This window comes from Meles meles, chromosome 2 (genome assembly GCF_922984935.1).
Source record: "Meles meles chromosome 2, mMelMel3.1 paternal haplotype, whole genome shotgun sequence".
NCBI lineage: Eukaryota > Metazoa > Chordata > Mammalia > Carnivora > Mustelidae > Meles > Meles meles.
Genome location: NC_060067.1, coordinates 162,486,701 through 162,775,058, shown reverse-complemented (window position 1 = coordinate 162,775,058; position 288,358 = coordinate 162,486,701). Strand labels below are relative to the sequence as shown.

At 43.3% G+C, this 288,358-nt stretch overlaps 1 protein-coding gene across 6 annotated transcripts; it reads right to left on the bottom strand.

The window, feature by feature from the left end:
- Window positions 1–59,981: 59,981 nt before the first annotated feature.
- Window positions 59,982–245,450, bottom strand: EBF2 (EBF transcription factor 2). Of its 6 annotated transcripts, none has more exons than XM_045997172.1 (16): window positions 244,930–245,450; window positions 242,291–242,447; window positions 241,204–241,267; window positions 240,852–240,907; window positions 240,288–240,361; window positions 233,948–234,016; window positions 112,792–112,873; window positions 98,522–98,651; window positions 96,890–97,020; window positions 95,874–96,000; window positions 76,603–76,691; window positions 75,197–75,262; window positions 74,938–75,115; window positions 73,184–73,369; window positions 64,919–65,086; window positions 59,982–60,040 (listed from the first exon to the last, which is right to left on the bottom strand). In XM_045997172.1, exons 1-16 carry the CDS (start codon window positions 245,058–245,060, stop codon window positions 60,009–60,011), a joined length of 1,740 nt encoding a protein of 579 aa, XP_045853128.1. In that variant the 5' UTR covers window positions 245,061–245,450; the 3' UTR covers window positions 59,982–60,008. The 6 variants fall into 6 exon arrangements, with proteins under 6 accessions (XP_045853128.1, XP_045853131.1, XP_045853126.1 ...); XM_045997175.1 differs by having other exon boundaries at window positions 64,919–65,020; XM_045997170.1 differs by having other exon boundaries at window positions 98,534–98,651.
- Between the last annotated feature and the right edge of the window lie 42,908 nt (window positions 245,451–288,358).

The following is a 288,358-nucleotide window of genomic DNA, read 5'->3' as shown; positions in this document are numbered from 1 at the left end:
ATCAATATTTTATACTTCTCAGTATATAATTCTTTCTCCACCTTGGTTAAGTGTATTCCTAAGTATTTTATTCCTTCTGATTGAAAGTGGAATTGTTTCATTAATTTCCTTTTTAGATTATTCATTGTGAGTATTTAGAACCACAATTAATATTTGTGTGTTGATTTTGCATGCTGCAATTTGATGAATTTGTTATTACCAACAGTGGTATGTGTGTGTGCGTATGTGTGTGTGTGTGTGTGTGTGTGTGTGTGTGTGTGTGTGTGTGTAATCTTTAGAAGTTTCTATATATAAGGTTATGTCATCTGTCAACAGAGAAAATTTTACTTCTTCCTCTTCAATTTGGATGATTTTTATTTCTTTTTCTTGTCTAATTGCTCTGGCTAGGACTTCTAGCACTGTAAGAATAAAAGTGGCCCAAATGGGCATCCATGTCTTGTTCCTATCTTAAGAGGAAAAACTTTCAGACTTTTACCAGTAAGTATTATGTTAGCTCTAGGCTTCTCATATATTCTATTATGTTGATGTAGTTTTTCCATACTATCAGTTTGTTGAGTGTTTTTATCATAAAGGGTAATGAATATTGTCAATTTTTTTTGTCAACTGAGATGACTGTCATTTTTTCCTTCATTCTGCTAGTTTTATTGGTACATTATATTGGTCAATTTTCATTTTTTGAACCATCCTTGCACTCCAGGAAATAAATCTCCTTCTCTCTATGATCCTCTTAATGTGCTATTGAATTCTCTTTTCTAGTATTTTATTTAGGATTTATGTATCACTATTGATCAGGGCTATCGGTCTATAATTTTCTCATAGTTTAGTTTCAGTATCAGGGTTATGCTGGCCTCATGGATTGAATTTTGATATTATTACTTCCTCTACAACGTTTTGGAGGAATTTGAAGAGGATTACTTTAATTCTTCTTCTAACTTGATAGAACTCACTAATGAAGACACCTGATTCTGGGCTTTTCTTTGTTAGGAGGTTTTTGATTACGGATTCAATTTTCTTACTGATTTTTGGTCTGTTTAGATTTTCTATTTCTTCATGATTCAATCTTGATAGCCTGTATGTTTCTAGGAATTTGTCCATTTCATCAAAGTGATCCCATTTGTTGTCATACAACAGTTTCATGGTACTCTCTGATAACCCTTTTTATTTCTATATAATTGGCTTCATGTCCATCACTCATTCTATTTTTATATTTAGCCTATACAGTACTTGCCAAAGTTGAGATACTTGGAAACCATTTACTGAACTAAATGTAAAATGGAAAAGCACTAGATCCTTCCAACTACATGGACAACTTATTGTGGGTAACTTCACTGAAAAGGAATGGATCTGGAAAAGCAAGGTCTTCAGGTCAGAACTTGGGTCATCAGGACAGGGCTCCCAAGGCTGGCCCTGAATGCTGGGTGATGATACCGTGTGAGACATGATGGAATCTTCAGACATAGAATGGATCAGAGCGATAGTGGTCTTGCCCATTATGTAGCTTAGAACCTGTAGAGTGAGCTTAACCTGGCCATGGAAGCCAGCAGGTCTAGCACGCTTCCTGAGCCCAGCTCAGGCAGCTCTTTTCACACTGCTGAAGAGACTACTAGAAGTGTTGTGTAGTAATCCACATGGGAGGTTATCTGGCAGGGACAAAGCCTATCTATCTCTGTGCTCTTGGAGAAGCAGAGTCCAGGCTAGGAGTCACTTAGTAGGTTTCTTGAGAACAGAGAGAGGCACTATCAGGTTTTGTTCTTTCAGAGTTATGACCAGGAAGAGCTATAGAGAACCACAGGTAGTGTGTATATGGGGAGAAGGCATGGCCAGCTTTTGTCTCACAGTTGGTCTTACTCCTTAAGATTTGAGCCTGCTCTCACAGAAGCAATTCCATAATCTGAAAGGGCATGTCGTATCCCCTGCTACAGACAGCCAAAGTTGGCAGGCTGTTGTTTTTATGTAAAGAGCTATTCTACTTGCCCAGCATGATTTCAGACTCTCATTTACAGCTCTGCCATTCCCACCTACCTGACCCTACCAAGAATCTCTCCTTACCATCTGCATTAGCTCACTTTTGCGCGTTGCCCACACATAGAGCAGTGCTTGGTTCTTAGCATGTGTTCAATAGATAGGTGCTGGATCTCTTCTATTACTGTAGTCTTTCCACAGTGTCCTAGTTGAGAGAAGACAGAGAAGGAATGTGTTCTGTGCCACAATCATAAGGACCAAAGGGAAATGTGTGTGTCAGTGAGTCTTGCCTCTGTTTCATTCTTCTCATTTTTATTCAACTACCCAGAGACCAGCATTCTGATTTGAGGTCTTTTGAGAACCAGGCAAACACTGCAGATGACAGGCAATGCTAGCTAGCAATTTTTTCCCCCTTCAAAGCAGGTTAGCAAGTTCAAATAAAATACATTGAAGAGGAATTACATGAAACCAAAACGGAAACTGTGAAGTGCAAGTTGATATTTTTAGAAGTTTGTGTAATGACAGGTCAGATTCCTGAGGATTAGCCAAAGTGGCAAATCTAACACCACTTATTCAAAAGGGGGTAAAAGATACAACAGGCAATTATAGTTTAGCAGCAGTTGTGTGTGTGTGGAGGGGGGGAGAATCAACTCTTCTTGAACTTACTGAGGGGACAGCTTGAAAAGCGTAATTTGAATATAGATAGCCAACCAGAAGGTTTCTGTGAGGAGGGGCTTGGGAAGCTGGAGGAAAGGGAAAAGGAAAGGAAGGGGGGTGCTAGGAGTTCATTATTTTCATATTTTAAAGCTCTGAGTGGTTTGAAAGGATGATTGCCAGAGGGGACCAGGAAAATTAGTGCTTGTTTGATTCAGGATCAATTTTCAAATCTGCCCAGTTTATAATTGTGCGCCTCTCGCTGTCATCACTCATGTGATTCAGGCTCCAGATGTTCAGGGTTGAAATGTCCCCAGGGCTCGCCACCTCCTTGGTATGCCTCCCAGCCTTTCTGTCCTCCCCCACCAAACAGTTTTCCCCTGGACTTGTTTATGGATCTCTGAAATGCCTGTATTGGGGCTTAATAATAAGAGGTGAAAAGGAAACATTTAAAACACAGGGCACAAGCTTAATGTGTATCATCTTTGCAAGAAGTGGTATTAATTAAATCCACACTCAGACATGAAGGGCCAGGATCCTGTTCTTTTCCAAGAGCAGATTTTTGTGAGGACAGAGTTCTGAGATTCTGGGAATGAGGAAGATATGGGCATGAAGAGGGACTGCTGGGTTGGGGGCACAGAAGACAAGTTTGGATAACCTAATGGTTTTGGTTGGGACTCAACTTAGTTGCCTGTTTGGAGTTTATAATTTCTGACTTTAAGGATAATGGATGAATTTCAGAACTGGAAAGGATCTTTAAGATCATTTGGCACAGCCTACCTCAAACTGCGTTCAGCAGGCTCCTGGGATCCACAAACATATTCTTAGCCTACGAGTTTTTTTTTACAAGATTTAGAATTTTGTCCTCTCAGTTTAATGGTGATATAAATATATTTTCAGAATATTCAGGGCATCTGAATACAGATCTGGAGCTATGTGATCTTAGGTCAGTGTTTATGGTGGGGTTTTTTTTGTTGTTGTTGTTGTTTTTTTTTGGTGGGGGGAACAACCCAAAGGGAACTTGTACTTGGCCTTGTCTGTGTGAGAGCAAGTTGGCAGGTCCTAATATTACAATGACAGCTAGCAACTTGTGTTCTCTGTTTACTCACACTGAATTCTTTACCAGTAATAAATACAAGACTTATTTGCCAAGGATAATTTACAATTAAAAGACAGTTTCATAGACTATGATTTTTCCCTATAGTTTTTTAAAATAAATTAATACTTTAATTTGACATCTTGGAAATGATATATTCTAACAGATGGCTAATGAAAAAGAACAGAGTCAGTTTTAATAGATGAATTATGCATTTCATAAAGTTAGGATGAAATACTATCATGGCACACTGTATGAATGAAAGTTTCCAGGAATTTTAAAAGAGGAAAGTGATATGAGAATTTTGTCATCACATAACACACAGAAATATAAACATATCAAACCCCGAAGTAACTAGTTTGTAGCCTTCAGCTCCCATTCAGGTTGGGGATAACAATTTAGTTTCTGCCACACAACATTACTTATTATCTTAAATTAATGACTTTCATTGTCTTTTGAGTTGTGTTTTTATTTACTTTGTGAATATGACTTTGTAGTTACTTAATACTTATAAGAAATCATACCTAATTTTATATTTGTGTAAAACATAATAAAAATGTTAAGTCAACATTGTGTGTTTGCAAATTTTTTCCCTGTGAGAAGGAGTCTGTATATAACTTATCCTTGAATAACACTAATCTGGTCCTTCACTCTCATTTAAAGAAATGATCCCTCAGTGTTACGGGTTATGTCTTAGTGTTAGAGCCCCCATACTCTCTCCAAAGAAAACTCAACCTCTTGTCCATATATATATATGTGGACATATATATATGGACATATGTATAACATATATATAAGTTATTTTATATTCTGCTGAGTGTAGATACTCTTTCGCTGTTCCTACATTTGCTTCTTCTACTCTCCAGATTCCCTCAGTGTTCCTACATCAATCATAGTGAATTTCTGTTCACGTTTCAAGACCAGCTCATAGAAGGTTGTCTCTTCTGTGAAGCTGTTTCTTCTAATACCATCAAGCAGTTCTCCAATATTCAGTGGACTCTGACTGGGTGCCCCGCAGATTTCACCTAATTCTTACACTACCTACTGCAAGATAGTGTCAGATCCCACAGGTTAGGGGCTTAGTCTCAAAAAGCTGCCTTCACTCTAGATGCCAATTACAACTCCAGGTTATCACCTGATTGACTAGCTATAAATCAGAGGTTTCCATGATACCTTTCTCAGGCTCAATTAATTTGCTACAGTGGCTCAGAGAACTCAGGAAATCAGTTTATTTACTAGGTTACTGGTTTATTACAAAGAATACTTAAGGGTATGACTCAATAGTCAGATGAAGAGATACATAAGGTAAGGCCTGGAAGAGTCCCCAACGTAGATGTTTCTATCCTTGTGAAGTTTGGGATATGCCATCCTCCCAGTGCTTTACCAACCTGGAAACTCTCTAAACCCATCCTTTTGTGTTTTGCTTTTTTTTAAAATGTAGATTTCATTATACGAGCATGATTGATTAAGCCGTCAGCCATTGGTGACTGAACTCAACCTCCTCCCCTCTCCCCTGCTTGGAGGTTAGGGATGGGGCTGAAAGTTCCAACTCTTTAATCATAATTCCACTGGCAACCAACCCCATCCTTAGTGGGTTTCCAAAAGCCACCTCATTAACATAAACTCAAGTATGGTTCAAAGGGGTTTTTTACAAATAACAAGACACTCCTTTCACCTTTATGGCTCTGGAACTATTTCAAAAACCAAGGACAAAAGGAATCACTACAACAGAAGATGCTCCCATTGCTCTTATCACTTATGAAATTCCGAGGGTTTTAGGAGCTCTGACTCAGAAACTGGACAAAGACCAAGTATATATTTCTTCCTATAAATCACAAAATCACAGAAGCTTTTTTTCCTAGTGTAGTGAGTGGCTCTCTCTGTTTCCTACAGCTTACAGTTCCTATGTCTCATGCAACCCTTTCCATGGGACATTGAATATATCTACTTACTCTCCAAACTTCTGATCTGAGCTTCTCAAAGCCATGGACCTAGCTTTACTCATCCACTATTCTAGTCTGTGGTCATAGTCCGGTCATTGTATATTCTTAATAGAAGTCTATTAAATAAGTTAGATCTCTCTATATTAAAATAATACATCTTAATGAAACAGAGCATCACATCATGAGGCACAGCCTCTGATATTACCCTTGCAAGATTTTTAGGAGACATGAAGCTGCTAGGTTTATTTTTACTAAATTAGAGCATAAGAGGAATAAAACAGAAACAGAGGAAAAAATTGCAAGTAAGACTTTATTAAAAAGCCCTGGAATTTATATGCAGAAGTGGGAGGAGGGTGTCTCTAGGGTCAGCTTTTGACCTTCTCATTTATGTTTGAGAAAAAAGGGTTGGAAGTTAATTCTTGTTTGAATCTGGCCTTGTGATTGGTTGCAAATGGAGAGACTTCTCCTCTCTGCAGGAAATGATGCCATCACATTGAGAAGCTGTTTTCTGGACTGGCAAATGGAAAATGTTCTTAATGAAAACACAGAATAATCACTTTGAGTGTGGGGAAGAAGCACTGGGAGGAAAAGGAGAAAGAATACATATTAAATAGATGTGCTACCAGCATATTGATGAGGAAAGGGATTTAGAGGTTATTGTAGGGGGAAAAAAACCTCTTCAAATTATTATCCTAATGCTTTTCTGTAGCTTAAAAAGTGAATATACAGAATGTCCCAAGAAGAAAGAAAACGCCAATCAATGCTCTCTAAAATAGAGGTATGATGGTCATTTTAGAGCTATGATGGAGTCCAGTGTTATGGCCTGACATACAGTCCAACACTTATATTCACTGTTACATGTCAGACTATTTGTCCAAAGTTTTGTTTAGAAAATATGGTTACCAAATTTTCAGACATCTATTACAATCACCGTAGTGGCTCACATTGACTAAGTCCTGAAATATGCTTAAACACTTTATGTGTATTAGCTCATTCTCCCCCATTTTACTCAGGAAATGGAGTCACCAAGCAGGTAAGAAATTTGGCCAAGGTCACATAGCTAGAGGGTCACTCAGCCTAACTTCACAGCCCTAGCTGCCTAGCATTATGACATTCCGCCTTCATAGTGGAGAAACTTTGGCTTTGAAATCAGCTAGTCTTTATGCAAATCCTGACCATTGGCCCTTGGCACAAGACGAGTTATTTAATGTTTCTCAGCCTCCATCTTATCCTATGCAAAATGGGAATAATAATATTTAACTCACAGTGTTTTGTGTGGATTAAGTAAGCTAATATACATGAAATACTTGGTAGAGAACGGAGTAGATAATTTCCCCATACCTACTCTATCCCTGATTTAGGAGTCTTTAGAAGACAGAGCCTTCAGGTTTGGGGAATGAGACATGATGCATAAGGCTGGATTTGTGGGCTGATGTCACCAAGAACGTATATCCCCGTCAAGCTGAGGCCCCACTGAGGTCATGGACGGGTACCTGAGGATGCTCAGAATCAGAGACTGATGAGATTGTTCCTCTGTCCTTGTACGTTCTCTTCAAGGGGGATATAGCTTAGGAAAAGGAGGAAAATAAGACTTAAAATTAAATGGCTTTCACTAATCCTGCATGGTCTTTGCAAACAGAGTAAAATACCTCCATATATACACAAATGTAGCTGTCATGGGATTGGTGATTAGCTCATGTCCTTTGCCCAGCTCATGTCTCAAATGGAGCTGAAGTTCTAATCTTCTTGGGGGAGGGTATAGATGGATGATATGGAAGCAGGGGATGAGGCAGCCCTAGAAAAACATAAACAACCTCACGTTAGGGTTGGAGGATGGGTGATCATATCCTCAGTTTTCTCCCAGCCCAAACCACTCACATTGTTCAATGAAACAGATCCTAACTAACTGGAAATTCTTTGAATCCTTTCTACTGTCCTAAAAATGCCAATTTACAGACCCAGAGTCGTCTCCATCAATATTTAAGCCAGAGTGAAGAATTACCATCAGGTGGCACCAAACCACAACAGGGTACAGAAAGGATTCGGGTTGCATAGCCTGACTCCTAGAATACCTCCAGAATTTCAAGCTGGTCACCTGTGCAAAATCTACCCGGTCATTTCATTAATCTTGAACAAATAAGAGATGGCATTTTGCACAACTGAAGTTTTGGGGCATCACATACCATGTTATTGTGAGTTTTTTAATATATGCTGAATATCTACTATTTGAGGACATATGTTAAGTGCTTGGGATAAGAAGAAAAAAAAAATACAGCCCTAGCTTCTAAGAGCTCATGGTTCAGCATGTAGATAGTCAGATAAACAAGGAATTACACCATGGGGTGACAAGTGCTACCACAGTGGAAAGCAAGGAATGCTTTGGAACTTCAGGGGAGACACAGGAGGAGCATCTAATGTATGGTGACTAACACACCATAATTTAGAAAGAAAGAAAAAAAGAAAGACAAAAGAGAGGGAGGTAGAGGGACATCTGAACCATTTTCCTGAGGGGCACAGGAAGCAGCTTGTACACCAAACTAAAAGACTCATGGTTTGTTCCTGGAAGGGAAGAGGAAGAATGTGAGAATGAGAGATGAGTCATGAAGGACCCCAAACGCCATGATAAGGAGTTTGAATTTGTGCTGTATATTAATAATTCTTCGTCTTTTCTGGGATGCAGACTATAATGGAATTTATGGTCCTTTTTCTTTGGAAAAAAAGGTGCAGTGACACACACAACCACAGACTTTTACATTTACATTCAATTTCAGGGACAGTTGTGGGCCTTCTGCCACCCATTATTTATGGACTCTTGGTTAAAACAACCCACCTAGAACTAGTAGAGATCATTAGGAATCAGATTTGAGGTTGAACAAGCATGTATCCATCAAATGACTGGCTACGTAACCACTGAAATGGAAACACAGATGATGGATTGGGAAAAGAAGAATAGCCTGAAAATGAGGAAGACAGGACCGAAGCTGGGAGCCTGTTGTCAAGGTTTAGACAAAAAGTGGTTTTGTTCAATCTCCTCCATCTCTAAAACTTCTGTTGGGTGATGGGTAAGAGGAAAAACCCAATCACTGGACTCAGAGCATTTCTGCCCTACCCCCGTTCTTTCTGAGAAAGCATTCAGCTGTGAGGGAAGGCAAGGGGAGAGTAGTAGGAGAAGCTGTAATCTACAAGTGATATCACCAGACCCTGCGTTATAGATTGCCTAGGATGGCACCCCGGAATTTCGTCTCAGAGAACATGCTCCTGGAGCATGTTGTCTGTTTCTAACAACCCCAGTGCTATCTCAGTAGGCGATGAGGAAGTCTCTAGGTAACAGGATGTTATTTGTTCTTCTGTGTATTGGGGAGAGGGGCCAGCCCACAGAGAGAGAAAAGTGCATTCCTTTAGCAGCAAAATAGGGATGTAGGGATCGGAACTTAATCCTGACTCTTCCTGCGAGAGCCTGGGAAAGTGTCTCTGTACTCCTCTTCCTTCATCTAAGGGAGTAACAATAAAAGCACTAATATACTCTGGGAAGAGTAATAAGGAGGAGAGATTACAAAGCACCTTGTAAATTCTGTAGGAAGGTGACATGACATTGGCGGATGGCACGTTCACTGGAAGAAACAGCGGTATTTCAGTCATTCTTGTTTTCTGACAGACGTTTGATTTCTCCCATCCGTAAAGGCCCTCCCAGAAGTAAGGGAGTTCTGCATCCCTCTCTTGTTGCCTGCTTCAACTTTGTTGCCATGTGACAGCAATATGGCGGAAATCCCAGAAAGGAAAGTGCCATGAAGCTGTGGGAAGTTTGGAGAGTTGAGCCAGACTCACTATCTCTCTGAAATAGCTGCTTAGGGAAGCCAGGGCTGGCTCCACTGTACATGGTTTGGGTTTTTGTTTGTTTGTTTTTTTAAGTTTGGGTTTAATTGAATTTCACTGAAGCCAAGACGGCCTATAGCACTTGCTGTCTCCCATAACGTGGGCCCTAGCTGCTCAGAATGGTTTGGTTTCCTTGAAGTCCTATTGTGGCAGACTGATACACCCTCCATCCAGTTCCAATACTGCTGCTTTTTCCGTAGGACCATCCTCGCACCTGAAGAATGTGGGAATGATGAGCCCTGCTGGAATCTAAACCAATCTGCCATTCCCTTCAGACTCCCAAATGCTTGCTCCACAGCATGATGCCTTGTTGGGCTTGGGGTTATTTATTTATTTATTTTTTTTCCTCTTCTTTTTTTTCAAGAGTCGGGTTTTGGCACCATTTCTGTCGGTTGCACTGGAACATAAGAGGAGAGTAGCTACAGGTAACAGATTATTTTTAATTCTGTCTTGTTATTTGGAACTGATTTCCCATATGTTGTTGTTGTTCAATTCCTTGCATGAATTTTCTCAAATATTTGTAACATATGTCATATCTATATGCAGATTTTAAATTATGGATGCCTTCATCCAATCATTTTCGAAGGAGGAAAAACCCAAGTCTAATACTCTCAAGCAGGACCACAGTCTCCTGGGCATCAGTTATCGTTCAGGTAGACACATCTGGTGAAATGCATCACATCAAATTAGTATCAAGGGTATTGAGACTCTGAAACTACAGGCAGACAACCCCCTTCTAATGTACTGCTTTTTAGATTGTTGGGGAAACTTGAATCCCAATTCTCTTGTGAAATGAGTGATACTAACATGCCTGTTCAAATGCTCAAAGTGAAGATCAAAGCAGCAGTGTCCAAATTGCCTTGCAAACAAAGCAGCCCCTTGCATCCCCCCTGGGGATACCGTGCTAATTTCATCTACTCTCCCTGGCTCTTCTGCTATTAAATAGCAATAAATAAATGTTTTTTTGGTTTGCCAGTGGCTTATTTGTCTGACAAACAAGCTCATTTCCTTTTAAGTGTGAGGTTTTAGTCCAACTAATAGAATTAATCTATTTTTAATGAAAATGCGAATGGCTTTTACTTACAAATCTACCTACCCATCTCCCTCACTGCAAGAGGCCCCTCCCCCAGTGCCTTCTCTGAACACATACAACCAGCCATGAATATTTCAATACATCTCAGGCTTTCAGATCAATATAGGCAACTCTCAAGCCCTATTGATTTTCAGAGGTTTGACTCACAAGGGTGATAAATATTTCTTGACTTATGAAACCTGAGTTAAAGAGGCTTTGCTGGCCCTTCAACATTTCCAGACATCTTTGTCTCCTTTTCTGTCCTCTTCCCATATTCCTACTGCTGGTTTCTCCTCCCTCTGTCACCCTGCACCGCCCTCCTTCAGTGCCATCCCCCCTGCACCCCACAACAGTCCTGAGATGGAGGATTATGACTAAGCAGTAAGTTCTGGAGAAACAGGCACTATTTCCCCACCGGGTCCACTTCCGGTCAGAGGGAGAAAAGGCCAAGGGAGGAGAGCAGCCATAGCACAATTCGGCCCCCCATCCATCTCGCCTGCAGGGACTCTGCCAGCTTTCCTCCTGTCTCTCTGATTCCTTTATCAGCACAGCCGACTCCTCCTCCTGCACACCTCTGAAGATGTAATCCCAGAAGACGACCCTAGCAACATACGAGGAATTCCCCACTGAGGCACAGGAGCTGAGCTGCTCCATATGGGTAGGAAATAAGCTAATTATACAGTCAGCCATGTCCAATGCCAGGATGTATGTTTTTATAAGTTTATCCAGCCTAGTTATGAAGCAGTGAGCCTGAGATTCTTGGAAAATTTTCTTGAACCTTCAGTAGTTGATCTACTGTGATGAGCATTGGATTAGAAGGAGTCTGGAGACCTGGGTGTGGATTTCTCTGGCTAGCCCTGGGGGGGTTGGTCAAATCAAATGACATCCTTTTGTGGGCATCTATTTCCTCATTTATAAAATATATTCATTCATTCATTCATTCATTTAACAAATCTTTATTGAGTTTTTCCTATGTTCTAGGGACAGAGGCTAGAATGGCTCACAAGATAGATATAGGTCCCTGTTCTCTTGAAGCCTATCATCTAGTTAGGAGTAGTCAGGAACATATACTAATGTTGCATCCTCTTCTGAACTCCCATACTGCATTCCTCTATATATTATAAAGACATTGTAGTCTATAAGTATGTCATTATCACCTTTACAGTCGGAGCCCTTGCTAAACTGTGTGCTATTTGTCGGTCTGGATTGTGCCTAGATCTTTGGAGATGCTTGTTCACTGGATATTAGTTGAATAAATTGACTCTTTATGCTGTGTGTCCTGCTCAACATCAAATGGAATTGAGGTACCAATCCTGTGTGTGGAGCCTCAGCAGCAAAAACATTCAGTAGTTATGATCCTGCCCCAATGGTTTTTCATTCCAAGTCTTTGTGTAAGAGAAAACATATGAAAGGACTCAGAGAAAGCAAGTGATAAGCTGTCAATAAATTGTAGCTGTCCTTTTGATGGAAAGTTAGAGATGACCAAAATGATCCCAGGACCAAAACAGACAGACAGATTAAAGTCTCTTTCTTGAAGTACAATCATGTTTTGAGTAAAAGTAGGAGCAAAAAATTCACTTTTTAGAGTAGCCTGATATATTTTTGGGTTTGAACCTTTTAAAAAGTTTAAAGTTTATTTTTATTTTTAATTTAAAAATTTTCAAGCTTTATTGAGATATAATCAACATATGACATTGTGTAAGTTTAAGATGTACAATGTACTGATTTGATATATGGATATACTGCAGGATGATTACAATAAGTATCTATTAACAGATGAATGGATAAAGGAAATGTGTAATATATTCACAGTGGAATATTATTCAGCCATTAACAAGAAGGAAATCCTGCATTTGTGACAACGTTGAAGGGCATTGTGATAAGTGAAGTAAGTCAGACAGAGAAAGACAAATACTGTATGATCTCATTTATATTGGAATCTAAACAAGGAGAATTAATAGAAAACAGTGAGTAGATTGGTGGTCTCCAGGGGCAGGAGTTAGGAGAGAGAAGGAGTGAGGAAATGATTGAAGTTGATCAAAGAGTACAAACTTCTATCTGAAACTTCTAATTGAACTCAAATTTGCTGCTCTGTGACCTTGAACAACACTTAGATTGGATAGGATGCACCAGGCTCCTTCCAGCATTGGTATTTCTTGATTCTACATCGCATTGTTGATCATTTATGTGAGCACAGAAATAAGTTCCCTCCCTTTTCTTTCCTATTCCCTCATAAGTCACACAGAGGGAGAAGCCCTTTCTCCAGGAAGAACTCTCTGGGAGCTTCCTTCACCCAGTGCTCAGTAAAGGGTTTCTCCAACACTTTCCTCTATTGTAGTGATAAGTTTTCCTGATTGTCTCCTCCACTAAACTCGGAGTTCTCTGAGGACAGAAGTTATGTTTCTTCATAACTTTCTTTTGTTTCTTCTTCATGACATTTCTAACATCTTCCTAGCACATTGCTGGCACAAAATAGGTACTAGTAAATGTTTACTTTGAATAAAATTGAGAAGTTCTCTGCCTAGTGTGTTGAATAAATAAACAAATTGAAGGTCTAAGGTGTGGAACAAGGAGGTGCTGATGCCATCCCTTCTTGCTCTTAAACACTCAACAAGCATGTAAGGAAGGATTAGGAGTCACTTACCTTCTCTGTCCATTTCACTGGAAGAAAATGAGGACCATTTTGATATCATTGAAAGACATTTGGTTTTTGTTCCCAGTTCCTTGCACAGACCTCCTAAAAGTTTTGGAATTTCCTGGGTGATAATTGTGATAGGAGCCTTTTTTGTTCTAATGAGGCAACTCTTTGCAGGCCCCAGATAGCTCCTGGATGGCAACGGGTCATAGCTTCGTAGGGTTTGGTCACCAGAAAGACCATCTGGGATTAGAAGCTTGAAACTTTCAGCCCCTATCCCATCTCCAGGGAGGGGAAAATGGCTGGAGATTGAGTTAATAAGCAATTTCCAGCAATTTCATCAATCCTGCCTACATAGTGAAAGCTCCATAAACCCCCCTAAACTATGGGGTCCAGAGAGCTTCTGGGTTATTATGACACTGAGGTGCCGAGAGGGTGGTGTGCCTTGTCCCTAGTACATTCCCCTTGTGTGTCTCTTCCATTTGGCTCTCCCTAGTTGTATTCTTTATAACAAACTGCTCATAGTAAGTGAAGTGTTTTCCCGAATTCTATGAGGCATTCTAACAAATTGTCAAACCTGAGGGGGATGATGGGAACCCCATATTTGTTTCTAAGTCAGACAGAATTGTAAATGATCTGGGCAACCCCACTTGAGACTGGTATCCGAATTCAGGACAGTCTTATGGGACAGAGTCCGTAGGCCTTTGGAGTATGGTGCTAATTTGAGGTAGTTAGTATAAGGATTGAACTGAATTGTAGGATACACAGTTGATATCAGAATTGATTGATGTCAGGGATAAAAGTCACGCACTTGATGTCAGAAGTATGAGTAAAACCATCTCAACCATGAAGACAGACTTTACTGTTTGCTTTGGCAATACAACCATCTCCTGCTATGGGAGAAGGCCCAGTCTCCCACCAGGGGGCAGGAGCTTGTGACTGGGTGAGTATTCCTGGAGTGGGGTTTGCAGGGAGTGCTGTACAGAGGAGGTGATATGGTGAAGATTTCTTTTGGGCAGGAGCTGGTTTGATGGATAAGATGGAAGTTCTGAAGGATCTCAAAGACCTTCCTAGGGAACAATCAATTCAGTTACTCTCCACCAGAGACAGAAATGCAAACCACACTGCAGAGCACAAGGCTGCTCTCCAACTTGGCAAACTAACACCCCAATGGTGTCAGAGCTAACAGTGGATGTGGCGGTGGGCACGTCATACGGTGTGGATGACAGCTGCTTTGCCCTCAGTGTGCCAGATGCTTCGCTGGTTGTTCTACCAGCTGTCTCATTTTCTTCCTCTCAAAAGGAATAAAGTTCTATGTAGATAAAGTACTATGATCCTTAAGGTACAGATCAAGACATTAATTCTGAAATTCTGGGGAAAATCTGATTTGTCATATCAGAAGTCACAAAGGTTGCAAATGTTCCAAACTGTGTGTGTGGCTAGAAGATATGATAAGCAGAACACTTAAATTGCCTCAGTATTATTCAAAGTATTTTGAGGAGAGGGGAGGCAGGGGCAGTATTTTATATACTAAAAATGTTAATGTAGGTTTCACTTAAACATGAAAAGATTAAAAGCACATCTGTAAAGGGGGCCCTGGCTGGCTCAGTTGGTGGAGCATGAGACTCAGTCTCAGGGTTGTGAGTTCCAGCCCCATGTTGGGCATGGAGACTACTTAAAAAAATAGAGAGAGAGAGAGAAAAGAAAGAACAAAAAAAAAAAAAAAAAAAAAAAAAAGAAAGAAAGAAAAAAGAAAAAGAAAAAAAGGGAATCTGCAAAGAAAGTGTAAGGGTAGCAGGTTTTCAGACCACATCCCAGCACTTCCAGTGGCATCGGAATTCTTTGGCAGAAAATTTTGAAATGCAGGGATGTGGGAGTCCTGAGGTCTAAGGGTCTCTCAAGAAGTTATGAATGTCGAAGTGCTTTCAGACATTAACTCTGGAGTGTAATTTCTTTTTCTGTTTCTGAAAAGGAGAGAGGGGCCAGGTCGCTTTATTAATCAAATGTGCAAGCAACATTTGTTCTCCAGCTAAGAGTCTGATGTTTCCCACCCAGTGGCATGCCCTCCATTGCCCCCACCTACCCCTTACTCCAAACAAGACCCTCTCTGGAAATACAGTCAATCTGGAATTAAAAAAAAAAAATTGATTGCTCTCTGTTAGTGTCTAAAGGCATCACATGTAATCATTTGGATGGATTTCTCACTAAATTTTGAGGACATATAAGGGGTGGTCTGTTCAAAACTCTAGGGTATGTAAAGTTTGTGAAATTTACTTTCAGAGGTTTCAGGGTCACCTTAAAGGGAGAGACAGCTGTCTTTCAGAGCATCTGAAACTGAGTTTACTCGGGATGTTCCAACGACTTCTGATCTACATGTTATAATATGTAACAAACGTTTCAAATATGAGTCCCAAATCAGAAGCCTCAAAAGCAGGTGCTCTGAATTGATCCACAATTGAGTTAATGTTTGTATGGGCAAGTCTACCATGTGAGACGCAGGCTTCATTCATACAACCCAAGCAGTGCTGGGGGCCTGGGCTGGGAACAGTTAGTAACACACGTTTCCCCAACTGAGCAGCTTTCCTCTTACATGTGCCTCCTTTGCATTGAGCCTTTTTCTAATAAGCAAGTATTAGCTGACTATCATTCTGTACTCCAGGCAGTGCTAAACATCTACTCTTAAAGGTTATCCGCTGCAGGCTAAAAGGCACTGCGAACACCACCTTGTCAAAAGTTCTTATTGTAACAGTGAGGAAACAGGCCCACAGTGGTGAAGGGACTTGCCTAAGGTCATAAAATGAGCTAATAGTAACACTGAAATGGGACGAGTGTCTCCTGACTCTCGTCTGAGTGCTCTATTGTTCCAAATAGTATGACATCTTTTCCAGACGAACATGGAATTTTAAAAAGTATTTGGCTCCTTTGATCACTTTTCTCGGAAACCAGGGAGCTCATGACTAATGATACAAACTGTGAAACTGAAAATAATTTTTGTGGGACATATATTCCCTCTCTTTCCTCTCCCCCACGAAAGGAGTAGAGTTTCCACACCACTGGAGGGCTTAGCCATGTGATAGCCAAATAGGTTTGGCCAGTGAAATGTGAGCAGAGGTTTGCTGTTATGGTGAAGGTTCTGTGTTCTCTCCCTTTCCCATAGGAAGGACATGGTCTAGCCTCCTACTGCTCCTTCATCCTGGGTCCTAAAATAGAAAGACATGACACAGCCCTGAACCCAGCTTGGTGTGATGCTGCTGAAAGGTTGACCTGCAAACCCGCAGGCGAGGATACAGGTTTGTTGTTGGAATCCATGGAAATTTGGGAGGATTGTTTATTACACAGCATATCACAGCACAAGCTAATACACTCAAGCAAACCTTTCCTTAGATATCCATACCTTTCCCTCACCTTTCCCATTGTAGTGTACAAGCTCAGACTGTTGCTTCATTTTTTTAAATTAATTAATTTATTTTTTTCAGCGTAACAGTATTCATTGTTTTTGCACAACACCCAGTGCTCCAGGCAATACGTGCCCTCCCTATTACCCACCACCTGGTTCCCCCAACCTCCCACCCCCGCCCCTTCAAAACCCTCAGGTTGTCTTTCAGAGTCCATAGTCTCTTATGGTTTACCTCCCCTTCCAATTTCCCTCAACTTCCTTCTCCTCTCCATCTCCCAATGTCCTCCATGTCATTTGTTATGCTCCATGTTGCTTCATTTTTTAAGATGAGAAAATTGCATTCCAGATTAGATGCTTTTTATAAGGGCATATTGGAAAAGCACAGAGGCATAGTTGAGGTTAAAATTCGTATAACCTTCCTGATTTTCCGATTTCAGTTTCATATGGTATTTAGACGTGTGATTCTTAGTATCTTTCAGGTTGGAAAAAAACCAAAGCTATTTGGTTTTGTCCCTGTCTGTCTGTCTATCTATCTATCATCTATCATCTCTCCTCCACACCCCCTTTCTCTATTATCCACCCAACTATAGATTTCTTTGAACTGGAAAAAGTCTTAAAGTTCCATTGTGTTTACTGTTATGGGGTTGACATTTTCGTGTCTAAAAACATCAGCTGAGTTGATAATGTTTAGTCGATCTGTCTGCATCTGATTATGCTTGTTTCCAGATCCAAGCAGTTGTTAATGAAACAGTTGCTGTTTTGTTGACAGAACATTAATTACTTGATCTTAGGACTCAGTAATTGCACAAGCCCCCTCTGTATACATTACTAATTACATTAGCAATTATATGGCATTTTAAAGACAAAGAAATGACTGAAGCAATTGCAGTGTCACAGGTAACCTGCTGTTAGATTTCAATCACATTCCTCACGTGCCCATGATGTGTGGAAGCAGTTCTGATGCATCCGTGACACCAACTTGAAGAAGTGGCCTAAGACTTCCTGTCTGTGAACCCGCTGCCTAGTGGGAAGCCCATCGGGTGGGCGGAGAGAGTGTCAGGAAAGTCTCTTTGGCTCTCATTTCCCTCCTCTATTCAAAGAAAAAAATTGGAGAGAGAAAGGTTGGACAAGAAAAATTCATCTGTTTATTTAACAAATATTTATTGAATTTCACTATGTTCTGCGCTAAGTGGTAGACCTTGTCCATGACTCTGTAAAGTTTATAATCTTGTGGAGAAGATAGATGGTAAGCAATAAACGCTAAATAAATTGGTAATGGTCAGAGTAATGCTTGGTAGTTGCTGTAACAAACTACCCTTCAAATCTCAGCGACTTCATATAATGAAATTTTATTTCTTGCTCAGATCTTGGTCAGCTCTGTCCAAGTGGTGGCTCAAGGACCCAGCTCTCCCACGTTGTGGCCCCATCATTGTGGACCTTTTAGTTCCCAGGTGTGTGGACAGGGGAGTGTGGAGAATCTTGGGAGATTTTCGAGACCAGGCTTAGAGGGCCATATACCATTTTCCCTATATTTTACTGGCTGAAACTGGCCACAGGGCTATTTCTGACTGCAAAAAAAGGCAAGAAAATGTAAAAGGAAAGGAAGAAGTGAACGCTCATCCAGTATTTGGTGCACTGTGTAACTACAGATGGCGACTAGTGCCGTGGAATGCAAGCACACGGCACAATGAAAGCATGCAATGGGAACCTTCCCCCACATGGCATCCAGCATCCATTCCTCCTTCTGAAAAGAATGGATTCATTGCCTGAGAAGGGAATTACCCTCCGTCGTGTGCAGTTTTCACAGAGCTATCATTCATGTTCTCTCTCCATTCAAGCAGGAGAACCTGACCGGCTCCACCCCATTCCTATGAGGCTCGTGCACACAGTACGGGCTGTGCCCATCGGATTCTCTTCCTGGAACTTAACCTCAACTGGAAAGATACGAAAGACAAGGGAAGGCAGGATCTCATTCTCTGCCATGAAAGCACCATAAATAGCGTAAACATCAGTTCTTGTCACTTGGATCTGTGTATCCCTGCTCCCTGTCCTTCCCGAGCCTATTCATCTGTTTTCCTCTCAATCTCTGCAGGTTCTCACATTGTTCCAGTTCATTCGCTTTCTTCCTGCATTAACTAGTTGGTTTCTGTGCTTGCACCAAAGAACTAATTGACACAGGGGTATGATTTAGGTTGTGAGGTTCAGTGTCTCTCTAAGGAACAGCATTTTTGCTGACACATGGAGTGTATGTTAAGGTTAAGTAGGTAAAAAGCGGGGAAAATTTTTTAAAATTTAAATTCAATTAATTAACATATAGTGTAGTATTAGTTTCACAGTTGAGTTCAGTGATTCATCGGTCTTATGTAACACCCAGTGCTCATTGCACCATGTCCCCTCCTTAAAGCCTGTCACCCAGTTACCCCATCGCTCCACCCCCCTCCCCTCAGCAACCCTCAGATTGTTTCCCATAATTAAGAGTTTCTTATGGTTTGTATCTCTCTCTGATGTTAACTTGTTTTATTTTTCTCTCCTTTCCCCTATGTTCCTCTGTTTTGGTTCTTAAATTCCACATATGAGTGAAATCATATAATTGCCTTTCTCTGATTGATGTATTTCACTTAATATAATACCTTCTAGTTCCATCCACATCATTGCAAATAACAAAATTTCATTTTTTTGATGGCTGAGTAATATTTCATCTTATATACCTATATCTATATCTTTCTATCTATATATTACATCTGCTTTTATCCATTCATCTGTCAATGGACATCTATGCTCGGAAAATGGTTTTTAAGGCAGAGGAAATCATATGTGCAGAGGTCCTGAAGTAGAAAAAATTACAGAGTTTGAGAATCATAAAATATGCCTGTTTAGCTGGAGGTTGTGAAGTGAAGAAGAGGACAGAAGATGGAACTGGAGAGGTGGGAAAAGAATAGATTTCCAGTGCTTTGTAAGCAATATGAAGGATTTTATCCGAAGTGCAATAGGACGTCACTAAAGGTTTTAAAAAGGAAAGAGGTATGACCCAATCAACACTAAAAAAACAAACAAACAACAACACACTCAAGCTGATCTGTGAGACACGAACAGAGAGAAGTCAGCATAGAAGCAGGAAGGTCACTCAAGAGTTCAGGAGTCAACAGACGGGAGGCACGGCAGTGGTTTGTCTTGGTGGCTTGCAGAGCAAAGGGAGGAAGACTCTGGATATGTATTGGGATAAAACTGACACAGCTTGGTGACGAATCATATTCTGGAGACAGGGAAGGGGAGGCAACAAGAATGACATCAATTTTATGGTTATGCAGATTTAGAGAAAAGATCACAGGAATGGGTGAGAGTGACAGAGTTAAGAAGTCCTTTTTGGCGTGTTAAGCTTGAACTGCCTTGAAGACTCCAAGCAGTCATGTCAAATGTTGATATATAGTTCTGGCGTTCTGAGGAGAAGTCTTGGTTAGAAATAAACTCATGGATATGGACAGAGACACTGTATTTGAAGCCCTGGAGAGGAGGAGACAAGATATCTGGTAACTCCTGAGTCTAGTAACCTGGAGAATAGACAACAAAATCGTACCACCCACCCACCCACCCATCTAACCAGGTTTGGACTATGTTGTGTCCCTCTAAGCCCTGGCTGTTTAAGCAAGCCAACCCTTCCTACCCTACTTGGCCAGGACACAGTTGGAATGGCTCCCTCTATTCCCCAAACTTCCCTTGCTCCCCTGTTGTTTCTCCTTACCTTTCAACCCTCTTGCCTAGTTTCTGGTGAAGCAGATTTGCTCCTTCTCTCCAAATCTGAAGCCAGTTGTGTTGCTCTAGTGCAGCCCCTGGCTCTCTCCCTCAACGGCTCACACCAATTCTAATCTGTTATTATTAGAAGGGTTATTTCTGCTTCCCTACCTGATCTAGCCTGGCCTCTGAGATGCACCCCTGGTGAGCTCCAGCCTGTGAGAAGTAGCATTGGGCCCTTACATCACTTCATGGCACCTGGTCACTGGCCTGACTACTGCTTTCTAGAGTTGAGGGAATGAGTAAAGCAGGGAGAGAACAGCAGATGCTGGCTTCTGGGAAACCAGCCTGGTGACCTGAAACTGGAGAAGTTCCCCAGACGGTGTGAGGGGTATTGTCCTTCTGACCCTTCACCTCCCCACAGCCCTGGGTCGCCTTCCTCTGTTTACTGAGAACACGCCTGTGAGAAAAACAGGGCCTGCCTGGGCTGGTGAGCAGAGTATGAGAGAATTTGAACTTTATCGATCTTGACATTTCTGCCTTGGTATGTGTGACTGTTCTTACACATATGGATTGGATCAAATGAAATAATTTATGCGAAAGCACTTTGAAATTTTTAGAGGGCTATCTAAGGTATTTCTTGTTGTTATTATTAACATCCCACAGGAAAGATTTTCCTCTTTAACATACCTACATATTTGATTAAAATTAGGTGGCAAGTTGGCAAACCCATAAAGTGATTTCTTGTTGTAGCCTGTCACCTATAGGTTTCCAGGATGGCGCAGATTCCACGTCATTTTATTCTTTGCAACAAAAGTGATTTGTTAAATTCTCAACTAAATGTCACTCAGTTATTAAGCCTCTATGAGATTTTTCTCAAAAATAAATTCATAACTCGGGGCACCTTGGTGGCTCAGTGGGTTAAGCCTCTGCCTTTGGCTCGGGTCATGATCCCGGGGTTCTGGGATTGAGCCCCGCATCGGGCTCTCTGCTCGGTGGGGAGCCTGCTTCCCTCTCTCTCTCTCTCTCTGCCTGCCTCTCTGCCTGCTTGTGATCTCTGTCAAATGTATAAATAAAAAAAAATTTAAAAAAATAAATTCATAACTCAAAAATAAAAAACTTTGTCAGACCATGCATTTTAATTTTGGGGGCGAGACACACTCCATATTTATTAAGGTCATCCATGTAGAGTGGGATGTATTCTGAGAAGTCAAATCACCTCTTTTATCTTGGGTGTCCCATTTGGGGAAAATGAGAGGACAATCAATTCTCCTTTTTGCAAACGAGTAGATTCAAGCCAGAATGGCCTGTATGTTGCCATGACATTGTGAGGACAGCCACCCTGCAAGTAGTCACAGTTCAGTGGCAGGGAAGAGAAGAATGAAGACTGGCCACAGTGCCTTTGTCCCTCCTTAGTGATCCTTCTTCTGTTTTCTTTCTGGTCATCCAACACTTGCCGACAGAGACCCTGCAGCAGTGGCAGTGATTTGGGTTTTCATTGTCCACACATGCTCCATGTCCACAGCTATGGGAGTAAGTCATGAATGGAGACTAAGAGGGGAAGATGGACTGTGGCCTCATGCATATTGCCCACAGGTTTATTCTTTAGGGAAGAGAAGGAGGTTTGTGCGTTCCTTCTCTGAGACATCACTTCCTGATCTATTCTGAAGTATCTGGCCCACCAGGCACCTGAGAGATGTTTCACAAATGGCCGCATCCTCTTCACTACTTCCTCTTCTTCCTCCCCTTTCGAAACACATGCTTCTTTGAACAGCCTTCTCCGAAAACCTAGCACAGGAGTTGGTACGTATTGTTCCATAAGGGAGTCAGTGGAGAGGTCACTTTTGGTCTTTGAGTCAAGAGAATTTCTATGAGCGAGAAGAGTCCAGTTTCGAGAACATTGTATGACAGTTCGCATGTGAGCTTGAGTTAAATCTGGCTCTGACGTCACCCCCAACGAGCACTGTGAGCCAGAGCAGCCCCTGAGCACAGTAGGCCTTACTTTTCTTAACTGTGTTGTGAAAGAATGGCTCTTCCAGTTCCACGGAACCGTTCAAAGAACTGAATGCTTTGTGTCCCGGATCCTCTTCACTGGGTTTCACAGTTTAAGCTTCTGTACTCAGCTCTACCACCAGGTCACACAGCTGCAATTTTTCTGCTTATATAAATCAGGTTTGATGAATGTTGGGACAGACCCCTGCTAGATGCTTAGCACTTTTACGCACCTTTTCCCCCTTGAAACTCATCTTCTAAATAACAGTATAGGGATGAGATACAATAACATGTACGAAAGCATACAGAGGACTCTGAGTTTCATGGAGCTCATACTCCTTGCTGAAGGTCACTCAGATGAGAAGCGGCCAAAACAGGATTTCAGCCTGGGCCAGCATTCTTCCCTGTGAATCACTGCAATTGCATTCAGAAGTTGATGCTCTTTAAAAGAGCCAAAAAAGAATAAAAAAAAAAAAAGAAGAAGAAGAAAGGAAGGAAGAAAAGAAAAGAAAATTCTGTAATCCAGTAAGCCCCAAGTCTTCTAAAATTAAAGTTTAGGGAAAAGTGTAAGTCATTTTGAAAAGTGAATCACCACAGCATTGCCAGGCCAGAAAAACCTTTGAAAGGAAACAACTCACAAAGATATAAATGTTACCATTCTGACTTTGGGTAGTAGTAAGATCATTTCACGTCCAATAAATGTGCAATTTATTCTTCAGTATTCAGGCTGGCCGTGGGGACTCTTCTTGTATAGACTTACAGAAATAAAGTCCATATTCTACAAGGGCCTAAAGAAGGACATTTGGAACAACTCATTCCAGGCCAAAAGTCATATTTATGGAATACAAGGGGGGGTCTTGGGGACACGTAGAGCAGGATTTGGAAGGATGGAAGGAGAGGGAAGGATTATTTCTGAGCCTCTAGTATATGCCAGAAAATGCGAGGTGTGCTTGCACATACGCTGTCTCATATCATCACCCCCACAGCACCATGGGGCAGGAAGTGTGATCCTAGTTTTGCTAACGAGGAAGCTGAGGCTAGGCAGGATAGCGGCTTGCTCGTAGCCACTCAGCCAGCGGAGAAAATGGAAGAATCTTGCATGAATCCCCGTATTTTTGCTTGAACAAAAGGATGAATGGTGTTGCCATTGCTGATACAAAAACCTGGATTGGGGCATCAGTTTTGGGGTGACTCAAAAGTTTATTATGGGCACGCTGGGTTGAACTTTCTGTGAGATATCCAACTAGGCAGCTGTCTGAACCTCAAAAGAGGAAATATGTAAGTGAGACATGTCAGCATAGAAACAGGTACTAAAAGTCAGGCTCAGGCTGAGCGTGTAAACTGGCGCAGGCTCTACAGATAGAGGCGACCGTGTAGTTTGTCATCCAAACCAGACACTTAAGAACAAGAGGTATTATTGTTAATAACTACACCGGGACAAGGTCCTTGGCAAACTAGAGAATTGTGTCTTCTCTCTCTAGAAGGTAATCTGGCAGTATTTGAAAATGACAAATGCACATGTTCATTCACCCACTCCTGGGAATTTATCCTGCAAATTAACTATACATATTCTCACATATGTGTAAAAATGGCACATTTATTATTAATTATATTATTATTGATAATGGCAAAAAATAGAAAGCAACATAAATGTCTATAAAGAGGGAAATGGCCAAATAAAATATAGACCCACAAAAATGGAAGGTATGAAAGGGGAAGAGCACTGCCCCCTGGGCTTGGGGACACAGCCAGAGAATGGTGTGACCCCACAGCCTCTGCCATCTCTGCCACAGCTGGACCCTGGGCGTCTCTCTTGGTCCTCACCCCTCCTGCTCCTGGGGTGGGGAGCACCTCTCTCTTGAGAGAACCCTTTAGAGCTTGGGCTCTGTTCTGTGTTAAAAAAAAAAAAAAAAAGGAATACAATATGGCCATTAAAAGCCAAGCTTTGGAAAACAGCATGGAGGTTCCTCAAAATGTTGAAAATAGAACTACCCTATGACCCAGCAATTGCACTACTGGGTATTTACCCTAAAGATACAAACGTAGTGATCCGAAGGGGCACGTGCACCTGAATGTTTATAGCAGCAATGTCTACAATAGCCAAACTATGGAAAGAACCTAGATGTCCATCAACAGATGAATGGATAAAGAAGATGTGGTATATATACACAATGGAATACTATGCAGCCATCAAAAGAAATGAAATCTTGCCATTTGCGACAACGTGGATGGAACTAGAGGGTATCATGCTTAGTGAAATAAGTCAATAGGAGAAAAACAACTATCATATGATCTCCCTGATATGAGGATGTGGAGATGCAACATGGGGGGTTAGGGGGTTAGGAGAAGAATAAATGAAACAAGATGGGATTGGGAGGGAGACAAACTATAAGTGACTCTTAATCTCACAAAACAAATTGGGGGTTGCTGGGGGGAGGGGGGTTATGGACATTGGGGAGGGTATGTGCTATGGTGAGTGCTGTGAAGTGTGTAAACCTGGCGATTCACAGACCTGTACCCCTGGGGATAAAAATACATTATATGTTTATAGAAAAAATAAGAAATAAAAAAAAAGCCAAGCTTCTATTTACATGCAATGGAAATCTTCAAGATGTATAATTATGTTTTTTTTTTTAATAAGGGTGTAGCATTTGTTACTGCTTGTGTAAAAGGGGCCAGAAGATAATATGTGCATTTATATATAAAAACTACCTCTGGGAAAATACGCAAGAAATTGGTAAAATTGATTACCTACAAAGAAGGAAATTGGGTGGCTATAGAACAATTTCCAGAAGGAAACGTTACAGCATACTTTTGCCTATCTTAAATTTTGAATCATGTTAAAATATTACTTCTTAAAGAAAAAAAATTAACTTAAAATTAAAGATCAACCAGTAAAATAAAGTCAGCCTGAACTTTAACCTATAGAAGAGATGGATTGTGAAGTTGGTCATTATTTTTCTTACAAGGTGAAAACCACAAACACTTAGATCATGCAGGAAAAACAGTCCTTCTCATGCATGGTGACCAAGATATCCTCTGGTGGCCACCTTGCCTGGGTGGCCCAGTCGGTTAAGCAACTGCCTTCAGCTCAGGTCATGATTCCAGGGTCCTGGGATCGAAACCCGAGTTGGGCTCCCTGCAGGGAGTCTGCCTCTCCTTCTCCATCTGTGTGCTGCTCCCCCTGCTTGTGCTTTCTCTCTCTTTCTTTCTTTCCGTCAAATAAATAAATAAGATCTTAAAAAAATATCCTCTGTCAAACCAACACACTGACACAAAATAAAAGATGGCAAAATACCATCAACCAGCATTCCAGATGAATACCTGGACAAGGGCAATAATAGCATCCAGATGGACAGTGAATGTTAGGAAAGAGACTCCATGCACACTTGTACCCAGGGCACCAGGATGGCACAGCTGCCTGTCTGCTCATGGGTGAGTGAATAGAAAATCACACACAAACCAATACAAATGTTCTGCAAATGTAAAGTTAAAGAGTATAGAGCCCAGGATGCAGAGAAAGAGCATATAGTTTAAAATAATTTAGAAGTAAAAGAAACTGACTAAAATGTTAGGCTGAAATTTAAAAGAAGAGTAACATGAAATAAGAAAAAGGTATGTCTATCTCTCTCTATATACACATACACATATATACACATATACATACACACACACACACATACACACAAACATCTATATATACACAGTTGCTGACTGAAATTAAAAATTGTAGGGGCACCTGGGTGGCTCAGTGGGTTAAGCCTCTGCCTTTGGTTCAGGTCATGATCTCAGGGTCTTGGGATTGAGCCCCGCATCTGGCTCTCTGCTCAGCAGGCAGCCTGCTTCCCCTTCTCTCTCTGCCTGCCTCCCTGCCAGCTTATGATCTCTGTCTGTGTGTCAAATTAAAAAAAAAAAAAGTTGTAAAAAGTTTCAGCTTTCATGGAGAACTGGTACCAGGCTAGTCCTTCTTTCTTAAACAATGAGGAAACTAGACAAAATACATGAAATGACTCCTTTCAGACACTGGAAAGGAGCAGAGAAGGACTGTGACAGTGAAGGAAAAGAAATAGTGGGAGAAATAGGGGCCCTACAATTACTGTGGCCTTCTGCCTGAAGGCACTTTCTGGACCTCAGCACAGTGAGGAGGAGCTCAAGCAGAACAGGGTTGTGTTGCCGGGTTGAGGAGACAGAGATTGGAGTTTACATGGTCTAAACTGGCTGGAAGTTGTGAGTCAGACTATTGGAGAAAAAGAAGCAATGCAAAGAGAGAGAGAGAGAGAGAGAGAGATGCAGAAATCAGCAGAGGAGTGTCTTAGCGTCTGATGCTAAATATTAAGCTATCCATATATAGGATGCAATTCCATGAGGCCATATAAAATCTACTGGTAAAGCTGAAAAACTGGCAAAGCTCACAAGATGAGAGAGAGGTTCAACTTTAAACCAGTCAAAGAGAAGAGACATTGTTGAACAACTAGGCATTCAGTAGATACTCCAGAAGGATCATGTTTTAATGGGAGGGCTAACTCAACCCAAGAAAAAAAGGCTACTCCAGATTTTACCTTACAAATTTTAACCAAATCCACAAAGGATCAAACTGATCCTTTTCAAAATAAAAAGCAACTCTCTTTAAAGACAACAAAATCCAGACACTCAATAATGTTATATTCAGAATATCTAGGATCAAATTAAAAAATTACTAGACATATAAAGGAGCTTGAGTATATGATCCATAACCAAGAAAACAATCAGTTGGTAGAAACAGACCAGAAATTATAGAGATAATGGGATTAGCAGGAAAAGGCTTTAATAGAGCTATTATAAATATGTTCAAGGATTTAGGGGGAATTATGAACATAATACAGAAAGAAAAGTGTATAAAAGAGAATCAATTGGAAATTTTAGAACTTAAAAATGCATTATCTAAAATTTAAGAATTAAATGTGCTCAGCAAATATTACATGCAGAGCAAGAAGAGATCAGTGAATTTGAAGACATGGCAATAGAAACTGTTCAAACAAGCATAGAAAGCAAAACACTGAGAAAAATGAATAGAGTTAAGTGGCTTACAGGACAATATCAAATGATCATATAAATGCAGTCTCTGAAAACATTGCTCAGAAAGTTTTTTAAAAATACCTAAACACATTGAGGAATACACTATATTTATTTATCTGAAGACTCAGTATTGAGACATTCATCTTCCCGAAATTAATCCATAGATTCAACACAATCAAAATCTCAAAAGGCTTTTGGTAGGAATTACAAGCTGATTCTAAAATTTATACGGAAATGCAAAGATCTAAAATAGCCAAAAATTTTTTTGAAAAAGAATAAAGTTAAAAGACTGATTTCAAGACCTACTATAAAAGCTCAGCTTAAGATCAGTGTGGTATTGGCATAAAGGTATATATATAGATCAATGAAACAGAATACAAGAAATAGGCCCACATCAAATATAAGCTCAAGCGATTTTGACAAAATGCCAAAATAAAACTCAATGTGGAAAGAACAATCTTTTCAATAAATGGTTCTGGAACAATGGATATCCTTATGAGATTGGGGGGTAAAAAGAACTTTTCACCCTTATTTCAAACCAAACACACAAATATCCTAAAATAGATCATAACTTAAATATAAATCTAAAATTCCAAGTTCTAGGAGAAAACAAAAAGAAAATCTTTGCAACAGTCAATGATTCAACATTGGAGAAGGCAAAGATTTCTTAAACCAGGTGCGTAAAGCACTATCTGTAAAATTGAAAAAGACTGGCAAATTAAATTTGACAAAAATTAAAAATTTCACCTATCCAAAAGACATTTGAATTTTATGTCCATATGTAAAAAAACCCAACCCAACCCAACCCAAACCAAAACCAATCCCAAACAACTCCCTCACCTTAGACCTAAGCCTCAGACTTTTACAAAATTTAACTCCAAATGGATCATTATACAACTTTTAGGAGAAAACTTAGGAGAAAATCTTCTGGATCTAGGATTAAGTAAAGAGCTCTTAGACTTGAAACCAACAGTACAATCCATAGAAGGAAAAACTGATAAATCGGACCCCATTAAAATGAAAATTTTCATTCTGCAGAAGACCCTCTTAAGAGGAGGAGAAGACGAGCTACAAACTGGGAGAAAACATTTGCAAACTTCTTATCCAATCAAGAACTATTATTTAGGGTATATAAAGAATTCTCAAAAGTAGAAAGTAAAAACGAAACAAAACAAAAAAGGGGCGCCTGCGTGGTTCAGTGGGTTAAGCCTCTGTCTTCGGCTCAGGTCATGATCTCAGGGTCCTGGGATCGAGCCCCACATCGGGCTCTCTGCTCAGCAGGGAGCCTGCGTCTCCCCCCCCTCTCTCTGCCTGCCTCTCTGCCTACTTGTGATCTCTGTCTGTCAAATAAATAAATTATTAAAAAAAAACACCAAAAATTCAATTAGAAAATGAGCAAATCACAAAGAACATTTCACTGAAGGTGACATTTAGAAGGCAAAAAGGCACAAGGTTGACAAGATATTCAACCTCATTAACAATTAGGGACATACGAATGAGAACTACAATAAAAATCACTACATACCTATCAGAATGGCTAAAATAAAAAACAGTGACAAGACCAAATGCTGGCAAGGAGGCAGGGAAACTGGATCGCTCAGACTTTGCTAATGAGATTATAAAATGGTACAGCCACTTTGGAAAATGGTTTGGCAGTTTCTTATGGTACCAGGCATGCAATTATCATATGACCCAGCAATTGCACTCCTGGGCATTTATCCCAGAGAAATGAAAATTTATATTCACACAAAACCTGTACATGAATGTTCATAGCAGCTTTATTCATAATAGCCCCAAAGTGGAAACAACCCAGCTGTCTTTCGATGACTGAATAGTTAAACAAACTGGTATGTGGAATACTACTCAAAATTAGAAAGCAACAAACTACAGATACATGCAACGACTTGAGTGAATCTGAAGGGAATTACGGTGTGTGGGGGGAAAAAATCCCAAGAGATTGCATCCTATATGATTCCATTTTCGTGACATTCTTGAAATGAACAACACTGAGATGGAGAACAGATGAGTAATTGTCAGGGTATGGAGACAGTGAATGGGTAAGGGAAGGAAGATCTGTGGGTATAGTTATAAAGGACAACACAAGGGAGCCTTGTGTTCTGCATCTTGATTACAGATCCATGAACCTACACAAGCGATAAAATGGTCTAGAACCAAATATACACACACACAAAGAAGTATACATAAAACTGGGACAATCTGAATATGATGGGTAGACTGCACCTATGTCAATTTTCTGGTTGTAATGCAATACTATAGTTTTACAAGATGTTAGCACTGGGGGAGACTGAGTAAAGGGTACAGGAGATCTCTCTCTATTTTTCACAATTGTATACAAGTCTACAATGGCCTCAAAATAAAAGTTTAATTTTATTAATTTAATAAAATTAATAAATAATTATAAATAAATTAATTAATTATAATTTATAATTTTTATAATTATAAATTTATAACTTCATAATTATAAATTATTAATTTATAATTTTATAATTATAAATTATAAATTTATTTATAAATTTAAAAATAATTATAAAAATAATTTATAAATTATAAAATTATAATTCATAATTTTAACTATAATTTTATAATTATAAATTATAATAATTTATTAATAAATAATTAATAAAAATAATAAAATTAATTTAATGAAGTTACTTCATTAAGAAACTGAGAAGGCAAGCCATAGACTGGGAGAAAATATTTTTAATAGATATACATGACAGTGGAATTGTATCTGGAGTAAATAAAGCATTTTAAAACTTAATAATAGTAAGACAAACCACCCAGTGAAACAATGGGCAAATAATTTGAACACACATTTTGCAAAAGATGATAAACAAGTGACAAATACAATGTGTTTTGAAAAGATGCCTCACATCATTAGTCATCAGGAAAATATAAATTAAAACCACAACGAGATAGGCTATATACCCATTACAATGGATAGAACCAGAAAATCTGAAAATACCAACTGTTGCTGAGGATCTGGAGCAACTGGAAATCACATACATCGCTGGTGTGAGTGAAAATGGTACAGCAAATTTGGAAAACAATTTCATCTTTTTAAAAAATAAAATCAAATATATCCTTATTATATGATCCAGCAATTCCATTCCTAATTCCAATTCCATTCTATATTCAAAATAAATGCAAATGTAAGTCTACAGGAAGTTATGTATGTGAATGGTCATACTGTTTTATTCATAATATCTCAAAAAATAGAAGTACAAATGTTTATCAACAGGTGGATCAGTAAATCGATTATAGTATATTCACACAATGGGATATTACTTCTCAATAAAAAAGAATGAACTGACACATGCAACACCACGGATGAATCTCAAAAGCATTATGCTTGATGAAGAAAGACAGATACAAAAGATTGCATACTATATAATTCCACTTATATGAAATTCTAGAAGAGACTAACTAATTTATGGAGGCAGAAAGCAGAGCAGCAGATGCTTGCAGTCGGGTGGAAGCACTGACTGCAATGGCCATGAGAATGGGGGTGATGGAGACATACATCTCAACTGGGGTGGTGTGAATTCACCAACACACCATAAAACTCCTAAAAGAAAACATAAATGTAAATATTTTTTGACATGGGTCTTGGCAATGATTTTTGGTTATGACACCTAAAATACAGGCAACAAGATAACAGATAAACAAGTGGGACTACATCAACTACAAAGTCATGATTGATACAGTGAAAAGATATCTTATGGAATGGGAAAAATATTTGTGGCTCATATATTTGATAAGGGATTAATATTTCAAATCTTATAGAGTACTCATATAACATACATATCATGAATAGGCATTTTTCTGAAACTATATGAATGGCCAATAGGTACATGAAAAGATGTTCAACACCACTCATCATTAGTTGAAATACAAATCAAAACCACAATGAGATATCATCTCAAGCCTGGTAGATGGCCATGATTAAAAAGACAAGAGATGACAAACCATAAATCTTCTAGAAGAGAACATAGGCAGTAATCTTGTCATCAGCCACAATAACACTTTTCTAGATATGTCTCCTCAGACAAGGGAATAAACTACAGGGACTACATCAAAATAAAAAGCTTTTGCTCAGCAAAGGAAACAATCAACAAAATGAAAAGACAAACTACTGAGTGGGAGAAGATAAATACTGTATGACCTCACTGATATCCAAAATTTAAAAAATGAAAAACTCATATAGAAAGAAATCATACGTGAGGTTACTAGTAGTGGGGAGTGGGATGGGAGGGGTGAGGTCAAAAGGCACATATGGGAGTGGTCAAAAGACACAAACTTCCAGTTATAATAATGGGTATGGGATGTACAACAAGTTAACTATAATGAACAGTGCCATGTGATATATAGGGCAGTTGTGAAGAGAGTCAATCCTAAGAGTTCTCATCACAATGAAAAAATGTTTTTCTTTCTTTGTATCTATATGAGACAATGACTGTTAACTAAACTTATTGTGATAATTATTTTACAATATATGTAAATCAAGCCCCCCATGCAATACACCTTAAACTTACACAGTACTGTGTGTCAATTATATTTCAACAGCACTGGGGAAAAATATACTTCTTTAACCTATATAATAAAAAGGAAGCTGGGTACAATTTGGGAACACAACCCTTTCAGTTTTTCATAAATGATTAACAAGGCATGCATAAGGCTGGAGAATCTTAGTAATGCAAAAATATCGATTAATAAATATCTTTATACCCTAAATCTTCACCTTTTCCTCCAATATCCTGAACTATTTATTTAAATGGTCATATGTTAGGCTACAGAGAAAATGGATTTAAAAAAAGCTTAAATCAGAAATTGTACAGTCCACATTCTGAAATAATGCAAGAAAAAATAGAAATTAATGGCAAAATTATAAAATAAAAGTCCCCATTGCTTAAGAATTAGAAAACACACTACATAATACTTGGATCAAGATGCAAAACTAAAATTAAGAATATTCTGTCGGTTGCATGGTTAAGCAACAAAAACTGATCAGATTATATGAAACAGAGGGATGTATTGAGAATATCCTGATGTAACACAAGGAACTGAAAGACAAGAAGATGCCAGGTGTTGCAGGAAAGGAGGAACAAGGAGGGCTGTTCCAGGACTCTCATACTGGGAGCTCATGGGTTTTCACTGAAGCTTTAGCTAAACCTGGAAGTAGTGGGTTCAGTAGACAAAAACAATAGCTATTATGACTCCATAGATAAGAAATTAAAAAACATTAAATCATTTTTAATAAGTGAAAAGGTAAATAAATTATACTTAAGTTAAAATAGGAAACATCTCCACTACACCATCCCCCAAAAGGAAAGAAATAAGAAAAAAAATAATAAAAGTAAACTGAAAAATTTTTTTAATTTTTCATTTATTTCTTATTTTTTATAAACATATAATGATGTATTTTTATCCCCAGGGGTACAGGTCTGTGAATCGCCAGGTTTACACACTTCACAGCACTCACCATAGCACATACCCTCCCCAATGTCCATAACCCCCCTCCCCCTCTCCCAACCCCCCCTCCCCCCAGCAACCCTCAGTTTGTTTTGTGAAATTAAGAGTCACTTATGGTTTGTCTCCCTCCCAATCCCATCTTGTTTCATTTATTCTTCTCCTAACCCCCTAACCCCCCATGTTGCATCTCCACATCCTCATATCAGGGAGATCACATGATAGTTGTCTTTCTCCGATTGACTTATTTCACTAAGCATGATACCCTCTAGTTCCATCCACGTTGTTGCAAATGGCAAGATTTCATTTCTTTTGATGGTTGCATAGTATTCCATTGTGTATATATACCACATCTTCTTTATCCATTCATCTGTTGATGGACATCTAGGTTTTTTCCATAGTTTGGCTATTGTAGACATTGCTGCTATAAACATTCGGGTGCACGTGTCCCTTCGGATCACTACGTTTGTATCTTTAGGGTAAATACTCAGTAGTGCAATTGCTGGGTCATAGGGTAGTTCTATTTTCAACATTTTGAGGAACCTCCATGCTGTTCTCCAGAGTGGTTGCACCAGCTTGCATTCCCACCAACAGTGTAGGAGGGTTCCCCTTTCTCCGCATCCTCGCCAGCATCAGTCATTTCCTGACTTTTTAATTTTAGCCATTCTGACTGGTGTGAGGTGATATCTCATTGTGGTTTTGATTTGTATTTCCCTGATGCCGAGTGATGTGGAGCACTTTTTCATGTGTCTGTTGGCCATCTGGATGTCTTCTTTGCATAAATGTTTGTTCATGTCCTCTGCCCATTACTTGATTGGATTGTTTGTTCTTTAGGTGTTGAGTTAGCTAAGTTCCTCATAGATTTTGGACACTAGCCCTTTATCTGATATGTCGTTTGCAAATATCTTCTCCCATTCTGTCAGTTGTCTTTTGGTTTTGTTAACTGTTTCCTTTGCTGTGCAAAAGCTTTTGATCTTGATGAAATCCCAATAGTTCATTTTTGCCCTTGCTTCTCTTGCCTTTGGCATTGTTCCTAGGAAGATGTTGCTGCGGCTGAGGTCGAAGAGGTTGCTGCCTGTGTTCTCCTCAAGGATTTTGATGAATTCCTTTCTCACATTGAGGTCCTTCATCCATTTTGAGTCTATTTTCGTGTGTGGTGTAAGGAAGTGGTCCAATTTCATTTTTCTGCATGTGGCTGTCCAATTTTCCCAACACCATTTATTGAAGAGGCTGTCTTTTTTCCATTGGACATTCTTTCCTGCTTTGTTGAAGATTAGTTGACCATAGAGTTGAGGGTTTATTTCTGGGCTCTCTATTCTGTTCCATTGATCTATGTGTCTGTTTTTGTGCCAGTACCATGCCGTCTTGATGATGACAGCTTTGTAATAGAGCTTGAAGTCCAGAATTGTGATGCCACCCACTTTGGCTTTCTTTTTCAATATTCCTTTGGCTATTCGAGGTCTTTTCTGGTTCCATATAAATTTTAGGATTATTTGTTCCATTTCTTTGAAAAAAATGGATGGTATTTTGATAGGGATTGCATTAAATGTGTAGATTGCTTTAGGTAGCATAGACATTTTCACAATATTTATTCTTCCAATCCAGGAGCATGGAACATTTTTCCATTTCTTTGTGTCTTCCTCAATTTCTTTCATGAGTACTTTATAGTTTTCTGCATATAGATTCTTAGCCTCTTTGGTTAGGTTTATTCCTAGGTATCTTATAGTTTTGGGTGCAATTGTAAATGGGATTGACTCCTTAATTTCTCTTTCTTCTGTCTTGTTGTTGGCATAGAGAAATGCAACTGACTTCTGTGCATTGATTTTATATCCTGACACTTTACTGAATTCCTGTACAAGTTCTAGCAGTTTTGGAGTGGAGTCTTTTGGGTTTTCCACATATAGTATCGTATCATCTGCGAAGAGTCATAGTTTGACTTCTTCTTTGCTCATTTGGATGCTTTTCTTTTTGTTGTCTGATTGCTGAGGCTAGGACTTCTAGTACTATGTTGAATAGCAGTGGTGATAATGGACATCCCTGCTGTGTTCCTGACCTTAACGGAAAAGCTTTCAGTTTTTCTCCATTGAGAATTATATTTGCGGTGGGTTTTTCATAGATGGCTTTGATAATATTGAGGTATGTGCCCTCTATCCCTACACTTTGAAGAGTTTTGATCAGGAAAGGATGCTGTACTTTGTCAAATGCGTTTTTGGCATCTATTGAGAGTATCATATGGTTCTTGCTCTTTCTTTTATTAATGTGTTGTATCACATTGATTGATTTGTGGATGTTGAACCAACCTTGCAGCCCTGGAATAAATCCCACTTGGTCATGGTGAATAATCCTTTTAATGTACTGTTGAATCCTATTGGCTAGTATTTTGGTGAGAATTTTCGCATCTGTATTCATCAAGGATATTGGTCTGTAGTTCTCTTTTTTGGTGGGATCCTTGTCTGGTTTTGGGATCAAGGTGATGCTGGCCTCATAAAATGAGTTTGGAAGTTTTCCTTCCATTTCTATTTTTTGGAACAGTTTCAGGAGAATAGGAATTAGTTCTTCTTTAAATGTTTGGTAGAATTCCCCTGGGAAGCCGTCTGGCCCTGGGCTTTTGTTTGTCTGGGGATTTTTGAAGACTGTTTAAATCTCCTTACTGGTTATGGGCCTGTTCAGGTTTTCTATTTCTTCCTGGTTCAGTTGTGGTAGTTTATATGTCTCTAGGAAAGCATCCATTTCTTCCAGATTGTCAAATTTGTTGGCGTAGAGTTGCTTATAATTGTCTGTATTTCCTTGGTGTTAGTTGTGATCTCTCCTTTTTCATTCATGATTTTATTTATTTGGGTCCTTTCTCTTTTCTTTTTGATAAGTCTGGCCAGGGTTTTATCAATCTTATTGATTCCTTCAAAGAACCAGCTCCTAGTTTCATTGTTTTTTTATATATTTTTTTTGGTTTCTATTTCATTGATTTCTGCTCTGATCTTTTGAATTCTCTTCTCCTGGTGAGTTTAGGCTTTCTTTCTTGTTCTTTCTCCAGCTCCTTTAGGTGTAGGGTTAGGTTGTGTATTTGAGACCTTTCTTGTTTCTTGAGAAAGGCTTGTACCACAATATATTTTCCTCTCAGGACTGCCTTTGCTGTGTCCCACAGATTTTGAACTGTTGTGTTTTCATTATCATTTGTTTCCATGAATTTTTTCAATTCTTCTTTAATTTCCTGGTTGACTCATTCATTCTTTAGAAGGATGCTGTTTAGTCTCCATGTATTTGGGTTCTTTCCAGCTTTCCTCTTGTGATTGAGTTCTAGCTTCAGAGCATTGTGGTCTGAAAATATGCAGGGAATGATCCTAATCTTTTGATACCGGTTGAGACCTGATTTGTGACCCAGGATGTGATCTATTCTGGAGAATGTTCCATGTGCACTAGAGAAGAATGTGTATTCTGTTGCTTTGGGATGAAATGTTCTGAATATATCTGTGATGTCCATCTGGTCCAGAGTGTCATTTAAGGCCTTTATTTCCTTGTTGATCTTTTGCTTGGATGATCTGTCCATTTCAGTGAGGGGAGTGTTCAAGTCCCCTACTATTATTGTATTATTATTTATGTGTTTCTTTGATTTTGTTATTAATTGGTTTATATAGTTGGTTGCTCCCATGTTAGGGGCATAGATATTTAAAATTGTTAGATCTTCTTGTTGGACAGACCCTTTGAGTATGATATAGTGTCCTTCCTCATCTCTTATTATAGTCTTTGGCTTAAAATCTAATTGATCTGATATAAGGATTGCCACCCCAGCTTTCTTCTGATGCCCATTAGCATGGTAAATTGTTTTCCACCCCCTCACTTTAAATCTGGAGGTGTCTTCGCATCTAAAATGAGTTTCTTGTAGGCAACATATAGATGGGTTTTGTATTTTACCCATTCTGATACCCTATGTCTTTTGATTGGGGCATTTAGTCCATTAACATTCAGAGTAACTATTGAGAGTATGAATTTAGCGCCATTATATTGCCTGTAAGGTGACTGTTACTGTATATTGTCTCTGTACCTTTCTGATCTACTACTTTTAGGCTCTCTCTTTGCTTAGAGGACCCCTTTCAATATTTCCTGTAGAGCTGGTTTGCTGTTTGCAAATTCTTTCAGTTTTTCTTTGTCCTGGAAGCTTTTTATCTCTCCTTCTATTTTCAATGATAGCCTAGATGGATATAGTATTCTTGGCTGCATGTTTTTCTCGTTTAGTGCTCTGAATATATCATGCCAGCTCTTTCTGGCCTGCCAGATCTCTGGATAAGTCTTCTGCCAATCTAATATTTTTACCATTGTATGTTACAGACTTCTTTTCCTGGGCTGCTTTCAGGATTTTCTCTTTGTCACTAAGACTTGTAAATTTTACTATTAGGTGACAGGGTGTGGACCTATTCTTGTTGATTTTGAGGGGGTTCTCTGCACCTCCTGGATTTTGATGCTTGTTCTCTTTGCCATATTAGGGAAATTCTCTCCAATAATTCTCTCCAATATACCTTCTGCTCCCCTCTTTCTTTCTTCTTCTGGAATCCCAATTATTCTAATGTTGTTTCGTCTTATGGTGTCACTTATCTCTGGAATTCTCCCCTTGTGGTCCAGTAGCTGTTTGTCCCTCTTTTGCTCAGCTTCTTTATTCTCTGTCATTTTGTCTTCTATATCACTAATTCTTTCTTCTGCCTCATTTATCCTAACAGTGAGAGCCTCCATTTTTTATTGCACCTCATTAATAGCTTTTTTGATTTCAACTTGGTTAGATTTTAGTTCTTTAATTTCTCCAGAAAGGGCGTTTATATCTCCAGAGAGGGTATCTCTAATATCTTCCATGCCTTTTTCGAGCCCGGCTAGAACCTTCAGAATCGTCATTCGGAACTCTAGATCTGACATATTACCAATGTCTGTGTTGATTAGGTCCCTAGCCTCCAGTACTGCCTCTTGTTCTTTTTTTCGTGGTGAATTTTTCCACCTTGTCATTTTGTCCAGATAAGAGGATATGAAGGAGCAAATAAAATACTAAAAGGGTGGCAAAGACCCCAGAAAAATGCACTTTAACCAAATCAGAAGAGACCCCAAATCGTGGGGGGGGAGAATGGGGATAAAAAGAGGTTCAGAAAAAAAAAAGAAAAAATTTAAAAAAGAAAACAAATAAAGAAAAAATATAAAAAAGAAAGAAAAAATATATATATTAGATCAACTAGTCAAAAACGTTAAAAAATAAAAGGGTAAAAGTTTTAGAAAATTTAGCAGAAGAAGAAAAAAGTAAGAAAAAAAGAATTGAATTAACTGCAAGACTAAAGAATCATGGGGAGAAAGCCATGAGTTCTGTGCTTTGCTTTCTCCTCCTCCGGAATTCCGCTGCTGTCCTAGGTATTGAACCTGCTTTCCTTGGTAGATGAACTTCATCCTGTCTGGATTTTTTGTTGATCTTCTGGGGAAGGGGACTGTTGTAGTGACTGTCAAGTGTCTTTTCCCGAGGTGGAATTGCACTGCCCTTACCGGGGGCCCAGACTAAGTAATCCGCTTGGGTTCGCTTTTGGGAGCTTTTGTTCCCTGAACACTTTCCATAGAGTTCCGGAGAACGGGAATGAAAATGGCAGCTTCCCAGTCTCCGGCCCGAAGGAGCCGAGAGCCTGGGGCCCCACTCCTCAGTGCGCCCCCAGAGAATAGCGCCCAATCACTCCCGTATCCCCGGCCTCCAGCCATGCTCCGAGCTCACCTAGCCTGCGACTGGTTCAAGGTAACCCCGAGCTGAGAGCTCACTCCTTGGCTCTGTCTCTGTAGCCAGCCTCTCCGTTCTAATACCTGTGAGCTCTGTGACACTCCGACACCCCCAATCCTTCTGTGACCCTGCGGGACCTGGGGCCATGCTGACCCCATGTGGGCTTCACCCCGGTTTAGCCTCTGGAGCAATGTCCCTCAATGGAACAGACTTTTAAAAGTCCTGATTTTGTGCTCCGTTGCTCTGCTGCTTGCCGGGAGCCGGCCCCTCCCCCCGCAGTCTATCTTCCCGTCATTTTGGATTCACTTCTCTGCCAGTCCTACCTTTCAGAAAGTGGTTGATTTTCTGTTTCTAGAATTGCTGTTCTTCTTCTCTTCCATCTCCTGTTGGATTTGTAGGTGTTTGCAATGTTTAGATAAGCTATCTAGCTGATATCCTGCTACCTGATGTAGTCTCAGCCTGCTACTTCTCCGCCATCTTGACTCCTACACCAAACTGAAATTTTACTTTTTTTTTTTTAAAGATTTTATTTATTTATTTGACAGAGAGAGATCACAAGTAGACAGAGAGAGAGAGAGAGAGAGAGAGGGAAGCAGGCTCCCTGCTGAGCAGAGAGCCCAATGCGGGACTCGATCCCAGGACCCCGAGATCATGACCTGAGCCGAAGGCAGCGACTTAACCCACTGAGCCACCCAGGCGCCCCAAACTGAAATTTTAATAGAGAATTAGTATTAAATCTAAGAATTGCTTCTTTTTTTTTTTTTTTTTAAGAGAGAGAGAGAATGCATGAGTGGGATAGTGTAGGGGAATGGGGAGGAAGGACAGAGGGCAGAAGGAGAGACAGAATCCCAAGCAGGCTCCACACCCAATGCAGAGCAGACATGGAGCTCGATTTCACAACTTTGAGATCACTATCCAAGCCAAAATTCAGAGTCAGATGCTCAACTGATGAGCCACCTGGGCACCCCTAAGAATTTATTCTTTGCAAAAAACAATCAAGTACCAAATCACTAAAAGTTTAACCAAAAAATATACTAAACTAGACCACCAGAGAAATCCAGTAGGAACTGTTTGTAATTCTATGCTAATCAATGTGAAATTCTCAATGCAATGGTCATTTATGCAGAAAAATTTTAAGTAATAAAATTGACAAAAGAGGAAATAAAAATCATTAATTAATCAATAATTATGAGTAAAACAGAAGAAGGTGTCAGAATATTATCTCTAACAGAAGCTCCAAACCCAAAAGTTTGATGAACAAGTTTTAAATGTTTTTCAAGAAAAATAATTCCTGTTACATAGCTAGAAAATAAGGAAACTTTTTTAATTTATTTCATGATTCTACATATCCCTCAAGAATATAAACTTGGTGCTTGTAAAACTGAAAAATATAAGCCAATCTTACTTTTGACTTGACTATAAGTCAAATACAGCAGCTTATTTAAACAAAGAACACAGCAAAATCAGGAATTCTAAATTGGTTGGATGAGAGAACATCTATTGATATAATTCATTATCTTCATAAACAGAAGAATGAGTTGCATGATTTTCTTCCTAGAGGCCAAAATCCACTCGATAATTTTCAATGTTGTTCTTGATTTTTACCAAAAAATGTTAAAACAAAACTTCTTAGCAAAAAGAATAAGAGACTTCCTTAATGAGAGAAAGAATATTTATGTCAAATTGGCAGATATCACATTTAATTGGGCAACCTGGATATTAAAGTCAGACCTAGGCATGGGAGCTCGCTCTCATCACAACTTTTTAATATTTTCCTGGAACTCTTAGTCAACAGTACATCAACAGAAAGAAATATGAAGTATAAATATTGGAAAGGAGAGAAACACTGCAATTTGCTTCAGAGGTTATGAGAATAATATTCTTGATGGGCTCAGGCTTTTGGAAACCAAATTCTCCTTATTTTCTGTTTTTTTGCCTAGTTCATTTCTCCCCTGGGTCAATGAGCAACAAGCCTTCTATCTGCTTCAAGTAGAGAGGGAAGGGAAAGGGATATATACAGAAAAGAAAGACAAGAGGAACTGGGAACAACTCAAAAATATTACTGCACACATTCACACACACATAGAGCACAAATCTAGAGAAAAGGGTAACGGGTTGTATACCAGGACACATTCCTTGACAGTAAAATAACAATTGATTTTTTCTTTATGCTGTTTTATAATATCCAAATTTTCTACAGTGACCATTTATTACTCATGTAGTGGGGAAAATATATATTATTGCGAAAGAAGAGGCAAACGAAGGGATTCTGAGAAACCATACCAGAGCTGTGGGGTGTTGGGGAGCAGAATCCAAGGGCAATGGGTCATCAGGATGTATTGAAAGAACTGTGGCTCTACCGCCAGAAGGTCTGGATGCATTTCTGGTTGTGTCATTGATAAGCCTGTTAACTCCAGGGAAATCACGTAAATCTCTGAGCCACGATTTCCTTTGGGGAAAACTCCTATGCCCTGCTTTTCATGTTCCCACCTGGAGGTGCTTCCCTGGAGATTTAAGGTCTTCCTTTGCTTGATACTGGGGCTTATGGTTCAAGTCACCATACATCACAATTTGCCCAGTCCCATTAATGCTCTTTTCTCACGATATTTATTCATTTCTTCCCTTTTCTCTTTCAAAACTCTCTTGGCCTAAAAACTAAATTACGTGGTCACTCTACCCATGGCAGTTTTGTCCGTGGGAAAATGGCTATTAGTTTTAAATAAACATGGACTATAGCAAACTGTGCCTGCCAGAATGAGAAGTCTGCTGGGGTCTTGATGAAGCCCATGTGCCTCTGTGTCTGCTGCACATCACCTGTTACTACCCAGGCATGGGGAATTGCTGTCACCTCTCAGGCATCAGTAGGCATAACTGTGCTTGCAGCTTTGACTGTGGATCACAGACAAGTGTGCAGGCCAAGAATGTAAATTGTGTAGTCAGCACTAATCTATAGAGCCCCAAGGTGTCTTGTGCCAGGCGCAGGTAGATCAGATGTCTCAGATGTCATCTCACTGTGTTGCTTTGGATCCCATTTGGAGTTGAGGGAGAGAACCATGGAGGGATTAAAACCATAGTTGGATTCACGGGACTCATTCACACTTTCCAGAAGTCACCCCAGTTTGGCTCTGATTTGTTAAATACATAAGCACCAACGAAGATTTTAGATTTCAGAACCTACATTGCGGGTTAATCCACAGATTTTTCTCCTTCCCTCAAAGAGTGCTGGCCTCTGGCAACACTGAATACTGCACTCTGAAAAAAAGAATTGTGATAAGTTAACTTTTTTGGTGGCTGGAGATTTCTTGTGGTTCTAAATTTTGTGAAATATGGGCCTGATGTGATAATAATCTTCTGTGTTCCATTAACTCTTTGAACTCTTTAAAAATGGGGCTCCTGAGAGACCATGAAGGAGCCACACCCATTCCCATGGAAGACAGCCCAGTCTGCAGCTGCTAACGGCCAAGACCCTCTGTTTGAGACTGAGCAGGACTGGAAATGAAGAAATGAAATTTTGGATATGAATTCCTTTGCATGTCAAGTCTCAGGAAAAACTAAAAATTCGAATTCATCTTTAATTTCTTTGGACTTTTAACCTCACAAGTTAAAGAAATTTAACTTTGGACTTTACTTCTGTTGGACTGAAACTTCTTTGGACTTTCTTTAGAAGAGTATTATTTAATTTTTGGACTTCAAGATCTCCTTTGGAATTTCCTAACGGGCAGGAGTTCATATTCAAATTTGGTCCCCTCTATGTTGCTGGCATGATGTAATTGAGTATATTGTTATTTTACCACATTGCAAAACTTCTGAAAAGCATTATATCAAAGGACATGGCTGAACAGTCTTGTGGGGAGGAAAGCAGAATCAGAAGTGCATTTGCACTTAAATTAAGGTAGTCTTTGGATTCATTCAGAGTCTCCTGAGGGCAAATCCCAAACTGTCCACCTGTGATCCCAGAAGGATTTTCTAAAGGTGATGTGGCTAGTACTGGAGGGCTGATCTTATCAAGTGGGAGCAGCACTGCTATGAGAAAAAGCCTCCTTAGGACAAATAACCACATCTGTGATGACCATGAGCTTGGGGTTTAAACTCAGTACTTTGAACAAAAGAGCCGGGATGTACCAGGAGAAATCACCTCCCATCCTCTCCTTGTGTTTCTATGAGTAATATTGTTGGCTCTCCTGCCCCCTCACACTCATCCCCGCAGGAGGACGGAATGACCCACTCATGAAATGACAGCCTTTAGCGGATGATTCTCGGTTGCATGGAGCTCACCTATCAAAAGCCTTTAAGCATGAGTGTTGTGATCCTCCTGGATTCTCGATAATTGAAATCTGCTGTGAAGACCCAAACTAGTACTTGAATGGGCTGCCCCGGGTCTGTGCTGATGTGTGTTGTGTGTGTGCCTGTGGGGAGTGGGGCGGGAATGCTAACAGACTTCTTGCCTACGTCAGCCACTCTGCCCGGTAACTTTTATCAGTAACAAAGCTGACGGTTTCCTCTTGACTTGCCTGGCACCTGCAGGTTCTAAACTTGGGCAAGAACAGAGGTATTTGTTTAGTCCATAGAACCCCCAAGAAACCTCACCTTTAAAGACTGAAAGAATCACCACTACCACACAGAGCTGTATCGAAAAGGTAAGCAGATGGGTGTGAACATATTTTATGGATTCCTGATGATGACGTAGTTTGGCCAATGACCGTGGTTAACCTTTATTAGTTCTAAGATAAGCATCGCCCACTTTGAAAGCCAGAATTTAAAAGGGCACTGCAGGCTGTCACGTACTAGTAGAGTGAGTGGGCACCACTTACTCTCTCCCTACTCCGTGCTGGGCACTCAGGACACTCAGGACAGTTTCCCACTCTGGGCATCTCCATGATGTCGACATGACAGCTTTCCTCAGACCGTGAGCGGAGAGGAAGTCCGTGAGAGAATGCTGCAGTGTGTGCCAAAGGGAAGCCCCGGGTGCCGTTTTTGCTAAATACAGAATAAATACATTTGCTATTGACACTGCCTCATGCAAAAAGAGCTGGGGAGGGGAGTCCCCGCTCCACACTCTTCTTCAAGGTTGGAAGGGGGCACCGCTCACCCACCTCTTCCCTCCCAACCGGATATCTCTGTGTGTCAACTTCCCATTAGCTATTCTGTCGACACAGCGGCCGGCCCCAGCTGCCCCGTGCACCCTATCCCCCAAGCAAAGATAATGAGACAGTGCTACTTATATAACCTGGTCTGATTAGAGTCTCAGATCTTTGCACCTCAACAGCTGTGTGTTGTCACCAATGGAAATTTTTAACTCGTCTGCCAATTCCCAGGTCGCCCAAATAAGTGGCTGAAAGAGTGGTTACTGTTTCATCGTTTATTAGAACGGAATTTAGGTTCTGATAAACCCTAATGCTGAAAATTAGCTCCGAGGAAACTGGCTGCAGTTCCTGGTCTCTGGCTGATAGGAACAAGTAGAATTTATTCAGGTGGGTTTTTTTATCCTGTAGCCAGTTCAGCACACAAATTACTTCAGAGCTATTTTTAAAAACGTAATAAGACCAATACTTAGGAGAGCCAGATGCAGTGTGAGGAGGATCAGAAAGCATCTATTATGGGCTCGAGGTTCGCTCTCCCACAAAGCCTCGAATGATATTGAAAAATCTCTTCCTGGTCTTCTTGGTGTCTTAGCCACGTCGCTGGAATCCTCTGGGTGTTGGTGGGACTTGCCATGGGTGGGGAAGTCATTGTAGCCTGCAAAGTCATGTTGGAATTAGCCTTTTGATACAGGCAGAGTGAGAGGTGTTGAGAGTGAGGTTTTCAGACTGTGTATTACATCGAGGGTGACGGGTCTACAATCCGCTCATTCAAAACTCTGGCCCTTGAACATTCTTTTCAAGGTCTGCAATGAAAGAGGCTTTGCCTCCTTTGGTCGTGTGTTCGAGTGTCTCACATCCACTTCAGGGGGAAAAGGCAAAATTTTCAGACACCTTCTAGAACTTTCCATCTTGTTCTGACACTATGAAGCATAAACCCTCCTCCATCACCACTCCCCTCTGATTCCTTTATGCACAATTCTTGGAGGTTGTAATGAAGTCCCTCCCCTCAGCCTTTCCTTTTGCAGACCAGAATGATCAGGAGATCAACCAGGATACTCGTGTTCCCAGTGGGGACTCTCAGTGGGAGAGGCGGAGGCCAGCCACCGAGCAAAGTTACACGACACCGTTCCTGGCCTCGTTGGAACTGACCATTTAGGGAACAAATTCTTTAATTTTTCCCTGTCAGGCAGAGTTTTCTTGCCTCTCCCCCGAGCTCTTGTTCGTTTTGGCCTTGTCCATCCCGAGCCTTTCCAAGTTCTCCCGATTCCTTCTTCTTGTCAGATGTCCAGCTTGAAACTCGTACAGGAAAACAATAATCTTATTTTAAAACATTTCTAAATTCAAAAAACTATAACATCTTGCTTATATTATTTTAAAATTCAAATGGGAAACCAGGGGGATTTGAAGCCGGGTTGAGTTCTGGCTCTGCCACTGCCTGGCTGCTCAAGGTCAGGTGAGGCCCCTGACCTTTCTCAGCCTCAGTTAGGCCACCTCTGAACCGTGGCTAACCAGTCATTGCAGGCTTGCCTGGAGTATTAGAGATGAAGTAGTGAAAGCTCCCTGCACTGACTTTTTTCCTTTTAGTGAAAAATTAAAAATGCTAAAAATTACTGCCTTCTCATGGATTAAAACAAAACAGGCTCAGGGCGCCTGGGTGGCTCAGGTCATGATCCCAGGGTCCTGGGATGGAGCCCAGCATGGGGCTCCCTGCTCAGCGGGGGTCTGCTTCTCCCTCTCCCTCTGCCTGCTGCTCTGGCTCCTTGTGATCTCTCTCTGTGTGTCAAATAAATAAATAAAATCTTAAAAAAAATAAATAAAACAGGCGCATGGTTCTCAAAGGCAACATTAGTGTCCCCAGTACCTCCTCTGGGATAACTTTCCTAGGGCTGGATTTGCACAGCCAGCCCCCACAGCCGTGGTTCAGGGGTGTCCTGTTCATGGGGTGTCCTGGAACTGTGTGTCCATAAACCAGCCCCTCCCTCAGGTAATGAAGCCTACAAGCAACGCGGTGCATCCCCCCCCAACCCCGGGGGTCCCCAGCACTTCCACACTCATCTCCCAGCTTATAAAGCACTTCCTTGTGTACAGACATACGATCTCATTTAATCTTTCCAACACTCATGTGAGCCTGTTCCTCGGGTCCCATGTTATGCAGAATAAAACATGCTCAGAAAAAGCAAGTAATTTTTCCGTATCAGAAAGCTCATGAACAAGGTGACTTGAACATGCACCTGGGCCGTCTGATTGTAAAGGTTGTGCCATAGACCTCTCTGTCCCACGGGCCCGGGGCTCTCTGGTCCTGCTTCGCGGGCTATCCCTTTCACACAGTCAACACCCTCCTCTGTGGCCTGGAGCTGAAACCCACACCTGCCCCAATCCCTGCACCCAGGTACACTGAAGGCTCAAGCAGTCCCCAGTGTGTGAAATCCAGGAACATGGTTCAAGTCCCTGGGTCCCCACAATGCACGGAAGCCCACACACTTGCTTGGCAGCCCTGTTTCCTCTGAGCACCAAGAATTCTGCCTGAAAGGGCTCTGTAGGTCCACAAAAGCACCATGAGTAGTTTTAAACTCCAGACAAGAAAGGGGTCCCTGGCGCTATCAGGAGACACACTATTGCATTAGACTCAGAGTCATGGGCTGTAAACAACTTCCGGTGACTTCTGACATGAAGTCTGATTAAGCTTTTCTGCCTCATCACCAAAATGCTTAGCAAGTGCAGAGAAGGGGATCTCTGTGCGGAGTATGACCGGATTTCTTTTCCCGAGTTAGAGCATGCCACAGTTCCTCCCCATTATGGATCCTGGCACCCCCCCCCCCCCGGGTGATTTTCCTCAGCCTCTGCCAAGTTCCTTGCTCAAGGCTCTGTCTGAGCGGAAGTGTGGCCAATCCCTATGTGCTCCACAAAATGCTTGTCGCTTCCTCCTCTTGGTGAGAGGGAAAAAGCTCTTACTGTTTCCTTAACCCCTAGTCTTACATTCCTACTGATTCTGGAAGCTCTGTCTGGCTGTGCGTGTGTGGCAGGGAGGGAACAGGGGCTGTCTTCCTCTCCTTTCGGACAGAACCTGGGTTCCGAGACAAAAATGGATTCCTTGGTGGAGAGAAGCTTTCATCTTCATCGCCAGTCTATCTGATTATAGCAGCCTGCTCTGGAAACACTTTTTCTACTCATTTCCACCTGTGGGTAGGCTGGCGCTGTGTGCAGGGACCAGACTTTGCTGACATCTTCACCTGAATGAGAAGGGAACTGGCATGCCTCCAGCGGCCTTGAGTGCAGGAGAGAAGTGCTCCTTTTCATCCCCTGTGTTCTGCATACAGCCCCAGGACAGCAAAGTGGGGAGCGAAATAGGCAGCATCGCCCTGGCTGCTGTAAGGCTTAGCTACTTTTTCCCTTGGATTTATCTTTCTGTGTCTCTTTTTGTCTCTTTTTCTTTTCTCACCTTTAAACCATCGTATGAAGGTATGATTGACATACAATAAACTGTACATATATGAAGTGTACTCTTTGATAAGTTTTGACATATGCAAACCCTCATGTACGGGTCACCACAGGCAAGCTTGTGAATATCTCTATCACCCTGTCAGCTTCCCTGTGCCCATTTATAACCTTCTCCTCTACCCCAGCCACCACTGAGCTGCTTCCTCTCACCACAGATTAGTTTACCATTTCTAGAATTTTATAAAAAATGGAATCCCAGGGGATGCCTGGGTGGCTCAGTCGTTATGCTCAGGTCATGATCCCGGGATCCTGTGATAGAGCCCCGCATGGGGATTTCTACTCATCAGGAAGCCTGCTTCTCCCTCTCCCACTCCCCCTGCTTGTGTTTCCTTTCTCGCTGTGTCTCTCTCTGTCAAATAAATGGAATCTGAAAAAAAAAAAAGGAATCCCATAGTGCATAATTAAAAATAAGCAGTTTATTGAGATGTAATTCATATACAATGCAAGGTACTTGTTTTAAATGTAACATCCGTCAGGATTCTCCGGAGAAACATAGCTAATATATATGGGGAGAGAGAGAGAGAGAGCGAGAGAGTGATTTTAAGGAATTGACTCATACAATCGTGGGGGCTGGCAAGTCTGAATTTCTAGAGTAGGTCAGGAGGCTAGGAAGAGACAGAAGTTGATGTTACAATCGTGAGGCAGAATTTCTTTTCCTGGAAACTTCAGGTTTTGCTCTTAAGGCCTTTTCACTGATTTCACAAGGCCCATCCACACTATCAAAAGGAAATCCCTTTTACTTAAAGTCAGCTGATGGTAGATATTAACTGTGCCCATAAAACACCTCCATCGCCATACCTAGAGAAGTGCTTAACGAAATGAATAGGTACTGTAGCCCAGTCAAAGTGACATAAAACCAGCCAGCAGTTGTACAACTCTATAATTTTCACCTCTTCGTTTACGAGAGTGTGTCACTCTCACCTACAACCTAATTTTATTTTATTTTAGATTTTATTTATTTATTTGACAGACAGAGATCACCAGTAGGCAGAGCAGCAGGCAGAGAGAGAGGAGGAAGCAGGCTCCCTGCTGAGCAGAGAGCCCAATACGGGGCTCGATCCCAGGACCCTGAGATCATGACCTGAGCCGAAGGCAGAGGCTTTAACCCACTGAGTCACCCAGGCGCCCCACCTACAACCTAATTTTAGAACAGTTTCATCACCCCAAGGTCTTGAACACATTTTCGTTAGAATTTATCTATGTCTTTTTTTTTTTTTTTTGCCATCTAGGTTATGAGATGGAGAAGGACCAAAGTTACTTCTAGTCTAATTCTTTAGATCTTCTAATCTAACTATTTTTAGCAAGGCTTTTCTGCAATTGCTTACTGAATGATCTATTACTTATCAATATACCAGAACTGAAAAAGTTAGTGTCTGACATGGGCTGGTTTCTTTTTTGTTGTTAATTTTTTTTTGGGGGGGGATTATTTTGAGAGAGAGAGAGAGAGAGAGAGCGTGTGCACAAGCGGTTGAGGGCAGAGGGAGAGAGAGAATCTTCAGCAGGCTCCATGCTCAGATTAGAGCTCTGCCCAGGACTTGATCTCACCACCCTGAGATCATGACCTGAGCCAAAATCAACAGTTGCATGCTTAATTGACTCAGACACCCAGGCGCCACAAGGGCCGATTTCTTGATTCACATTTAAAAGCACTGAAGTCTCCTGGTAGGTGTTGAGTTCTGCTCTCTGCCAGGTATGTTCACAGGAGTCATCCTATTTGATTCTTACCACAACCTCACAAAGAAAGGAGGAGTCAGCCCATTTTGCAGAACACAAGAGAGTCCCAGAGAGGCCAAGAACTGACACATTCAATCAATAGATAAACTGAGATTTGAAAAGAGCCCTTCTGATCACAAGTCTTTCTGTTGCCGCCCAGATGCCAACTTCGGAAGTCACATGTATGTACTTTCAAGAGCTTGGCAGCGCATCCTGCGCCCGTAATTAAACCTTGCCGGGTTGAAGACAAGCCTTATGAAGGTCCTGAATGCAGGAAGCTTGGTGGGGATGTGAGAATTCCCAGGCTTGAGAAAGGATGTCGCCAAAGGGCACTGGCATAATTATGTAGATTTCTTTGTTACAATTGTTGAAGTCCTTGGCTTTTAGAAAGCTAAGTTAGAGCTTATTGGGAAAAGCACCCTTCCCAGATTTATTCCCTCTTGTCTCTCTCTTACCAACACAGTGCTCTGTTAGGCAGAAAGAGCCCAGCGCCTTGTGAGGGACCTGGAGCATTTTGCCTAAGGCTTTGTGTCTCCTTTGCTCCTTCCCCACTTCCTGCACCTGCTGCCTTTGCCACGGGCTCCTTCTCCTCTGCCGTTCTGATGAATGTCAAGGTGAGGCTCCACGTTCTGCTGTCATTTCTGAGGAATGGATGCCATCAATCACGTCTCCTGTGCTCCCACAAAGGAATAGACCCCTCTTTACTCCCTGCATCAAAATGTGTCCTGTAGGACAGAACCTCAGTATCACTTCTATGTGTGCCTAAGGCCTCCGAGAATTTACTTAACTGAACTTCTCTTCAGCACGAAACTCTGTTCCATGCCAGCATAACCTGCCATGCTAGAAAATTTCTTCTGTTCTTGTTTTTTTTTTTTTAAAGATTTTATTTATTTGATATATAGAGAGAGATCACAAGTAGACAGACAGGCAAGTAGAGAGAGAGGGGGAAGCAGGCTCCCTGCTGAGCAGAGAGACCGATGCGGGGCTCGATCCCAGGACCCTGAGATCATGACCTGAGCCGAAGGCAGAGGCTTAACCCACTGAGCCACCCAGGCGCCCCTGTTCTTGTTTTAAGATCAAATATATATTGTATCACATATCTGAACGTTGCTAAGAGAGTAGATCTTAAAAGTTTTCATCACAAGAAAAATTTTTTTAAAGATTTATTTATTTATTTAGGGAGAGAGAAAGAGAGATCACAAGTAGGCAGAGAGGCAGGCAGAGAAGAGAGAGAGGGAAGCAGGCTCCCCACTGAGCAGAGAGCTCGATGCAGGGCTCGATCCCAGGACCCTGAGACCACGACCCGAGACGAAGGCAGAGGCTTTAACCCACTGAGCCACCCAGGCGCCCCCCCCAAAAATTTTTGTATATATGTGTGGTGACAGATATTAACTAGACTTAACGATGGTGATCATTTTGTAATACATACAAATATCAAATCATAATGTTGTACACCTGCCACTAATAAAACATTGAATGTCAACTATAACTCAGTTTAAAGACATCAAGTACATAACGGGCTTTCTCTTCATCTTTCTTATCTTCATTTTCATATCTTCTTCCACTCTGACTTTCCTACTTACCAAAAGTACAGTCAAGCAATTAAGGGAAGAGAGTAGTGGCTGGGATGAAAACTACATGCTATGTAAATTAGCATATGCTTACGAACTTGAAAGGCTACAACATGATTCAACATGGAAGAAAGGTTTAGCCCAATGAAAAAGCATTTCCCTGAGCTTCTGAACATACTACCTTCTCTACCATCAATATGCCAACCCTGCTAAGCCTGAAGAAAGAGCCGATTTTTAGAAGGCTTATTATACAGGAAGAGATTTCTTCTTGGTTTCCTCGCAAAGTCAGGGTACGTTTCCCAGAAGAGCTGGTTCGAGTTCTGTTCTTACCTCTTGCCCATTCAGTGAACTTAGGGAAGTGATAGGTTCTTGGGCCTCAGCCCACACATACATAAGGATGGTGAATACAAGAACTGGTCGTTTTAATAAGTTCTCAAAAATGAAAAAATGAAGGCACCAGTGCATCACTTAGTGGGTGATTTTGTGGCTTATACCATGGAAATTCTGAATTTTCCAGGACAAACCCAGTGTCAGATACAGCCCTACTTGTCAAGTTCCAAGTTCTGATTCTTGGCTTACAAAATATGATCACCTTGGTTATAGGTGAGCCTGTGTTAGTTGAGGTCATTTTGGTAACTCATTTTTCTTGGATGGTGTCAAAGATGACTCTGAGCTCTACCAAACTGTACAAATGAGTCATATTATTGAGATGATACAGTGCAGTTACCAGGTGGTTCTGCTAATAATTAGAAACACATTTCCATATTTCATAGAACCAAGGCAAGGAAAACATGACCAGGAAAATGTTACATGTGGGGACAATTATTCAATAGGTCCTTGGCTGAGATTTGTGGATATGAACATAATTCAGAGGCAAAAATGAAATACTGGAATAATACATGGAGATTTCTTTTATTGATGCTGCATTACAGAACACAGGAATTAACATTCAGCCAAGTCTTGATTATTCAAGGACTGATGACCCAATCTGTAGATTACCAAACCTTTTCCTCCCTTTTCTCATTGCCATAGTCCAGGGCTTCTCAAATTTGAGTAATGTGTTCAGGGGAAAAAAAAAATCCCTAAAAGGCCAGAGTATTTCTTAAATTATGTATACCAAAACTGTAAAATTTGCATAGAATTACACTTTAAAATGGAATGCTTATGCTTTCATAAATAAAAATAATTCATAAAGTAATCAAAATCACAAAATCAATCGAACATTCACAACATTAATTTATACTGGCAGCTGACATTGTTTTGCTGAAACAACATGGGACAGACATTGCAATCTCTCCATGTGACCAGAGCAGAGGAGAAGGAAATATTAGAGACCAGAGTGAGAGACCCACAAGACCCAAATCCTCCCAGAGGACAGCGTGCTCCTTCCCCAGGGATTTAGGAACCTTGGCTTGAGAAATACTGCTTTTATCCATTTAGAACTGATGATCTGTCTCTCTAGCTCAAGATATGCAAGGGCAAGGAGAAAATGTGAAACCCAAATGGGTCTCTGTCCTTCTTGTTGGTAAAGTTGTCACTAAAAGGAACTTAGGGTGATTTGCAGATTTCAATCAGATCAACTTTTAACCTCCTTTTATTGGTTTTATTGGTTTCTCATTGGCCTGGCTATTAGAGGATTATCTAAAATATCGCATCTCCAGAATTGCGGGCCTCCTGCTCAGAGTGGTCTGTAGCACAGCATGCAGATGCATGGCTTTTCCAGATACTCTCACATTGATTTTTGAAAGACTGGAGCACATCTGTTAGGACTCCCTTACATTGTAAGCAGATCCCCTTGAAGGAGCAGCCAACTCATGTATTGTAATGTAAATGATGTTGTTCCACACCCAGCACTTTCATCTTCCAAGAGTTTCACAAACACTGACTAATTAATAAGCCTCTTTTCAGGGTTGGAGGGGAGCAGTTGTAAGGAAAGAGTGATGGGTGGTTTTCCAGAAAAAACACTTGTTCATTTTTATCTAAGGCTAAGGAGAAAGAAACCAAAACGTATAGAGCCGAACGCTTACTGTGTTTGCCACTTTCACATTCTTTATTTTATTGAAACCTTTCAACAGTCTTGGCAGGGAAAGAGCTTGTCATAAAAGTCTTCCTGTTACCAGTTTTACAGCTGGGGAAATTATAGCTCCTAAAGATACTTTTCCGATAGTTATACAGTTATGAGTGGAGGCTGGAGGTGGGATTTGAACTCAGGTCTGCTCATTTCCAGGGCTCACACTCTGTTACTCCATCATACACAGGCTAGAAGCTTAGCATTTTCGCTGTATTGGTCATTATCATTGTTATTGTTAGCAGCAAGTGTTATTAATATTTGATGACCATAATCTTTCAAAATTATTTAGTCATGATCTTTGAGGCACTTAGAGTTCTACACAGTTATTTTGCTCTTGCTCACTTCAGAAATGGCAAATATTTGGATTTGATATTAGAAGTCACTTTGGTCTCATTTCTGTCTTACGAGCAATTTTTCATGGTTCAAACTCTTGGAACTTGCAAAAATCTTGAATTGAAAACAATGCTTGCTCTGTCCTCAAAAATTATGTTTAAGACACACCAGATGTTTTGGTGTGTGATTAAAAACAAAACAAAACAAAAAAAACCCAACTCTTCTTCACTTCGAATGGAAGAAAACATAGACTGGTGTTAAGGACACATCTTTCATTCCTATTATCATTTACAAAGAACTGGGACTGTGGCTTCTCCTGAGCGTGTCACTCCTGGGTATGCAGAGTGCTAGAGAACTTCCTGGCATGGGACTGGTTCCTCCACCTTGAAATTTACCATTGGTTCAAAGCGCATCATGACCGAGTAATGGTCCCAGTGCCATTCACTCTTTCATTCACAAAAGAGACAGTGCTCTCACTCCTTCCCTTCTGAGCACCTGGCTGAGAGGCAGCTGAGACCCTGAGGGAGATGTGAACTGATACCAAGGCAGGAATAGATGCTGTCCTTCTGCTCTTTCAAAGATGATAAACTAGAGTCTACTGGGTTTCAGTGCTCACTCAGACCTCACACTCACCAGTGGGAGACCTGGGTTGCAAACCCGAATCTGAGGGACTCAGTAGAGCCTGCTGGAGTTGCTGTTGTTGAATTTAAGGGATTTTACACATTGTAAAGTAATGCTGGGATTTTACATACTCATTCAATTGTTATTTTTTGTTAAGTGCCTCCCCTGTGCCAAGTACTATTCTAGGTGTTGGGAAGAGAGCAGTAAAGACCAAAAACAAAAATTCAGCACTCAGGAGCTTTCGTTCTTTAATGTACATTGGTGTTTTTATTGAATCATAATAATAATGATACATATATACATATATGTGTATATGTCTGTATACATATATGTGTATATATAATCCTCAGCTACATGCATTTTTAGGCATAAGCTGATACAGCTTATGAAAGGGTGAAGGAAAAAAATAGAAGCATCTGGAAAATTAAGGCCACATTTGAGGGAGTACAGAGGAGGACAAGCTTGTGAATAGTAATCTACAGGCACATTAAGAGTCCATGGTGGCTAAAGAGACCGTGATAGGTATGAATGAGGGACACTGGAGATCCAGCGTATGGGCAACTGGAGTCTCCAGCAAGAAGGACCAGAATGAAGGAACAGAGAATGTATTTTAAGTTACAATTAAAGTAAAGTTTCCAAAAATGAAAGAAGCCTTGAAGCTAAACATTGAGAGGGAATGCTGCATCCCAAGAGGAAAAAAAAAATACACAGAACATCAACACTAAGACAAATCGCTGGACTTCATTTACAAAGAAAGGTAGTTTACGCAGGCAGATAAAAATATCAAGGGTGATCAACTGCCAGTTTGCATGTTTTCCAGGCATCATTATTTACTGGGCCCCCTTGCATGGTCAGAAGTGTCATGACTTACATGACAAATTACAGATTTTCTTGCTTGTATATGGGGAATAAAAGAGAGGAATGAGAAGAGACATAACTTAGGACATCACCACAGCAACATTCAATCTTGGGAGCTTGCTTTACAAAATACCTCTCATGCGAAGTTCTCAGAGAAAGAAAGTGTAACCCCAGAAATTTTATACCAACCAAACAGACTTTCAAAGAGAAAGAGAGCCATCATTAAAAAAAAAAAATATATATATATATATATATATGTATATATATATCCATCCATCCACTTAAGAGTATAACTCTCCAGAATCCTTAAATAAACTATGGAAAACAATCTTCAGTTAACCAAGAAAGAAAAAAAGGAACCAGAGCAGTTATGCCCCAATTTATAATCATTATATCTCTCCATTCCCCACACTACGTTCCTCTTTATTCCCTACTTCGGTTAACGTTAGCACAGAATCCAATTGTCTAGCTAGCAGACTGGGACTTATATTAGTCCTGTCTTCTCCCTCATTCCCACATCTAATCAGTCAGTAAAGGCCTGTCAAACTACAAGTCTTTCTTTCAAATCTTTCCACTACTTTCCATCTCTACTGGCAATCCTCAGGTCAGGTATGAGTCACTTTTATCAGGATTATTACAATGAACTGCAGGGTCATTTAAAAGCACTTGCTGGCTGGCATGGCACAGGTACTGACCAGTCAAAATAGGCGTCTGTTGTAGGCACTGGTACAGCACACTGCTGCGTATCAGCTGCCTTTTGTCCCTCATCTGCTTGGTCTTCTTGCCTCCAATACCCACTTGCTTCAATCCAGAATCCATATTATAGCTACTGTGATTTTTCTACAGTATACAGTGTATCGTCTCACTCCTTGACAGGTTCCTGGAAGTTTCCCGTTACCTGCTGCATGGTCCTGGCGATGCACTCTAAACTCCCTGGCATAAAGATCCTTTAGGACCTTGCTTCCATCTCATCCGTAAAGTCTCACATTCACTCTCTCTTACTCACTGCCCTAGAGCTGCTGTGAGCTTGCAGTTTGGTGAAGGCACTATAAGCTCTTTGCGAGTGTGTGTGGTCAACAAGTCAAGTGTCATATCTGGAATGGGAATGGAATGCACATTTTCCTAAAAGGCCCTGGTTCTGGTTCTGGAATTATATCTGAGCATCATGAAAGTCCACATGGGATAAGTTCCAGGGCCAAGGGGCAAAGCAACTGACCCAAAGGCTACTGGCCAGAGGCTTCTGCTTCCTCACTTCCTCCCATTTTGAGATTTCTCTGTTTATTAAGCAACCAGCCACTTCACATTATAGACACACTTCATCACTTTTTTTGATTAGTTGACTGACAAGATACTCCCTAAGGAGTGGACTCTCCAAGTGATGCTATTTCCTCTCATTTGTGACAGATTGGCTACCTCTCCCACACAACAAGGCAGAGCTGCCTCTTGGGTTCAGAATCCAATGTGCTCATTCACTAATTTAACAGGTATCTGTTCGGCACCTCCGACACTGAACTTGGTGCTCCACAGGAAGTACTGAGAGTTATAAGGCCCTTGTTCTTGCGAGCCTTCAGTCTAAAGTACACAATGAGTGAATACAAATTGTGATGAGCACAGAAGCAGAGCTCAGTTAAAGAGAGTCACTGGGAAGCTTGCATGGTCAGAGGTCAGCCAAGACCTCCTAGAGCAGAAGATACTTGAACCAGGCCCGAAGGATGAGAGGAAGCCAGGCTGCAAAGAGCAAGCTCTTCCCCATGAGAAGATCGAGGGTGAGCTCTGTCCAGGCAGACAGCTTGTCTTCACAGAGAAAAGCAAAACTGCAGTGCTTTCTCAGAGTAGTGCTCAGAAAAGGCATCTCATCCACTCATGCAAGGGACACAATTTATGTTTTCAAGATAATTTGTGTTTTCAAGAACACTATACCCTTGTAGAGAGAAATGAGATAATTTAATCATGTGCATGCTTGTGAACAGTCTGCTAGAAAATGACATTTAGAATCACATTCACCTAAATGTGCTTTGTGAACTTCCCTTTACAGGTCTTGGTTTGCGATGGCCTTCCCATCTGCAGTGCTCCCTACCATCCTCTGCAAACAAAATTCCTACCCTTCTTGGAAGGCTCATCCAGCCCTACCTCCCCCATGGAACCTTCTCTGACCATTCCAACCCTCTGTGACTGCTGTCTTCTCTGAGCTCCTGCAGCCTTTCTATCTTCCTGTATGAACCATTGCCTATGGATCATTCCCTTCCAGGGGTATACATCTTGCTCTCTTCTAAGAAGAGATCTAAGATTGGCCTCAAGCCCTTGTGTCCAGCCTCTAGTTCTTCACTGTCTGATGAATCAGTTTTTAACATTTATTCAACATGCAGTTTCAAACCTAAGTAGACTACCTACTTACCTACCTCAAGTATTCCATACAACCAAAGACCAACTTAGGCAGTAGGATCCTTTTGAGTATTTATGAAGGAATTAGACCAGATGGATATATAGGTGAATACATAGAGAAAAATGACCTAAAGTCATACATATTCTCTCTTCCAAGTGAACAGCTCAGAAAACTTTCCATGTAAGCAAAAGCTGTAGTAAGATTTCCTCAACCAGAGCTCAGGGACTAGCAGTTATGAGAAAATCACCAAACTGAAGAACAAATCCCAAACTAATTTTTTTTCACTTCAGGAAAAAAAAAGGCAAAGTTCCAATCATTTTTACAGTACAAAAATTTTATTTTTCGTTAGGATAATTTAAAGTTTAAAACTGAAGTAGACATATTCATTTTACAAACAAGATATTCTTTAATAAGTAAGACCATTAAAAACAGTAAACAAAAAAGCTGTCTTTACAAAAAGCTCTGTGCATAGCAACTTTATACTGTATATAACTGACAAAGCAAAACGATAAAATGAAACTATACAGTTTGAAAATGAGACCTTACTATACAAAAGGTAGAGAAGATAATGGTTTTTAAACCATGCATACTGAAATGTGCAAAGAAAAACTGGAAAAAATATGATGCTATAACAAAAAATGAGATAAATAATGAAGTAAATTGTCCCCTTAAATGGAAAATCTTATACAGCTCCTCTTACAAAGATAGGATAGAATTTGTAGTTACCTATAGAAATACTCGTATTCCAAGTGGCACAAAAATAACCTGGGACTGGAATGATTCAACAGCAAGACTGAAGAGGACAGAGTAGCTTTTTAATTTGTTTTTAATTTATTAGTACACTAAAAATAATCCTTACACACATTTGTACAATTAAATAGATCTGTTGCTGCCAAGGTTCTAGCTGAATGGTCAAGGATGCCTGGTATTTAGTTACACACATTTTTTCGGTGTAAAGCTACCAACAAATTCTACAATCAATTTGAAGACAGTACTGCATCATCTTCATGCAAGAGCAAAATTCACAGATTCTAAAAGCAATGCTACTTAAAAAAACATTTCCTTATGTTGGATTGGCTCGAATCCAGGTTGAAACATGCTTGGTTTTGTTCCGCCTTCACTTTGGGACGGTCATGTTTGTATTCTGCACACCCTTCCCCTTTGAACAGATTTCTCACGGGAGAACTTCCTCTCGTGTGTTCCCTGTGTCTCGGTGCCATAAGCCCTGACCACGAAGGACCGTCAGCAGTAATTTCTAAGCATACCAGGTTTCCAAAACTTTGGATTCTCATGTGCATAGAAATAATATTTGGGTCATATTGAGTAATTCCAGAATAGTTGAAGACAAAAGAGACTGTTGAGGGCTGAACAGCTGTGAACAGGTATCAATGGGACAAACAGAGGGGAGGTGGCATTTTTGAGGTCCTCTAAAACTGGCTCAGATGCACTAAAGATGTTCTTCCATGAGAGCTGCCACAACTTTCACTGTTAGAACCCCAAACCAAAATCTGTATGTGGATTGTATTATGGTATCAATGAGTCAGCAAGGAGAACCCTTACAGGACATCCAACTAGGGAAAAAATGGCATCCTTATTAGAAATCCAAATAAGTCCAGAGACATCTTCAGGATCACACAGACTTTCAAAACTCAGCCACAGTTAGCAGTTCCTGCAACATTTCTTGGCCCAAGAGCTCGTTCCAGAAGTATGGAAGGCCCACTGCAGCCCTGGGTCTTTGTGCTGCTTGGAACACAGAAACCCCTAATCTCTAATCCTGCTAAGAATCTGGGTTTCCATCTTTTTGAACATTAGGAGAGGGTTTAGGGCATTTAACGTTCCTCTTCCACACACCATCCCTTTCTTGCCTGGAAACTGTGTCAAGTAAGATACATATTTTTTTCAAGTGAGTTGAATGCCATGAGAGGGGAAATCTGCAGAGAGAAGAAAGGATGTGGACATTCTAAGTTTCATGCTTAAGAGTCCAAGAAACAGGATCATCTTCCTTAAATCCTGTCTCTGAAGTTCTGTGGGGCTCATGCTTCTGTGCTCAACCAGGTAACCAAAGAGGAGAGGATGTGTGGCTCTGTCAAGGGAGAATTCCAAAGGGGCCACTTGGTTGGGAAAGTCACATGGCTTTGGCTCTTCTCTTAGGTGAGACACGTGTCTCTGCTCAGGAGGCAAAGCCTGGGATGCACTACCACATGGGAATTCTCTGCACTGCTCAGAGGAGAAGGTTGAAAGCTAATATAAATTTTTAAAAATTCACAAAGAGTGAATACCAAAAGGGACATGTAGACTATTTAGAAAGTGGATGGAGCTGGGAATGAACTGATGAGTTTGAGTATTTGTGTACACACATGGACTGAATCACTGTTTCTGCATCAGGCTGTTCTGTAGGAATCTATATAATGTACATGTTCTTGCCCATGGGTCAATCAAATGATGGAAAAAGAGGGGGATGCAGGATGGGGCATAAAAGTCTAGTAAGTAACTGCAGTAATAATCACACACCTTTTAAACTTGTTACTACTGGTTTGCATCATTTTCATTTTACAACAGGAAGAGAAATTCCTCTCTCTTCCAAAAAGGTCTTAATTTCTACCTCTACTTACAATAAGTTACACGTTTATTTATTTAAATAATTGTAAAACATTTTAAAATTTTTCCCTTTTTTTTGTTTTTTTTTTGTTTGTTTTTTAAAGAGATTAAACTATAAGCAAACACACATACAACAACATTTCATCATTCAATTCAGGTTTTGTTTAAGAAAGTCTTCCATGCTGGTACCCTGTTTTGTTCAATTTTTTTTTCTGCATAAACTAAATTGGTATCTGAAAGGCTTCATAGAAAATAGAAACTTTCAACTTTTTTTTTCCTACAAAGAAAAACAAATAGTATCCAAAATATTAAGCATGAATTGTTTGCCAATTTTTTTTCTTAAATATTTTACAAACATAGGAAGGTGGTTCTCATAATGTTCATAACAAAGAGTTGCATTTCTGCTCTTAGCACTGACTACGTCAATGACATCTTTTGTCCTTGTCCCCAAGAGGGTCAGTTTGTGTAGCCACCATGAGAGCTAGATGAGAAACGTGAGACCAGGTAAGATGCAGGTCCTTGCATACCCAAATCTATCCGTCATGTTCATTCTGGGTCACAACTCTTCCCGAAGAGCTCCTAGTGCTTTCTTCATTATTGGTCCATCAGAGTAAGTAGTTTTGTGCTATCAGAAAGCAGTTCTTCCTCTTCTTTACATTGGGGGCACGACAAGCCCGGTCATGGCTGCAAGGAAAGAGAGAGATGGGAATGAGACTCAGAGATGCTTACGCTTGGGTTTCTAACCCAGAGAGAAGGGCAGGGGTGGGGACTGACAGAGTCTGGTACAACGCAGGGAGATGGTACACTCCGCTGATGTGGGAACCCATTTTCTCCAGGTTTGGTCTAACACACAGCCTATCAGCGGCACAGAAGCCTTATTACCAAATCACTGCAATATAAACAGGCTGGTTGAAATTTTGCGGGGAGGCCAAGAGCTAGGTTTTGCCTTGTGTTATATTAATGGTTTGTATACTTGACATGATAGACACAAACATACAAAAAACTATGTTTTAATGTATTTGCAATATATTTATTTTCATCATTACAGTATCATAATTTCTAGATTATATCTAGATTATATTCTAGAACTATCTAGAAAACTCCAGGTGCCAAGCCTATCGAGTAACTTTCCAGGCATCATTTATAACATCATATATAATATTTATAACAAACAGGGCTTTTTATGATCCTAGGTCTCTATCCACTCTGGCTGAAATGTGGTGAGCTTCACCCCCCAACCCCGCAAGCTCATCTGCCTTTAGCGCTTACTGCTGGTATGTGATGCTTGTTCACTGATGAATACTGATCCACTGGAATAGAAGACTTAATGTAGTTCCTAATTTGGGAGTCACCCAATCTCCACTCTTCACCCCTTCCATCCCCTAGTACTGCCCAATGTTTCCTCCAGCTAGTGAAGACACAGATAATACTTGTGCGGGGTACTGGGTCCAAGGTTTCCCCTTGATGTGGGAAACAAAGCTGCATCAGCACAATGGGGAAAAATCACACAGCAAAATGCACCCCTCTGACCTTGGCTTTCAGGTGATGAACCCATAGAATTTTCACATTCTTGGAAATCACCAGAGTAGTTCCTTGCATCAAAACTTTAAGCCATATCTAGTATTTGATCCTTTGAGTTTTATTGTCTCTGGCTCATCTAGAGCTTATCAATGATCATAGAAGCATTTTGCTGAGTGGTGCTTACTAAACTGATAAGCAAATAGCCAAAATTCTTCCAGTGTGCCCCCAACACCACCCCTCTTCCCACCCACGTCCTCCCCTCTCCCCTCCCTCCGCCCCTTCTCTCCATGCCAGCTAGTCTTCCCAGGCAAAGCTGTCAGCTGTCTATTTCCCTGCCCATACAGCCTTTATTGAATGTTTGTGAGATCTGGATTAAGGTCTTACACAGCTAGCAAAGCCTTAATTATTTTTGCCTGTATTACTATATATTGAATCGATGTAACTTTTCAATAAAGGCAGTTCAATTCTGGACACTCCCTGATGATTTGGAGACATAGCAACCCTGGTTAATTATCCCAGAGTGTAGGAGGGTTTGTTTTTTTTTTTCTTTTCCTGGAGGGAGCTGGAAAATGAATCAGGCACATAGTGCATAATATTATCTTGACAATCTATACTCATCACTGCAAATGCCTGGTAAATGAGGTGGAAGGTGGGACAGTGAACACTGCCCGTAAGCTCTCTGGCAGTAGGATTCTGGCTCACGTTTCCAACTTGAACTTGTCTATTACACTTAAAACTCATCAGCCACTTCTTTTTTCTGGGTCCTCAGAGAGTTATGGAAGGAGCTCATTACAAGGGCAGAATGCTCCAAGAAGAAGATCCATGCTATCTCTGCTATGGGGTGACCCTGACTTTCTGCTTGTAGAAACCAGAGCCAACAGACAGAAAGCAGAAGTTAATTGGAAAAAAAGTAAGCCTGTGTACGGCGGTGGGGGGTGGGGAGTGTGCTGACCTGCACTTTGTCCAATTGCTTTCTGCCTTTGGCATTTCATGAGAAGGCAATAACCCCGCTTTGGTCCAGGTGGAAAGCAGGTATGGGTGGAGGGTGAGGAGAGGAACTGCACTATTCTTGTCCACGTCATAGCACGGGCCCTGGAGTCCAAATGTCTAAAGTCATTTTACTGTGTGGCCTTGGGAAAACTACTTCACTAAAGATGATGATGATGGTATGACCTTCCCCTTCCAGTCACATGTGAGGCTTGAGCAAGATAATTGGTGTAAAGCGCCTGGTTCGGGGTCTTGCTAAAAACCAGCCAGTCTCAGAGAGGGCTGGCTGTACGTGGCCTCTGCAGATGACTGAGACCATCTCACCTAACAAGTAGAGAGCAGAACCTCTCCATCAGCCTGTGATCACTCAAGCACCTCCGAACACACTTTGACTCTCCTACTGTCTGTCTCTAAAAAGGTGAAGTTTCGTGTATATCACCCCTAGAATCCCAGAATTCCTTCACTCAGTGACCATGGCTAGAGCATTTGCTGTCAACTCATTTTCTCCCTCTAAGCATCCGTGGGACACTCTGTAGCATCGGACCTGGAGCTTCTAGCCACCTGATGCAAAATGAGGAAACATGGGAGTCTGTATGCTGTTCTCCCCTTCCTCCTCACCCTCCTTCCCCAGTCTTCCTTCTTCTTAAGGTTCAGATCACCAGAGAAATTGAGAGGGAATTGTAGGATCTAAAACTGGCTTCCAGGGGGCACCTGGGTGGCTCAGTGGGTTAAGCCTCTGCCTTCAGCTCAGGTCATGATCTCAGGGTCCTGGGATTGAGTCCTGCATCAGGCTCTCTACTCCGCAGGGAGCCTGCTTCCTCCTCTTTCTCTCTCTCTGCCTGCATCTCTGCCTACTTGTGATCTCTCTCAAGTAAATAAATAAAATCTTTTAAAAAATTAAAAAATTAAAAATAAATAAAACAGGTTTGGGACTTCTCAGTGTTCTATAGAAATGAGACTAGATCCCAGAGCCTACGTGTAACTGATGACATCGTCACTCCCACAGACAAAGGACGGGTGGCTCAGCCACGTCCTTGGTCTAACTATTCTGACCTGTGCTGACCAGGAGCTCACATGGCTAAGGACCCTAGAGAGATCCTTATTTTGGCTACTTTGGTTACTGCTACCCCCACGGAGAAACCTCACTATGACCACACAGATACTTCCAGCTCTTTGAGCCAACTCAACCCTGAGCAGGTAATACCACAACCAGACTTGGGCATACAGCAACAGGCAGGGTAGGGATTCCAGGCCATGGGAGCCAGTGAAAAATTGATTCTGGCCTACTGGGGGGACCAAAGCCGAGCAAGCCCTATATGTGAGTCTCTCTGGACAGTACAGATCCAGAAGATCTGAGACAACCAGCTTAACTTCCCCAACGTGCAAGAGAGGAGGTAAGGGAGGGGCGGTAAGCGGAAGTCAAGTTACACTTTTTGTCCCCAAAGTGAAGTTGAAAATGTTGGCCAGGGCTGTCTGGAACAAGGAAAGGGCTGCATCCCTCCTGACTTCCACCTACACCTACACTCCCTCTTAGCCTTTCGTGGGGCTCCCACTCTTCATTTCCCCAATGATACCTGGGGGGCCCCCACTTGGTAAAGGAATGGACTAAAACCACAGAACTTAGAAAGGGGAGACATTGTCACTGAAGTAGGCATGCAGAAGGGAAAGATAAAGCAAAAACTTAACAGTTGCAGTTATCAGTCTGGAGATGAAGCCATTCATAGAAAAAGTTCCGAGCATATCCCCAAAGGGTGAGATGGAAACCACTGGCCCTTGAAGAGAGACAGGGCAGGTGGGCAACACAGCTATAGGCAGAACCTGTTTCCCTAGGGATCCGACATCTAGATGAAAATGAAATATATGTATATATATATTTTTTCTCTCTCAAATAGACAGATGCTTCCGGCTACTCACACACTGGGTGGCATGTTACCCAGCTGCTTTGTGTAGATGGAAGTAAAAGACTTTTCAGGGACTCTTCTGAGTGCTGGGTTTCAGTTCCTATTTCATAGTTTCTCTGTCAAGTCACTTGATTTTGTGGAGACACCCCTGTCTCTTATGGTAGAATGAGACAGGAACGTACCACACCTCCCAGAGCTCTGCTCAGCCACAACTGGTGGATGAGCCCTCCCATGTGACCCAGAGGATCAGGAATCTATGCACAATCGTAAATCTACTAGACAGATGCCGTCCCAGGGATCACACAGCTCATGCAAGGCTCTGCTGTCCTCAGAGGCTTTGAGTGGCAAGGGGTTAACCAACTTCTGCCCTGCTTGGTTTTATCCAACACTTGCTTGTCATGAATGTTTTCAGGTCAAGACATGAAGAAGAGCCTAAAAATAATGTGGGTCGTCAGGATCCATAGTCTTCAACAGGTTCCAATTTGCTCTTTCGTCTTCAGCTGCCTCCCATTCACAGTGAGATGATTAGATTCTCATGTATTCATCACACTTCTGTTATGTTACGTCATACCATATTTTCAGACATTGCTCAAAAATTGGTTTGATGGGTGATATTAATTTTTGTTCTTAGACAGTGTAGTCCTTTTTTTCTTTCTTTCCTGCTCCACCCCGATCTGATACCTGCTATCAATCTGACTGGCATGTAACCAGAATTCTCACAATGTGCTGGTTGCTCCTGTCCATGTATACCATGGGAATAGGTATGCGCTGCAGATGGGGCAAGCCTATAGGTAAGTAGCAGTCACCGTGTGGTCTGCTGTGATCTGATGTGACCAGGCACCCTCTAGGAAATCGTGACATGGGCCTATGGAAAGCAAAGGTCTGGGAATTCCAGACAGTGTCCTGGAAGATATGTATGGCTCTATCATACTTAATTCTGTGACCGTGAAGAGCTGTCCGACTTCTCAGTTTTCCCCCTTCTTGTTCTCGGGTATTGTAGCGGCTCAGTTGTACAAGCCTTCTGTGTCCCACGATGGAAACACCAAAGCATCTCTTTGTAGGTAAATGGCTAGAGATAGGGACTGATGCTGTGCTGTCTGCTCTTACTGCGGCCCCTTTATTATGGTGGTACCAGCATGATATCTTTGCTTACCTCTGAATCCATTTCCATTGCCACTGGAGCAGGCAGGTGAAGGGGAGCCTTGTGGCCTGATGACAGGGGCAAAGGCACTCTTCTGTTTGACAGCAGGAAAAACTGAAGAGGAAAATGGGAGGATGGAGGACGTGCTAGAAGATCCAACAGTGGGACTTGATGACATGACTGGAAAGCAAAGGCACAATCCTCTTAGGAAAGGACAAACCTAGGAGTTAAATTCTGTCTTCAGGACACATAACTTGTATACATTCATTGAGAAATTACTCATTCACTCCAGGCACTATCCCAGATTCTAGGGATTAGAACAAATTGAACGTGACCGCATCCCTGCCCTGCCCTGCCCTGTGGCGGGAACATACCAACAAAACAATGACTAGGGTAGCAACCCTGCTGGAGGAATGTACACAATGCTGGGGAGACTCAGCAGGCAGACTGTGCTTCTGCCAGGGAATCAGGAAGGCAGCAGCAGGAGGTAATACTCTGGTAGGTCTTTGTTCCTGAGTAGAAGCTTGACAGGAGAACATGGAGATCAACATCTGAAAAATCATCAAATCTACTCAAGAATGGAAACTTTTTTCACCCTAAAAAGAAGTCCTGTCTGGGAGCTCTGTGCTTCCCCGGCAACTCTCAGGGCTCCAGAGGTTTGATCTATGGGGTTAACAGCTCTGAGAGTGCCATCTCTATGGGCCACTGCCTCATTAAATGTACACGTTTATTAACATCTAGATTACCTCCCTCTCTCTCGACTTTCAGAGCTCCTGGGAAATGAAGCTGCAAGTCAGACCCCTCTGATGTAATGCGCAGAAAAAACACCAATATTAACAATAAAATTACTTAAAGGAAGCCAAAAGCTAAGTGTTGTAATTTCCAAGAAAAATAAAGGCAATTTCCACAATGCAATGCCCTACCTCTTAATGTCAGATACTCTACCAAGTTACGTCATACAAGAAGATAATTTTATCTTCTATGTTCAACTAGCTCAAGCAAGGGGTAAACTAGAGTTCACAAGGGTAAAATTGTCAGATACAGCATCTTGTGGAATAAGGTCAAGTTCCAGGGACTTATTTTAGCACAATCTCCAGATTTCTGAGCTGTCATATGAGCTGGTACAAGAATTACTGGAACCTAATGGTCAAAGCCAGGAATGGAAACTTCTGGTTCTTATCTCCAGTGACCCAGCTACTCCACAAAGTAAATTTTGTGAAAGTGAGGACATGAGAGCGACCTACGGTTCAAAGGCCAAATACAAGGTGAATTGAAGGTCAGCTGTTCTGATGACGTGTGTAAGATCCGATCCCCATTTCTCCCCTCTCACTATAAAGATAAATTTTGTGCTGGGTCACAGAATTGCATATATAAAGCAATCATACAGCATACCTCCAATATGATGTCTTACATAGACAAACCAAAGACTTCAAGAAAAGAGCTTTATCTAAAAACTGCTCATCCTTACATAGTCCTGATTTAAAGAGCACATCTCTTTCTTTCCTCAAGTAACATGAATCAAAAGAATTAGAAAGGAGGATAAAGTCTTGGAAGAATCTCACATAATACTTGAAGATGAAAAGGAAGAAAAAAATTGGGCTAATTCACTATTATAGAATAGGATACAGGGTTAAACATTGAGGATGGATTATAGTCACACTCTCAAGCAAAATCTCCTCTTTTTACATTGGCTTCAGCATCAATGAAATGGGGTTGGGGACCTTTCCTCTTTGTGTAAGGCACAGAATTAGAGGCCAAAGAAAAGCTGAGACTCAGGAGGCCCTGATTCTGACCGCAGTCCAATCCCTGCTGCCATGCTATGAATCATGAAGGCATCAAGACAGCGCCTTAGTTTCTGTGTCTGCAATAGCACCACCTTCCCCCCTATGCTTTACAGAGGAGGGTTTTTATAAGGTGAATTAAGCCTACATATATACACTGATTCTGTTTATATTCAGCGTAGGACTCACTTTTACAAATATTTCTTTTCTAAATAACAGTGCTCAACCTAACGTAGATTCATTAGGTCAAAAGTGGCTGCCTCAGTGGAAGAGTCACCTCAAACTTTACCAAGTGACATAAGACAACTGTTGCAGGGGTGAATCAGCACAGAGCTATAAAGTGCCCATTTAAAATAGGGATGTATGTTTTTAAGATTTTATTCATTTATTTATTGTTTTATTATTTTATTTTTTTAGTGTTCCAAGATTCATTGTTTATGCATCACACCCAGTGCTCCATGCAATACATACCCTCCTTAATACCCACCACCAGCCTCACCAACCCCCCAACCTCTCCCCTCCAAAACCCTCAGTTTGTTTCTCAGAGTCCACAGTCTCTCATGGTTCATCCCCCCTCAGATTTCCCCCAATTCACGTATCCTTTCCTTGTTATTCCTTATGTCCCCCATGTTATTCCTTATGCTCCACAAGTAAGTAAAACCATATGATAATTGAAAGAGCCAAGATGACCTTCAACAGATGAATGGATAAAGAAGATACGGTCTGTATATACAATAGAATATTATGCCTCCTTCAGAAAGGATGAATACCATTTAAGATAGTTTTTATGAAATTTTTGTAAAATGCTAAATTAACATCCAAATTAATTTAAAATTTAATGCCACTATATTCAAAATCCCAAAAGGAATTTTAATTTGTGTATTTCAACAGATGCAATTTCTATGTTTGTCTGTTTAAAAAGTGACAACACCGTAAGACCCAGAAAGTTTTGTGAATACTTCATAAGTACTAAGGAGGCATTTATCTTAACAGATATTAAAACTTAACGAAAAATTTACATCAATGAAGTCAGTGTTATACTAACACAGAAACAGGCAGACAAATCCTTGGAGAAAAAAGAGGCCAGAAACAGACCTGGATATATATGAGAACTGAAACTTAATAAAGGCGACATTTCAAATTAATGGGGACATAAATGCATGGGAACAATACGCAAGTCCCCCGGAGACAGAAATTTAAAGCGATTCCTCATGTTAAACACTATGGTAAATGTAAGTGGACTAATCAGTTATTTGCTAAAAAAAAATTATAAAGGCACTAGTAGAAAAATTAGGAAGGTTATTTAATTTACATAATTCTTTCAACCTCGAAGTCTAACGAGAACATCACAAGACTGGTCATGTGACAAAAAAACCCAAAAAACCTTCCATAACAGAGAAAAGGCAAATGACAAATTAGAAAAAATCTTCCTGATAATTATTTAGGTATGTTCATATCCTTGATAACTGATAGCTTTCTTACAAATTAATTAGAAAAAAGAAAACATCCCAATTAGAAAAGTGGGCAAAGGAAAGGAAAAGCAAAGTCACCAAAGGAGACAGGAAGGAAGATGACCAAAAAGTCTTTACAGACCTGAAAACCTTCAAACTGCTAAGTAATCAAATGCAAATTAAAACAGTAACAAGAGGATACTTACCACTTTACGAAATTGACAAAGATTAAGAAGAAATGAACAGGCCAGGGAAACAGATACTCTTCCTTTTCTAAGGGGAGCATTCATCTCTCTGGGGGGGACTTTGGCAATGTGTATTTAAAATCAAAGTGTTTTAAAATGTGCATATTTTTTAACCTAGTAATTTAATTTTGAGAAATTAATCCCAAGGAGATAATCATAAATTTGCAAAAAAAAAAAAAAAAAAATAGATTCAAGGACATTTTTATAATTGTGAGAAATTGGAAAAAAAAACAGAAGTGACTAAGCAAGGTAAAGTATATTCACTCTATAAAATAGAACGCTATGCAAATTTTAAAGCTAATGTTGGAGAAGAATATTTGATGACTCAGAAAGATATGCCTCCTCAGATGAATAACGCAAATTATGTCATAACATGTACATCAAACTCAGGCTTATTTTTTAAGAAAACATACAAAGTAAAAGTTTAGAAGGATGCCATATAATCCAAACTTTTAACAATGTCCTCTCTGGTCAATGGATTATGAATGCTCTTGAATTTACTCCTTTCACTTGTCCCTATTTTCAAAGTTTTCTGCAATGAACATGCATTACTTTTGATGTAGCAGAAACCAAAGCTGTTAAAATAAACAAGTGGAAAATCTCCACTGGGGGGGGGGGGTGTGTAAAAAAAAAATATAATCCTTAACAATAGGCATAACAGATTTCCTGTGTGTTAATGTTCCTCTTCGATTTAAGGCTTTACTACCTGCAAACCAGGTTGCCTTTTAACCTTTCTGCTACCAAAAAAAAAAAAAAAAAAAGCAAAGAGACTAATAAATTCTCAAATTCCTGGGAAAAGCTTCTTGATTGCCGTGAACTTCGCAAAGCAAACATCACTTCTCATCTCTGTTCCCCAGTCTTAGGATACAAGTCTGCATCATTGACAGATTTTATGGAGCCTAGCTTCATATCTGTGACTTTGATAATTCTGCCACTTTTCTTCCACTCCCTCTTTCATTTATCTTGTGGCAGAATCCCATTAGCTGTGCATCAGAGTAGACATTACAATTTCCAAAATGTATCCTTCTATGGCTGGAATGCCATACTTTAAAAGTTAACAATGGCCATGCCTCCAGAGAAATAAAGTGTGTCATTTTTCTTTCCTTTTTTAAGTATACATGCTTCTTAAATTGTGCATAATGAGAATGTTACTATTGTAACAGGATTTTTTCCTTTCCTGGAGATAAAGATAATAGCAATATGTCAAGATGTTAACAAGGTTGTTTTTTATGGTGGGAGTAGGCTTTCTTTTTGAAACTATTTCCATATGTTCTAAATTTTCTATAATCATCATTTAATCCTCTATAATAGAAAATGTCTTGATATTTATTTTTGAAAATATAAAAATATTGAGCCCCAGGGCATAGTCTAAGACGATATCATTGAAGTAGGACTCCCTGAACATAGGTTGGATTTCTGTATAGATTCTGTCCCAAACTTTGGAACTGCTTGGTGGCAATTCTGCTTTGGAAGAAGCGGGCCCATGAGTGTTGCAAGCTTGTCGAGTAGACCATCTGTGGGGACACCAGAGCGCACCATTTTAGGAAAGCTGATCACAACTGAGAATTACTCTGGACATCCCTCTCTCTCTCTCTATGGACAGAGGCCAAAGAAAAGGCGAGGACGTCTGGCCCCCAAATCTCTGTGAACATGGGGAGTTAAGGAAAAACCACTTTTCTTCTTATAAGGATTGACTGGCTTGCCGAGTCCCAGCTGGAACTCACCGGCCACCATATCCTCCTTTGCACTGAGCCATTGCATTTGTTGGCGCTAAGGGGTCTGTCAGCATTTCATTATAACCCCCTATTGTCAGGGGTTTAGAATTCAGCCATAAAAACTTGCACTGAGCTGGAACTTGGCACACACTGCTACCGCCAGGAAGTGAAGTTTGTATGTGAAATTGAAAAAACATCTGTTTGGCCATTTTTGAAGTCGTGTGAGAGCAAGAGCAGTAAAGATGCAGGTTTCTGATACTCTGCATTGGCCACAATGCGAATCAGCTTGACCGAGAGGCTTGGCTTTATTTCTTCTGAACGACTCTGGCAAATGATTGCTCCATGCCCTGGTCTGGCCGCATCGTTTAAAAAAGACAACGAAAAATCGTAGACTGGTGTTTTTTAGGCACATGCAACTGAATTGACAAAATGGTTTCCCCTGGGCTGTTTTTTGGTATTTCCCAGAGAAGTTAAGACTTAGCTGGCTAGAAATACAGGTCAGATGCTATTGTAATGAACTCCGTGGGGTATTCGGTATTTTTGCAGTAGGGATTTTATCGTAATGCAGGCACTGTTTGGAATCCATTCCCAGTTTGCAACTTCTTCAGACCCTCCTTCAGAAAATAAAAGGTGCAGGAGATCAGAGGGACCCGGTAGGCACAAGGAGCAGGTTTGCTGTTGCGTTTCTCCCTCCCCTTGGGCAAGGGGGCATCTTTCTATTCTGCATACACTGTCTTGTTTTAATGGATGATTTAATGGGTGCTATCACTTTTCTTGTGGCAGTGGGGCTGGATGATCAAGAAAGGCTAGTGGAAGGAAGTTGTCACTTGCTGGAGTGGGAAGGTCCCTTTCCTACCAAAGGAATTACCTCGTAAGAAACATCAAGCAATTACCCAGTGGATGTATTCATTTATCTCTTCGTCCTCCCTCTGTGTCTGTCTGTCTCTCTATCCCTCAACCCTACTCACCTAACCCTTCCCTGTCTTTTGTTTGCTCTCTCTCCCTCATCACCACAGTATCCACTATATTATTATATTGGCCATTTTTGAGCTACAAAAAATGATGATTTATGTGGTTCAGCCTCATACACAGATGCTTGTTCATAAATGTACGTTGAACATGTAAAATTACCATTTGGAGAAACAAAACAAGCAATTCTATAGGGATCAGCTTAATTGTATATTATAAACACATGAAATATTCCTTATATTATTGAATGATTTTAGAACATGGTCTTCTGAATCTGACCACCTATTTCTATTCCTATTTTTACTATTTATGAATCGTTAAGTCATGCTTATTCTTCATATCTTATAAGGGAAAATGATAGCAATAATTATGATTACAGCATGGCATAAGGTTCTTCTGAGGAGGCAATTGGATTCTATATTTGAACATGCTTTCTAGGCTGCAAAGTGGAATGCAGTTGTGGGTTACTCTTATGGTTGTCACCATCATTCTATCATATCTTTTCATAGCGGCTCCCCTGCCCTTGTGTCACTTGTTGAAGATGTGCTCCTTTCTGCACATGGGGTACCCTCTCTATGGTGATTCATGGGACAAGTCTCTCCAAGGTCTCAGCAACAGAAAAATCAGGTTTCTCCTGTGCTACCCTACCGGCCCCACCGGCAAAACTGTGTGGACATAAAATCTGATAACAAAGACTGTTTCTCTCTTTGCTTTCCCATCTTATAAGCCTCCAAACCAAGTTAATGTCTCCCTTGAATCGACTGAATGATGTCCAGACTAGACCTTGGATTCATCTAATTTTCCTATCGATATTTTTTTTTCTTTTATCTCAGTTTCTTATAGCTGTTATTTTATATTTTCATAGCACTCATCTCACTATTAGTATCTCCCAAAATGTTTTGGAACAAGAGAAGGTAAAACTAAGTAAAGAAATAAATCGAGCCAGCACGAGTTTATTCATCGAGACCACTCAGATCTCATTGATCTGGGCCATCCAGGATGACACAACATAGAACTCATGTCTTGGCAGCAACAAGATTTTAGTTTTAGTGGAAGAACCAGGCTCTATTACCTCTGCTGTCTGGTCACTATGTCCTTAACACACTGAGTAGACTCTCAAGCCTAATGAAGTGAATAGACAACCCAGAAGTAACCCATGGGTGTGTGTCCCCAGGGAACCAATGAGGCTGCGGAAGGTAGCCTCCAGACCCTTGGCATGTCACTCCCTGAGCTGCGGTGGAAATGGCTGCGTGGTGTCCTTGACTTGTGCTTGTTCCTGGCATAGGGGAACCACTACTCTGGGTGAAGACAGGGTCTTCTCTAGAGCCTTGCAACAGGAGCCAGCATTTCAAGAACTTTCCACTCACTCACACAGACCCTCCATGGTGGTTTCTCTCCTGGCCTGAAGTATTCCCTAGGTAGGTTTGAGGACACATATTCTCTCAGGCTTCTTAGCCCTCAAAGCACCCCAAATGAGTTTTCACAAACCTTAGGACATCTAGCTAGCCCAGATTAGGATTGAGAAGTCCATCTCAGATCACTCTCTCATGAGCAGCTAAATTTCATCTCTCAGAAGGTACACAAGGAAGGGAGGGCCATGTAACAAAGTGACCCAAGAGTGTGGTATGACACTCAAAATGACCAAGCCACAAATTGTGTTCAAATGATGACCCCGCTCTATCCTACTGATGTGATCTTGGATGAGTAAACTGCTGTGCACCTCATCCCCCTCACCCATAACAAGGAGAAAGTTCTCACGAGGGTTAAAGAAAAACCTCTGAAAGTGCCTAATGAAGAGCATGCATAATAGTAACTGAAATGGGAACTTCATTCCTTGTTCCCATCCACACAAGCCACATACATCTACCCTCTCTTTGTACAAAACAAATAGCTTCACTCCTTTTCTTCCCTTCAGAAGGTTTGGAGAAACTAAGTGCACCAAAGTCTAGCTAAGGGAAAAGAACAAAAGGCACGGAAGACATTTCCTTGGAAAATAGGGCTACTCCTCCACAAGTCAGTAAGACATCGGTAGTTGTAACTCTCCCTCAAAAGGCAGAAGAGTAAAACCCAGGGACAGAGACACAGGGAGAGCTAGAAAGATGGAAAAGCCACTTACTTCCATAAGGGGAGCCTGTGGGGGATCCGTTTAGAAATCCTGGTGACCCTGGGACGCCCAGGTTGGCCATGGGGACGTTGCTGTAGCCATTCATACTGTTACTGGAGGTGCTGTAGTTAGACTGCTGGGGGGTGGAGCTGGAAGAGTAGCCCCGCGGAGAGATGCTGCTTGTGTTGCGGATGTACCCTGGACAGCAAGGAGAAAGCCCAGATAAATGAAATGGCAAAGACCAAATATGGCGGGATGGGCCCACATGGTCCCCCTGACTATAGAACACTCCAAGCCCCCCTGGGCAGGGGCAGAAGGTCTGCAGTTTGTCTTCAGCATTTATATCCTCCTCTCCCTTCCCCATCCTACACAAGGCCTTGTCTCTGATGGTCCCTCCTTCCTCTTTGTTCTCCTTTGCAGTCAACATCTCCAGCTCACACGAAGGAGTGATGACTAATCTTCCTAACACATGAGAGCCCTATGAGATCTTGATGGCTATCACGGAGGCAAGCATTTTGTGATCAAGTAAAACCTCGCAGATATTGTGTGCTATAGCCATTCCTTGAAGATTCACATACGTGGGTCCCAGAAAATAAATAAACCAGTTTAACTTTGCTAACCTAGTGTTCCCCAAATTTAGCACACCACAGTATCTGTTCTGGGAATGGTGAGCAAAAGGCATCCTAATAACATCTCAAGGGCCACTCGTACTCTGCAGATCATACCTTTAGAAAAGTTAGTTCAAGGCTATTACCATGCCCCGCGTAGAGGTAGGGAATATTTTTATTTAAAAATTATTGCCAAGTTCATCTAATTTGCTATTCTTTGACCAAAGACATGGAAGCATCAGCAATTGCATATAGGGAGATCTGGTCTGTGGGAGGAATGGGGAAGGAACAAGTCCTCCCCATACTTCCAAAACCCTGGCATGGAGACACCACCTAACCCATCCTGAAATAACCCGCTTCAGATAATGGTCTCTAAAGCTATTTTTAAAATGAGCTCAATTTGAAGGAAAAAAAAAAAAGGCAATCATATGTCTGCACCCACCCTGCTGTAAGAAAAACTCACCCTGGTCATGAGAATGAGGAATTCCCTTCCAGTGGATGAATGAAACTGGAAATACAACTATCCCAAGGTTAGGGACATCCTTAGGATATTTATGATTTAATTTTAAAAAATGATAAAAAATGATTTGTGATCAACTTAGCCCCTTAATAAAATCAACCTCAGTGACAAAAATCTTTATGCAATATACCTCACGTGTAAAAAGCACAGATAGCTGTAAAGTGTGCTGCTCTGCATTTGCATATGAGACGATACAAAACAGAAGTCACTAAAGGAAACGGAACCACTCTGCCTCTGCTGCTGGGAAGAGAGGATCATGCGTAACAAACGAAATGGCAATGACTCAGCTTCCTTCCACCGTTAAAGATGATAATCTCAATAGCAGAACTGCACGTTTTAGTCAAACTACACCTGTAAGTCTAGTTTCAGGAAGTCAAAACCCTTCGAAGTTAATCACAGTTCATCTTAATCTTAAATATTTGCAATTAAAGGGTCCCAACTGGGCCCTAAAAGGCCCCCCAGTCTCACAAAACACCACCTATCAGGGTGAGATAATCCAATGTAGGATGGTACTGCTTATCTGGGGACTTGCTTCTTTGATGGTATATGAATCAAGCTTTACCTCCCTCTGCTTAAGCAAAACCAACCTTGTAAATGGGTAGGATGTTTGGAATTTTGACTCGGAGAAAGGGTAGTACCTTGATTATTTCCCTGTGTTGACTCTGAGATGCTGACCCCAAGCTGGCTGCCGTATGAATTGATGCCCATCATGCCGCTGTGAGCCGGGGAGCTGGAGAGAGCTGGGATCTGGCTGGGATTCCTGGGGACGCTGTACAGGGCTTCTGCAATGTCTGCGGCTCGCTTCAGAATGATGTCCTGCAAAACGGCAGGTGGAGGTGAACATTTTTATGCAGCATGAAGAGTCATACTCAACAGTGTAAGATGGGAGCATCTAACCTGGTTATTGTGTGGGGTGCCATAGAGGGCCTCCACTAGATCTGCAGCCCTTTTCAATAGCATCTCCTAGGAAAAAAAGCAGAAGGGGTGAGGAAGAAGCAAAGGTGAAACCAGCAAATGGCCAACTCAAAGGAAAATTATGTATAAAAATAAAAAGTCCAGACATCCTTCCGAAAATATAAATAACTGGCTACGAGGTCCTATATTTGGTTTGACAGGCAGAATTTAACTGTACATATAAATCCCTCCCTAAATACGTATGTACACAGAATCCATCTAGACAAAACGGTTCCATCGATGATTGCGCCACCAAAATAAAAAATGACCCGATGAAAGATGGAGTTGGTTGAAATTACTAAGTCATGGAAGTGTCATTAAAAACTTTCAGACCATTCCATGAAAGAACCTGGTACTCTAATTAACCAAAAATTCTTAGAATGATTGACTGACCTGAGTTTAGCTGCTTGCCAAGGAGTTGTTCGTAATACTGAAATTATCTTGGCAGTGCCTTCTGCAAAATTTTATTCTAATAAAGATGAATTCTTTCAATAATATTTCCCTCTGTTCACTTTAACCAGAGAGAATTAGTAATCAGTAATCCCTTTCGTCTCATTTTGTCTTTTCCACCTCCTGTTTTTAACAGCCTTTTAAATTGCTATTAACCTACTTTCCAGATATCATCTAATTTAATGGTGGGGCTGGGGATTTTTCCAAGAGGAAAATGAAGGTGTGATGCAGAAGCAAATGTGGTACTTGAATTTTACTCACAGTACAGAAAAGAGAACATGGCATATGATAATGTGTGTGCTCAAAATGCAAATGTAGATGTTAAAATTTAATAACATCTCATTAATTGAATAGCTAATAAATTAATGTATTTTTCAATGACAAAAGCTAGAATAATGGGCCATATTTATGATATAATTGTCATAAGCAAGTTCACTTAAAAGCAAAACATTTCATAGACATTTTCTATGGAGGCATTTTTCGCTTAATTTAATATCTATATACAGGGTAGTCCCTTGATGAATACATGACTGTAGATTAACGTGTCCCTGCAATTATGGGTGAATAAAATTATATTCAAATACAAAGGAGTGGGAACTTACATTTTTAAGCCATTACGTAATTATTTATTTTCATAAAGTTGCCAATGTTTCATAAGCTGGATACTTGTAGTGTATCTATTTCATAGGACCCAATTTTCAGATTTCCTATTCCCTTGGATATTAATCACACTATATCTCAGAGTTAGAAGATATTTTATGTGTACCTAAAGCTTAGCCAAATTTCAGGGCCTAATGTAATTTTAAAGGGACTTAATTTGCTGGATTTATCTAAGTTTGCTGATATCCCATAATAAGGTTTTCACCTGTCAATTTCCAAAAGGTTTTTGTTTTTTTTACCTTAGCTAATCTCTCCGGATCTCCAGGATGCCTTGGGATGACCTTCTGGAGTCTCTGAAAGCCATAGTCTATGGTGGGTTCATTTAATGCTGAAAAAGAAAAGTCCTCTTTTTGAGTATGTTTCATGGCCATAAACAAAGCCTCTAATTAAGTCTTCCACTGGCAATAGAAAGGTGCTGGTATTATCTGAGAATTGATACATAATGGATACAATTAGTTAAGGATAAAGATGACATTGGTTAATTCACATTTATAAGTCTGGAATGCATTGTAGTTTAATGTCTTTGCAGTAGAATGATATTTCAAAACGTCAGGATGATTACACTTATTTTATTATTTCTGCCCAAAGTGCACACAACTTAAAATTTTCTGCTCACTCTCAAATAATCAGAAATATTACACAATCAACCATATCCCAGTTTTTTATGAAGGTAATAAACTACCCTGACATGTGTTTTCCCCCTTCCCCCTTCTCTTTCCCGAGTTTACCTTTATCATCTATTCATTCTCCTAATTATCACTTTTTCCTATTCTCTCAAATATTTACATACATACATATACAAACCTTCTGTGAGTTTATTCTCATAAAGCCCTGTTCTTATGCATAGTACACTTTCAGAATTTGCAATTACCGTTTGCTGCGTGTACATTCATTTGATGCCAGGCTCTACCATAGGCCGAAAGTGTCATAGAATCAGGACGCATACTTGCTTTGTGTTGCGAAGACAGCGCCCGCCACATAGGAGGTGCTTAGTGCTTAACCTCAGCGATTGTAAAATGAGGGAGGGAGGGCATGAATGAACGACTTAACAGCATTTCTACCGTGCTGAAGAGTTTTTGGAGTTGAGCCCCTTCTCCTTTCACCTTCCTCTCTTCCTCGACTTCTTTTTTTTTTTTTTTAAGATTTTATTTATTTTTATTTGAGACAGAGATAGTGAGAGATAGCGCACAAGCAGGGGGGAGAGGGAGAAGCAGGTTCCCCACTGAGCAGGGAGCCTGACTCGGGGCTCCATCCCAGGACTCTGGGCTGAAGGCAGTCCCCCAACTGATTGAGCCACCCAGGTGCCCTTCTTCCTCGACTTCTTAAAAGTCTGTTGTTTAAATTTTATAGTTTCAAAGTTAATGCATAATCAAAGTAAAGAAAAAAGATGCAAAAGATGAAATAATAACCACCTGCACTCCCATTAGGCAGCAGTAAACACAGGAGGGTGTACTTCCTTTTTAATCTTCCTTTTTGCACATATGTTTTGTGAATATTTGTTGCTGTTATTCTAAGTATCAAAGCAACACCTTTTGTTTTAAAAGAATTATAAAAAAATTTAAATGTGGAAGTAAAAATACAATCATCCATAACCTCACCATTTTAGAGATGATCTGGGTTAACATTTTTGCTTATATCTTTTCCGATTTAAACACATGCACATACTTAAAATTATTCAGAGACATCCTATTCACACCATTACATAACCTACTTATTATCAATTTAACTATATATCAAATTTTCCCCAGGTTATTAATTATTCTTTTATAATGTTATTTAGAATTCCTGAATATTTTTCCATGACATGGTCTTTAATTTATTTAAATGGCTTCTTAATGTTTGGCATTTAATGTGATCCTTAATTTCTCACTATTATAAAAATCAGAGCAATAATTATCCACCATGTATAGCCTTAATGATTTCAATTGGAAAACTCCAAGAATCAGAATTACTGGACCAAAAACTGTATTTAAGGACTAACACACATCGCGTCGAACACTTCTCAGAAGAATGTACAAATTCATACTCCCTCCAGTAATGCATGTGGTCACTTCTATTTGGTTATTAATCAGTGAGATTGAAGAGCTTCTTATACTAGCTGATCATTTTAATTTTTTCTTTTATGAACTGCTCGTTGATACTTTCTGCATTCTTCTGTTGGGGATTAGTCATTTTCTTTTTTTTGTAAAAACACTTTACATATTCATATTTTTAATGCCCTGGCACCATGTTACAGTATCATATCCTAACATGTCCTTAGGAATTATGTGTAGAAAGACCATCCCAATTCCATGGTAAGTATGCATGCGTGTGCGTGCACACACACACACGCACACACACACACACAATATGTGTGTGTATTTGCATATACATGTACCAACATATATGAATTCCTCTCCTTTAGCTCTACCAGTAAAATGTATACTGCTTACCATCTAGGTAATAAGTTTTTTATTTTTCATTTTTGTTTTTTGCTATGTTTTTGTCATCTTCATGTTTTATCATCTTTCTTGTAAATGTGATTACTCCCTCATCACATTTTCTAAAAGTTTTACTAGTGCCTAGAAACCCTTTTGGTTTTTATATGTCTGTTCAGGCAGCTTGTGAGGGGAGTGGGTGGCTGAATATGGCAGAGTCGTTAAGAGAATCAGTTTTAGAGTCAAATAGATCTTGGGTTTGAATTCCAGCTCCACTATTAATTTCTCTAAGCTTATGTTTAAGATCCATTTCATGGGTCTGCTGTAAAAATTAAAAGGAACCACTTTAGAATGCCCCCAACATAGTTCTTGGCACAGAAAAGTTCTTAACCAATGGTAGCTATCTGTTATTTTGTAACCAACCCCCTGACAGATGTCATTAATTATTTCTGTTCATTCTTAGGATCATACGTTCACAGCATCTATGTATTTTATCTGTATATTAATTCTAATTAGTTCTTTAATCCTACTCTTGTGTTGGCTAAAATGTTCCCCACTGTCTAAAAATGAGGATGATGGTGGATATCCTTGCTTGTTTTTCTCTGAATGGGAATGACGCTAACATTTCATCATCATTATCTCTTGGCTAAAAGTTTGAAAGAACCCTGTGAAATTTCTCTTGTCAAAGTCACCAAAAACATTTTAGTCAAACCAAGAGGAAATTTTCCATTCTTCTTCTTTTTTTTTTTTTAGATTTATTTATTTGAGGCAGGGGGAATAGCAAAGAGCAGAGGGAGAGGGAGAGAGAGACATCCCAAGCAGACTCTCCACTGAGTGTGGAGCCTGACTTGGGGCTCCATCCCATGACCCTGAGCTGAAACCACGAGTCAGTCGCTTATCCAATGGAATCACCCAGGCGCCCCAGAATTTTTCCTTTCTTATCATAAGCGCGAGATATGACACTGGAAATACTCTCCTGCTAGAAATTTATCCACCCATCACCTTTCCTAAATGTGCACTGCCCTGTTTCATGCCTACCTCCCCAGCCACGCATCTCAGTCCACACTGAGGGCCGCTGTTCCTCCATCTTTCAAACACTGCTGCTCCTCACACCTATTTGCCAAGCCGCTCTTCTGTCTGGTTATATGTTCTCCCTCATCAACCTCATCAGTGCCCCTATGATTTCCATGTCAAGCTACATGCTAACTGTCACAAATCTTTATCTCTAGTCCAGACAGCTTGCCTGAGATTCTGCCTTATCTTTCCAAGTATTGGCTGGAAATTTCCCCAGGGATGGCCCATAGACTCCTCCCACCCAAGATACCCCGAGCTCACCTGAATTTGAGTGAATAGCCATCATCCATCAGATTGCCAATCAGAAACCTTAGGTTCATTCCTTATTTCTTAACATCATTTGTATTTTTCTAGAAAACTCACTCACTTCATCAATATTTTAAATGTTCTAGCACAGATTCTACACAGATATCTAAAATTTCTAATCTATTTGTGGTTTTCCCCCTCCGAACCCTGTTTTGTTACAACTTTCTAAGTAATCATATTTCTAATTTCATCTTCCTTTTGTTCCGAAGAGAATATCCTAAAAGTTTGAGATGCCTGGGTATTCGTTAGTTAGTTACTCTAGTTCGTTGTGTTGGATTCAAAAAGGTTTCCTTCAGAATATCTGTCTTTTGGAATTTATGTTTTTTATGTATTAGTACAAATGAATTTTTTCTGTGTTCCATGGGTAATGCTTTAAATGCATTATATAATGTATCTCTTTGACCCTATTATTTAACCCATTGTTACTGCTACTCTAAATTTACCCTTCTACATTCTCTTTGTATCTTTGTATCTCTGTATCTTTGTATTTTTCTGATAGTTTTTTAGTGAATATATTTTTCTCTAGTAATGAGAAAGATACACATCCTATTTTAATTGAAAGTAGTACTTTCAGATTTTTCTAAAAATATTTCTAATTGTTTGAGTCTGATAAGCCCTCCCCATATAAGGAATTTTGCCCACCTTTCATTTCTGTACCTCACACTTTCTACTTTTACATTTTGGTCAGTCACCTTCTTCAGCTAATATTACTATCTTTAGATCTTCTATGATCTGTATCTTTTAGACTAATTTACATTAAGATTAATTTACATTAAGCTTTGCCATTACATTCACAATAATTGAGATACTCTAATTTAACTACTTTTTCTCCTGGCCAGGAGTCCTGTGATACCATAACTTTCCCATTCTTGGGTTCTTCCCTGGTTCAGTCTTCCAGCAATCAGGTTCCATTGGTAAGAATAAGAGTTGAATCCTGCCCATGCCCTTGAAATAAGAGAGTATCTTTGTCTTCCTCACATGTAAATGACAGTCTCACTGCATGCAGCATTGTTAGGAATACTCTCTCTATTCAAAATCAAATTTCTGCCTGTGTTCTCATTCTTACCTGGGAGGTGGGGACAGAGGAGGCTTAGAGGGGGATGAGGAGTCCAGCTTTCACACATGCTCCGACACAACTCTGTCCGCTCCCACCAGCACAACAGCACAGAATTTCTGGAATATTGATGACACCAGCCTAGCTTCAACCATGAATACTAGATTTCCCTTTTTGGTTGTTGTTTTGTTTTCTTGAAAATATCCTCTGATATATTCTGGGACTGGGGGCAGATTAAACACTTGGACTCAAATTACCATTTTACCCGGGAACACATGTAAAAATAGCTGCGTGTATAATTGGAATCATTCTGTAAACTTTTTTTCCCCCACTTAGCATTATAACGTCAGCAGGTTCTGAAGTTTTTTTTTTTAATAACAGTATTTTCCAAGGCTATAATACTCAATAATGAAAATCGTTATTGCCGCTGTTAGAATTTACCAAAGGCTTGCTATAGTACAGGCACTATGCTAAGCCTTTTACATATGTTCATTTAACCCTCATTACAATCCCACAATTTGGGTTTTATCTCCATTTTCAATGCAGTTCCAGGCAGTAAAGGTGGAATTCGTACCCAGGTTTCTCTAACTCCAAGGCCTGTGCTTTAACTTTTTCTGCTGAATTAGAGATGTTGTTCCAAGCCCTATCCCCATATGCCAACAGCTGCCTAGGCCAAAGGCTACCCCTCTGCTCTGAGCTGGTGAGGAGCAGAGAAGAGTGTTGAAAAGTGGCCATGCCATCTTCTCCTTCCACCCCCGCCTCCCAGCTGCCCTTCCACCCCTCCCCCAAAGAGCGGCAGATCTGGAAAGTTCAGCCCTGCCAGGTTGCCTGACTTCTCAATCACTGAGTGTGGGAGAAGAGCCCCATTTGGTATCAATCAGCAAGCACAAACAGCTGCCCAGTGCTGCGTGGCGAACAGACCTAGTGATAAAACGCTCTAAATCAGGGCGCCTGGGTGGCTCAGTGGGTTAAAGCCTCTGCCTTCGGCTCAGGTCATGATCTCAGGGTCCTGGGATCGAACCCCACATCGGGTTCTCTGCTCCGCAGGGAGCCTGCTTCCTTTCTTCTCTCTCTGCCTGCCTCTCTGCCTAGTTGTGATTTCTCTCTGTCAAATAAATAAAATATTAAAAAAAAAAAAACGCTCTAAATCAATCATTGCCTCGTCTTTTTTCAAATAGGCACTATTTCGTTACCTAGGGTACCAATTTTCTTACATGGAGAAAATGGAAATGATAGATATGGGTGTGCTCACAATGTGTTGGCCATAAGGTAAGGGACCATCCCCTGAGGCAGACTATCTAACCCCTCCAAGGCCCCTGTGGTCTCCACTACTGTCCTTGTCCTTTCTTCCCATTTGCACAACTACTCCCCCAAGCAAGCTCTCACTACCTTCTGGCTAGAGCTCCAGGGGTCTCCCTATGACCACCACTAATCTCATTATCCCTTGTCCTTCCTGCCACTTGCAGATGAATTCTCTAAAGCCAGGCTTTAATCAGCACACGGAAGTGGGATGCAGATGGTGCTTTCTCTTTCACAGAATTGATCCCACGTTTGTACCCACTGCTGTTCCCATTAAATAGGAGACTGCCGGGACACATGGGTAATGTCTGGTTTATCTTACCTGCCCTCCCGTTCTCAGTCCCAACCCAAATCCGAAATAGCAGACTACCTTGACCACACTGGGTTAGCAACTCATGTTTTAAAATGAGTAAGTAGACTAGGCATACTCATCTATTTCTGATGTTGAGTGTTTTTTGGCAGGCCCCCGCCAGACTTCATCATAGCACAAATGGTGGATGGGTGGTGTACCCCAGATGAGAGGACAATGGTAAAAACACACTGTCATCTATACAGACAGGAAAAAAAAATCTCATGCGTGTGCACACTGGACAGGAAAAAAAAATCTCATGCGTGTGCACACACAATTTCATTTAATCACATGCATCTTGAAGTACAAACCGTGAAGTTGAAACCATTTAGTCAATACAAACCGTAAGAAGGAAAGTCGGTCAATTCTTGTAGTTTCCAGCCTTCAAAACATGGAGATGAGGTCGGACAACTTTGACTTTGGTTCCAAACTGACTTCCCAACTGGCCAGTTGCTTTTTCCATCCTACATATTCAGCCTCATGTTGAATCCCAGTTTCATTCCATCCACCACCTGCCCCCCCACACCTCCCTGGGTGTTCTCTGATATTTCAGGCCTGGTGTGAGCCAAGCAAACCTCAATTAGCTAATGAGGTGCCCAAGACCAGGACCAAGACTGCCTCTCAGGGCCAACCAGATCATTAACCACCATCATCAGTGTGAATTTACAACCTCTCCTACCACATGGGTGGGGGGGTGCTGTGAAGTGCTGCCAAGCCCTTGGCTGACAGGGACACAGAGAAGTGCTAGCAAGGCAAAAACAGAGTAAATTAAAAATATGCTTCGATCTATAGGCTCTATTTATCTATGTCTTTCTTTAGTAACATAACATTAAGGTAAAAGGTCATATCCCCACTGAAATATAATTTATATTTACCTTTTATTAAATAATTATGGCATGGCATGAAGTTAAATATTACAGAAGCTAATCAAGGGGGAATTCAATAGAGAAAACTCAGACATGAGAATTTCGTCTTTGCTATACATAGAATGTCTTAATCCTCCACTGGGAGTCATTCGGGTTTGCTTAAGGAGTTTAATAATACACATTTCAACTGCCACAGAATCTAAATCCCATTTGGATCAGCCTTGGAAAAACTTTCATCAATACCTTGAGATTTCATAATATTTCTCCTGAGAGCCTGGATCTTATGTGTCATTTCTCATTTTGATTGCGGGTATAATATATGAGGTTACTTACGTATCTTGGACCCAGCAAATAGATATAAAGTTTAAGCAATATGTAAAGGTTTTATTTTATAAGTAAATAGTATTTAACTAAAAATATCTACTGGGAACTACACATTTAAAAAAGAACTGGCTGGTGTTCAATATTAATTTTCCCAAGAGGCTGGTGAGATGTATAAATTCTATATGATTTTTTTTTCCTTAAGAGGATGCACAGAGACCAGATAACACTTACTCTAGCTAACACCTCTACTTCTGTTTCCCAAAAATATAGGGGACACGGGCTAATATGGAAAGGGGACTCTTTGTTAGAGTTCTGGTCAACCCTGAACAAAGACAGCATGGACATTGCAGGCAGGAGGTCATTTATGTCCTGACCAATAGGAGTACTCATCACAAAAATGGCAGCATCAAAGGCTGATCAAATTCCTTTGCAAAAATTTGAGATGAGACAAATAAGATGATGGAGAGAGGGAACATCTGAGTGATCAGTTGGGTGGTTGCTCTGGGATTTTGGCCTGGATTTCAGCTTTCCTCACTAATAAGTCTCTAGTTGGAGCCTAGGATCATCATGGAGTGTATGGATGGCCATCAAGAGGCCAAGAAAATTCCAGAAGTCGGAGCCTAGCTGTATGTTTGCACATATGTGCATTCATCTGCAGCAAAGGATCTTCACTTTCATCAGGTATGCATAAAGCCCATGGTCCCCTGAGGACCATGTTGGTCTAGCCCACAGAACCAGAGGATCTCTCCAGTCCTAACTTGAAATCTTATCCTTCTCCAATAACAAAGAAAACAAAGGAAAAGGATCCTGCCTAAGAAACCTAAAATCTATATAATGTGACTGCCAGACAAACACCAGATCAGAAGATGGACTTTGATAAATAAGCAAAGGAGAAACCATGCATCAGAAATGCCCCTCTGTGTGGCTCTGGTCAAAGATAGTTACTCTGCTGGCAGGCCAGGAAGGTGTAGATCAATCTAGCATTGGGAAGAATTCAGTATACAGACTCCAGCTCTTGCCTTCATGTTACTTTTGGGACTTCTCCATTCTGCTCTCCCCCCAGAATCCATGTCTTCAAAGAGCCTTGAGTCTCCACATTGATTCCTGTGAGGTCTGCCTTCTTTGTGCTTTGATTGAATTCCTCTGTTTCTCCCACCGCTTCCTCCCAATTTCATTGTCCAGTTGTCTACCTTCTTCCCTACTGCTCATGGGTCCAACATGCAGAGCCTACGTTCAATTAGCATTTTAATGCTCTCAAGTTATATTTTTTTGCAGCATCTGATAGTCAAAGGAGATAAAACGGGTCTGGCCTGGGATCTACTTTACATCCCACCCCTGACTGACCATTCATCACCTTCAAGGCCGGGTGGACTTTGGTTTATCTCTCTGCAGAGACAAATAGTTGGGCTAAATGGCCTCTAAGATCCCTTGTGAGCTCTTGCATTATATGATTTTAAGACAATTACCTACTTGGCCCAGTGAACTTCTTCGAGAAGTGGAAATGGGTGGGGTTGAAACCATAGGCTGTTGAATTATGTTGTTGTTAACCTTTGCTACATTGAAATCTTTCTCTACATCCATTTATTTCAATGCAGCAAAAGCTCAGTGTCACCAATTAAAAAAAAAGGACAAAGATAATATAGGAACACATTATTAAGAGGCGGCACCTGCCTTTGTGGATACAGGAACAAGAACACGAGGTGAGAACGAGCAGTGCACAAGTGAAAGATTAGACTGAAGCTTTTGATATTTAATTTAAAATGAAATATTAATTTAATATTTAATTACGCTTTGGTTTCAAGAAAAACTGCAGCAGGAAGACGGATTGTTTGAAGAAGGGAGTAATATACATGGTTAAGGAGACAACTGTAAAAATTAAAGATAAATTTCAAGGGTAAATCTAAATGCCACAATGGAGCAGTTATGAATATGCTCATGCTCTCTGTAATGTGTATTTAGAATATTATAGCCGAGAGCACCAGGCCATTAAGAGGCTGGGATGTCTCCGGTGAAACACCAGCCCCCTATACTGGGGCTTCCAATGGAGACATCATTCTTCAGACTCAGCCGGAGGATGGATCTGGATTTCACAAGAGGTGAGGGTAGAAGCGACCTCAGTAAAACTATGGGCTACCAGGAGGGCTGTTGAGTCAACCTGTTTCCAGTGTGAATGGGGAACAATTGTACTCAGGCCAGTTTTTGATGTTTGAATGGGGTATTTTTAACTCAAAATCAGATTCATTTCTTAAATGGGATTTTTTTCAATCAGGGTAATGCTATAAGAAAAAAAGAAAGGAATGTGAAGTGGCTGAGCGATTAACATTTGCAGTCCCGCGTGCACATTTGTGCACAGCAGCTTTATGCAAAGAAGACCTCACACCCCGCACTGAGCCTCGGGAACAAGACTGTTCAGAGTATGATCTGGTGGTTTGTGGAAAAATCTAGGCCTCCCATTTCTCCTCCAAACTGCTGCCTGTTCCTGGTCATTTTCTTATGAACCCTTTCTCCCAAATAATAAACAGGGGTGTGTAATCAAATGCATTCACTTGTGTAGAGTAAAAGATAAGAAGTCCTCTGGGGGAGGAGGTTAGTTGACTTGGATTCTTTGGTTTCTCAGTGTCTCCACTAGTTCTCATTTGCCAGCTTCTAAGGTCCACCACACACCTCGACAAGCAGCTCCTCCGTGTGCACCTGGGCTCACCTGGCCACGTCAGCATCTCTTGCTCCTTTCATCCTCCATTGAAGGCCTGTTCTCCCTTCACTTCACCTACAGAGCCACGTTCTCAGGCTGCCTTGGCCTTCATCACCGACAAAATCCTCATTTCTAACTAGATCCAGATATTAAGGGCACAGTGTGGTAGGTCTTTCAAGAAGCCTCTTACAGAAGGGGAGACATGCAAAAACATCCACACTCCATCCAACAGTTGATGAGGGCAAAGCCACCTAGAACTCATCCCAGGAACTGTATGTCTCTGCCAAATGCTGACAGTCGTGAACTAGACTTGTATTTTTTTAATTTCTGTACATAACGCCCTTGCATGTCTATCATTTCATTTTCCCTGTAAGACAAATACCTTCCCGTTTGTTCACTTAGAAAACTGAGGTGCAGAATGGTTAAGTGACTTGCAGGAATGTTGGGGCTCAAACCAAGGCCTCTAGTCTTGGTCATGGTCTTCCACCCTGGGGCTGAGTTCTCTGTTAATAACAGAGTGGAGCTGGTACTCATTTGCCTTCCGCAGGTTCAGTTACTCATGGACAGGAGAGTTTCTATGACTTCCGGGGAACTTGAGGTACTTCAGAAGTTCCCAGCCTATGTCATAATAGAAACATCCCGCTTTGCAGTGTGGAGCACCAGGCAAGGCATCCTCTGAGCCCCTTCCAGGCTCACTTGCCAGGCCTGTTTCCTGTGCATTTTCTCAGAAGAACAAACAGAGAGCCAAGGCCATTGGCATTTGCAGGTAAAACTACTGGGTGAAGTCAAACAGATAGGCTTTGTTTAATTTCTCCTATGAAGCTACATGGGATTGGTAAGTAGCACAGATCAGTGGTGGAGAGAGCAGCTTTGGAAGCAGACCACTAGGATTGCACCTAACTTGCTGACCTCAGGCCACAGGATTCTTATCTCTAAAGTTGAGATACTAAAAGAACCATCGCAGTGAGAAAAGGCAGTGATGACATGAGCTCATGAGACAGAGCCTGGCCCTAGCTCCTCAAACAATGACAGGTGGGACTACTGAATTACTATCATCATTTTTTTTTTCTTACTAGTTCCACCTGATGACAGAACTTACAGGAGCGTTCTTAACCAACAATCAAATGTGTAGACCAGATTCTGCAAAGAGCCACAGGAATAATACTGAAAAGCTGTGCTCATCTACCCCCGCACGCTCAGTGACCTGCCATGGCCACATACATCCTGGCTTTACACTGGTCTGGGGGGGGGGGCGGGTACGACGCGCAGATTTTATGATTATACACAATGGCCATTCCACCCCAAATGCATGCTCCAGACATTCTCTTGCTGCGTCCTCAAAACAGCCAAGAAAGCCTGCACAGCCAATAACCATGAACCCACTGGGTACCCCACCAGGATTATTTTATTTTTCTGCCCTGCCGGTTCTCTGTGGAGAAGTGTTCGAGGAAAGCAGAGGACCCTCTCTCAGGCTGGCATGCCTACCACCTCTAGGTCTCCAAACAGACCTTTCCCGCGGTGCTATATTCTCACGTATCTCTCAATGCTGAAGCAGCAAGCTGCACGTCAGCAAACCATGGTTGGAGGAAAACAGACCTGCAAAGTCACACGTGCGAAGAAAATGTGTTGTTTTTCAGAGCCCTGATGTTGTTTATGCTGTACTTGGCAGCAACAGCCATGGGGACTGATTACTGAGTTTTGGCTAATTATACAGGTAAGTTACATTTAATAGGCTTGGGTTTATTGTGGTGGTGTATCCTTGGATACAGGAACAATCAATGGTTGGACCTTGGAGCCTCCTTTCCCACCTCCTGCTTTTTGAGTCTCCTTCTAGAAAGTTCCACTTAAGAAGAAATACTGCGCTCACCATGTGATGACTCAGTCTCTTAGGAACTGCCCCACGTGCAGATTGCTTTACCAGCCAGAACATCTCCACAAAGGCCCGATGAGCAGGACTCAGGTTTCTCAAACTCCTTTCTTTGTTTAAAATACAGATTCTTAGACCCTCCCAAAAGAATATGATTTGGTATGTCTGGAACGGAGCCAAGCATGATTCTCATACTTGGCCAAATTGGGGAAACACCTATGGGTAATAGTATAATTAGTACCAGAGCTTTACAGATGAAGAAAATGAGGCTCAGCGATGTTAGGTGACTTGTTAAAAGGACAAACAAGTCACTGATGCCCCTGCCGTCATCTGAAAGCAGGTTTTCTGGCTGAGTCTGGTGAATCCTCCTCTCGGATGCCACCCTCCTGCTGGTGCTCACTCTGTCCTCACTAAAGCTCTCAAGACTTTTCAAGGTTTTCTTTTCCTCTGGAATCAAGATGATATTTTCCACCTGACCAATGGAGCAGATATTTTGTCTAGGCCTATGGTGGTTTCTGATACACAATCCTGCAGTGGAGCATGTTCCGAGGCTCAGAATGTGTGGCTCAGGCAGGCTGGACCCCCACAAGCTCTCTGCCCACCACCCTCGCCCCACCCCCCACAAAAGAGAAGGCCAGGATTCTCCAGGCTCAGGAAAGGTAGGCCTCAGTTCTAAGAAAAGCCCCACCTCCAGTCACCTAGGGAAGCCACTGCCTTTCCAGCTACTGGACTAAGATTTCCAATGGGTTGTAAAGTGACTTTCCATGCTGGTTGCTTCTCTTTGAGTGGGCCAGACTAGAGATCACCAATCCATTTCCTCTAGTGTTTGGGCCCCTCCCTGAGTAACATTAGCCAGGCGTTTCTACCAACCTGAGTTGCATTTGGCTCAGTAGCCTCAGGTGGATGTTTCTAGAGGGAGTGACCAGCCTCCCAAGCCATCGTGGACAGTGTTTGTATTTTTATTTTCTTCTCTGCTTGTGAAAGAATGTATAACTTATCCCCACCCTCCTCACCCTTAACTGCCTCCCATGGTCCTTCCTTCTCCAAAGCAGTCTTCAGGAAGAAGCTTCACTGCTTCCTTGGCTGGAAATACTCTTTCTGTACCTAAAGAATCAAGTTTACCAATGTATGCTGTTTCAGTATTTCAATATGTGGGACACTAATTTTTTACACCACATTTTCTTTCATTATTAATTAATTTTTTCAGAAAATAATACAAGTAAGCAAAATTTAAACAAATAATAATAATACCAACATCTAGAAGCCACCATTGGTAATGCCTTCATATGCAGGTTTCTATATCTTACTTGGGTTTTTTACACAACTATTCTTTTTTCATATATATATAAATTGGACCATACTGTGCATATAGTTTTTTAAAAACCTCTATCACAGACATCTTTCATCTAAATATTTCATCTAAATATCCATTCACAGCACTACTTTCAATGTCCAAAAAGTGTTTCAGTATAAGGATTGTTCACTGTTTATTTAACGAGTCCCCTCATGGACACTAAAGATATTTTCAATCCTTCACTACCACAAACAGTGCTCCAATGAACAGCCTTCAGGCAAACTCAGTTATTTCCTAAGTATATGTTCCAAAAAAGTAGAATTGTTAGGTCAAATGGTATATACATTTTTCTGAATGGTAATTTTAATTTTATTACATTGATATAAACAAGAATCATTTTTAAAGCTAGTACCATTGAGATACTCTCCTAGAGCCTTCTACCCTCCTACAGGAATATGTTAGAAAGTCCCCACTTTCTACTATTTTGCCAATTTGGAGATTTTCATTTGTTAAAAAAAGAAAATCTTTGCCAACTTAATGGGGGGAAAATGTCATCCTGTAGTTGTCTTAATTTGCATGTATTTGTTTATTAATGTGATTGGGATTTTTTAAAATGCTTATTGTTAAATTCCTTACTGAATTAATTCCTGATATTCCTTGTTAGCTTTTAATTTACATATTTCTTTTTCTTTTTAATTTGTGAGATATCTAACATTCCCCTCTTTATCCACAATGCATAACTTAGTTGTTGACAAATATAGGCATAAAATAAGCTTTTGCTGAACAAATGAGTGAATCTCTTTACGTGTAAGACAATATGTCACATGGAATGAATATGTTCTCAGTTTGTCCTTTTCCTTTTGATTTAATGACCATCTCCTCAACATGCGAAAATTTTCTTTTTACGTAATCATAGATTTATGCTTGATGGTTTCCTTGGGGTCAAGGTTAGCAAGGCTCCAGATTATAATAACAATATTTTGCAAATGTGTACATTTTTAATTAAAAAGACTTAATTCAAATGTTTTAGTTTATAATATAAAATTAGCTATTTTTTTTTTTTTTTTGGATACTTAACTAGTTGATCTAACACCATTTGTTAAACATTCCATCTTTTCCACATTGACTGGGATGGCTTCTTACCTATACACATGTTTAGGTATTTATACCATTAATGTGTATGAGACCTGCTTATTTTTAAATGTTCTCTTCCTTTGCATAACATTTCTACATGTACCTCCAAAGCCCCATATTCTTCTAATTACTCAAAATAGTTTTAAGTCTGGTAGGGCATGGCCCTCTCATTTTTCAGAATGAGGGGTCCTATTTTAACACCTTTATTTTTCCAGGTGAATTCTTGTAAATTTTCCCCAAACATTTTGTTGGTACTTTGATTGGCATTGTGTTAAATTTATGCATTAATTGACATCTTTACAATATTAAATCTTCCCACCTCTCCACCAGCTGGAAGTATTTTGTCCTTCCTCTGAACTCCCTTAGCAATTTATACCTTTTTCAAAATCACTTTCTACACTATACCCACCCAATTTTTCAAACCTGAAACCCGAGAGGCATCTCCTCCCCTTCCTCCCCCAACCTTCACCCCATCCAATCAATCATCAAGTGCTGCCAATGTGACCTCCTAGATTCCATCCTCTTCTGCCTGTCCCCACTACCAGTATTCTAGTCCGAAATGCCATTATTTCTGGCTGAGGACACCATACTGGCCTCTGACTGACCTCCTTGAATCCACCCTGGCTTCCAAGGCCATTCTCTATAATTCAATCAGAATGATCTTTTAAAAGGCAAATCTGATCATTGCACTCCCCAGCTTTAAAATATTCCAATAGCCCCCCATGTCTCTTAGGGTAGAGCCAAACAAGCAGGTCCCAACCCTCCCTTCCAGCTTGAGACCAACCGCTTTTAACTCATTTTTTCTGCCCTGTTCATAGTAGCCATCATGTATATCCCATGCCCTTTCTTACCCCAGGGCCTTTGCACATTCTGTCTCTTGTGTTTGCACTATTCTTAGCCGTCCCCATTATCTTAGTTTAAAAAGGTTCAATTTCCCAGGTGTATATTCCCAGCATCTTGTACAACTGCATTTTAGTACTTGTCACATTTGTAATTACGTGTTCAAGTTTCCATGGTAATAACCCTAATAGTAGAAGTTTCCATGCTGTTTACCCTGATAGTAATCATAAAAATACTATTAATAATAAATACTCTTGAATAGTAAGATATAGTCATTGTCTATCCCAAGTACTTACATGAAGAGGTGCTCTAGACCTGGCTTCTGCCAGCTTGTGACAGCAGGTTGTTAATAGTTCAGAAATTTTGTGAGCCAGCTCATGTCATACTGGTAGCTTGAAATCAGCCATAGTCAGAGTATTTGCACCATGGAAATCAGCAAATACTACCAATCCTCCCTCCCCACTGCTTTTCCCTGGAGAGCCAAACACCACTGTTGGTATGCACAATATTATTTAGTCTCACCACAGTTCTGTGAGATAGATGGCCCATTTTATAGATGGGGAAACTAAGAATTTAAGTCACTTACACAAGATTTAAGAACTAGAGGCATCCAAGAAGCCCAAACCTAGAGCCTAAGTAGTTCATCTTCACATCACTATACCATAATGAAGAAAGGATCCTGCTGGTCTGACTCATCTACAGGGTTCCCAGCACACAGCACAGAGCTGAGCATGGTGAGTGGGCTCAGCTGACATTGGCTTCATGAATAAGTCAATAAAATTTCAGCACATCAGGAAAACAGAGCTATTTGCTGACAATAATTGCTAAATAAAAGATACCAGGCAGGATGGCCAAAGACCTGAGTCCTTGTTCTAATTCCATCTTGACTTCAATGGACAATTGTGAACAAGTTGCTTCTGCCTGGGTCTTAGTTCTCCCATCTGCAAAAGAGGGAGTTTGATCAGGTGATCTCCAATGTCTCACCATCTCTATAATTCTTTGAATTTACAAGTAGCATAATATCTATTATTTTCATGTGTATGTGGGCTCCCCTTTCAGCAGACACTTTGTTTCTACCAACTGTGGATCATGGCCTCCTCTGTTCTGTCTGGCAAATTCCCACTTTGCTTTAGAAATGTCACTCTTTTGTCACCTCCTCCAGAAAGCCTTCACTGAGTCCCTAAAGTCAGCCACTCCTTGTTCAGTGCTTCTTGCACTTATGGGACTTAATCCAATTATCATAATCTCCAGGTGTCTATCTCCCCTTCTAGAACTGTAAGCTGCTAGAGGCATACTGAAATTACTGATTTTGTGCCTTGAACATAATTTAGAACTGATGTTTGTTGAATGAATAGATCAAGTACACTGATAACGTGGGTCCTGCCCTCAGAGATTCAGAGCTGCTTGGTCTAGGGCCCAGGTGTTGGTGATTTAAAGTGCAGCCAAGGGTGAGGACCTCTGCTTCAGAGAGAGTTTTCACATGTATACACACATGTGCGTGCACATGCACACCACACCAGGCTCCACACTTCTGCAGCCTCACTGGGTATCTTTCATTACTTTAGAAGAGAGTTGAGGATTGGTTGCAACCTGGTCTGTCTTACCTGTCTCCTCACAGGCCAGATGGTCATCCATATACAGTGGGTAGATAAAACAGAGATGCCAGAGCCCTAGATATGGAAGTTATCCCAAAGTGAGACCCATTCCTCACCTAACCTCAAGGACAGCCCACACTCCTGCTTTCCTCCTACCCTACCAGCCACTTCTTCTCAGTCACCTTCATTGGCTCCTCTTGTCACCCTGAGCCCTATATCCTGGTGCCCCTGAGATGCCATCTCAAGACTTCTTCCATCCTGTAGTGCCACTCTCTTCTGAGGCCAGCCTTCTCCTGCAGCCCGGTGGCTTCAAGTCTTGTCTGGATGCCGATTGCTCCCTTATTCAACATCCTCAGTGTCTTCCCATCCAAACCCCTTGCCCTACCTGCCTCCCACCTCTCAGGCTATAGTCCGTTCTCTGCCTGGGACACTCACCCCCAATTCACTGACAGTCTGTTCTATAGAACACTGGTGAACCAAAGAGAAACCCAACCCTGGAGAGTTCCAGGCACAGAAGGAAGACAATGTGAATGCAGAGGAGAAAAGGTCAGAAAGATATGGAGGCAGGGGGACAGATTTCCACGCCTGTAATATGGGTCTCCATTCAGTGTCCCTTCCTCAGAGACCCTCCCTGACCACTGCACCCAAAGCCCTCCCTCATTCTCTATCCCTTACTTATTACTGTTGAAATTATATCATCTATTTTCTGTGTTGTCTGTCTTCCTCCTTAGAAAATAAGTTTTATCAAGACAAGGGATTTTATCTTGCCCATTTCTATATCTCAGAGCCTAGAGTTGTGCCAGCCCATGGTACTAGGCATGTCATAAAAACTCATTTAAATGAATGAATAAACTATGTCCCTTTGGGGGCTAGAGCAGTAAATATTTTACTATGACTGCAATGGCATCTTCCATAAAAACACACACACTATAACCCAACCAAGATGCATCTATTTCAAGACAGAAAGTTCAAAGATGAAATTTTAAATAAATATATCTAAAAATTACCCTCCTCCATCTACCCTCAGTGATATCTAGCCAGGCATTTACACATCAACAAGAAGGGGAGGCTGGATCCAAATGAGAGAAGACACTATAAAATATTATTAGAATTTCATAGTGTCCCTGATATATTGTCTAAGTTTATATATTTCTTTGTCCATACCCCTTATTTTCTCCTTCAAAGTACAATGTCCTAGTTGATCCTCCTGTCTTCAGTCATTCTCCTGACTAACTCAATCTTTATATCAATAGCATTTGTGTTTGTTACGAGAACCCCTTTGAGTTACTCTCCATTGTGTGGAAACACTTGATGTTGTCTGACGGATCAAGTCTCATTCCCATACTAGGCTTTGTGGTGTGTGTTTTTTTTCCATTTTTTAAAACTGTGGTAAAACACACATGACAATATTTACCATCCAAAGCCATTTCTAAGTGTATAGTTTAGTTAGTACCTTCACATTGCACAATCTCCAGAACTTCTCATCTCACAAAACTGAAACTGTTCCCATTAAACATCACTCCCATTCTCTCTCCCCCAACACCTGAGCACCACCATTTGACGTACCATCTCTGAATCTGACCATTCTAGGTACCCTACAGGGCTTTTAAGCTCTTTTAGGTTTTCCTTCCCTCCCTTTCCTCACTCATGTGAGCTGAGTTGTGGTCTAAATTCTACCCAAGTACATTGCCACAGCTGTAAGCCAGCCCTCTCTCCTTCAGACACATGCTCACCTTACCCACTGGGCTCTAGCACATGAGATTCCCATAGTTGGGACATTCTTCCTTCTTCTCCAACTATTCAAATCCTCCCCACCCTTAAAAATAATCTTTGATTTCCATCTCCTCCTTGAAAACCCTTCTGTCTACCCTAGTCCACACTAAACTCTGTCTTTCTGTAATTCATATTCCATTCATTGGAAACACCAAACATTTTGAAGAGTCTAATTCCCCAGATGTTCTGTACAATATACCATCATCTCTTCTAAAAATTTCTACATTTCCAAATAGGGACCGTGTCTCATAAGTCATTATAACCTCCACCTAGAAAAAGTAGATATTCAACAAATTTTAAACAAATAATCAACAAATTTCAACAAATATTGAAATCATAGATAATTCCTACTTTCATAACATTTTAAAACAATTTGAATCACTCTGCAGCACCACTGGGCAATGAGCTCCCATGATCATCTCCCAGACTATTCAGAAATCGATTGCATAAAATAAAATTTAAAACCGAGTCTACACTTCTCCATTCAATGCCTATCATTCAGTCCATTCTTCCCACACTAGTAAAAAGACCTAGGAAAGGTAAAAATCATTATAAAGCGGAGACACTGGGAAGTAGAGCAAAGGTGAACCAGGAGCCTGTCTCCCTTGGATCATTTTCTCACCCACCTGTGTAAATGAACCTCCCTGGAGCTCCCTTGCAGAACTGTTTGGATTTATAAGATAATGTCACTTCCACTACTCCAGGGATGTGCCGAGGAGGGGTCTGCACTCTGATGGCATGAGGAGTTATTAGCTGAGGAAAGAACAGGCAGAGAAATAAAATACCTCTTATGTAAGTTATCACCGAGGCTACAGAGGAGAATCTCTAACGACAACCCCCACCCCCCGGACAAACTGGCTGTACTCATGGCACCAAAGGCCCTGTCCCTCTCTCACAATTCTCCCTCCCACCCTGGAATTTCCTCGCAACTTAACCTGTCTAGATCCTTGCCTTCCCAACACCCCAGCTCAAGGCTCCCCCCACCTCCAGGGCCCATCCCTGTATTCACTCCCTCCCTGTTTCCTACACTGCTACTCTCTCGTGTGGTGACCTGGCAATTTCCACATTCAACCTAGCACTGTTACTTTTCTTTTTGTAATGTCTTGTTGGTTTTCTCATTATGAAACTAGAATATATGCAACTTATAAAATTAGGAAATTAAAAATATGAAGAAAAATATTAGCCTTGTGTAACCCAGAGATGGCTATTGTTAATTCTGGTGTGTTTCCAAGACTTTTCTGTGGATGGCTGTTATATAATTAGATTTTATATCTGTAGACACCATTGTCCAGATATTTTTTTTCACTTAGCACAATAGCATAAATATATTCTCCTGTGCCATTAGAACTTTTTCAAAACCAAATTTTTAATGGTGGAATTGAACCATTTTCCTATTATTCAATATTTAGACTGTTTCTAATTTTTCACAATTATAAACAATGGTGCAATAAATATTTATCTTTTTAAGGGATCCATGCCTATAATAAAGTGTAGTTTACATGTCTTAAATCTTGGTGCCTTGCTCATAGTAGGTACTCAGTAATGTGCATTCATGTCACTGATGCTCCAGGAATTACATTTCCCTAAATCAAAATCATCTTTGGGCCAAAGAAAATCAGGGAAGCAAGTAGCCTTTGCCTACCTCACTCCATACAAGCATGGTCCCAAATACCACTTGGAGGCCATCAAAGAAGTTGTCTCCAATGATGATGACCATGGCTCCTCCTGTGGTCCAGCCTTCACTTGGGCTAATGGCTTTGATGCAGGGGGTAGCTAAGAAGATAGAAAAGAAAAAGTCAAGGCTGTCCTTTGATGGTTGAAATCTGAAGTTTTGGGGATTGGCTGCTCTTGGAAGCTGTTGGTTATTCCAGGTTCAAGTAGAGCTTTGCTGATTTGCCATCATTCCCTAATTGGTTGTTGGTTTTCACCAGGTCATTAAAGCCTAATGAGTTGACCACTATGTATGAAAACGTGGAACACTTAACTAATTGTGCAAGGAGTGTTTTTAAAACCGTGTTGTTTTTCCCCATATTTTTATAAGTTGATTACACTGGAAATGTGTAAATCCCTTTTCTCTCCCCACCTCCTCTGCCCCCAAGATGTTAAGATTTACAAGGCCTGCTAATGTGCTAGAGAGAAGGAGAAAGTAAAATCTATCATAGTTGGGTTTTTTTTCAACTCTATCAAGAGACAATTTCTAATCACTTTCCTAACTTTGTAGGACGGATTTCGCCCCCCCCCCCACCTTCTTCCATATGTTCAAGGCCTCTGGACTTTGCATCCCAACAGGAACCCAATATGGTTTTCAGGCCATAACTAAAGTCAATCCATCACTCCATTTCCAAAGTTGACAGGGTCAAAGGTGGAGGAGAACTTTGGCAGGACTCCAAAAACATGAGCCCCCTTTGAACAGCCAGTCAATCACATCCAATCAGTCAAAAGAAACTGGATGGGTTCCTAGTTCTGAACCCTGGGATTTTCTTCTCCCCTTTCAGTGCCCACTGTGGGAGAATTAACACCACTCCAAATTCTTTACTGATTCAATCATTTTCTTTCAGTTCATTAATTCCTATTTAAATTGATACAAGACACATTTTAAGGGCCAAACCGAGCTGGGAGCTGGTGGGCAGTATAGAGCAAAACATCACACTAAAATAGTAGCCTAGGTTAGCCATTCACCCTATATTATAAAGCCTTACTACCCCAGTGAGTTGGGGAGTGTAAAAGATGGAATTTACTCAGGTATTTGTCAGTTATCTTCCTTGATATGCTTTAATTTTTTGGACAACTTGAAGTTGAACAGTTACCAGTATTTCTGACGACTTTAATGCACATGGAAAAGTACCCAGAGCAGATCATGATTTCTTCTTGTCCAAGCAAACAAAAATCAATTAGTGTCAATTTCATTCTGCACATTGTTTTGTTCTGGCCACAATCTGTTTAAGGGCACATCTGACACTTATTCATACACGTCTGCACTGTAATGTTCCTGTTTAACTAAGATGTCATGGGCCTAGGTTTGCCTCAATGCCCGTCTAGCAAAAAGAAAAACATAGGACTGGATGGCAGAGGCAGGAACGGACGGGGGCCGGACTGCTGGCTGGGAGGCATGCAGGGTTGCAACAGAACAGGCAGGAGTCGGTGTTTACAACTTCACTTAAAACCCACATGATCTTGTGTACTTTCTCCATGCCTGCCCAGATAGAAATTTAAAATTCAAACCAAGACCTTGGCGGAGACCTTGATTTGTTGGCCCATTCTCAGCCCGGATGACAGGTAGCCTTACCTTCTGATGGGTCCAGCCTTCTTGCTCGCCGGCCATGCTTGGAGTTGTTATGAACAAACATGTTGTCGGAAACAGCCAGCACGTGTCCATCGACGTTCACCGTTGTTGACAACACAACCTGCATATTTAAAGTAAAAAATTGGCCGGGTCGGGGGGTGGTTAGCTATACATAAACTAGGAAAAGTCACAGTCTACTGTCTTGCCAGACTTCCCTATGGCTAATAAGAGACGGAACAGAATCGTGGGCCAGGGCCATGCCCTCAGCATCTCAACAGGTCATCCTCCCCCTGTGATTATGGCTGAACTTCCTGGAAAAAGAGGCCACCCTTCACTCGGACGCTGTTACTTATTTGCGTTCAAGGCATGCCCTGGTGATGGAGTGGGGCAACTGGCCGTCTGCCTGCTGGTTCTAAAAACCTCGTTCTCTCTTATAGGACCTGGACAATCGATTCCCAGCTGACCCTGGAGCTGTGGTCACGCCAAGGAGCCAGCTGTGTGCACTCGGGAAGGGAAGACCACAATACCAGCTGGGGGGACATGTCTCCCAGCTTGGGAATGGGTTCTTGCACTTCTAATGCCTGCTGAAGTCGTGCTGGGCACAGAGATGGGTCTGAGGAGCCATTGGTGGGTTGTCCCCACCTGCTAGAGAGCAGTGGCAGAGAAGCTCCGATTTCTGGTGAGGAGATGAATTTGCTGGAATTCGGTGTTTGAAATGTAGGACATTTAGTAATCTAGGCAGAGGTCAGGGAAGGCCAGAGCAGTTGGGAAAGTGTAGAAGAGGTAAGTGGACTTGAGTGCACCCACCACCTACTTGACCCAGGAGGATGGGCCGTCTTAGACATGAGTCTGTGTGTCTGTTATGCATGTAATTTTTTGGAGAAAATAACTTGTTACATACATTTTCATACACACACATACACACCCCTCTGGAGGAAAGGCATTGAATAAGTATGTAATGAGGAGCTTTATTTAAAAATGACTCTTCCTGTCTACTCCCAAATTAAATTTGCTGATATTCTACTTAAAATTTTTCTGCCACCCCTTCCTTCCTCATTAAATGAAGGTGAGGGGAACCTCGGCTCTACCTTATCTCTAACGTGAAGTAAGATTCATTAGACGGCATTTAAAATTTTCAACTGTAAGTAATTTCAAGCAAACAAGGTGGATGGGGTAGTATAGTAAATCCATCCTTTTTTTTTTTTTTTTTAGGTAAAGTTTACATACATTGAAATGCACAAATCTTAGCCGCAGATACATCCAGATAAGACCGACATCAGGGTACAGAACATTTCCATCTCCCCAGAAAGTTATCCTGTGTCCCTTTTCAGTCAGTCCTCCCCACTACCTAACCCCCACCCCAAGGAAACCCGTCTGAATTTTTTACTTTTTACCTTCAATGGAGTTTTAGATGGTAGCTTTTAATTTTTTAAAAATATATATTTTAATATATTAGAGGTTCAGGGGAACGCTTAAAAGCATGAGTCCCCAAAATATTTCACCTAACCTTGGTCCCATGGGCATGACAGTAGCAGACAGGAATTTTCCACAGACATAAGCAGGTTTCAATCATTCATCTCAAAAGCATTCACTGAACTCCCGCTACATGTTGGGTATTACATCAGGCCCTGGAGATTCAAAGATGACAGAACGTGTTCCCGGTCAGCTATGTGTCTCTCCCAAACTTCAGTTCCTCTCCTGTGAATACACTACAGGTATGGTGTCCCCGCCTCTCTGTGACATCAAAAGGAACTTAACGGAATCTCCGTTGTCGTTCAGAAAATGATTGTCAATAGTCCATAATTCAGGGATGCACCCTGTCTAGCTCTGGATCTGTTTTCAATTGTCCCATGTCAACATGTTCAGAGTCTGGGGAAAATGCTTTCAGAAATTTCCTATCGTAGGGTGGCCACCGTAAGATGTAGACGTCCGTCGCTGTCCACGAGTGCTTGGAGGCACATGTCCTTGTCAGGGCAAGCACAAGATGGCATCATAGCCAAAGGAAGAGAGAAGCCAAGGCTCCTGGCATGGGATTAAGGGGAGGATGAGGGTTGAAGGCATTCACCTCTGCATTCGCTTACCCTCTGAAAATAACAGGAGAAGGTGGAGAAACAAGAGGAATCAGATAACTTTTATAAATTGTGTGTGTGAACAGATTGAAGTAGCTGCCATCTCTGGAAAGCCTAGAAACAAGAGGGCACTTCAGGCTTTAATTGCTAATGAGCTTTGCTAGGCACAGGGTGGGGAATCCCAGGCTGCCTGAGGATTATGGGGGGAGAGAGAGAGCATTCTCTCTGAGACCATTTTAATTCATTCCACAAGCTTCTTGTCATACTGTACTTTCATGCTCCTCATGCATTCCTGCCACAAAATATGGGGCTTTCTCGAGCCAGCTGATTTCATCATTGTCCATTTGGGTGGAGTGAGATTCGGTTCCAAAGTGAACATTTCCCGAATGACATACCCTGATGGTTCAGATGCACTTCATTATTTTCTATTAACAATGGAAATAAATTTTAATCTCTTGTTGGCTAGCACTGGCCTCTCATGACAGCAAGGGAATTAACCTGAATTATTTCAGTGTCTGCAAAATTTATTACAAGATTTTAAATTATGTCCAAATGTATGTGCGTGTGTGTATATATATAGATACGAGGCAAGTTCCCATTTTTAATATTTCAAATATCTTGGGCTTCAAATATCTAGAAGAGTCTGTCAATTAAAGGGAATTGGGAAAACGTACAGAATTTAATCCTCCAACTTCAGCATGCAAAACAGGACGTGTTTGCTCATTGTTTTTATACACACACACACACACACACACACACACACACACACACACACAAATACTGATTTTTACAATACATCCACTCTCCTTCTGGAAGAAAATGAACTACATTATGGAGGTGAAGATACATTTGGTCCATTCGAAGCTTTGAATTTAACTTCCTTCCCTGTTTTCTGATGAATGATGACAACACTGATATTATTCTATTCAGACAAGTTAAAGTTTCTGAATGTTTGGGGACTAAAGGAAGTGGAATGTGCATTCCAGCGTCGTCTCACTCCCAGGCCTTCCCTTTCCACAAGCCAACTTCTTTCCCCTAGTGAGTATTTCCTGGGTCATGAAGGCTGACCTTTTCCATCTGGAATCAATCAGTCAACCCCTGACAACTTCCTGAAACACCTCACTCCATTTCCTGTTCTCCCCCCTTCTCTCTTTTCTCCTGGTTTGCTTCACTCTTCAAAACTGCAGGCCACAGCAGCTTAATGTTAGAGGGTCAGACACAGTTAGACTCCAAAACACTACACAAGGACACCTTTGACCTTCAAAAATCTTTACATCTTAGCTAAACAAATCAAGGTCAACATTTCTTACCATTACCTTGTTAACTATTTGTATGCATCTTTGCCAACGATCTTCTGATCATATAACCATCAGTACCACTTGCTCTCCTGAGCTCACGAGCTGATCTGTTTTCAAGGTAGCAAATTTAGTCTTGACAAAGGGTGCCGTTTTGGAGGTAGCCGAAACTAGAAGTCACGAGCCTTATAACAAACATATGGAGAATATTGCCGACCAACGAACTTCTATGTCTCATCAGTGTCTCCTATCACCTAAACCTGGTACCTGGTCTTTTCTAAAGCTGTCAGCCTCTCTTGGCACTGCCATTCTGCTGGCATGGCCCAAAAGAATGCCAATTAGGAATACAGATGTCTGTAATTTGTGTGGGACGGACCCCCAGTTTTTGCTGCTGACACTGTGACAACTTTCATTTGTTTCTCATAGTTGGTGTATCTGTATTTTAGCTCAAAGCTCCGAAGGGAAAGCCTACAGGTCAGAAACCCAAGCTACCATAGATTACAGCTCTCCTCGACTGAGACATTTCAACACAAAAGAAATAACCCATGATACTCATGCAAATATTTTTTATGACATGGCACTTTAAAAAGACAAAATTCCGAGAGAGAGAAGTAGGGATCCATTGAAATTGCTTGCATTTTTTAAGTGGAAGTAGTTTTTCCAATTTTTGCGATTCCTTATTTTGCTTCGTGTGATCTCGAATTTTTAGTGAGTTTTCACACAGAGCAACTGGAGAGTGGCAGTGTAGGTTCCGTTCTGAATCATCCATTTCAATGGCAGCTTTAGCCATATGAAGAAAAAGTCAGTAGCTCCCCTTGAAAAATACAAGATAGTTTTGAGACCAAAATCTACAACTGTGTTAGCAATCTGCTGAAAGTACTCAAGAAAACGGATTGGCTTTCTCAAATTATTTTTTTTTCTTCTCATTATCTAAAAGTACTCCCATGTCCCTCACTCTAATAATTTACACGAAGCAGGAGCTGAGTTGTAAAGTGCTCTTTCCTGCCCATACAAGGCCACGGTGGGAGTTACTCTTTAGGTAGGCACATCCGTTAATCTGTACAATCAGGTTTCCAATGGAGGAACGGCTCCTTTGGTAGTGGAATGATAGCAGGCGACATGGGAACCCTTACCAACCTGACTTACTTACATAAAAATGCCCACCCATGGGGCATTTTTATGTCTCACTCTAAAATGTCTTCGGCTTTGTTGGAACGTCACACTTTTAATTTTTTTTTTTTTAACATCTCTCTTTCTCCAAGCTGTAACTGTATGATTCAGTTGAGTTACTCAAGCCAGAGGAATGACCAGCTTGGAGTCTACCCCAGCTGGCCTTTCTCAGCACATGCCCAGGTGTTCCTACAAAGGCCTTACGCCTCACATAGAAGGGCAAAGGAAAAAGAGAAGTCGGAATGAAAAATGTGTGGAATGACTACATGATCTGCTCTTTGAAACAGTTGAGAATCCTAGCGTCTGTACCCACGGGAGAATAATTACACTGGGTTAGAAACCTTCCCATACGGATCAGAGTCCTTGCTTTGAAAACACACCCAATTCAACCATTTGGCTGACACATTTCCCCACTGTTTCAATGAGGGTCATGTACCTTCTAGCTGAACATGGGATCTTTGGTAGTTTAATCTCAGTAAAGCCCGGATGTGTAGCATTTAGAGCACACCCGAGGTGCAAGGCTTTCTGATACCTACCCACAAACACGCATCCACCAAGCTAAATAAAATAGTCTCGAAAATTCCTGTTATTTTGCCAAGTATGGAAAAAAAATTCTTTATGACATTTTACATCTGGAAATGGAATTAAATTCATGATGTGCTTTTCCCTTATAACTGTTCAGTTGCTATATATGTTATTTCAGCTTTCCCAAAGCGTAACTATTATGTGGGATTTTATTTTCCACCTGTGGTAGGAGGAAAGAGACATAGAGACCATTAAAGGGACAGAGAAAAGCAAGACAGACTTCTGGTTGTGGTGGGCAACCAAGTCTGGAGTCTACACCATGAGGAAAAAATACTCCGTTGGTGTTTTTATACACTGGCTAATTTTCGCATTCGACAAGGGGACTCTGATGAAACAATTTTGTCTAAGCCTCCATTAATCCAATCCAGGCTAATAACAAACAATTGGCTACTGCAAATTGTTTCTCCCCACCACTTTACTCTTGGCACACATCGTATTTTCAAACCAGATTTAAAGCCTAGATTCTTCTTTGTTACTGGACTCCAGGGTCTCCAAAATTACCTTTAAACACCTACCCCACAAGTATGGATTTTGTCATCTTTTTTTTTTTTTTTAAGGAATTCCCAGAATTCTTAGCAATCACTGTTGTTTCATATTCCCTAAGGCTAAATTTTCTGTTCGGTTAAGGATCAAGTGCCAAAAGAGAGAACACAAAGTTGATTGCTGTCGAGACAGATGCGGGGCGTGGGGTGGGGGGCTGCTCACACCAAGGGAGGGGGGACCGTGGCATTAATGATATAGCTCCTGAGAAGACACTTTCTTTAGTAAGAAGACAGTCCTATGTTTCGATCAGTCGGAAGTGGTTTTTGACCCTCCCGGTGACATTCCCAGTGACACGGTACTGCTGCGTGCAATGGAGACTCACAGAAAACATTGTCACGACTTCAGGGAGCTTACTGGGGAGCTGATGAAGCATAACAAACACTACACATAATCAGAAGAGATGACTAGATAGCAATGCGTAACTGAGGACTAAACTGTGTGGTGAGAAAAATAAACCTATAAGGAAGGCGGTGACCACCATTTTCATCAAGGAAATGAGATTTGAGAGAGGCCTTGAAGAGTTGAAAAAGTTTTGTTACACAACTCGAGGTCACTGAAATCATTCTTCTTGCACTTAAAAAAGAAAATCTAATCCGCATAAGCGCAGTAGTATACTGAAGACCATTTCCACTGGCACGATTTGCAAATTTGGCTTAGGATAGCCATCTTTTAAGAGTTTGTTTTTTAAAAACCAGTTAGAATGTGTACAAAAATCAAGTGGCAACTTTTTTCAACCAGCCTCTCATGTCGTCAGGAAGACTGCTTTACTACTAAATTTCCCCCATCTCAAAGGTCACATGTAGACACTGGCTACATCTACCCTACCTCATTTTATTCCATTGAACCTATTGCTTTCCCCATCTAAAACATATGCCAAGTGGGATGGTTATGGTCAAGGGCAGTATTTTACTAGCAAACATTTTGAGAGCCACAGGGGAGCCTTAACATATTTGATGTAGTTCTTGACTCGCTGGGCCATTCTCTTCCACCAAACCCTGCCCCCCAGGGACCTCATGAATCACCTCTCGTTCATCAAAAACCAGGAGCATGTAGTCCCCATAAGCAGCTACAAACCGATGCAAAACTAAAAAGCTTTGCTTTCCGGGAAGTTCTGCATCTGATTGTTCTGGAATGTGTTTGGTGTTAGGTTTTAGCACCCAAATTTGAGTCTCCTAAAATGTTTCAGCCTTTAAGCTTTGTTTCCACCTGCCTGAAATCTGACAAGCCCTTTCCCTAGAGTTACACGCAGGCATCTACTTTCTATTGCTTCTCTTCCTTTTCTCCCATGAATAACTCAAAACACATTCCCTATGTGGGTTGGTTAAAATTTTTATCACCCTGATTCTTGTCCCCATTTGAGATGCCAAAAGGCATGGGGTAGGGGTGGCAAAAGGGTATCCTATGAGAAGATAAAAGCTTGAAGTAACCCATAGAAAGCCTTCCCCAAGCTCAAAGCACTGGACTAAGGGAAATATCCTCAGACCCACAGAGGGTTTTTTTTTTCCTAACTCCAAGTAGATAATTATTATTTCTTAGACTATCTGGTTTGTTTTACCACCAGATAATGGACTCACCTGTTGATTAGAGAGGCCATAAGTCAAGTGATTTTCATTATGAGCTTTAAAACTGCTGCTCGGTAGCACAGCAACCTTCAAATGGTGCATGAGATCACAGAGCAGCTGGAGTAGCTCTTGAATTCAAAGATCTGAACTGAAGAGACCTGCAGGCAGCTGGAGCTGTATTAAATTTTTACCATTTGGAGTTAATTTAAGCTCTCGTTTCCCTCTTCAATGGGTGTGAGAGAAACATTCAACATTTTTTATTTAAGGAAAATAGATGGTGGTGCCATTAAAAAGTTTTATATAAGAACTGGGGGTTTAAGAAATCATAAGGGTTTGTTGGATGGCTCTTGGCCCCGTTCCAAGACATGAGTAGCCGTGCCCTTTGCTCCTGCGTCGTTCAGTCAAACAGACTGGTGGCTAACGCCCCGCTGTGTGGACTGGGTGTCTTTGTCATCCACGTTAATTTCCCCATTGTTCCCGTGCAGTGGCTGCATCCAGGCCCAAGGCCTCTCACAGTATCTAGCTACCCCACTGATGCTAGTTGGTGCTCACATGACCTCACTTCCTTTCTTCATCCTGATAGAGATCTTTGAATCTTCCATTCCCCTCTCCCCGCCACCATGCACTGCTCTCTCTTCCTCAGACGTCTGACAGACCTGTTAGCCATGTCCCCCCATGGCACAACTCTTTCCCTCACCCCCTCCAAGGACCTCAAAAAATCCCCTGGAGGCATGTGAAAAGCCCCCATAAGCAAGAATCAGCTCAGCCCTGATGTCCTTCCCTAGTCTGGCTCCCAAGATAACTTTTCTTTCATTGCAAATGTATGCATGTGCTCCCCATCTATCTTGACCTTTTATGTCTTGAGGCAACAGATGGCTAGAACTGCCAGGATATATTTCTCAGTCTTCTCCCTAGAATAAGTGTATAAAAAACGATGATTTTGGTGGACCTAAACTAAAAATGGAATAATTTAGGGGTGAAGCTGAGACACACAAGAGTCACTCAGAAAAGTTCAGCAAATGGTGGTAAGAATCTTATCCTAACTACATGAAAGCTGTAAGTTCGTAAATAAAGGAGTTTATTTAAAATTATCCTAAGGTTAGAGATATATCCAGGTGCATGCTCCTAATTCCAGAATGACTAACGGGCAAGTTGGCGCTTACTCTTGTGATGGAAAATACCCCAGGCCTCTACAGTGATCATGCCTGTTTAAAACAAAGTCTTGTTGGGGTGCCTGGGTGGCTCAGTGGGTTAAAGCCTCTGCCTTTGGCTCAGGTCATGATCCCAGGGTCCTGGGATCGGGCCCGCATCAGGCTCTCTGCTCAGCAGGGAGCCTGCTTCCTCCTCTCTCTCTCTGCCTGCCTCTCTGCCTACTTGTGATCTCTGTCTGTCAAATAAACAAATAAAATCCTTAAAAAAAAATAAAACAAAGTCTTGTTGAGGCAAAGGAAAATAAGCAGCACCCGGGTCTTGAATGTTCTCAGTAGCAACCAAGTTAGTGATCTGCTGACGTTAGTGTCCTGTTATAGCTGATACCATGGAAAACTTAGAAAACCATTGGGAAGAGCATCCACACTTAGTATTATTATAACGGCAGGCATCCCTTAGATTCTACCTCAGCTGCCCATGACCACACCACCGAGTTTCAGCACTCAGCACCAAGCCAACTGGCATCATGCCAGGCCCCGTGCTTCCAGGCAGGTCACTTGAAGACCACAGAGAAGCGTAGCTAAGCTCTGTGATTCGCTCATTTGTCATATTCTCCTTATCTCCCCACTGGGAGGTAAGTCCCTCAAGGGCGGCAAATTCTACCTGTTTTGCTTGTTGATGTATCTCTAGCACCTAGGATAGTTCCTGGCACACAGAGTGTCCTCAGTCATATCGAGTGGGTGGCTGGACAAATGAATGAGTGCATCAGTGTTTTCACCATGACTGGGAGTAGACCCAGTCAGCCTATCTCTGAGAATGAGTTGGCAACCATCGCCCTAAATGTTACCAACTTCTGTGTTTTAAAAGCTGAATGCGGGAAGTGACAATATGTTTGACTTCTCCTTGTCTTGGCTTGATTTTCTTCCGGATTTTCCAACCGCCTGCCCTCTACCCACAATGTAGAGAAATAAAGAATGGGGTTCATTATGTCTTAACAGGACTGCCAGCTTCAACCAGACAGAAATTTCTTTCTTTTCCTTCACTGAGCTGTTAATCTGGGTGTTTTCACCCAATTGTTCCATTTCAATAAGGGCAGAAATGATTTTCTGCATGTATGGCCCATGGATTTTGATACTTCGGGAACCACAGAAATCTTTTCTTTTTCCCTTTCTTCCTTTCTTTTTTCCCCTTCTCTCTCTTAAAAAATTTTATTTAAAGATAATTTCTTGAGCTCTTCACAGTGGCAGGTATTATGTTAGGCACTGGGGAGAAATACAAAAATTAAAAAAAATATATGTTACCCTCAAGCAGCACAGTCTCTTAGATGAACAATAATTGCAAGACAATGTGATTGATGGTGTGGTAGCAACATGTAGAGAATGGAACAATGGCCCAGAAGAAGGAGCCAACGAATCTGTCAGGGAGAGTCAGAAAATGCCTCAAAAAGTAGGTGCCATTCACGTATAGTCTTGAAGCATGAGTAAAAGTCACAAATTAGAGGGGGCGAAGGGATCTCAGGCAGAGGGGCAAATGTGTGGAAAGGTTCAAGTAATAGTCCACGTGATAGAAATCAGTGAGGTGTGCCTAGTGAGCGGTGGGTATACAGAAACAACAGGGGATGTGCCGGAAATGAAGATACTAATCAGCCGCGCCTTTCCAAATCTGAGCTTTAGGGCTGGACGAGGAAGAAGTAGAAGCAGGGACCTATTGCAGTTGTGTTCAGGAGAAGAGATGGACTTAGCATATACTTAGGGGGAGGAAGTGACACTTCACCAATAAATGAGGAAGGCATGGATCCCGAGAGCAAGTATTGAATTCCGCTATGAACATGTGGTCATTAGTAACCCAAGGGAAGATGCCCAGGAAGAAGGTAGAGTGGGATTTCTGCAGCTCCAGAGAAGGCTGAGGTCTAAGGATATGGATCCAGGAGTCACCTGGAACAGATGGCACTTATAAGAAGCTGGGAAGATTATCAAGTGAACTCCCAAGGGGACAGGTCCCCTTTGTAAGAGTTCAATTACACGGAGAATACCCATTTGGCAGATGAATTTCATTTCCTTAAGTCAGGGGACCATGAAACTCTAAGAGATGTGGGAACAACTGACATTTTAAGCAAAGCTTGGCTTAAATGCAGCTTTTTATGGCAACAGAATCTATAGCTTTTACCAAATTTTCAAAAGGATCTGAGCTGAAAAAGGATTAAAACCTATTGTGTTTTGATAAATAGGTATATGTATTCATTTATGTCTGAGATACTTGGGACTTGGACTGAATTAAAGAGAGGTTTGTTTCAGACTTGAAAAAAAATTAATGTAATGATTTTGTTCTCGTTTGATCATTATGGGAAAAAGAATACAAGTTCCACAATTGTTTTGGGACAGGGGAAAGAAGAGAGGTGGTAGAGAAGAGGGAGTTTGGTTGGATTCATGATTTGGTAAGAAAAATTTCCTATTTCTATTCTGTTCTTAACAAACCTCTACAAAAGGATGCTTCAGATTAAATATATTTGATCAGCCAGCGCTGTAGCTTAGCTGGTCAAAGCTCCTGTCTAGAAAATATATTTGATCGATCATATAACAAAATGGAGGAACAAAGTAACTGTCTATATGGTTTTAAAGTATTATCTTTGTCATTCTGAATAAGATATGTATTTCAGAAATTCCTAAGTTACCATTCTTTCAGATCCTCTCCCCATGACTACCTACAATCTCCAGTTTGGTTTCATATTTTGAACTTGATCCAAGTCTCTCACTTGACCATTACAGCACATGGTCAAGACTTTCTCCATAGTGGCCTTCTCCACATGAAGAGTGTTCATTGAAGGTTAGACTCTTAATAGAATCTGAACACAGTATAAAAATTACCCATTATTCTGTACATTAAAGGGCACTATCGAAAAGGTGAGAAGACACTCATGGAATAGGAAAAAAATACTTGCTAATCACTTATTTGATAAGGAAGGGCCTGGTATCCCAAATATATTAAAAAACTCTTACTACTCAACAATAAAAAGATACATAACCCAATTTAACAATGGATAAAGGATTTGAACAAACATTTCTCCAAAGAAGATATACAAATAAAGGGCCAATAAACACATGAAAAAAATTCTCACATCTTTAGGGAAAGACAAATCAAAACCACAATGAGATACCACTTCACACTCATAGGATGGCTAGAAATTAAAACAAAAACAAAAGACAAAAAAAAAAAACCAAAACCCTAGAAAATAACAAGTGTTGGCAAAGATATGGGGAAATTGGAACCTTCATACATTACTGGTGGGAATATAAAATGATGCAGCCACTGTGGAAAACAGTTTGGCAGTTACTCAAAAGGCTAAAGATAGAGTTAACATATGACTCAGAAATTCTACTCTTAGATATATACTCAAGAGAATTGAAAACATATGTTCACACACCAAAAAGCTTGTACACAAATGTTCATAGCAGCATTATTTATAAAAGCCTAAAAGTAGAAACAACCCAAGTGTCCGTCAACTGATGTAGAGACAAACAAAATGTGCTAACTTTTACAGTGGAATATTATTCAGCCATAAAAAGGAATGAACTACTCATACCTGCTACAAGGATGAACCTGAAAACATGATGCTAAGAGAAAGAAACCAGACACGAAAATTGCATGTATTGTATGATTTGTGTATTGTTGATATGTATTATTGAATGATTCCAATTATATGAAATGTCCCAAATAGAAAAATCCATAGACACAGAAAGTGGATTCATGGTTGTCAGTGGGTGGGGAGAAAGGGGAATTGGGAGGGATGGGGTTTCATCTGGGGATGTTGAAAATGTTCTGGAATTGTAGAGTGGTGACGGTTGTACAACATTGTGAATATACTAAAGGCCACTGAATTGCACAATTTAAAATGGGTAAAATGATGAATATGCTATATGAATTTTATCTCATTAAAAGACTACCCCCAAAATTGCCAATTAATTTTAGCTCTAGCCCCAAAATAAGACAATTAGGGTCTACAAACTTAAAAAACAATTCTTCCCCTTTCTTTGTAGAAGTCAAATATTTTCACATACGATAAGAATCTCCCATCATTTTGAGATCAGTAGTATTTGTTCTAACACTGCTAAAAGCTCAGGCACACTGAGTAACTGAAGTAAGTAACTGAAACTGTTACTTAGTAAATAATGGAAGAAGTATAGGAAATATGAGCATGTATGTGCTTAGTTTGTACATTTCCAAAATTTGAGAAAAATAAATGACAAGACATTCTGTTAAAAGCCTCTTGAAATTGATGGGAGCATTCTCAAATTTATAAGTCTTTGGAAGTGATGGTAGAGAATAAGGAGATAGGAATCCAACCTGCCATCCCCTCTTCCAACTTCTGTTTCTTCAGGAAGTGAAAGCCAAGCTTTGGTGCTCTGGAATCCTTTTGAATCTTGTACTTTTTTTGGACTGATATTATTTACGTTTGCATTTGGAACACAAAACACCATCAACCTCCTGCCCACACAATGCTCCCGTGTGGTCCCCAAGAAATCTCATTTTATTTCTGCCTGTCCTTACACCGTGCAAAAGGGGGAAATTTGTATGATGGAGAGGAGGGGTTTGACTTTTTTAAGAGAGGCTGGTAATCATGTTAAATAAGTAACCAAAAATGTCCCAGTGTCAGCAAGGCTGTTTGATGACCATGACATGGTGGGGGAGGGAAAAAAATGACATGACTTTTTTTTTTTTTTTAATAAGTCGTTTTCTCACCTCGTGTATGCCCATCTCCCCTGTGAACTCCTGAAGGACTCTGTTCCTAAGCCCCAGAAGCTCTCCTGGTGGCAGGCAGGAGCAACCCCATGACTTGAGCAATCCCGTGCCAAATGAGTGTGTGTGTGACCCCTGGCTCAGAAATTATGAAGAATTTCAAAAAGCCAACAACAAGGCATCCACTTAGCAGCTGCCGGCGGTGCAAACTCGTGGTCTGGTGGAAGGGGTTTGACCGGATAGACCCTCCTGGTTCCTGGTTCCACTGCACCCTTCCTGTGATTCGAGGCGAGTTACCAAATCCTCAGAACCTCACTGTTCTCACCGAAAATGTGAGTCTAATATCCCCATCCCTCCTGTGGCTGCCAGACTTTTTTTTCTTTAAAGTCTCAAGCTTGGATGCTATTGTTTAATGTGTTTTCCATGTTTCTACGGGGAAGGGCACTCTCTATATTTCGATGGGGTGTACGAATGGCAGGAAAGCCTTTTGGAGGATTAAATAAGGGTCCTTCAAAGATTAAGGAAGGGGGCCAAGGGGGACTGCACTTCCTCTCATCTCCAACCTGACACACTTTGCCTCTCTCTGTGTTTTTATTAGCGCGTATCCTCAGTACATCAGTGGCAAGGGTGATGAAACCAGTGGCAGATTTAACTGCCAGGCAGCTGGGTCACTGTCCCGTGGGTCTTGTTGTCATGCTGCGATCTTAAAGTGACCACGGCTGTTCGGGCTGCTGCTTTCCCGAAGACTCCGAGAGAGACCACTGAATAGTTAATAGGTGGGAGAGGAAGGGAAGAGGCTGTTGCTTGCAGAGAGCACAGAGAAGCTGCTTTGAAAAATCCCAAAGTGGCTGAATATCAAGAACACGAGTCCTGCTGTGGGCAGCTGTGTGTGCTAAGGGCAGCCTGAGGGCTGAAAATCAAATCTCCAGCCCGGGTTGGTGCCCTTCCCTTGGGGCCTGGGCAACAGAGGCGAAAGGCCTAAACACTACAAAATGAAGAAACCCTCAACGCAATCAGAGTTATCTGTATTGTTAGCAGCCTCCATGAATAATGTTTTCTAAGGGGGAAAAAAAAAAGAAAGAAAGGAAAGAAAGTGCTAAGGAGAGAGAAAACAGGACGACTTCTTTAACAGGGAGGAACGGCAGGCCCCTTACCTGAAACCTTCTCATGTCCCTCGGGTTTCCTGCTGTTTTCAAACAATTCTGATTGCACTTGAGGAAAAATTTTAGAAAGAATCTGTGAAGAGAAAGGGATGTGTTACATGGTGGAGTAAACATTTTTTAAGAGAAAATAGATCTGCATTATATTAGATTTGATTTGAAAGGGATTGTATTTCATGTCTGGGGAGTTTCAGCTGGCCCTGCCTGGGAAGGAACACCGCTGACCTTCTGCAATTTGCAAATTTGGATGTTTGCGATCACACGCCGGCTCCAGCACCGCTGAGGACTGCGAAGCGGTTCACAAGCTGGGCTCTGGTTTATATACCTACCCCCGAGTTGCAAGGGCACTCCGTCTCCCACAAATAAGCCTTCCAAAGCAGCAGTGATTCCTGCCGTGCAAAAATGTCTTGCTCAGGGGGAAAAAAAAATGGCAAGACTTGCCCCAGAATCCCAGGGTTTCTCACCCATGTGGCTTTCCGCCAACCACACGCACCTCCATGCTCACATACCTCACACGTATACCCTCACACACAAAGGGCTCCTGGTCTTTTTAACCAATGTACACAAAATCAGAAAACAGTAACGTTGCCATCCAAAGGCAGGTCAGTCTGTGCAGGTACCCACTGGGGTTTTTAGGACTCATAACAAGTGTGAATGTCCTCTCAGACCTTCTGCAGATTACCGGGAAAAATACAAAGTCACCGAATCACAGTCTGAGGTTATCGTTCGTCGTGAGGCATATTGGTAAGCCAACCGTCTCTGAAATAAACTATTTGTGCAATTTCTAAATTGGGCATCTTTAATCAGACAACTACGTCGAACCAGAAAAATGGCAGAGGTGACCTTTTCAGCCATTTACCTATTTAATGTTTGGGATTTTTGTTTCAAAACACAATAAGTTTTTCATTTATCTCACTTGCAGAGGCCTTTTCCTTAAAAAAAAAAAAAAAAAGAAAAGAAAAGAAAAGAAAAAAATCCAGCTTTTGCAGTGTTAAAGTCCCAGGTGAGCTAGGCCTATTTCCCTTTCTGTTACTATGACAACGAAATTTTACCGCAGTCCCAAAGTCCCTCCAGAACTCTCACATCCATGCCTTGAATTAGAACTTTAAAGGAAAAGATATACATTTTTTCCCCAGGATTTACCAACAAAAATAAGTAGAAACCAACAATGCTTCCAAAAATTCTATTTTAAAGCAATGGCTGGAGAGATGCTCTCTGGGTGACCTTCTGTTTATTTTTTATTTTTTAAAGAATCACACAAAAGAACTGGACATTGCTCCAGTTAATTGTATCTAGCACCTAAAGAAAAAAAAAATCTGATGGAAAGATAAACAGTAAATGATCAAGGAGGAGAGAACGGGAACTGTGTTCTACAAAATGGTTTCTGTATTTGAGGATGTTTTACTCTAGATTTGCTAAAAATATATAGCCAACTGCTCCCGACCCCTAGCTACAAATAAAGGTGGGGTGGGAATTTGGAAACAACAGCTAAAATTTTGTTCATTAGATTATAACATCTGCTTTTCACTTCTCTCTTTTCATCTTGGCTAGGCCGGGAGGTTAGGCATGACTTTCTGCGCCATGAAGGTATCCGGGTCTTCACCCGAGCTACCTCTGGAGTGACAGGGCAGAGGAATGCTCCACACTGCTTTATTATTTGTTTGTTTGTTTGTTTCCTTTTGCTCCGCACTGCTTTATGCAGCGTTCAAATTCACAACCTGCTTTCGCTTCCTAAAGTGCTGTGAAACGTCTTCCAGTAGCACTCAGAGGTTGATCACAATGCAAACATTTTATTTTTCTAAAGGGAAATGTCCTTGCACTTGTGCATTTACAGAAGAGGCAGCTAGTCACTCACAACCCACGGAGATGCTCTTACAATATGCTTAAAACTTGCTTTATTCTCACTCGGGTCTCCTTCCGAACAACAGCCCCCACTTCCCACACCACATCCATCCCCCAACACCCCCAAGCATGATTTACACCTCTTCCCCTCCTAAGCCAAATTGAGTGCTTTTTCTTACTGAGCCCTTGATTTGGGGAAAGTTTTGCTTCGACTGAGCTCCTTATAATGCACTGCCTGTGTTTGATACATTCCCTTACCTACCCGACCCGTTCTCTAAAACATATCTGGCAAAAACATTAATGTTCGTGAAGACATTATTAGACGCATGGTGTGGAAGGTGGAAAAGTGCAGAAGAAATACATGTTTACATGAAATCAAATTGATTTAGGGAAAGAAGGGGCCTGCTGAAAGGCTCGATTCAGTTTCAATTAGGACCCTTATCAGTTCTTCGGGTGGAAAATTTTGACTCTTTTGCTGGCCTGGAGTCTAAGTCTGTAACCCGCCCAGCCCCTGCACACTAAGGATATAACCTTCTGTTCATAAAGGGGAAGAGAACGACGGAGGAAGGAGGGATATGTGGGGAGAGAGAGAGGGAGAGAAAATTCTCTTACACTGTATACTGCTTCCTAAAAGAAGACGTAGCTGCTTCTACATGGCTAGTCCAGAAATTATGGCCTGGATATTTTATATGTGAGCCTAAAAATTAATTTAAAGGAGTCCTCGGGGTTTACTGCTCTCTCCAATTTTTTCTCTTCTTTTTACTGCTAGCTTCCACCTCCCTCCCTTCCACCCCCCTCTCTGCCCACCATGCTCAGGGGCTCGATACAGAACCCTTTACTAACTATACCATCCATTAACCACAGGGTGACTTGCAGGGAACAAATCCCCTGGGCCTGGATCCCTCCGAAGCCAGAGCTGCCTGGGAAATGTCAGCGCTCTGCGCTCAGAAACGGGAAACCCAAATGAACTGCAAGATTCAGACCAAATGTGCAGATTCTCATCAGGCTGGAAGTTGTTATTTCCACTTTCTCCAAACAATGTTGACTACATAAATATCATAACCACTTAGCACAGTACACTTTGCAAAGCTTCTGATCTCATTCCTTAGGAGTGGACACACCAACAACGACAGGTTTATCTTTGGTCTCTAGATACACAGGAGTAGAGAGGTGGGATCAAAATGTGAACTCAAGCAGCACACTGCAACCTGGTTCCTAGGTCAACTGGGATGATGTAATGAACCAAAGGGCACTTCTTCACTCCACAGATATGTATGACACGCTGCACGGTAGTCTAGTCTTGACCTGAGCCAACTGTGTAACCAAATTAGCTCACTTCTTTGGGCCTCAGTTTGTTCAGCTGGGTCTAACTGGCTTATCGCTAGGGTTCTTCTAACATTAATATTCTGTGATGGCAAAGAAAAGTATATAGAGTTGAGAGCCTCCAGAAATAGCTACCGTGAGGGAAGAAATCACTGAAGACAAAAGGACCATGATTTGCTGCAGTCCAAGGGGGTGTGTGTGCAGGGTTTTCTGAAAGGTAGGTCAAACCCACTGAGCTGAAGTGGTGGGGGAAAAAGTAAGCAGGGACAGCTGATCGGTGGGCAGTGGGGCATCTTGAATGAGGCCTTGGTCAGAGCAGGCAGTGCCCTGGGGCTTGACAGGCAAACTGTTGAGTGACCATCGTCTTGGGCTCCCTTCTACATGCTTCTGAGGCAGGAGACGGTGGCTCAGGAACATCACTGATCAGAGCCATCTGTGTCCCTGCTCACCACCCTGTGTTGGTCCAGCAGCTGAAGGGTACAAGGATCACAGAGGTGAGGGAAAGAAAGTTTGTCGATCATCTACTCTGTGCCATACCCTGAGGCTAGGTGGAAGTACCTCATATACAATGCGCCATTTTTTTCTTCCAACAACTTTACGACTGATGAATCATTTCACAGCTAGGATAAATGAAGTCACCACAAATTTAAGAAATTTGCCCAAGATCACACAGCTTGTCAGTAGCAGAAACACGGATTTGAACCTGGGTCTTTCTCACAGCAAGCTCCATCTGGCGGTCTGTTTCCTGAAGCAGTTAGATTGTGGTGACAGTTGCACAACTGTGAACACATCGAAAGCCACTGAACTGTACACTTTAAATAAGTGAGCTTTATAGTCTATGAATTATATCTCAGTGTAGCTGGTCTTAGAAATTCAGAACACGGCCTGAAAGAAAGAAGAAAGGAAAAAGGAAGGAAGGAAGAAAAGAAGGAAGGAAGGAAAATAACGAAAAGGAGAGGGATGGAGGGTGAGAAGGAGGGAGGAAGGGAGAGGAGGAAAGAAAAAGAACAACATGAAGGATTCTGGTTTCTTGCAGAGTGAGAAGACTATAGCATCCCGAGAAGAAAACGCTAGGTCAAATATAGTTGCATGGAAGTAAATGCCTACTAATGAAAATCCTTGCTGCATTAATTGATTTAACCGTTTGAGCAATTATGAAGTATAGGATGTTCCACAAAGGTTCAGACACAATGGCAAATAAGATGGACCCAATCTTTGCTGTCATGGAGCACACTACCAAGCTATTCAAAATATGCTTCTTCAGATTCTGAGAGGAATCTGGAGACCCCTGAATATGGGTCTAAGATTTCAGGGGACTGCCCAGCCACCCAGAAATCTCTTTCTCTCACAATCTCTGGAATATTGGAACACATAGCACTGTTCGAGAGCAGAATGAAAGTTCCTAGATGGGTCTAGACGTGTCCTGGGCCCTTCCCAAACAGAAACTGAGATTCAAGCTAGTTGCACAAATAGGGTGCAAAGTCAAGGTCCAGAGGTGGGGGAAGAGAAGGAGGTAACTATGTCTAAATCAAAGGAAGGGCAAATACCTAGTATTCATGCCAGATTCCAGAATTATAACCAATGATCTGATGGATACAAATCCTAGCCTGATTTTGCCCAGATTTGTGATAGAGGTCATTCAATTCATCTCCCATTTGAAAGCCAAGATATAGAGCCTTCTAAAAAATTGCAATACAAAAAACGTAAGGAAAGCACTGTGGGAAGGCATGAAAGATTCTTTCGAGAGAAAGATTAGACAGGGATGTGTATCAAAAGAATGTGAACTTAGCACTAGTAACAGCTACGATTAAGCAGAACCTTACTCTATGCAAAATAATATGTAGAATACCTTTCACTTTGAAACTTATTCCCTTAAAGAAATCTAATTCTGCCTACCCTAGGGATAACTCTTACAATGCCATGGTCACATGTTACACACCATGAGGACAAGAGCACCCCCATACTCTCCAAAAGCCAAGATCGGGGAGTGCTATATCTGGTTTTCTCTCTCTCTCTGCTGTGATGGCCACACAGGCAGGCTGGCTCACTGAAGCCCGACCTGCACATAGACTTGAATCAGCCTCACAAACTGTGTAGGTGTTTAAAAGCCTAAGGCCATTGATTTTTGAGGAAGACACATTTTATCTGGATTAACTGCTAACCTTCCTTTTCTAGAGTCCAATAAATTAAAATTCAATTGGCTTCCACTGTTTGTGTGTACTTCTGAAAAAAAGGTAACTTCTTTCCTTTAAAGCACTCATACCTTTCTAAGAACTGTCAAATCATCATTTCTAAAAACTACCTGGGATAGCCTGGATGATAAAATCATATTTGAAAGAAATGGGCAGCTGCCTCTCCTCTCCCAGGGCCCTGTCAAGCTTACATGCTTAGGGGGACTAGGCAGAGTCAGGGGTCTCGTGCAGGATGGATACACCCCTGGGGCCATTTTCTCACTCGGGATAGCCAACATGGCAGCTCATTCTGCTTTATAAGGTAGGAAAACCCCTAAGTGTTGGGTTTCCACTAGAGACCACTAAAAAACATGATGATAATGTTCCAGCTTTAATCGAGGTCTTAACTGTGATATCCTCTTTGAACCTTCCTACCACAGAAAGAATACATTTTCCTCTCCCAAAAGCCTCCAGCAGAATCCAAATCCAGGCAGTCAAAGTAAGGTGAAGGGCAGCAGTAGGCCCCATGCTTGGCTTGAAAATGACATGCCCCATTGATTGTTTAGGTGTCAGCCCAATTGAGAAAGGGCCCTGAAGCTTTAGGGCTTTGTGAAGACTCTCATTGAAGTCCACAAAAATTAAGACACTCTGGGAGGTCAAATTTCCCATTGGTTCTTGCTACACCTTAAAAACTTGACAGTGGGGCATCTGGGAGTGCTTCGTACCTGGAATCTGCTCGGTAAGACGATGGCAGAGGCACAAAGTTCAAGAAGATCCGTGGAAAGGGGAGAAATTTTAAAATTTTGACGGACTGCCTTCCTTAGGCTTCAATCAAATACTCATTTTTATAAGCTGATTTTCTATCTATTCCATTTATTTAAACAATCCCTTAAAATGTAAATATAAATACAGGAACAGAGTAGGCACAGAAACTTTAATCTCTACAGACATTCCTATGGAAGAGTTTCATGACCATTCATTCACTCGGGCTATGTCAGTGAAAGGCCATCTCAGATTCAAAAAATGTAAGGCTACAAAAAACTCTGAAGCACTAAATTTCCTTTCTTACAGCTACACTCGATGTCTCTAACTCCCAAAGGCTAAAAGACTAATCATGATGATGATTATAATAACAACAAAGAAATGCCCCACCTTCATCGACCCCATATTATGGGCCATGTGTGATTTTGTTTAATCCACCCACCTCTGACAGTAGGAGAATCAATGTCTCCATTTTACGGAGGAAATAAGCAAGGCTCAGCCAGGTTAGCTTCCTTGTCCAAGGTCAAAGAGCTAATAAGTAGAAGAGCTAGGAGGGGAACTCTGCTTTGTCCGACTCTGAGAAGAACATTGCTCTAGTGGGAGTCTGGCCACTCTCCCTCTGGAGGAAAAGGTAGGACACACTGCCAAGCAGCTCTTTGTTTTGGGAACTACAGCCTCATTGATCCACATGGGGGATCATGTCACGTCCATCATCTTACTCTCTGGAAATGAGAGTGAAATCATTCTTCATGTCACAAAACAAAACAAGCAAACAACAAAAATGTCTATTGTTCCTATCAGGACCCACGTTCTCTGAAAATTCGGTGGCTATTTTGGAGTGTGCGGAAGAAAACAAACAAGTCTATCAGACATCGGGAAATGGGACATCTCAAGTACCTACTTGGTCCAAAGACAACCCTCTACAAAAAGCTCTCTACAAAAAGAAGGTTAGCAATTGCCCTGAATGGATGAGGAAGACTCAAGGCCATTTATCCATCAAGACTATGGAGAAAAAAAGACTGGAAGTCAAATGTATAACCTAAGAAGTTGAATTAAGTCTTGGAAAACATTTTTTTAGAGTCAAGTCACCAAGCTAAATTTTGAAAGCATTACCCAAGGGACAGTGGAGACTCTCCTCCTTTGGACATTTTAAAATAGACCAGCAAGTTAATTTCTCCAGAAGCAGACAATTTCAGTCTTTTACGTGGCAGCTCTTTGGGTCCTCCCTACCAAGTTATTTCCACATGATGCCAAAGCTTCCGTATTATTATATTATTATTATTGTTATTATTTGCTTGCTTAGTATATAGTGTGAAAATTAGGGCCTTCAGTTTCTTCCTCCTATAACATGAGCCTCTAGGTGAGTAGTGAGGACTAGTTACCCAGGCAAAGTTAGCTCCCTCACATTTCGCTGAGCATGTTTCTGCACTCTCCCTTGAACTGCCTCTTCTTCCCCACCACCTTTTAAAATAGCCCATTTTCCAAACGAAATTATACCAGAGGGGGTATAATTCAGATCTGGTTCTCTCTGCATTGCTTATCTGTCCCATATTAAAGTTCTTCCCTTGACTTTTAGGGAGAGCTCTTTTCCAAAGAAAAAAAAGAGTATGCCATTAACTCTATTACAACAGATTGCTAGAAAAGAGGAACAGCGGAAGATACTGGGTCGAGATCCTCACCACTGTTTTCAGTAAGCTCCGGGCAAGCAAAATCATTTGGTTCCTACCTGGCAGCAGACCCCATCAAATCATATTCTCTTCGGCGTTCACTCCAATGACAAGCTCCTGGAAGTGGCATTTCAGTGTGGCAACAGATCCTTCATTACCAACCACGCTGCCTCAGGAGTGAGTCTGCTGTATTCGTTCAGGCGCCGGGAGGGAGCCACTTCCCCCACCGTGTAATTCTGACTCTGTACTGAGAGAGTTTGTTTTGTGTTCTGTTCTGAAGTGAATGCCTCCCGTAGCTCAAATGGCAAACAATCGCCAAGGTATATAACCAAGGGGCCACTTTGATTCTCCACTCACTACTGACCAGTAACCCACTCTAGTTTCCGAGGACCTGGGGCTGGATGTAGGGACTTTTTTTTTTTTCTTCTGTACTCAGACATCTTCACTCTCCTGAATTCCATTACATGGCAACACGAGGCTTGTAGGGAAAAAAAATCTCCAAGGAAAAGTCCTTGTTTTTGCACTCGGATGAAAATCTGACACCATTAATGAAAATAATAATTGAACTCTTTGGGCTTGAATTGGAATGAAACACAACACGAAGAGCATGTTTGTAATTCCAATTGTTCTCGTAAAATGTCTTTGGAGGGCTCTTTGCAATGTGCCTGGTTCTGTCTCTTCCTTTTTTTGTTTGTTTGTTTGTTTGCTTGTTTGTTCTGTTTTGTTTTTAACCCAAATCCTCTCTTTGGCCCTGTTGCTTCCTAGCCCTTCTGATCAAGAAAAGGAAAAAAGACAGAGGGAAACTGCGCATGTTAACTGACTGACTTCGGGAAGCATCTTTCCGTGAGCCTTCAGAATTGGGATACAAATCTATTTCCCTTTCTAATGCCACGACTACTCGGGTGAAGGAGAGAAATGAAGTTATTAGCCAGCCATCAGCTTAATGGGTCCTTACCATCCTATTTCCTTAGCGCCCCTTCTCCCCTTGTGAAGCCCTCCCCTCCCCCTCCCGGCGCTCTGCCCTCCCTGTGAAGCTCATCTATGCTAGGCTGAGCAGTGAACACCAATTACACCAAGAGCCCTTTGCTGCTGCCTGGTCTGCTGGTTTTACTGTTTTGCCAGATGGTTGAGGCCAATGTGTAAAACTCTCTACCCTACCATTAATTCATAACTTGGTAATAACTTTCCCACGGCTCCAGGAAATTGAAATGAAGTGCAAATGTGAATATTTGGAAAGGGAATCAAGGTTGGACAACTCTTTTATACCTGCCAGAGTAGATAACAGTCGGGCAAATAGATGTCCCTTTTTACACGGGCTGGAATGTGACTTTCTCGAAACCAAAGCGGACTGTCTCAATATCCGCTCCTAGACAAAGTGGCAAACAAAGTTCAGGGTTTGGGTCCTTCCTATCGTCACTTTCTCTCTGCAGCTTTTAGCTTTAGACTTACTGCACCTACGGGTCCACTCACTAATGACCTTGAGTTTGAGCATCCGTGTAATACTATATTCTTATGACAGAGTCGTAGATTAGCAGATATGAGTGCATTCTCTTGCTAAGACAGGACACCATCCAATGTTTGTTAGCATCATTAAACTAAAACTGACTTTTCACCTGCTCCCATACCATATGCAGCTGCAAATTTTTAAATTAAACTATGAAGCCATGCATAAATTTACATATATTACAGACTAGCCTCTCCATTTAACATGCAAATGTACTCCAATGTTTCAGAACACCTTCTGTCGCTAATTAATTTGCTGAATTATAATTAGACTAATCCTGCATAATTAATAAGCACAGATTTTTTTTTAATTTGTAAGCAGCTTGAGGAGATCATTCACTTCCTTCTATAAACTGCTAAGTAAGTGTTAAAAAAAAATCTGGAAAGAACATGTGTGAAAAGGTATGTTTGATGTCGCATACAAACTCAAACTAGCGTGGAAGATACAGAAGTCAGTATTGATAAAGGTACATATTTGAAGCCAACATTCAAACAATCAAAAAAATCGCATTCAGAGGATGGGGACTAATTCTCCCTTTGTCTCCTTGTATATAATGTTTTATTCTTTGCCTTCTATCCGTCGGATCTTCCAAGATCACAGAGGCGGGAGAGGATTAAAGTAACCGTATGTTGTATTAGGAGAGATAATGATATTAACACTCCACTGTATATCAAAACACTCTGTGCATGCTGGGTGCTTATAAGCCCCTTTGATGGTATTTGGAATCATTTTCATTTTGGCTGCCAAAAACACCCGAGATCCATCTAGTGGAAACAATTAAGTTCCATTAGTACTGTATCCATTCGGTAATGATTACAATGAAGGGTCCCTCTTTAATGCTGAAGAGTATAGTCTCAAAGAAACGTATGCATCTGTGCTCTTGAAAATGGGAAACTGTAATGGTTTTGCAACCAAGCACGAAGCTCAATTTTGACCCCCCAAAATAAACCTGGATAAGGAGAGCCAACGTATGGGTAGATACCTGGCTCGAAAATTTGAGGCACGGCAGGAATCTGGAAGGCCAAGGCAAGCCTAACAAATAGTGACACGAATTGAGAATGAACCTTGAGAAACAAAGTGGGAAATGCATGTTCTGGCAGAGGGAAGTGATCAAACTTTCAAAGAGACGAGGAAAGAGAGACCTCCGTGGCCCTCCCATTCAGCTAAATCACTAACATTAGCAGCCAAAAGATTGGTAGACCAAAAGAACAAGCCACTTAAAATGTGCCTGGCCGTCTATCCCCGGAGTTTAGGTTTTTACAAGGACTCTACAAACAACAGCAACTTCTTCTGAAGAATGGGAAATGATTTCTCCAGGTTCGTTACCATATACTTCCCCATTACTAGTCAGCCAACTTTTTTTTTTTTTTTTGGACAAAGTGAAGACATAAGCTAGCTTAGGAGTTGAGTTGAAAATTTAGGAGTAGGCTCAGAGGCCCGTGGCCACCACCAGGAGCAGATGCCAGGGGGTCAAACCAAGGGGCAGCTTCTGTTTCTGCCCCAAGAGGCATGTATCTTAGACTCCAGCTATGTCATGGGGTTATTACAGTGACTAACCAGACCGAGGAAAATATTTTGAAAGCACCTGGAAAAAGCGCAACAATTTTTCTGAGCTAAGCAATGTTATTACTTGGATAGTTTGGAAACGTAAGACATTTGGACAGTTTTTCTGAGCCAGACCATAGCGTTTGCCTTTGGTTTCCACCTGAAGAGATTAACCAGTTTAAGGGTATTTTTAAAAAGCCTAAAAGAAAGGGAGATTTCTGTGTCTTTCAGAGTTACTCAGAAGGAAGATGATAATAATAACAGCTGGAATAATACCAACAAGAGGCTAAAACTATTTTCTTTCGAAAAAATATGTGAATGGCCATGGAAATCCTTAATAGTGTCTTTACCTTTCAAGAAAAATCATTTTAATGTACTGTGTTGGGCCTAGCATGCTACATCCTATCTGTAGCAGAGCTTAGAGCTAGAAGGAGCCAGAAGGTCACCCAGCCAAGCCCCACGCATGAAGAGGCAAGTGATTTGGTTTCGGTTTGGGGTTTTTTGGATAGTTTCTTCAGCTTTACCCAGCCAATTTCAAAATATGTACCCGTGGGAGAGAGCCGAGAGGGAGCCGTTGTGACCTATGTGGAGTTAGGCTTTGAGACATTCCTGACAAATTATTGGGGAGAAAGAGAAACGACTTTGCGGCATTTAAACACTAAGGTGTAGAGCAATTAGTTAACAAATCCACATCGCCTTTGGCTAATGGGTTTTTCCCTGCATATATACATTCCAGGAAATTTCTCTAATTTCACTTTTTAGGAGAAAGATTTTCCCCCACGAACATCACGTCTAGTTTATCCTCATGATTCATTCTGTCTCCTTCCCTCTCTCTCCCCATTCCCAAATTCAAGATGGTATGTTGTGCCCCTTAAGGGCTACATAGAAGTTGTCGGGGTGGGGGGCAGGGGGTGAGTTGGGAAGAAGGGGTGACTAAAGAAAAGCATGATAATGACATCAAAAATCTACTTCATCTGAAAAGTATGACGACGGCTTGCCTCCACTCTGGCCATGAAGACTCATATTCACAGTTAATGTAACCTTCATGCCAAAAAAGGAAAAAAGAAAGAAAGTGTAACCTGACAGGTAGCAGGTGGTACATATGGAATTATCATTGGCTATTAACACCAGGTCGGGTATCATATTAGCCACTTTCAGACTGCATTTGCCAAACCCACATAAAAATATAAAACCAGGTATTTCAATATTCTGTCACTCCCTTAGCAAAACAGATTTTCTTATATTACTCATAGTAGAGTCAGCCGGCTTTCATTAGAATTTTTTTAACTTTTTTTTTTTTCTTAAAGGAAGGAAGCACTAAACCTAAATGATATAAAAGAGAAACTGGGACAAAAATCAGGTCAAGAATTTGATACAAAAGGCATCCAGATAAAGCTAATAATATTCCAGAGTGTTGTTAGCAGGATATGATGACATTAGTCTAATCTCAACCCAACCCCTATATCTACATAAGGTTCTAGGAATCAGGCATTATTTCTGATTGCTTTTTTTTTTTTTTTCATTCAAAAACTTTGCTGATTCTAAAGTCTCTATTTACTCTACAGGTATCACCAGCTTTTCAGAAATTTCCAAATCTCAGTACCAAAAATGAAATCTTGCTTTTAAATGCCAGGAAGAGATTTTTTTAATCTGTTCTACTTTTCTTTATTCTCTAAAATACCACTGCATTTTTTTTTTTACTAACTCTGGTTTTCTCACAAAGGCCACTAACTATGGGTTCTCACTTCACCCAAGAGTAGATAACTAGAATTTCCTCTTTTCTTTTGTTTTCTTTAGTGGGGGAGGGGCAGAGAAGGGGAGAGAGAGAGAAAGAGAATCTTTAAGGGGCTCTGTGATGTGGGGCTCCAACTCAGGACCATGAGAATCATGACCTGAGTCAAAATCAAGAGTTGGATGGTTAACTAAGTGACCCAGGCACCAGTAGAATCTCTTCTCATTTTCTCTTTAAAAAACAGAGGCTCTGGTGAAAAAATCTCCTGATGGAAGCAGATTCAAGCACTCTTCAGAGAGAACAGAAGCAGTCCCTGGAACTTCTCCTGGGCCAACCCACATTCCTAATCTTTCTCTTCCACAACATATCATATTGTTGCTCAATATGCTGGACTCCCAGAACAAGGTGATGTGGAGCCATTCTATTTCAGAAATGGAGGCTAGGCATAAAATCCTCCCCCCAATTTGAGTGACTGGGATTTCTTCCCCCAGGTCAAAGAAAGTCTAAAGGTCAATGGGGAAGATTCACAAGACATTTCTATGTCAGCCCCAGTTTGCTTAAAACAGACCCTAAGTCCATTTTCAGGTTTCAAAAGTCCTAGACCTAGTATAGACAAACTCTAGCTTTTCAAATAACTTCTAAACTAATGAAAATTGTTTTTCTTTTTTTTCCACCCGGTTTTATGATATGCAGTGTTTTACAGGTCCAGACCCTTTCTAAAGATGAGAATTGCTTTTAGGTACTTACTCCTTCCCGTCATTAAATAAAATCTGTTCTTACAGACAAGTATAGCAGAATATGTGTCTATACAGTACGTTTGCTTGGGACTATATAATCACGATGCCTCGAATAAGGAAAACCTTTCTTGAGAAAAAGATCGTGAGGGTGTTTGCTATCTCCGGCCTCCCAAACATTAATAGTTCAACCACTCATTTCCTTTACCAGAACAGATATCACTGTTGCATCAAAACACACACAACACACACACGTGCACGTGTGAAATAGGATAACACAAAAGTTATATAAGAGTTGCTTCTAGTCCCCAAAACTCAATTGAGGCTTTCAATGCCATTGACTTTCTCACCCTCCAAAAGGCCTTTGAAGTAAGTGCTGGTAAGCCAAATGGACCATCGCAAGTTCTTTTTGGAATATGGTAGAGAATTCAACGAATGGCTCAAATTTTAACATCCCGAGGGGAAGAAAGGCTTGGATAACTAACAATCTCTATATTCAATAATCTGCAAAATCCAGAAACATGGTTTTACCCCTATGAGTCTTCCCTGCCCCAAAGCTTAGAGTTGAATCTGTAGCTTTTCCTCATGCAGTGGATAATGGAATATAGCCATTAAAGAAAAAAATTACTTCCCTTGGGGAGTCAGCAGCTGACCCGGAAGTAAAACATCACAGCCCATCACTCCGAGGCCACAGAGCATGTTCTGCTTTCTCAGAGAGCTGCCAGGACTCCAGTGAGCCGTAGGACTGGGTCCAGGAGCATGGGAAAGCAACGGCCACAGCTCCCTAGGGAAGAAGCACGGAAGGTCGCGCAGCCATGCTGAGAGAAAGACCTCTCTGTCCAGTCCAGCATTTTCTGCTGACTCGGTTGCCAGGGATCCAATGCCAGCCTCTCCCTGGCAAAGCCATCAGCAGGATTGCCACCCCCAGAAATGGCCCAGAAATGCCTCTGGCCCAACACCGTCCCAAGGAAGTCATCTTGGCTCATGCACGAGTCAGAGTTTATTGGCTGCCCATTAGTCCTGAGCTGAAGCTATAATTCTACCATTCCTCCTGGTAGAATCTGCCTTGAAATATGACAGAACAGGAAAAAACCATGCCCATTTTTGTTACTGTCCCTTAGCTTGCCCATGTAATTACCGTTAAGCCACTCTGAGCTAATAGCTAGGCATTCAGTCCTTGTCTAAAGTTCTTCATTTTCTAAGAAAAAGGAGATTTCATCACTCCCAGGAACATGATGGCTTTAAGTTTTCTTTAGATACTGCAGGTCCTAAACCGATCAAAATGTGTTTCCATCTCCCTACTTTATTATCCAGGGTCTTGAGTCAGGGTTGAGGGGGGCACTTAAGATCAACTTTAAGATCTAGTCCAACTGAGAGGCCCAGATGTAGTTCACCATCCTTCACAGTTTGTCCTCAGCTTTAGGTTTATGATTCGTTAGGAATGTATTCTACCTTGAGGCTGGCCAAAGCCTTTTTTGGTGAACAAAGCTAGACAGATGGACCTTTATATTACAATTTTAAAAAGGGATAAAGCATAAAAAAATAAAAAAGTGATAAACCAGTTCCACAAAATGAGTGGACTCGTTTTGGTTTTAAACTTGACTATTTTCACCTGAGCTGAATGTTTACCCTTCTCGTGATGAGATGACTCATTGAAAAGTGAAGGTAAATGTCACCTACTTTCCACGTGATCTATAAAATTAATCTCCCATGCTTATGTTAATACCGATAATGTAGTGTAGGAGGCAGTGTGATCCAGAGGATAAGACTTAAGAGTAAGGCTAGCGTGTTCAATTACTACCTATAATACTGACAATATTTTCACCTCCCTGTTTCACTGCCTACTCTCGGCCCTCATACACATTCCCTCACATATCTTCCCTGTAAAATTGGGTATTACCTCAGGGAGATGCTGGGAGAATTACTTAGGTGCTTTGGGAGGCAACTTAAAACACCTTTTAGAACTTTCTTGTGAAATACCAGACATTGTTAATGTCCCCACCATGGCGTCAGCCTTCGGTAAATAACCATGACACATTTAGCAAATTGTCTTTCTACTCGGTGAAAAAACGATCCCACGCAGGTAACCCTCCACCCAAAGGGTTCCGTTCATTACCAGAGTATAGATGACACAGAAGAAGAGCTCCGTGGTTAATAACTAAGTCACCAAGTTAAGAAGAGATCAAGGCTTACACTTCAGGGGTTCAACCAAGAGCTGATCACAGCCAGAAGGAGTTCGTGTTCTGTATTTAGCTGTAAAATAAACTGGGAATTCTGTGTTTGGTGTCTGAAACATCTTTTGGAACACTAAATCAATTGAATATCAATAATTGCCAGATAGATGCTAGATGAAATGAACCAACACAGATAGCTTTGTTCACAGAGAAAACAGGGCCAAATGGCCTTCATTAGCAGGACTAAGCCCAAAGTTCTGGGGTTCAATAACCAGCCGTCTAGGCCTGAGTTGTGACTCTCAAAATATATAGTCTGGCATAAGACGTTGTAAATCCAGCTCTTCTGTGCCTTTAACATACATGCAGAATATCAGAACAGCAAGGTGACATTTATAGCGTCCCTATTAGCCACTACTGCGCCCACCGGTGCTCGGAAACACACCAGACGCCCAGAAAATGAGGAACTCGCTCTTCAGTGCAGGGCTGAGCTTTTCCCAGACGTGTTTCTGGGGTGCTTTATAAACACCTGCTTTGGTCTTGGGGGACAATCTTAAAGGGAGTTTCAAAAACCAGGCGTTCCTTCACAGCTCTCCAGCGGCCCCAGGATGTTGGTCCCTTTCCTAGTGCAGCGATGATGGGACTGAATGGGCTTCGTAACTGAAGGCTTGGTAGATTTCTCACCTCAGACCCTGAGAATGTTTCTCTTTTTTTGAAAATTCGAACATCTCTTTTTTCCTCATCACTTGCCAGTTTTGAGAATTATAACAAATTTCATCCCTAAACAACCCGGTGGATTTCAAGTTTTGTCTCAGGCTCTCGTAACTAGAAAAGAATGGGCTTCTCAGAAAACCAGAGGCGTACAAAACGAGTCAAGGACCGGTGTAGGCGGAAACTGGAGAATCGTCAGGGCCTGGGTTCCACCTCGGGCGTTTGGCCGTGCAGGAAAGTGTTGGCAGAGCACCAGGAATCTTGTAGAAGGGGGCTGTGGACATGATCGTTTGCCGGCCCTGATGCGCTAATCCTCAAGTCTACCCCCTCACCCCTAACCTACCATGACATCACCTTGGCCAGTCCTTGTGAATATACTTCTCCAGCTGCCCTTTGAAGAGTGAGTGAGCCTGGGAGTGTGAGTGTGTGTGTGTGTGAACTGCCAGAAACACAGAATAGCTCTTCAGGGCCTAATCACTGGGCGGCCAAGCCTCTGGACAGTCTCCTTTGGAGGTCTGTGAGCCTCAGTCAGAGCAGCTGCCTCTGAGTCATGGTGGGCTGTGGGGCCCCAAATCCCTTCATAGCTGAACTGCGGAGAGGGAAAAAGTACTCAGCTTTTCATTTCCATGACAGAAAGGAAGATTTTTTTTTTTTTTTTTTTTTTTTTTTTTTTTTTTTGCAAAACCCTTACTGCCCATACAGGGAATGCATTTTGAAGTCAAGTATGACTCTCCCTATACTTTGGTTTTGAGCATCACAGACCCTGATTATAAATGATCCTAGAACCTGCAAGTACCAGCCAACTCCTCGCAGGCTTAACTCCACTTCGCTACGCACGTTGCTCACCGTAACGTTTCTCTTACTTTCCCGATTCGCACAACTGCAAAGTATTCCTCAACCGCCCTACCTAACAGGTGCCCTAAGGAGTCTTGACTCAAGCAGGCAGTTAGCTCAGAGGGGCAAAGAGAGTCCTTCTTCTGTGAGGCAGGACCAACGGCCGCATGGCCCCAGGTACCAAGGCCACGGTGCAAAGTGGGAGGAGGACCTCTTCATTCTCTCCACATGGCTGCCTGGTTGAGAAGTCAAGGGTTTCTGTGAATTTCTGGGACTGAGTCAGAGGCAGGCTGGCTCACCCGGTAGACGCTACTGCAAAAGAAGGCATTTAGGAGACCTCATGCCTAGCCCATGAAATCTCTCTACCCACCTCACCCCCAGCCTTGTCCTTCTAGTGTTCTTCTCAAGGCTTGCTACGAACGAACAATACACTGCTGCTTGGACTGGATGGTAATCACGTCTCTTGGGAAAGAGCATGAAGAAGCAGGTAAGACTTGTGTCTCCATGAGTGGAACATCAGTGTTTATATCTCGACTTTGGCAAAGGAGACAGAGCTTTCTTTCTAGGCATTCCCCTTCTTTGATTCAGAGTTCACCATATTAAGGGTTCTCGTTTAGTCAAAGAGCATCCCACTCAGTGGTCCCACTCTCCATGACTCTCGTTGACTCCCCCGACGTGTTCCACCAACTCACAGAGGCACTAGTCTCTCCCACGTTTCCAGGCTATTTCCTACAAGATTTGAACACCATCAACCCAGGAAATCATTTATTGTTGCATGTAAGACTTGAGAAGTACATTAGAAAGTTCTATTCATAACCTTTGGAGCCATTGAGGTTCACCAAACTACCCAGAGGGTATGAGAAGAGAATGCCCACCAGATCAGAAATCCTCTGAAATCAAGAAGGAAGTGACTACAATCCTATGGGGATAGCAAGAAGATTTGGAAGTCCCCGGATGCAGGAAAAGGAAGAGAGTTTCAGGACTGGAATAGTTTTGAGGGTCAGCTCGGCTAAGCTCTAATGTCCAGTTATTTAATCAAACATTAATCTAGGTGTTGCTGTGGAGCTACTTGTAGAACGTGGTTAACATCTGAGATTGGTGGGCTTTAAGGAAAGGAGCTCACCTTCCTGATGTGGGTGGGTCTCAGCCAGTTAGTTGAAGGCCTAAAGCAAAACCCGACATTTCCTAGAGAAGAGATTCTGCTTCAAGATTAAAGCACCAACCCCAGCCCAAATTTCCAGGCTGCAAGGCTGCCCTATAGGTTTTGGGCTTGCTAACCCCCACCCCAACACTGCATGAGCCAATCGTATACATACATAATCTCCTATTGATTTCTCCCTAGAAAGAATTTCCATCATTCTAGAAACTTAAAGATGCAAAGAAACTAACAGTAGCAAAAAGTAGGCATTTTCCTGCCTGGGTGGATAACTCCTGGGTGAGCCATCCTATTTTTGGTGTGCATTAACCCTCCTGGGGAAACTTCCTTTTTGAGTGGTAGGAGAGGGGGCGGGGGAGAGGAACGGGGAGTATTGCTGTGATCCATGTTAGGCCTCACAACAGGAATTTTTACATCCCAGACTGACAAGTACTCAATTGGAACTTAAATCCTAAACAGAATGATATGTTTATAATAACATATACATATGTTATTATATAACATATAATAATATAACATGATATTGTTATTATTATGGCACAACAAAAGTGTGTCAAGTACTGTGGGCTCGTCTTCCATCTCTGAGAAATCCTCTATTTTTTCCAGAAGAGTTCCAGAACTCTGATAAGAAAAACCTGGCCTGCATCATCTCAGGAAAAGACCAGAATGTATCTATTCCATTCAATAGAAATGGAAATAGAAGGCGTCATGCCCATCATATAAAGGAAGAAGGCTTGTCCCCTTCTCTGTGCACAACTGCAGCCAAACTGCTAGAAATGGTCAGAAATGGCTTAGAATTTGGTAGGGGTGAATGTTTTTCTTTAGGATGAACTTAGGGGGAAAAAAAAAAGGCACAGTTAGCATGGATTCCTGAAATCTTTACCCTGATTTCTTGGGGTTGTTTCGCATCCAAGATGCACAGGTTGGAGCTCCACAGGCTGTAGGAAGACAACGACCTTTCAGATACCTGGTCATCACAGGCTGAAGTCTTAGTGCTCGCTGTGCAAGAGAGAAAGAGAATCCCCAGGAGCTTCATTTGCTCTTACTCGACATATTTCACCTTAGACATGGAGACTGAAAATGAACTAGAGGACAAGCCTCTTCCAACAGGAAGCAGACCAGACTTGGTGGGACCACAAACACACCAGGAAACAGTCCCTACTTTCCAAGATGAACCCGCTACCTGGGAGGGCCTTATCTACAGAGTGCTTAGCACATCAACACTTTTTTTCGTTGTTAGTATTATTATAGTTGTTAGTAGTATTATTTTGAGTTGTTAGTATTATTATTTTTAGTTCAAAAAGAACTGTACAGAGAGAGTTCAACTGAAATTAATACACCTGGTAAGGGAATGCCTGGGGTTGGGGGGATGGGGCGCCTGGCGGCTGGGCACCCTGGGGTCTGTGGTCTACAAGCGCAGAGTTCTCCTCAGCAGCATGGTGTGAGGAGGGGTTGGAGCCAGGCAGGAGGCTGGAAGCTTACATCCCATCTGCGAGGCCCAAGGCGGAAGGGCCCAGGCAGAGCCCACTTTAAAAAAAGGAAAAAAGAGGGCTGCCTAGGAGGCTCAGTCAATGAAGCATCCAAATCTTGATTTCAGCTTGGATCATGATCTCAGGGTAGTGAGCTCATGGCCCATGTAGGGCTCAGTAGGAAGTCTGCTGGAGATTCTCTCCCTCTTGCTCGGCCCCTCCCCCTGCTAATTTGCTCTCTCTCTCAAAATAAATTGATCTTTCAGGGGCCCCTAGGTAGCTCAGTTGTTAAGCACCTGCCTTTGGCTCAGGTCATGATCCCAGGGCCCTGGGATCGATCCTCGCATCAGAATCCCTGCTCAGCGGGAAGCCCACTTCTCCCTCTCCCACTCCCCCTGCCTGTGTTCCCTCTCTTGCTGTGTCTCTCCTGTCCAATAAATAAAATCTTCTAAAAAAAGAGGAAGGAAATAATGCAGCTACCTAAATGCTTGTTGGATGTTGGTCAATAATGTGCTTGTAGTTCATCTGAACACTCACAACAATCCTGTGAGACAGGTGGCTATCATATCCTCATTGTACGCAGATAGGGAAACTGAGGCATGAAGAGATAAAGCCACCTGCACAGGGTCCTGCAACTCCTGGATGGTGGAGGAGGGATGTGCGGCCAGGCATCCTGGCTCCAGAACAGACTTGTTTAAACAGTGCCCTAGCTCCAACTTCTGTTAGGAGAAGAAGTGATCATTGCAATTTTTATTTCTCTGAAGCATTTTATCAGTGTTTATCAGTGACTTAAAGCACCTCATACACTGTTTATTGACAGCAGGCACTCAATACAGCCATTTATTGTGTGATTATTATATTTTTAAGGCAGAAAACTTCTCCATTTCTGTTTTTATCTACTTTGCCCCTTCATTCCTTCCGGGGAAGGGGGCGGGGTCTACCCATCTTTGGGGGCACACACACACACACACATTATCTTCTTTATAAATCTCCATCCTTCAGTCCACAGTGTTGCTCCCCTCCTCGGCATATCTACAGACACTCATGAAGAAGATAATACTGATCCTGGGCATCCTTCACAGCTCCTCTCCCCACCCCAAGCTGCACCTTATCCAGATCCAGATAATAGAGGGGGGAGGAGAGTGCCTGGGTGGCTCAGTTGGTTAAGCTCAGGTCATGGTCCTTGGGTCCTAGGATCGAGCCCCACACCGGGCTCCTGGCTCAGTGGGGAGTCTGCTTCTCCCTCACCCTCTGCCCCTCCCCCCGCTTGTGCTCGTTCTCTCTCTGTCTCTCAAAGAGTTAAAATCTTTTTTAAAAATAGTGAGGGGAGGAGTAATGCTGGGGCTGTGTCAGAAAGGGCTAAGGTTTACACCTCAGAGAGAGAGACAGACAGAGAGAGAGGGATAGAAAGAGGAACAGAGTATGAGCAGTGGGGACACAGACTTCATGGTAGCTGAGGATGGGAGAGGGATGGAGAATAAAAGGATGAGGCAAAATCTTATGAATGGAGCTCCCTTTAATTACTTTACTGTTCCTTGAAAGATGCCTGGAAGAAAATGAATTACTTCCAATTACTTTTAGCTACTGAAAGGTTCAGCTGTGACACCATGCTGAGACAGACACGCACAGACTTTCGGTTTTAGCCAGACTACACTCTGAGGCCCCTCCAAGATCATGTGTACTTCTGGACGGTACTGCTCATTTGGTCCTTAGTCTTACGCTGACTCTCACTGTGTCAAGTAATGTTGAAAAAACAGTTCTGGAAGAAATGGGCTAGAGTCCGTGACTTCAAAGCTGTGTGACTTTAGAGAAGTCACTGAACCACTCTGAGCCTCACTAATAATTTCTGCAATTTCTGCTATTATCTCCCAGTGCCTAGCTGAGACTCATTAAACTCTTGCTGATTAATTGACTGATTGATTAACTCTGACCAACTTCCTTAAATGTTTCCTCGTTTAGTTGAGAAGTGAAATAGCCATGTAAGTCGAGCGACATCCCAGACAATCCACATGGCTTCACAGCAGCCTACTCCAAGAGATTTTTAAGTTTATAAATTCACTTGCAAATAAAACTTCTGTTGTTTCACGAATTTCACTTTGGTTGGGATGATGAAATTTGTCGAAGAAACAAGAATATCATTTTGGCTAATGGCATTTGAGGTTGGAAGAACCCAGATTCCAAACATCGAAGTGAAGAAGTGGGCAGTGTCAGCCCCCACCTGCCTTGCCCCACCAGCTCTGGACACATAGTAGGGCATTTTTAAAAACACTGGGGGTTGAGTTTAGTCCTAAATCCAGCCATCTGTCTATTGCACGGTACCCTGGACTGCCTGTAAGATTTTTGAGAAACACCTCAGAACTTACATGACCTCATGAAAACAAAAGTGACTTGAAGTTAAATACAGTTGAAGCGAATGAAACTTCAAACTAAATTTTTATTGAAATTCTCTTCATTGTCAGCCGACATTTTCAATTTTCATTTCCCTGCCTCAGCCCATTTTGCCATAGAAACTTGGATGTTTTCATTGAACAGCAGCCAGTGAACGCTGGACTGAAGGGGCACACTATAAATTTGGAAAAATAAATAAATGCTTCAGAACTTCCACTTGAAAACCACAGCTAAAAATGAAATCAAATCTGACCCACCCCTTTTCTTTTAAATTGTGGGAACAGACTCAGTCTGCCTCAATTTTTAAGCCCATATTAAATTTTATATAAGCACCTTGGAGATCAATGCATGGCCTGGTCCAGAGCACTTGTGGAATTGTGACTCATACAGCAAGGTTGGGACAACTTGAACGAGAAGGTAGCATCCCTCCTACACCATCTTCCTTAATAAACATGTGTGCTTAAAAAATAAAAAGGGAGGAAAAATCAGTTTATGGGCATAGAGAGAATAATTCACTTCAAATTGCTCCTTTGATGAATGTGGACAAAAGAATAAAATTTGTCACCCAGCTAATATTACCATCAATATTTTGTCCAGCTACATTCCTTCCAATTTAAAAACAGTTCAATATCCCTTTTACCTTCAAGTAGCAGCACTTAATAAACAGTGATGGATGGTTTTTATTTTTGTTCGTATTTCAGTCTTCCCTGCTTCTGTTACAAGGGGACTATTTTGCTTGGGGGAAATGTAGATCTTCCGTCTTCCTTGCATTGACATGCATCCCTCAAGGAAAGACGGCCATATTTAATTCATAACCCCCATCGGCTACACAAACATACAACTTCCCATCAATTAGGCAACACAGAGATGTTGTTAAAAATCAATGAGCTTATTATTAAATATTTTTTTTTCATGTAGCAATAATAGTTATTGCTGCACTATTGTTATTACTGCAATGTTAGCTGTTTAGGCAGCTTTCAGAGAGTTTGATTGGTTTTGATGTTGCTAGCAAGGCATTCTATGAAACAAGGGATCCAGGGGAGGCTTTCCTGTTGTGTCTCCTGCCATACCCAGAAGCCATAAACCGAAGAGGGGAAAGGAGCACTGTAGTGCCAGGAGCCTCGGAATGGAGGTGGCAGACCCGGGTTCTAGTCTCACGCACTGCAGAACCAGCTGTGGGAGCGTGGGTGAACCCCCTCTCTGTTCTGGGCCTTAGTTTCCTTTACTTCAAAAAATGGGAGGGCTAGCCTACGGGATCACTGAGGTCCCTTCCATTCCAAAATTCAGGATTTTTTAATAACTGTGGTTTCTACTGGCAAACAAAACAGGAAGAGAATAGTACGATTTGGCGACTCTCAACTGTTTCCTTTCTAAAGACTCCTGATTTTTTTTTTAAAGAGGGTGTTCGAGTGCTATTGGGAGATGGGGGCAGTGCAGGGACACTTCTGAATCTGAAACAGACGTTACATTGATCCAAAAACCAAATATGCCCAGCTCTGTGTTTTCATCCTCGTTGTGTGTTTATTAAAAATAATTTTGATATTTTGACACATGCCACTAACTGTGGGAGCCTCCTGCCTACAAACAGAGATGTTAAAACTGTGCCAGCACATGCAAAGGTTAAAAACAACATTGCACAGATTTTGGCAACTACATCATATGCTGTCTGGCCGCAGCTGATCTGAACTGAGTCCCCCGTAATTACAGGAGAAGGTGGAACAGGTTTGCTGCTAATTGGAAAATTCTGCAAATGGCAGCACTGAAGTAAATTGACAGTCGTTAGAATATTAGCAAAATGAGAGTACTGATTAGTAAAAAGCTCAGATGCAGACTTTTTTTTTTTTTTTTTTTTTTTTTTTTTTACTGCCGGATTCTACTGGCAAATTGATAATAAAAGCTGAACTTAATAATAACAGCTGTTATTTGACCTGGTAATATTTTTTTTTAATCTGTTGCTGTTCCCAGACCAATAACACACTAAAAAAAAAAAAAAAAAGTCTGTATCCACTGTTGCAAAATTATTCTGAGTCCCAAAAGGTAGATTCAGGTTTCAGACTCCATGCAGGTTGAGTGGGCTTCAGGGAGCCGCCCATCAGCAGGGACATTCTAACGGATGCACGGTCCCCTGAGACCCTGCGGGGGGTCTCCTGTGCGCCACCTCCCAGCTGGTGGTGGACACACCGGGGCGTTATTGTGTCTCTTTCAGCGCTGGGCCTGAATTCTACTTTCCAGTATACTTCAAATCTGTGACTGGTACAAATGTCAAAGTTCACTAATTTTTCACCTTAAAGTGGATGGGAAGGGATATTGGATGTTGCCAGACTATGAGGTTTCTGTCAGCACTTAGCTGTTTGTACTTATTATTTTTCAAGCGCTGCAGGCAGAGAAATACAGATGGGAAGGGATTTGGGAATGTACATATTAATTAGAATTGCTGCCATGAATCTATGGACTGATCAAGACGGCAACTCCGCCACCCAGAGTTCTGTGTTACGCGGACACACATGGATATGCCCAGAAGACTTCCGCTTTGGGGGACTCTGAGTCCAATGGTGCTGAGAGCCTAAACTGGTACAATCTTCCTGGTCATCCAGCAATGTGGGTCAAGAATCTTAAAAATACACAGGGCCTTGGACCCAGCAATTCTATTTTAAGGGTTTGTCCCAAAGAAGGAGTCTTGGATATGCTTAACGCTTTACTTCCAAAAGACATTTCTCCCAACATCACTTGTAATAAATATCATAGTGGGAACCACATTTGCCCTGAAATGAATAATTGACTCTGACATACAGGACAATACCACGTCGTTACCTAAGATATGTTGTAGAATATGTAATGATACTGAAAGATAGTCTAGTAAGCTTTAAAAAAACAAAACAAACAAACAAACAAACAAACAAAAAACACCACACAGACTACAGGAGAGCCAACATAGGATAATCCTTCCTTTTGAATTACAGAGAAAGAAAAGTGGAAGAGGACTAGCCAAGGGTTGTCCTGACTGGTGACCTCATGGGTCGTTTCCATTTTATTCTCTTTTGCCTGTCCATATTCTGTAAATTTTCCAAACCGATCATGCACTGGTTCATTTGGAAGAAAATACATAAATTGTCTTTAGGAAGAAAAAAAAAAGTCTGGAGGCTTCCTGCGGTTGTGTTAAGCAAAAATTGGAACTGTGACAGTGGGAACGATAGCACTTCTAATACCAGGTGGGCTCATTCGCCTTTAAGCTCTGTGGCCTTACAACATGAGTCCGTGGAAGTCAAAGAAAGGGAAAGAGTCAACTGAAAGCAAATCTTAGAACTCTATGAGAGAAACTGGCCTGCTGCTTATGGTTAATCTACACACATGCACTCACTCACTCACTCCGACCTTCTTTTTTGATAGCTAACTGTTCTCTGAAAATGCAGGTAGGTCAGCCACACCTTGGGCCCTGATGCAGACAAATTTCCCATCACAACTCTGAACTTCATGCCCTGGAAATTCTACTCTTCGCTTTTGCCCTTATTATGACAACACGGAACATCCTTATTTTGAATCAGTGCAGGGGAAAATCATGGCAAGTTTTCAAATTTTATCGATCCACTGGTCGATTTGATGGAAGTCCGGGGTTGGACCCACACAACTCCAAATCCAGCCTACGGCCTCAGAGAACACACTCTGCCCTTGCATCCTAACAAGAAAAGTTCACTCCTCTGCTAGACGCGGTCACGCCGCGTAGGGCCCTGTTGATGGATCTCTGTCTATTCCACCCTCGGCCACAAAATATTAGTGCCTTGAGCTCTCACGACACTCCTGGTACTTGAGCATCAGCCAAGATGCTGAGTGAGGCTGCAGCCTTTCCGAGTTGGCCTTCCAGCGCACGTACATGTGCTGGGCCAAAGAGAGAGATGCTGCAGTTCTTTAACAGGTCTGCTTTTTAAAAAAATCCATCTTAACATCCTACGGCACACCATTGCCAAAAACATAAAATTCCCAAGGCCAATCCCCTAAGTTCTAGCCTGGTCAGAAGTGGTCTGGCTAGGCTGTGCCTGGGGACCGTAAGCTACCCCAGTGACTTCTAGTGAGGTGCACAAAGCCCACACCATCAGTTTCAGCCACAGGACAAGCCATTTCCAAGCTGTTTCTCGCCAGGAGTGTGGGTGGGCAGCAGGCAGGATCCCAGCACAACAACCAAACTCAATTGACTGTAACCTGGAATTTTTTTTTAAGTGGCTGTTTTGGATGGTGGTACCTGGGCATCACCCCCACCCCCCACCCTCCCATCCTTCCTTCTTTCTAACAGTTATGCATGGGGAAAACAAAGCGGTGAGGAGGGGGAGGTGTGGTGCCGCTGCAGCCGGTGTGTTGCCAAATACAGTTAAGGGTGGCAAGGGAGGCAAGATTGGAAAGGGGGGTAAAAATCAAGTCACTTTCAATCAAGTGTCACACCTTTAAATAGTGGTTAAATCTCTGCATTATGCAGCTCATCCCTTTACAACATGGGGTTCCCTTAGAGAATTCCCTGTTTACACTGGGAATTCCTCCAGGGCCGCATCAATAAAGCTGAACAGATGTCAGGGTGGAATGCCAGCGGCAGTGGCTGTTGTCAGGGGTACGGGGGAGGCAGGCACAGAACAATGACAGAGGCATCTGCTACACAAAGCCCTCACGCGTGGGTCAGGTTCTGCCAGTGTGTAGAGATTCCGCCCTACCCTTTGTCTGGGCACATTGCCTTTCTTGTTTCTCGATGACAAGGGTTGACACATGTCACCCGGCCCTATCAGGAGTGTTATTTGTTCGCCACTTGCATATGCACCAGTGTTTCTGACCTCCCCCGCATCCCCACCGAATGCATTGAGCAGGGCTGAAACTCTCCAGCGCTGCCCCAATCTACAATTTCATTATGCACTTTGAGTGGAAAGTGGGATGTAGATGTCCTTCTTTTTAATTAAAAACATGATTGATGAGACTTAACTGACAGTAGGAAATGCAATTTAAATATTCCTTAAAGAGGCACTAACCCTGTTTGCGCGGTGAGGGTTGCACGCCGTCCCCAAAGTTGTAACCAGCGGGAGAAAGGAAATTAAAATAAAAGCCCGTTCAAGTCCGCTCGGCTGTGCAAGGGTGGTAACGTAAGCCAGCATCTGCAGCCGCGTAACCAGAAACTTCTGCACATTAGGAGCTAATGTGAGGTGTTACTCGGTAATGGTAATGTTCAGTGTGATGAAAGGCAGCAGATGAGTGGAGAAGAACGCAATATGAAATCGTGTCAAAACAAAACACGACTGCTTGACCGTGTTTTTAAGGGGCGATCGGCTTCTAAAAGACCTTCTACCAAAACTCATTTGCCTGCGCTGCAGAAGTGGTTTTTCCCTCCACCGCTGTGTTGCTGGATTCCCCCGTCCCCTGCTCCTCTCCTGGGCGGCTTTCCTTACGCTGTCCTTTAATACACTCATTTTAAGGGAGGTCCTCGGTGCCCACCTGGACGGTTCATCCGCAGCCTGCAGTTAAGCTGCAATCCTGAGGCTAACGGAAAAGTGTTCACGGTTTTGTTTTAAAGGCCTTCTCGGATTTATTCCCTCGGCGACCGCTAAGTTATTAGGGAAAATTATGTAAACCACAGGATACAGTAATATACAAATCATGGGAACCCCAAAATTCAATAGGCAGAGGCAAGAGTAAGTTTTCCTAATTACAGCGCCTCAGCGTTGGTATTTTCAATCTAGAAATAATGCACGCAGTTGAATAATCTCGCTCTGTACCAAAATAGCCTAAGTTAAAATACCAACAACAATAGCAGCTTGAAATTTATTTTCTAAATAAATCTCCCTTCTCTTTCTCGGTATTATTGACAAAAGGAACTTTTTTGTTGTTGTTTCAGGATGTTTGTTTTGTTTTGCTTTGTCTTCCATGGAAATAGCTATTTTCTGAGAAACAGCAACTTTGAATTAAAAAAAGAGACTTTTTCCTAAATACACACAGAAGGATGCCTGAGTCTACCCGATGGAGGCCTACTAAGAGTGTAATCTTTGTACATTGTTGGTGCCTAAAGATTTTATTCTAGGTTTTCAAAATCCCCTAAAGAGCTGTGGATACCACACCGTAGAGATCTTTTTCCACTTAATTCCTAATTAAAGACTGATTAAAAAAAGAAAAGCTTTTACTGAAATGCTTGGATTAGAGGAAAACAATTGGAGTTGATTTTTGGTGAGTATTTAACTAGCAAAGGTTAATTAGAATTGTAGCAATGAAATGTAAAAGAACAGATTCTGATCAATTGATTAATGAGATGTCAGAAGGTACAAGAATTCACCTTTGGGAGAAACATATTAAAAATGAAATACATTTGTAAAGCCGTAATGTCTTCCCTCCTATTTAGTTTATTAACACTAGAGCAGCTGTAGATGTTTTTCCACCTATGACAATGTACAGAAAATTATGACCCCCAAATCTACCAAAAAGCAGCACCAAAATATTCTCCAATTTCCCCTAACACCCATACAAATTAACAAGGGCTCGAGGAAGAGGCCCAAATCTTTAGCCATCCCCGTTTCCGCTCCTCCCTCTCTGTCCTCCCCCGACCCCCTCTCCTTCCCTCTGCGTTATATATTCAGATTAATTTAAAAGATAAGTGGTTTTGAAATTCTGGATTTGAAATTATTAAAATAGGGCATGTTATGCCCATTCCGGATTTATCGATTCATTAGCCCCATATCAATTTCACCGCTGACAAGGGTGAGGGGGTCGGGGAAAGGATCTCCCAGACGTATTTCCTTTCTCAATCGACGGACCTGGCGAACAAACCCATCTCCCTGTTTGTGGCATAGATGTTCTTTGTCACAATAAACCACAGTATATTCTGTTTATATATGTCCTTCAGGCATGTCACAACAGTTTGGCATTGCGAGCGGCTCTACCACTGTGTACATTAAATAGTCATGTAGTTACATTAAACAGTGGGGAGTTCACACTTCACAACCACTCAGGGTTTTAAAACAGATGTGGGCTGTCTGTTGTCAGACTCTGGTGGAAAAGCTCAGAAGGAGCTTGGTGGGAATCTCCAAACGATGGAGGGCTCCCCAAATTTTCCACCCAAGTTCCCTCAGCACCCCTATACAACACGGTGTGGGTGGGAGAGATTTGGGGAAACTGAAGAGAAAAAAAAAAAAGGATGGGGGGGGAAGCAACAACTTTCATGTCTTATAGTACAGAGATCTGAAAAAAAGAATTCAGAATTCGGAATAGTTTGTGGCATGGAATATTTTGAGCGGGGTGGGCTTGCCGGGGTATCGTGGGATTTACTGACAGGAGAATTTTTGACAGTTGATGGACAGATGAATTCCGTCATGGAAGCGTTAGTCGAAAGCGGCAAGGCCAGATGGAAACTCACAGCTTGTCTTTAATATTAATTTTCTTTTTTTTCAGGAGATCAGAATTCCCTAATTCCCTAAAATGTTTCAATGCATCTTGAGGTATTATTTTTCAGATGCCTTTCTCCACCTACTCTTAGTAAGAGTGTTCCTTTGTGTTAATGTTATTTTTCCTCCCTTACTTTGAGGGGGAAAAAAAGAAGCCTGGTTTGTTCTTTCTCTCTGTCTGTCTGTCTGTCGTTCTTGTTGGTTGTTGTACAGCTGTTGAAATTCTTCCATCATTTCCAGTAAATACAGAAGACAAATATCTTAACCTTATAAGACGCTAAATCGAAACGCTTCCAAAGCGACTGTGATTTGGCACCACGGTCACTGAAGGAGCTGACAGTAAGATTTTCTTTGTGGCTGGATGGAAGACATAAGTCTTCACGCTTTCAGAGGGTGGAAGGGCAATGATTTCTCGGGTGTCCGTCTTCTGGACGGTGAGAATTAAGTCATCTACTCTGTTTAGTGATTCCGTCCGAGAGCGCAGGGCTCACACTCAGAGGCCAAAGGTGCTGGCTTGGCTCCGTCTTGCTTATTGACTAGACGGTGCCACTCAAGTCACTGCCACTGCCTGTGCCTTGCTTTCCCTACTTGTACGATATGGTCGGTATTGTGAGGAGGGAGTCCCAAATGACCTCCATGTCTCCCTTTAGGAGGCTCAAAATCTTCTAAGGCAAAGCTGACTACTCGTATCCAGCAGTCACAGATTACTTGCTTTCCTCCACTCACCACCGAGCTTTTCAGACACCGACGCAACCCTTCCACAGAAGCTCAGCAAATGGGACAGTGCCCTCCTCTCTACTCTCATCCTTTTCCTTCTGCACCACATGAAATGCAACTGCCGTGAATTTTTCTGCTGTATCAACCTCCCTCTTAAGACAAACATCTAAACATTTAAAAGTGTGTGGCCCACGGTAATATTCTACATTCTAACAAAACGAAGCTCCAAGCTGCTAACTTTTCTGTTCCCTGATCTTTTCCCCTTAGTTCCTTTATTTTTTTACATCACTGGATTCATTCAAGTTGAGAGCACGCCTTTAAAACTCAGAGACAGGGGTGCCTAGGTGGCTCAGTGGGTTAAGCCTCTGCCTTTGGCTCAGGTCATGATGACAGGGTCCTGGGATCAAGTCATGATGACAGGGTCCTGGGATCAAGCCCCGCATCGGGCTCTCTGCTCAGCAGGGAGCCTACTTCCCTCTCTCTCTCTGCCTGCTTCTCTGCCTACTTGTGATCTCTGTCTGTCAAATAAATAAGTAAAATCTTAAAAAAAAAAAAACCCCAAAACTCAGAGATATTTCTTCTATGTCCGTGTGTTAGCTATTTTCCTTATACTGTTTCAAGTCTAATAGAAAAAACATGAATGTGGGATGGCTTCCCCCAGAGTTTTGCTCATCACTTTGGTTATAAGTTGGTTCCCAGCATGCGTGGGTCTGAACACACACATAGGTTAATGAGTCAATTTTGGTCAACCAGGAAAACCTTTTACAGTTAATGTAATGAAAACATTTAGCTAAACAAAGGATTTCAAAACAAAGCAATGGATGTGGTTTGTCTGCAAAATGGCACAGGGACTTCCCTACAGAAGTTCAAAGACCGTTTCTATGGGTATCGGGAGGGGGAAGCCATAGTGGTAAAAGCAGCTTCCTCGGGATATGTCCCACAATGTCATCAGGGATGAGCCACTTAGCCTTGTTCTTTCTCCTCATCTGTGAAGCAGAGAGAAGACAATTAACCTGGACAAGAGAGGAGTTTGAGATAGAACAAAGGCAAATAACTTTAGGTTTTTAGGGATCCAGATGACAGAAAGTAGGATTCGCCGAGTAGATCTGGCTCAAGAGGGAAAAAATTTGTTGAGGGTTACACTGCTTAAAATCAAAATCGGCTCCCTTGTTAGGCCTGGTTTCCCCACCGTGATAACTAACCCATTGCCCAGGAGTCCATAAAGAAAATGCATGCTAGACTCAATGACACCGAAGGTCCTTCTAATTAAAAACATCTGTATTTGATGATTCTAGGATACAGAGCTAGACAAGAGGGTGTTTTACAAAAATAACCTGGAAATACCACTACAGGATAGACTATTAAAACTGAAAGAGACCTGGGGGGGGGGGCACTCTGGACAGTGCCCATGTCCCCCTGAAGCTGGTGGCAGAGTCAGAGTTACAATGACCTATGTATGAAGAGCGTCTTAAACCACAGTTTTGCATATTCCTCTTTTGAGCCTCACACCAACCTGCTAAGGTGGGACTCACTAGCTGCATATTTTACCGTCACTGAAACAAAGGACAGGAAGGGTATGGCACTTGCCTAAGTCTGGGTAGCTAGCAAGTCGAAGAGCAGAGGCTGGAACTCTGAGCAGCCTCCATCCCGAGCTACACCTTGGTTCCCTGACATTCTCCTCTGGAGGATCTCTGAACATTTCTCTCTCCATCTCGGTGTTCCCGGCCACATCCGAGACCTATGCATTAAGAATGGTTAGCCGTAGAGAATCACCAACTACCAGACATGGAAAGGAACCTCCATTTTTTCATTTTATAAAAGGAAACTGAGGCTTGGAGAAGTCATCATTCAGTGCGTCACCTGAAATATAAACCTTGATTTCTGCATGGCTCCTCAAAGACCTTAAAGCAGGCACCCGCCCCCTTGACCAGGCAAGTCATGATTTAAACCAGGTGAGTGCAAGAATGATTTCATTCATTGCATTTTCCATGTGCCTCTTGAGGGAAGGCATGTGGAATACGTATATGGAGAGAGACCCCCAACCTCCATGGCCTCCCCCTTCTTCCACACATGGTAGACTAGTAAATGTTTGCTAGCTATTTGTAAGGCTGACAGCAGGGATAATTTTTCCCATGTGCCAAACAACTTCATCCTAAAGGAAATATTTTACTCTGGCAAGATTTAATAACAATTATAATGATACTTTATATTTATACAGCACTCTATCTCTGAAATATTTTTTCAAGCATTATTTCATTGGTTAGTTGATAGGGTGTGACAGCAAACCTCGTGGGTATGAAGAGTGGAGTGACACGAATGGCAGGGATACAGGCCACCCCTCTCCAGGCCCTGGGACTTTTCCAGCCCTGTGCTTCCTCTGCTACTGAGTTGGATGATGACTGGTATCCCCCAAGTCATTACTGCACCCTCCTTTCTGCTCACCTTTGCCATACGGATTGGGGGGGGGGGGTTGGAACAACAGCTCTACAGAAGAAGCAAAGGAGTCTGGGAAAGGAAGGGAGCAAAGAAGTCTGGGAAAGGAAGGGGCAATAGAAACCATAACTCCATTATCTGACCCCGTAGTCTGTGTCTTATGCACAGAGAAGCATTAAAGACACCCAGTTGACCAGAAGGATCCAACAAGAGTCCCAGACCACTGGCTGCTGCCAGAGGGGCCAGACTCACATCTACACTACCCACTGCTCCTGTCCTCTTCCCTATTTTACAAAACTTCCCACTCTCACCAAACCATGATTTAGAACATTCCAACAAAATTATTAAAATATCATGGGGGGTGTCCAAAGTAAGCTATTTCCATTCCTAAGATGGCCTGCGGTTTTAGTCTCTTGTGGCTAAGTTAGGGATCACTTGTTGATTCGACAGATGTTTATTGAGTATCTATTATTTGCTACACCCTGTGCTAGCTCTAGAAACAGCAAGGAACTCATGGTCCAGTGGAGGAGACAAACACCAGAGACAAAACTCTAAGATGATATGTGGAGACCTGAGACAAAGGGGAGCCCAAAATGTGGGTGAAACACATGAGAAGAACAACGAACCCCATCAGGGAACATGGAACGGTTCTCAGGTATACATGCCAACTTGAAAACTAGACCTTAAGAGCCAGCTGCAGCAACCTGCATTCTAATTCTACATCCCTGGTTGGATTTGGTGTGTGTCTTAAAGGCAGGAGGTCTAGTTAGATAGTAAGCTAAATCAGACACCATTTTTTTTGAAGAATGTACAATTCAGTTGCCTTGGTATAATGTTGGTTCCTTGTCAGTAGAGTCAATGAAACCCACCAGAAAAGGAGATGTTTCCAGAGAAGTGGAAACAGAAGAACTGGGCATAAACCCTATCATGTTGTTAAGCTTTCAATTTCTCTGTCCTTTTTAAGATATGGTGCATTTATATTTGATTCACTTATAGGATTTTTTTTTTTGAGACGTTCTTAATTTGCAGTGTGGAAAACTGATAACAAAACATACTTTCATTTTAAAAAATAGCTAACTTAAAAGGCTTACACACAGGCCCATGTGCTGACCACCAGTTCCCGGGACAGGATGGATTTATGGACTTACTACTTGACAGTAACTCTGGGCACTCACTCAGGTTTATGTACATTATGCAGTGTGATACTGGGAATGGTTTGCATTTCATGCCTATTAATGGGCACATGTTTCAATGTTGAAAAATCTCAAAGGATTCTTCTGAAGGATTTACTTGACATGAGAAATTTATAAATAAATAATTTATATTTATAAATATATATATTTAAAAAATATATCACATATAATATATTACATTAAATATGTATATTTATAAAATAGAACATATAAGAATATATGTTAAGATACAGAACATAATAAACTCCGTAAATATTTGTTGGATTCATACACTTACCAAGACACTCAGTAACTGCAGCTCTTCCCTTGCCAACACCCTTGCATTTTGGCAGCAGTTCTGACGTAGTAGGACAATTTTAAAATTCTATCCTCCCTTTGCTTTCCTTCTTAAATCCTGATGTTCCCCGAAACCCCTACCCTGAATTCTCCTCCCCCTGCCAGGGCCGCGCTCTTTGTTACCTGAAAGTTCTGAGGTCCTTAGATAGTCTGAAAATCGGTTCACCCAAGTCCTGGTGAGGAGTGAGAGAAGCTGAAAACTACCCTTACCCCGGCCAGAGCAAGGCTTCAGGCTATAGTGTCCTGGAAATACACTATTTTCCTTTTCTCATTACTGGGATAGGCATTCCTCAGCACTTGAGGGTTTTCAAAGCCTTTTACAGTCATTAGTAGCCTGACCCAACATCCCTGTAGAGCTTCTCCCTCTTTTAGAGAGGCTCTGTGGAGATGGAGTGCTGTGGAAGGTCAGTGGGGGCAGAGGCTAACCCCTTGCCGCCTCCTCAGGCCACTTTAGAGATACATATATGGCAAGATCGGTCTGCAAATAGAAACTGAAAGCCTTTCCTAACTTGACCTAAGCCTCACTTGGAGATTCTACACATATCTCTTTTCTTTGATAATTAAGTGAGGAAGTTGGGGCCGTGAGGGCAGAGCAACCGTGGAAAGAGGAGCCCTGCTCGACCCCACTCACCCCTCACTTGCCAGCATGGGGGCTGCACCCTTTTGGTGCCACAGAACCAATGACTACCCTCTAGGCTCTTCTACTGGTCATGGGTTGCTGGGCGGACTTTCGTGTGGAATGGGTGGGAGGATGTTTTGCAGATGTGAACGCAGGTGAGTTTTACTTCAGTGCCTGTGTTTTGCCTGAGTGAAGGGGTGACTTCCTTGGGCACATGCTTTTTCTCATGAAGCTTGCCTGAAAACCAGAGTTCACATCCAGCAGGAACTTCACAGGAGTCTTGTCTCTTGCAGCCTGAGCACCTCCTCTACCCAGCTGTGGAGGGCCTGAATTGGACTAAGAGCCAAACATTTGTTTCTTCTATGGAACAAAACTGGTTAAAGTAGGGTAGAACTTCAGAGGACACCTGGTAGAAACACCTCATTTAAAACTGAGGCTTCTTGCCCCCTGGTTCGCTGTCTTTTTCTCTACTGCCTTGCTAGCAAAGAATCTCATACATAGTTGGCCTTCCAGAAAGCAGACTGCTTTCGTTTGGAGACCTAGTTCATGGGTTAGGTGACAATAGTCTACCTCTTACAAAAACCTCTGGGTTTATCTGAGAAGCTGGACAGCCCCAGAAAAACACAGTTCTCCCCAAAACACTATGAAGAGGTCTATTTTGATCTGGAACATTCTTTTCCTCTTTCCCATTCCTTATTGGAAATAGAGCAGAATAGGATACCAGAGAATCCCATGACTGTCCTGATATCTTAAGGGATCCCAAATGTCCTTATCAGCTTTCAAGCAGAGGAACAAGACCTAAGGGGAGAACATAGCCATAGTGTGCCCCAGACCCATGGCCCCCTGGCCACACCCCAAAGGGGCCCCTGTTTCCCTTTGAAAAATGACTGTGTGAATGGATAAGCTTAAAAAAGAGGACATCTGCATTAAAAAAATTCATCTTCTTAAAAATTTCTAATTTGGGTTCCTGGGTGGCCTCAGTTAAGCATCTGTCTGCGCTCTTGGGCTCGAGCCCTGCATTGGACTCCCTGCTCAGCAGGGGGCCTGCTTCTCCTTCTCCCTCTGCCCACTCTTACTCTTTCTCTCTCAAATAAACAAATAAAATCTTAAAAAAAATTTTTTTTAATCTAAGTTAAGCTAAGCATACGTTATTTGCTTGGCTCATACTGGATACTCTACAGGGATAAAAGAAAAGCATACGGCAGTGTTCCAACCCTCCAAGAAGCCACAAGCTAATGAGAGAAAAAGACACAAGTGACAGAGAGCTAGAAAGAAACTTATCACCTAACGTGTATAAACACCTGTAATGAATGTAACCATTCAGCTGAAGTAATCCTTCTCCTCTCTAAACTCCCAAGAAGATCCACCCTCCTGTTTCTTTTCAGACCTCCAGTGTACTGCCTGCTGTAGACAGTCCAATCCTCCCGAGTGTCAGTCTTCTCTCCCCTGATAAGATGAAGTTTTTGTGGGCAGAGGTCAAGGTATGCTGCTTGAATTGCCTTTAGCATCCAGCATAGGTCTTTGTACGTGCTTAACCTTCAAAAATGTGAATGCTGGTTCTGTTCTTAGGTGCGGTGGTAGATGCCACGAAGAGTCGGGACCTCAGTGGTGTTTTGACCCAAGACTCCTGTTTCATAGGATAGGATGTGGGTATTTGGGGCTGCTCCTAAGTAAAGAGCTTATGTCTTTGGGCGTACGATATCTCAAATGTGAAACAAAACAACGGATTAGATTTTAAGGCCGGAGGGTTAGAGACCTGTCCTTATTCCATGTAATAATCCTACAAGCACCTGAAGATCGCTGTGCTGACCCCTCTCCTTCCACCCCCGACTCCTTGCTGGAAGCTTTCCCAGGCCCTGTGACCAGGACTATGGGTCCTATCACCAGCTTCCATAGCCTGCATGACTCTAATTCTCTCTTTGTCATAGACCCAGTTTGTCAATAATCTTCTGCTGTGGCCTCAGAGTTGAATGCAAGACTTTTGTCTTTTTCCATGTGAATTTCTTTTAGGCAATATCTCCCTTGTTCTATGTCACATTCTGACCTGAACATTTCTAATGGAATTCCATGGGTTGCTAACTTCAGGGGCAGCTGGGCAAAGGAAAGCCAGACAATGATGCCACCCTCTTCTGTATTTTCCCTGCATTTTATTCTCATTTTATCCAAATTCTTGGCCTGAATAAAGCTTTTTGCATCACCTGGTTAGAGAGGCAGAAAAAAGTCATTCCAGGTTCACCCAATACTCAGAGTTTTTTATACCAAAATCAGGATGGGAGAGGCATCATTTTTACAGAATCAACTATTTCTTTCTCCTATTTTATCTCTCTTTCAGTTTAATCTGTGTTTGGCTTCCAGGGTACAGCAAAAACCTATGAAGTTTGTTGCGGCTAATGCAATGCTTTGAGGGCCCCTGAATAATGGGTCTATACTGGGGATTACCAGGAAAAGACAGAGAGGGGGTGGAGGGAAGGTGGTTCTGATTCCAGCTCTGTTAAATGTTTAATGCAGTCAGACTTAACTAAATTGATTGGGGGAAAGGCAGTTTATGTTCCTGGTACTGCAAAGGATTCAGGACTCCTAAACCTTTAGAGTGGTCTCTCTTTCACTCCAAAGATGAGAGAGCCTCTTACTATTCATCAAGAATGCTTAGTGTCGGGGCGCCTGGGTGGCTCAGTGGGTTAAGCCGCTGCCTTCAGCTCAGGTCATGATCTCAGGGTCCTGGGATCGAGTCCCACATCGGGCTCTCTGCTCAGCGGAGAGCCTGCTTCCCTTCCTCTCTCTCTGCCTGCCTCTCTTGTGATTTCTCTCTGTCAAATAAATAAATAAAATCTTAAAAAAAAAAAAAAAGAACGCTTAGTGTCCAAATAAGCAAGGGTTTGGAACTGGGAGGATGGTCCAAAGTGATGGAGATTAGACTGCCATCTTTGTGGTCTGCTTGCTGAAACACCAGGAAGTCCTCATAGGCCAAAAAACATTTTTCCTACTATCTGGCATCCTGAGGAAATGCCACGGTTAGAATTAATTCTTCCTGATAAAGAATTCTTCCAGAATCTCCTATTAAAGTACATCTACTTATAAGGGCCAAGTCTCTTAAGACTTTATCAGCAAACACTGTATTTGGAATGAGGCAGGAGCTAACTAAGAACAAATTCCCTTGGGCGTGGAGCCCCGCAAGCATAAGTGCAGGATGGGGCAGGCCAAGGGCAGTGTCTAGGAAACAGATCCTACTAACAGGACCTGTCCCTTATCCATGACTATTTCTCTAAGGCCTGGCATGGTATCTGAGAACGTATGTATTTGTTCTGCTTGCTGAGAGGGAAGTGACTGAAAAGAAAATGGAAAAGAACGAGACTTCCTAATGTTCCCAATCGTTATCTGCAATGGTGGTGAGGGACAACTACTATGAACAGGAAAGATGGACACTTCTGGACTCAACACAGATGAAATGGTTTAACCCCTTCTCTGCCCTCCACCCACCCCATCTCCATTACATAAACCAGCAACTATTCCCAGACTGTCCTCAGGAATGATGCCACCCTCCATATTCAATGTGCCAACCAAGGCAGAAACTTGGGCAGTAGCCCAGACTTCTCCCTCCACCTCACCTTCACATCTAATCAAGTCATGCTGATTCTACCTCAAAAGATCCTCAAGCTTGAGGTACTTCAAGTAGTATTCCCTAAACCCACTGCTAAGCCTTCATTCAAGTCTCTTTCGCTTCTTGCAAGAATTAGGCCACTGACTGCCGTCCTGCCACAGGCTCTCCCCTCTTATGTAACCCTCACTCCGTACCCTACCTCCAGTCAAAGGCAAATTTAATCAGGCTGCACTCCCTCTTAAAAACTTTTGATTCTTGTCCAACCATCCCCAACACTGCCTCTGTGCTCAGACCAGAGTCCATGCTCCTTGGCTTGGTCTTAGAGTCCCTTAATAACTTGCCCCTATTGGTATGAGCCCTACTGGAAGTTTGCAGTGTGGCACATCCTTCCTTCTCTTTTGTACATTCTGTTGTTCCTTCTACCTGGATTCTGTTCCCTCCTTCCTTCCCTGCCTTGGTAGCACTTGTCTGGGACAGTCTTCACCCAGTCTGGGACATCACACACTCTGGGAAATGATCCCTGATTCTTTATTCCCAGGCAGAAGTAGGTAGGGGCCCTTCCTATACATTTGATACGGACCTCTGATAAACACATTCTCTTTGGTCATTTCTGGTTTCCTCATCTGTTTTGCTGGCTGAACTGGGACCCTCTGGAGGGCAGTGACTATGACATTCAACTCTCTCCATAGAGCAGAAAGTCTGTTACACAGAAGATGTATAATAAATGTTTCTTAAGGGCATGAATGATGCCAAAAAGTTCTTCCAAAGAGTTTGGTTGGCCAAGCATGTATTTGTTCATTCATTCGTTCATTCATTCATTCATTCATTCATTCATATAGCCATTCTATAAGCCTCCTGTACTTTGGTGCTAGACTCTGATTAGAAGTTAATCCTAAGGGAGCTGCTTTTCTAAGTGATTTGATTTCTCCTTGGTCTGTCTTGAAGAAACCAGAAATGACAATGTGCAGTGCCTCACCTGCTACATACATTCACCCCAGCTCAGGGGTTCTGCAGATGAATGAAAACTCTAACGTGTTATTTCTCAGGAGAGCAGGTGTCGTTACTCGGGGGATACAAACCAATTCTCTCACTTTGAGCAAGTATCCACAAACAACAGCTTAAAGGATGATTGGCAAGAAGGCCCTCCTTTTCCAGATACCTTGCTGATCCAGAGGAAGCAAACCAGCTCCTTGCTTGACCTTCCCCAGCTACATTGTCTTGTGAGGGATGGGCCCAGAGTCCCACTCTAATTATACCCTGTTTGACTAGGAAACAGAGCTCTGGATCCATTCTTAAATCTCAAACTGATGTGACATTTATAACTACATTACAAAGGAAATGCTCTTTGCTGTGTGCCTTCACTGGAGATAATTGTACAGTGATAACACTGTTGAGGGGCCTCAGGCCCTCCCCAAAATGACAGAACAGAACCAAGACTCATAAAGCAAAGGAAATAGTAGTTCCCTCCTTGAGCCCTGAACACAAGGGAAATAATCAGAGCCTAAACTGAAAGATGAACATATCTCAGAGAACTCCTGGGTTTTGGAACTCTGGGAGATCCAAAGTCTAATCCTGCCTTGGCGCTGACTCCCTCTATCTCTCTAGCTCTCTGCTGGAAGGGACCAACCACAATATGCCTTTAATCCAAACTCCAACTACGACTACAGACCCCAGGCAGCTGGGAGGTGACCACAAGCAATCTAGGAATCCAAACACATATCAAAAATCATGGCTGAATAAGTAATAGGTCTTGCACAAATACACCCCTCTACTTCTCAGATGTTCTCAGTCATCATCGTCATCTTCATCATCATCATCATTGCTACCATTTATTGAGGGCTTACCTCATGCCAAACAGTTTCCCAGTACTATCAGCACACTGACTGATTTAATCCTCACAACCACCCAGTGAAGCACAAGACCATTGTTGTTCCTATTTTACAGATGAGAAAACTGAGGTCCAGAGAGGTCCCAGGACTTGCCCCGGTCTCACAGCAAGGAAGAAGTGGAGTTGTGATTCAAGCCAGGTCATGTGGTTGCGGCATGCCTTATCACTATGACAACACGTTGCCCCCTCCATTGCTAACAATTTTTTTTTTAAAGATTTTATTTATTTAATTGACAGAGAGAGATCACAAGTAGATAGAGAGGCAGACAGAGAGAGAGAGAGAGAGGGAAGCAGGCTCCCTGCTGAGCAGAGAGCCCAATGCGGGACTCAATCCCAGGACCCTGAGATCATGACCTGAGCCGAAGGCAGCGGCTTAACCCACTGAGCCACCCAGGCGCCCATTGCTAACAATTATTAAAAGTACCCCCATAATCATATTGGGAGTGTGGGCTTTTTTTAATATTTGTTTTCTTTAACAAGGGTCCTCATGTAGTTTGGAACTCCTAATTGGCCAAATAAGAAGGTTGCAAGAACGACTCCCTGACAGAACATTTCTATCAATGCCTCAAACCTGGCCATGGGAGATTGCATCCATGGGTGTGAAGGGGGCCCTTATCACATCCTTTTAAAATGCAAGTACCCTGGGGCGCCTGGGTGGCTCAGTGGTTTAGGTCTCTGCCTTTGGCTCAGGTCATGATCTCAGGGTCCTGGGATCGAGTCCCGCATCGGGCTCTCTGCTCAGTGGGGAGCCTGTTTCTCCCTCTCTCTCTGCCTGCCTCTCTCTGCCTACTTGTGGCCTCTCTGTCAAATAAATAAATGAAATATTTTAAAAAAAAATGCAAGTACCCTAAGAAGGGTAATATGAAAAGTCACAGTACCTTAGTACTAGTGAGGTTTCTGGATCATTCCTTCATTAGCATGAAAGAGAAAATCAAGGGCACAAGAAGGATAATGTTGGAAGTGGAGGAAGGGGACTTGAGAGTGGGGGGAAGGGGAAAACGAAGGAAAATGACTGCCTTTGGAGGCGGTCTGGGAAGTTGAAAATAAACTTGGCCTACTTCACAGTTTTGCCTAGAGCCGGCCTGGGGGCATTCATCAGTACCACACAGGGTGACATTTTTGGTGAGATGTTTTAAAATCCGTTAAGGGCTAAATCCTTATTTCTAGAAATATTAACCTCATCACCTTTTGAAATAAAAACTGGACCAATCAGCAAGAGGCCAAATAGCTCTGGGATTTTACAGAAGGCAACAAGGACATAGCATATCAGTCTGGAAATGTATGAATGAACATTGTCTGAAGACCAGCTTTGATAAAGGGCAACCTCCTTCATCAGAGCATCTGAAATGAGCTGCCCCTGAAACGAGCTGTTTCCCCCTTTTATCACTGACTGCTAGATGCCATTACTTTTGCAAAGACCTCTTCCTTTAAATGCATACAATGGCCTCTCAGATTCCAGTTTGCTCAAACAAGAAGGCTGCCATCACCGATGCCCACCCGAATCAGATTTTCACACTTTTATTTAAAAAATTAATAGAAATGTGCAATAAATTTGGCCTCAGTTTTCAATTACAATCAACGCTGGAAAACATATGCAAAGTCTCTACATAAAAGATGCTTCTGCAACACATGGGTCCTCCGAATTTAAATGCTCTTGTGTTCCTGAAGGTTCCTGGCTGTCAAGGCAGGTAGCCAAGCCACCTTTGGACACTGCCCCAGACATCTCATCTCTATGGTTCAGAGGGAAAGAGAAGTATCCATCAATGACACTTTACACATTGCTGCATCTGAGTGTTGACGTGCAGGAGTAAGGCTGAATAAGGCTGCTAGAGCCAAATGAATAATGAAAGGACTGGGTGTCCTTCCAGGAGGAATGGGTTAAAAAAACCATTGACCCAGGGTCAAAGATGTCACCATAATTGTTCATCACCTGCCTCAGACTTGAACCACAAACTTGGGCTTGGGCAACCTTCGGGCAATCTTTTAGTGCCTTGGTACTCTAAATTGTATCAGAAATGCATAATTCACAGACCAGTTAACAAACAAGGCCAATTCTCCACAATTTTAACACAAACTGACAAGAAGAAACTAGAATAAAAATAGATGTAACTCAGAAACAAAATGAAAATAAAAGGGTTTTTTCTCCACCTACCCCCATACTCAGTTCCTATCCCAGCCTAGGACAAAGTAGTTTTTAATAGATCTTCGAAGAAAATAAAAGTCTCTGACCATGGGGCGCCTGGGTGGCTCAGTGGGTTAAGCCTCTGCCTTCAGCTCAGGTCAAGATCTCAGGGTCCTGGGATTGAGCCCCGCATCGGGCTCTCTGCTCAGCAGGGAGCCTGCTTCCCTTCCTCTCTCTCTGCCAGCCTCTCTGCCTACTTGTGATCTCTCTCCGTCAAATAAATAAAATCTTTGAAAAAAAAAGTCTCTGAGCATGGTGTACGTCTTTCTACCCAAATGACAACCCCCAAAATAGATGCTGCTCCTGTAATCTATCTGATTTGGAAATTATTTGGCATTTTTAGAAATTAATTTTTCCAAGCAATTAAATTAGTAATTTGATATCACCATCTTATGTCATTATATAGAACACATGCTGAAATGACACACAATCTCATTTTCATTTATTATTTTTGCAAATTCAGCACTCATAAAAAGGCATTGGATTGACTATGCCAGCAACTAGAATCTTCACTCCTAGCTGGAAGAGATCTGAGGAGTGATTATGTAAGCTGGAGCCCAGACCCATCCAGGCTGGGATTACCAGCTGTGAGAGCAAGAGCAAGCCCCACATCGGACAGTCCTTTATTCCCTGCTCCAGAATCCTAGTTGGCCCATCCAAGTGAACATGATAAATGGCGCCACCACTGGATAGAATCCACCCCCTCACTTCCCAATGGCCACCTGGTATTTCTATGATGCCTCCGTCCAAAGAATTTTTAAACACTTTCCAAGCCATTCAACTCGGTTCTCCAACCCTTTTAGACAAAGGCAGATCTTTGGAAATCTGGAAATTCACTTGGGAGAAGAGAGAACACACACACTTTGCTAGAGCAGAGATGAGGGAGTTTTTTCACTTCTAAGGGTGAATTGTTATGTTCTACTAAGAGCAGAATGAGGCTGAAGATTTCTTTGGGTTCCCCAGGTTCCTAGGAAGCAATTAAAGCACCAAGCGTTTCATGGGTAAGCAAAGGCACAGAAAGGAGTAGCAATAGCTTCAAGCATACACTGTAAGACAAAAAGGCAAGGTCAAGACCAACATTCAGGATTTATCAGAAATGATACTTGTTTAATCATTCTTGATATGAACATTTTGAAGAGTGTTTGAAAGGGGCTCTGTTAATAATTACATCGGGAAAGCAGGCACATAAACCAGACCTGTCCAGGGCTACCTGAGACATGTGCTCACCCTGTGTATGTGGAATTTACAATCTGGCTGGGCAATCGTTAGGTTAAGAACTATTACAAATCATTTCAACCTTTTGGCTCTTCCCCAACCTGCCATGTTCACTTCTTCTGCAGGCTTTGTTAATCTTTCCCCAACTCCCTGCCTAAAGGGTCCTCCCTAACCTGCCCTTCATCTAAGGAAATCTTACACTTTATTTAAAACCCAAATAAATGTCCATCTCTCCCACACAGCGATTTCTGCCTACTCGAACTCATTCTACTCTCTCCCCTTTCTGAATTTTAAAAAATATTTATTGTATGTATCATGTAACATTGCACTGGCCTACAAAAAAACTGGATTTTTTTCCTCCTTGTTCTGTGAGCATGAAATTCTTTTCCCAACTAGTTTTAGAGTCCTTGGAAGGTTGGAATCTTTGTTGGGCTTCTCCTGCATCCTCCACTGGACAGCCTCACACCTGATTCAGGAAGTTAGGATAGGAGAACAAAGAAACAAGCTTCTAAGAGACTACCTAGTCAAGTTATAGCACGAGAACCTGAGACCTCCCAGCCCTAACACAGCCTAGGACAGAGCCCTCTGCTCTGGGCTTCCATGGGACCTTGTGTAATTCACTTCATGGCACACACACTGTGGTATTTCTTTGCTGTAATAATTGGATGGCAATGACCTGTTTACTTAGCTGTCCATCACCATACTGGAAAGCTCTAGAGGGCAGGAACTCTGTTGCATTGATTATCATATTTTCAATAAATATACATAACATAGAAGAGACACTGAGTAAATGTTGGTTGAATGAATGACTGAAGGAATGAACGAACAAATGGTTTTCCTTAATGTAATAAAATGGTACTTATTGGACTTAATCAAATTACTAAATTTAGTTAGCAGAGAAGAGACAGAAACTTCTCTTTTCTAGAAGAGAAGAGACAAGTCATAGGTAGCAGACTAGGGTGGCTGATTCCCGCTTCTGCTTGCCTTCCAGACTGGCTAGCAGAGCCCATTTCTATTGGCTTTCTAGCCCCATACCATGTAGGGAAAAAAACACTGGATTCAGAGCCAGAGGCCATGGTTTGGGGACCATCTTTCATTGAGTCTGCCCCACCACCAGCAAGACACAGTGCTTTAGACTTCAGACTTCCTATCAGAAATAAGGTAAATCTGGCCCCAAAGATGATAGGGGCCCTTTCCGGTCCCAGTGCTGATTGACCCAGTCACTAAGCATTCCTCTAAGCGAATGCTGATTCCCACACAGGGTAACATACCTGCTGGGCTGGATGCACCAGGGCTCCTGCTCCCCACAGTCAGGGACTGACAGCTTAACAGACAGAACCTCTGATTCTCCCTTCAGCTGCTTCCCAGTGGGAAAGTAAGCCTCACAGTAGCACCATTAGGTTGCATATTAAACAGATGGGATGCAGATTTAAGACCTCTTAAAGGTTGGGGCTTTTCCTTTTTTTTTTTTTTTTATATAAGCTGCTGTCAAGGTGTGTTAGTATCTCTTATTTAAACAACCTCTCTAGTCTTGGTACACAGAACTGGGACTCAAGAAAAAAAAAAAAGAAATGAGTAGAATAAATAATCTATCATGCTAGCAACATAATTACAAGAACATATGTTAGCTCGAACTAGTTATATTCTAGTCATAGTAAGGGTATGTGTGGGAGAGAGAAAGATGGCAGGAGTGTCTCAAAATAGTTCAGGCGGAGGAAGAGTGAAATCAGGCTACATGGGAACCCAAACTGCTCTCCCAAAGCCTCCACTTTGGCACTCATAACATTCAGGAAGGCAGGTGGTGGTGGATGCCTGCTCTTCAATGTAGCCACCCGGGTCTGGAGCTCCAGAAGCATCTTGCTGTTCAGTTGCCCCACGTAGGAGCACAGGTGTTCCTGCTTCACCAGGTTTCTCTCCATCAGGGGCAGAGAGAGCACAAGTCCAGGGAGAAAGAACCCTAAGAGGTGAGGCCAATCAATAGGTCTTGATTCTCACAAATGCCTCACACTTCGAAGTGCTGAAGAAAAAAAATCCATGCATTTTCACTACCTTCCTCAAGAGTGTCAATAGGGGGGAAAAAAAAAAAATATATATATATATATATATATATATCTCATATATTGTTTTTACTGAGTCTTCCTCTCTGCTCGTCTAGATTTTACCTGCCATTCAAGGTCCCACTCAAATCTCTCTTCTCACCTCTACCCACCTCCAGCTCCACACAGTCCCTCCCCTATGGAACTCCTGCTCTCGCCCTGCAGCCCTGCAGGAAATCTTTCCTGCTTTCTGTCCCGGCTGGGGACCCCTGGCTATTTGCTGCTGTAACAACCTACATTTCTGGAGGATCCGAATGCCCATTGCACTTTCAATTATAATACGGCAGTCTCCTCCAAATGGATTGTTGCCTCTGCGAACGTAGGAGCTGTGCAGGCTCTGGGAGCTGGGGTCTCTGTTCTGAGGACACAGACACAGCATGCCAGACTGGGAGGCAGCTGTAAACAAGGTGCCCTGAGAACTGTGGTACACGGGGAGGACCTGAGAAGGCTTGCCCAAGACAGCCCAGCACGCATCCCTGAGAAGAGCTCCAGGCTGCAGCAAAGTGGAGAGACTGGACAGATCACTGCCAGCAGAGAGAGCCACGGCTCCATCGTAGCCTGGCCGAGGCGGTGACCAGGCCCGGGGAGTGGGCCTCCCTCGCAGTACTAGGAGCCGGGGCCAGGTCCAGACACAGAGGGCAGATGCCCTCAAGTCTGTGCTCTAGAAACTTAATTTCTGAGGCAGAAGAAGGGCTTGGACACAGGAAACTAGCTACAGGCCATTATATTTGCCATGGTGGGAGATAAGCACCCAAATTAACAGAGGTCTTGGGAATGGAGAAGGAGATGAAATTCTCATAACTTTTGTGAGACTCCAGGCCTTTGGGGGGCTTCAAAAGTTCACAGCATAATAGAAACTTAGTAAATGTTTGGCAACCTGTAAAACATATACACTCATGTGTCCGGGAACATGTAAGAGCGAAGATGGGTTTTTATAAAAATCTTTTAAAACACTGTTATTTTAACACGTTTTCTGTATTTTTGGATAGTCTACTGATGATAAAAAGACAAGAAATAAAGGCTATGAAGGAAGGAAAAAGGACAGCACTCAGGAGAGTCAGCTGCTTACGGTCTCAACATTTGCCACCACAAACGACATTCAAGGGCACTTTCTTCTAAACTACTCCCCTTCAGTGTGGACCCTTCAAAAGTTATTTGGGCACAGGAAAGTGCTACCTTTGTGTCTGGTGAGGACAAATACAAAATTAAGGTGCCAATACACTTTTCCTTCCCCTCAAAAGGGTGACACGGAGGGGTTCAATGTGCGGATAGGTCTGCAGTGGATGGGAAATGGACAGCCTTGACTTCTGACCCAGGAACATCAGAGAAAGGGGAAAGGCAGAGGTGGAGCCCCCCGTGGGGACAGGGGGCACTGGTATGACAGGGAGACTTTCAGGGTCACCTGCCCTCCAGCTCTCACCTAAGTTTCATTTTAAATGCTAACATGTTAACCGTATGCCTTCCCAAGATGGCACACCATTGGAATGGATGGAATCCAGACTACTATGTCAACGGCACTGATAAAGAACACATGACATCTGGGCTTATCCCCGAGGAAGCTCATCAAATGGAGGAAAACAGGAAGTCCCAATTGGTATATTACCCACCGCTGTGCATTTGCCAATATTCATATTGATAAACTGGAAGTTTTGCCGAGGACCACATTTATTTCTCCGTCTTCCATGGCTCTCAAACACACAACAGAAGGGTCAGGGCACGTGTCAAAAAGTACTCCCTTTCACTCTTGCAGAGAAAGATAGCAGCAAGACTTTTGTGTCCAGACGGCCCTCCTGCCTGGCAACATCTTACCAACATGTTACCAAACATCTTTGTTCAAAGTGCCATTTCATTCCCGAGCCAGCTCCCCCCACCCCCACCCCCCCACCGCCAGATGACGAAGACCATGTCACTTTGCACAAGATAATATAAGATACTCTGCAAGACACTTTCACGCATAATTCTTCACAGGTGTCTCATCAAACAAATGAGGATCTCTAAAATTCACTGCATGGTTATTGTTAGTCCTTTTTGGAAAGTGACAAGCCAACATCTAAGGCTGGCAAAGTGACCTTGTCCAGGGTCATCAACATCTTTCAAAGTCGGAGACCTTTCTACTCCCCCATGAGCCACTCCTTTGCTACTCCCACTCCCTCCCATCCCCGCTGCCTCCGGAACACTAGCATTTGGCTGCAGCTTCTGCATTACTGAAGTATGCCCAAGGCTGGATGAGGCATGGAAGGGACCAGGGTACAACCATGGATGATAACTTCAGCCTTCCTATTAGTTAAGCCAAATAAGACAGCGTTTAAACTCAAAGACCGTCTTACCAGTCAGCCTAGAAAGCGTTCAACCCATCACTGCCAGATGGGGGGTGGGGGTAGGAGTGGGGTTTGGTGAATGGGACAGAACCCAAGTGGCCAGGCTTCCCTCCACAGCCGATGGAGAGCATGATTGGTAGAGAGGGTCAGAGCTTCTCGCTGCTTGTCTTCCCATGAGCTCCCCAGACAGACAGTTCAGGCTCTCGATTCAGGCTCTCCAGAGATGGCCCAGTCATTTCTAACTGAAGAGGATGTTGTTCCTGAGACGAGCAGACCCCAACCGGCCACTCACACCTAGATTCAGCCTGCCTAACACCACCGAGAGCCCCCGGACAGAAACAGCCCAGTCGGCCGAGAGCAGGAAAAGGTAAAAGTAAATAAACGCTGCCTTAATCTCTCCCGTAGATTGGAACAATCTGAACCAACCTGTAATTTCATCCAGACACGCGGGGAGAATAATTTTTAAAGCTTTGCTGAACAAATGCACCTCCACTCATTATGACTTCCCTGGCGTGTTTTTTTTTTTTCTTCCTGCCCCCTTCTCCATCTGCACTTTATTCAATGAACACATCTGCATTCCTTCTCTCTCTTTTTTTGGCCCGAAACTCTATACAACCTTATCACTGACACCTCTCTGCAGTTTCAAATTCCAACTTTGTGCCAAATCCCCATTTCCTGCTGCTTAATTTCCATTCATTTACTCTTGTTTTTGCTTCTTCTGCCATTCCCAGCATGGACCAGCTCCAGCCCAGCTTCTTCTAATTTTTTAAGGAAGGCTCCCCATTGAGTGCTATTGGAATCTGAGCCTGTGCTCCACGCCAGTGACTGGCCATTGTTTATACTACCTAACGACAGTTGCCAATAGGACTGCTTCTTTCCCTTTCTTTGTTTCACTCCCTGAGTGTGTATCCTAAGGCCCAAGAGAACTTTTCCCCACATATGGTGACCCAATAGGTCTGGTTTTATTATTACTTCAGTAGACTCTGAAGTAGCCCCTTTCCATCTCTTTCTCGAGAGAAAAAAAATGAAAGAAAATCGGGTCTGGAAAGTTTGCTGACACTGCCGTTAGTGGCATAATCCGTCCTGGCCCACACGAACCTGCTGGAAGGTCTGGGTCCTTGGGAGCCTCAGCAGGTCATGCTCAGGAAAAGGACTAGGGGAAGGCCTGGGGACCAAGGGCAGTGATAAGCTGAAGCCGAAGCTTTTAGAGATCTGGAGGAATCACCACTCAGTATTTCTTGGGCTCAAGGATATCTTGTTAAGATTGTTCTGCAAAGCCAGGGGCAACCTCAGGTGGGTTTTCGGGCTTCTGGGGATAGAACTCCTATTTCAAATAAGCTCTTAGGGACCCCTGGGTGGCTCAGTAGGTTAAGCCTCTGCATTTAGCTCAGGTCATGATCTCAGGGTCCTGGGATGGAGCCCCGCATCAGGCTCTCTGCTCAGTGGGGAGCCTGCTTCCCCCTCTCCCTCTGCCTTCTGCTCTGCCTACTTGTGATCTCTTTCTCTGTCAAATAAATAAATGAAATCTTTAAAAAAAAAAAAAGCTCTTATAAACAAATGAATTGTGGTATGAAAAGGTAATCGACATTTTTTCCTCCTGCATTGGGACTGATCCTGGTCTGTTGTTTGCAGCTTCGTTTTTCATTTTATTCTTTCAAAATCTATAGCTCAGGGGTCAGCTCTGTCCATCACAACAGAGCCATTTCACCATCACCGCACGCATCTCTACCCCCAGGTTCTGTCCCCCTTCCTTTCCCTCTGGGTTTCATTACCTACAACTGCATCTCTGTAGCTCTACCTAAAACATGACATCCAAAATGGAAGGATGAGAAGTCAAGAATAACGATGCCTCAGTGGCAAATATCACTGAGGAGCAAGGAAAGAAAACCGTCAGTTATCACAAATGCTTAAGGGACATCAGCCACTCCTGACCATCTCTTCTCCCATCTTTCTCTGCTACTGACCCTAAATTGTGGACCAGCCTCCTTGAAATCCAGCCACATCCCCCGCCTTTGCCCTCCTGATACTAAGGTTTTCCTTACTGCATTGCTTCTCTGAAGCTGCAGTGAGAACTTTTTGTATCAAGAGGAAACCTCCATCCCATAGTCTGCCATGTTCTCAGACACAATCTCACTGTCTGCAGCCTGCATGGCAACAATATTAATTCTTAGGAGAGCAAAAGGAAGGCGCCGTTTTATGGGACAGATGGGCATTTAAAGCATTGCTTTGTGTTGATTTACTTTATTCCCATTTAAGAGCAAAGTCATTTTTCCAGTAGAGCAGAGTTGGGTCATCCTCTTGACCCAAATCAAGCCAATAGTCTCTCAAGTGGTATAATTCTCACCTGTACACTGCAAAAGACTTGCAGGCATTTCTCAGATTTTTAAAAAGCGTGTGAGTGTGTGTGTGATAGGGGAGGGGGTTTCTGTCCTTCTCAAGAATGGGAATAATAATTAGGTAAGAATGCTCCATCCTCCATATAGGAAATCAACAGTTCAGGGTTGCAACCAAGGCAGAATAAACACAAATGATCCAAATCCCAGGCAATTTGTCTTTCCTGATTTCTAGCAGAGCTACCCTTGAACCCATCTATTACCCTGAAGAAATGATCTTCAACATCTAAGGTGGGAGGTGCTGGGAGAGCTTCACTAGTGACTCACAGACCATGGCCATCCACGCTGGGGTCTCCAACGCCAGGACTGGCAGATTTAGCTTTTGCTCAGTCATGCAGGAGTATTCAACCTCAGGGCCTCATTTGAGATCCTGAGTGAAGGAAAGTCTATCATCACACGGGCAGTCTATTTTTAAAGAAGTGGGATTCTAACCAGAAGAGGCAATTCCACACCTCATGGCCAGCTGTGGCTCTCTTCACAGAGCTCAGCTCCAGGCCCCAAAAGCTAGCTTGGGAAATACACAGTTCTGCTTGTTGTCCCAGGAATGGGCCACAAAGCAAAACCACGGCTTCTGACAACAAACTTCGTGTGCAAATAAACGAGTAGAGATGACTGGAATAAATATTCATCAGATCTCTCCTGTCTCATAAATGAACAAGGAGTTAAAATGGTGGAGGTATCATTTGTCACATCAACAGTCAAGACCAACCTCACTGGCAAGTTTTGGTTTACTGCAAATTTTCTGCTTTGCTGGGGGATACCTTCACATGCTTATCACAGTGGATGAGTCAGTAAAAGAAGAACTGGCCCCCTGAAAATATTTTGCATGGTGAGGAGCTTTCACTCTTTGACACTGTTCTTTCCTTACACATCATCCTAAAGTCTCTTGAGAGCTGGATATGGTGGATTGGTCAGAATTCTTTCCACCAGCGAAGACTCACTGGTAGATTCTTCAGGCAGCCAGAGTATAACACATAATTAAACTCACTAAAATGTATCTTTCCTACCGCTTTCAATTCTCCAATTTTAGAGTCTTAAAATTACAGGTGAGGATGGTGCTACTGGCTGGGATGCACACAAATCCATAATATATGCATATATTCACATCGTTTTTAAAATACTATGCATGGGGGTGCCTGGGTGGCTCAGTGGGTTAAAGCCTCTGCCTTCGGCTCAGGTCATGATCCCAGAGTCCTGGGATGGAGCCCCGCATCTCTCTCTCTCTCTCTCTCTGCCTGCCTCTCTGCCTACTTGTGATCTCTGTCAAATAAATAAAATCTTTTAAAAAAATAAAAATAAAAAATAAAATATCATGCATGGTTCATAATTACCTATATTAATGAATGTAAAAACACAACCAAAGTCTCTTTTCGTGATATGCATGACACCTGCTGGGAAGGAGGCAGATATATGGATACTATGTGGCACTGTACATATGAAAAAAATTGCAGAAAATTATAATTAAAATTCAAAAAGAAAGTTAGACATGAAACATGCTTGGGTGACATACAACACAAATTCTTCATTATGTTATTCTCCTTACTTTTCCTTGCATTTGAAATGTTCCATAAGAGAAAGTTTAAAATTTAAACTTAAAAGATAAAAATTCAATTTCCCTGGAGTAAATAAAATTGATTTTTAAAGATTTATTTATTTATTATCGTAGGGGTGATGGGGGAGGGGCAGAGGGAGAGACAGAATCTCAAGTAGACTCCCCAGCTGCGCGTGGAGCCCAGACACAGGTCTCGATCTCACAACTCTGAGCTGAGATCAAGAGTTGGATGCTTAACTGACAGAATCACCCAGGTGCCCCTATAGAATGAATTTTATAATTTGTTAATTATGGGACATTTCAAGTAATCAACAACATGGAGACTCTTCCTCATTATACTGGTTTTCCTACGCTGCTCTAAACTTTTTGAACAGAAAAGAGTAATAATGAGTCTTTTTGGAAAGGGTCCAAGCACCAGGGAAGCATACAGTTGAAAACGGGTGGGAGGTGAACCAAATGGTATTCTGTGATTGCCCTCAAGATGGAAAATGCATTTGCCATTATTCTTATGAAGTTAAAAGCTCATTTTTTATTATCTTTCTGTAGATTATAGCTTCTCCAAACTTTCCTTAGAAAATTTATAAGCCAGAGCATATTTTCCATCAGCCTAAAATGTCCTAGCCATTACCCAGCTGACCTGGGCATAAGGAATACAAATTCTCTGGAGTAGTCAGGTTTAAACACAGACAATAAAGGGGAGAGGGATGTGCACTCTGAATGCCAAATCCTATTTGTTTTCTGCTCCATTCAAGTACATATTGTGAGTTCAGTCTACACATGATGGGTCAAAAAAGACACAAGAAGGTGGTCCAAATTTTGATTCCAAATCCTATCCAGGATCCACTTTCTTGAGGATTATAAGCAACATGAGCACAGGGTGTTGGTGGTGTTAGTTCACTGATGCACCTGGTTTCCCCTGGACCCCAGTTGCGGGAGGGCTATTTTGGATAACAAGTTAGTCCCAGGATAACCGGGCCCTCCAGAAGCAAGAAGTATTGGCCTCCATGTAAATTCCCAGGGTCCCAAGGGACGGCAACCCCTTTGGATCAGCTTCTAACTATTATCCAGACATAACTGAATCTAGCCTCTGAACCTAAAGCCATTCATCTATCATGGGTAACACCACACACTTTCTTGGATCCACATAGCCTGACTCCCCCCAACCACCACCAAAAAAAGAAAAAAAAATCCAGCAAGTGTGTGACATCAACATGTTTTCCTCAGTTAACAAGCTTCTCTATTCACCAGCAGCCAAAAATTTTAAGTGGCTCTTAAACAAAGACAGCCCAACAAAGAATAATGATGTCAAACCCCACCAAGCCATAGTTCCGTGGTGTGAACACAAAATCTATAGGACTCAAGTTAAAAATGATTTACACACAGTTTGATCAGAGTCAGATGTAAAATGGTATCTTACTGGAGACAAGCCAGGGGCTATCAATCCGTCTCCCCTACAACAAGTGATGTCATTAGTCAGAATCAATACATTATGGAGACAATTTTCTCTTTTTGTCTCTTGGCCCAGGGAATTTTCTGAGTTGAGTTTCATCACTAGACTGTAAGGCACTCATATTACAAAGTGGCTGACAGGAATCGCAACCAGGACTCGCTCACATGGCTCTTCTGGAGGAATAGAGGAAAAGTTAAAAGAATAAATCCAATGAGACATGGGAGACTGAGAATAACACGTCCAAGGTCTTTGTTGGCAGGTCTCTTTTGAACTCATCTAGCCCATTCCTGTTATTTTAGCCCCTTTAGGGTCTTGACTTTGGACTCCCAGGTGTAAGAACAACACTGGGGGAAACGTTTAGTTCCATCCCCAACACAGCCCCCCCTCCCCGCCCCCTGGGAAGGAACCACATCATCACCTTGGCTTAGCCACGACTCAGAGATAATGACTCGCTGATGAAGTCCAAGACTTCCAGTCTTCGGCTTTGGCCTCTGTGCCCTCAGTTTTGTCATCTGTAACACCAGATAGCCCTCATTTACCCAAAAGACTTTATGTTGCTGCTGTCTTCTTTAAATCCTAAAGAATGGCCAGAATGTGGCCATCCACCTTCCCAGGTGTCAACAAGCAGACAGTACTTTTTCCATCATTAACATTATCAAGGACATCTAGCCTCATAGCGTTGTGCCATCTTGTAGGACCTTCCAAAGCTCTCTTAAAGGCACGACAGAGTAAGAGTGAAAACACAGGAAAATTAGACTCTTGTTTCCTTATTGTCTTCAAGCTCTTCCTAGAGAAAATTTCTCTACTCAGTCCCATGTGCGACTCCAACACAGGATATTTTTCCAGCTCACTGGTATTTCATAAACACCATTTGTTGTCATGTGGTTAAATTAAAACTGAGGATATCAAACATCAAACAGTATGTTAATGTCAAGTATGCTTGAATAAATAGTAAGAGTTCAACTGAATGGAATATGTGGATTGCTAGCTAATTAAGCAAGAAGCAGGTGTGAAAAAAATCTAATTTAGGCAATTTTTTATAATTAATAATGTTTACTTGTAGTACCCTTCTAATGGGGATCTAGTTTAGCCTCTTGTGAATTGCTAGGAGTTTACTCCAGTATTTTAAAATTATAATTGAATGGATAATTTTACGAGATATCAGGTTTCCTTGCTGATGAGGAAGCACAATGTACATGGAAGGTTCCTGACGGGTACTTTGTATCAATAGGATCAATTAGCAAATCACCCCCAGCAATTAAAACTTAAAACACACACAGGGATACATCCACACCTAAAAGTTCTCCTACAAGCGCCAGCATCAGTGAAGGTAGAAGGGAGCTTGGATGAGCCAATTTGAATGAGAATACAGTGCTGGATTCAAACCAATTGTTGGACACAGGCAAAGAGGGCTTGAGTGAATGTCAGCAAAGAGCAGCAAGAGCACATTCTGTTACAATTAGGAACAAAATATTAAGATCATATCTAAACTGTCCTGGCAAATTGCATACCACCAATCAATTAATCCAAGTATACATTTAAGGTTAGTTTTCTTTCCAAGAAGCCAAATGGAAGTAGAGGAGGAGAAAATGTCCGCAGATGTGAAAACAGACCTGGAATATTTCATGGACGTGACATATCTACTGCATTTAATTAAAAGAAGAATGTATGAGAACAATGTATCCTTCTCAATCCGGGTCGAGGGAACAAAACAGGACTGGATTAGATAGGACAACTGTAATCTCTAGAGACAGTCCCATGTTTAATGGGAGCGCCACATGTTTGATATGTAGGGAAGTAAGTGGGTGTCCTGGACACAATCCACTATTCATCATAATACCACAGCCTGTTCCTTCCCAGAGAGGAGACTTAAAACCATGAAACCATATGTAGAATATTAAAAATCATTTAACGTTAAAATGCACATTAGGAAAGCCTGTACTTCGGGCAAGGCTACAGTCCAAGAGAGCTCTGAGAAATCTCTAGTTCAGGAGATAATGGTTGTAAAGGTAAACACACACACACACACACACACACACACACACACACACAGAATTTCACAGAAACCTGGTCCCCCTCTCTGCAGTGCTGCCTTTTATCACTGTTTTCCTTACTGACTTCTGTAGTGAGGTCAGTATTAATAATTGACAGAGCAATGATACCTAGAGCATCAGTACATTAATTTATAATTAAAGATAAGAAACACCAGTTCCTCTCCCACCTCCCATCATTTGGTATTAAATCATATAGATTTAGATACACACACACACACACACACACACACACACACATATATGGCAGATACTAAATTGTTTCTCAGACAGAGTCAATAACCTTACTATATTTTCATGGTCTTTTCACTGCCACTGAATTAATCACAGCCCTGCCCTTAACCACATGGAATTTTATTTCCCATAAGAGCGATGTTTACTTTAGTTTACTTTGTTGGAACTCAGAATACTTATTCAGTCTATAAAGCTCTAGTGTAACTGATTTTGTTAAGCAACATTAAAAGTGCTCCCTGACAGATCTTGTCTTATATTGCTTTGCTTACATGCAGATTCTGTGCACTTTGATTTCACCCAGTTCTCCAACAAGGCCAATGCTGAGACGAGCTCTGGTTGCATGGAAATGCTAGCAACGCCTTTTGAGATTGAGAGTTCTATTTATTTTCCTCAGTCACCAAAAATAATATATGAAGTGAAAAGTGAATGCCCCGAACCTGAGCATGCACCCAGGGAGAAATCTTATTTGTCAGCTTTTAGCGGGAGATGACAGACACAAGATGGTACCAACTCAAGCTTCCTGTCAGTTCTTCCATTTTAACCATTCCCACTCAAAACATAAGGAGAGACAGCTGTTATGAGGGTCACCCAAGGAATTAGTCTCCTGGTCAACCTCCTTCACCACCCCATGCACAAATGCATCATAGGACCCTAAAGTCACCCCTTCTACTCATTGCCTCCGCCCCCCGCCAGGTGGAGGATGGGAGGATATTTACTAGAATGGCCAACCTCAGATCAAGTGAGGCACAGAGAAAGGCAGAGTTCTGTACCTGACCAAGAGCAGCATAGCCGTGACTTTCTCTGACGGGACATGAGCAAAATGCTTCCTGCCCTCAGTTGTACTGACTATGGTTGGATGGTGTACTCTGTGGCCATGACACAACTCATTCGAGAATCACTAAGTGTGGGGGAGGGGCATCACCTCCCTGCGTGACTATTTGGGGAGTAGGTGGAAATAGTGCAAGGCGGGGGAAGCCAAAGGGAAATAAGGACGGGGAACCCTCTAGCAACCCAGACATGGGTACCTATTCCACCCCACTCTGGACTGGGCCGGCCCCTCCTCAAAGGGAAAGGGGGCTTTTGCTCAAGCCCGAGGCCTCAGGGACAGTCCGATCTTTCCCATCAGGGAGGGAGCTACCTCGGTTCTGGAGATTTTGATTAGCAGCCTGGCAATATAAGAACAGGTATATTTGCAAATCAACACCAAAAAACCCCCAAACAACCTGATTTTAAAATGGACAGCGAACCTGAATAGACACTTCTCTGAAGAAGACAACCAGATGGCCAACAGATATATGAAAAGATGCTCAACATCACTCATTACCAGGGAATGCAAATCAAAACCACAACGAGTTATCACCCCACAGAGTCAGAATGGCTAAATGTCAGAATGGCTAAAATAAAAAAGACAAGACAAAACAAGTGTTGGCAAGGGTCTGGAGAAAAAGGAGCTCTTGTATGCTGTTGGTGGGAATGTAAATTGGTGCAACCACTGTGGAAAACAATTTGGAGGTTCCTCACAAAGTTAAAAATAGAAATACCATATAATCCAATAATTGCATGACTCTTTATTTACCTAAAGTAAATTAAAAAGCTAATTCAAAAACATGTATACTCGCCTATGTTTATGACAGCATTATTTACAATAGTCAAGATATAGAAACAATTTAAGTGTCCATCAATTAAGGAATGGGTAAAAAAGATGTGGTACACACACGTGTGTGCTCATGTGCAAGCACACACTGGAATATTACCCAGCCATAAAAAAGGGATGAGATGTTTCCATTTGTGACAACATGGGTGGACCTAGAGGGCATTATGCTCAGTGAAATAAGTCAGACTGAGAAAGAAAAATACTATATAATCTCACTCATATGTGGAATCTAGAAAAACAAACGAATGAATAAACAAACAAACCAAAAGCAGAAGCAGACCTATAAATACAGAGAAGGAACTGATGGTTGTCGGAGGGAAGAGAGTGGGGGGTGGACAAAATGGGTGAAGAGGGGGTGAGAGGTACAGGCTTCCAGTGATGGGAAGAGCAAGCCATGGGAAGAGAACATACAGCATAGGGGATGTGGACAATGGTCTTGTCATAGTATTTTGGGGTGACAGGTGGCAGCTACACTTGTGATGAGCACTGGCATAATATATAGACTTGGCGAATCGTTACGTTGTACACCTGAAACTAACATAACATTGCATGTCAACTCTATTCAAATTAAAAAAAAAATTTTTTCAAAGAATAGGTATATTTGACATAAGTCATTCAACCTGCCGCCGGGACACAAGCAGAGGGAGAAAGGAAGTTGCAACGTGGTGTAAGGCTCTGCTTTCCCTCCACACACTTCCCACCCAAGCCCCAGCCTGTTCCTAGGAGACCCAAAGGAAATCACTTCCTGGACGGTGCCCTTACTCTCACATTTACCAAACGACAACAACAGAAATCAATCTAGGCAGAAAGAAAAGAAGCAGGAGTTGCAAGGGTATAACGGCCATCGGAGAGTTTTGCTGTAAACCCCCGGGGCAGGGGAAGCAGGGATGCTGTGTTCCTTTATATACATAAAGTATGAGACGGAGGCCTTGGAACTGTCTCACAAACCTGAGTTCTTTTCCAACCACCTGATGAGAGGGGCCCATCTCCTCTCTGAGTTCTTAAGAAAAGACAGCCTATTCTGCTGCTCCTTCCTGGTGTTTCAACTGTCTTGTCATTTGGGTGGTGAAAGAATTCATAAAGCAAGGCTATCCACTTCCACTACCCACTCCCAGTGCAGGGAGCCTGTCCCCACCCCCTGTTCCAGAAGACAAGGAGGAGTTCTCAAGACCAAGACAGCGAAGCTATGACAAGCCTCAGGGCCCTTCCAGGCACAACGTCGGCCAGAGATCATTTTCTGTGGACTGTCAGTAGATGGCCTGCCCAGACACTATCCCTGATATATATAATTTCTTGAGTCAGTATCAACAATGGATGGGAGAAGTCATAACAGGTAAGCTGCAGTGAATACACCTCCCGTAGATGAAGGGAAGGCTAATCAATAAATTCATCATCGGTGATGCTGCAGAAAAATGAAGATGAGTCTAGAGATCCAGGAAATCAAACCTCTAATTAATGGTGCACACGGCACGGTGCTGGACGGGAGCTGACACTGGGTAGGCTCCTTACCCACTCCCCATGGGGAGCAGCGTGGAGTGTAACTACAGCTCTGGAACCAGACTGCCCAGGTTCATGTCCTGCTCCCTCATTTACTAACTCCAGCAAATTTCTTAATATCTTTAAGACTTAATATGCCCAGCTGTACAACGTGGGTGATCATAGAACCTGCCACATAGGAAGTGTTAGTGTGAAAATTAAATGAAATAACCAGGGGGCACCCCTGGGTGGTTCAGTTGGTTAAGCCTCTGCCTTTGGCTCAGGTCATGATCTCAAGGTCCTGGGATTGAGGCCCACATTGCATTGGACTCTCTGCTCGGTGGGGAGCCTGCTTCTCCCTCTTCCTCTGCCCTTCTCTCCTTCTGCCCTCCCCCGCCAACTCACGCTCATGCTCTCTCTCAAATAAATAAATAAAACCTTTAAAAAAATAAATAAATGGGGGCGCCTGGGTGGCTCAGTGGATTAAGCCGCTGCCTTTGGCTCAGGTCATGATCTTGGGGTCCTGGGATCGAGTCCCACATCGGGCTCTCTGCTCCGCGGGGAGCCTGCTTCCTCCTCTCTCTCTGCCTGCCTCTCTGCCTACTTGTGATCTCTCTCTCTGTCAAATAAATAAATAAAATCTTTTAAAAAATAAATAAATAAATAAATAAATAAATAAATAAATGAAGTAGCCAGGTGAGATCCTTACCACCGTGCCTGGCTCACACACTGTGAACTCACAGTTACGCACACCAACGGTAGGAACCTACAGGGTACAGGTTAATGGAGACAATCAGGGCCAAAGCTTTTTTTTTCCTAAAAATATCTCTGGGCTGCAGGGGGTAATTTTTCTGTTCACTGGTGGGCTATGTAGTGAAAGATGGGGCCATGGGGAGCTGCTTAAGAATCTCCCAATCAAAAAGTCCACTTCAAATGCAGGGTACGGCCCCTGGTCTCTGGATTCTCCCTGCATCAAAGACTCCTTCTCTGAAGCAATCCTAAAGTCAAACCCCGGAGAATAAGAAACGGTCTAAGAAGATGTAGGTTTAAGTCTGATGAACAACAAAATCCAGCAGTGAAAGTTGGCAAATTCCTCTGTCCCACATGGGGGACAACTGTTACCCTGAGGCCTGGGACTGGTTCCGTTTCCCGTGGGCAGCTGAGGAACAGGGATAAAAGAATTCATGGAGCAGCCTGAGCTTGAAAGGGAGCTTCTGAAATCAATCACCTGTTTCAGAAAATGGAAGACAGTGGAGACTCTTGCCTTTGGAGGCAGGGCGATAGGTGTATGGACCCTTCCGAGTTCTACGGGGCCTGGCAGGATATGTAACACCCACAAGTGGGGGCACCCACCCTGGGAAGACACTTTCTATACTGAAACTGTAAGAGGGCAGAGGAAATGCTAAATGAGATTATGTTTGCTTCACCCAAGCATCTCTTAGGACACTGTAACTGTATCACTTGGAGGTTCTTTCTCCCCCATGAGTCTCATTGGAGACGGGGTAGTTAACCACTTGGGCTTGGGATTCAGAAGAATCTGGGTTGCTGAGTAACCACGGGCAAGGAATTTCATCTTTCCTGGTACCTGTTTCCTCATGTATAACACGTGGATGACAACATCACCTGCTATTTAGGACTGCTGTGAAAACCCAGTGGTGTGATGTGTAAAACAGGCTTCGTGCAGTGCATAACACCTTACAAATGTTTGGCGAATATTCGCCATCATTATTTACTATTCTCGCAACAGACCTTTCTGATCGATTTTATTATCCTGCCATTATCAGGAGGAAGGGACCACACAGAGGTAAGCGACTTGGATAATGTCACCCTGTCTACATTGCTCCCTCTTCTGGTTCTGTTCTTCCTGGTCCACTTTCAGAAGAGAAGAGCCCTTTGGATCCGCCGACAAGCCAGGAAGAAGGCTCTGGTTTCCAGGTAAACCAGGAAACTGCCCCCAAGTTGGCTGCTGGCGTTCCCGTCCTCCGGTGGTATGGAAGTGTAAGTGAAACACTGCGCCCCGGCTCCGCCATTTGTCTCGACAGGAGTCCTCATCTGCTCTGCCTTCTGGGAGAGTGTGTTGGTCTCGGAGCCCAGCGCTGAAGCAGGTGCGGGCATATTTTAAGCTCCAGCAAATAACTTTAATTGAGCTCTCCTTAGACATATGAACCCACAGAGACATTTTTTTCTCTCTTCTAATAAAAAAAGACCCACAACAAACCAGATGGGTCTCAGTCCCTCCCCAACACCCCCTCCCCACTCTTCAGGCTCCCCTAATAAATCTCTTAACTCTAAAGAAATTACCTTTCTTGAAGTGGGTGTTTTATCTGGTCTCATATGTGGACTCAATCTGCCTCTGTGGGCAAGAATGTGGGTCAGAAGGGTACAGGCCAAAGGAGAAGGCCAGAGGCTGAGCCTGCCGGTTCAGGCCAGGTTAGTACCTGTATTGCGACTCATCCAGAACTTTCGCCAGTTGCCTCCCTAGCCCAGCTCCCCTCACCCCTGGCTCACTGACCACCACTGTCCCTTCCCTCCACCTCCCACCCCCCACCACCCCAGGCTCCCGTCATCTCTCTTCAGATTCAGAATCTTCACCTTTCGCCATCCTTACCTAGACTAAAATCTCCACCATGGTGCGAACCTTCCAAAGGGACTGGTTAACAAGGAAGAATCCAGACAGAATCCCTCCACTAGAAGCCAGCCTACCTCCTTGACAAAGTGTCAGAAAGAGCGATAAAGAAGGAGCCCCATATCTCCTGTCACCCGAACAAGGCCGTGTGGGGCATGGGGTGCTGTCCCATTCTGGAGACATGGGTTCTTTTTTAATGTCCCATATGAAGATGGCAGCAGAAGGAAGAGGGAAATACAATAGGAATGGATTCCAGACTTCCCTCAAAAGACTTCAAGAATCGCCCAGGGCAAGAGAGAGAAAAGCAACACGCTCTGAGTTCTGATTTATGGGCACTGAATTATTGGTAGGAGGGCCCAGAAGGAGTCGTTTACAACAGAAATTATTGCAGGCAAATGTTGGTTGGTATTTTAAATCACTCACTAATATTGATAGGTTAATGCCTGTCACACTTGCTTAAGGGTCATGAGGGGGAAGAAAACCCACACAACTTTATCTTAGACTCGTTACCGGCTAAGTATAATGATAAATACACCTTTTGGGTTTGGTTTTGGTTGTTCTTTTTTTTCCCCCCTTAAGCAAAGCCTGCTGTATTATTTATGGTTTTCTGAGTCACTAGCTGTAGCCTGTCTCTGGATTTTAAAAGGTTGATTTGCAAAAACACAAAAACAGGGCACCCGCAGCCTCGGAGGCTGGTGGGAAGGCAAAGCGGCCCCTGCGAGGACCGGAGCGAGCAGCGGCCTGCGCGCCTCGGGCGGCGGGGGCCAGATGGCTGGGGCATATTGTTCCCTTTCTGGTGATAGTCCTGCTGAGGCAAATAAAGTTAAATCAAAAGGTTAGTGCTCTGCAAGAGGGTGGCGGAGCAGGCAGCAGCTGACAAGGGGCGAGGATGCGAGCCCGGAGGACGAGCGGCTGCTCCCTTAGACCGCAAAGGAGAGGCCTGGTGGCACAGCTAGAGAGGAAAAGCATGATCTCCCTCATCCGGCCTGAGCGGAGCCTGAGAGCCCAAAACCACAACCTGGGTCTACCTAAGGCCAGGGAATGAGGGAGGTACAGTCGCCCTCCAGCTAAGGTCAGAATAGCTAGCTAGACTTCCCCCCAAACAGTGCATCCCCCTGGGGGTGATCTGGGGTTATTCTGAGGGGGTCACGTGCCCACGACTGTCACGAGTGGAACAAAGCGAGACAGAACTTTGGAATCTGGGTAAGCAGCACGGGATCCTCCGGGTGGGTGCGGAAGGCTTTTCACCCTGACACAGAATTCACGAATTCATGAATCATAGAACGCGGAAGCTAGAAAGGATTTAAGAAACTGTAGACAATCTCCAACCACCACCACCCCCGCCCCGCCCCCGGCATACACACCCCCTTTTTACAGTTGGACAAAAAGGAGGCCGGGGAGGGGAAGTGATTTGCTCAAGGCTCAAGGTCGCAGGACAAGGGGCAAAGCCTGCACCTAGTGCCTGCTTAGGTCCCACACCCCCCAGGGCCATGGCACCACAGGGACCCTCAGCAGGGGGGGGGGGGGGTTGGAGACTCAACGTGTGCCAGCTGGAAACAGTAACTGAGAGATGCTGTTTTCCATAAATGTAAACAGATACAGTATACAGTAGAAAGCAATACTGGTGTTCTCTTTTAAATGACCTTTTTAATAAATCATATTTGAACTTGGCGTTCTATTTCAAAATCTGCTCCCCCCTCCCCGATTCCAAAGGTGGGATCTTCCGCTTTCCTCCCCTCCACGGGGCTCCGCCCTGTCCTCCGACTCCAGTACCAGATACATATCCTTGTGCTTCTATTTTCACGGAGTTGCCAAAGCACACCATTTACCCAGGAGGCCTGCAGTTTCCAGGGTTTGGAACACAATTAGGCGGTCTGCAGAAGCATTTGTTATTTACCTGTGAGACTCAGGCCATCCTTCAGTGCCAACTGGGTCTCGCAGGTAAATATGAACTTGGGCAGACTTAAAAAAAAAAAAAAAAAGGCAAACATTAAAACATGTATTGAGGGATTTTTAAATGCTGATTTCATTCTTTTTGGTAAAGTACCTTTCTTTCCACATCAGTCCCCCAAACAGAATATTATTTGTACAATTTCTGTGCCTTTGATGCTGTTCTAATCTAGACCATATTTATGGGCAGAACTTTGTTTCCTGCCACATTTGACCGGCTTGAGAGCACAGAGGCCCCTGTTTCTGCTAAGCAATATTTTGATTTCCCCTTTGAAAATTTACTTTAGGAGAAGGTGGGACTTCCAAAGGTATGTAAAGTCACTGATGCAACTTTTTTTAACTTTAAAAAAAAATGGAAAAGCTCTATTTCCATTTGAGCAGAATTTGCAAACATCCCAACTCTCCAATCACTCCAGCTCCATCCTCAAGCCCTTTTGCTGGGCTAGACTGTTTCAGCCCTTGCCACGAGTCCAAGTGTGTCCTCTGCACAGAACGTGAGGTCGGGGGCCACATCCCTACTGTGAGTTCCAAACAGAAACTATTTGAGAGATTTTAGCCTCTTGCTAAAGATCAGAGCTTCAGCCCGGGAAGAGGCAGGTGAGATTGTGTTGTCAAACTCTGATTTTACAAATGAACTCAAGAAACATCCAGGTGAACCGACACAGGTCCCAGCTGGAGAGGGCAGGTGGGAGGCCAGAGGCTGGTACCCAAGTCCCCAGACTCCTCACTCAGGGCTCTTGCCGGAACCTTCCCCTGGCTTCGGAGCACCGCAGTCATCATTTGAGCAAACAGCAACTTTATTCTACAGGTCTGACCATCATCAGAAAATAAGAGATTTAATCAAAGTCTAGTGCATCCCCCTTGTACTCACTATAAACTGAGAACACTCATAGATATCCTAGTCATCCAAGTGAAAACCTCCACCCTCACACCTGTCATGAAAACCTCTAGTTTGGATATTAGCTAGTTGCCACAGCCAAAAACTAAGGCATCTGAGTTGGAGCTTTTAATGTCATGTGACCTAAACAAGGCCCTGAGAGTTTTACTATCCAACCAAGTATTTCAAAATAGGTGTTTTCAATTCATCTTTTTAAAATATTTTTTTCTGACAATACACAATCATATGAACAGTGAAATAAGTAGGACTTGAACTGCAGAACATGGGGAGCCCTGCTCCCCCTTCTCTGCACCCCCTCCCCTCTCCATTCCCACCCCAGCCAAAAACTACAGTTTTCCAAGAACTGCATTTTTCTGACATCTTGTACATTCTGACGTCCGGTGAGACTTCCCATTTTCTACACTCAGCACTTTGAGGGCCATCAGGGGTCAAGGCATCAGTATTCCCAAAAGATCCCTGATAGCTCATCCAGAACAATCATGCTACTGGCTGCCCCGCCCATCTTGTTACTTGCCTGAGGCCAATTTCTCAAGTAAGTGTTACCTTTTTGTTGTTATTGTTGTTTATCAGAAACACCAAAAAGGTGAATGGGAGACACAATAAAGACAGGATAAAGTTATAGCAGTTCCAGACCCAGGTCTAAACCCCATTCTCTATGACCACTGCCCAAGTTTAAAAAAAAAAATGAAACTACATCCTGGTCTCAGAGCTTCTGTTAACACAGGCACTACTGTGCTGAACTGAAAATCACATCTTCTACTCAACTCTGTGAGCAGGGACTACAGGGGAAAAGGAAAGAAATGGTACATGTTTCAAATTTTACAGGAGTTTACATCATGCAAAATGGAAAGGGCCTTAGTGGTTTCATCCAGAGCCAATGAGGTCTCAGGAAAAAATGCCAGGCACACAAGATTATGTAACAAACATTGAGAGCAGTATCAGACACCTTTCCCACCTCTCTTTATGATAAAATCTGGATGCAAATTTTTATTGGTTGAATAAAGGAACAGGGTTAAATCGGCATCCAAGCGTTCATAAGTGAAGTAATACACTTTGTGGTCATTAATATGATCATATGCATTGGCTTTATTAAAGGGAATATTTGAAATTCGCAACCTGCTTTTTAATTTTTTAAAACTGTATATTTTAAGACCATAAGTATGTTTTTATAAAAACAAGATACGTATTTTTTGTGTGTGCTATATGTATTTCTATGAACAAGATTCTAAGATTCTTTCATCTTTTTCTCGCCAACCCCAAAACTGCAGTATTATGCTAAGAAAGTAGTTTTTATATTTCCAAGCAATGTGTTTTAAAGAAGGTTTTTTCTTTTCATTTCTATGGTAACTCGAACTTATCCTGAGTTGTAAAAACTGGCATTGTGCGCAGAATTACTGAGGAGGATTAATGGGCAGAAAATCATCACAGAATCTGAAAGTTCTGTCTAAGCAGAGCTGGTGACTGGTGATTTCAGATCTAAATTTGCACAGCTGCCAAAGGAAAGTTAAAAATGACATCTAAAGGATGAACAGCTGTGGTCAAAATTACACTGCAGTGTTAATCTTTATGAGCTTCTTCGATAGGATTCAAACCAGTGCCAGAAATTTCCAAATAGATTCCTTCCACAGTGACCATGTTCTGAGGTTTCGGTCTTCTTTAAAATAATAATAAATTCAATTACATTAAGACTGTCCTCAGATGAAAATTTAAAACTCAGCTCTGTTGCATCATGCTTTTTTATGAAGATGAATTAAAATGTCTTCATTGCTTTTAAAGGATGTGGTTTAAATTATTAAATTATTACTGAATCTCGTTCTCAAAAACCACTTGCAGCTTTTTTCCATGTTCTTCCACGTTATAATGGAGATCCCTAAAATTTTGCCAATTTGGCAACAGGTCCAATAAATGATTATTAAGCCATGCTCGACTGTTCAGCTTTCTAACTTCTATAATATTTTGTAGTCCTCTATAGAACTCAAAGGACCATTCGCCATCTTTAGAATCACTCATAATGTTCTGGGCAAAACCTTAGGAAAATGACACAGAGTTAGAGCTAGCTGCCAAGACACAATATATTTCAACTGAAGACTAATAATATTTGGAAACGATTTCCTGTATTCCTTCTCCACTTATTTGTTAATCTGATATAGTTTCCAGGGTTTGGAATGTTCATGCCTTTTGTGTTCTAAAAAGAGATTAGGGGCTCCCTGAAAAAAAAAAAAAAAATCAGCTCACTTTCTCTAGCTTGAGCCTGCATGCTGAAGGTCTTGGAACCTTCTAAGTAAACAGCAATATGCATACATTAGTGGTGCTTTGAGAAGCGGGAAAAAAAAAAAAAAAGGTTGGCCTTTTCCCTGTAAGTATGGACTCTTAAGCCTCTAAATGATTTGCCAAACCGAATCGGATAATAAAGGGTTTAAACTTTGCCACTTTGGGGTTCATGTGAAAGGCTTGTCAACATCAGATTGTTTAGACATTAAAAGGAACGCGCTGTGTGCCTCCTTTTCCACCCCAGTGTTGCAGCTCCCAGTGAATTTACCCAGCTGTAAGTGATTCCAGATGCGCCGCAGTGACAAGATTCAGTCTCAGGGTACTTATTCATTTCACATTAAAATCTCATGTTCCCAGGTCTGAGCCGTTATCTCACTGAGATCTGATTAGGGAATACAGCAGAGAGGCATTTCCAAGCCCAGAGCCTGCCCTTGTTGCCTGGCACAGGTCTTGGACCAACAGGCACCTCGGACCGCGGGAGAGGCACGTGGAGACATGCAGAAGGGGGTTGGTGGGGGTTCAGGGCTACCTGGTTCCTACTCTATCACTTAGGCCAATTACTTCTACAAGGTGATCTCCTCCCTCCCAGACAGAGCCACGCAGGCACCTCAGCTCCGCTAATTCCTCAACCCGACAAAAACTTTCTCCCCCAGTGGAAAGGGGTAGGGCCCGTGATTTTGTACGTCACCTAGTGCAACACCCACATGCAGAAGGGCTCACAATCGATGCATTATGAGTGACGATTGATTTGCCAGACCCACAAGCCTTCGAGTCTCTCTCCTGCCCCGAGCTAGTCCGGACCACGACAGCACAAAGAAAGTATAAGTTGCAAGAGGAGGAGAAAGAAACATAACGGAGTCTGGGAGCATGGAGAAAGCATCTCATTCAACCAGATAGCTGTGCTTTTGTTCCTGGGCAAAGGCGGTGATGGACCACTTCGCCCCCAAAACCTCTGGCAAGCACACGGTACTTCGCTCTGAGTCAGTCTTTAGTCCTTTACCCAAAGTGTTGAAGTACAGATAGTACTGGTGACAGATTCTTCTGTAGCAACGTGAGGGACACATGGCTAGAAACAAAGGGGAGCTGAGGCCTGCGGACAGAGACTAAAGATGAGGGGGTACAGTGGGGAGAAGGCTATGTCCGTGATGCCCGCGAAAGGAAACGAAATAAAGGATCATTACTATTTTATTTTCCCTTCCAGCCAGGGCTTTACTGTTGTGTGTGTGTGTGTGTGTGTGTGTGTGTGTGTGTTTCGTTTTGCCCTACTCCCTTGTCACTTTGAAGAGGTAGAGAGAGAGCACCATGAACCCCCAGATCAACCATGGTCACAGGCTGCTGGGCAGCCCCAGAGCCCATCAGAGCTCCTGTCACTGGACTCCCGTCACACTGGAAGCCCCAGAAAACATGCACTGAATACGGTAACCCCCTCACCATGTGCTCAGTCTCCCCCAAGAGGAATAAAAAAGAATCACTCAAACCCCAGATTCAGAATGGAGGGGCTTCAAAAAGTCAGGGAATCCCCAGACCAGCCTTGAAGATGGAGGGGGAAGCTCAAAATGGGGGGGGGGGAGGGATGAGCTGGCCACATGGAAGGAGAGCAGCGGCATTTGGCTTGGTGGTGGGCAGATTTTCTTTTATGACTGCTAAACGCCTGCCTTTCTCCCCAAGCAATTACAGGACTGCTTCCCATCAAGATGGCTGTTAGCAGCAGATCTCCAAGTTGCTGCAAATAAATCAAGAAGGCTATTGGCAGCTGTCGTGGAGAGTGGCCCGGATGGTCCTCCTGGTCATTCCATCGTAGAGATGAGGGGTGTCGCAGCCAGGGCCCAAGCGGAGCTGTGGTCTACGGCTAAAGGAGAGAGAGTAGCAGCCCTCCTGAGGCCTGAGCAGGTAAAAGAGGAAAGGGGCACTTTGCCCTCCCCCTGCAGGTTCAGAACAAGAGCACCTAGCAACTTGAACTCCCCGCTGTGGCAATGCTTGGCCCCGGGAAAAATCACCAAGGCCCGTCCTCCAGCACACAGAGTGGTATCAAATGCTGTCATTACCGTTAATTAGAAGCAACACAAAAGGGTGATTCGGTGCACAGTGGACACAATTCATCTAGTAATGAAAGCTTTTACAAGACACCGCCAAAGATGCATGTTGGACACTGAAGGCAAATCATGGGTCTGACATGGGGGCGTTTCTCTCTGGCATGTGCAGTGGCTTCGGGGTGGAAAACAGGCTGCCCAAACCTCCCAGCACTTGTGATCTCCTTGCCACGAAGGGGGCTCAGGACATCACTACCTGTCTCGGTGTGGGCGAACATGTTCCTGCCTAAAGGACCCACACAGAGAGTCACGGCGAGGTCCCTGTTTGGCGGTACAAATCTCTGCTCACTGTGTTTGTTGTATCCCCGTCCCACAAAGCCATTAGCAGCCACTTGCTATATGCCCCACAGATGCAAAAAGCATTTCCTCCATGACAGTGTTTGGGGGTGAAATGAGAGTAAATGATTTGGGAAAGCTGCCAGGGGTGTTTGGAGGCCAGGTGGGCCCTGTCCTCTGAGGGAAAGGCGTGCTGGGCTAAGCAGCGGTCCCCACACCGGACAGGCTCCGTGTGCCAGCTGCAGACCCAAGGCCTGCCCCCAGCCCTCGAGTCACATTGTGTCATGCCACACAGCATTTGGATCAGGAGACGGCTGTGGCGTGCTGCGTAATATTTTTTAAAAGCCCATTTCCCTGTTCAGGGGGAAGCAGGTGGAAAGCAGAACCCCTGAAGGGCAGATACTTTGAAAGGCCCCACAGGCAATTCTCCAATAAAAGAGTGAGCAAAGCTGGCATATATCCCAAACTTTCAAATTGACCTTCTCTCTTGATCTGGGACTTAATGCCTCCAAACCAAACTAATTCCAAAAGTCACCTTCTCAACTTCTCTGCACATTTTTTTTTCTTTAACAAATGAAAGCTCAGGTACAGGCTCCCCTCGCAGCCCTTCTGACGTCCTTAGCTGCTCAAATTAAATCTGAATGGTTCGTCTCTTTTTATTATACGATGGGCCATATGTCACCAAAATAAAAACCCAGCTGAAATCCCAGTACAGATAAAGGGCATGAAAGGCTGTTCCGGCCACAAAATAGAGACCCTGTTTAAATCTTATTAAACAATAACACCCACCCAACCATCCCCTCCCCCTCTGGAAAAAAATTCAGGAAGGAAATTGTGGTTAAATCATCTCATAGTTTGGCCAAAACTTCTACCTCTGAAAAATGAAAAGAGGAAAAAAAAAACATCGTTCTGTGCTGGACTCACACAGGCTAATAAAAAGCAGGACTGTATTGCTTTGCACTGTAGCTGTCAAATTCTCAGCAATGAAATACAGATCCTGACTCTCCTGGTCCCTCGAGTCCTACCCCCTCAGACCACCAAAAAAGGAATAGCCGGGGGTTGGGGGGGCATCATTTATCCTCTCCCACTCCAGAGTGAATTTTGTTTGTTGCTTTGTTTCATTTTTAATTTTTGCTTTTTTGGCCTGCATGTCTCTTTTCCTGAATAAAGTTTCCACTGTTCTTATAAATACAGGTAGATAGACGTGTAAGGGGATGTTTGGGCCACTGCTTTAAACAGCTGTGATGTGGCTTTCTTGCAAAGATGCTACACACTTAGATTCAGAGAAGTCCAGGCATTGCATTGCACATTTAAAGAAGTGTATCTTTAAATTAAGAAAGGGAAAGAAAGAAAGAAAAAAGAAAGATCAAAAAGAAAAAACATTTCCATTTCACAAGGTTCCCCAGTGGCCTCAAACGCTCCTCCTCCACCATCAAAAATTCATAAAGGGGATCAGCATTCTTTACCGAATGGATCCCAGTGGCACCATAGACCTTGTTGGGGAGAGAGGCAATAAATATCGAATTATACACCTCATGGGAAGAAGGGACTGAAGACTCGGCTTCAAGCCCTCCACATGGTCCCTGGGGGAGCTGGGTCCAGACTCAAGGTCCAGCACAGAAAGGAAATGGGTCAAGTGTGTCAATTTCTAGACTGATGACCTTTGACTTGCTTAATGACACTAGGAGGCCACCACAAAAAAAAAAAAAAAAAAAAAAAGATGCCAAATGCCTTGGAGGAAAGACACGGGGGGTGGGGGTGCCATTGGGGCCACAAGGAAACTGCAGCCTCTGCACTACAGTGGGGGGTGGTCCCCAGACCCCTGTTAAACATGATTTGTCCTTGGGAAACTCGGACCAGGTGAGTGGTGGAAAGTCCGTGAATGGAGAACTTGAATTCCCACCAATGTTTGATTCCCAGCCCCAGGAACACTTCATCTTCTGCCTAAAACTCCAAGAACATGGTTTGCCCATTCCACCTCCAGAGTTTGCCTAGGTGGAGCCACGCCCTCTCCCTACTGTGCCCCCAAAGCCCTCTTCCTCACCCCCACTGACTACCCCGCTTGCAGCTGCCACTGCCTGCACCCAGCCACATGTGTGGCCCCAGCGCTTTGCCATTTTGCACCACCCCCTTTCACATGTGCCTTTTTTGCCATCTCCCCACTTCTGACTCCTGACCAGCAGGGGCTTCCTGCACCCACCCCACCCTCCCACACCGCACACTGTGTCACAGGCGCTGAGTCAGTGCTCTGTCATCCATGTCGATCGATCACTGCAAAGTGAAAGGGAAGAGTCTGGCTTCCAAAATGAAAATTACAGGGCAAAGAAAGTGGGAAAGAATGCATAAACAGATGCGTTCAGATAGCATGTATCTGCAATTCGTCCGTTTCAGAATGCATGTGCTTATGTGTTCAACGCACAGTACACGGGATCGGTAACCAGGACTCCCTTCCTTCAACTGAAGGATCTGCATATAAATTTTCAAAGTACTCTCACCACTTAAATGCAAATTAGGAGCCTCCATCTGGTTAATCAAACAGAATAAAATTTTTTTACGGACCAGAACACTTTCCGGTAGTCATATAGCTCATGGACTAATCTTTTTTTTTTTTTTTTTTTAAGTACTTGGCTGTACTTGTCCCAGAGGGAGGTCTCAGTAGCTTCAGTCCCTCATATTATATATAAAGTTGACCCAATTAGAGTTTGGATTTGGATGGGCATTTTTAGCTCCTGCTCTCAGACACCTGGGCTGAAGTTCCCATTTATGCTTCAAAAACAGTTGACATTCTTCATACTCTGGCTTTCTGGACTCTACTGCCAATTTTGTGAGCTAGTCCTTCAGACATGTGCTAAACGGTAAGCGGCAAGACAGCTGCCCAGGACACCCACACTGAGCTGCTCCCTTTCTCCCTGTTCCCAGAGCTCAGGCTCAGTGGGACAGAGCCTGAGCCCTCTGGCAGCTCTGCTCCAAAGCAAAAGTTTCCCACCCAGTCAGCCAGTGGCCCTGCTTCTTCATCCTTCACCCTCCTCCTCCTCGCTTCTTGCCCCTTCCTCCCTGCATTTCACCCTCCCCAAACAGTGGGCATGGGAAGTAAAAGGCAAAATTCAGATCATTCCCAAGGGAAGAGTTTTAATGCCAGGCTCCACCAGGAAGGAGCCTGAGACTACCATTTAAAAGGAGGCTGGGGGTTGTGTGTGGATTTCATTGATCTGTGTTTACACTGTCCTCCAAGACCATTAAGAGGCTGTTCAGTGGCCCCTAACCTTTTAAGAGTGGTAACATACTAGTGCTGTCAGAATTTACCAGAACATTTCTTTCTCTCTCCTTCACCTTTACAAGGGGGGAAAAGTATTCTATTCTATTTTTTTAAGTTAAGGTTGATTTAGATTATTTCGGTTTTTAGAATAAGGAACCAGTCATTAAATAGAACAGAAACACACGGGGGGTGACATATGGGCCAACCTTTCTGTGTTTATATCATGTTATTATAATATATGACAGTATATATAAATGTGTAATTATGTATCACTACATTATATTGTTATATGATTAATATGTTGTATGTATATATTTCTATTCATAAGGTTGATATTTATAGGTAAGATAGACATGATAATCTCAATTCCATGATGAAGAAATGAGACTCAGAGTACTTCAAATGCTCTCAACAAATCACCCAGATAATATGCGGCAGAAAAAGGGCTCACAAAATAAATAAATAAATAAATAAATAAATAAATAAATAAAATTAAAAGAAAGGAAAAAGGACTCATAAATTAATTAATTTAATTAAAAGAAAAGAAACAGGACTCATACCTTTATCTTCCTGAGTGAATATGTTCATTGTAACATTTAAAAAAATAAAACAATGAGAACTTCAACAGATCAGAGATAATAGTGAAATGGTTATGTGAACTATGTCACATTAATCTGCTCAATGGACTAGTATTTATTCATCAAAAAAATAAAAGGATGAAGTCTATATAAGAGCATGCCAAATGCTCATCACTCAATGAAGAAGCTAAAACAACAGAACACACAATCACATGTCCTCTATCATGCATCATTATACACCTATAAAAAAGACTGCAAGGAACACACAAAAGTGAAAATTATTATGCTAAAGTGCTGAGCACTGCAGTGATTTTTATCCTGCTCTTTTCCGGGCTTATGTTTTGTTTTGCTAGCTTGTTTTGCAACAGACAAGAAAACTTGAAATTAAGTCTCCTGATCTGAGCTCAGTGCTGCCTCCAGTGGGAAGATTTTTTTACAAGCCTGTCTTCTCAGCTGACCATCTACTGGCCCCCAACTTGGGAACTGGGCTTCAGGTTCCCAACACGACCCAACAAGTTGGAGTGCAAGGAAGAGCCAGAGCTCTGATCTCCAGTCTCCAGCATCCTCCCAGCCCCAGCTTCCCGGGCACTCTGCTCGCTCTGGCTGTGTGTAGCCCCTGCTCGTCAGGGGCCTCTCAGCTTATGAATTATGAAAGCTCTCTGGGTGTGCCCACTGGTGCATATGGATCAGCTGAGCCCCCAGTGCTGGAGACATAACAAAGGATTTCCCTCCTTGGGATCAGTGTCAATTTAAAAATCAAAAACTTTACTTTGTGAACTATAGCCTTCCATGTCAGTGGGGTGTTATTTAAAAGAGACCCCAAGATAACTGTTCAATGATGCCTTCAAAAAAAAAAAATAAAATCTAAGCATCTTTTTACTGGTGTATGGATTCCCTCAACATTTGTCACGGTGCCATATGCTGGGCTCTCTCCTCCAATAGAGCATGGTACCAGGGGTCAAAGAGAGGGAAAAGGAAACCAAAAGGTGTACAACTTTGTAGGCTGATGTGTGTACTTGGGTGAAAACTGAATCCAAAAAGGTTATTTCTGGAACATGAAATCAAGGAGGAGCTGGCTCTCCACACTTTAAGAACCTGAGCATTTCAGGGAGCAGTGCAAAAAAAAAAAAAAAAAAAAAAAAAAAAAGGCTGTTTCATGGGAACAATCTTGGCTGGAGTGTCAGAGGCACACACGGCTGCATTAACCATATCATTAAAAGCATATATAAACAGACCCCCAGACCTAGGTTGACCAACATTTACCAACAAACAAGGCACTGAGCCTGGGAAAACTCAGCAAGGTCCATCAAACTTGTTTGTACCTCTGAAACCCCATTTCCAGGCAATGAAACTTGCCCAGCATTCCTTGATGTCTACATTTTGGGAACAGCCCAGGGTTCTTTCTTTCAGCAAAGGCTGTTTGATTTTTACAGAATGAGATGTGCAAAGCTCAGATCTGCAGCTACTCATCCTGGGTGTTCTCAAAGATTTTTATCTGCCTACTCTCTGAAACTGAGAAACTTTTCAAAAAAAAAAAAAAACCTCCTCTTCTGCCAAAAACAAAAAAGAGAGAGAGGGAGGGAGGGAGGGAGGGAAGAAGGAAGGAAAGAAGGAAGGAAGGAAGGAAGGAAGGAAGGAAGGAAGGAAGGAAGGAAGGAAAAAAATGAACATGCTTCTACAATAAACAAAGGGAAAGGATTCTTTCTTCTGCCTCTAGATCTCAGGGACAGTAATCTCTGCTCTTAAGGGAGAGAATTGTTTTTATATTTGAAAAGATAAAAACAGAACTGAGTAGGGTATGGGCTGAGTATCACCAAGGTGGGAATTACCCAGTATAATTCAAGCCTCCAATGAAGTCTCAACATTCTCCAGGGCTCCATGTGGCTAGCCCCCTTTCTCTGCCCATGCCATATAAGACAAGCCCTTTAAAACTGGCTGGGAATTTAGCTCCTGTCTTCTTTGAAATACCCAGTGGCTACATATAAAATATATGGTGCCACAGCAGATTTCTTCGCACATGATATAAACATAAAATTTCACCATACTCCATCAGTAAACCCAGGTGGTAGGCCTCCAGAGAGCAAGGATGGATAAATGATCCAGGGGACTGGAGAGGTTTCCTGAGTCAACTTGGCCCTGATGAGAAAGCCAGGCACTTACTTGAGAAGCCAGACTTCTGAACAAAGAAAATATTATAGAGCGGACACCAACTAACTGTGTGACCTTGGGTAAGTCACTTAACCTCTCTGGCTTTCCATTTCCTCCTCTGTTAAGGTATACACTAATAGTGATTCTCAAGTCCTGGATGTTCCCAGAAACACACTTCTTGATCCAGCCAAAAGAGAAGTTAAGAAGGACAGGAAGCAATGGGAATCTTGCTATTGAAAAACAAGGTGAGGTGTTGGAAAAGTTTTATGAGCTTAATGGTGATATTACATAGCCCTAAGATACGCATCCATTTATATAACACATATTTGTTGAGGAACTATTATGTGCTGGGCACATAAACAAGAGGGCAAAAATCTATGGTTCTTGCCTTCTTGGAACTTATGGTTCAGCATGGCGGTTGTCTCTGAGACTATCAAGCACCCTCTCGGATGCTTATATGTACCAGGTCTACGTCGTTTTTCTTTGTTCCTGCTGCAGTGCCCACTTGCAGTGCTCTCCACCTATTTCAGTTCTGCTTCTTTCATGAGGGCTTCCTTCAGTATTACTGCAGTCTACTCTGACATCTTCCTCTCTGGGCTATAGAGGCGCAAGTTTCTAGGAGCACTGTTGAGCGTGAAACGGTATTGCTTGTCAACTGCTGGTAAGTGCCCCCAAATTATTACCCTACTAGACAATGGCCTCCCCAGGGACAGGGACATGCCTTATTTTGGTCATGTCTCCCACGGCACCACACTTAGTGATTTCTGAGCATCTACACGTCTACTGATGCTGGACTCTTTGAAAAATCTCAATTAAGGAGGCTGTTTTCTGTCTATCTGAGAGTTAATTTTTATTTCGATCTTTATTTTTAAATCCAATTCAAGCCAGATTAGTATTCTGCTTTCTTAATGTGGCACGTCCACCAAAACAATTTTTTAAAAACTACTTTTTTTTTTTGGACAGCACATTCCTTTGTGGTTTGTCAGTATCACCAACATGTCTGTGAATTGTCCTAGACGTGGAAAGAGAAGGTCCTGGGATGGGAATGAATCTGCATTGACTCCGAGCCAGTGGGTCTCAAACTTACTAAAGCAGCTGGACTCTTGTTAAAAAAAAAAAAAAAAAAAATCATACAGAGAAGCCCAGTGTGGATAAAGGCTCTGCCACAGCCAAAATGAGGAGCCCTGGCCCTTGCCTGGCTATCCTGCCCTCACAACCCACCAGCATTCCCTTGAACCCACTATGTGAGGCCCCAAAACTACCACTTTAGACTTTAGCCTGGAATTTTTTAAAATCCATGATTTTCATCTTTTTCATTAAAGAAGAAGAGGAGGATGCGGCTAAAGAGAGAAGGAGGTAGGAATCTGATTTACCCAAGGTTCATATTCATTAGATAATAATCCAAATTATATATGATATGCATAATGTATGTATACATACATGCATAATGTATGTATACATACATTATATATTTGTTTTGTATTAAATAAAACATTGATTGGGCCCTCAACCATGTGTTCAAATACCATGATTCTCCACCATTTTTCAGATAAAGAAACCGAGCCACAGAGTGGTTCAGAAGCCTGCCCAAGGTCACAGAGCTAGCAAGAGCAGAGCTGGGAGTAGATCCCAGGTAGTCTCGAGTCCTTCTCTTAATCACTCTATGAGAGCTGGCTCTACAGGTCATTCAACTCTTCAAAAACAGTCATACCACCTTTCGTTGGCTCTGTACTTCAGAGATGTCTAAGAATTTTTGTGCACGGTATCCCATCCAAGCCACTCAACTCTCATGTCTGAGGACCACGGCCTCCGCTCCTCAGCTGAGCACACTGAGGCACACAAAGTTAAATTCTATTCTGAGTAACAAAGCCAAACCAAAACCTAGGTCTCCCGACCTCTAAGTTCAGGGCTTCTCTATCACATGGCTCTTCTCTAAACCAAATTTCGCAGGAACCCCACCCCTATCTAAGGCCCCTTCGGAAAGCTTCTGCCTTGTTCCCTAGAAGTGCCTCCTCCCAGGGGGTTCCAGGCATTAACTTGTCTCCAGAGAGTAGCTGGGGCTCTACAAACATATAATAAGCCACTCAAGTGTATGTTATAGTAATACACAAAAAAACAGTACTTTAAAAAAAAAAAACCTCTTGAGGTCATTTACAGATTTGGTAGGTTTTATTTTTCATTTTATAGGGAATCTTATAATTCACTTTTCTTTCTTTCTTTCTTTCTTTTAAAGATTTTATTTATTTATTTGACAGGTTCCCTGCTGAGCAGAGAGCCCGATGTGGGGCTTGATCCCAGGACCCTGAAATCATGACCTAAGCTGAAGGCAGAGGTTTTAGCCCACTGAGCCACCCAGGCGCCCCTCACTTTTCTTTCTTGACACAGGTATATTCCAAGGAGAACCTAGTGTTGACCAAGTGTTTTACAAGAGACCTACTGTCTTAGGATTACCTGCCTCTCCTAGCCTGGCACTTCTTGTCTATAGATCCGTTTGGCCAGCCACTGGATAGAAGGTTGAGGAGTATGAAGAAGTGAGAAAATAAGGAGTTGAGTATATATTCCTATCCTGGGGCCCTTACTACAGCTCTGAGGGCCCTGGAGACATCAGAGAGCTGTCCACCGAGCTGTAACAGCCATAAATCAGTAGACCAACTTTGAACTTGCAAAGTCCCTGTGCATCAGCCGTTAGTAACCCCCCACTAACAGTGAACTCCTCACATATGCACAGAAATATTCTATGTGGTCACACATGCACACATTTAAATAAATTGCATAAGGCCATGTACACACAGAGGAACATCGATACAAATATATATATTAAGAAAAATTTTTCAGTCTGTCAGAAATTTTCTCTGGGATGTCACCATTTAAATGGATACATATTAGGCACCAAGGAAAAGAAACAGAAGAATGGGAAGGCATGATCTCAGCTTTCAATCAACCAGTAGGTCATTCTGCTTATATTTATCAAGTAAATTCTATGTAGCTAGCACTATGCAAGTTATAGAAATTTCTTACTTATGCAAGTAAGAAATATACTTCCTATGCAAGTAGTGGGACATAGTCCAGCAAGAAACGGACATTCTAGTTGGAGAGAAAATTATAATAACCTTCCACACTTTGCATAATAGTTTATGTTTTACAGAATGCTTTCTAAAACACCATTCCTCATGCTTTACAAGACATCTATTATAAATCAAAATGGATTTGCCCCAAATCACACCACTAACAGGGATGAGAGTGAAAATTTCAACTCAGTGCTTCAAACCCCAAATCCATCGTTCTTTCACGGAAACTACGCACGTTGTGCAAAACAAGACGAACACAGGAAAACTAAATGACCAGCATCTCCCTGTCCAATTACATTAAATGACCTGTGTACATCCCAACCATGAGGGACAGCTGAGCTGTAGAGGAACCAACATCAGAAAACCCGGCCTCCGTAACATGCTGGTAAAAATGTATGACTTTCCAGCCTCTCAGAGCCTCAGTTTTCCGCAAAATGGGAATGATGGCAGCTACCCACCAGAGGGGTTTTAAGGCAATAAGGTATGTGAAGATGTCTTACAGACAAAAAGGAACAACTGAACCTGACTCAGTAGGTGGGGGCACTGGCACAGAAGGAGGGGCTCCCTCTGCGGGGCATGTTGATGGATGCAACACTCATCGCGTGGGCCAAGGCCACGTTAGAGCAGGTTCACTGCCTCCCGTGTGAGGTGTAGGACAAGGTTTTGGCTTGCAGCACATTCTGAGCTATAAAGACGTATGGTGTAGCCAACTTGTGAGCAAGACCTCATCGGATCCACCCTAGAAGATATAAAAATATACAATTCGCGAAGCACATTAGTTGCCATGTGAAGCTCTGGTTCTTTAAACAAATATTCACCTAACGGGGGACGGGGGGGGTGGTTGGGGAGTACAGGCATGCTACCATTCAGTCTCAGATACGTGAGGCCCTCGGGAATACAAATGATGCCGAGAGATGACAATCCAGATGTTTGCAGAGAACTCTCCTACATTTACAAGTACTTTAAATTTTTATTCCAGTCTCTTTTTGGCACTCCCACAACAAAAAGGTGCCATGTATTCCATATAATAACAGGAAGAAGGGCACGAGAGGCTCCCTTTCCACAACTCAGTTGCACTTGGCTTTCTGGATAAAAGGGCCAGTGTGTTGCCCTGTTCCTGTACTTACCAATAAATAAATGTGATAAGCAGCAGGAGGAGCAGACTTGCCAGGAAGCCTTCCACTGAGGGTTAATGGCTTTCTTCTCCACCAGTTCACTTGGCCTAAGGGTCAACTTCTAGAGCCTAAAGCTGCATTAGGATTAGCATGGGAATTCAGCTCCTGCTGGCTTCTCTTCCCAGCCCCAAAAGTTGCAGATATAAAAGGAAGCCCAAGATCAAGAACAAGAGTTACAGTAATCTACACATAGTAGGTGTACAATAACATCTTACTGAAACCACTTTTACACAACCTGTCTATATATAACCAATTAGTTATGTCCTTACACACATGCATGCATAAAATACTCTGCTTTGGGTGTACACACACACACACACACACACACACACACACACACATACATACACACTCCACAAAATCAATAGACCAGTTTCTACAACAGCTCATCTTTCCTCTGAGCTCAAAACATTCTCCATATATGTGTGTTGTTACATGAAGTAATAATAAAAAAAATCTATAAGTAGAGACTTTATAAGATCATATAATATTATTTTAAACAGAAAACTTAAAATGTGTAATGCTGGAATAATCTGAAAACTCTCCCTGATGTCAATCTATGATGAAAAATAAAAAGCTAGAGGCAGTCATTTGGGGGCCAAGCACTCACATCCAGGGTCTTGAAGACTGTGCTGAAAAAGCAAGCAAGCAAGCAAGAAAGAATAGCATGTCCTTATCCCAACAAAATCTACCATCTCCAGAACTGAATTCAAATCCTCTGCATTTTTAGGCTGAGAAAAGGGAAAGGGGCTGTCCTTACCACAACAACAGAATAGCCTGGAAATATTAAATTGACTCAACCCATGTTTTATTAGACACAGCTTAACAACTCTGAGTTTACAAAACTCAGCCAAACAGCATCAGGCTTCAGCATAAACTTTTGCTAACTAGCCCACATAGTTCCCATATGCTATGAGATGCTGTTTGAGCCAACTCGGTACCTTATAATTATAAACACACGTCTTTCAGCTCTTCTGTGTATTCTTCCCAGGCAGAACGGAAATATGTCACTTAAATTAGCACTTGGAGAACAGAGTGGGTGCCAAATTTGGGTTAGCACAAACAGGGTAAATAAAGCAGCACCAAATTAAAATGGTAAAATAAACTTCTTTATGCTCCAGTGGAAACTGCTAAGTCCTAGCTGAATGGCAGCTAATGGGTCTGGGAAAAGGATATCCCTCAAACTGTAGCTCTTGGCTTTTGAATAAGATTTTCTCATCCAAGAATCTCGAAGCAATTTCTTGCAAAACCCGAGCAGTGTGAAAAAGAAAGAGAGAGAGAGAGATGCTATTTCTTCTGCAAACTCTTTTGCCATCACTTTTCTTCATCATTCTCCTCCAATAATTCTGGGAAAGTTTATATTTTTATCCTTATGTAACTCATGAGGAAAAAGAAAGATCTTAGAGGAATAAATGAAGGCAGATAGATGTGATATAACCTGGCAAAAGCCACAGCGCTAGAAAATAACACAGAAATCCAACCATAAAAAGTCTTCCAAACAGAAGCCTTTGTGTCTTCCCTGTATGATCACAACTACCGTTTATTGAGTGCCAACTGTGTACCAGGGACTGACTTGGAAGCCTTTCATACATTACCTCTATTTTCTTCACACCACAACCCTACGAGATAGGAATTATTCTCACCATTTTATTCAGACATCCCAAGTGCACTCTGGGACCAAAACAGGGGGAGGTATGGGGGCAGAAAATGAAGGACAGTGGAAACAAAATGGAGAATTCACAGCAGTTTCTTTTTTTTAAAAGATTTATTTACTTATTTTAGAGAGAGAGAGAGCATGCTCATGCACCAGGGTGAGTGGGGGGAGGGGCAGAGGGAGAGACTCAGCTACATTCCTAATAGTAAACACTGACCATCACTAGGAGAATAGCAGCGAAGTACTACTTAGCAATCAAAGAGGAAAGGCTATTGGTAGTCAGACAAATCTTAAAAACATTTTGCTGAGTGAAAGAAACCTTCCAGAAAGGAGTACATTCTGTTTGGTTCCAATTTTATGAACTTCTAGAACAGGCAAAACAAATACAAAGTGGTAAATGATCAGAACAGTGGTGGTCTCTCAAGGGGGAAGTGGGGACAGGGATGGGCTGAAAAGGGGCATGAGGGAAAACTCTGAGGTGACCCAAGTTTCTCTATCTTGTGGGGGGTTTGGGTTACCGAGGTGTATTCACCTGTCACAACTCATCCAATGATACACTTAAGATTTGTGCAGTTTGTGGTCTATAAATTGTAGCTTAAAAGTGGGAACTGTAAACCAATATTGAATTCTAGTCAATGATACACATGCAAAAGTACTTATAGGGAGCATGCTGATGACTCATACCTAAAATTTACTTTGGGATTAAAAACAATTCCAGATTTCTGGATGGATAGAGAGATAAGTAGGTATGTAATAAAGCATATTTGTATATTTGTAAAACCTCAATAATGGAATCTAAGGGGTAAGTACGCTGGTATCACTGTAAGATTTTTTTCAATACTATATATTTAAACAGCTTCATATTAAAGTGTTGCAAAAGAGCAGGAGGATTGGGAGAGAAGAAAGACTAGGAGGGAAAGGACAGGAAAAGAGAAGGACAGAGAAGGAAGACATTGAAGAGAAGTCTAGGAAAGGAGAAGTAGAAGGAAGTCAAGTTGGAGGATGCTGGAAAATATAAACAGAGATCAGGAAGGAAGTATTGATATAGGAAAGAAAAAATAAGAGGGAAGAAAGGCCATTTATGCAATAAGAAAGGAGCAAACTAAGGGCAGATGAGGTGAACAGAACAGGACAAGAAAGGAGAAAGGCCCTGTACAGGCTGACAAGACATGCAGCTCTGGTGTTTTCCAAACCAGTCCACTCAGCGTAGCAGGACTATGACTTGCATGGCCTGTTTTGTGGCTGCCCTGCCACTTGCATTTGGTGGTGCACTTGGTCAGAATCTGGATTAAGAGGATGGAGAGGATTCAAGTGTATTTTGTCTTAAAGCCACTTGACTTAGCAAGCCCAAAGACTAGCGACAACGTGGTATCCTGAAATGTTTCTCAAAATTTATTATTTAGTCATAGAATTGCTTTAAATAAAAATTTTCTCTTTATATATTATAAGATTATAACAGACAAAGGGGAGAATGCTCTGGTCAACATAGAGGTCATGGGAGCTTGGTCCTGTATGCAGAGTACATCTGCCGCCTCTCCCCGCCCCTCGTCCCCCCCCCCCCCCCCCCGCCCAGTGACCATTCCTGCTTCTACACATCCCCAAGGTTCCAAATACACTAAGTAGGACGTCCACTGCACTAAGAAACAGAACATGAGGTCATAGATTTGGCCACTAACTACGAGTGACTTCAAGCAAATCATTGAACCACCCAGCATCTTAGTTTCGTTATCTCTATCTGTACTGTCAACCACTCTGGGTAAGAAGCTCAATTAAGGCGATGCTGCATAAGTTTTAAAGCACTTTGCAAATGCCCAATGATTAGGATTCCTCTTCCCTATAAACTTGCCACAGAAATCTTTGAGCCAACTTCTGGTTCAAAATGACCTCCCACTAACAGCTCCCTGTCCTGTCTCTGCTACCTTCTTAATATTAAGATCCAGAAAGACAGAAGAAGAAGAAAAAGAAGGAGGAGAAGAAAGAGAGCTCACAACAACATGGAAAACTACTTATAAAATGTATCTCAAATTCATTTTGAGATACACCCTCCTCTGTAAGAACTACCTTAACAGCTCTCCTAGCTGTCTCCATCCCAAACTACCGTCTGGTCCACTTTCCACACAGCAGCCAAGGAGAAAATTAAAACCAGTATGTGGACCATGAGCTTGAGATGCTCCCTGGAAAACACAGGGAAATGGCAAAATAATGCAACAGATGAAAGACAAGAAAATAATAGAGAAATATTTTTCTAACTTGAAGAAATGTATACAGATTTAAAGAGCTCATTATGTTCCAGGAATAATCAATGAAAATCAAAGTATTACCAGATTTTCACATTTCAACATTAAATACTGGAATACAATGGGCTATGTTTAAGTAGGTTTAAATAGAAAACTGTACGAGCCAAGAGTTTGATAGCCAATATTTTCTAAGTGAAGACCTCAGAAAAAGACGCTTAGATAATACAAGTGTCAGAAAACATAGCACCTAAGCATGCTTCCCGCCAAGAATATCAAAGACGTACTCCAACTCCTAAAAAAACAAAACAAAATTAGGAGTTCAAAAATGTGAGTCTTATAGTATGAAGGAAGTAGTGGAGATGCTGAAACCAATTAAAATAGAAGCAAGCTTAACAAGTAACACAAATATCACTATAAACTTAAATATAAATGCCAAAAATAGTTATTCAAAGGGAGGATATATAATGAAAAAATTTGATATAATCACATTAATCTGGTTATAAAAGCCAAGTTTCTTATTTTGAAAGACTATGACACAGCAAAAGTACAGAGAGAAGAAAAGTGATGATATAAAGGCAAATTGTGCTCAATTATTTGCATCAAATAGAGAGAGAGAGATGCATTTCACTCCTGGCTGGCAAGAATTAGACATACATCCTAGGAAATATTTTGGAAAAAATTCTAACCAATAGTAAAATTAAAAGAAGATCTATACATTCAAAAATATTTGAGATTAAAAGTAAAGAAAACAAGATCAATATATAGAAAAAGAACAAAGGAAATGACAAGTAAATGAAGCGGAATGAAATGACAGATGTCACTTCACCAGCTATAACAATAAATGTATATAAAGTAAACTCTCCTATTAAAGGGGGATTGAATGAAATATTAACACTGAATCAAAAAATATCTCCAACTGGGATGCCTGGGTGGCTCAGTCGGTTAAGCATCTGCCTTCGGCTCAGGTCATGATCCCAGGGGTCCTAGGATCAAGCCCCACGTTGGGCTTCCTTCTTGCAGGAAGCCTACTTCTCCCTCTCTCACTCCCCCTGCTTGTGTTCCCTCTCCCACTGTGTCTTTCTGTCAAATAAATAAATAAATATAAACTCTATTAAAAAAAATACATCCAACTGTATGTTATTTAAAAGAACACTCAGATGTCCCACAACTCAGTATCAAAAATTACACACTGAAAATGGGAGGATTTTATTTATGTCAACTCTACCTCAATAAAACTGTTTTAAATAAAAGAACACCCAAGTCAGAAATCAGAAATAAAAGGATATGCACGTGATTAGGAGGCAAAGATAAAAATAAAGCAGAGGTTATGAAAGTAATGGTAGACAAAGTAAACTTAAAGGCAAACAACAAGAAACTAGATAAAAAAGAAAAATTTATAATAATAAAGAGAGCTAAAATTTTTATTGAAAATAATGCATAATAATCATGAATGCAAATACATGTATCAAAATATATGAATCTTAAAAGTATAAGAATTCTAAGGATATATTTGCAGAATGATAACAATAGCTAGAGATTCACACAGTCCTCTTGCTCTTTGGCAGATAAAACAGACTAAAAAACAAGGTTGGAGAAGATGTGAATAACATTAATAAAGTTGTGGTTTTTTTAGAATGCCCCAAAATAGAAATGGTGTGAACCTTATTTTCTAACCAAAATATGATATTTCAAGGTAATCTCCTTAATATTAACCAAAAATATTTCAATCACTTAGAAATCAAAACTGCAATTTGAGTACTTACAAATAAATGATAATCAGAAAGAAAAACATAGGGGCACCTGGGTGGCTCAGTTGGTTAAATGTCTGACTCTTGATTTCAATTCAGGTCATTATCTTAGGGTCGTGATATCAAGACCCATATTAGGCTCCACACTCAGCGGGGAGACTGCCTGAAGATTCTCTTCTCTGCCCCTCCCCACTTCAAATAAATAAATAATCTTTAAAAAATTTAAAGAAAAACATACTAAAACTCATGGAAACTCAAGGCCAAATCTGTACACGGAGGAAAATGCATGTCCCCAAATGTTTTATTTGATTAAAAAAAGAAAAGACAGGAAAAAAAAAAACCACGAAAAAAAAATAAACTAAAATTTCAGTCACCGAAACTTAAAAGTGAAACAAACCTACGAAAAGGAAGAAGATGGAATTGGCAGAGATGAAAGCAGACCATAAGTAAGTAGAATTGACAAATAATTTTAAAGAAATAATTTAAATATAAATTAGAAAAACTGTCAAGGATAAGAGGAAGAGAGGGTAAGAGAGTGAGAGAGAACACAAATGTATCTACCTCCTAAAGAATGAGGGACTTGGGAAATTTACCGCAGTTCAAGTGGGGATCTTTAAAATTGTAGGGGATCATTATATATAACTGCATGGTAATAAGTATGAAAATGCTGACTTACATCTGCTACTTTTAGAATACTGAATTTTAGAATAAGACTTCTTCAAGGAGAAAATGTAAACTGACCAAAAATTATTATAAAGATTTTCAAAGGGATCCTTTTTAAAAAAAATTTTATTTTTGAAGGATAATTGACATACAACATTATACTAGTCTCAGGTGTAAAACAGAGTGATCTGACAATTCTATATAGTATGCAGTGTCCACCATGAGTGTGGTTACCACCTGTCACCATACACAGTTATTACAATATTAGTGACTATATTCGCTATGCTGTACATTATATTCCCCATGATTTATTTGTTTTGTAACTGGAAATTTGTACCCCTTAATCCCCTCACCTATTTCGTTTGCTCCTAAATCCATCTCCCTCCAGCAACCAGCAGTTCATTCTCTACATTTATAAATCTGTTTCTTTTTTTTTTTTTTTTTGCTTGTCTGTAGCTGGCGCATATATATATATATATATATATATATATATAGTAGAATATTACTCAGCCATAAAGAAGAATGAGATCTTGCCATTTGCAACAACATAGGTGGACCTAGAGGGAATTATACTTAGTAAAATAGGTAAAAAGGCATCTTGGAGCCAAGACTTTGTATTTCAAATGGTCAGGAACACCTGGGAGGTGGAGGGGAAGAGTCAGCATGAAATCCTGGAGATCCCACAGCTGGAGGGGACCTTACAGTTTGCATTGTGTAACCCACCCACCCCCAGCCCATCCTATGCTAAAATACATTCTATTTCAAGCTATGATTACACTATACTGAGATCAGTAGGTCCCAAGCTACATTCCTCAGATTATCACCATTGTTTATGCAATCTCAATTTTTTTTTTAAATCTAACAGACCAATTCCAACCATCTCCATGTGACACAGGGTATAGCAGAAAGAGCATTTAAACTGAGGCCCAGAAACCTGAATTCTAGTCCTGTTCTAGCACCAACTACAGTTTGAATACTATCAGGGAGAAGGCAGTTTCTCTCTCTGGCCCACACCTGCCACATAAGGTTCAGTTTGCATATGCTGTGATCCAGAGCTAGTTTTCACACAAACCTGAGAGAAAGAACAGCAACATTGGTTCCAAAAGCAGTTTCCTTGGCACACATATTTCTACCTTCTCCCCCTCCCCCTCCTTGCCCTCCATCACGTCACTGGGAAGATGGGACAGAACCTAGAAACTTTCACTTGGAAGCTTCCACTGGACACCAACTCTGCAAAATAAAGTGAGACATAACCCTACTTGTGAGAGGCTCACCATGTCATGAAAGAGAGACAACTGATGACATCAAGCAGTGATGGAAAAGAGAAGAGAATTAAGTAACCAAAGGGGCAGTTTAGGCAATAGTTGTGCAAGCAGATAGGCGAGGACCTTGGTGCAAAGGAGAGTGAGTGAGGCAGACTCCAGGGCCAAAGCCAAACTTGAACTTCCACGCAATATTGCAGACAGTACACAAGGAAGAAATGTCCGGTCTTGAAGGAGTCCCAGGCAACCCGAAGAAAGGTTAGGAGAGCGCATTTTAAGTGGTTATGTTAGCGCCAAATTGCCATAATTTGAATAGTCTCTGCATTGTAACTGAGAGGAATCATCCCACATTAAACTCCTCTTGGTAACGTTCTGCTTTCTTCCCATTTATTTGTAGTACTTTCTGGGTTGTGTTTCAGAGTGTCATTTAATGTCATTTTATGACTCCCTGGTTGTAAGTGTCTGAGTATTACCAGGGCTTAGAGATTTACAGCCTATTTTAAACTCAGATAATGATGTTTAATTTGTTATTGGCTGTGTAAAGGTTAACAAAGAAATAACTCAAATTATCATCTCAGGGATAACACATTACAAGAGGGCAATTAAGCGCAGTACCTGGCATTACACAAAAGATTGATATCTCGTTACAAGAGTGCAGATGAGTTCCGATTTCACAATACAGGAAACGCACTCGTCACCGCCCCCTCTCTTTGAATAAACAAATAGCAGGTTCCACTTATCAGCACTGCAGAGGAACCGCCCCAGAGGAACCCCGGGAGGGGAAGAAAACAGTTTTTCAGAAAACGAAAGACGGACATCCAGCCAGTTTCTTGGAGAAGAGCTGGAGAAGAAAGAAAGAAGCCCAGTCTCCTAGGGAAACTGAGGTTGATACTTCTCAAGTAAAAGATCGGGTTCCCTCTCAGTTGTAAACAAACGATGCTAACAGGCAAGCAAAACAGACAGGGGTTCAGTAGGCCCCTGAGAAGAGGAAGCAAAATAAATAAAAGCATCAAAGCCAAATTGTTATTAAATTGTCTCTGAAATGGAAAATGAAAAACAATCTATTGCAACAATCATTTTTGTCTCTTTTCTTCTCCCCCCAACACCTTTCTGTGGTGATTTGGTCTGCATTCTGAGGGTTTGGGTGCCAATGAAAATATAAATAAATAATATTTTTAAAAACTCATCAGGTTGAAAATATTTTTGTATTTCTCAGCTCCCTCTTTCTCAGGTCACCCAACAAATGTAGTGTGTCTCGTAGAAAGTCTCATCTGACTAATGCTCTATTTATCTCCCTCAAAGAACAGTTACTTTTGGGGGGGGTCTATATTCATTTTCCATCTCTTGCCTTTCCTTCCCTCTGCAGTCTGGGTCTCTTTCCATCTGGGTTCTTAATTTCTTCTTTCATTTCCCTACATATGTTCTCACTCTAGGTCCCGTCTTTCCTTTTTTTCCCCTTTGTTTCTCATTTCCCAAACCATCCCCCACGTGCTCACATTTCCTCTTCCTCTTCTCTCACATTTCCACATTTCCGCTAAGGCTCCTTCCATGAGCATCCTTGTCCTTCCCCCCTCCCTGTTTGTTACCTTCATTCTCCCTCCCAACCCCCAATTCTTCTTTGTCTGTTTTGTCCACTATCCCATTCTGCAGCAAGTCTCTGTTCTCTCCCCTTTTTCTTCACTTCCCACCTTCCACCAAACTTCCCCAGCCCCAGCTGCGTGGCTCAAACTCTGCTCCCTTAGGACCACGATATCTAATCAAGGTCTTGGAAATGGGCATTCCCCTAGTTGACTTTGACCTCAAAATTGACAGCACCAGTAACTCAAAAACAAGAGGTTTGTCCACCATGGCTGAAAACTCCCCCGTAGCCAGACGCTCCAAAATGGGCCAGGGAAGTTGTAGATATCACACTGTTACTGTCCAATATGTGTTTGGAGTCCTAGAACCTCCTAAATTACTGTCCAGTGAGAACCTGGCGTTTCGAATCCTTCCTCCCAAATCATGCGACCCCTGCGGATCTGAAGTCAGCCCAGCCTTGTGTTTGGCTTTATGAGGAAAGAAGACAGGGGTGGAACAGAGGGCTTGCCACCAGACATCACATGGTTTGGCTCGCCCAATTAACAAAGCAACGCAAACACGAGCAAATACCACCGTTCCGGACATCATGGAGCAGCGTTTACGAAGCACAAACACAGACTGCCTCCAGTGCCGAGCGTTGTGGAGGATGGACAGGAGACACGGTCCCTGTTGTCTCAGCACATGCAGCCTGGGGACAGGCGCCACCTGCCACGCTCCCCCGTGCTGAGGCCATACCGTATGAGAAAAACCAGACAGTCAAATTCAGTAAGTAGCCTCTGTTGACACATAAATGAATGCACTATTCATTTGTTCCTTTAATCAACTGGCTGTACCTTAGTTCTGTTAGCCCCCTAATAAATGGAATGGTTAGTATTTCATAAGGATGTGTACATTCTAACAGTCTTGAATGTCACACCAGGGAGCCAAGCCCAGACAACACTGTCATATGGAAACACCTGGGATCAAGGGATAACGCATTAGTTAAGCAAACTAACCTTGAGCTTCTGGAACTGAAATATCAACAAAAGGATAAAATAAATGTGCAAATTATTCTTCCCCACGGACATTACCCACGCCTTTGTTCTTTAGCCAACAACAATCAACAGGCACCACACAACCGTAAAAATGCCAGTGGAGGAGCTAATCCAATAAATAAAGAAAAATCCTCGTATTATGGATAGGCCACGAATGGTCAAGCTGTGGAGAGCGAGCAGTGAATTCCAGTAAGAGAGGGGAGGTGAGAGTCAAAGTCAGACCTACCTCAGGGAGGGGCTCTGACTGCTCACATAAATTCCAGATTTAACGCTTTCTTTAGTATATGATTTCTAGCACGCAAAGCAACCATATGGCATGTGGGGTACCTAGAAAAATTGCAGTAAAGCGTAACTCAGGGAGGACTGAGTGCACGTGAAGTGCCAGGTACCGTGCCTGGCAATGGTTTGCTCCCACTCAAAAGGCCAAATCCCGCTAAGCCATTCATTTACGCCTGCAAGGGGGAAGGAAAGGCAAACATGAGTCCGCGTTTTCTAAAACTGGCTTCCACATTTCAAACACCTTACATATACTGTTGACTCTTGGGTTTGAACTGTGCAAGTCTGCTTACAGATTTTTTCCCATAAGATACAGTACTAGGAATATATTTTCTTAACATTTTCTCTTCTCCCGCTTACTTTTTAATAAGAATATAGTATATAATACTTGTAACCAACGAAATATGTGTTTGCCAACTGTTTATGGTACTGGTAAGGCTTCCAGTCAACAGTGGGCCATAAGTTTTGCGGAAGTCAATGTTATACCTGGATTTGGGGCTGGGAGGGGATGGTTGGCCCCCTTAACCCTAACCCTCACATTGTTGAAGGGTCAGCTGTATTGGTAGGAAAAAAGGAAGGACGGAAGAGAGGGAAGGAGGAAAGAGGTTGACAGAAAGAGATCTAACTAGGTTAACTAGTTATTTGGAAGGATATTAACCACATTTTGTTATTAGTGGTTAGTCCTAGCTTGTGAGCTGGGTTGGTTTTTTTTTTCTTTTTTACAATGTCTATAATTTCAAATCATCTTTCTCCATTAAGCATGGCAGATGCAGAAATATATTTAATACATATATTTAAAACAGCTCTACATGTTAGCCCTCCCCCGCCCGCTCCCCAAGCAGCCTCCAGATCCTGATGATGCTGTTCACATGGGGGCAACAGAAATAGGAAGGATGAAGGAAAAAAGTGACCTGAAATAAAGCGAATTCAGAAAAATGATTATGAAAAATAAGAGAGTTTCCCTTTATGAGGCAAGAGAGCCAGAAGAATCTTGGTACTCCCTGACTTGAGCAGGGACAAGGTGAGTGAAGTATTCAGAAAAAGGGGGGAAGAAAGGATCTGGGGCGTCTTGCCTCAAGCCATGTTCAAGGTCCCAGCCAGGGCCAGGAGCCCACTCTGGAGCCGATGGCCTCCTTGTCCAAGACGACATCAGAAGTCTGCCACGGTGGGGCAAAGTGGGGGAGACAGTGCTGAGGGATGGGCATGATAGGAGATGGATTTTATTTGTTGTTCGGTTCTTGGATAAGGGTGTTAGGAAAAAATTATTGATGAACTACTTTGTCATCGTTAAGAGTATTGCTGACACGCTCACAGCAGGCCCACTGCGAGGCAGACAGCGCCAGTCTACCCAACGCCTTTTGTAGCCGAGACATGTGCTGTGCATTAGGCAAGGTGTGTAAATTATGACAGCCCAAGTTCTTCGGCGAGGGCCCGGTCTGAGCACTCTTCTGCCTCCTTCTCCCTTCTGTGTTTTATTTCCCCATGGCCCTTGCCTCAAAGCAAGTGGCGTTCCTCAGAGAGAACGTTAACAGGCAGAGGCTCTGGCTTGGAGTAAATATTGCAGGATTGAAATGCAGAGGGAATTATACTCCTTTGCCTCACAGACTTTGGAGTGCTGGGTGAGAAATAAATAATGAGGGTAATAATGGGCCCAACTCTTCCCGGCTGTGCCTCCCCCCCTGGGTGTGGAGCATCTCCTAAAGTCAGTGTGGCTGCTTGTGGTAACAGATTCAATCTTGCAGCCGATGGATAGCCAGTCTTAGGCAGGAGAGCAGGTGCTAGAAGAAGCCATGCTCCAGGACAGTTCCAGAGGCTTTCATCTGGGGATGGTGTCCTCCCTGTTCCTGGCCTCATTTCGCAGACGAGGAGCCTGGAGAACAAAGAAAACCCCCGATCTTTTGGGGGAAGGAATATAATCCTAGCTGTCTTCCAAGAGACTATTTTGAGTGGCTCCTTCTCAAGCCAGATTAGGAGTGCCTTGGAACTCTGAACAAAAATGGTGCTGGGAGGGTTTGAGTATCATGTGTGATGGATATATAAGGGGGATAACTCATCCGTGGGCACTGAGCCTGTGGGAAAACCTGCTAGAAAGTGGCTGGAAACTTCAGGCCCTTTGAGAAAAGCACTGAGTGGCCTACTGCTTCTTCTTCCACACCCTTATACAATCCCTGCAGCTAAATTATTTTCTGTGAGTGAGAATTGTCAGGATTTCTCTGGTAGCTCTGTCTTTTCCCACTGCTCCCAATTCTTTCTTCAAAAGAGGGCAAATGAACGTCACTGACAATTCCTTTTATGCAGTTAAAGCAGCAGGGAGATCAATGTCCTGCACTTGAACTTCTGGAATCAGATCCAAGCTCGGGAGGACAGAGCCTGCAGCCTCAGGAGGATGGAGCTGTTGCTATGGTGAGCACAGGCGGTGCAGGGGTAGAGAGCAGGGAGGTAGCACACCTCCTTGGTCACAGGCAAGCTCAAGATGATACCCAAAGCTCTGTAAGTTGCAGCTCCAGGAATTGTTTGGGACAACTCTCACGGCAGGGGAGATAACGAAGCCGGTCTTAGAACACCGGGCTGTCTGCACAGGTGGGCGAGGGGCTGCCCTGCTCCTGCTCAGAAGTGACCCGTAGGAGCCAGTAATGGTCAGATTTGCTTCCAGCCATGCCCTGAGACAGCAAATGTTACTGACCCTCCCCACTCCCTAATTCTCAGTTTCTTTCATCTGAACTCACATTTTCTCCTGAAAATTCACCTCTCTGGCAAAGCACCAAGAGAACAGTTAGGGATTAACCAAAGTGCTCTCTCTTGCCAGCAAGACTTCGGACTCTCCAGGGATGTTGGGGGTGGGGGGGGGCCAGTTTGTACCAAAGCTCTTTGTCTCTAGAACTCCCTCATCTTTGTTTACCACCTCATTAGGAAAGGCGTTTTCCTCCTACTCTTGCAAAAGATTTTTGCTTCTAGGTGTCATTTAATTGTCGAATTAGTATTTTCCCCAGGCCCAAAGTATTTCCTCAGGACAACAGTGACATGTTGAAAAAAAAGGGATTAAAACCGCTCAAAATAAAGTCAACATGTAATTTGTTGTTACTATCAGTTTCAATATTTATAAACCCTTCACACACTGGCTTTTCCTGGAACACAATTTTAAACTGTGACTCTAAACCAGCACACATTCGGTAAAATTATTGTAACAAAATACAATCATTTCATGACTTTTATTAATACTCAACCTCCAAGTGCAAATTACTTCAGCTATTGAGACAGGACCAAAATTAAAGCGGTCCCTTATATAATGTTACCTATTAAAATTACCCCACGGGGTGCCTGGGTGGCTCAGTGGGTTAAAGCCTCTGCCTTTGCCTCGGGTCAAGATCCCAGAGTCATGGGATCTAGCCCGCATTGGGCTCTCTACTCAGCGGGGAGCCTGCTTCCCTCTCTCTCTGTCTCTGCCTGCCTCTCTGCCTACTTGTAACCTCTGTCTGTCAAATAAATAAATAAATAAATCTTTAAAAAAAAAAAAAACAAAAAACTACCCCACCAAAATTAAAACCATAATTTTTTTAAGTACAACAGGCCCCTAAAAGACACCTAAGCCAGGACGCCTGGTTAAGCACCTGCTTTCAGCTCAGGTCGTGATCCCTGATTCCTGGGATCAAGGCCCACATTGGGCTTCCTGCTCAGCAGGGAGTCAGCTTCTCCCTCTCCCTCTGCCTTCCTCTTGCTTATGCTCTCTCTCTTTCTCTCTCTGTCAAATAAGTAAGTGAAATCTTAAAAAAAAAAAAAAAAAAAAAAGACATCTAAACCCCTCAACAGTCCAAATGGTAGCTTTATAACCAGGGCTAAGAGATGGCTTTCCTAGCTCAAACTGAGCCCCACCTCACCCCACAATATAGATAACAGAATTATCTTTAATTTCTTCATTCATCCAGAACAATGGGATTATACACAATAGTCCCGTGGGGCTGCCAGTATTCCTTTGAGGTAGACAAGGGACATGAAGAAGATAATTGAGGCACATAGAGGAAGAACCACCTGTCCAGAAACACAAATTTAACAGCAAAAATCAAATTATAGTGCAGGATTTTCTTTTCTTTTTCTACCAGGTCATTAAAAAAAAGCTTAGGGAACATTGCTAAGGAGTTACTTGGATATTGGAGAACAGCTGGGCTATTTTTTTCTAAGAGATGTTTTCTACACTGATGTGCACAGCAATGACTCTATTATGAGATAGAGTACCCTGTGTGTTATTTTAATGGGAAGAGTTTAAAACGATACTAGAAACTGGACCATTCCATACGTGATAACGTTAAAGCAGGAGTATTTCCAAAAATAACCACAATTTAATTTCCATTTTAAAAATGGCCAGAGCCTCCATGTAGCACCTCTCCATCAGCAGCCTGGTTCCTCTTTAGCACAAGAAAAAAAAAAAATTCCCTTCCTGCAGGATAATTCTCATTTTTACAAATGGCTAAACATCTTGGAACATAGACGAACCCAGAGTGGTAATAGGAAGTTAAAACTACTCTGAGTCAAGTCATCAAAAAGCTGGTCTGCGTGATCCTTCTTGGGAACATTGGTTGTAATTACATTAGGGAAGGAGAATAAAAGAAAATAAAAAACAGATCCAGAGCCATAACAGCACCACCTTAACCACTGATGACTTTACTTTCTCTGCTTCCTGTGGGCATGCTTTACAGAACAGCAATCTGTGTATTGACAACGATTCTGTTTTTCACAAAACATTTTCCCACATTGCTAGCCAGCCCCATAGTTCTCTTCAAGGGCCCTCCTCCTGCTGCATCAGACTGCTATGCTGCCTCTGCTTCCTCATTCTCTCTCCTCGCCACAACATGCCTTAGGTTGTTCAGGTCTTTGCTTTTCTGGATAGTACACAAGGTAATGAACATCTTCATGGAGGGAGGGATTTTTTCTGTTACATTATCCCCTAGGAACCTACTTTTAAGTAAGCAACCTCCTATGTACTTCCTAGCAAGAAAACTCCATTGTCCAGTTAATTACCTTCTCCCAGCACCATCTCCTTGCCAGTGCCCAGCAGGGGTGCTTTCAAAGCAAAACTTAGAAGCCCACTAGCAAGGCTGATGTTGGCTTCAATGAGACATGGCATACTGCCAAGGCCTCGTCCCTCTGTTTCGGAGAGACTGGAAATAGCATTTTCACTGCTGAGTTGTGTCCCTTCAGAACGAGAGTAATTTCTTTTCCCCTTAGAGGTCGTGGGACTCAGCAATACGAACACAGCAGAACCCACTCAGCACATAGTTTTCAGTCCACAGTCCCTTGCAATTACCATCAAGGAAATGCTCCTTGGCCATCTTTACATTGTCACCTCGGTGTGGCACAAGATGACAGCGCAGTCTTCCTCCCCAGAAGGGACAAGTAAATCTATCTGTTACCGAAGAAGGGTCCTTTCCAGGAAGCCACGGTAGCAAAGACACTGAGTTAATAGAAGCCTGAAGACATATCCTCACTGAGAACCGAAGCATGACCTAACAAGAACTGCGGGCCACCCTTGCTCCTTTGGGCCAAGCTTCTTCAGCGAAGGTTGTTCCTGTGGCCTGATCATTTCACATCCCCAAGTTTTAAATGACTGGGCCAACAAGGGGAGAGGCGGGACTTTGGGTGAGTTATCAGGACGCCAGGCTTTCTGTCCTGCCTTCCACACTGACTCACTCCACGGCCTTGACCAAGTCCCCAAGCACTCCCTGCGGCCTCTGACATTCTCTGCTCACAAAATATGAATCATTTTGGTATCAGTTCCTTTGGGAAACCAGAGATGCAATTTGCTTCATCATGTTTTCCTGCCCATATTGTCATTTACTATTTGTCCTCCTCGAGTTTACTTGAGTTGTGCATTAAAAAATCATCAAATCTAGGCTCAGTTTGTTTTTTAAAAAAAAAAAAAAAAGCTATAGAAAGCAATGGATACTAAAATAGCCTCATTTAGAAAACAAAAGCACCCGTAGGGGCTGCTAAGAAGGGTCAGACTGAGAGGATGGAGAAGTGTAAAAGACACGGAAAACTTCCACAACCTTCCACAGAGATCCCAGACTCAGGCGGGGCCTCCAAACCAAAGAGTAGCAGCTGGGCTACAAGATTCGGGTCGGCCCAGATTCCTGGATCGGACTCAGACCTTGACCTCCCTACCCCTACCCCGAAGGACGATCACTTTCTCAGCTGTTTGCAACTTTTTGCACACCACACGCGCGCAAAATGCACACACCCAAAAGAAAGCAGCTCCCGAGGTCACAATGCAGCCCAGCCTGGTATAACTGGAAGAGTGTGGCCCTCAGGTTCCCCTCAAAAAATAATTTTACCAGATATCTCAGCATTTCTCCCTGAAAAAAAAAAAAAAAAAGAAGAAGATATCACTGCATAGTTTCCAAGTGAAATCGTTTTAAATGTCCTACATTTGGGCTGTTCACAGAGGCTAATATTTGAATTCACTTGGGAGACTGTGTCCCCAATTCCAATGCAATCATCGTGACCAGCAGGGCCTGGGATATCTTCGAGGTCAATATGAGTTTTCACAAATTGCGTACAAGACCGGCCTCAGCGATACACCAGCGTGGGCTTGTTTTTACAAAGCAGGGAAGCCTTCTAACGCCCAGTCCCCAGGAAGTACGCGGAAAATCCCAACACTTGGCTCCAGGCTCAGCTTGCATTGATACTTTTTTCTCCGTCTTTTACTGCAGTTCCTTCACACCCTTCCAAGGCTGTGCTCAATCAATAAACCTGCAAAACACGTTCTGCTTTATCACTGTGAGAAGTCTCGGTTGACAAGGACCTGGTGAGGTCATGATCCATGGCTACTAAACTGATGTTTAAGCTACCATTCAAGAGCAAAACGTTGGTCTGCCGGGGGCCACAGAGACAGACAGCGTGCTGCCGGAGCCAGCTGGCACAATGACCTACTCAGTTAACCACTAAAATACTCACTAAGATAACTGTAATTAACTGGGGTGGGGGGAGCCCTCTTTTGAAAAGGGCAGTAAATAGAGTTAGGACAAGAATTATGGTTTTACATCTTATTTCCCCCCCTTCGCCTGAAATTCTAATACCAACATTAAATTAGCAGCATTTTATCAGCCTCGCTTTTCATACCCCAGGCGTTTGTTCCCCTAGAAACTAAACATTAGAGAAAAAAACGGACTCTACATAGAAACACCCAGTTAACTAACCTTCCCCACATAAACAAACTACTCCTAGCCTTATTTATCCACCACTCACAAATAAAACACTTAAACTAAAATAAAAACAACACACCACGTGTGTATAAAATTGTAGGCAAAGCTAGCTAAGCCAGAGAGTTTGTGATATTTTATACAGCATGCTCACAAACTGAAAACAAATTTTTGATTGCTTATATATTCTGAAGTGTTTCCTGCCTACGTACCCTCAGAAGTCCCAAGAGCTTTCCTGGACACATGGAAAATTTCAAGTTGAGCCATTTTTAAGTTATCCATGAGTGAAAGGGAAAAAGGGGAGGGAAAAAAAAAAGCATATGGAGTGGGAGTTTGAATTTGTCATAAAAGAAGAAAAAAGTTATTTTGTTCTTTGCCTCTCTTTGAGTTACTTGACAATGGCTGAACATACTTTACCCAAGTTTTTAAATTTTTTTCAGAGAGAGAAGAATCACCTTTGTGCTAAAGCCAAGTATGAACGTATTCAGCATGTTCTCTCTATACAAGTGTGCACCAGGGAATTCTTGCGGCAGATCTGTGTGTAACCGTAAAACTAGCATTACCAGACACAAATCAGATCGCACATCATAATGATAAATAACTTCGAGAATAGGAAAGCAAGCATGTACTTAGCATCCTGCATCCAAAAAAAAAAAAAAAAAGAATTCAATGTTTAAAATTATTTTAAAGCATTGAACACAGAAATAATCCTCTCCAAGATAGAGATCCTTGACGGAAAGGCAAACACGGCCAAAGCCGGGCCACGGGGTGCTGACGAGGTCTCACGTCCTCCGGCTGCAACTCTGAGGAATGCTGTCCCCAAATTAAAGGTTTCCAAGATTCTTTGCAAACTGCCTCCACGTGGGATCTGGTATAACCTAGCGAGCTTGTGCCAGTAACGGGCGGGGCAGAGAGGTATAGACATTCTGGAAGGTTGCAAGTAAAAGAGATGAACAAGTTAAGTGGAGGGTAGAGGCCAGCCCTGTTTTTGCAGGGAAACACCCCACTCAGAAATTCCGTCCCTGGCCTCATTTCACCAATCTCGCATAAATATCTGAGGAGATTGCCGACATCCTAGAGCCAAGAGGAAAAACATGCATTGCAGGAACTTGGAGCAAGGGAAGCCAGAACACAGAATATTCATCTCGCTGGCCGCCCTCCACCTCAGATACGGTGGGCTGAGGCTCCCGGTAGGCAGGAACAGAGAAAATGGATGAGAAACCCTGCCCAGCCAGGAAGGGAAGAAACTTTGCTTTTATAAATAAACTTGTCACGGAGATAGGCCACACATCAAAAAGGGAAGTGGGGGGGGGGGGCAACCTGGACGGACGCCCCCCCCCCGCGCCCCCCCCCCAGGTAAACGGAGCCCTCCTGTCTCCCATCTCGGCTGGTGCACGAGGGGAAACCGAATATTTGCATTGTCTGGCCCCCGGGCGGTTTTTTTCTTTCTCATAATATAACTTTGTGAATATGTTTAAGCGAGTGTCTGCTGTTATTGGTCTAATGAGCGAACTCTGAAATCTGAGCTAAAGACAGCTCCCTAGTGGCTGCTCACTGTTCCACAGAGCGAAAGGAAACTCCTTTCAGGGGCCCATCAGGGCGAACCACTGCTGACAGCTTGGAACGGCACAGCACACAGATTTATTTCACAGACAGCCACAGACAGGAATTTAGCACCCTGGGCTGGCCTCCTGCTTAGTGGAGAAGGTGTTAAAATGCAACCATGCAGAGCTCTCCCTTGAACAAAACCCAGTAGCGACTAATCAAGCGGTCACCCGTCCCCCGGCAGAAAATTCCGGGTGCCGAGCAGCTGAGCGCCGAGCGCGGGAGCCCCATCCTGACAGCTGCTGCTCCGGCGCCGCCGCAGCTTTGCGCGCTGCCTCGGCAATCGCTAAATATTTTGCGTGACCTTTCAACTTACAAATTAATTGATTTATAAACAACGGCAAATGTTATTTATTTATTTCTGACATCTTGGAATGCCTTCCCTCGGATTTAAGGGCACAAAGCTGGCGAGAATATTCCCTGAGGCCTGCCGGCGCGTCAGACCCGGAGGGTGGCGGCTCTTGCTGTCCCCTGTGCTGTCCCTCATCAACGGGCCTTTGCCGAGGGAGGGATGGCTGAAAGGTGGGGACTGAAGTGGGCACTGATGTGGACACATTCACCTGCCCCCACTAAGCAGGTCTGCAGCTTATCCCCCCCTCCTCAGAAAAGAAGGACACGAGCTTGGTTCTACGCATATCCATACGTGCGTGGAGGCATATAGGCGTATTTATGTGTGTGCCATGTGTGCATATATATGTGTGTGTGTATACATGAAATATATATACCCATACAGATATGTCTCTGAGCCTTCACCATCAGATCTGCAGCAAAAGTTCCTAACTCTCCCTGCTGCCGCAGGTTCTAAACAAGTACTCAACAGCTGATCAGCTGAGCTATTTAGGGATAAAGGCAAACTACTTTTATCGAAGCAGTTGAAATTGCATCCTGGTCACTGGGGGTTGTTCCAAAGGAAATTGCATACAGCCAGTGATATTGTTTATATTGATTATTTTGCTAATCTCGCTCTCCCTCACATGGGCTCTGCTTTCTTAGACTTAGTTGGTGTGTTTATGAGACTACCAACTTGTTCTGGCAAAAGGACGAAAGAGAAAGAAAAGAGGAGGAGGAGGAGGGGGAGGAACAGAAGAAACATTTCACTTTCGGATTTTCTGTGCTGGGAATAAGCCTCCCCCCCCCCCCACCCGCCCCCCTTCTCTCATTTTTAATCCCATTTTTAATGGCTCTGAATGTTGTCCTCACCTATTGTATTCCCACTAGATGTATCCCCCCAGCTCACTTCTCTCTCTCTCCCCACCTCAACTCTTAAAGTTTGCCAATCGATAAATAATAATGACCGGATGCTCTCTCTGTCCGGTGCCGTAACTGTGCATAGTGCCGTGCGAAGAACACATCGGATCAGACAACAATCCGCGTCCCAGAGGTCTTTCCCCAAGTGCTGCAGGAATGAGATGCGTTGGCACCATCAACTAAAAGGATCCTGCCCCCAAGACCCCGAAGTGCATCTTCCCAGAATTGGGGAAGGCGCTAGCCCTGTGCACCTCTCGGGTGCTATTCACCATCCTGCCAGCATTCTTAGGGGAAAATAACATTTATTTGGACATTTTTTTTAAACCAACGTGTTATCAAATTTCAGGGGCACTTGCCCAGCCAACAAAAGGGCATAGTATGAATAAGAAGCTGATGCCTGGGCAAGTGCCCCTCCCAAAGCTCCTCCCCCAGAGCGGTAAACCCTTCCCCACCTCACTGTGCTAACTTTACAAAGGGAGCCTTGAAAGAGCCGGAGCTTCAGAAAACCAAAGTGGGGAAAGACACCTCATCACCTTAGGAAGCCAAATCTGTCCGCTCCCATTCCAAGACAGAAAAGAAAAAAAAAATTATGCCCTGTTTATTTTTCTACTTCTCTCACTTCTTTGTAAGCATACCACTTTCCTAGAGTTCTCGTGTTATAGATTTTGGTTAAAGGAATGAAACTGTATTTCTGTCCCTAAAGTCAAAAGTGGTGGGTGTATGGAGGGGGGTTGGGCAAAGGAGAGGAAGCCACAGGCAAGATGTGTCAGAGGGACCTTCTCTGGAAGGGTCCCTTTGCATATACACACACACACACACACACACACACGCATATATACACACACATATATATATAAAGTTAACATCACAGTTAACTAGTATAGGAAACATTAGGAAAAGTGTATTTTCTCTTATATGAAAATAGTAGTTTATAATTCTATACAAAGAAAAATGCAATCAAAAATAACTAGGTTAAAATAGAGAAACTGGCCTTAACCTCGAGCTGAAAATCACTGAAGTGAGTCCTGATGCTTACTAAGCTTGTCCCTCTCACACGTACTCTTTTGTCTCTTCCTGGAGTCGGTATGTAGTACATGAAACAGGTCCACTCATTCTACAAGGAAGTGTGTTTGCATTCCAGATGAAATGTATTAAGGCAAGGACGAAGTATGAGCCAAGATGCGCAGATAGGGTTCTTAACTCTTCCACTAATGGACATGATTATAGTTTTTATTCTGGACTTTCATGACATGTTCTGCCTTTGAGACATTTTCCCGTTGGTGCTGTTTGCTAGATTTCAAACAGGTGCTACCAGTGAGCCACCCAGAAAAAGGGAAATTTCCCTGTCTCCTTGGTCAGTGTGCAGCGTGTATGCTCAAAGCATTCCTGGTTCCTCTGACCACTGAAACATTAAACAAAGCCTTCCATAATGTAGGTCTCTTTTTAGTCACTCATTTAATAAACATTCATTGATACCTACTCTGTGTTAGACATTATTCTAGATGTTGGGGATCAAACCACTGAACAGAAAGACTACAGGGGACTCTCTGCCCCACTGTGGTGGGAGTCAGGGAGGGCAATATCCACAAACAACAAATGAGTAAAATAGACAGCACATGAATTTGTGAAAAGTGTGATGTGAAAAATCAAGTAGGGAAGGGGGTTAGAAGTGCGGGACCCAGAAGGAGGCACTTCACCGAGGTGACGGCTAAGACCCAAGGACATCTGAGCAAACAATTTTAAAATAGCTATGAATTAACTAAGACTTTAATTACTGATTACAGCCGATAGTAAAAAAGCTGAATTTCTCCCCGTTTTCCTTCAAGACACAAGGTTGCGCTTTCCCGCACCCTTTGCTGCTTCTTTCCCACTGAACTTGCACCGTTTGGTTCCTGCTGTCTTAGCAGCAGGTTCTGCCATTCCTTTAAGTCATATTTGCTGAGTGTCTACTCTGTGTCAACATTTTGAGGAGGAAATATCAAAATGGTGTTGAAGGAATATCTATGATGTCACATGACTCTTTTCCCTACTGTCTCTTCCCTCCCCCATTCTACTTGCTCTGTTTCATTTTTTTTTCCTTTAAGATTTTATTTATTTATTTGAGAGAGAGAGAATGAGAGAGATCCAGAGAGAGCACGAGAAGAGGGAGAAGCAGACTCCCCACTGAGCAGGGAGCCCTATGCAGGACTTGATCCTGGGACTCCAGAATCACGACCTGAGCTGAAGGCAATTGCTTAACCAGCTGAGCCACGCAGGCTCCCCTGCTCTGCTTCCTTCTTAAGGCAGAACCATTCAGACATCCCCATTCAGTGCTTAGGATTTTTAATTTCAGGCACCCCCCAACAACGCTGTAAATAGATGTGCTCCAGTTACGACAATTCAGATTCCCTGGTTTTCTGATACGCGCGTCCCAAAATCACATTTCTACTCACTATTAAAAAATCAAGGCAAGCCACAACAAAATGACTCCATGCAATTTTGTATCACAGGTAAAAGAAAACCTTGTCGATATGAAATCAGACAGTGTAAAATTCTCTCCCAGAGGAATCTGGCATTATTACATCCCCCATCAATCATGGTATTGTTTCTCCAACAACTGTATCAGATGCAGCAGCCGGATATTGCTATGTCATCCTTCCAATTCAGCGGGGAAGTCAGATACCATTACCAACAATTCCAGGCCCACCAAAATCTGAACTCTGCCTAGAGATTTCAAAGTCCTCATTTATTTCCAACAATGATCTCCAAATCCCAGGACTTTGCCATTGACTGTACTGGAATTTGACCTAAATATTTGTGTGTGACCTGTACATGTACATTTATGAGGAAACTATGAATCTGACTGAGCATATACAAAGAAACATCATATACACATTATCATTGACTAACATATGATAATATATTATTGGATGGCATATAGTTCAAATCTTAACTCATTAAAGATTAGTTCCTTTACTTATCAAGGATTAGCTCTGGACATTCCATGGGTTCCCTCCAGCCTGTATCATGGATCACCTATAGATTGTATCTGGGCAATGCTCCAAGTATCCAGGATATAATAGACACACTAATGGACCCAGCAAAGCATCTGCCTTCTGAATTTAGGTTTTTTTTTTTTTTTCCTCAGTAAATAGAGAATTTGGGGTTTTGTCTTATCAGATACTCCCAATGTGGGTGAAAACCACAAAACCAAGCTTAAGCTGAAATACGGATATCAGCTGAATTTTCAAATTATCTTTTCTTTATCCTCTTATGCCATTAGGTTAAAAACAGTTCTCCCTCTGCCCCCCTTCCCCACCCCCTATCCACACACACAAAGTTGACTTAGAAGGTTTCCATTTCGCGTAACACTTCCCTTTGTCCCTGCCACTGATAACCCAAAGCCAGTGAAGTGAGGGTCTTGCCTTTGCCCCTGCACAGAAAATACCCACAGTACATCCACCTTATGTGCCTTATTTATAATCCTCTGTAAATTCGCCCCAAAGTCATGAACTACATAATACTAATTCTTATAGGTTGACATATTTCCCTGATCTTTCATGAGCCACATGGGGAAACAGTTTTCTCCTGATCTGAATGAAGAAGAAAAACAGTGATCCTAATCAACCATTTGCCCTTAGTGGCTTCCCTAAACAAATCTGGGAAAGCGCTTAAAGGCTTGGGAATAACCATGACCCTGCTTGATGCACTGTAATAACCCTACCTAATTATACTGATATAAAAACTAATTGGAAAGATAGCAAATGTCAGGGTAAGATGCAAATCGTAGGGTGTTAATTGCTGAACAGGTGCTGGAATAGAATTAAATGAGCATTCTGATTAAAAGAGTGGAGGAAACAAATGTGGACCCCCGATACAAACTTGGCCATGTGACTTCTTCAGCGGCCTATTCCACCAGGAAAAGGTCATGGTGCTCTGACCTCTGTTTCGTGATGGGTGGACCAAGAAAATAATAGTGGCCACAGAAGAAAAAACAACCTAGTGACAATATCATGACTTCCAGAAGCGACTGCTTGGTTTCAGCCCCAGAGACTTGCAATGTGTTTTAAGAGTTCTTAGATACAGAAATAAGCCTCGAGCATGCATACACGCTCATCTTTCCCCTTCCACCTCGAACCAGAAGTCTTCCTGTCCCCGTTCTCCTTGCCTACAGCACTACCACAGTGCTTAAGGGCTCATCTGGGTGGCAACTGAGGGCTTGATTAATTAACTGAATCTATAGCCTTGCTTGTCTTCAATAAGGAGAAACTGCATGAGAACGGCAGTAGTGTGGGATGACAGGACAGAGAATATATCAGAGGTTCCAACTGCTATAAACTGGTCATTCTATTGCAAGCAGCATTTACGAAGGCTCCAGCAATCCAAACTGTAAACTGTATCCATAACGGCAATTTTCTCCCTAGCCCGGTGTGTACTAGTGAAGAAGGCTTCTTCACAAACTCCTGGTGCCTTGGTCAAGATTGAGGCCAATCATCATTAATCTCCTGATGTTTGGCAAACCCTGAACCAATAGCACCTGTCTGCTGAGCCCATCTAAAGAGGACACCCTGATGGCAGCCGCTGCAGGTGTGTGCTGGGTGACAGTAGAGACACCCCCAAGCTCCAACTCGATATGACCCATTCCCAACACCATGACTCCGTCCATGCTTCCACCTCCTAAAAAAGTCCTTTGCTTTGGCCCCACAAGGCCCTCAACCCAAAAGAAATGCTCTATGCCAAGGCCCTAATATTTTCCCCATCATATAGCCCCAAAGAACCTAGAAGGAAATTATTCCATTTCCAGGAAGGATGCTGTAGCTGAAATGTTCTTTTCTCCCCATAGTTGACAGGGACTTGAGATTTATGATGCCAGAAGCCTAAACCAGTTCTTCAGGGCAGGGGGGCTGAAGTGGCTCAGTCCTGCCCTAGTCTACTGATATTTCTCACTCCACCTGGCCCCAGGGTAGAACAGCAATTCATTTACTGTGTTCATTCCACTGGGGGGCCTCTTCACCTGGTGTCTGTCAACTGCCCACCATTCCGCCTACATATATTTGGTTTTGGAGATATAGCCTAGGGACAGCAGGGTACACAAAGCAGCAAAGTTAATCCTTTGCACTCAGACCTGTGTCTACTAAAGTTAGAGCAGAATGCTGATCAACCCAGTTTGCTTCCTTTTATTTTTTTTTCTTTGTATTTCATCAATTTGGCCTCCGCTTACACTGGGCAAAAGAAAATAATACGATAGTTACATTAGACAATGCCTTAACTCAGCAACCCAATTTCAAAGTGCAAACAGAGGAGCTCCCAAATGCTTTAAGAGGGGAATGTGGCTACAGGAGGCATGGGTGAGATTTCACCTTATTTATTTATGCTTTTATAAGGACACTGAGAATAATAATAAAACAGAATGGGAAAGAGAAAATTTTGCTCTGGCATAGAGATGGGTGGGTATAACCTCCTTGCTCTTTCCTTTTCTTTGATCTTAAGAAAAGCTCACTCTCTCTTGTTCACTCTCTCCTTAAGGAAAAAAAATAAACTCTCTCCTGAGTAATAAAGTCAAGACACTTGCCAGTAAAAATTGGTTAAGGTCATCACTTCTGAAGGTCAAACGAGTTTTAGACAAGATGCCATGTGGGATCACCATTCAGCACATTTAGTTAAATGGTTAAAAATAATAAAAATAATGACAGTAGGGAGTTATTTAAAAAAAAAAAAAAGCACAGAAGTCAGAGAGAAAACGAGAGAACCAGATGTCTTGAAGGAATGCTGGGAAATGCTTAAGAGAAAGATTTCTCCCACCCCCAAACAAAAGCTTCCCCAAGGATCTTTTGAGATGTGCTGTCAGTATCTGATGTCGCTACAACATCACATATCTTTTTTTGTGTTTTGCTGTGGGGTTTTCTTATTTATTTATTTTATTTTAACAAAGAAGACGCAATAGGGAAAACTTTTCTAAAAGGATGGCAATTCAAGTTGACCCCAAAGCAAGCATTTCCCCAGATCCCTTGTGCATCTATCCGCCTTGTCAAAAGATCCAAAAGACAGCAGAAGCCACATTGCTCCAATAGTAGATGGGAATAGAAAGAGGCCAACCTCACACTCAGCGTTTCTGAAAACGATACCATCGATTTTCAGTGAGGAGAGGATACCACAGCGTCTGCAGGTTCCAAAGGAAGAATTTGCCTTTTTATTAAAAAAAAAAAAAAAAAAAGAGCACGAACAGGTGGAGGCCAAGAGACTGTTACGAGATGCAAATGAGCTCTCATGGGAGACCTCTCCGGCTCCAAAAACAAACTCGGAATCCGCACTGACAGCACAGTCCAGGTTCCAAGTTATGTCACATCCCTCCGCAGGGCAGCAGTGGGCAGTCAGGCCTGGCGCTTTCTGTGATCCGTTTGCTTTGTCAGGCCACAGCTCACCCACGGAACCAAAAAGTCTCCCGTGCCAAGTGATGCTTTAAAACTCCGGCGAGGCCACCACAAGACTCAAGTTCCAAGTACTGCTCGTTGCCAGTGACAATTAGAACAATCTGAAAATGTTCCTCCTGGAAAAATACACTCTTTTTTGTTGTAACAGGGGTGTAAACGCCAGCCAATCTCTTTTGGCACCCAGTGCTGTAAGAAGTGCTTTCACTCTGCCACCTCTGGACAAAAACGCCCTCAGCGAGCATCCTCCAAGGACCAGCTCTGAAAAGGGGTTTCGCGTATCAGGTTAATGCATGCACTTGGCACGGCCCAACTTTTGCACCAAGGCTCTGGGGTATGGGGTGATAAGAGCCAGGTTCTGTTTGTTAACGATAAGGCAATTATTTCTCTGGTACTTCATAGGAGAAAAAAAATCTTACAGCAAAGATTCAAACAAGGATCCCTAGGGAGACAACGGAACTCGTAGGTTGGAAAAGTTTCTTTTTTTTTTTCCTTCACAGGAGCAAACAAATGGGCCATTGAGAGCAACAGAACGGCTGAGACCAAGTTCCTGACAAACACGCTGGCAGTCGGCTCCCAAGCAAGTCCACGATAACTTAGGGAGGGGAAGGGAGGCAAGGGGAAGGAGAGAGAGGAAAAAAGGCACAGAGTGAGAGGAAATGAAAAGAGAAAAGGAGGCGAGAACAAGAGTAGAATAGGAGTAAAGAGGCAAGAAAGAGAACAAAGGGGTGGTGACAGGATAAGAGAAAAGAAAGGGCACAATGCATCCTTGGTGGAAGTTCCAGTGTGTTCAGAGATTGAAGAGGTCCGTGAACTTGGAAGAGTAAACATTAGATCTTTATTTTCACTGACCTCTAAATGAAATTTAGCATCTCCTTCTATTAGACAACAAGCTCCAACAGGATTATAGATTCATGGGCTTCCCTGGCCCATCAACAGCATCCGTGGATTAAAAAAAAAAAAAGTTGGGGTGGGAGAACAGGGAAGGGAAGGATGCGAACACTGACACCTTGGAAAGGTATTAGACATCCTCTCCCTCTGCAGGCATAATATTTCATAGGATAGATATGTGTGACTTGGGTTTGGGAAAAAGATGCTTTTATTTATCCCCTGGCTCTGGTTTCCTGCCTTTAGTCCATGGCTTCCTTAACCTTCCCTGGAATCCACTTATGTGCAACAAGTCTAGGCTTCCCATGCCAGAGAGCTTTCAGGAAGTTTTTCTCAAGGTCATCACATCTGATTAACAGCTGAAAGTCAGTGCCATAGCTCTGCAGGTCAGGTCAAGCATGACAATTTTTCGGACACAATTTTGCCCAGCTGGTTCCTGCTAACTGCTGTAAAACTCAAAAAATGGTAGGCTGTGACTTCCCGAAGAAGCATGTCACTGACACCTCATTTTTAGTTTCCTACAAAGGGGGAAAAGTGCTGAAGAGACCAAGACAATCTGCAGACGGAACGGGTCTCAAAACAACCAGCCTTCTGTTCAACCTTCCTTGTACTCAGAGTTACATCACAGAATCGGGGCTTCAAACCCTGCTGTCAGGGTGGACTAGCATCCAGCAGTCAGAGGACCACTGACCCCACGACCTGTGGAGTAATCTGCTAGTTATGGCCCTTTATGGATGTGAGTGGGGAACAGCTGAGCCCATGTCCTTGGGAAATCCCTACCTCCTGTTCTAGTATCACAAGTCAGGATGGCCCAACTGACAGAAATCATGCCAACTCACCAAACTGATCTTTCTGTCCTGGTCTGCAGATACTCAGGCTTGGGCTCTGTTCCAGAGGTTTCTAAACCAAAGCATTCCCCCACCCCCTTCATGAAGCAAGGAGACCTAACACCCTGACCGGGGGCTTCTTGATGCTGGGACGAGTTTGCAAATTTTCAGAACAGATATCTCACTCAAATCCAGCTGCCTCATCCGAGGTTACAAAGTGGGGAGGCAGGCTTTTTCAGGGTTTGAAAAACTTGACACGCTTGTCTCATCTAAAGAAGGGACGGTCAAAGGACAGGGGACGGCTTCTCAAAGAAGAGCCCACAGCTCCACATCCTCTTTGGAGAAAGAGCATTTCTACCTGACAAGAAGAGTTTGCGGGACTCTAGATCCTAAGTTACACCGGTGAGCAGGCAGGTGCCAGCCATCAGAGTAGCGGAGGTCAGGCACAAGATGGAGAAAGATGCTAAACCAGATAGACCCCGACCAAAACCACATCCAGGTTTACCTCACTGTCTGGTTAATTTGCTTCCAGTCTCAGTGATGGGAATTAGACAATTGCTTTAAAAACTCAGAAGCCACCATAAAAATAGAAAATTATTGCTTCCTGTCATGACCAAATATTAAACACAGTGCACACCTAATGACTCTATCCCTCCCCAGGGAAGAAGCTTTATGAACAATAAAATCCCCGCAGACTTCTACTGTTTGGGTTCGGAGGTCTCATTACAGGCTCACTGATCCAATACAATTTACAAGCTCAATGGACTCCACTTGAAGTGAAAACCGCCAAGCCGGAGTTATAAACGGAACACCTACAGTGAAGCTAGCCTTTCATTCTTCATCAGGGAATGAAAAGAAGAAAGAGGGGATTGAGGAGAAAGGCATTAGGGTACAAGTTGCTCATGGAAATGTTTCTGACAGCCTGTGTCGGAATCAAGGTTAGACACCTCACTGAAAATGTGAGGCAAGGTGGAGGGGGGGAGGCAGGGATGCAAGGGAGACCCGAAAAACAGAGGCAGGAAGTAAAAAGAAAGGTCAACAAAGGAAAAAAAGAGGGAGAGATGGGGCGTGGGTGGGGTGCAAGGGAAGTGAGGGAAGCAAGAGGACCGTTTTGGAATCTGCCATCCGTTTTTCAACATGGGTTGACTCAAAAATGACACCAAATTTTCAAAGTTGGATATTTTTTTCCAGTTCACTAAATTACCCAGATATATGTATAAATGGTGGTTATCCTTCATCTTGTGACTCAACATCTGGATGATAAAATGCATTAGCCACTCTACATTTACTTGGGCAAGCATCAAGTGAACTGTTAGCATTAAATCGAAGTAAAGTCTGGCTCTTGTTCAAACGTCAGCCAAGACCAAGTGGGGAAAGAGGAGCTTCCCCTTTACCTTTAACTCTGGGCAATTTATCACTCAAGCCTAAACAATCCCACATGTTGGAAGCGCTGAAGGAGACTTAGGGAACGCTGAACAAAGGCTTTCAGGGAAGTCAGAATGAAAGTGAACAGGAGATGGACAGTGGACACTAAGCAAAAGCAATGCAAGGGAGGCGACAAGTCCATAAAACAGGGTCTAGACAGAGCATGAGAGCAAGGCACTGAGAGGTGACAAAAAGAGACAAGAGACAGAACTCTGAGGAGGGGGTCTGTGGAGAAACTGGCAAAGACTGAGGGCGGCGGGGTGGGGGAGTGAGGCAGTCAGGGAATGCTGACGGTTCCCAACCTTGCTTTCTGCTCACCTATCAGCCTCCTAAATGAATCTCCTAAGTGTGAGTCAATTTCCACATAGACAAGAAGGTAATGATGACCCCTGTCTGAAGGTAGAAATAAAAACAAAAAAAACCCAAAACACGGAAAGGAAGGAACCAAGCTTGTGTTGATCAGCCCTGGGGCCAATCATGGAGCAGGGCTCTCATACATATTGTCTCTCCCCATCTCGGTGCTGTGAGGCAGCCCTAAGTCTCCTATTTTTCAGATAAGAAACTGGGATTCAGGTAGAGCTGCCAAATAAAATACAGGAAGTTCAGTTAATTTTGAATTTCAGATAACGACGGACTTTTTTTTCTCAGTCTAAGTATATCCGAAATATTGCCTGGGAAATGTTTATCCTGAAAATATATTTGCTGTTTATTTGAAATACAAATTTAATTAGGATGTATTTACACCAAAAAAAAAAAAATCACTCAAGTTTATGTGATATTTAAATTTAACTGGGCATCCCGTATTTTTATTTGCTAAATCTGGCAAGTCCAAACTCAATGAGAGGCAAGAAATGAATGAGTGGGTTAAATGGATGAATGGCATAGAGGAGTGGTCAAAGCTAGGTCTGAAGCCAGATTTTGCTACACTTATTATCACATTGCAGGAATAATAGCCACTTCAAGCATACGATCCACATGTCATAAATCTGTGTTGGACGTACAGCCTTCTACACAGAACAAACTGGATACATACAAAATTACTGATTATAGCAAAGGAAAATGTCATCAGTCGACCCACGGCATGATGCTTGAAAGGTGATGAGTCTTCCAATGCTCCAGTCCAATTAGAAGCTTTGAGACTCAGTGACACTGTATTTGGCGTGAATGCCATTGTTTCTCCTGCCCTCTCCTTGCATAGACCACCACAGTTTTGTCCTAGGATCTAGAGATCTTGCCTCTAATCCCAGTTGAATCTTTGACCTGCTTGCTGCACGGCCACTGAACAAGTTGATCTTCAACTGAGTTTTCTCGTCTGAAATGTGGGGTGGCGGTCCCAGTATGTAGCTAAGATGAGTCACGTGCATAGCTTTAAATCAATCAGGAAAATGTCCTGCCCAACTGTGCAAATCTGGACCCAAAACAAACAAACAAAAGGCTTGCCCTTTGTCTCCATAGAGACCCACCTCAGGGCTTTTATTGGAGGGCCTCTGTGTGAGTAAGAGCATATGAAGGTACAACGACCCAGAATGCATGACCATTTTGTGAGTTCTCTTTCTAAAAAGTCCTGGCACCCTCTGTGCCTCAAAAAAATGCAGGTGTGAACCCCAAAGTGCTGGCCTGACTCCATCTGGATCCATCCCTGCAAATTCTTCCATTCCTGCCATCCTATCAGTAGGATTAGGAATTTCTCCCTATTTCCTTTTCAAAAGCTCCTGTTATTTGTGAGCAGCTGCAGCATTTCTCACCAGTTCTGGCTCCTTGGTGGTCTTGAGGGGGCTGGGAGAGTTTTAGAACAAAACCTTCCTGGAAGAAATTAATTACCCAGTCCAGGCTGATGAAATTCTCACTCTTTATAGACTTGGGTCTAGGCTGCCTAAAATGCTTTGAGCCTCTTGTCACCCAACCACTTTGCTTTCAAGCAAATGCCCCCTCCAATTGCAACTCTAGGTCAATATGAAGAACAGAGCAACAGAGAACAATTCTTCTAAGATTTCTATCAACAAATCATCTAATCAAGTCCTAATGGGTAGAACCCTAAGTCTGAAAATCATTTGTGGGTAACTTCCTTCTTATCTCCTTGGGATATCTCATATTTCCCAACCATTTGGCTTGTTAGCCTCTTGGCTGGTAAGAGATAGAGCCAGGAGAACTTATCTAGCCCCATTTGCTCACATAGAAAAAGAAAGAAAGAATTGGAAGTTCTAGAAGGTTCTCTATAAATGAACGTGTAGTCTTATCAATCTTTCCCCAGGTACAAGTCCTTTGTTCCCCTGAGAGCCAGCTAGACAACTCTGAAAAGAAATACCTTTCCTAGAAATAAACATCTATTTCTTATTATTAGCACAGAACAACTGTTCGGAATACTGTTCTTCTACTCTTGACTCATCCTCTTCCTGGCAATTCTGCTATTTAGTCACATCATATAATTTTATGAGGAAGAAGCTGGACATTGAAGCATATCATTATTTGTTCTGCATAACTGCATACAACCACTTGGTCCTTTGATTTTCACTGGGAATTGGTCCAGGGGACCTGTGCAAGCACTTTGGATGAAAGAATGCTAGTAAAGATGAGCTGGTTTGGGTTTTTTCGCCTCTTTTCTAAAGAATTACTTGTAAATGGTTTGGATTCTGGCCTCTGAGTTCCGGCTTTCTCACAAACATCCAGGCTACTAAAAAATTCACAGATTGCCAGATGGTACAACAGCAGTTCTTTGCAAAGGATCTGAGCTTTCCAGTGAACAAAGGACGTGTACTCATGGGGACAAGTGGCAACATCAGCAAAAGCTTTGGAGTGGTGGGTGTATTGGGGGAGGGGAAGTGAAATGTGGAGAGGTGAGAAAATGGGTCTTTTACCTCCAGTGACTGGTATCTGGCAGAGGAAACCCAAGTCCCAACCACTACTGGTGGAAGAAGGGAGCACATCCAGAAGTAGATGAAAGAAATAAATCAGAAACTGGGATATTTTTATAGGAAGCCACAAAATTTGAAGCTGCCCATCTTCCCAATTCCTGATGGTACAAGGTAATGGAAATATGCCCAAGCTCTGGCAGATAAACTGATAAATTCCCCCAAAAAGGTACAAAAAGAAAAGCATTTGTGAACTATTGGTAACACCTTCCTAATAGGTTCCCTTACTTCCATTTCTCATTTTCCAATTCATCTTCAGAGTTATCTCTCCAAAATATTGACCTGACCATGATGTCTTCTTCTGATCTTCTGATGTCTTTCCACCGATCAACAAAATATGTCAAAATACTTTTGTACAGCCATATAAAATCTTACAAAATCTGGACCCAAATAAGCTTTCTTACTTCTCCTACTGCCCCCCCTTCACACATATCCCTGCACTTGTAAAACTATGAGTAGCCTGAAGAAATCCTTTCCTTTCATATATCTTCCCCTACATACTTTCCTCCTAGAATGACCTTTGGCCTCAACCAGGAATGTTTAAGTTACAATCATCACCCTTTATACCTCTACCTAGATGAAAATCATCTCCCTGCTATAGGTCTTCAGAGCTTAAATCTCTGCCTCTCTTACGGCAGTTTTTGCATTTTCCATTGCATCACATTTTTTTTTCTGCACATCCTTCATTTTTCCATCTGAACTGTAAGCTCAGATGATGGGACAGCTTCATGTCTATTCAATTTTATTATCCCTAAGAGCACCTTTCAAAGTCTATAATATAAGAGATCCTTGATAAACATTTACCGAGTGATTCATTCTGCCTCACAACCCTAGATATCTGTTCCTGGCATTGTTTTGTACCTGTCTGCCACTGGGGGTAAGACTGCTAAGCAATAGTCAAATACAACTCGTTACAGGAAAGGTCCTATATGAATTGGCAAAGGACTCTGTCATCCAAACTCTTCAAAGCTTGGCAGTCACAGATTAATCTGCCAATATTTACTGAATGACTTTAGTATCCAAGCCACTTGATAGACACTGGAAGATACAAGGTAATAATTGCCAGGACTTTTTTAAAGCAGCTCTTCTGTTATGTACTGTGGTGGTCACCTTACACACACTAATGTTTTTAATACCACAACTCATTGAGAAAGGCAGTATTATCAGCATCATCATAAAACTAAAAAGAAAAAAAAAGATATACTTAAGTGACACATGGCATCTGGCATCCAAGAATTACAATATGCTTGCAAATGTCAGGCAAACCCAAATAGATTTAAGAAACGATAATATCTATACATCCTAACAAGAGGAAGCACAGGTGTCAACGGTCAAGTGAGAAGACTCTGGCTATAAGAACTGATACCCTTTTTTTTTTTTTTGTAGGATTTTATTTATTTATTTAACAGACAGAGATCACAAGTAGGCAAAGAGGCAGGCAGAGAGGGAGGCAGAGAGAGAGGAGGAAGCAGGCTTCCCGCGGAGCAGAGAGCCCAAGGCGGGGCTCAATCCCAGGACCCTGGGATCATGACCTGAGCCGAAGGCAGAGGCTTTAACCCGCTGAGCCACCCAGGCACCCCAAGAAATGAAATCTTTGAGGAGGCAGAATCTGAAGCAGGTCTTGAAAAATGGATAGGATTTATACCAACGGAGTTTGGGGTGGGTACTCCTGGTAGAGTTGGTATGTGCAAAGGGAGGGAGGACATATTCAAGATCTGCTTGATGAAACAGATTTTGATTCCATTTTGATTCATGAGGAAAGAAATGATGGGACTAGAAAGTTAGAACCTACCTGCCAGCCATTGACCTAGTCTTCCCTATACTTTTCACAGTTGGTAAATAAATATCTTACTGTGTGACTGTTTAAGCTGTCAGCTCCATGAGAACAGGAACCATGGCAGTTATATTCTCTGATGGTCTCTTCATGCCAGGAGTTCAAAAATAATTTGCTAACTAGTTGAACAATAGAAACATATCCTAAATGAATGAATGATGGAGTGACCTGACGTACAGATGATTGAGCTAATCTGTGCCAAATCTTAAAGTTCTGCAAGTCTAAGAAGGCTAGACCGTCGAATAGAAGAAGTATAATTCTTAAACACTAACCCAAGAACAGAAGTAAACCTCATAACTCTTCTGTACCATCTCTTTAATCAGCAGGAAGAGACGGATTTTCTCAAAGGAAATTTCATTTCTTATTTACCACTTGGTCCAGGCTGCCATCCCATGATGTGTTTCAACCAAAGGCATGTTTTTTTCTACACCACCAAGTGGAAGAGTCCCTTCTGTCTGTGTCTCCCTAAAATGTCCAAGACACTAGCAAAGGTTTTACTAGACAACAAAGGACAAAGAACAAGAAAGAATGATGCATTCAATTTAGGAAGATAATCTGTGTTTTTTAGTAAGAAAATCTACACCCTCTCCGAGAAAATGGAATTTTTGCTTAAAAAAAAAAAATAGCCCAGGGCCAGGTTTTTGTAGACTTTTCACAGCACTGGGCTTCCCTACACCAGAGATGGGGAGTCTCGGCATGGAAGGCACACATTAATAGCTCCTGTAAATTATTGATGAGCAAGGCTGATGAATTAGCATTCAGGCCCCAAACCTGGGCCCTCAGCTAGAATCAGAGAATTCAGAGCTGGAAGGAATGTAAAGGTCATCCATTAATCTGATGCACTTCTTTTTACAGATGGAGAAACTGAGACCCAAAGAGGCAGCTCATGACCTCTGTAATATTAGACAGCCAGTTAGTGAGTGATCCAGGGCCAGAAGCAGGCATCCTGTTCCTAGTCCAAGGCCATATCTGCTACATAGTGCTGCCTTTCTGCCATGGGGACTGAGGACTGATATTCCATCAAACCTGTCACACATGATGTGACTTGTACAACCTCAGAGTTAAATGGTACTTCAGAAGCCAACAGTGCCCACCACTTCCCAGAAAATAGATCCCCTCTCCAATGATCCCATTAAGAGTGCCTCCAGACCATAGTCCCCAGGTTTTTCCATTCTTACACAGCTCTGAATTTTGGAAGTTTTTCCTTCCTTTAGACAAAAGTCTTTTTCTCTGGAACCTCTACCCATTAACTACACTCTAATTTCACCGCTGAAACTGGCCTGTGACCTTGGCTAAGTTCTCCAACTCCTTAAGACTCATTTTTTTTCTCCATATAATTGAAACTTTTCTCAACCATTGAAGATTATTAAGAAGATAATTTAATGAGCACAAACTGCTTAGCACAATGCCCAACACCCAGTACGTGCCAATTAAATGTTGAGCACTGGTCTTACCCAACCTTCTTGGAGACAGAAGTCTTTGTTCAGGAGGTACGTCTACTAATGTATCAGGCTTGTTCATTTCCAGGGAAAGGGAGGGAGTGGTCACAGATTGAAAACCAGCCTGAGTGGCCTAAGATGGCAGGAACCCACTTGGCTTTGTGGACATAAATCTCAGCAAGAGCTCAACTCCAACTACCATCGGAATACTGCTTCTATGCTACAGGGAATAGTGGGGTTCAAAACTGAATCTTCACCATAAATCAAGGAGAGATTAATGTGGAGTTCATTTGATAAATTAGCAAAAATTCTAGTGTTCAGGGTGAATGCAATACCCTCTAGCATGCATGGAAGGTCAGTAAGGGCTTTACCCACCACAGTTGTTCTCTGGAAGTTCCCATCCCACAAACGATACTTTGCTGGAGTTAAGCGATACACTGAAGAGAGGAATAACAAGTATGGGCCAAAGGAAGGAGGATCCAAGCATGCACTCCAACAGAACAAGGCAGTCGATGAGGTAGAAAGAGGCAAGAAAAAAGGATTTGCCAAGTGACAGAGAAATAGCAAACAGGAAGCCTGAGCCAGAGGGGAAAGCAGTAGGTGAAGACACCTACCAAAATGACAATAGGAGAAAAACTTGGGATTATAACTATTTAAAAAAAAAAAAAAGAGTGGTGCCTGGGTGGCTGGGCCAGTTCAGCATCCAACTCTTGGATTCAACTCAGGTCATGATCTCAGGGTTGTGGGATCAAGCCCTGTGTCAGGCTCTGGGCTTAGCAGGGAGTCTGCTTAAGATTCTTTCCCTCCTTCTCCCTCCCTCTCTGCTCTTCCCCCGTTCCCACACACATGCCCTTGCGCACTCTCTCTCTCTCAAATACATAAATACACAAATAAATAAACACATAAATAAATAAATAAAATCTTGAAAGAGAGAGAGAAAGAAAGAAAATGTCCCGATATGTGGGGGTCTGAAGAAATTGGGCCCTTTGTTCATGGTTGGTGGGAACATAAAACAAGGTAGCTACTATGGAAATGGTTTGGTCGTTCCTCAAATTATCATATGGCCCAGCAATTCCACTTCTGGATATATATCCAGAAGAAGGGAAAACAAAGAATCAAAGAGATACTTGTACACCAATGTTCATAGCAGCATTGTTCGCAAATAGCTCAAAGACCAAAGAAACCCAAGTGTCCATCGACCAAAGAGTAGATAAACAAACATGATATACTCAGAATGGAGTATTATTCAGCTTTAGAACGGAAGGCAACTTTTGACACATGCTACAACATGAGCAAAGCTTCAGGACATCAGGCTAAGTGAAATAAGCCAGTCACAAAAGGACAAACACAGTATGACTTTGCTTATGTGAGGTCCCCAGAGTAGTTAAACTCACAGAGACAGAAAGTGGAATGGGGGCTGTCAGGAGCTGGAGGTGGGGGAGAGTGGACAGTTAGTGCTCAGTGGCGACAGAGATTTAGTTTTGTAAGATACAAGAGTTCTGTAGAGGCATGGTGGCACTCACTGCACAACCCATGTGCATGAACACATGCTTAAAAATGGTTAAGAGCGTCAATTTTATGTTGAGTATATTTTTCCACAACTAAAAGCTTATTTAAAAAAAAAAAAAGAAGAAGAAGAAGATAACATCAGGAAACCCCCTTGTGCGAACCTATATGCCAGATCTTTTCAAGTCACCCTTTCAAATGAGGTTCATTTTCTTGTTTGTCTGGCTTCTTGAAAAAGAAAATAAACAAAAATACATCAATATAGAAAATGGCACTCCTGGAAATGGAGTTCGGAAATGTGGAGACCAATGTCCCAAGACCGAAAGCTGGGATATTTAGGATGTGAAACATAGGTTGATGTGCCCTTTGAAGAGAAAATATCACACCACTATACACAGGGGCAGGGGCAGCCTACAAAGACTCAAAAAGAACTCTTGCCCTCGCCATCCATCTGACTTTTGATGGGGCTGCAAGAACTGGAAGAGTAAGGACTCTTTTTCACGCACCTACATTGGTGACCCTGTCCCTAAAATACTCTTCCCATGGAGCACCAGATTATCCTAAGAACCCCAGAGTTTCAGTAGATATTCAGAACAGGCTTCCAGACAGAGAAGAGAGTCTGAGAAGAATACAGCCCAGAATAAACAAGGTTGGATTAGCTCTGAGACCACAAAATACAAATCAGGCTTGAGCCTTTTAATTTTTATTTACCACACACAGATCTTTATAAACAAGATTTAGGCTGAAGACCCAAGTAAGGATTATGGTTTCATTGTTGGTTTTGTTTTGTTCTGCTCTGCTGGTTTTGTTTTTGGGTTTTTTTTTTTTTTTCCTTTCCAATAGGAACTTTGGATTTTTACACTAAAAACTGATAAACCCCACTGCCACTCTACATACACACACATTTGTACACAGAAGGAAGGCTCTGCTGGGGGTCCATGATTCAGCAGCAAGTCCTGCTGGGGGTGTATTGGCCTGGCTTTTTGGAGAGGGGTGTGGCTGCCCAGGAATTCACAAAAGCATGCTGAAAGGACAGATAAGCTTCTAGAGAAATCAAGGCAGGGAATAACTTAGTAGGAAAAACAAATGAAAAAACAAAAAACCCTGGTCTGGGGCTAAGTTTTAGGAAACGAAGAACCAAATCTCTAATGGGTGATGCCCTTTTATAAATCCAATGATTCTCAGTGAAGGAGCCACAGAGTAGTAAAAGCTATTTTTCACACTTCAAGCAGCCTATTGGAAACTGAGTATCTGCCCAGGATGTGGTCACATGGGCTAAGTGAAAAGTCAAGTTGTTTTGTGTTTGAGCTGGAAGTCTACCGACTCAGTGTGCTAACACGGGTTGCCTCATCCCAGTCAAAACTTCTGATTGGTCATTGATGAGATCACGGACATTTCTGGAATGAGGTTTTTCCTTCCCTTCTGTTGTATGTCTTTGATTAATAAAAATGGAATTACAACTGAATGATTACTTGTTAATTGCAGTTTAGCAGACAAAATCTTACAAAACGCTGGGTTAGCCAAGGGAAACAATAGAAGGGGTCCTTTGTGGTGAAAACTTTGGGAACCACCCTTGAGCTCCCCATTCCTTCCCCTGAACATGCACAATTCCAAGGGAATAAACAGGCTTCCCTGGAGCCAGAGTGGAGTGTGCCCGTTGTGTGAGAAAACTCAAAGAGAGACAGTGTAAATTAACTGCATCTGGTTAGACTGAGTGAGCAGGGGGAGGAGATAATTAGTTGGCATTATAGGAACAAGGGCAAAGAAGAGAGTTCTATATTTACTCAGAGGAAATCTGAAATAGACTACTTTGCACCCGTTTGGTACTCATGGGGGAATCTCAACATCTCCAAGTTGGCAGACGTTGAACACAGGGAGGGAACGCACAACTCAACCAAAAACCCCTGAATGACACAAACCACCCATCCCACTTCCAACAAATGGAAACCTGACTTTAGCTCCTGTTACTTCCACAATGAAGGGAAGAAGGCCAAGGTAAGCCATAAAGATATCCAGGAGCAATAATAAGACCAGAAGGAACAATGTCATCAAACAAAAGCCTGACCATGAGTAGACAGAACAAATGCATCTGTTTATCATAAAATGGGTTCTTGAAACACCTGATGATGGCCAATTTACCTGTACCCTTGGGTATTCATGTCTCCATGTGTAGATGAGCAACATTTCAAAAGTAATAGATATTTCAAGTGATGCAGAGACATCACTGGGCTGTTTTATTCTGCAAATGATAGTAAAAAATAAATGCCATGGCCACATAAAGCTCTATCACATGCAGCCAAAATACAATGTCCACCTTCTGAGAAGAATGCAAGGCATTCTAGCAGAAACAATGAAAGCACCTAATTGGAAACTCTTCTCTCTGTGGAGACTCTACACAGAGATGTAGATAAAAGACTACTTTCTCTTGTACACGTAATGTGTGTTCACATAGGATGAAAATGTAAATATGTTTGCTTTATCCTCAGGTGCAGGCTCCTTGGGTTTCTTAATGCAAGAACGACTCCATGCGGAGTCTTCAGGATGTGTGCTGATGAGACGTAAGGTGCAGCTCAGCATTTGTATGTTTGCAACCATTTCTAAAGCTGGTTTGTGGGTTATTCACCACAAGAGAAGAGGTACTTGTCATGAGGTTGGAGGAGCATCTTGAAAGGGAGCACAAGTGTGTGGAGGAAAGATGATTGGTGAGGTCAGTGTGCTTGCCAGGAGGGACCGGGTCTGCATCTAGCTTGTTCTCCTAGGCTTTGGATTTCCCCCAAGGGATCCTTCGGGCATCCTGGGATGTTGGGAAATGAGGCCATGTGCAATCAACACATCCAAGTCACATAAGTCAAGACAGACAGTGCCAGGAGAAGGAGGCTGTGGCAGCAAAGGGAACATGAGCCAAGAAGGACGGACAGCTGTGTTCTAGGGCCAGCTCTATTCCACCCAGCTGTGCAATCATGGGCAAGTCATATCAGCATTCCTGGGCCAGTTTCCATCTGTCAAATGAGGAAGATGGCTGACCCCAAAGAGTTCTCACAACTCTTTCATTGGGAGCTTCCATGCACTTTCAGAAAAAAAGAGAAACCAAAACCAAAAAGGAAATTCCAAGCAGCTCCCTAAAATGAGTTTCACCTGAAACTCCTATGGTGGCAAAAGTGCCCCCTACATCCAACAAACGTTTGACATTTGGTTATTATCCTCTTCTAAGCATCTCAGAGAAGACTGCAAAACTGCCATGGATAGATACTTCTGGAGCCTCCTGAAACCTAGATTGGGAGGCAGTACCCTTCAGTCAAACCACTGAAGAGCAGAGATGCGGAGTGCTTTGTCCAAGGTCAGGGGTGAGGACAGGATCAGGATTCCAGCCTCCTCATTCCTAGGGCTATGCTATACTTTCCACAAAGAAACCAAGCTGGCTTTCTGGGAAGAATGCCAGAGGTTCCATTCTCCCAGCTGAGAATTCATTGGAATATTGGAATAACAACTTTGGAGACTGTGGTCTCTCCAATCCATTTCAGGACCTGGCTAGAAACATGAAAACCCAAAGAAAGAAGCAATGGGGAATTATTCCGTTTTTTAACGAAAGAGAAAAAATTAGGGGTGGGAATAGGGGATTTCTTAAAAATTACATGATTGCTGGAAGTTAATTTGGTATTTCGTCGTTGGTTTGTAAGTTCTGTTTCCAATCACAAAAACAGACAGCTGAGGATGCCTAAATCACATTTCAATGAATTAGCATCTTGTCCCAGAGAATCTTTCCCACTCTGAATATAACACAAGACCCAGAATGCAATGCTCTGTGGTAGAACAGAATCTCCCTCAGTGCAAGAGAGAACTTGTCACAATCCCCTAAACTGTAATCTAAACTGATAGTCTTCAAACCCAACAGCAATCACTGAGAATGATAAAGGAGTTGCCGCTTAACTTGGGGTACACTGCCTCTTCCAAGAAACTTACTGAGACCCAGCTCTGCCAGATAAGAGAGCAGGAATCCTTTACCATCCACATACTCCTTATTAGGTTGACATGAGTGCACCTGGAAAAGAATCTCATCATAGATTTAGAGACACAGGTTCAGAAAAGAAGGTTCTGACTTCTTCTGAGAAAGGTCAACCAGAACAAGAAAACACGTGTTGGACTAGCTTTGCCTTGAAGACAGCATGAAACCAACCTTATGGCAAATCCCAAGCGATTGGTACTCAGCGTTGAGATTCATAAAGGAAAGAAACCAGGAATGATTGCTTCAATCACTTTCTCCCCCTACCTGTCGATGATGACGGGGTCTGAAGGAGTCTCATTTCTGTTCCCACAACTTTTCTTCTCACAACATCGACTATAGATTGGGAAGGAACCAAGAGAATAAAAGAAATTTGTTAAAGTCAAGAAAATACAATCAGCATACAATGTAGAAACATTCACAAAAGTGATTATGTCCTAGGTAGCCTCTTAGCATTCAGTTGCTTGAGCTCAGGGTTTATGGCTATGTTTGAAAAACAACACTGAACCTTAAGCCCAAAGATACTCTCTCAAATTCTCACTCTATGGCTTATAACTGGGTAATTCTCAGCAAATCACAACTTTCCCAGGAGCCATATTTGTATTCTGAACCACGGGCGTTGGTTTTTTTTTTTTTTTTTTTTTAGATTTTTATTTATTTATTTGAGAGAAGAGATCACAAGTAGGCACAGAAGTAGGCAGAGAGAGAGGAAGGGAAGCAGGCTCCCTGCTGAGCAGAGAGCCTGATGCGGGGCTTGATCCCAGGACTCTGGGATCATGACCAGAGGCGAAGGCAGAGGCTTTAACACACTGAGCCACCCAGGTGCCCCGGATGTTGGATTTTTTAATCTATAAGGTCACTTCCAGTTCCATGTTGAATGATTTTATAATTGTGTCTTTTAGATCTGTGTGTCTTAATAAATATTTGAAGAAAGAAGGGAAAGTATAAGGCATAAAATAGAGCCTGAGTAGCTGCCTGGCTTTATCAACCTTATGTACATAATAATAATATCTTTCCAGAGAATTTAGTATACTTTATAAACATTTAGTTATTTATCCATTTCTCTCATTTTCTAAAGATGAAGGAGGACAACCAGAACCATGATGTACATGGTAAAATCGAGAGAAAATGAGGCAGAGAGACACAAAATGAGGCAGAGAGGCCTAAAATGATCTCTCCCATGATTTCCACCAACGTCAAGAACAGAATTGGTACTTCCTGTGTAAGTCCCGAAAGCTTGTGGAATTATCTGGGAGAGGGAAAGAAAAGAAGAAACCCTAGAGCAACTACAGCAGACAGGAAGGATTCTGTCAGACCTGAGAAGTGAGCAAAATTCTCCAATCCAAAGGTGTCTCTAAGAAGGACCTAGACAGACAAAAGCAAAGGAAACTGGGTGGTGGGGAAGCACTGGAAAATCACCTCCCCTTGTTGCTGCCCACTTCCACCAGACCTCAGGCTTCCAAATACCTCTTGGCTCATTCAAGCACCTGGTCTACCATCAACAGGGTTGCTTAAGAACGTAGCCTTGACATGGCATAGGAAAAAAAAAATGACCATCCACACTGGTCAGAGACTATGCCTCATAACCATCAGGAAATAAGCAAACTTGATGTCAGCACTGCCCTTCCCACAATCTGTTTAAGTTTGAGAGCAAAGCAACACAATGGAAAGATGGCTGAAGTGAGAATCGGGGCTCTGGCGTCCCATACGACACTGTCACCAAGCAGCTGAGAGAAGGTAGTCAAATCTGTTTAACCCCTCTGGGCTTTGCCAACCTTACATATAAAACTAAAATACTGGACTAGATTATCTCCAGAGGCCCTTCTTTGTTTCGGAAGCAGTGAGGCAGTGAGATCCCCAAGCCCTCGTTGGAAGTGATGACAAAACAAGGCAAAGAGCGAGACCACAGGCAACAGGGACTCTGAGGCCTACCACCAGTCCAGACCCAGTTTGCTTTGTGGCTCCCTCCAGTCCACTTGCCCTCTCTGGTCCTCCACAGAATTAAAAAAGAAACAAATGAATAAAGAAGTCTTTGTAAAACTTTTCAAGTTCATGTTCATTCCTACAGGGGTACGTGGGATTACCTGGCGACTCACTCTACCTTTCTCCAAGAGCAAGATAGACTGGAGAGGTGCTAAACAAGTTTCACCAAATGAGCGCTAGGAGGTTTTAAGAAATTTAATCAAATTAGTAGGAAGTAAAAGAAAAACTGTCTCAATGTTCTTAAATACCAGAGCTTGCCACTGGGGACTTTCTGAAATAATATTTTGCCTTTGAAATTATATTGGGTCTTAACTTTTAAAATTTCAATCCATCCCAAGATTAACACCAATAAAAATGCTGGCCAGCTGCTTTCCCACCTCCCAAAGCCCCTGTCTCTCTTCCCAACTCCCTACCACCACCCACTCCCCTCACCCACCTTTCCCTACTTCTGTTGCTGATGTCAGCAGAATACCTCTGCGGCTCAGGCAAAGCTTTTTTTTCTTAGCAACACAATTTCAAAAGCCTAGGCATGCTTGTTACCTAAAGACCTTCTAGCTAGACTCCCCTTTGATATCAGTAGTATGTCAGTCTAACCCAAATATGTGTGCGACACCAGTACGATTTAATTACAAGAGCACGGACTGTCAGGTTGTGCCAATCTGTTTAGTTTGAGAAGGAATGATTCTGAGAAGGCCGAGTAAGTTTGCAGAATTGCTGAGCTGAATTCAGCTGCTTTCCATGGGGATTTTCTCCGAAGGAAAAGAGAAACAGATAAAAATGTAAGCCTGGTGCCTCTCATAGAGGAAGGAAATGATATTCAAGGAAAAATGCAGAGAAACTTTAGGACTCAATCTTCCATGTTCCAATGGTACCATATTTAAGTACAATCTCTAATGTTAATAGCACAGAAGAGATGTAGAAGACACTCAGTTGGTCCGGGCTATAATAGTAAAGGAATAAAAATAATAGGAATGGACTGCATGTGCTCCATCTGAGCCCCTCTTAAAATTTCTCGGGCTGAGGCAAAATACTTCTTTTCCTTTCCTTAAAAAAAAAAAAAAAAACTCATCAAGATGTCTTAGTTACTTTTTTTTTTTTTAAATCTGATTTCTTAAATGACATTCCATCCTTGTGCCAGTAATATTAACATAAGCAAAGAGAAGTGGAAAGTGGAGAACATTCATGAACCCCCGTCTGCAAACAATCTCACTGGGATCAGTTATGTGCTTGGTGGATGAGAAGGACGGGGCCCTGAATTACTCAGATAACAAACTCCATTCTCCTCTCCCTTTGCTGTAGAGACAAAGCCTGTGCCACCAACTTCAGGTTCCGCTACTTTAGTGAAAAGGCTTTATAGGGTTATCTTCTAACAAGCAAGTCTCTAGGTCTGATGTTCCTGGTAAGTGTTTCTTTAAAACAGAAGATTTTAAGACTGTAAAATAGGAAAGGAAGGGGGAAAATAAACAAAGAGAAGAGGAAACTGAACTTGGCACTAGGTTGATTGTGTTCCTAACTACCACAGAGAGGCTCAGAAGGGCTTTTTCTTCCTAATGAATGAAAACGCAGGTTGGTCCTCCACTCTGCAGTTTGGCCGTGTTTTGATTTATTTTATTCTAATTCTTACTCAGAGAACCTTTTCCCTGAAACACTCTCAACCTTTTTCCTCAAATGCTACAGGACTCTCTGGTCCTCCCCATCTCACAGAGTCTCTAGAGAGGGAAAGAGAAAAAATAAACCAAGTTGCTGAGGAGGCTCGGGGAATATGGGAAATTGCATCCCAATCCTGAATCTTACCTGCATTTTTCCAAAAGGAAGAAGAAAGGGGGCCAAAGGCTGGCTGGAGAAAAAAAAAAAGCCCCAGCCTTGGACACAGGGTGTCCAGTCCGTCAAACTCCTGTTCAAGACAAGCGAATGTGCCCTTTCCCCCCAAAATCGTTTTTAAAATTCAACCCTCAACTTTCAAAAATCTGTCTCTAATTTCAAACTCAAATAAGCGCACAGCATGGTGGCTTTTGTTTTGTTTTCTTCTCCCCAACTCCTCCCTGCGATTGCATAACAAAAGTGTCTAAATTCACACCATCTGGCCGGTAAAGACACTGGCCCCACTGCCCGGCTGGCCCATCTGATTAGGACCCTGTCTAGCCTGCGCCTTGTGGCGAAAAGTCACAGCTGTGGGGTTTGCTCGCGCTCAATACAGCTCTGTTATTAGCCAGCTGTAGGCCTTGAGACGACTTCTGTTCAAATTATAATATCTTTTAACCCTCTGAGCATTGAGGGCACAGGGCTGGCTGGCAGCAACATAACAACTAGATTTCTCCTTGCTAATAATTGGCAAAATGAACTAAAGCAGGGAAGAGAGGAGCAGAGACAACTGGAAAAGGGAGAAAAAGTTATTCCTAAAGAGATTTATTTTGTTCCCTCTGAAAGCTCAATGCCAATTTATGAGCTTTATTTTTTTTTTCCTAAAGATTACAGAACATAAAACCATTCAAGGAAATTTTCAGGTATGCCCAAGACCAAAGGGAAGGAAGAGTAGGAAATAACACCTCAGAACATCTCATCTGATTCATCCTTCCATCACTGACTGCTCTCCCTGGCCCCTAAAATGTGGGAGAAGGAACCTTTTTCCCTTACTGGACAATCAACCAGCTCTGACTGACAAATTGAGATCTTCCCCTCTGGTTACATCCAATATTTGCCATCAACCCAACTATCTGCCAAAACACACACACACACACAACACACACACACACACAACACACACACACACACACCATACACAGTACTCATCCAATGGATCATTTATTTATCCATAATTAATATTTGTTTTAAGTTCTAGTTTGGGGAAGAAAATCACAGAACGTCTTCCCAGGTCTCAGACGCAGAGAAGTTACAGTACATTAAATTTTTATATTGTGTTACTAATGCAGACTAAACTAGAGGCTTTAAAAATTGATGCTGTTACTTAAACAGCATAAAATGAGGAGGATTTGATTGGGCTTAAAAATAAAAATGTCAGCCTTAACTACAGCTGGATGGGGCATGCGAGTGTTATTTAAAGTGATAGGTATAATTTGTCAGACAATGGGCCAGTTTGGGGGTTTGTTTTCCTTTCTTTTAAGAAGATAATCTCTCCAAACAAAGACATTTAAAAGTATAAAGAGGGATAAAAAAAAAAAAAGTCCTTCAATTACCCAACCAAATCAAAGTGCTCTATTTAATCTCAGGTATTACATGCAAGCTCTTCTTGGAATTGCATTTCCTTTTTGAAGGAATCTATTGGGGACCCTGGGATAATGGAGTGGCTATCTGCTCACTCCATTACCCATGGCCTCTCCCAGCTACTCAGGCAGGGAAGCGCCATTCCCCTCTGCTGAGGCCATGGGCAGAATTGAGCTTTGCATTTGGCAAAGTTTGTTTTTCTAATACTTGGTCAAAACCAAAACAAACATGGCTGATTGTTATGGTTTCTTTCTGACTGGGTTGGGAGGGAGTCCAGGCAGCTGGGACCTACCCATAAAACAGTCCAAACTAAATCAGATGGCCTGCAATTATCCAAAACTAGCAAGTCTGGAGCTGGTGGACGTTCACTAGGACAACAGCAGAGTAAGGAAGAACAGGCTTTCTCTCCAATCTGAGATTTGGGAGGAAGAAGAACGTGTATGACCTTGACATTTAAATGTTTATAGTCAAATAGCCACCTCTTTCCAGAGTTTCCGTTTTCTCCTTGCTGTGGTGGGTCCCCAGTACTCAAACGTTTGTTCAAAGGATGGATAATTAAGTGTGTGGATGAATTTCTTCTAATTTTTAACTCAATTCTCTTCTAATCAAGCAGAAGAAGGGACTCAAATGGAACGACTGGTCTCCGGAAAGAAGATGGGGGAAATGCAAGGATCTGAGGAGACTGCGCCGCTCACGACTTGATGCTCAGAATCCAACTGTTGCTCTGGACCCCTGTAATGAGGTCGTCTCCCCGCCTCTCCCACTAGTGGTCAACGGGACCGGTCTTTCTCTCCAGTAGTTTCTCCTGACCTCAGAAACTCCCCTGACAAGGGAAATCATCGGAGAAACGACATTCCCCAAGGAAGGAAACCCTTCGGCATCACAGAAAGGTGCCTCTGTGGTTGGGGGTGGGGGGATTCAGACTTGGGTAGTTCCTCTCCCAGACTGCAAGTCTTTCCCAGTGCTTTGACTCCATACTCCACAAGTAGCCCCTCCTGCAAATCTACTGAGAGCGGGCAAAACAGGCGGGAACCTAGCAGTGCCGATCTCGGGTACAGTCCCAAAGTCTGCAACCCCAAACTTGGCCGGGAGCTGCCGGGCTCCTCCCTGCGCTGCCACTGACCACCCGGACAACAGAGACATTCCTCTTAATGGAAGAAACTCCTGAGATGCCGGGGTTTGAAATCCTGAGTGGTTCTGAGATTCCTTTTGGAGTCCTAAGGGATATGCTCTAAGAATCTGGCCTTTAAGGGGGAGTTCTGGCAGATCAGCCCCCGGGGTAAGGCCTCCCTCCCTTGGAGCCATGACTCCTGAAAGTCAATGGCTAGGAAGCAAGCGAGCAACCAGCACGGCTCACCTGTCCCGCTTTCCAGCAAAGCCCGCAGGAAAAAGAGACACTTACCTGCACATCACTTCATGGGTCAGGAGAACGCGGCACATTTCTGGATTCTTATTTTGTCCCTCGTAAGCTATGGGCTGCAACGGAGTGTGGGGAGTTTGTGGGGAAGCAGGAAGGGAACACAGGAGGGCAATGGAGAGACAAAGGAAAGGGGACTTCAGAACAAGCACAGAATTGGTTTTTCCCCCTCTGCCCACTACTTCATTAGGAGTTAGCACAGAACCTGAGCTGTGGCCTGATTAATTCAAGCGAAAGAATAATAGAGAAGTTTGCCCTAGTGAGGACAAATTTCCTGCAAAAGGGAATGTTTGGGGGGATGGGATCTCCCACCAATTGCTTCTTCTCTTCACCCCTTTGCTCTCCTACCCCCAACCCCAACCAGAAAGAAAGAGGACACAGTGGGGAGAGAAGGAAAAAATTGCTCTCCAGGTTGCACAAGGTGCTAGTTGATGTGGAGAGGCATGTGAAGTCCGACCCAGTAAATTGTGGGGGGTGGGTAGAGGTCGCGGGGTGCAGTGCTGGGGGGTCAGGGGTGCCCGAGGGTAAAGGAGACCGGTGCCGGCTCACCTGCTTGGTGACTGAGTCGATGAGCCTGACGTATAGGTCCTGCTCTGTGCGGACGCCTGCGGGGGAGGGGTGGGGGCAAGAGGTAAGGACCCCGCGGAGCCACTGGCAGCCCCCAAACCAGTCCCTGCTCCCGGGGATGGAAGTCCAGGCAGCAGCCCCCAACTCCTGACTTCCGGCAAGCACTTGGGCTGTGCGGTCCTGGGGGCAAAGATCACTCATTCGCCTCTGGCCCTGACTGAGCCTCCTGCAGCCCTGCGTTCCAGTCTGGAGGCTGACTGCATGCGACTGCAACATGGTCAGCCGCCGTCCTAGCAAGAGAAACGTGCAGGCACCGCCAATGCTACGCGCTTACCATTGCTGTAGAGGAGCTGTAACTTATAGTGGGTGCCGTTGTTGGTCTTCTCGTTGCCTTGTTCCTGAAAAGACAGGTAGTGTTCGAGTCCCTTGCCTTCCAGCACCCCCCCACCCAGTGAAGGAAAAACTAGAGCATGCGCCCCACACAGCCTCCCACCGCCTTTCCTGCCGCTCACTCCTCAGCTTTGAACAACCCCCTGCCCAGCCCCAGGTCAAAGGGCACTAGCGTCTGCCCTGGGCCAACCTCTGAAACTTGCTATGGCTCTGGCCACTTGACCCTGGGTCACCCCTCTGTCCCTCCCCCTTAAAAGTGTCCTCAGAAGTGTGACCCCTCCCAGCTGACAATAGGACACCCCGCCAAGGATGCCTTTAAACTGACCCCTCCCAACCCAACGGGGCTCTGTCCCTCCTTAAGAAGTCCCAAGACTTCCCTTGGCAGAAAGATGCAGGGACCTGTCATTTGCAAGGGCAGCATTTGGCTCTATCCCGTCAAGACTGGAGCCTCTGGGGCCACAAGCTCAGGGACCAGGGCCCAGATTCGAGGGGGACCTCAGGAAGCTTCTGCCCTAAAGCTCCGCAGGCCCAGAGAGGGAGAAAGACTTTCCTTTTGTCACATGTCCATTTCATCTGAGATCAAATCCAGCCCCCAAACTCGAGCCTGGGTCAGCGTGGACACTGCACTGGGGAGCGAGAGTGGAAAAGTGGGCTCAAAACGGGGAAGGCGGGCCAAGACTGGGCTCTAGGTCTCCACTCCGGGGGCGCTGGCAGGTGCAAAATAATAATAAAATAAAATAAAATGGAATAATCCAGAAAAGGACATGCTCTGGTCTGAAGGGGGTTTGCTCCACGGTCAGTCCATGTGCAGGCTCTGCTAATGACCCAGAGTCTGGGTTCATACAGCCGCCAGCACCCCCGCAGCGAGGAGGTACCCGAAATTGACTGACTCAGAGGCTGGGGGCAGAAGCCTCGATTTATCATTCCTGATGATATGAGTGGAAAAGTGTCTCGAATGACAGATGGAATCTTTACTGCTTTGCAAGGAGGTAGTTATCAGGCCGTGAGGAGAAGAGGGGAACCTTGCTTACTTTGTCGTTCTCCACAAAATCAACGAAGGCTGTGCGCTCAATCTCCACCGGCTGCCCCTGCCTGTCATAGAGCGCCAGAACGAAGTGAAAGAAGTTGGATTTCCTCAAGTTGGAGGGAGGCTGCTTCTCAAAGTGGGCCCGGGACAGGGCGACTCCGCTGAGCAGGAAGAGACATGGGGGACACCAGACAGAGGGAAGGAGAGAAAGACACCACATTACCAAAGTGCCCACACAAATACCATGGGGGGTGGGGTTGTCAAGTGTTCTGGTCCTGGGTCCAGAGTTCTGGGCCCCTCACACCTTTTTGCAATTCAGTGTAAGAAAAGGGGACGCTTTTGAGTAGTAGCAGTGGGCACAGGGGTCGGCTTAACGGGACCACCGCCCTGTACACTGCCACCACAGGCTGTTCCAACCTCCGGGGCATCCCAGCGCTCTGCAGCTCACAGTCTGACCTTTACTGGAGACTGAAAGATCCCCAATGCGGACCAATGTCCCCAAACAAGCCCAAAGGAGGCAGCTCCAGTCTTATCCCCGTAGGGCCATCCCTATCGTTACCCTCAGATGGAGCCCCTAGCTGGATCAGGATTTGGAACTAGGCCCCGGGGATTGGAGCAATAAATGCCTCCTTACTTTTGAAGAAGCGACCCTTTTCCTTCATCTTCATTGGAGCTAACTGACCTATTGCTACCGGTCACTAGCCTTCCTTGCTCTCTCCCAAAAATCGGTGGGTGGGGAACCCCTTGGGGCCGGGCAGAAAACCCAGAGCCCAAGCCTCAACCTACAGGGAGAGGCTCTCCTCCCGCTTCCCTCGCTCTTCCGAAAAGTTGCTCCCCGGACAGTGGCAGAGTGGAATCCCCAGGACCAAGGATCGCGGGCCACTGCGGACGACGTGATACTAGGGACCCCGCCCCCAGAACTGCTGCGCTTGGAGAAGGCAAAATGTTATTAAGAGGTGGAGAGCGTCCTCGCCTGGGGCCAGGGGGATCCCTGCTTAAGCTGCATCTCCTGGCGGCGGCAGCCAAACCCGCTGACCACGAAATCCATGTTGGAGGACCCGGGAGGCGCCCTCGAGCGTTTTGTGTGTGCACACACCTCCCTTGCAGACCTGTCGCGGCCGGGGACAAACTGCCGCCAGATCACATTTAACAGAAGTCTCAGGGCCCAGGCGAGCGCGCAGATGGCCAAGGCTGCCCCGCGGCGCTGGGATCTCTGGGCCTCGTACCCCAGGGCGCGAGCACTTTCACTCTTCTGAATGGCGTAAAATTCTGGCTAGAGTCCGTCACTCCGGCTGCGTATTCCAAGTTTAACAATTATTTGATCCGGGTAAAGGAGGAAAGTAGGGGAGGTGTCTTTAAGGTGCTTGGCTAAGGAAATGCGCTTCGGAGCCGGGTCTGCGAAGCTGCCTGATTTCCCTCGGCGGAAGCTCTCAGAGTCCCCAGACCGCGGCGGAAAGCCGCCTCTGCCTTGTGCTGTCTGCCTGGGGTCGGGGGTGGGGGCGTGTAGCATCGCCCCGGGCTCCTGTAGAAGGGAGGGAGCCGCGGCCGCCCGGGTCTCCTCTCCTCCAAGGGTGGCCGCCGGTTCGCTCTACCCGGGACACCTGGAGATGTGGCCTGTCTGGGAAAGGAGGCATTTCTCTGAGTGATGTCAGAACTTAGAGGGAGATGGCTAGGAGAGAGGATAGGAAGGCTGGAGTCGTGGGAAGAAGTTCGTAGGCTCTTTGGGGTTTGTGGGAGGGAGGATGTCTTTCTAAGGCAAGGACGCGGAAACCATAAATCCCAGCTCAGTAGTGCCGATGAGGGAAAGGGACCAGAATGTCTTAGTGGGGTGGCACCCTAGACAAGGCGTTTACTATCTCAGCACGCGGACGCTTAGAAACAAAGTCAACTTCAGTAACTAGCAAAACTAAAGGCTGCTGATTGCCTGCGTTTGCCGCCCGTCTCCTCTCCTCGCCTTTCTTCCTCTTCTGAAGCTCTTTCTACTGTTACTCCTTCGTCTTCCTTTTTTAATCTGTCTCCCCTCACCCCCTCTTCCTTAGGTCTGGTCCACTGTTTTATCTCGGCGCCTGGACCTCCAGCCTGCCCCCCGCCCCGGAGCTCCCGGCCGCTTTGCCTTCCCAGCAGCGGCTCCGGCCTCTCCCACTTCTCGCGTCGCCGCCGCCATCTGGCCGCGGGGCTTCCGGCCTTCAGGAATCACCCGGCAAGATGCGGGAGGAGAGGCGCTTGCGAGCGGCGTGGCGAAACTCGGGAGGCGCCGGGAAGCCGGGCTCTCCAGCGGCCGCCGCTGCCAGCTCGCGTCCTCGCGCTCCGCTCCCGGCTGGGCCCGCATCGCAGGACTAAGGGTTGAGCCCCAAGGCGTTGCATGCCACTTTGTTATTTTTCTTCCCAAAGAGTGGTCTGTGGGGGAGTAATGGGGGAGAAACACAAACGACCCAAGCAGTTCAGAAACTCGAGTATTGGCTGCGGGGTAAGTGTCCCCCTAATTGCAGCGACCTGCTTGCCCTAGGTCCAGCTCCAGCGCGCGCGGCCAGGACGACAGATGGGGGAGACAGAGGGGGCACACAGACAGACAGACGATGAGGGCGAGAAAGGGAACGAAGAAAAGACTTTAAGAACATAATAATGGTGAGACCGTATCATTACCTCTGCGCCGCGACATTGGCGTCCACCACGCCGACATTCCGGACCCAGGACCTGACCGAATCCATCTCGGCACCCAGCGATTTCTCTTTCAGAGCTGGTCCTCTTCCTAAAGTATCTTGAATCCCAAACATTTAAAAAGTCTGGTCTACTGTCGCTTTAAAAATACGAGTTACAACACTGTCCCTACTGTTCCCAATGCTGTCACCAAACACCAAAACGTCTTCTCCAAAGCAATCCAAGAAAGGGGATCAAGAGCCGAAGTTTGAGTCTCTCTTGGGGGGGGGGAGGGGGCGGTAAAAAGAGATAACACGTCCTTTGCTCCGCGCGTGAGGTGCGGGCTGATGTAGTTAAAGTTTGCTATTTATCCTGCGCAAGTTCAGATCTGCCGCCTCAGGGCCTCCGTCCTAGGTCGCTCGCATCCTTCCAGCTGCAGCGCTGCCTCCAGAAAGTGATCACAATTTAGAAGCATCACCTGTTCTGGGAGAAGCAGGAGGAGATTGATGGCTGCCTAATCGCTCCCCTTTCTCCTGGTCCCCCCTCCCTGCTCCTCCCCACCGCTCGAATTTAGAAAAAAAAAAAAAAAATCCCCAACAGGATCAGTTGTAAAAGGAAGGGAAAGACCCGGAGCGGAGAGGAGGCGGTGGCTGCGAGCACCGCGGAACCCGGCTGCAGCCGTGCGCGGGCCCCATGAATGGGTTACCACGGCCGCAGCCGCGGGAGGCGGAGCCGCGGCCCGATAAGGAGCCTCATTTGCATGCACGCTCGGGATTGGCCGGCGCCGGGCAGGCCGGGCCGACGTCCTCCGGCGGCGCGCGCCACGCTCGGCGTTGCTGGGAGTCCGGGAGGTGAAAGGGGACAGAAAGCTGTGGACGCTGCGTCCTTCCCCGAACCCCGTGTGCGTGCGTGGGCTGGGGCCCCCAAATCTTGAGCTCAAGCCGAGTAGTCGGTCCCTGCAGGTTGGGATGTGCCCGCTCAGTCTGGCCGCGGGAGCGGGAAGCCTCCGTGGATCTCGGCACTAGATGCAAATATTTGTAGCCTGCGGGGAGGCATAGTTATTCTTATTCTCGGGACTTGAATCTGTGTGCGTGTTTGTGAAGAAGTGGAGAGTGTGACCACAAGTACTTATGCTTTGTGCAAACGTTCCCCAAAGCAACCCAGTGCCCTGAATGGCTCTCCCCAAGTCTCCCGGAGTTTCGTGGTGACACTCAGATTTTGTGTGCGGTTTACAAGTTGTTGAGAGAGGAGGATATATGAATGGAAGCCGCAGGGTGGGGGACAAGCAAGGCTCAAGTGCTTGCTATTCAAATAAATAGAGTGTCACGGAAAACGGTCAAGGAGCTAAGGAAAATACCCCCGGGCAGACAGGAGCCAGAGTCGCACCCGTGCAGACGAGAGCTTGCTGACAGCTCGTGGTTCGCTGAGAGCGAGAGCTTCCCGGCGTTGTCCCGGGAGCTCCCCAGCCCACCCCACTCCAGTTCCCGAAGCCCGGGGAAGCCAGCAGAGGAGCCGCATGGGAGGCAGTGGGGAAGTCGCGGAAACTTTGCTCACCGCGCGCCGTCGCCGCGTTGCTGCCCACGGGCTGGTGGCCGGGAGGCGGCGGCGGCTCAGCCAAACAGCTGAAACCCTAGACGGCTTTTTAACTATGCCGGGCAGCTCGCGGTGCCTATTAAAAATCCTCCTGGCTGGGTGTTATTTTCTTGCTTCTCCTTTTGTATTCTGATCTGCGCATAGATCTGCTGCTGAAATCTAGAACACCAGCGCGAAAACAGATTTGAAGACAATGAATGCAAATCTGTGCTCAAAGACCATCTGGCATGGAGGAGACAAATCAGCTGTTCCACAGTTCGAGCGACTGCGCCCGAGCCTCCCGGCGTCATTACTGAGAGGGCCTTGGCTAAAGCCTGGATTACATTCAGGAGACTTTCCCCCCATTTAGGACTCAAATTTAAGCGCGAATTGACTCTCGACCAGATCCCTTAGGTGTAGGTGAGCGCTCAGAAATGAACTGCGAGAGTTTGCCGCTAGAGGACACAGCGCCTTGCAACTCTTTTGCCAGAGAGGACTGGAAGCTCGCACTTTGAGAAAATGCTGCTCTCTTGAGAGAGGGACCGGTCTGCGCCTCTCCTCTACCCCAGGGGCAAACCGCGACCCTAGACTGCGCCCGCGGATCGCGCTCAGGATGCGCAGGTCTCTACTGCAGATATTCACTTGAAAACCAATGAGGAGGGGATGGGAGAGGGTGAGCGAACCCTTTCTGTACAAATCCAGGGTCTAGGGATTGGGGTAGTTAATTTAGGGGGCGGAGAAGGTGAAACCCCCGCCTCTGGGTTGTGCTGATTGTGGCACGGCGACCCCAGGGCTCCGGCTTGGTCCTGTTGGACAAAAGGGAGCAATGAAAAAAGACTGAGGGCCAGAATATGGCACGGGACTGTTGTAAAAACAGAGATAGGAGTTGTCCATAGAAAGAAGGAGGGTGGGAGAGAAATTTGTAGGATTAAAACTTCCACTCTGTTTCAATCTGGCAATTCTCTATTATATGCAGGCTTTATGGATATTTCGGTCCGTGCAAACACTAAGCTCTCAGAGCTTCTACCCTGGGCCGCTCTCTTTTAAATCTCTCTGAACCTAAACCACCCACCCCCATTCTCATCCGCGGTCTGTGCCAAGCGGAGCCGATGCCTCCGGTGGCGGCGGAGAGTGTGGAACAGCCCTTGAGTCCTTCAAGATGTGTTCAAGAGCCGGGAGGTTTTTTTTTTCCAAGGGGCCTCTGATCTGCTGCACCTCCACGCTGCCCGAGAGGTACCGAGCGCAGTCCGAAGGACTGCGAGGCGACAGTGGGCCTGAGCCTGGCGGGACAGCCTGGCCCTCAGGTCCGGAGTAGCTGGGGTTAAAGGGCAGAGCCAGGGTCGAGGACGCTGGCTCTTCTCTCCCGCAACAGCTGCCACCCAAATTATGCCCCTCAGGAAGCGAATGAATTGGTCCTTTCTACCAGCTCACTGCCGCCGGCCCCAAACCAGACGGCCGCGCGGCGCGGGCGCCCCCACCCCACCTCTCAGAGACAAGTTCTGCGGCCGCGGTGCCCAGCAGGAAGGTAGCGTGGGAGAGCCGAGACCCCGGAACTTTGACCTGGGAGGAGTGGGAGCTGCAGCTCACCACCCCCCACCCCCGAGGCGGTTGAGCTAGGGGCGCCCTCCCCGAGCTGCTTTGGGAGCTCCAGGCAAACAGCCCTGTACTGCCGGGGGCCCACCGGCTGCGAGCCGCGGGCGTCCAAGTTCCCTCTGGGTGGAGATGAAATTCCTGGGCTAGCACGGGAAGGAGGGCTGAGGGGACAAGGAGTAGGGGGAAGAAGCCTTGGGCCCAACGAGGCGGCGCCTTGACCTTCGGGGAGCAGGGAGCGTCTCTGCCAAATGAGTTGGGTTTAATGAGCTCTGCGTATGTCTGGGGGAGGATGGACTCAAGAGTTGGCCACCCGCGCAGAAGGAGCGTTGGTTGATGGTGAAGTGAGCCGTTACTCCTGGAGGGTCACTCTCGTCTCCGTAGCCGCGGGCTACCCCCAACAAACCTCCTTTTAGAGCACGCCACAGAAATCCCTCCCTAAGCCGTGCGGGGGCCCGGCTGGCGCAGCTGCGGCCGGGGGAAGGCCGGACCTGCGGGGGTGTGGAGCCCGCGCGCGCATCCCCGACTCCCGCCCGCGAGCTTCGTTCTGCCCCTTGCCAGGGTCGAGAAAAATCTAAAATGACCACTATTAAAATTCTTCACGACACTCTATTTACAAAAAGTTGAGGTGGGGGTGGGGGTGTTCCGTCTTTTAGCCCGTCCGCTTCTTTGTTCACTCTTCCCAAGGAACTCCCCAGTTTTCTATCCGTTCACGTTTCACATCCGCACCTTAGTGTGGTATGTTCAATTTCCTCCGGATCGGTTTTAAAGCCCATTTCCCCTAATATCGTTCGGTCCAGTCTCCTGGGCGCCGCATCTCTCCTCCGGGTCAGAGGTTCGGAAATTTTTCTTAGAAAATTGTTCACCAAGCCTCGTTCTCCTCAGGCAGTACCCTGGGGTGAAATCAGAAGTGTGAAAACAGCCCTCCCTTGCAACCTGACCTTCACCCACACCCCTCAGACACTCACTGAGGCGCCTGGGTCTATGCAGCCCAAAGAACAGAGCCTGGCTGGTACCCAGGGAATTCGATCCATAGGGACAGACAGTCTGGGTTTTGTAAATGGAAAAAGTAAGCCTCTCGGTGATTTTTCCAAATTGTTTGTTTGTTTTAGTTGGAATATTTTCTTTTATTTGCTGGAATAGAAATCAATGGATTTGCTCTCCATCTCAGAATCCTGCCGAATATTTAGCTCACAATTCTTCGTGGGTATTTTTAAAAATCATCCAACTCTACTAACTCCCACTCCAAATTTCAATGCGGATATTTGTCTTGCAGAAACTGGACTTGTATGCTTCATAAATAAATATTCCCTAGAGAGGGAGGGGGAAAGATAGTACTGTATTCACAAATGCACCACAAAAATTTCAGGAGGACTCCACCATCCATGTGGAACAATTCTCTTTCAGGGCAGTTTGGTAAAAAGTTATATTCGCTTCTTGATTTATTTTTGCATAGTGAAGGGGACTGCAACAGGAACAGCTGCAGAAATGCTGAGGCACAGAAGAACATTTTATAGACACACGATACTGCTTGCACCCAGGCCACTCGGGTCACTGCAATGAGTTTACCCAAAAAGGACTGAAAGAGCCAGAGTTGGCTCTGCCCTAGCACTTGGCAACTCCAGAAACCTCTTCCTCCCCTCTCCACTTTTTCTTCCCCCTCTCTGGCTTGCTCCTTTCCCCTTAGTATCATCTGTCTGAAACACCCTTTCTTCCCATTTTCTTATCCCGGCGCAGAAAGCATCGGAGCCCGAGCCGAGGCAAAGAAGCAGAAAGGTCAAGAGAACAAATTTGCGAAGCAACAGCCGAGTTTGGACATTTGGAGAGCTGGCCTTGGAACTGGGCGGGCCGCCGCTCAGGAATGGCTGCCCGGGAGGTGTGTGTATAGTGTGGCAGGTGATCTGTAGAGAAAGAGGCGCTTTGTGCAGCCTCCAAGAGAGCCAGGGGGCCTGGCTTCCTGGGTGGGTGGGGTGGCCTGAGCGTCAAGCCCCAGATTGGTGCTGCGTTGGAGTGAACCGGTGGGTTGCAGCCCCTTCCAGGTACCTATGTGTGGAGACTTTGGCATCTCGGTCACCACAGCAGTCAAGGAACAGCGATCGAGGGGCTAATTGACCAGCATTAAGAGACCTAGTCCAGTAGGTCTTCACTCAAGATAAGGCGGAGAGTCAGATGCAGAAGAACCGAGGCTGGCCGTTCACCCAGCACTTCTGGGAGCTAGGTACTGCCACACAGTGTCCTTAAACTCAACAGCAATATTTGCAGTGGGATTATTTGCTCCCAGCTTATAAATGTACAAAATTGGATGGGAGATGGCCTCTGGACCAATAAACTGGAAAACTGGGGACAAAGACCCACGCTAGTCTTCCACTTTCAATACACCACAGTTGGCATGCAATATAAGGCCTTTAAACAGAAAAAGTATAAATATGACTTTTTCCCACTCTCCCTTTTTTCGGTTTCTCAGCTCAGTCGAGGGGAAAGATAACTGAAGAGCCACACTGAAATGCCCCCCTCTTTTCCTGGTCGTCCCCGCCTCCCGCCAGCCGGCTGGGGAAAGCCCTCGGGACCTCCCAGCTCCCTCCCAGCTCGCGGCGGAGGTGTGAGCGATGTGTTGATTATTCATATTTTTGCCGAGCATACAACTCCGCCGCGGCGGGCGCCGCCACATTTCACACGTACACTCACGTACACACATGTACACGCGCTCACTCCGGCCCCGTGCTCGCTCCGCGCTCTTTGCGCAGGGGATCGCAGCCCCCAACGGGCACCGCCCTCCTCCGATAGGGGAGGTGTGACAAAAGGCTCCCACTCACCCTCCCCAGGTCCCCTCTTCCTCCTGGCCCCCAGAAACACACCCTTGGCTTCCAGATCCAACTTTCTCCATAAGACACTTGCCTTCCCAACTCCCCCTCCTGAGTTGGGAGTGGAGGAGTGCGGTAACAACTACAAATATGGCACCAGCTAGAATTTCCATTTGGCACTAGGAGATCTCTTCCTCCAACACACAAACATCACTGTCACCTCCGCCGGTATCACACCCTTCAGGTGGCAAGAGAGAAAAATCGAGGAAAAAAAAAGAGCACTTGGGCAAAATGCATGCTTTCAAGTTGTCTTCAAAAGTGTAAACAGGACTTCTAACTGTGGAATCTCCTCCAGTGCGACCCAAGGCCTAGGAACTCCGTCTCTGTCCGATGGGGACCTCCAGGAGCTAGACTCTCATTTCGGGGCTGGTGGGTCCAGGGCGCGGGAGGTGGCGCTGGCGGTGAAACCTCAGAACCCGCCGGGAACACAGAGCTAGTTCGCGGGGCTGAGCAGCTCCGTCCCGCCCTTCAAGGGGCGGCTTACTTCCATTTACTCTGGTTTCTCGAAGGAGAGAAGAAGGGGGTCACAGGCTTGGCGGTCTCCCGCGTGGGAGCCGTCCCGGGGCAGGCTGCAGTTCGAGCGGGGTTGTGAGCAATGCCGGGCGATCCGTGTAGGGGGCGCTGGACTAAAGGCCACGAAGCCCTGGTAACTCCGCACTTCGGCTCTGACCCAGGACAAGCTGGGGCGTTCCAAGGGTCCCTACCGGGCCGGCTGCGCGACCAAGGAGAAACTCTTCCAGCTTTGGTGTCGGCAGACCCGGGTTAGAGCCGTGCATTTACCGGCGAGGTCTTGGGGATTTGATCTGTCTCTCTGAGCCTCAGTTTCCAAACCAGTGAAATGGGAGTGTTACTCCTCTGAATCTCAGTTTCCTTATAGATAAAATGGGGATATTTATGCCTCCAGAGCTACACTTGCCTTACGGGTAAGAAGGTGATTTAAATGAGAGTATCTGGCCCGTAGTAAGTGCTCAAGAAACTCTCGTTTGCCTTCAACGTCTGCATCTGTAGAAGGAGCGTGATAGTGTTTCTTCCTCCCTGGGTCCCGTGAGTCTCCTGTGGGGGTGGTTTTTCTCTCTGCCGGGCCTGCGGGCTCCTTGAGACCAGAATTCGGACTTACTTGTCTTTACAGCTCTTTGGCCTGGCACTGGCTGGCTCCCGCCGTGGGCGCCGCGTCATTTGGTTTAGCGTGGAATTAGATCTAGGAAAGTGCTTTGGAGTCTGGTGCTCACAGGTGTCAGAGGGCACGGACAGCAGTCAACTGGGGGGCCATCCCGCGGAGGGAATGCGACTCTCTATGAGTTCGCTTCTGGGGGCTCTGCGCTGCCTTTTCCCGCCGCAGTTGACAGGTCGCAAGCCTGTCGCAAGGAGCAGAGTGTGGTTAGCTGTGGGGACCGCAGCAGACGGGCAGGCGTGCTGGGATCGCAGGAATCGCCAGGGAGCTAAAGAAAATCACAAAGAGCTCTGGAAAGGTCTTTCGGCTAGTGTGACAGACACCAGTGATTGGTGTTCAGGGAGAGCCAGGAGCCTCTCTTCCAGCTCCGCACCCTCCGAGGGAGACGCGGCACCCCTGGAGCGCGGGGTCGTGGTCTCTGCCTAGCTGAGCTCCCGAGCAGCGCTTTCCGGAGACGTCGGCGAAGGAAGCTGAGGGGCAGAGAAGCAGGGAGGCGGAAGAAGCGGAGGAAGCAAGCCTCGAGTTTGCAGAAAAGGGGGGAAGAGGACCTAAGGAAGAGTGGCTCCCAAGATTTTGTTTTCAACAGGACTAGAGCCTCCTAGAATCCCCCTTTTAATTGCACCTTTTATGCAAAGGTAGTGCATGCATATTGCAGGAAAAAAATATATAAAAACAAGGACAACCACAACAGAATAAATTCATAACCATCCCTAACCACATCAACATCAGCTCTTGCTAATATTTCAGTGGGTTTCCTCCCAGTCTTTCTCCTACGTATATCTTTATATTCTTATTTGTAATCTTTTGACTCACTTATAGCATGTATTTCCATATCATTAAGTATTTTCCTACAGTAACACTTAATATTGGCATAGTATTTCATTATCTGGAGAAGTCATACCATAAACTGTTTAATTGGTTTGCTGTTGTTGAAGTTAAATTGTTTCTAATCCTTCATCATTATAAGCAATACTGTGATGAACATCTCTGTGACTATAGCTTTTCACACAACTGTAATTCTTTCCTTAAGATAAAGTACTTAGGGTAAAATTGCAAATTCAAGACTATGCCTGTTTTGAAGCCTATATACAGATCAGCAGATTGTCCTCTTGAGAGATTAAATTTACACTCTCTTATGCCCCTACCCCAACCTTCCTTAATCCTTAAGTTATTTTCTTATTTAAAACTCTGCCGATATGATATGTCTTTTGGTATTTTTATTTGCATTTTATGTCTCTTTCATGAATTTCCACTAAGGGGAAACTATTTTTTATCCATTTTTGGTCACCATACATCTTTGGGGAGATGCAAATTCTTATGTTAATAAAGATATTGCATTTTAATATGTCATATATATTGCAAATATTTCCCCAGTCTTTGTTTGCCTTTAATTTTATTTATGGAATTTTTTGGTGGTGGCTATAGTTGTAAATTTCACTTAGAATGTTTTCATCTGCAAATAACAAATTCAGTGGCCAACAGTGACTTGAGCAATAAAGACACTTAATTATCTGATATAACAAGAAGTCTGGGGCAGATGGCCCCAGGTTAGGTGTAATTCTCACTAGTGCCATAAACTACCCTGTTTCCTTAGCTCTTCACCCCATCATCCTCTGCATAATGTTTTTAACCTCATGTTCACTATTTCATGGTGTTAAGATTGTTGATACAGAAGCAGACATCATAGCACATATTCAAGGCAGGAAGCAAGAAGAACAGAGATACCAGAAAATTCTGTATCTTTGTGTAGTAAAGTAAAAGCTTTTCCAGATACAGTCCTATGTCCCCTTGGCTATAACTAAGTCACATATTGTATCCATAGTCAGATGGGTAGCTGAGAAAGCAAGTACCCACTTTTCCATAGTCTGTGTGATAGGCCTCAGAGATGGGAGTTAGGAATGGCCCTTCGATTAGACAAACAAACCCACCACAAAAAAAAAAAAAAAGTGTCTTCAATTATATATGATTAAATCCATTCATCTTTCCCTTTATAATATCCTCCTTTTGAGTTATTCTCAGGTAATCTTTGCCCATTCTAAAATAATTTAAATACTGACCTCTATTTTTTTATGGTCTCTTTTTTTAATTAAAAAATTTTCCCTTAATAACCAAATTTGTTGGGGCACCTGGGTGGCTCAGTGGATTAAGCCTCTGCCTTCGGCTCAGGTCATGATCTTGGGGTCCTGGGATTGAGTCCCGCATCGGGCTCTTTGCTCGGCGGGGAGCCTGCTTCCTCCTCTCTCTCTCTCTGCTTGCCTCTCTGCCTGCTTGTGATCTCTGTCTGTCAAATAAATAAAATCTTTAAAAAAAAAAATTTGTTTCTGTGGTTTTGGATCCACTTTCATCAGTAAGCACCAACATTTTGAAAGACTAATTTAAATATATTTTAGTTATAATGCATCTAAATATTTAACTTATTCTGTCTTTCATTCAAAACATATTCGATGTTTATATATCAACTGTATGCCACCTGGAATTTATTGTGGTTTATGTTATGAAATAGAAATCAAACTTCTGTCACCAAATTGTTATTTGTACTAATAACACTTATTAAATAATCCACAATTTCCCCCCAAATGTGAAATGTCACTATATATGTAAAATAAATATTTAGATTTTTAAATTAGAATTGGAAATTTGGGATATATTTAGAAACTAGAAAAACCATATACTATCCAGTTTATTCATTTTCTTTTATGCCTTACAGTAAAACTTTATAGTATTCTTCCTACAGTTCTAGCAAATTTTTGTTTAAATTATTGCTAGGTAGTTTGTGAATATATTTTTTTCAATTATAGTTACTAACAGGTTATTGCTGACAAAAGGGAAGTTGTTTGTTTATGATGCAGTCAGTCATCTTACTTACCTCTTATTAGTTGTTGTAGTTTAACTGATTCAGTTAGACTTCCCAAATAAACAATTATATTACCTACTTACTGATATTTGGTTTCTTTCTTTCCAACAAATACACATGATTTATTTTACTTGTTTTATCACATTGGCTAGGACCTCCAATATAAAGGCAAATAGTAGAAGTCTTTGTCTGAATATTACAGATACTTTTGTAATATGCCATTATTAATTTGACTATTGTGTCAAATATTACTAAATAAGTATGTTTCTTAGGTTTTTAAGAATTTGGGTCAAAAATATATGTTGAATTGTATCAAGTACACTCTTAGCACTTATTAGAATGAGTATAGAACTTTTCTCCTCTTTCTATTATTAAGATTAATTATTAACACATTTACTAATGTTAGTCTGTCCTTGCATTTCTATAATAAACCCAACAGGAACAATCATTTATTCATTCATTACAAATTTATCAAACCTCACTTGCCGGAGATGCCATGCCAAACAATGCCCCATCTATGCCCTTGTGGAATTTATATTACTGTGGGAAAGATGAAAATTGATCTACAGTTTTCGCTTGTTAAATCTATCTTTGCAAGTCTGTGATGTACTTAATCTCTTGACAGTCAGAAATCATCCCCTTCCCCTACGACTTCCGGTCTTCCGGTCGTGGAGGTTAACTTCTTCTTTTTTTTTTCTTTTTTAAAGATTTTATTTATTTATTTGACAGACAAGTAGTCAGACAGGCAGAGAGAGAGGAGGAGGAGGCAGGCTCCCCACTGAGCAGAGAGCCCGATGCGGGGCTCGATCCTGTAATCCTGGGATCATGACCCAAGCCAAAGGCAGAGGCTTTAACCTACTGAGCCACCCAGGCGCCCCTGGAGGTTAACTTCTTTAATGCTCTGTGAGTCATTCCTAAATACCTACTTAGAGTCTGCCTCTCCAATTATTCCAATGCTTTTGCAAGCTCCAAATTTCCCCTAATAAATTTCTTCCTGCTTATATGTTAGAACAGTTAATATTTTTTTTTGTGCCAAACTCTAACTAGCACATCAGGTTTTAGTATCAAGGTTATAATACTATAAAAAATCATCTTGGTGCACCTGGTTGGCTCAGTCAGTTAAGCATCTGCCTTTGGTTCAGTCATGATCCCAGGATCCTGGGATTGAGCACAGCGTTGGGGTTCCTGCTCAGCAGAGAGCCTGCTTCTCTCTCTCCCTCTACTGCTCCCCCTACTTGTATGGTCTTTCTCTCTTTCTCTAATAAATAAAGTCTTTTTTTTTAAAGATTTTATTTATTTATTTATTTGACAGAGAGAGATCACAAGTAGGCAGAGCAGCAGGCAGAAGCGGGGGAGGGGGAAACAGGCTCCCCACTGAGCAGAGAGCCTGATGTGGGTTGATCCTAGGACCCTGAGATCATGACCTGAGCTGAAGGCAGAGGTTTAAACCCACTGAGCTACCCAGGCACCCTAAATAAAGTCTTTAAAAAAAAAACAAAAAACCTCTATCCTTTCTTATGTTCAGGATTAGTTTAAATAGCATATGACCTAAGTTTCTTATAAATTAACAGTATTTTCCCATATGACAAGTTATCTAATTTATCTAATTTATTTGAAAAGTTATCGAATTTATTTGATGACTATTGATTTATTCAAGTTTTCTCTCTTGGTGAGTATATTTGGATAATTTTTATTCTCATAGATAATTATTTATATCATTGGTATTTTAAAGTGTACAGCCATAGAGATATACCTTGTTTTCTGCTGTAATTTTAATTTTCTGTATCTGAAATAGTTCTCATTTCCATTGTTGCCTCTTTGAATTTCGTGTTCTATTTTGTTTTAATTCTTCAAGACTATTCCAGTTTACATTCCCATCAACAGAGTGCCAAAACACTTATTATTGTCTGACTTTCTAATTTTGGCCAAGCTGATATATATAAAGTAATACCTCAGTGTTGCTTTAAATGTGCATTTTTTTTTAATTGCTCATGGGGTTGACCATCTCTTCAGATACTTCTAAGCCACTGGGGTCCCCCTCCAGTAACCACTTCCTCCTAGAATTCCTCATTCTCCCATTGGATTTTCAGTCTTGGAGACTGTTGCTGCTAATGCTTTTTGCTACTGCTGTTGTTGGTGTTGATGATTTGCAGGAGTACCTTGTACACTGAGATATTAATCAGTGGAGAGTTTTAGATGTTACAACTATTATCTCTTGTCATTTATCCATAACTTGGTCAGTATCGCCTTTTTTTCTTTTTACCAGAAATGCTTCATTTTTATATTATCGATTCCATTTATTTTTGTGCTCTCTGGTCTTACTTAAAATGTCTCCCTGTCTTCAAGGTCACAAAGAAATACCCTGACACTTTTATTATAGTTTTAGCTTTCATATTCATGTGCTTAATCTCTCTTGAGTTTAACTTGTAACATGGTCTAGGATAATGATCTAAATTTTGTTTTCTCTACTGAACGAGACACAAAAATGTGATTGCTAAATTGTAACATGGTAAGAAAGGAAATTTTCCCAAATCTGGTTTAGGACAGAACTTCCTTATGTATGTGATATAACTTATACATCTTTCTGGGAAATGTTTAGCATTCTTAAGCAATTTTTGATAGACTTTACTGAAACTAAAAGCACCTTCTGAGTTGTGAGTTTTGAGAGGAATCTGATATTAACTAGCACCCTTTTTTTTTTGTATCAAATTTCTTCTGAAAATTTATTTTCCAAGAGAACAGTCTTTTTTTTTTTTTAAGATTTTATTTACTTATTGGACACAGAGAGAGAGATCACAAGTAGGCAGAGCAGCAGGTGGAGAAAGAGGAGTAAGCAGGTTCCCGGCTGAGCAGAGAGCCTGATGTAGGGCTCGATCCCAGGACCCTGAGATCATGACCTGAGCTGAAGGCAAAGGCCTAACCCACTGAGCCACCCAGGCACCCCGAGAGAACAGTCTTTGAAAGGACCAGCTCAGAACATTCTTCCTTCGTGGTAACTTTGAAATAAAGCTTTGACAGGGACCTGGAATCATTTTTCCAGAAAAGTTCTTTTCACGCCCTGTGTATAGTCTTCAGCCCTTCATTTAGACACACTTCTCAGTTCTCCAAAGTACCTCTTGGAGTAATTTTTGGGAAATGATGTATGGATATTGTCATTTTTTACAACAACATCACTGCCTCCATTACAGTTCCGTTTGGTAATAATATCCAAGAATTGCTTAGAATCCCCTCATAGAATGTTGACAATAAGGGTCAGTGAATTCTTTACTCTCATTGTGATGACAATTATTTAAGAGTTACATTGCAAAACTCTTTTTTTTCCAGTGATTCTACACAGCTTCAGCAGACTGAGCTTTCTCTTTTAAATACAAACGCTCCTTAAAAATAAATAAATAATCTCTTTAAATGTCGAAAAACTATGACTATCCAGTGATTTCGTTTCTTCTGGGGGCAAGTCTGCTTGAGTATCCTGGGCAAGGACACCTTCTGTACTTCCATTTCATCTACAAAATGGGGTAATGATGCATTTTAGCTATTCTTCTGTTTTCAGGTAATGGGAATTGATAGAGTCTTGTATGGATTTTGTTGAGCTCCTCCAGGACTCAAAGAAAAAAGAAGAGAAATACTTAGAATTACTATACATTTTACTTTTCTAAATTTAGGATTTTCATTCTATGGAGAATGACAAGGTAGCTATAGCAAAATGCAGCTATAGTAAAAAGAGCATCATCTTGGGGCGCCTGGGTGGCTCAGTGGGTTAAGTGTCTGCCTTCCACTCAGGTCATGATCCCAGGGTCCTGGGATCAAGCTTGCACTGGGCTCCTTGTTCTGCAGGGAAACCTGCTTTTCCCTCTGTCTCTGCCTGCTGCTCCCCCTGCTTGTGCTCTCTCTCTCTCTCTAGCAAAGAAATAAAATCTTCATTTAAAAAAAAGAAAGAGCATCATCCTTATGTCTGAGAGTTTTATTTTCATGTGCATTGTGTTAATCTGCAGGCATCGTTTTATTAGAGCAGTCACCTTTTGTTTTGGGGGCTCCTCTGCCCTTACTGTGGCCAGTCTCTGCAGGGCACAGGCTGTATTTAAGATACATCCCCAAATAGATATCTATTCAGAGTGCTAGAATAGTTCCCTCACCCTGACACCCTCACTATGCCCAGTGCATGGCTCTCTGGCACAGACAGAATGAAATTCTCCCAGATCATCTGCAGTCCCAGCTGCTTTGAGTTAGGGTATATTGGTGGGTTGACTGCCACTGGGCCCTAGTAGTTTTTCAGCTGAAGAAAATACATGAAATGAATACAAAAGAAACACCTGTCTAGGCAGACCCTTCCCTCAATCCAGTCTCACCTGAAATATATTTTGGAGAAATTCCGTGAAGTTTATAGTATGAGAATGGCTAATTTCTCTAGTTTCCAGCAATAATATGTCTTTTTATTATAATATTCTTTCGGCAATTTCAATAGGAATTTGAAGCATGGGCTCAGAGGATTGGAATCTCTTACTCAGTTCTCTATTCCCAGCACCTAGTAAAATGTAATACGGGTGAGGAATGTGTGTGAGGAAGAAGAGATGAATTCAGTGAATTGTGATCACATAATTTAAAGTCTAAGTCAAGATCCTTTTAAGGATTAAAAGAAAGGGGCGCCTGGGTGGCTCAGTGGGTTAAAACCTCTGCCTTTGGCTTGGGTCATGATCCCAGGGTCCTGGAATCGAGCCCAGCATCGGGCTCTCTGCTCAGCAGGAAACCTGCTTCCTCCTCTCTCTCTGCCTGGCTCTCTGCCTACTTGTGATCCCTGTCTGTCAAATAAATTTTTAAAAATCCTAAAAAAAAGAATTTGTAAAAAATAAAAATAAAAAAAAAGAATTAAAGGAGATACTGGCTAGGTGAATCATCCAATTTGCAGTAGTAAAATAATACTGTCCCCAGCAAATCAGGATATATAGTCACCCTATGCATAAGGGAAATGGGGAAGAAAGAGGAGAAATAAAAAGGAAAAATAGTGGGGTGAAAGGATGAGAGAGAAGGTAATGTGCTTGGATCCCTGGGAAAGTAACTCTGAGATGAAATCTGGCCTACAGGAAGTTGATTGAGGAATGTCCTTGTGAGAGGGTGTGAGTGGAGGAAGACTGGGCAGAGAGAGAAGTTCACTTCTCCCAGGAAGTCTGAAACCAAAATGGCCTTCAGAGATGACCCAAGTCAAGGCACAGAGCCTGTCTGTGCCTTTATCAGCTGGTCATGAGATGGTAGCCTCCTTCCATGGAGGTCAGTTCCCTTCCATGGCCTCTCACCAGCCAACACACCCAGCATTAGGGCATGCCAAGGGCCGAAAGAAGGATCAGGGTCCTCTCCCATCTGCCCCTTGTGCTGCGCAGTCACCTCCTCCATAGACAATGTTCATCTTCATCTGGGAAAGTTCCTAAAATATTCAATGGCATGAAATATAGTACCTGCTGCTGTAGCGGGACTCGAGGCCACAATGGATACTCATCATCTTTCTCTGCAATGTATTCTAGATTCCCCCCCACTCTCAATTAGCATTTAGCTGCTCAGGGTGTCTTCGAGCATCATCCTTGGGAAGTTTGAGTCTTCGGTGACCATACCTCTCTCTGGCTATGGCTGCTGGATTTTTCCATTTGTTATCAGAATTGGACAGGGGAGCACCAAGAGATTTCCCCACTGGATCACTTGGCAAACAAACATATCCCTCCCTGTTCCCCCTTGTATAACAGTGGCACCCCCTTCTCTGGGTGATCAAGGTCAATTACCCAATCCAGGATGGTGACCCCTTTCTTCGGTTGCTGGTTTCTTAGCACAAGAAGCCCCACATAGCCAAGCAGTAGCCATAGCTTCAAGTTTAAAGTTCATGCCAGGTCCCTTATTGAAAGGACTTCCCTCCTGGAAACCAAGCCATCTAGGTCCACCTAGTGTTTCAGGGGAAGGAAGCCTAAGTTCCCTAAGTGGGTCACTGGCAATGAAGAAATGGGGCTGTTCCTACTTCCACACTATGTTTCTCAGTCTTATGTATTCTATGTTTATCGGGAGTGCAGTGCCACACAATGGCAGAGATTAAGGAAGGATACTCACAGGGTATCCTCTCCAAGCTTTCACCTCAATAATTCTATTAGGCCAGCAGTTTCTGGGTAACGGAATATAACAAGGCCAATGTAACAGGGTCCCCTGCTTGTGTGCCCACTGAAAGATGGGTGCCCTGGTCTAATGTGACATTTTGTGGGACGCCATATTGGGGATCAATACCATACAAACAATGAGGGTTGTGTTGGTTTCTTCAGGCAAGAAAGGAAAATCCATACCCCAATTCATGCATTCCTCCTAATCAAGGTGAATAACGGCACTTTCCACCAAGCGGCAGGTTGATCTGCTCCAGGAATGCTGTCCGGAGGACCAGCACCGGTCTCTTACTGGCAGGTTGGACATTTGGCACCACAGTGGCCAGTCTCTGTGCATGGCCCGTTGTGCTGTTGGCCCACATGTCTCTGCTACCTTAGCTATGCTGTTGGTGCCCTCCTGTGTCAGCACTGTTGTGGTCAGGAACAGAGACTGGTTGAGTCATTGTGTCTGCTGGATTGCTAAGAGCCTTCTTTCCTGGTAGTTGCTCTCTGCTGCGTGTTACCACCCATGTTAACATGGAACATAGAGACCTTCATACTTCATACCCACTCTAGTATGTCCAACCACATGCCTCTTCCCCAGTCCTCTTTCTTTTCCCCAAATCTTTCTCTTCTAAAGCTCTGATAAACCAGTGATTTGCTACTGCCTACCTGTCCATATGTCTTCTGATTTGAGAAACTCATCTTCTCCCATACAGAATGGATGACCAGGCATAATGCTCAAAGCACTTCCCATGCAGAGGATTTCCCTGCCCTCATTGTTCAGGGCCACCGTGGGTGTGGGGTTGTAAGTTAGCTACAGTCCATTCTTGACTTGCTCCACATACCATGTGGACCCATCTGTGAGCCACACCCGGACTTTTTCTACCTCCACCACCCCATTGTAAGGAACCACCCAACTCCATGCAACCAGAGGTTACGGGCTGAGGTATAGGCACTACGACGAAAACTGTGGTAGGTTCAATGGGAGTTTGGAGTTTTGGCCTATTGAGCCATGTAGCTTTCTAATCATCTCTGGCCTTGCCCAGGCCTAACCCCAGATGGACCACTTCCATCTCATAACACATTGTTACTGGGACCTCCAGACTTAGGACTTGGTGGGACCGACAGAAGCCAGCTCATAACAGGCAGTTCTGGTTGCAATGATCACTTGACATCTCATGGTCAGTTGCTCCATCTCTGCCAGGATCTAGAAGCCTTCCAGGAATTGCTTTTCAGACATACGATTCTCTGCTGAGACGGCCTGGCTTGCTTCAGAACTCCAAGGGCCCATATTGTGATTCTTCTATCGGGGCACTTCATAAACTCTACCTGGTGCCTTTTGACACCACAGATATCTGTTGGGTCAGAAGGCCTGAGTAGCACATTGCTTGAACTTCAGCCCGGACCTGATCTCTTTCCTGCTCTAGGTACTACCACAGTTGGCAGGTGTGAAATATGTGATTTCCAGAACCTGAGGTCCACTGGACATTGTGCTTCCTTCTCAGTGGTAAGAGGTGCAAATTGTAGTCATTTGTCCTTTACTTTGAAGTAGATGTCCCATCATGTTCCAGACCAGCGCACTCTCAAAAATTTTACTCTTGTGGCAGACATCTGAATCCTCATTGGGTTTATCTCCTGTCCTCTGAAACACGTGTGTCTTACAAGGTTTTCAACATACTTGCCAATGCTAGTTCATCTGGTATGATTAACAGATATCAATAAAATGGACCAATGTGGTATTTGGAAGGATGTCCAGATTGTTCTAGTCCCTTCAGCCCATTTTACGACTAAGGATGAGATACATATTCCTAAAGCAATATCATAATATATATACTTGCCTGGCTTATATGAATGTGAATTGTTTCTAATCCTCTTTTCTAATAGGCAATGGAAAAAAAGAGGATTTACTAGATTAATGACAGCATACCAAGGCTGAGACCATCTTAAATAGCTCTAGAAAAGAACTAAAAGAACTAACAAAGATACTGAAACCAGCAAATCAGCCGGAATTGAAGTTACCACTTGTTTTCATTTGTGACTGTCTGTTGTCATCCTGAAAGATCTGTCTGGTTTTTGCAGGAACTGGGATGTGATTAAATGGAGCTATAATGAGGACAACCTTCCCTTTATCCGTTAGTCTTTAGGAATGGCATTAATCTCCCCTATTGCCATCAGGACCCAATATTGTTTTTATTTTTAAGATTTCATTTATTTATTTGAAAGGGGGAGAGAGATCACAAACACGGGGAGGGGTAGAGGGAGACACAGATTCCCTGCTGAGCAAGGAGCCAGAGGCAGGACTAGATCCCAGGACTCTGGGATCATGACCTGAGCTGAAGACAGATGCTTAACCCACTGAACCCCCCAGGCACCCTAATAATGTTCTTGATTTGCTCTCTTGGTTAGAGAAAAGGATACAGTTTCAAAGGTGCTTCTTGATCTTATGCACTACAACATTTCTCACCCATGGGGGAACCAGAGTGGCAGTTCTTCCAACTACAGAGTGTGTCCATTCTGACTGCACATTCAGAAACAAGGGAAATGACATGAGATACATGATGGTCACAACAGGCCCACTGTGAGCCAGGCCCAGAACGGAACTGCATGTATTACCAGGCTCTCTGACAGAAGGGCCACGATGACACTTTGGGTGCCCAGATAACAATGTCAACTTGGAAGCCATATCCAACGGTCGTCCAAATGTCTGAATTGACACCTTTCCCCCAGGTAACAATAACACAAATAAACGGCCACAGATCCCTTTGGAGAAGGACTTTGGCAATGATTTAGACTTGCCGCGGTGTTGTGGAGCCTATTCTTCTAAGGACCCCTTTCCTCTACTTCATTCAGTAGGTCCCAGGTCTGAAAACTGCTCAGCTCTGGAAACCAGACAAAGGCTCATGGTTGTTATCTAGATGGCTGCCCTCAGTTGGTTTCTGTTTATCCTACAGATGGAGCAATGCCCTTGCTGAGGCTCACCTGTTTTGTTTCTTGGGTTGTCTTTGGTTGAGTTGGTGAATTTCAGGGCTGGTCAAAGACAAAGCCCTGAAATTGTATGACCACGAGGGGGCAATAACATACAATGAGCTTCTTTGGGGAGGGCTTTGATAGGCTTGTGCGTAAAGGGAAATCCCTGAGGACCAGAGACTTTCCAGAGACCAGGGGCCACCATCTGGAGAGAAAAAATGTGAGAGAAGGGAGTGAGAGGGTAGTAGGTGTCTGGGAGATGTCACTCAGCAGCACAGAGAGCAGTCTCTGGTTTGGGAGAGCTCCAAAGGGCAGCCGTGGCTTGCAAGCTTTAGTAGCCCCCTGGGTTTGCCTTCTCTATGGCCAGCAGATGTTGGATACAGATGTTCTGCAGGTCATGCCAAGTAAGCAGGGTCTCCATGGCCCAAAATCTACTTTTGCTATATTTAAGGCAAGTGGATGCTTTAAATTTAAAATTTGGATTTTGACCACAACAGCCTTCTGTGCTCATGATCTCAGTCTGCTCTGAAGAAGTAAACAACCTAGAGGCAACATGCAGGGGCCAGCTTTGGCTCATTTATACAACAATGCCATGTTCTCCTAACCATCTCTGTCCTTCTTTCTGTGTCAGGCCCTCTGGCTGTCGCTCTGACTTTGCTAGCTATGATCATTGCCTCTAGCTTGGTCTCAAGGCCATGTGCCTCTACTTGGCCTCTGTTATTTAGAGATCTTCTCATCCCCCTTGCTATGGAAGCCCAATCACCTAAGAGCTCTCCTGCCACCTGCCCTGGCCGCCAGAGGTCAGCCTCCTCCCCTCCCCTAACACCACACATTTCTCCACAATGCCGATGCCCTCTCTGGCATTCCTTATGCTTTGGTGAAAAGAATGCCCTCCAGGTTCTCCAGGGAACATGGCTGGCTGGTGAGTTTTCCAGCCTTACATGGCATGCCCTCTTCAGTGAAGCTTTTGACTCCTTCTTCTATTGTCTTTGACAAGCTTCTTCAAACTATTTTACGTATGCTAGCAATGTCTCCCAAGATCCCAAAGTCTCAGGGACCCTGGTCCTTGACAGCATACTAAGTACTACAGTGTGCCCCATATCCACAAATCCTCCTTTCCCCGACTCTGTTCTACCCACCTTGACCCAGTGCCCTCAGGATTCAACCTCACACAGAGTCTCCTGGCTCTTGTTAGTACATAGGATGTGAGCCCTGTAGCTGGTTGGGGGCATAGTCTTCTGTCAGCGGGCTCAACACTTTCCTGGCCCCATTACGGTGGGACCTTGGTCCAGTGGGTAGGACTGGAGGTGGGGCTAGGTCCTGAGAGGGCTATGTACCACCTTGTAGGGTGGAGCCCTGTGCATTTGCATGCAAATAGAGCAGTGGCCACTTCTTCAGGCCCAGGATCTTCACAGAACTCTGGGAATTCAAGATGTCCAAGTGTAGAAGTCACCTTCCAATCCCTCAGGGCCCCATTCTTCTCGATCAGAACTCTTGACATCTGAGACTCCAGCTGGCGATCAATCTCCTTCAGTCCTTCACTGGCTTCTCTAAGGCATCAACTGCTCTCAGCAACAGGGATCCACTTCCCAGAGCTTGTAATGACTCCTACCCTGGATGTTGTTAGACTGAATGTCTGTGCACTGCCCCCCAACAATTCATATGTTGAAGCCCTAACTCCAGGTGTGATGGTATTTGGAGACGGGGCATTGGAGGTGATGAGGTTTAGATGAGGTCATGAGGGTGGGGCCCTCGTGATGGGATTAGTGGCTTTGCCAGAGACTAGAGAGCTTTTCCTGGACTCTGAGAACAACCAAGAAGGCGGCCATCTGCAAACCACTGAGCAGGCACCTTGACCTTGGACTTTCCATTCTCCAGAGCTGTGAAAAATAAGTGTGTGTTGTTAAAGCCGCCCAGTCTGTGGAATTGTGTTACAGCAGCCAAAGCAGACAGAGACAAGCAGGCTCACCTCAGAGGCCCGCGTTGTCTCAGTCACCATGACCATCTTCTTGCACAATGGCCTTGTGCCAGGGCCTCTCTAGACTCACCTGCCACCAGTGTTCCAGCCCACACACCAGACTGTCAGCAGGTAAGTGACCCCATTTTTAGGGCCTGCTTCCTAGGACCACTCCAATACCCACTGTTATGGGTTGAGATCCCAAGGAAAGAGATTCTGAGACTCAGATTTGAGAGCAGAAGTTGTATTGGGAAGTACTCTTGGATTCCAAACTTGTTAAGGAGCAAGGGAATTAGAACCAGGCAGAGGGGGAAGCTGAGCACTTCAAGGAGCACTGAAGCTGGGATGGCCCTTCAGAGACATCCTGAATCAAAGGAAGGGACTAGGCCTTTGTACTTTTGCATCAAGGCATCACAGGATGCAGGGGAGGATGAGGCAGGGGAGGGCAGATAGGGGGCCTGACCTTGCTTGAGGTGGTTTCCTTTGGCCAAGAATGATTTGTAGAGAAGGATCCAACTATGAGCTATCAGCAGTCACCCCTGCAAGTAGCTGGGGACTGAGCATCTCTGTGCTAAAGGACAGCACACTGCAGTGCCCACTCCAGTCTGAATCACGAGCTTTCTTAAGGACAAAAGTGCAAATGCTAGAGACATCTGGGTGGCTTAGTCAGTTTAGAGGCTGCCTTCAGCTCAGGTCATGATCTCAGGGTCCTGGGATCGAGCCCCACATCCCCTGCTCAGGGGAGAATCTGCTTCTCCCTCTCTCTCTGCCACCCTTCCTGCTCGTGATTTCTCTTTCTCTCAAATAAATAATAAAATCTTTTAAAACATGCAAAATTTTCTCTCTGCCATTCTGTTGGGAGTTGCCAAGGGGGAACAGTAGCATATCCTCTAGCAAATAGGATACCTGAGCCCTGTCTAGGCCTGTTTACTCTCTTTCCCAAAACTTTCTTTTGGATGTCACACATCTCTCTTACACTCCTTGACTATATTCCTCATCTTTTTTTTAAAAAGATTTTATTTATTTATCTGACAGAGATCACAAGCAGAGAGGCGGGCGCGGGGGGGGGGAGCAAACCCTCCGCTGAGCAGAGAGCCCGACGTGGGGCTCGATCCCAGCACCCTGGGATCATGACCTGAGCCGAAGGCAGAGGCTTAACCCACTGAGCCACTCAGGTGCCCCTATATTCCTCATCTTTTCCCTTTTTTTTTTAGCCCCTCACACCCCCTTTACTGGCACACAACACTTGCTTGATGGTAAGTTTGAATTGTGCCCCCCCCATATGCTGTAGTGTTAGACCCCCAGTATCCCAGAACATGGCCTTCTTTGGAAATAGAGGGTCTTTGCAGATATAATTAGTTAAGATGAGGTCAGGAGGATAGCCCCTAATCTAATATGACTGATGTCCTTATGAAAAGGGGAAAGAGGCGTGCCCAGGTGGCTCAGTCAGTTAAGCATTTGACTCTTGATTTAGGCTCAGGTCATGATCTCAGGGTCATGAGATCAAGTCCCATGTAGGGCTCCATGCTGAATGTGGAGCCTGCTTAAGATTCTCTCTCTCCCTCTGCCCCTCCCCACTCTAAAAAAAAAAAAAAGATGGGGGAAAGAAATATGTACACAGACATGCTGAGAGACTGCCATGTGAAGATGAGGGCACAGATGGGAGTAATGTTTCTACAAGTCAGGGAAAACCAAAGATCGCCAACTGACTCCCAGAAGCTAGAGCCGAGGATTGAAACAGACTTTTTCTCACGGCCCTGAGGAGGAACCAACCCTGCCTCTAGCTTGGTCTCAAGGCCATGTGCCCCTACCTGGGGCACAGTCTGGATCTCAGACTTCCAGCCTCCAGGACTATGAGATGGTACATTTCTGTTGCCTCAGCCCCTCATTTACAGTACTTCGTTATAGCAGCCCCAGCAAATGAACACAGCAAATTTGCTGTGAGTCAACAAAGTCCATTTAGAGAGTGAGGAGTTGAGCAGATTTGATGTCCCCCCAGCAAGGGGTCTGTCACAATTGGAGACTTCCCCAATTTCATTTTTCAAGTCCAAATTGCAGAGCAAACTTCCCTTTACTGTGCCCAGCATGTGTTTGATAAAGTGGGCCAGCCCTGGTGGGCCTGCAGGATCACTCCTGGAAACCCAAGGGCTCCTTCTAAATACTGTGTGAGAAATAGGATGCCCCTCCTAGGGATGCAAGGATTTATGTCGAAAAGAGAGAGATAAAGACGGAAGGAAGGGAAGGAAGGGAAAGGAAGGGAAGGGAAGGGAGGGGAAATGTGGTGGTCATTGGAAGTTCACAGAGTGTACAAATCTATTTTGAGTCTTTTCCAAAGGTAGTGAAGAAAGTCAATGTTTCCTCAAACTGCCTCAGCTGATTTGACTAAATAATAACCAACAGCCAAAGGAAACACTAATTTGATCCAGAATAGATCAGAGAGAAGATTTCCCTCATGGCAATCATGCAAATAAACCCTCTCCCCTATTTTATGTACTGGGGAAGTTGGGAAGTGGCATGGGTACAGTTTAACCACGTTTCAAACACTACACAGGACTAGTCCTAGACTTCACCGGGGTGTCCGCGTAGACTCCAGCCAGACTGCGTAGACTCCAGCCAGACTCCCAAAGTTCACCAGCCCCATTACATTCAGAACTTTCAGCAAAATCATTTTCCTTTATGGTTTGGGTAACAGATGCACAATTATGGGTGTGGTAAGGGGATGGCTATGGGAATAGTTTCTGACTCCCTCCACTCAGTATTTATTTAATGAGCCTGAGAAACACAGAAGGTCCACAAGAGTGATTTAAATAAAAAGTTTGATGATTACATTGGGTGATGATAAAGATCAAGATGCCGTCAGGGGACACCCGACTGGTTCACTCAGAAGAGCATGCAACTCTTGATCTTGGGGCTGTGAGTTTGAGCCTTATGTTAGGTGTAGAGATTACTTAAAAATAAAATCATAAGAAAAAAAAAAGATGGCAGTCAGGATGGAAGAACATCATGCTTATGAAGCCACGGTCCTGTTTTCTTTTCCTTCATTACTACTTATAACACCTCACCCCATCCGAAATGCCCAGTGTCTGGGCAAGAAGCTACAGGAAGCCAAAGTAAACCCATCCAAGTCCACATCCCACTAGCAGTGGCATCTTCCCATACCAATGACAGCAGAACTCAGGATTTTTAAATATTTATACCTATTACAGGTTAAGACTCTGTAAAGAATTTGGGGTACGTGGGTGGTTCAGTTGGTTAAGTGTCTGCCTCTGGCTCAGGTCATGATCTCAGAGTTCTTGAATGGAGCCCTGCCTAGGGCTCCTTCTTTTTTTTTTTTATTAAGATTTTATTTATTTGACAGACACAGATCACAAGTAGGCAGAGAGCAGGCTCCCTGCTGAGCAGAGAGCCCGATGCGGGGCTCGATCCCAGGACCCGGGATCACGACTTGAGCCGAAAGCAGAGGCTTAACCCACTGAGCCACCCAGGCGCCCCCTAGGGCTCCCTTCTCTGAGGCAAGGAGCCTGCTTCTCCCTCTCCTTCTGCCCCTGCTCCACCCCCCACCCCCGTGCATGTTCTGTCTCAAATAAATAAATAAAATCTTAAGGGAAAAAAAAAAGGTTCTGTAAAACCTTAGATCTTCCCTACCTCATCCACAAGTGGGACAGGAAGCAGAAAGAAAGTGAACATTTTGTATGAAGGGGTAACCAGTAGTCGAGCTGTGCTGTCCAAGATGGTAGCCATCAGCCACATGTGGCTCTGAGCACTGGAAGTATGGAACTGAGAAACAAGATTTTCCATTATATTTCATTTTAATGAATGTGAATTTCAGTATACACATGTGGTGGGACAGCACTGAGTTAAAGGAAGAGAAAGGACAGAACCAGCAAAATAGTTCCTTTTTCTCAGCGACTTTGATGTTGAGTTTCTCATTTGAGTCTCCTAACATTGAACGTTGGACAGGATGAGTAGGTAAAGTTATCTGCATTTTAAGCAGACATGAAAAAGACAAACACACTCATTTAGAGTCATTAGGTAATCTGTAATGGAAGCATGCTTCCAACTCACAATTTCTGACAACTAGCTCAGAGCTGTCCTTGATATCTGTATAATAATGATGACAATAGCATGTTAACGACAAAACTAATATTATGAAACTCTTGCTATGTGCAAAGAAGCTCTTGACATGTGTTGCTTGGTGGTTGTCAACAGTTGCACATTGTGATACCCAGAGAAAATGTTTCATGAGAAATTTAAGCTTCCTGCTCTGACCAGATCTTTTAAATTTCAAATTCTGGGTTTGAAATGTCTATGCACAATTCCTGACCAAATCTTTTTAAAGGTGTTCTCTTAAATTCTTGATGTTCACCACTGAAGAGAAATTTTGTTCACACAGAGAGGTCAAGAAATTTTAAACCCTTTATACAACCATTCAAAAACATACAACAGGTGAAATTATAGTTGAAGAAGCTGTAAGTTCTTTTATTTGACAAATATAACATCATTTCTTGTGATAATGTCAGTGTTTTGAACCCTATCGAACCTTGTTAATGGCGAATATTTTGAAATCATGATGACATTTTAACGTGTGGGACACACACGTATTGTGAGAGGGGGTCACTACAGTTAGCTCAGGTGACACTGAGAAAGGACACATCATCCTCAGGTAAACAGAAGCATCTGATTTGAGTAAAGACAAAGCATTTGATTCTCCCCTGAAGTGAGACACACCAGGAGCAACCGAGTCCCCTGCCAGTCCCCCTCCCCACCAGCACACTGGACACTTGGAACATGAACACTGCCGTAGCCCCATTGGCCCCTTGCCAGTGGTGGGCAGAGGAACATTCGAGGGCTCACTACTGTTGTTGATTTCAGTTTTGAGGGTTCAGACCCCATGACCCCCTCAACACATTGAAATGGAGCAAGAGCTGATGTCACTCATCATGTTTGATACCTGCAGGCAGGTTCAGCTTTGCGGGCACATAGCCTGGGCAATCACACAGGGCCCCACCATCAGAAGGACCCCACCCTTAATTTCATGTTCTATGTTACCATCTTGAGATTCTTCACGAATTTTTAACAGGAGACTCTGCATTATCTTTTCGCTCACCATTATGTTGCCAACGCCCTAGACACAGCTCATGGCGAAGGCTGGCTTCCGGACCTGAGGGGAGACCCTCTGCTCTGTAGGAGGGGTTCATTATCTCACAGCGGGTTGTACACGGGCACGCAGGCTGGGAAGCTTGTTAGTATCTCAAATCCTTCCAGCAATCCTATCAGGCTGTTACTATTAGTGTCCTCACGTTAGAGATGAGAAAATTCAGCCTCGGAATGGCCAAGTAATGTCCCAAGGACCAAACAGCTCTAGAGAGTCTCTAACTTCACACTTGACTAAATAGACGGACTTAGAGACCAACTTCCTAAGTTTGCTTGTTTTCAGGCCTGGGCTTCATCCACTGAATCTCCATTACTAATCCTAGAAAAAGTAGCAAGGAAAACAACGTAAAAAAAGGATTCCGAGGGCTACTCTGAAGAATATATTTTAAAGAACCACCTTGAAAGCTAAACTCAAAGGATTTTCCCAATTGTCATAAATACAAAATACAAACTAAACTTTGTTGTGACATGTTCATGGCCTCTCAAAGATTATAAGCATAAACCACTGCCTGACTTGGACCATTCTGGGCTTATGAAACGTGAAAGGCTGGCTCAGGGACCTTTCAGGGAAATGACGCAGGGCTCTGCCTCCCCCGGGCTGCCCCTCTTCACATCCTTCCCACCGCTCACACACTATCCCTGCCGCCAGCCCTCAGCATTAGCGACATTGGCTGGGCACAAGTGTGCTGGCTTCTTTGACTTGAACACAACTCTGAGAGAGGCATGGAGACAAGCCTGTGCTCTCCAGCCACCCATGTACACGTGTGTAAATGTACATATTCGTATGCACTGCACATGCAGGTGTGTGTGCACTTACATGTATAGATATGCACATGTGTGTGCACCACATAGACCCACGTTCGCACATGCCCAGATATGCACACTTACATATATGCACGTGTCTATGTACATACACGTGTGTGCGCACACACACATGCGGGCACATGTACACACATATACACATGAACGTGCCTCCAGATACACATGTGTACACACGCATACTTACATATGAACTTACATGCCTGCATGCACACTCCCAGGTAAGCACGCAGACATGTCTGTGTGGGCCTGTGTGTGTACATGTGTGTGCACATGTACACATACAGATGCAATACACCCACGCACACACACATGCCCACATACACACACGGACAGACAGACAGACACGTACAGAGTACCTCCACACACACGTGCAAACACAGATACACACAGCTTTGGGGCAAACAGACCCTCCGCCCTCTGTGAGGAGCCGTGGTCAGTTCAGTCTAAACACTGCAGAAGGCAGCGCTCTTTCCCTGACCCCTGTTCACTACACAAAAACAAACTCTTGACAAAGTTTGGCTTCCTTCCATGATTTGCATGCAACTTCCACCTGAGAGCTGTTGGAAAGATTCTTGCCCTTGAGAGACAGAAAGCGCCGGAAGCTGATGCCACTCCTGTGAGTTGCTGTTGATGTCCTGAGTGGTTTGACGGCAAGGAATGGACATCAGAGGCCGACAGAGCCTTGCCCCTTCACACAGGGCACAGCCTGTCAATGCTGGAGGACTCACTCCTCCGATGCGCCCACTCCCAGAGCCTGCGGCCTCTTGCAAGCAGCCCTTGCCTTCCCTGGGCCGTGTTCACAGCTTCCAAACCCTCTCTTTTCAGGGCCCCGGAGCCTTAGGGGAACAAAGACTTTTATGACAAGTTTTATTAGTGATGCCTCCCGGGCTAACTCTCTGGGATAGGTCAATGCTATTAACCCCATTTTACAGAAAGGGAAACAGATCAGGGAGGTCAGATGCTTCACCCGAGGTCACATAGCAGGCAGCAGGCAGAGGTAGGACAATTAGCCCCAGACTGTCTATTGGGTCAAGCCACAGGATTTGTAATGCAGGACTCTAGTGAGGCCACTCGGAAGGTCCTGGACCTCCGGCTTCAGGAGGCCAGAGAAGGGCAAGGGGGCAGAATCCAAACCTTCATGGCTACGTGCCACCTCCACGCACACACCGCTCTCCTTCACCTCCCTCCACCAGCCCTCATCCTCCGTTTTTCCAGCAGCAGGTGAAGTCATCCAATTGCCCAAATGCTGCTAGCTCGTGGCGTATAAAGAATTTCAGTAGCTATACGACCTTATGGGATCGTGAGCTCAAGTCCAAAGGCAGAGAAGAAAGAAACTGGACTATACTGTCTGGATTCTTCCTCTGATGCTGAAACACACACATCTCCCCGGTTGAATCCCTGGCCCCTCATGGTGAGAGGTGGGGCACTCCGTCTGCTGCATGTTCCTCCTTCGGTCCCCCAGCACTTAACATGTGGCTGGATAGAAACAAGAACGCTTACGCACTTAAAAAAGGAAACGAAAGAAGAAGGCAAGGCGAAGATGACAGACGTGCAAACTGGGAAAACACAAAACCAAAGGCCACAAACCTCAGCTCAGAAAGCAGGTCCCCTCAGCCAAGGCATGTGTTTATGCCTGGCTCTCCCAGGGAGCTTTACAACTGGCAAGGCGGTCTGTGTGTGCTGGTAACCGGTGCGTCCTGGGAAGAAGCCCAAACCCTCAGTGCGTGCCACTGAGCTTGTGAATTTCGGCTGCCAGGGGCACGTGCATTTGCCAAATCCAACTTGGCCTTGCCAGTTTTGGAGGTTCCCAAGAATACACAGACCCAGGACTCCCAGGCTTCTCCACACAGGTAGACGGAGCATGTAGGAAGTCCATCTCTGGGGGAGCCTTCAATGCCTTCCTGCTCAAAACGATGCCCTTTCTAATCCTCCTGGTCTTTCTTCCTGAAGGTCTCCCTTTTAGCAAATCTTCACCCATTCTTGCAAATGACATGGAACAGCCTCTGGCAAGTTGGGGTGGGGAGAGCACAGGCATATTTGTCATCTGTTTTGGCTCTTCAACACTCTCTACCCCCTTTTCCTTCCCCTTCCCCCACTCAGCACTCCCTTCTGGCTTCTGCTTAGGCCACCGTAACAAAATACCACAGCCTGGTGGGCTTATGGAACAGACATCCGTTGTCTCCCAGCTCTGGAGGCTGGAACTCTGAGGTCAAGGTGAAGGCAGGGTTGGTTTCTCCTGACGCCTCTGTCCTTGGCCTGCAGACTGCCACCCTCTGGCCATGTCTTACATGGTCTTTCTTCTGTGTACGCAGGCACTTGGTTTCCTCGGTGTGCCAGCAGTTTCTCTTCTTGTAAGGACACTAGTCAGATTGGATCAGAGCACCTCTAACACCCTCCCTTTAACTGGATGAACTCTTTGGAGACCCTGTCTCCAAACACAGTCACATTCTGGGGTACTGGGCTTCAGGCTTCAACATAGAAATTTGGAGAGGACACAGTTCAACCCATGGTATCCTCAGGGGAGTCTGAACAGGAGACAGGGTCTGATTTCCATGGTGGAAGCTGAGGATGCCCTACACCCCCCCAACATCCTTCTTGGTGCTGGGCCAGGCGCGGGACTCCCACTCTGCCGTGGAGGCTCATGCCCTGGACGTGGGGTCTGGAGCACGTGAGGCAGGCACCAGGCAGAGGCAGCAGCCTGGCAGGAACAGCCAGACCCTCCTCCGGCACAGAGGAGGGGTTGTAGCTGGCAGGGGAGGCCACTTCAGTCTGCGCTCCTGGCACAGAGCAGAGCATCGAGTATGGAGCTGTCTCTGGTGCTCAGTTTAGCCATAGAAGTTTCCAGTTTCCACAGCATGGTTTTGGGCATGGTTCCCGGCTGCTTAGCCTCAAAATCTGGTTCTCTAGCCCTCCCTATGATTCTGGGAGCTGCCTGATATGCTTTCTAGTAACTTCCTTGTCTGCTATAAAGGAGCTAAAGCCAGATTCTGTTGCTTGCAATTGAGAATTCTACCTATGACACAAGGGAAATTTCCCTTTACAGTCAGATGCCCATCTGACTTTAAATAAAGAAGTGAATAAAGTCCATTTCTATTGCAATTCAGGAACAAAAAAAGGCTCTCAACATACAATTAATTGAATTGCATAAAAATAAATGAAAGTTTCACCTCCAGACCAATCTTCATAAAACACTCTTCCTCAAGACCTTATGATGGCTCCCTACTGCTCAGGGTTTCAAGTTTAAATTCCTTTGGCTTTTAAGAACCTCTAATATCTTTATAGCCTGTCTGGCTATAAAGGCATCTTATGCCCTACTGCTGAGGTCTTCTGCACAAGAAAGGCCTCCTGCTCAGTGGTGAGCACAGGCTTTCACATCAGACTGCATGAACTTGGATACTTGAAATTTCTCAGCCTCAGTTTCCTTGTGTATAGGGTAGAGATGATGACAGTCCATAGAGGGCATTAATATTGACCTCTCCACATCTGTGCCATCCCCATCCATGCATCTAAACCAGCAGGTCTCAAGTGTAGTGGCTGGACCAGCAGCAAGTTCTGGGAACTTTCAGAAGTGTCAAATCTCGGGCCATCCCAGACCAGTGGCATCAGACCATCTGGGGGTGGAGCCCAGCAGTTTGTCCCAACAAGCAGTCCAGGTCTCTTCTGATGCAACCTGTTTGAGGACCGACACTCAAGGCAACTGCAGGCTCCATCCCCACGGAGGACCAGCACTCTAGACTACTGCAGGCTCCATCCCCACTGAGGACCAGCACTCTAGACTACTGCAGGCTCCATCCCCACGGAGGACCAGCACTCTAGACTACTGCAGGCTCCATCCCCACGGAGGACCAGCACTCTAGACTACTGCAGGCTCCATCCCCACGGAGGACCAGCACTCTAGACTACTGCAGGCTCCATCCCCACGGAGGACCAGCACTCTAGACTACTGCAGGCTCCATCCCCACTGAGGACCAGCACTCTAGACTACTGCAGGCTCCATCCCCACTGAGGACCAGCACTCTAGACTACTGCAGGCTCCATCCCCACTGAGGACCAGCACCCTAGACTACTGCAGGCTCCATCCCCACGGAGGACCAGCACCCTAGACTACTGCAGGCTCCATCCCCACGGAGGACCAGCACCCTAGACTACTGCAGGCTCCATCCCCACGGAGGACCAGCACTCTAGACTACTGCAGGCTCCATCCCCACGGAGGACCAGCACTCTAGACTACTGCAGGCTCCATCCCCACTGAGGACCAGCACTCTAGACTACTGCAGGCTCCATCCCCACTGAGGACCAGCACTCTAGACTACTGCAGGCTTCATCCCCACTGGGGACCAGTCCTCTAGACTACTGCAAGCTCCATCTCCACTGTGAGTGGCTGGTTTCAGGATAGTCAGGATAAAGGCCTCTAAAACAGAAGATTCTTGGCTCTTCAGTGAAAGCCACCAACCACCAAGCCCCCTCTTCTGGTGAGCATGGAGGAAATACATTGCAGTCCTGAGAGGAGAGGCGGCTGCTGAGTGGGGCAGGTGGGAGGAAGATGCACTGAGAAACAGAGCCAGAGCGGCGGGAGAAACCCTCCCACATAATCCAGGTAGCTGAGCCAGGAAAATGCCTTATTTTGCGGTTGACTGGAGTCAGGCTTCTGTGACTGGAGTCAGAAGAAACATACGGATTTACCTCCTAGGACTGCTATGAAGGATGATTGCCTAGCACAGTTGCCTATGCCCTATACACTTGGGAGGTGCCTCTCCTCACCATGGCTGGTATCACCTGCCTCTCCCCGCCGAACACACACCATCCCCTGCTTTTCTAAATCTCCCTCCCTAATTCAAGGCCTGCCTCACAGGGGACCTCTTCTAGAGCCCATGAGAATCACCCAGGCCTCTTCCAGCTCTCCCCTGAGTCCTTCTCATAACCTCAGTCTTACCAGGTTTGGCAGGTGACTGGGGTATCATTGTTTTAAGCAGGAAAGCCGTGCAGCCTCCCCTGCCATACAGTCAGTGTTTTCTCTTCCCAACTAGAATGCGAGCTCCCTGTGAGCAGAGCCCACACGTTCTTTGTTTCTCTGCAAGACCTAGTGTGATGCTGAGGGCTTGGACGAAGGGGACAGATATTTCTAGAGTACCCTTCAGACACTCTGGGAGTGCCCTCCCTATATTACCACATTTAAAGCACATGGTGCTACGAGGCAGTTAGGATTTTCTGTATTCCTTGGGCCACACCAGCGTGGCAGTAAATATAGTCGCAATAGGAATCTTAAAAGACTATAGTCTCTGACTTCAAACTTGCTGGGAATGCCAGACCATCTCAGAGACCCCCAGAATCGTTCTGAGATTCCCCCCAAAGTGTGGCTCACCTGCGGACCATCCTCTTGGCCAACCCCTGGGATCTGCCTTCTTCCTCTCTCACCCTCCAGAACCTACCCCAGATGTCCATGCTGTCCCTGCCGCCGCCACAGACCCATATGTCGCCCACTGGTGTCCAGTGCTGCTGTGTCATGTGTAGGACCGAGATGGAGAAGCCTGTGGGTTCTGTAAGCCCCAGATACACGGATGACACACCGTAGACATGCACATTTCCCACTTTCCCACCTTGAGGCTTGTGCTATCTTCCTTCCTGTCGCCTCTCATCCCATCACGTGTCACAAATTCACTCACATCTTCCTTCTTGGCGAACACGCAAGCCAGGGAAGCCTGTGCTGATCTATTGAGCCTCCTCCTTCCCGACTCCTGGGTGCTGAGCACAGGGAAGCAAAGTCACAAACCTCAGCTCCTGCTTTCGTTCCCAATGACACTTGGGAATTCTTTTATTCATTTCCTGCTGACCATTAAACTCTCTTCCAGGTCTCCCATCCTCCTCTAGAGATGTCCCGCCCATCTCAGCTTCCAACTCTTAGACATAACTTCATCTCCCATTTCATTGAGGTCACACAGACTTGTTTTCTTGCCTTGACCTTCCAAGGTCTCTGAACCCTCACCTCCCTCCTTCGCCTCCACATTGCAGACTCAGCAAAAGATGGTGGCTGCCTTTGTTGCCCAAACCAGCCTCTGCCCCAACATCCCCCACTCCTCTGGAACCACAAGCTGTCAACTCTTTGCTTCCCCTCTTTGGCTTCTCCTCTCCAGATTCCACTCCTTTCCCATGTCTACACGGGACTGTGTTTGTTCTCACTGAAATGAAACCCCAGCTCTAGTCCCTGCACCCCTCTTTCCACAAGCTTCTGCTCTCCTCCCTGCTGTTCACCACTCACCTTCCAGAAACCACATCGCCTCTGCCATCTCCCCCTTCCTTACTTGTCCCATGTTCTCCTCAATTTGGCCTCTCACCCACTCTTCTCCCAAGACTGCTTCCTCCAAGGTGAGCAGTGACCCTCTTGGCACCATCTACCCACCTGTTCATGATGGACCTGAGCCTGCAGAATAACGTCTCTTTTGTGAGAAGCTTTTCCCACTGCTTTCATGACGCTGGGCTATCCTCTGCCTCTCTCACCTCTCTGACTTCCCAGGAGCACCTCCCATCTCCACACCCTGCTTTCTTCCCTTCTCCCGCTCTGCTGTCTCCCAAATGGTCACCCTCTACCCACAGTTCCAACCACCTCTTCTGTCAAACAAGATGGGGCTCCATCCACATCTCTTGCCTGACCTCCTTCCCAAGCGCCAAACCTGCAGACCAGCTCCTTTTGGAATTGATCCTACCGGTTTTCTCTTCTAAACCTGAGTTTAGTTGTGTCACTCCCTTGGTCAGGGATCTCCAACTCTACTTATCCCCAGAATCATGAAATCATGAAATTTCATTGCAAGGAGACTTTAGGATTATTTTCTACTTCAAACTCTGATCCAGTGTAGAATACTTGGCACTGTATTTTTGAACAGATGATCATCTGCTCTTTGTTTAACTCTTGCTCTGTTTTAAATTAGTTACTAAGTAGTTGTTGAATTCATCTAGCCATTGATCCTATAGAGTCCCTTGTCATAATACGATCGTCTTTCCCTCTTCTCTCTCACATCTGTCCTAGATTTTAGCCAAATCGGATTACTCACTGTGGCCCTTACTCATCCGTCCCTTCCTCTTGCTCCACACTCTTGCTAATGCTTATTCTTGTCAGCAGTGCCCAGCACCTCAGCTCAAAATTTCCACCCTGCAAGACTGTGACAGATGCCGGCTCCTCCAGGAATCCCACCTGACCTCACCAGCTAAATGCCTTTTGTCCTCTCCTGAAACTGTAAAAACAAATTTGCTTATGCTTTTTATCCACTCATCTTTCATTCTACTCATTAATGTATTCATTCTGAACTTGAACTCACACTCTAGCCCAGACTCTGGGCTAGGCCCTGGAGACGGAGCAGAGAACAAGGTACAGAGTCCCTCCCTGGGAGAAACATGTCTTCCCCCACCACCCATAAAGGCAGGCCTTAAATATTGGTCACCATAAAAATGTGATGTCTGGGATCACAGACATCAAGACATCACAGATGTCAAGGAGACTTCAGGATGGTCTGAGAGGGCATGGCAGGAGGATCTAACTAGGTCAGGTTGGGAGTACATCTCTGAAGAGGCTCTGCTATAATGAGCCCCTGAAGCCACGTGTGTGGGAGTTGGCCAGGAAACAGCAAGGGTGTTTTGGCTACGGGGCCACCCGGGCAGGGTTGGGGGAGAGTGGGGGAAGGTAGGGAACAGTGGGGCAGGACCACAGGAGCAAAGCCTGGAGATAAGACAATACCTTCATGCAAGAATCTGAAGGAAGGTCTCCATGGGTGGTATGCAGAAGAGGAGAGGAGAAATAAGGAAGTAAGGAATTTTAGAGGACTTTGGAAAGCAGGTTAAGAATACTGCTTTCATCTTGAAGGTAGCTGGAGGCTCCTAAAAGACTCTACAGAAAAGGAACATGTTCAGTTTATCGGTTTTGCAACATCTCTCTTGTTTTCTGTCTTTCTTATGGCCATGTTTATGGGTCTTCCCTCTTCCCCCATTCAGCTATAACTTTCTGGCATTCAGGTCTGTGCCTTTTTCACCCCCAGAATGCATGGCCAAATGTGAAGGGCACAGTAGGTGTGATCATTAATAAATGCTTATAGAACTGAATGTAGGAAAGGAAACACCTGTGGTCACTATCTTCTGCAAGACAGAAGCAAGAACTGCATGACTATAGGTCACAAAACCAAAAAGGGCAGTAACAAGTTCAATGAATGTATTTGTTTATTGAAATATACGAGGAGGTACTCCCTAGAACCTAAAGGGTATCTGGGGCCCATTAGTTAACCCTTTGTGGTAGATGTCTCAGGAGCAGCTTCCACCTGAACAAGAGATTTCAAGGATATTCATGTCTGGCCCTCCTTTGGGCAAACAGAACCTGACTCTAGGCTGGGTTGGGGGGCTCCTGGGGTGCAGGGACAGAAAATGGGCAGGCCTATCCCCAAGATGACCTAGGTCAATGGGGGAAACGTGGTCCATATCCCTCACACTCATTTTGACAAATGTGCCATGACCATGGCATGATAACAACGGGGGAGGCTGGAACAGGGCGAGGAGTTACAGGAACTCGACTGTCTTTGCAACTTTGCTGTCAATCTAAAATTAATCCCTCCCAAAATTTATTTAGAAGAAGCAGAAGGGAGATCAAATCGGGTATCCCAAATGGGGGAAGGGCAGCCCTGAAAACACCTCATGGATGGTCTGGGCCAGCACCGGCAGGGAAGGGAAGATGAGAACCCAGCCCTCATGAGGCTCGAGCAGATTAGAGCATAACGAGGATGGCACCAAGGAGCCCGAGCCCATGTGGAGCAGGTGAGCTCATCTGTTCCCACCTGGAGAAGCACCCCGGTTCACAGTTAGTTTTTAACAACCTAGCATATCAGCGTCTGTTTACATGTGGACAGAACTGTGCCAATGTAGAAAATCATTATTTTTTGCATGAGTCTCTACTGACGGGGACAAGTGAGTGAATAAATCAATAAATAGGGAGGAAGGATACAGGTTTCTTGCAGAGGAGTCCTAGTAACCTGACTGCTCCACTCTAGGAGAGAGCTGGGGTGGGCTGGAATTAGTGACTTGCTTCCAAAGAACAGACAGGGAAAGGGAAAAATAAATAACTTTACAGAGAAGAAGCCTGACAAACGTGACTTTGTCATGTCTGATAAAGAAAAGCAAAGCAAAGCCTGACTCACCTGACAAGTGGTCGGGTGAACCTGACCCATGATGTCATGTGGCCATCATACACCCCAGATATGCCGTGATGAGAATAGTCTTCATCTCAGTGATATGCCTGTGACCCCATCTGATCATGAGGAAAATGTAGACAAACCCAGACTGGGGCACATTCCAAAAAACACCTGAGTGTTCTCAAGACTGTCTCGGTCAGGGGTGCCTGGGTGACTCAGTCGGTTAAGCATCTGACTTTGGGGCTGAGGTCATGATCTCAGGGTCCTGGAATCCAGTCCTCTTTGGACTCCCTGCTCAGCGGGGAGCATGCTTCTCCCTCTCCCTCTGCCATTTTCCCACTTGTGCTCTCTCTCTGACAATAAATAAATAAAATATTTAAAAAATATATCTTGGGGGGGCACCTGGGTGGCTCAGTCACTTAAGCATCTGTCTTCAGCTCGGGTCATGGTCCCAGGGTCCTGGGATCAAGCCCCATGCCAGGCTCTCTGCTCAGCGGAGATCCTGCTTCTCCCTCTGCCTCTGCCTGCTTCCCTGCCTACTTGTTCTCTCTCTGTCTGTCTCTCTGTCAAATAAAGGAAGAAAATCTTTCAAAAAAATGTCTTGTTCCTGAAAGGTACAGAAAGATGGAGATGCTGTCACAGCCTACACACGAGGTAGACAGGACAAGGAAATGCAGTGTGGTGTCCTGGATGGGATCCCAGAGCAGAAAGGGGATACAAATAGAAAAACTGTGGAAGCCAAACAAAGTCTGGAATTTGGTTTGAAAAATGTACCATAGCAACGAAAGATCCGTCACCTTAGGGGAAGCTGAGAGAACGGTGTCTCTCTACTATCTTGGCAACTTTTCTACAAATCTAAAATTAATCCAAAATTAAGTTTATTCTAAAAACAAGACCTAGGGGTGCCTGGATGGTTCTGTTGGTTAAATATCCGACTCTTGGATCGTTCTGTTGGTTAAATATCCGACTCTTGGTTTGAGCTCAGGTCATGATCTCATGGGTCACGGGATCAAGCCTGAGTCAGACTTGCCAGAGTCTGCTTGAGGATTCTTTCTCTCCCTCTGCGTCTTACCCCCCAACTAAAATAAATAACTAAATCTTTAAAATTAAATACAAAATAAAAACAAGGTGTAGAAGAAGACATAAATAAATAACATGCAACGATTAGTGCTATTTTCTCTTGCGACAATGGCAATTGTTTGTGATTAACGGTCTTGGTGTTTAGAGGACACTCTCTGGAATGCAGGAGAACTGCCCCCTCTAACATCCAGGCAGTTGAATGTGAACAGGACTGTCCTGTTCCCCAGTCTATGTGGTCATTCTTCTGATGACACAAATCTTTGGAGAAATTGTACAGTAGGTCAGAACAAATAGGATGAGGAGTTCACTCATGGCTACAGTGTATTCTTCCCCCCAGGTGAAGAACATTCTGGCTCCTAAATCATGACTGAACGTTTTACAAGGCCCGAGGTGCTCAGGGCGAGAACGGCCAAAAAGATTTTGTCAGTGACGCTCCCCCTCCTCCACCCCCTGTGCCCTCCAAGTTCAAATTCTCTATTCCACATTCGTAAAATTCACAGTTCGGTGGGGGGGGCGCACATCTAATTGACCTAGGGACTTTGAGCTTCAAACCAAGCATAGGACAATCGCTCTGATGCATCTGAAGCTCATTCGTGTATACACCAAGCATATGTTTCTCGGGGTCGTGCTGTATGCCAGGCACCGTCGCACCCTGTGTACATTCTGGGTGGGGAGCCAGATTAGAAAGAAAAGCAAACCAGAAAGATCATTTCTGACCATGTTCGTCCGCTAGAGCTGCCGTAACAAAACACCGCAGGCTGAGTGGGTCGAGCAACAGAAGTGAACTCACAGTTCCAGAGGCTGGATGTCCAAGATCAAAATGTCGGCAGGGTTGGTTTCTCCCGAGACCTCTCTCTGTGGTTTGCAGCCAGCCACCCTCCTGCTGTGTCCTCACATGGCGTTCCCTCCCTGCACACAACCCTGGTGTCTCTTCTTCTTCAATCCTGTTGGCTTAGGGCCCCACCCGCATGGTCCCACTGAACCTTAATTACCTCCTCGGAGGCTCTATCTCCAAATACAGTCATGTTGGGGATTATGGCTTCAACATATCAATGGGAGGGGGGACACATTCATTTTATAATGTCAGTAGTGATAAATACAATGAAGAAGATAACCCTAAGATTGTCTATGAGGTTTGAGGGCCTGAGTTTAGATTGGGATGGCCAAGGAAGCTCTATCCTAGGAGACTGAGGCCTGACCGAGTAGACACCTGTTCCCAGATGAGCACCACTTATAACAGAGGCTGGTGTTTAACATTCATAAAAATCAGACTGTGAAAAGAATTTACCATTAAGCTGGTCCAAATCCCTCATCTCATAGATGATTGAGGCCCAGGAAAGATGAACAGTAATTTACAATCATTTAGCACTTAGAACATCTGGTTCTATATTTACACCAGCCTCGTAATGGCTGAATGTGTTCTAACCTTTCATTTTGGAACATTTTAAGCAGGTAGAAAGGTAGGCACACTAGCACACAGACCCCCACTCATTTTCAAACCCTTGCTAGTCTTTCTGTCATCGAGTGCCCTTTTATTCCCCTAGAATACTTTGAAATAAATTCCACATCTCGTTTCACCAGTAAATATTTTGGTCTGCATCACCAGCGAATAAAAGAGAGTTCTTTGTTGTCATTTTTTTTAATAGTCTGCTGAGTTTTACTGTTACCCTCAGTGAAGAAACTGAGACCCTGAGACCTGGCTAATGTCACACCTCGGGAAGAACCTTGTCCCCAAGCTGCCTTTATCCGACTCCAATCAAGGATGCCTTCTACCACACAGATAAAGTGGTAGGAATCATTGCCAATAATTTACATCTTTATTTTTATTTTTTAAAAGATTTTATTTATTTACTTTGACAGAGAGATACACAGAGAGAGAGGGAACACAAGCAGGGGAATGAGAGAGGGAGAAGCAGGCTTCCTGTTGAGCAGAGAGCCCCACGCAGGGCTCGATCCCAGGATCCTGGCATCATGACCTGAGCTGAAGGCAGACGCTTAACGACTGAGCCACCTAGACATCTCTTATTGCCAATAATTTAAAAATCATTTCCTGAAGTGTGTAATGTAATTAATCAGTCTACACACATCTTTTTAGGAACATGGTTAAATAAACAATGAACCTGTTTAAAACAAAATGAGTATGGAGTGGGAGAGAGAAGGGAATTCTTCTAGTAGAAACTGAAATATCTAGGTGAAGAATCAATAGGCCTTGTGTTAATTTGCCTCCAGGACTTTGGCATTAATACCAAAATCTATCTCCCTGCCAAGACTGGGGACTATTTGCCTGGACTAGGGCGCCATCTAGTGGACATTTCCACAAGGCGTCCGGAGCGGCCGTGTGGAGCCAAGCCTCACACCGAACGCAAGGTGGCCTGCTCAGTCTCTCAAATTCACTCCAGGCAGGGCCTTTGGTTAAAAAAAAAAAAAAAAAGATTTTACTAGGACAAGCATATCTTGGTATTTCTTTTCCTTGGAAGAAGCATCTGCATATCACAGACCATTTCAGCATTGCTTTCCTCAAAACTTTATGAGTTCTCATTCTTGGGTTTTGTGTTGGTTTGTTTTTAGAATTAGTCTACAGTGTGATATTCACGTCAGGTCATTCAACACTTCCGTGAATCTCCCAGTGCTCATCACGGTTTTTTGTTTGTTTGTTCTGTTTAAGTCTCCATTGTTCCTGGTACCACGGTCTCCAGACAGGGGTGTGTGTGTGTGTGTGTATGTGTGTGTGTGTGTGTGTGTGTGTGTACGGGCGCATACGTGCATTAGTGACCAAAGTCTTCCTGGGAGGGTACCACACCCAGAGCAGCTTGTACAAATGGGACCACCCTGAGACAGCCCACCCAGGATGGCAGCCATCACACACAGAGCATGTGGGCTGCGGGGATGGTAAGGTAGTGAGAGGCTCTGTTCTCTCCAGCCAGGCCTGCCATGTAGCTAGGCTGATGTTTTCCAAAGGCTGGGTCATGCTGGGACTGTTCTCATGAGGGCTGGAGAGGTGTGCCCTCAGAGGGAAGTTTTCTGAACATTCCTAGCCTACAAGAGCAGTGAAGACAGCCTACTGTTAAGTCACTCAGAACACACTAGAACAGGTGATGTTTCCAGTTGATGGGTGAATTTTATTAGCACTTACCCTCCATCAGGGGTTCTCTCTGTACCGATAACCTCTGAGGCACTTGGGGAAGGAGTGAGCACATTTTCAAGCTCCTTGAAGGAACCAAGTGTTATTTCTGTTTAAAAATAAACCCTCTGCCTTCCTGAAATCTAGGTCTTATGGAATGGTTACGTGAATCAAATGAGGTTTTCTTTGCAAAATCTTCTTCACGGGAGTATATTTTATTTTTTTTTTTTAAGATTTTATTTATTTATTTGACAGAGAGAAATCACAAGAGAGGCAGGCAGAGAGAGAGGAAGGGAAGCAGGCTCTCCGCTGAGCAGAGAGCCCGATGTGGGACTCGATCCCAGGACCCTGAGATCATGACCTGAGCTGAAGGCAGCGGCTCAACCCACTGAGCCACCCAGGCGCCCCACGGGAGTATATTTTAGTAAGGACAATGTTTCTTCATTGGGAGGGAGTAGCAGTTTAGAATCTTCTCAGAGTTAAAAAATATGAATCCTCTCTAGAAAAATATGCTCAAATATAGGACATTTGGATTCCCTGCCTCCCAGAGGGGCTTAAAAACTCTATCACCAGAGAAAGGGAATAGCAGTGCTGTGGCTCATAGCCTTTTCAGCAGCCAGAAGTTCTTTTCAAGTCAACTTTCTTCAACAAATCATGGGAGCATTTGCCAGGTCCTGGGCACCAGGCAAGGGGCTGAGTACACGAAAATAAACAGATGTGGCCCCTGACTTCAAGAGATGCCACAACATGTCCTCAGTCTGTAACTTCTCCTCTGTAGACCTCAGTTTTGAAAGATTTTATTCATAAAACTTCAATTATTGATTATTCTCTATTTGTCAGTGTTACTGCTATGAAGAATCCAGAGCCATGCATGGAAACTGGTACCTGCAGGTGCTTAGGACATGTTTGCTCAACTATATTTAATTGAGTTGAAAAAATTCTAATAAAAAGTTAAAAAAAAGGAAAAGAAAAAAGTTTTGTCATGGATAAAACTTTTTTTTAAAGGATAAACTGATTTCTTTCTTTTCCTTTCTTTTTTTTAAAGATTTTATTTATTTATTTGGCAGAGATAGCACAAGCAGGGGGAGTAGCAGAGGGAGAGGGAGAAGCAGGCTCTCTGCTGAGCAGGGAGCCTGATGCGGGGCTTGATCACAGGACGCTGGAATCATGACCTGAGCTGAAGGCAGACGCTTAACTGCCTGAGCCACCCAGGCATCCCTGAGTGAAAGGTTTGACCCCAAACCTTCAGCTCAAACACCCAGTTGCCCCAAACTGATTTCTGATAGACCTTTGAAATATTGAAGCTAATCTCTGAGCACTGTTCAGTCAAAGAACTAAGTTGCCAAGAGCCACAGACTAGAAAATCAGAATCTGCTCTTTGAAAAAATGCTTTACTTTTTAAGAATTTCCATTATTCAGTAAAAGTCGCTGAGATATTCAGTTACAAAAGGAAAAAATGCATATGAATCCTTCTCTCAAATCCAAACCCAAAACCAATTCTAAGAAGTTAAAGAGTTAAATGTTTCAAAGTGAAAGAAAGAAAGAAAGACGAGGAGAAAGACAGAGGCGGGGAAGGTAAGAAAGGAAGAAAGGAGAGAGGGAGGAAGAAGGGAGTTTATAAATGAATATATGATTTCTGGGTAGGGTAGGGACTTTCTAAGCATAAAAACAAGTTAAGGGATGCCTGGGTGGCTCAGCTGGTTAAGAGTCTGACTCTTGGTTTCGGCCCAGGTCATGATCTCAGGGTTGTTAGATCGAGCTCCACATGGGGCTCTGCGTTCAGTGGGGAGTCGGTTTGAGAATTCTCTCTCTATCCCTCTGTCCCTCTTCCCACGTGCATTCCCATTCTCTCTCTCTAAAATTAACTAAGTAAAAAATCTTTTTAAAAAAAATTCAACATTTAGGGGCACCTGGGTGACTCAGTGGGTTAAGCCTCTGCCTTCAGCACAGGTCATGATCTCAGGGTCCTGGGATCAAGCCCCGCATTGGGCTCTCTGCTCAGCAGGGAGCCTGCTTCCCTCTTTCTCTCCACCTGCCTCTCTGTCTACTTGTGATCTCTCTCTCTCTCTTTGTGTCAAATAAATAAATAAAATCTTAAAAAAAAATTCAACATTTAACTTTTCGAAAAACCTAAAAGGCAAGTAGCAAACTGGGAAATAAACTTACAACAAATATGGCAAAGGCTGAGTGATAGTAATGGAAAGAGCAAAGCATATTATGAAGAGAATAGACTACCGGGCAGAGGGGAGGTCCAGGCACGGCCAACAGCTCCTGAGCGCCCTCCTGCACCCCGAGACCAGGACGCTGAAAACTGCATTGCTCCGACTCCCTGCTGGAAGGTGTACATCTCAGCAAAAATATGTGAATATATATATATCAAAAATTCTGCAAGCAACCTATATGCTCACAGTTAATGGGAACATTAAGTAAACTCCGGTGAATCCATAGAGGTTATTACATAGTCATTTCAAATGATGTCTAAGAAAGGTTTTTAATAACCTGCGATTAGGAAGATTCCCCAGGAAAATTACCTCTGTGGCCTCGACCTTCCCCCAACCTTAATTCCAAAACATGAGCATTTGTCCTTCTCTTGAGAATCAAACAAAACTGACATTAACGAGGCTGTGAATATTGTCTTTTGTTCTTTGAATCTCTCTTTATTGTGTCTCCTTCTTTGCTTAAAGGAGTACTCATTTTCAAGAAACTTACTCACCTTGTAATCAGTAATGGGGGAAATGTGTTTATTGCCACTGATGTGAAGTGGGAAAGAGTAAGAAAACCAGAGCCAGCCCTCTAGGGTTTGTTTTAATGGGGAGGTGGTTGATTTTTGAGGGTTTTTTTTCCTTTTCGAAATTTTATACCTTTGTTTGACGATCAGCAGATAGTTCTCACCCACATTGTCTATAGACTTTTGAAAATGGTGAAAGACACATAGGAAACCAATGTCTAGAGCTTATTTAGTGAATTTTCATCCTTGCTATGTTTTCTGGACAACCGCCCAGGGATATGGTA

What these genes read in the sequence shown, in the direction of transcription:
- EBF2 (XM_045997172.1), bottom strand. Translation starts at nt 245,060, where the DNA reads ATGTTTGGGATTCAAGATACTTTAGGAAGAGGACCAGCTCTGAAAGAG. An exon ending in GCCAATGTCGCGGCGCAGAG is followed by an intron (nt 242,448 to 244,929) that starts GTAATGATACGG and finishes CTTCCTGCTCAG; the next exon opens with CGGAGTCGCCCTGTCCCGGG. An exon ending in ACAGCTCCTCTACAGCAATG is followed by an intron (nt 240,908 to 241,203) that starts GTAAGCGCGTAG and finishes CCTCCCCCGCAG; the next exon opens with GCGTCCGCACAGAGCAGGAC.